Source organism: Bos grunniens, chromosome 20 (genome assembly GCF_055505025.1).
Source record: "Bos grunniens cultivar Pamir isolate PY7600 chromosome 20, Bosgru_T2T1.0, whole genome shotgun sequence".
Taxonomy (NCBI): Eukaryota; Metazoa; Chordata; class Mammalia; order Artiodactyla; family Bovidae; genus Bos; species Bos grunniens.
In genome coordinates, this window is record NC_141184.1 from 34,454,703 (window position 1) to 34,698,495 (window position 243,793).

A 243,793-nucleotide genomic window follows, 5' to 3' on the forward strand; every position below is an offset into this window, starting at 1 on the left:
AAGATTGAGGGTAGGAGGAGAAGGGGGTGACAGAGGATGAGATGGTTGGATGCCATCATCTACTCAATGGACATGACTTTGAGCAAACTCTAGCAGATAGCAAAGGACAGGGCATTATTGGGTAATAACTTCTAATGGAGTACTATGTGTAAAAATATAGAATCACTATGCTGTACCCCTGAAATGATATAATATTGTAAATCAACTATACTTCAATAAAAAAGGAAAGGTTATGTCTCCATGGCAGTTCTCTCCTGCAAACAGTCCACAAAGGAGCTATGCTCTCAAGAGCCCCAGAGCAGGTGGGCTGCAGAGCTGACCAACCTCTGTTTCCTCATCAAGGGCTCTCTGTTGCCACCCATGCCCATAGCTTCTTCTCACCACATCTGCCCTTTCTAACCTCTGCCACTTTTGCAGTTGTTCCCTTTAGTCTCCAATCCTCTTTCTTCTCTAACTCCCTCCACTCATCCCCTGCTTCATGGACTTACCAAAGAAAAGTTAGCAAAATCACTTTTTTACAAGCAGGATTAATCAATCAGAGTACTCTGGTGGTTCTTTGTTTTGTTTTGTTTGTTTGCTTGCTTGTTGATGTAGTTAATTCGGCCATGATGATGCAGAAAGCATAAGTTTTGATTTGACACTTTCTCTGCAGTGTTTATTTTAATTATGGGTTAGAGCTGTTTTTGAAGATTCAGAGTCGTTGAAGGATGGAAGTCAGATAGGCAAAGATTTACAGTAATTTCACCAGAATACAAAAGAATTCCAGATAAATTATTATGCTAAAAAATATAAAAAAAGAATTGCTTAGAAAAAGTTAATGATTTGAACACTTTTGCAATATTAATTGGCCCTAAAATATGCACAAAAACAATGCACCAAGTATTAATTAGAAGCATGACAGGAATACATTATAAGCCTAAATCCATCTTTTTCTCCCTCAATCATTCATCAGAAAACAATCTTTCATTGAGAGTAAAGGCCAACAACAAAAATAAAGGACAGGTTAACTTTTTAAAGAAAACTATTAAAATATATGCCACCCTATCTTTGTAATTTGGTAAAATAAGCTAAACTTGGACTAAATTTCATTGTAACAATTAGTTAAGTGACACTAACAGAAGTATTCATTGAGATATCATGCCATTTTTAGAAAAAGTGAGCCAGCAATGATACCGTTCAGTTCAGTTCAGTCACTCACTCGTGTCTGACTCTTTGTGACCCCATGAATCGCAGCACTCCAGGCCTCCCTGTCCATCACCAACTCCCGGAGTTCACTCAGACTCACGTCCATCGAGTCAATGATGCCATCCAGCCATCTCATCCTCTGTTGTCCCCTTCTCCTCCTGCCCCCAATCCCTCCCAGCATCAGGGTCTTTTCCAATGAGTCAACTCTTCACATGAGGTGGCCAAAGTACTGGAGTTTCAGCTTTAGCATCATTCCTTCCAAAGAAATCCCAGGGCTGATCTCCTTCAGAATGGACTGGTTGGATCTCCTTGCAGTCCAAGGGACTCTCAAGAGTCTTCTCCAACACCACAGTTCAAAAGCATCAATTCTTCGGTGCTCAGCTTTCTTCACAGATACTGTAGATAGTATTAAAAAAAAAAGTTAGGAAGTATTTCTTTAAAAATATTGTGGTGTTACAGAGATGCAGTTCTAAAAGATGATGCAATATTCACTGGATGAATTAAGAATGTTACCAAAATAATTAGACAATTACTACCAACAGTTTTGGCTAGGTATTAAAATAAAAGTTATATAGTAATGGACTACTTTCAAAGAGCATTCCTATCTTGTTACTGTAGAAGAAACCTAAATCGGGCATCATTAACTTGAATCAAATATACTCAAAAACTTCTTTGTCATATGGTTCATTATTACTGTATATGAATGTTGAGTCACTCTATCCTAAGGAAATTAGAACAATTTACCTACACTGTAATGGCCACAGCACCTAAGTCAGTCTATAAGGTAGTCATAAATCCCATCAGCATTAAATAGGGAATGTTCTGTTTTTCAAAAGTACATTGTGGTATTATATAATACTGTGTCACAAGCACTCAGATCAGATCAGATCAGTCATTCAGTCATGTCCGACTCTTTGTGACCCCATGAATTACAGCATGCCAGGCCTCCCTGTCCATCACCAACTCCCGGAGTTCACTCAGACTCATGTCCATCGAGTCGGTGATGCCATCCAGCCATCTCATCTTCTGTCGTCCCCTTCTCCTCTTGCCACCAATCCCTCCCAGCATCAGAGTCTTTTCCAGTGAGTCAACTCTTCGCATGAGGTGGCCAAAGTACTGGAGTTTCAGCTTTAGCATCATTCCTTCCAAAGAAATCCCAGGGCTGATCTCCTTTGGAATGGACTGGTTGGATCTCCTTGCAGTCCAAGGGACTCTCAAGAGTCTTCTCCAACACCACAGTTCAAAAGCATCGATTCTTCGGCACTCAGCCTTCTTCACAGTCCAACTCTCACATCCATACATGACCACTGGAAAAACCATAGCCTTGACTAGACGGACCTTTGTTGGCAAAGTAATGTCTCTGCTTTTGAATATGCTATCCAGGTTGGTCATAACTTTCCTTCCAAAGAGTAAGCGTCTTTTAATTTCATGGCTGCAGTCACCATCTGCAGTGATTTTGGAGCCCAGAAAAGTAAAGTCTGACACTGTTTCCACTGTTTCCCCATCTATTTCCCATGAAGTGATGGGACTGGATGCCATGATCTTCATTTTCTGAATGTTGAGCTTTAAGCCAACTTTTTCACTTTCCACTTTCACCTTCATCAAGAGGCTTTTTAGTTCCTCTTCACTTTCTGCCATAAGGGTGGTGTCATCTGCATATCTGAGGTTATTGATATTTCTCCCGGCAATCTTGATTCCAGCTTGTGTTTCTGCCAGTCCAGCATTTCTCATGAGGTACTCTGCATATAAGTTAAATAAACAGGGTGACAATATACAGCCTTGACGTACTCCTTTTCCTATTTGGAACCAGTCTGTTGTTCCATGTCCAGTTCTAACTGTTGCTTCCTGACCTGCATACAAATTTCTCAAGAGGCAGATTAGGTGGTCTGGTATTCCCATCTCTTTTAGAATTTCCCACAGTTTATTGTGATCCACACAGCCAAGGGCTTTGGCATAGTCAATAAAGCAGAAATAGATGTTTTTCTGGAACTCTCTTGCTTTTTCCATGATCCAGCAGATGTTGGCAATTTGATCTCTGGTTCCTCTGCCTTTTCTAAAACCAGGTTGAACATCAGGAAGTTCATGGTTCACACATTGCTGAAGCCTGGCTTGGAGAATTTTGAGCATTAGTTTACTAGCGTGTGAGATGAGTGCAATTGTGCAGTAGTTTGAGCATTCTTTGGCATTGCCTTTCTTTGGGATTGGAATGAAAACTGACCTTTTCCAGTCCTGTGGCCACTGCTGAGTTTTCCAAATTTGCTGGCATATTGAGTGCAGCACTTTCACAGCATCATCTTTCAGGATTTGGAATAGCTCAACTGGAATTCTATCACCTCAACTAGCTTTGTTCATAGTGATGCTTTCTAAGGCCCACTTGAGTTCATATTCCAGGATGTCTGGCTCTAGGTCAGTGATCATACCATAGTGATTATCTGGGTTGTGAAGATCTTTTTTGTACAGTTCTTCTGTGTATTCTTGCCATCTCTTCTTAATATCTTCTGCTTCTGTTAGGTCCATACCACTTCTGTCCTTTATCGAGCCCATCTTTGCATGAAATGTTCCTTTGGTATCTCTGATTTTCTTGAAGAGATCTCTAGTCTTTCCCTTTCTGTTGTTTTCCTCTATTTCTTTGCACTGATCGCTGAAGAAGGCTTTCTTATCTCTTCTTGCTATTCTTTGGAACTCTGCATTCAGATGTTTATATCTTTCCTTTTCTCCTTTGGTTTTTGCTCCTCTTCTTTTCACGGCTATTTGTAAGGCCTCCCCAGACAGCCATTTTGCTTTTTTGCATTTCTTTTCCATGGGGATGGTCTTGATCCCTGTCTCCTGTACAGTGTCACGAACCTCATTCCATAGCTCATCAGGCACTCTATCTATCAGATCTAGGCCTTTAAATCTATTTCTCACTTCTACTGTATAATCATAAGGGATTTGATTTAAGTCATACCTGAATGGTCTAGTGGTTTTCCCTACTTTCTTCAATTTAAGTCTGAATTTGGCAATAAGGAGTTCATGGTCTGTGCCACAGTCAGCTTCTGGTCTTGTTTTTGCTAACTGTATAGAGCTTCTCCATCTTTGGCTGCAAAGAATATAATCAATCTGATTTCGGTGTTGACCATCTGGTGATGTCCATGTATAGTCTTCTCTTGTGTTGTTGGAAGAGGGTGTTTGTTATGACCAGTGCATTTTCTTGGCAAAACTCTATTAGTCTTTGCCCTGCTTCATTCCGTATTCCAAGGCCAAATTTGCCTGTTACTCCAGATGTTTCTTGACTTCCTACTTTTGCATTCCAGTCCCCTATAATGAAAAGGATATCTTTTTTGGGTGTTAGTTCTAAAAGGTCTTGTAGGTCTTCATAGAACTGTTCAACTTCAGCTTCTTCAGCATTACTGGTTGGGGCATAGACTTGGATTACTGTGATATTGAATGGTTTGCCTTGGAGACGAACAGAGATCATTCTGTCGTTTTTGAGATTGCATCCAAGTACTGCATTTCGGGCTCTTTTGTTGACCATGATGGCCATTCCATTTCTTCTGAGGGATTCCTGCGCGCAGTAGTAGATATAATGGTCATCTGAGTTAAATTCACCCATTCCAGTCCATTTCAGTTTGCTGATTCCTAGAATGTCGACATTCACTCTTGCCATCTCTTGTTTGACCACTTCCAGTTTGCCTTGATTCATGGACGTGACATTCCAGGTTCCTATGCAATATTGCTGTTTACAGCATCGGACCTTGCTTTTATCACTAGCATGGACATTAATGTCCATCTACCTAAAAATAGTAATTTTGAAGATTAAATATGAATCCAGATTGGTACCTGATTGATCATGTGTCCTAGTTCTAGGTACAGTACCAACCAAGCTCAGCAAGTATTTGGTGAACTTGTCACCAAGTAGTTTAATTTTGAGTGTTATTGATATGGCCAGAGGGGGCTTTCTAGGTGGCTCAGTGGTAAAGAATCTGCTTGCCAAAAAGGGAGACATAGGAAACTTGGATTCAATCACTGGCTCAGGGAGATTCCCTAGAGGAGGAACTGGCAACCCGCTCCAGCATTCTTGCCTGAAAAATCCCATGGACAGAGGAGCCTGGTGGGCTACAGTTCATAGGGTAGCAAAGAATCAGATAGAACTGAGCCACTGAGCAGAGCACACATATATGGCCAGATGCTAAATAAAAGCCAAAACAAGAGAATTATTTTTCATATTTAAATAAAACCATCACAATTAGATGAATGGATTCATCAGATCTGTATTTGCATTATTAACATCTTTGAATAATTAAAATGTAACCATTTCAAACTGGATTACATTTATAAATACATAATTCTACCTGTTTTTTTTTTTAAGTGCCTTCTAGCGGCACTTATTTAGTGGCACTTATTTTCTTACACTCCACAGCTAATTTGTTCTTTAATCCTGTTGGCTGTACCAACAAAATACATCCAGACACTGACACCTTTCTTCCACCTCCACTAATCCAATCACCTTTGCCTACAACCTAGACTACCCAAGTGACTTCTTAACTGGACTTCCTGCTTTTTTCTCTCCTTCACACTCCTTGCTTTTCTCTAAGCCTCTCAGGGCCTTTGGACTCACAGTTCTCCTGCCTGCTATCTCCTCTAAGGAGCCTCTCACCCCACCCTAAGACAGCATTCATTTTCTTCTCCTCCTTTTCTCCTGGTGGCTTCCCTGGTGGCTCAGAGGATAAAGTGTCTGCCTGCAATGCAGGAGATCCCGGGCTCGACCCCTGAGTTAGGAAGATCCCCTGGAGGAGAAAATGGCAATCCACTCCATTATTCTTGCCTGGAGAATCCCATGGAGAGAGGAGCCTGGCAGGCTACAGTCCACGGGGTCGCAAATCACCACCCCACATATACTTATGTGATGATTTATTCATTTTAATTGTTTCTCTTCACCTGGTACGATGCACGTTCCAGGAGAACAGGGATTTTGTCAGTTGGTTCACCCTGACAGAAACTCGACTCTTCCAGAAACAAAATGGCTTGTTTAACTGTTCCCGAAACATGCCAAGTTCTTACTCATCTTGTGCATCTTACTCATCTTTCCTCTTGTTTTCCTTCTGCTTGGAACACTGTTCCCCAGACACTGAAATGGCTCACCTCTCATGTTATTCACATTTTTCCTCAAATGCTGTCTCCACAGACAGACCTTGCCCTGACCATCTGTCATCATTCTCCTCGTTTATTTTTCTTCACAGCACTTATCACACTTACACAGTCAATATTCGTTTGTTCTTCTATTTATTGACCATTTTCACCCACTAAAGTATAACCTTGTTTCTGTTTACCTCTGCATCCTTCGCATTTAACAAATTCCTCAGTAAGTACTCATGCGTGCTTAGTTGCTCAGTTGTGTCTGACTCTTTGTGACCCCATAGACTGTATGTAGCCTGCCAGGCTGCTCTGCCCATGGGATTCTTCAGGCTAGAATACTGGAGTGAGTTGCCATTCCCTTCTCCAGGGGATCTTCCTGACCCAGGGATCGAACTCATGTCTTCCGCACTGTGGGTGGATTCTTTACCATTTGAGCCAACAGGGAAGCCCCCAAATAAGTACTGCTGCTGCTGCTGCTGCGTCGTCGCTTCAGTCGTGTCCGACTCTGTGCGACACCATAGACAGCAGCCCACCAGGCTCTCCCGTCCCTGGGATTCTCCAGGCAAGAACACTGGAGTGGTTTGCCATTTCCTTCTCCAATGCATGAAAGTGAAAAGTGAAAGTGAAGTCGCTCAGTTGTGTCCTAGTTGATGCTTAATAAATATTTGTTAAGTGAATGAATGGATAACCACAAGATATACTTTGAAAATAAAATTTTGGAATCTTAAGCATAAATGTATACTTAAACATTTATAAATTCTCAAGATGAATACTCATTACAGATTTATTTTATTTTGAAACACAAAACAGAATTGACTTTCATTTGAATTTAATTAAAGCAATTGAAAAGGAAAATCTTAAAAATATTTCATAACAGTATAAAGATGCTCATCTTTATGCCCTTTTGTCCCAGACTAGTCCAAAGACTTGCAAAGTAGTTGGAGTTTGCCTTCATCCTCTTCTATCTCCTCTTCAAGAACCTGTCTTCCTGCCCTCTGCTTAGCCCACTACTTGAAGGGCCCTTCTCTATTACTCATCAGCTGAATTTCTTTTTACAAGTATATATTGTAGGGAATACTAACAACTATCAATCCTGAATAGTCATCAAAAGGACTGATGCTAAAGCTGAAGCTCCAATACTTAGGCCACCTGATGGAAAAAGAAGACTTATTGGAAAAGCCCCTGATGCTGGTAAAGGTTGAGGGCAGGAGGAGATGGGGGTAACAGAGGGTGAGCTGGTTGGATGGCATCACTGATTCAATGGACATGAGTTTGAGCAATGTCTGGGAGTATAAAGGGCAGGAAAGCCTGACATGCTACAGTCCAAGAAGTCAGAAAGAGTTGGACACGAATGAGTGACTGAACAACCTATATCTGTGCTTCCCTGGTGGCTCAGACAGCAAAGAATCTGACTGAAATGCAGGACACTCCGGTTCAATCCCTGGGTCAAGAAGATCCCCTAGAGAAGGAAATGGCTACCCACTCCAATATTCTTGCCTGGAGAATTCCACGGACAGAGGAGCCTGGCGGGCTACAGTCCATGGGGTCACAAAGAGTTGGACATGACTTGAGCAATCAACACTTCCACTTTTTCACTTCAACCTATATCTATTAAGGACCAGAAAATTAGTCTGGCACTTCTCTTTATATATTGATATAATCCTTTAACTACTTTTATTGGAGGATGCCATAGGCCCATCAAAATGTTTTTAAATGAACTATTAGCGTTAAGGAAAATATATTTACTCAAGCAAAATGTATTATTGTGGCCGATTTGTGCACAGTACAGACAGGCTAACATACCCCAAAGAGTAGAATGATCCATAAATTAAATGAACAAATGATTATCTTTGTTTATCAGTCTAGGTAACATTTGTTAGTTTATTGAGATTAAATAATTGTATTGTCCCTATGAAAAGAAAAATATTAAGAAAAGTGGTAACTGCTTTAAATTGAATAATTTAAATTTCATTTTGTTCCCAGATATGCTATTTTTTGATTTCCATGACCCTGTAACAGAGGTCAAGCAGGTATTAACACGCAAAGGTGGATTTATTATGAAAGTTAAACTTCAGGACCCTTTAAATGCATGAGGCTTCTTGGGAGAGGCCCGAGATATATGTTTCTGTATTATTTTTTTAATGTGATCTCCATGTAATTGTCACTTTTTAGAGATCCTTCCTTGACAATCTTCATCAAACTACCCAATAGTCCAAGAGCTGAAGAATGAAGATGTGTTTGGAGAAAAGAATGTGGGGAAAGCTTTCAGGCAGAAGGGAAAGTGCACTGGGTACTAACAAGAGATTTCCTGAACTAACATAACACAAGGCCAGGACTGAGAGTGAAACTGGGAGAGCAGACAGAGGTTGGATCATGGTGAGGCTAAAAAGCAATGTATAGGGTTCTTCTGTCAAGAATGCTAGAGTGGGTAGCCATTTCCTTCTCCAGGGGATCTTCCCTGACCTAGGGATCAAATCCAGATCTCCTGCATTGCAGGCAGACTCTTTACCATCTAAGCCACCAGGGTAGCCCCAGGGTTTGAGACTTATTATTTAAGGGTCTTAAGCTAATGTTTCTAAAAGATCATTCTAGCTGCCATCTGGAAATTTGTGGAAAATTTTTGGTCCAATTCTAAATTTGATTACACCTGTAAAAATGCCTGCAAAAACTAATGAAAAATGGGTCCAGGGATTTTGTATTTTTATTATTTTTCTGCTCAAAAAGGTATATTTTCTTTATTTTTTAAAAAAGAGATTTTTCCAGTTTTTTCCTACCTATTTTAAATCTCTAGAGACACCGAATAAATTTTATCATGATTTTAAAAACTTAATATACACAAAAGAAAATGGAAAACTAAGATGTGAGAAAATCAAAGTAATATGAATTTAAAACTATTCATACACTTCTCTTTTATGCTTAGTAAACTAAAATAATTATTAATAATACTCAAGACCATTAAAGTTGAAATGGAATGAAAACACAAACCACTTTTAGTAGTATTGTCCATTTGGAGAAAAATATAGTACTAGATGTGCTTAGTTGCTCAGTTGTGTCCCACTCTTTGGGACCCCATGGACTGTAGCCTGCCAGGCTCCTCTGTCCATGGGGATTCTCCAGACAAGAATACTGAAGTGTGTTGCCATGTCCTCCTCTAGGGGATATTCCCAACTCAGGGATCAAACCCAGGTCTCCTGTATTACAGGCAGATTCTTTACTGTCTGAGTTACTAGGGAAGTCCAAGAATACTGGAGTGGGTGGCCTATCCCTTCTCCAGGGGATCTTCCTGAGCCAGAAATCAAACTGGGATCTCCAGCATTGCAGATGGATTCTTTACCAGCTGAGCTACAAGCGAAGCGTCCATAGTACTAGACAACAAGAGCTAGATAAATATTTATATCCTTTGATCCAGCAATCCCATCTTTGTGATTTTTTTGTCAAAGACAACTTAAAAGAAGGAAAGAGTTTTTCATAAAACAATGTTCTCAGAGGTGTTACAGAAAACAGTGGCAGTTTTGTTTTTTTCAAATTTTACTTATTTACTTTTGGCTGTGCTGGGTCTTGTTACTGTGAGGGCTTTTCTCCAACTAGGGAGAGCAGGGGCTAATCTTTAGTTGGGATGCAGGAGCTTCTCATTCAAGCTTCCGTAGTTGCAGCTCTGGGGCTCCAGAGCTCAGGCTCAGAAGTTGTGCACGGGTTTAGTTTCTTGCTGCATGTGGGATCTTCCCGGATCAGGGATTGAACTTGCATCTCCTGCATTGGCAGGCAGATTCTTTACCACTGAGTCATCAGGAAAGCCCAAAACATCAGCAGTTGATAGTGACTCTTAATGTTCTAAGGCCATGAGGCACAGACTTGGAAATGTTTTACAGGATATAAAAGGTTGAGAGGTTCTAAAGGCTGTTATGCTTTTCTGGGGCTGGAAGCTTCAAGGAAGAATGATTTCCTTGGCTAGACCAGAGTCTGTGTGAAGGTTCTGAGTATCTGGAGAAGATGAAATAATGTGAAAATGAATTGTCTCTTATTGTATGTGAGCCATCCCTCAGATTAAAGTTACTTTCTGGTTATGTTATTGTTAGTTTGTTACATTTTAATGAAATTCTAACAGGAAGACTTTTGTAAAAATACTTTCAGGAGGGCAGAAGACAAATCAATCAAACAAATCACCATGACATACCTCAGAAAATGGTGGCACTGACAATCCGAGGAAAGGTTTCTACTTCATAATTCTATGTATTCTTATACTTTAAAATACAACTAATCAAGTAGTAAGGGTAGTAAAAATATAGAGATCTGATCATTTTAAATAAATAATGTCAAAAGTACATCATAGAAAAAATTATAATACAAGTAACTTAGAAAAACATGTCTATATTTGTTAATAGAATCAAAAAGTTAAAGTTCATAATATATAAAGTTATAAATAATTGAGATATATGGCTGCTATAATAGAAATATATGTAAATGATAAGAAAAATGCCAGAAGATAAAATGCAAATGAATAATAAATGTAAGAAAAGATATTCAGCTTAATTAATAAACAAAATGGAAAGAAAGACAGACTTGCTGGATTGTCAAAGTTTAAAAGAATTTATAATACTCAGTGACATTGAGAGTGTTGAGAAGTGGACATTCTTTTGTGCCTGAAGAGACTTCAAATTGACATCGTATTTCTGGAAGGATGACTGAAAACATGTTACCATATTTTCATATGGATATAATTTTTTGCTCCAAGTAATTTCAACACTCAAAGATTATACATAAGGACATTCTCTATAATATTATATACTATAAAACAAATTGGAAACAATCTAATTATCCTTTAACAGGGGATGAGTAAACAATTTATTGTTCAACCATGCTATCCAGTCATTAAAAATGATGTAAGAAGATATATACAACAGATTATTTCATTAGAAAGTTGTGTATAAAGAAGAATGAATATAGAATGTCAAGTTATGTAAAATTACATTTAAGTGTGTATATATATGTGCATGTATTATAAGATGATTAGAAAATTGTTTAACAAAATTTTAGCAGTCCTTATCTCTGAGTGGTGAGATCTCAGGTGATTTTACTTTCTTATGTTTTTGTGTTTTGATTTTTTAAAACAATGATCATGTATTAAAGTCAGAAAAATATAAATAAAGCCATTCTGATTTGAAAAAATACACTTCATGTATTACTTTTCACAAACTTGAAACTCTGTATGCTTTATATCTTGAAATATATGCTTTCCCTTTATATTGAGAAATGCTTCACACTTAGAAAATTATTCTTGAAAATCCACTTCATCCATATCATGTCAATCATGTAAAAAGTAAAAATTAAACTAGTTCATTGTAGTCGAGTATCTTAGTGGTTGTTCAGTTGCTCAGTCCTGTCCGACTCTGCCACCCCATGGGCTGCAGCACGCCAGGCTTGCCTGTCCTTCACCACCTCCCCGAGCTTGCTCAAACTCATGCCCATTGAGTGGATGATGGCATCCAATCATCTCCTCCTCTGTCTTCCCCTTCTCCTCCTGCCTTCAAGCTTTCCCAGCATCAGGGTCCTTTCTGATGCTCCTCGCATCAGGTGGCCAAAGTATTTGAGCTTCAGCTTCAGCATCAGTCCTTCCAATGAATATTCAGGTTTGATTTTTATTTCCTTTAGGATTGACTGATTTGATCTCCTTGCAGTCCAAAAGAGTGTCCTAAAACCAGTAAGATTTCTTTTTTTTTTTTTATGTTTTCCTTCTCTTTTTTTCCCGTTATTTACCTTAAAAAAAAAAAAAAAATCTCTACCAGAATGAGCTACCTCTTTAAATAAGAAAATTGTCTTTGCTTCGGTATAATTCACTCACACGCAGCCAAATACAGAATCACTCACAGCCAGCGAGCCACACGCGGGGCCACTCACTGAGCTGAGCGTAGATCCGAAAGGACAGCTCGTGGACGCTTCCATTTTCCTCGAGCAGTGGGGGGAATTTTTATTAGAAATATTACTTACTTATACCCATATTTCATAAAAGGACTTCACTATCACGAATGAAATTAATAGACTAAATTACAATAAACAAATCTGTGCGATAACATGAGTGAACCTGAAGTGAAATATTGAAGTTGCTCTTCTCTTTTTCTAAATATAGGAACTGGCTAGGAGGAATGGTTCAATCCGAAGCTTCCCGCTCAGGTAAGAGACTTCACAGTTTTTTCCTCCTCATTACTAATTAGATAATTCTCTAATAACACCAAAGTCCTGTTGGTGTCTCCTTCCAGAAATACAAGCATTTCTCTGACCCTCTTCATGAATTTCCCCCAAACTATCAACAGCGAATAGAAATGCTGAGTTCTGGATATTGTCCTTCAGGTATGCAGGTAAGGGTTGGGAGGGCACGTGGGATGTGCTCACATGCTATAAATAGAATCTGAACTTAAACTTTACACTTGAAATACTTTAGACTCCTGAGGAGATTGCTGTGTACAATAAGAAGGGGGAAAACCATGAGTCTTGGATTTATCAGGACAGACCTGGTTTCACGTAAATGGATTATTTTCAACGAAGGTTACTTGTTTAATGTGTACTTAAATGCATTGTCACTTGATTTTTCTGTCTTTTAATAGAAAGACTAAATAGAAAAGACTAAATAGAAAGACTAAATAGACTAAATAGAAAAATATCCACTTGCCCAGATTTTTGGTTATTATTAAGAGCTGAAGCCAATCCCTCCTCCTCCTCTCCCCTGCCCCCAAATCTCTGTTTCTGCAAAGAAAGAAATGTAGGTTTGACAGGGAATTATTAAGTTTTATTCACGTAGCTACTTGTGCTCCTACCAGGGACTTTGCATACTTTTTATCTCATTTACTATTCACAGAAAAAAATTGAATGAAATTTCATTTGGGGAAGTTAATTTGCTGGAAGACACAGAACTGGTAGAAATTATAGCGTAAGTGTAGGAGCCCAGATCTGACTCCTAAATCCATGCTTTTTCCACAGTATCTACCTCTTCTAAGTAAAGGACTGCAGCAGTTACTTAGTTTATCTACCTCATTTTAAGGTGAAACAATTTAACCAGAAAGACCAATTTCAAATGGTCGGATTACTAGTTGATGGTAGAACCAAAATGAAACGCAGATAGACGTTGTGATTCAGGCTGCTTTCCAGCCCCCACAGCATCTGGTAATTATACCATTTGCTTTTAACCAAAGCAGAATTGATGATATGAAAAGCATTTTTTAATCCTGTCCTTTGAACCAATTAAGTCAAGAATATTAGTAATCTTTCTTCCCCCCTCTGGAGCATATAATAAGCAGTATCCAAGAATGCTGTAGTACATATACCATTTCTATGATAACTTGAATGTAAGTAGCTGTATAGAGCCTGAGTTTTTATTTCCTGTGAGATGAATTGAGTATCAGGACTTGCACAGCTTCTTTTTGCCTTCCTGTCTTGGGCCAATTGTCTGTGACTTGGGCCAATCATTTTCAAATAGTTTATTCATCAGTGAATTGGTGCAATCTTATAGTCCTTAGTCACAGCATATTCATGTCTTAATAAAGCCAAGGATGTCTCCTGGTTTATAATTTTAGGAACATGGACTGATTCAGAAAAATCTGGAAAGTTAATTGCTAATCTTTATTTTTTTGGAGAAGGGGAGAAATCAAAGAGGGAAAGCATTTTTTAAATTCTCAAGTGATATCTAATTTTTTAGTATTATTTTTCACTGCAAAATATTTGCATCAGTCCTATGGTCTAGATAGGCAGAAAGTGAAGAGGAACTAAAGAACTTCTTGATGAAAGTGAAAGAGGACAGTGAAAAAGCTGGGTTAAAACTCAACATTTAAAAAACTAAGATTGTGGCATCCAGTCCCATCACTTCATGGCAAATAGATGGGGAAACAATGGAAACAGTGACATTTTATTTTCTTGGGCTCCAAAATCACTGCAGATGGTGACTGCAGCCATGAAATTAAATGACGCTTGCTCCTTGGAAGAAAAGCTATAACCAACCTAGACAACATAATAAAAAGCAGATGTTACTTTACCAACAAAGGTCCATCTAGTCAAAAGTATGGTTTTTCCAGTAGTCATGTATGGATGTGAGAGCTGGACCATAAAGAAATCTGAGTGCAGAAGAATTGATGCTTTTGAACTGTGTTGTTAGAGAAGACTCTTGAGAGTCCCATGGACAGCAAGGAGGTCAAATCAGTCAATAGTAAAGGAAATCAGTCCTGAATATTTATTGGAAGGACAGCTGCTGAAGCTGAAGCTCCAATAATTTGGCCACCTGATGCAAAGAGCTGACTCATTAGAAAATACCCTGATGTTGGGGAAGATTGAAGGCAGGAGGAGAAGGGGATGACAGAGGATGAGATGGTTGGAAGGCATCACCGACTTGATGGACTTGAATTTGAGCAGATGGACAGGGAAGCCTGGCATGCTGCAGTCCATGGGGTCGCAAAGAATCAGACTCGACTGAGCGACTGAATTGAATTGATGGGCTAGATAATACTTTTAAAATATGAACACTGGGTTATTTTGGGTAATTTGCCTAATTTTAGAGTTAGAATTAAAACTTGAGATAGTCTAATAATCACAAACATGTATTTAGAATTGATTATGTGCCAGGCATTGTGCTAAAACTTTAGAAGTAATATGTCCTTTAATTCTTACCCTTAGCCATATGAGTTAGCCACAACTATAATTTCTAATTTATAGATGAGGAAACAAAGGTTTAGAGTTAAATAACTTATTCTAAGACTTAAGTGATTATCCAAGTTCTATCAGTTGCTCATTTAAATCTAAATTTTTACAATGTGTCCTTGATGAAATTCACTATTAGAAATAAAATTTCAATAACAAACAAGGTTCAACTAAAATATGATGTTTTAGAATGTAACTCTTACTTCTATTTTATGAAAATAGGCTAAAATTGACCCATTCTTTCAATATTGTATTTCTTCTTCAGTATAAATCCTGCTACTTCACATTAAAAAATATATATTATTGTTTTACCTGAATAAATTACTTACATTGTACTTTTAAAACTTGTTTAATTTGTTAAAACTTTTGAAAAGATAAATATGTGTTGACTTAACAGCTTTTTTTTTTTTTTCCTGTGAGAAATGTGACTGGGTTAAAAATCCAAGTATGAAACCAGGAAATAATTACTCCATCAGTTCAATTCAGTTCAGTCCAGTCGCTCAGTTGTGTTCGACTCTTTGGGGCCCTGTGAATCGAAGCACGCCAGGCCTCCCTGTCCATCACCAACTCCCGGAGTTCACTCATACTCATGTCCATCGAGTCGGTGATGCCATCCAGCCGTCTCATCCTCTGTTGTCCCCTTGTCCTCCTGCCCCCAATCCCTCCCAGCATCAGAGTCTTTTCCAGTGAGTCAACTCTTCGCATGAGGTGGCCAAAGTACTGGAGTTTCAGCTTTAGCATCATTCCTTCCAAGGAACACCCAGGGCTGATCTCCTATAGAATGGACTGGTTGATTCTCCTTGCAGTCCAAGGGACTCTCAGGAGTCTTCTCCAACACCACGGTTAAAAAGCATAGTTGATGCAAATATTACCCTGCTTCACCACCTTGGCTCAGGACTACTATGTACCAGTGGAACGGAAATTGATCTGTGCTGGAGTCCTTGTTCCAGTCTCTGGATTAATGTTTTATGGTTCTTTATGAAAATGTCCTTTTAATTCTCTTCCCATCGTCCTAATATGCCGCAGCTGAAAGTTCATATAGAGTCACATTGGGAAAGAAGGCACTGATGTCCTGGTCCCCCAACTAAAGAAGGCACAGCTTATTTATATAGCAAAAACCCCATCAGTTCAGTTCAGTTCAGTTCAGTCGCTCAGTCATGTCCGACTCTTTGCAACCCCGTGAATCATAGCACGCCAGGCCTCCCTGTCCATCACCAACTCCCTGAGTTCACTCAGACTCACGTCCATCGAGTCAGTGATGCCATCCAGCCATCTCATCTTCTGTCGTCCCCTTTTCCTCCTGCCCCCAATCCCTCCCAGCATCAGAGTCTTTTCCAGTGAGTCAACTCTTCACATGAGGTGGCCAAAGTACTGGAGTTTCAGCTTTAGCATCATTCCTTCCAAAGAAATCCCAGGGCTGATCTCCTTTGGAATGGACTGGTTGATTCTCCTTGCAGTCCAAGGGACTCTCAAGAGTCTTCTCCAACACCACAGTTCAAAAGCATCAATTCTTGTACGCTTAGCTTTCTTCACAGTCCAACTCACATCCATACATGACCACTGGAAAAACCATAGCCTTGACTAGACGGACCTTTGTTGGCAAAGTAATGTCTCTGCTTTTCAATATGCTATCTAGGTTGGCCATAACTTTTCTTCCAAGGAGTAAGCGTCTTTTAATTTCATGGCTGCAGTCACCATCTGCAGTGATTTTGGAGACCAAAAAAATAAAGTCTGACACTGTTTCCACTGTTTCCCCATCTATTTCCCATGAAGTGATGGGACCAGATGCCATGATCTTTGTCTTCTGAATGTCGAGCTTTAAGCCAACTTTTTCACTCTCCACTTTCACTTTCATCAAGAAGCTTTTTAGTTCCTCTTCACTTTCTGCCATAAGGGTGGTGTCATCTGCATATCTGAGGTTATTGATATATCTCCTGGCAATCTTGATTCCAGCTTGTGCTTCTTCCAGCCCAGCACTTCTCATGATGTACTCTGCATATAAGTTAAATAAGCAGGGTGACAATATACAGCCTTGACGTACTCCTTTTCCTATTTGGAACCCGTCTGTTGTTCCATGTCCAGTTCTAACTGTTGCTTCCTGACCTGCATATAGGTTTAGACATCCTGGAAGGTGAAGTCAAGTGGGCCTTAGAAAGCATCACTACAAACAAAGCTAGTGGAAGTGATGGAATTCCAGTTGAGCTATTTCAAATCCTGAAAGATGATGCTGTGAAAGTGCTGCACTCAATATGCCAGCAAATTTGGAAAACTCAGCAGTGGCCACAGGACTGGAAAGGTCAGTTTTCATTCCAATTCCAAAGAAAGGCAATGCCAAAGAATGCTCAAACTATACTACCGCACAATAAAAACCCCATAAGCGCTAACAATACATAATTAAGAGAATTGAGCCTGTTTTAACAATGTGAGCCTATTTAGTTTAAATTTTAAAAATTTATTTTGAACAATTTTTATTAACTCCATGTGGTTTTCCACGGAAAAGTACAGAAATTGATTAGGTACAAACAATATCATATTGTCAGTCTGTTCACACACACACACAAAAATTAGTGATTTGCCAAAATGTGTAGTTTAGTACGTCTTATCCCAATTTGCAGTTCTTGATTTTAATGTTAAAGATATTGAGAGGTTATATGACAAAACTTGTCATGATCAAAAATGTGTCAGAGAAAATTTAACAAGTTTCTTTATTGAGGAAGTTTTCAGAATATTCAATATGTTGATATGCATGATAAATCTTCAAGAGAGAAATATGGCAAAAGAATATTTTTTTTTCTTTTTTAACTGAGCAGCATGTGGGATCTTAGTTCCCTGACCCGGGTTTGAACCTGCAACCCCTGCCTTGTAAGTGTGGCATCTTAACCACTGGACCACCAGGGAAGTCCCAAGAATCCTTTATTTCTGGATCATTCTGCAAGACTGATGTTCTGAAAATAGTAGTACAGTGATTCAGTCTAGTTAATTTATGTTAAAATTGATTAGGTATCATATTGTTAACCTGTTCACACACAAAAAAATTAGTGAATTGCCAAAATGTGTAGTTTAGTAAGTCTTATCCCAATTTACAGTCCTTAATTTTTCTCCCTAGTTTTTATTCCAAGCTACAGAATATTTTTTTGCCCTGATTGTATGCGAGATTAAGGGGAAAAAAAAGAAACTCTTAAATTTTTTACTGAAGTACGGTTATTTGGGGGTCATTCATTCAACAGTTATTTATTGAGTGCCTAGCCAAGCACTGTGTAGCTACTGAAACTATAAGAGTAGCTGGGGGAAAGATACATATTTTTAAAGAAAGTAGATATATTAAGAATATATTGATATGTATGTGTTAAGTCCTGCACAAACTACCAAGGAATGAAGAAAGTCTCTGATCTATCATTTACTATAAAAGTCTGCATAGCTTATGCCACTAGGACAAATTTTCTATTTAGAATTTAGGTTACATTTGATTATTAATCCCCAAAATAACATTTTGATTATAAATCCCCCAAATTTATTTGATTATAAATCCCCCAAATTCTGTGGCCTATGATTATGAATATTATGGGTTTCCCGGGTGGCTCAGCTGGTAAAGAATCTGCCTGCAATGTGGGAGACCTTGGTTCAGTCCCTTGGTTGGGAAGATCCCCTGGAGAAGGAAATGGCTATCTACTCCAGTATTCTGGCCTGGAAAATTCCATGGACTGTAGAGAGTCGGACACAGCTGAATGACTTTCACTTTCGCTTTATGAATATTATAGCTTAATTTATCCATATTTTCTCTTCACACTTTTTTTAGCTTTAAATCCTTCCTCACTCAAATATTTGCAATAAAACCTTTATATTTTCTTCAAGATTTGTACTGCTTGATTTTTTTAAACTGAAGTATAGTTGATTTACAATGTTGTGTTAGTTTCTGTTCTTTAGGAAAGTGATTCACTTATATATAATATATATATATATGTTTACACATATACATGTTCTTGTCCATATTCTTTTCCATTATGGTTTATTACAGGACATTGAATATAGTTCTCTGTGCTATACAGTAAGACCTTGTTGTTTATCTATTTATATATAGTAGTTTGCATTTGCTAAACCAAACTCCTAATTTATCCTTCTCTCACCCCCTTTCAATTTTGGCAGCCCTAAGTTTGTTTTCTATGTTTATTATTCTGTTTCTGTTTTGTAAATAAGTTCACTTGTACTGTACTTTAGATCGCACATACGTGATATTTGTCTTTCTCTGTCCAACTGACTTCACTTAGTACGATAATCTCTAGGTCCATCCATGTTGCTGCAAATGGCATTATTTTTTCTTTTTATGGGTGAATAGTATTCTGTTGTATATATGTACTACATCTTCTTTATCCATTCATCTGTTGATGGACATTTAGGTTTCCATGTCTTGGCTATTGTAAACAGTACTGCTATAAACATAGGGGTACATATGTCTTTTTGAACTACAGTTTTGTCAGGATATATGTTCAGAAGGGGGATTGCTGAATTGTAAGTTAGATTTTGAGAAACCTGCATACTGTTTTCCTTAGTGGCGGCACCAATTTGTATTACTACCAACAGTGTAAGAGGGCTCCCTTTTCTCTACACCCTCTTCTAGCATTTATTGTGTATTTCTTGATGATAGTCCTTCTGGTTGGTGTGAGGTGGTATCTCATTGTAGTTCTGATTTGCATTTCTCTAATAATTAGCAATGATGAGCATCTTTTCATGTGCCTATTGGCCATCTGTATGTCTTCTTTGGAGAAATGTCTAGTTAGATCTTCTGCCCATTTTTTGATTGGGTTGTTTGGATTTTGTTGTTGTTATTGTTATCGAACTGTATGAGCTGTTTGTATATTTTGGAAGTTAAGCCCTTGTCAGTCACATTCACATCATTTGCAAATATTTTTTCCCAGTCCATAGGTTGTCTTTTCATTTTCTTTATGGTTTCCTTTGCTGTGAAAAAGCTTACAAGCTTGATGAGGTCCCATTTGTTTATTTTTGCTTTTTTTTTAAATTGTCTTGGGAGACTGACCTGAGAAAACATCAGTGTGACTTATGTTAGAGAATGTTTTACTTATGTTCTCTTCTAGGAATTTAATGGTATCCTGGCTTATGTTTAAGTCTGTAAGCCATTTTGACTTTTTTGTATGATATAAGAGCATATTCTAACTTCATAAATTTGCATGCAGTGGTCCAAGTTTCCCAATACCCCTTGCTGAAGAGACTGTCTTTTCTCCATTGTATATTCTAGCTTCCTTTGTCAAAGATTAATTGACTTTTGGTATGTGGGTTTATTTCAGGGCTCTCTATTCTGTCAAATTAATCCATATTGTACTGTTTGATTTTTTTAACTTTACCTGTTTGAAATAGGTAGAATTTGGTATATGGAAATGAGTGAGACACTACATAGATGTTTTTCAAATGTCCAGTCAGTTCTTATAGCACCATTTATTGAATAATTTCTCATCCCCACTGTATTGCTTTCCAAATGATTGTACATGTGATGGGTATTGAACAATTGAGTTGAGATGATCCTATGTATATTCTGACTTAATTGCTTGATATGATGTATTATGTTTTATATTAATAATGTTATGAACATAATTGTTATGGTGAATTCTTTAGGTAACTATTGAATTAAAATTTTTAATTGAGGATTTTATTTCCATCTTAAGAAATTTTGGTTATATTTTAGCCTCAGAATTATACTAGTTTAATAAAAATAAGCAGGGTGGTTTGAAAGGTAAGTTCTGAATAAATTCTAAAGAAAGAAATCCTTCAGTCCATAAAAGTTTGATGATCTGTCAGGACTCAGTAATATTTCAGTGTAATTTTTAAATAACATTAAAAGTACATATCTTTGGTTGGTTGTTCTTGGTTAACAATTAATTAAAAGTTTGTATTTTAGAAAAAGTATGGGATACTTTTAAGTCAGTTTTTCAGAGATAACATTTTGGTGTATATCTTTTAGCCAATTTTTAAATTAGAAAATTGGAATTATAATATTATCCATATATATGTATACTGTGATTTTAAAACTGTATTATGCATTTATTCTCCTATAATCTAGCTTTATAAAAAAATATATTTTTAAAACAAACATTCAATTGGTAGGTGTTTAAGTTTTTACACCTTTAATATTGTGCTTTGTTTCTTATGATTTTCTCCAAAATAGGAACACATGTATACCTGTGGCGGATTCATTTCGATATTTGGCAAAACCAATACAATAAAGTTTAAAAATAAAATAAAATTTAAAAAAATAAAAAATTAAAAATAAAAAGTCTGTACACATCATGAGTTCTACTAGTTTACCCAAATAATCTATAATTTTTTAGATAGACTTAGTTTTTACATTTAAAATTTAGAATTTTATCTATATTTTAGTGAATAGGATAATGTAGTTTCTTTTTTATTCATTTATTTTTAAGCTATTAATTCAGTGACTATTTATCAAGTATATATTTTGTTAAGTGCTGGTAAAGCAGTCTTAGTCCCTACTCTAGTGGAATTTACAGCTTAGATGGTAAAGACTGACATAAACCAAATAATCATAACAATAAATGTATAAGTACAAACTGATATGAGATCCCTAAAGGAAAGGAATGTGGGTTCCTTGGCAGCAGGGAGCATGGTATCATTCAGAGCACTGGGAAGAGAGCCAGGGTGCCTAAAGCAAAGACTGCAAGGTAGAGATTAATGTGAGATGAGCCTGGAAAGGTAAGCAAGGGCAGGCTATCCAGAACCTTGTTCCACATTAAGAATTTTAATCTTTATCTTAAAAGTTTTTGTTTGTTGCTGTTGTTTAGTCGCTAAGTTGTGTCTGACTCTTTTGTGAACCCATGGACTGTAGCCCGCCAGGCTCCTCTGTGGATGAGATTTCCCAGGAAGAATACTGGAGTGGGTTGCCATTCCCTTCTCCAGGGGATCTTTCCAACCCAGGGATAGAACCTGCATCTCCTGTATTGGCTGGCGGATTCTTCACCAGTGAGCCACCAGGGAAGCCCAAGATTTTAAGCAGAAGGCTTACATGATAAAATTTATGTTTTCAAAAGACTGCTGTGACAGCAGGAGAAAGAGTTGGAGGGGGTCATTGTGGATGTCAGAAGCCCCAAAAGTAAGCTATTATAGTAATAGGTGAGAAATGATGACAACCATTCTGGCTACCAATGATGGCTAATGACTAATTTAGTGTTAGTGTTGACAGAGAAGTGACAGTTTCAATAGATACTTCAAAGACAAAATGAAGATTTGGTGATTGATTGAATTGGTGGGGTACCAGGGAGATGAAAGAGAGTGGTATTAAGGGCACTAATCCCATCATAGGGGCTGTACACTCATGCTCTCATCTAATCCTGATTACTTCTCAAAAGCCCCATCTCCTTTGTCATTCAGTCACTAAGTCGTGTCTGACTCGTGACCCCACGGACTGCAGAGTTTGCTCAAATTCATGTCCACTGAGTCAGAGATGCTATCTAACCATCTCATCCTCTGCCACCCCCTTCTCCTTTTGCCTTCAGTCTTTCCTGGCATCAGAGTCTTTTCCAGTGAGTGGACTCTTTGCATCAGGTGGCCAAAGTATTAATGCTTCAGCTTCAGCATACCATCATACTGAGGGTTAGGACTACAACATATGAATTTTGGGGGAGTAAATAAACATTCAGTGCAGAATACAGCCCAAATAGCTAACATGATTATATTTTCTGTTTGGTGTCACAAGCAGGATAACTGAATATACTGAACTCGAGATTGCAGAGAAAGAAAAAATAAAAGAACGGATGACTTGAAAGAACTATAGTCACTAATATTCACATCAGAACATGGGGAGTGGGTAGATATTACTTGGAGTGTGCATTCATGTCCCAAATCAGAACTTCCTTGTGCTAAATGGAACCACAGAATTTGAAGAACTGCCAAGCTATTTGGTAGAAATAAAATCAAGATTTCTGAAAAATTCACAAATTTTCATTAGCATGAATTATTCTTTATGTTTCTGCAGCTGACTTTTAGAATGTTGTATTTGAATTTTTTAAGCATCTGCCTTCTCAACATCACTGTACTTAAAGAAGTACTGATTATGCTGAAAGCAAAATATGCCCACCAAGAACCCATAGTATCTTCAGGATATTGGGGATGAATATATACATCATAAACAACTCAAGAAATTTCTGGCTCTGCGGCCAAATTCTTGCAATATTTGAGTCTTCTAACTCTGTTAATGTGTATTATGTTCCCTTTTCTGAAACCATGGAAATCAAATCTGAGGGTCCTTTTCAGTAATGTAAGCCTGGAGTAAAAATTGAGATGTGCCCTCTCTGTATAGAGTCCTTGTTTTTTTATTTAATATCTTTATTGAGACAGAATTTATATACATTACAATGCATTCAAGTGTTCAATTAAATGGTTTTTAGTATATTCACAAACATGTTCAATCATTACCACAGTTAACCTTAGAACATTTTCTTCATCACCAAAAAAGAAACACTATCACCACTCCCATTCACTAATTCCCGACACTCCCAACTCTTAAGCAACTACTAATTTACTTTATGTCTCTCTAGATTTCCCTATTCTGGACCTCCATATGAATGCAATCATATAGTATGTGATCTTTTGTGATTGACTGAGCATAATGATTTTAGGATTCGTTCATGTTGCAGCATGTATCTATCATTTCTTTTCATGACTAAATAATATTCCATTGTATGGATACAGTACATTTTGTTACACATTTGTCAGCTGGTAGACATTTAGGTTGTTTCCACCATTTGGTGATTTCTGAATAATGCTACTATAAACATTTGTGTGCAAGCTTCCAGGTAGACATATATTTTCATTTCTCCTAGGTATATACCCAAGAGTAGAATTGCTAGGTTATGTGGCAGTATTGTGTGATAGTTGCTCAGTCGTGTCTGACTCTTTGCAACCCTAGTCCACCTATTCCATGGCTCCTCTGTCCATGGAATTCTCCAGACAAGAATATTGGGGTGGGTAGCCAATCCCTTCTCCAGGCCAGGGGATCTTTCCAACCCAGGGATTGAACCCGGGTTTCCTGCATTGCAGGCAGATTTTTTACCATCTGAGCCACCAGGGAAGCCCAGAGCCTTAAAAGAGGCTATATGGTAACTATATATTTAGTCATTTGAGGAACTGCACTATTTTACATTCCCACCAGCAGTGTGCATGGTTTCCACTATTTCTATATCTTTGCCAATGCTTGTTGTTATCTGACTTTCTAATTCCAGCAATTCTAGTGAGTATGAAATAGTATCTCATTGTGGTTTTGGTTTGCATTTCTCTGGTGACTTATGATGTTGAGCATATTTTTTATGTGCTTAGTGGCCATTTGTATTTCTTCTTTTGAGAAATATCTTTTCAGATCTTTAACCTATTTTAAAAGTTGTTATTTTGAGTTTTAAGAGTTCTTATATATTCTAGATACAGATCCATTATCAGATATATGAATTGCAAATACTTTTTCCCATTTTCTAGTTTTTGTTTCATTGTTCTTCTTGTGTCTTTTGAGGTGCAAGAGTTTTTAATTTTGAAATTCAAGCTGTTTTTTTCTCCCCACTGCGGGGAAAGGGTTGCTCATGCTTTTTTCTCATTTCTAAGAATCCTTTGCCAAATCCAGTGTGATGAAGATTGCCCCTTGTGTTTTCTTCTAAGAGTTTTGTAGTTTTTGCTGTTACATTAAGATTGTTAATGCACTTCGAGTTAATTTTTGCATATGGTATGAAGTAAGGGTCCAACTCCATTCTTTTGCAAGTGGCTAACTCGGTGTCCCAGTACCATTTGTTGAACAACCTAAGAGCAAAGTTTGATCTGTTGTATAATAATATTCTGATTTTTAAAATTGATTGAAGACTACTAATTGGCTCATAATTGTGCACTATTATATGAGGAAAGCTTAGTAAACTATTTGGACACTATAAAACTACCTACCTTTGAAAAATGAATAGAGTATAATTCCATTATTATGATTTATAACATATGTGGCCCACAGATATATGGATTTCTGATTGTTGTGTTTCACTACTGAAAAAAATGGGTATTTCTGGACTCTGTTAGGTTTTCATAGTTGTCATTTCAACTCTGGAATGCTGGTTTTCTGTCTTACTAAATTAAGTGACAGGAACAGTGAAGACTGTGATATTACCCTTGACTTAAAGGAATCAAAGTGGAAACCAATGGTGAATAGATATTATGGGAGGGTTGGAAGTAAGAGAAACAGAGTGTAGAAGGAATGACCTAAGTGAAAACAGCAAGAACAGTCAGGTAGATTGGCTTGCGGATTGGAGTGACACCTTGGGGCTAGCATAGCAGAAACTACTTAGAAAGTTTAGACACTGTTACTGAACTTTCTAGATCTGGGTTGTAAATAGTATGTAATGTTAAGAAGAATTTACTTCTTAAAAATGTCATTAACTTCTTCTATTATTCTCTTAAGAAATCAACTACTCTCTTATTCTCCCATTTCTTGGTAAATTGTTAAGAGAAAGAGTAATTGAATAACTTCCAGAAGGCATCTGTTATGTTTAAATAAATGTGTTATGAATAAAAAGGGTTCTTTTAATATATTTTAGAGGGGAAGTGGTGGATTATAAAACCATGGCAAAACCATAACAAACAAAACCAAAACAAACTTTTTCCTTAGAAGTCCTTATAATTTTTTTGGCTCTTTCTCATTTTATAAACTCCCTGGGTTCAACTCTATGGCTTCAACTATCATCTATATGAAGATGACTCTCACGTCTTTATTCCTAGCTCTATCTCCCTGAGTACCCACACATATTTTCAGCTGCTTACTGGATATTTCTTGATCCCCTGGAGCAGGGCATGGCAACCCACTCCAGTATTCTTGCCTGGAGAATCCTCATGGACAGAGAAGCCCGGAGGGCAACAGTTCCTGTGGTCTCAAAGAGTTGGACAACTGAAGCGACTTAGCAAGCACGCACTGGCTGTTTCTTACTGGGAGTCTAATAGGCAATTCAGATTTATCCCAGATTTATTCTTACACCTCTCTGCTCTCAGCCTACACTTTCTCCTATATGTATATTTTATTGTAGGGCTAACTCATTGACATCAGACCCAATCTGGAGAACTAAACCTGAATTGCCAGTAAAATGGAACCTGCCTCTCCCTACTTTAATCCTGCTTTACACATTCATTGCTTCCAGGACTCCTGAGTTCTATTTTATCTTTCAAATATATGTCCACCTCTCTAGCCTTGCTCCCATAACCCAGCCTTGTCTCACTTGAACAATTACATTAGCTTTCTTATTGATTTACCTCTCTCCAGCCTCTCTCACATCCCATCTTTCCTTCACTGAGTTTTCTAAGCTTCTGTTTGAACTGAAATTTTAAAAGCCACATCAAGAGTCCAAGTGAGAAAGTTCTGTGTATGAATATGAATACTCAATTGGAATATATTTCTAGGTAGTATGAAACTTCCAGGTTCACACTTTAGCATTTGTTTTCCCCTAATGCAATAGGTACTTTTTTTTTTTAATCTGAGAAAAATTGTTTTACAATGTGCAAGACACTTTTTAATGTTAATTTGCAGAGTAATTCTCAAATGTAAATTTTATCATACTGTCTTGGGTGTAAAATTCCTTAATGCAGAATTCTTTAATTCTTACCATATTGAGTGTGGGATAAAATCCAAACACTTTATACTGGAGTAAGCAGATCCCAGACTCCTTACCTAATCTGCATTCTAAACGATTTTCAGGTTATGAAATACAAAGAACTTTCTAATGCATGTATACCTTTTTCTTTAAAATATTTTTATTGAAGTAGTTGATTTACAGTGTTATTTTCTGCTGTACAGCAAAGTAAATCAGGTATACATATATAAACTCTTTTAGATTCTTTTCCTATATGGATCACTGCAGAGTATTGAGTTCCCTGTGCTATATATTAATTGTTGTTCAGTCACTAAGTTGTGTCTGACTCTTTGCGATTCCATGGGCTACAGCATACCAGGCTTCCCTGTCCTTCACTATGTCCTGGAGTTTGCTCAAACTCATGTCCATTAAGGCAGTGATGCCATCCAACTAAGTCACCCAATATCACTCCATATTAATAGTAGGTCTGTTGGAGGACTCTTGAGAGTCCTTTGGACGGCAAGGAGATCAAACCAGTCAATCCTAAAGGAAATCAATCCTGAATATTCATTGGAAGGACTGATGCTGAAGCTCCAATACTTTGGCCACCTGATTCAGAGTCAACTCATTAGGAAAGACCTTAAGGTGGGAAAGATTGAAGGCAAAAGGGGACGGCAGAGGACAAGACGGTCGGATGGCATCACTGACTCAATGGGCACACGTTTGAGCAAGCTCCAGGAGATGTGAAGGACAGGGAAGCCTGGCGTGTTGCAGTCCGTGGGGTCGCAGAGTCGGACACGACCGAGTGACTGAACAACGTGTGTGTCAGTCCCAGTCTCCCAATTTCATACCTTTTTATGTTCCTCTCCCAAAAAATTATTTCCCCTTCACTAACATTCAAATTTTACCTCTTCTGTGAAGCTTTTCTCCAAACCTCCAGTATTGCTGGCACTTTCATAGCACTTTCGATACAACTCATAGTCATTTGGGCTTCCCTGGTGGCTCAATTGGTAAATAATTTGCCTGCAGGAGACCTGGGTTTGATCCTTGGGTTGGTAAGATCCCCTGGAGAAGGGAATGTCTACCCACTCCAGTATTCTTGCCTGGAAAATCCCATGAACAGAGGAGCCTGGTGGGCTATAGTCCCTGGGGTTGCAAAGAGTCAGACATGACTGAGCAACGAACACCTTCAACACTTTTGTATTTATCTCACTGTGTTAAATATATTTGATCTGGTCTTTCTCTTGGCTGTGAGTTGTATGAAGAGACAAGGTTATTCATTTGGATTCACTGTTTCCAGTACACAGGTGCTGGTACATGCTTATTGGATGAAGGACCTATAGTAAAAATATAAATGTAAGTTAAAACACATTTATCTCAACTCCGGATATACAAATTCAAAATTTCTTTAAGAAGCACATTGTCTTCTGTTACTAAGAATTATAGACACATTTATTCAGAAGTCACACTTAACTCTTACCATACTGAATAGTTACATTGTAGTCAGGATAATTTTGAGCCACCTTTCTGGTGAGCATTTCCCAAAGAATTTAACGTAAGCACAGGATTAAACATTAAATCATTACCAATTCTAAGCTTCTAGCACAAAATAGACATTAAAAATTTTTAACACAAAGCCTGTAAGATGCACAGTAAGTTCTTCAAATTAAAAATACTTTTGCATATATATTATCAAGTACTTCTATAGCTCTTCTAAGTTCATAATAAGCTATTTCTCCTTACATAAAGCAAAAGTTACAAAGTTTGTCTGGGTAAGAGCATGAGAAATCAGCTGAATATATTGCAGAAAGCTAATGAATGTTGATGGCAGAATTAGGAAGAAGGCAGTAGTAAGAAGGCTAGAGAGATGCTTTAGAAGAGATGTAGAATTCAACAGGGCAGGGCCGAGATGATAAACTAGAAACATGATTTCTAAAGCAATATGGATTTTGGTGCTGTTTTTCAAAGAAAAAAGTATTTCAAGTATCTCAAAAGCAGTGTTAAAAACAGTATCCATGTTTGGGTATAAATTCTTGACTAAAATGTTGTATTTAATTTTTTTTAGGGAAATAAAAATTCTTTACTCAGATCTAATTTTGTTCACTAGAAGTCATTTTTTTTTGGTGCTTTTCTTAATCTGTCACCATCCCCTACTCTGGAATAAAACAAGGTATGAGCTATTTTCTTTCCTTTGGTTCTGAGTTTATTTTCACAGAGTTGTAGATTGTTAAATCTAGGCAGAAAAACATACTCCATATTTTAGACTGTGAAATGTTGACTTTTGTGACAGAGTTAATAGTTTTTACTGAGTTTTGATGAGTTAACCTACTATTATGCTTATCAATAAAGAAATGTTTCATGGCCAACTATTGCCACTTCATTAATGAACATTTTAAAAGATCATTATAGCATTTCCCACGGATGAAAACACTAAATAAAAAGTATAATATGGAATTCTAACAGCCCATATTTATAGCAAGTTACATGTAAAAAAAAGCACATAATTAGTAGTAATACTGGTTAAATTCTTTTTTGGCACTAAAAGGTCTCTAGGACTGGTATTAGATGAATTTTACTTACTACATATCATTGCTGTGATTAACTGATTTGACAACAGATGACAATATATTGAATGTCAGTATAATGCAGTATTATAAAAGAACTGACTTATAGAGGTTGACAATCTATGTTTTAGTACTCAATACTAAATGATTTGCTTCCAAGTGCCATCTCCTTGGATTCAATGGATTGCATATTCAATTTCTACGACTCTTCATATAATGAAATTAAATCTTTCAACAAGATATTAAGAATTTTATCGAGTTTATAATGAAGACATGCTCTATGTCCTATGGAGATAGTACATGTTCAAGGAGTATTTATAATGAACACTTAAGTAAATATTGTTGTTTAGTCACTAAGTCGTGTCCAGTTCTTTTACAACCCCGTGGACTGTAGCCTGCTGGGATTCTCTGTCCATGGGATTTCCCAGGCAAGAATACTGGAGGGTGTTGCTATTTCCTTCTCCAGAGGATCTTCCTGACCTGGGAATGAAACGCACCTCTCCTGCATTGCAGGAGGATTCACTACCACTGAGCCACTAGGGAAGCTCCTAAGTAAATATATCTATAGCTAAAGTTTGCCTGAATCTATTGTCTGTGCTTTGCACAAGGTTTCCACATACCTTTCAATGAGTAAGTGGCTATGCTATGCTATGCTAAGTCACCTAGACTACCATTATTTTAGTTTATTAAACTGTAATTGTTTGGGCCTTTAAATTTTGATAGTTAGCTAACACCCAGCTCTTAATATTTGCTTCCAAAAATCATTCTATCAAGGATTTTGAGGTTCTTAGAAGGTATTAAATAACCTGACCGCAGAACTGCCTTTAGCTGCTATATTCCCCCAAACAGCTGAAATGAAACAAGGTATAACTTTAAATTAAAAAAAATTTTTTTTTAAGTTAATTATTTTTGGCTGTGCTGGGTCTTTGTTGCAGCACGGGCTTTCTCAGGTTGTAGCAAGCAGGGGCTATTCTCTGGTTGTGGTGTGTGGGTTTCTCATTGCAATAGCTTCTCTTACTGTGGAGCTCTAGGACACCCAGACTTGTTGTTGAGGCTCCTCAGTTCTCGGGCACAGGCTCAGTATTTGTCACACACAGGCTTAGTTGCGCTGAGGTATGTGGGATCTTCCCGGCTCAGGGACTGAACCTGTCTCTTGCATTGGCAGGCAGATTCTTCACCACTGAGCCACCAGGGAAACCCAAGAAGGTATTAACTTTTTGCTTTGTTTATAGAGGGTAATGGGAACAATTACATATAACTTTAATGTAAGATCAATCTATGTACCAACTTTATTTAAAATGTGCCTATTAGAGACTATTTTCAGCTTTCAATAAAAATGGATTAAGAAATGGCTTATTGTTACATCTAGTAATTCATCATGTCCTAAGGTACTATTTTTTAGGTTATACTACTGAGACATTTTCCACTTTTATATTAATATTTCTACTTGAATTGGTTCTGTTCAATGGCTAATAAGCTTATCATTACTTTGTTCTGATCCATCTGAGTTTCACCACCTATAGTAGAAAGCAAGCCAATATTAGTTTGCATATTTTACTCATTTAATTTTTAATGTGTTTTTTTTTTTTAAGGAATTCTCTTTTAATGCTGCACATTCTTTGCAGGGCTGTCCTCAACTTAAGCATAAATGTTTTCTTTCAATTTGCTTCCTGCAAGGCAATTCTGACAGTTACACTGTTACCCTATCCACATCTGATACATTGGTAACCTTCCTATCTTTTTACTTGGCTTTTTGGTAGGCTAAACTGAACAGCTGCCACAACAAACTCAAAACAGGAAGTCATGTGGTCTTTCTTTGTACTCCTATCTTTCAGGACTGACTTGGCTCCCTCTGCTGGTTAGTAATATAATTCCTTTCTTAGTTCAATAGGGTTTATATCTTATTGGTGAAATGTAATACTTGGGGTGAATAACTTTGGTTGAGTAATTGAATTAGAGATTCTCATGTCAGTCCTCTAGAATTTTGTGTTTACCTAAGATTTTAATCAAACTAGGTCTTAAATAACTAACTGAAAGGGTACTGGTATCCTATGTATGAAAAAAGCCTTTTATTAACACTCACCAACATCACAATACTGAAATCTAGACTGAAATAAGGTGAAATGGTTAAGTAATGAAATGCTTATATTTTTTAAATGTCTAAATTTTAATTCTTATTTTCTGTTTGGTAGGTAGTCTTCATACCACTGATCACAGCATACTGGCCTCCCTTGCAATTCTTTAGACAATTCTCTCCTTTTGAATTCTGTACACAATTTTAAGTACACTTACTTAAATATATAGATGAGTTAGATGGCAAGTGAAAGTTAACTATTTACGTAAAGTTAAGAAATTATTCCTTACTTTGGCTAGAGAGAAAACCCTTATTGAAAGTTTGTTATCTTTCAGAGGAGTATCTATTATCTTCAGGGAGTAACTTGTTCATATGATAATTACTTTGTGAAGGTAGCAGTTTGCTTTGGATTTCTATGACTAAGTAATATAAAATCTTCTCTGAAATATACTAGTGCCTCCTCTAAAATTCCTATTTCACAGGCAGTCATAAATTTCTAGCATTTTTTTCATTTTCTAAGGAAGTAAAGGAAAATCTGAACTGTAGATAAAACACTACTTTTTCTGGCCAATATCCCTAATAAAAAATAGCAACCTAGCACACACATAAACAGAATTAATGTTTATACAGATTTTATTATGTGATGTACTCTTAAGATTTTTGATTGCTTCATCTATTTCAAATAAAAAACACTATTCTTAACCCATTGAGTTTATTTCATGACCCATAATGGTACATGACCCAATGTGCATCATAAGCACTCCCTTTATACCTATTTTAGATGTTAAGTTTTCAATGGAGTTTGTATGTTTTCCTTCATTGATAAAATCAATTTTAAACAGTTGTTCCACATTAGTATTAAAATGCATGTAGAGTTTAATTCTCTGGTTCACATTCAGCACATGTGCAGGTTCCGTAAGGTTAGGCTTTCGTGAAGATTTAATGACTCGAAATAATTTTATATTGAATTTATATTTCAGAAGTACATTTTTTGAGGGCCCCACAGTAATGTAATGCACAGTGAAACTTACAGTGTAGTTTAACACATAACCAGTCACTTTGATCCAGGAAAACAAGGCATAGCTACACAAAAATATAAAGAACAATATAGGAATGTCACAGGATTATAAACGGATGGTATGAATAGTAAGTTGGACACAATTCAGCGACTGAACAATGAATAATAAAATCTATGAATTTAGAGAAAATCCTTAATTGGAGGTGAGAAAGATTAATGAAAAGACAAAGCCTGTTCTCTCAAAGGCCAACATAAATAAAGTCATTCAAGTGAAAAACCATTCATTTCTACCATCTTAACAAAAATGGATAAGATATGCTGAATAACTGTCATAAACACTATCACCGATTTGATTAAGGTATTTACTTTGAAAACTTGAAATAGAAACATTTACAGACTGATAATTTTGTAGCTCACACTCAAATCAACATCTATAACTACCTCTTTATCAAAATTTAAGATAAAAATCATCCTAAAGTAACTTTAATTATCCTATATATGAAATAATTTGGGTAGTCTGAAATAATCTACAAAACATATACACTATGTCTGTTTTTTCAAAATTTGTCTCTGTAAGTTAATTTTATCACTGATAAATGGTAGACATAATGAGAAGAAAATTATTTTCTAAAATGTTTTATTCCTATCATTTTATGGAAAATTGTATCTTAAAGATATTTTAAATAAAATAACTCATAATTTGCCAACTATACCAATTCCTGTTAATGACATTCAATAGTTAATACTTATAATACATTTTTAAATATTTTATTAAATCTTTTGGAGCTTATTGATCAAGAATACATATAGGAATATACAGGAATATCTTTGACAAAAAAGTGAGTAGTGCAACTCAGTACTTAAAGGAGACAATACAAGGTCAGATTAAAGGTTTATTGGGCTACCCTATAAAACTAAGAATTGATAAACCAAGGATGTAGCAGTGAAACATAACACCACCATAAATCAACTGATTTTGGACATAAAAGTTTTAAACACTAAGATTATATTAGTAGAGTCTACCTAAGATCTCAACTTGGATATTTAAACTTAGGAAAACAAAACACTAATTGATTTAATGGTTATGCATTGAAACAATTTCATTAGTTCCAAGACTTGGAAAAAAATTGTTATAAACTATTTACAAGTTAAACCACTTAAAGGCAGAGACCCTGTTTTTAATTCACTAATGTTTAGGAGGTGCCTACTGTAAAAGCTAATTATAGCACCTAGTAAGTTCCTATTAAGTAGTGAGCGAAGAAACTAAAAATACTTAAAACTTTAAATTAAATGGTACAACAATGCCAAGACTTTTGTTACCTGAACATGCAAAATTTTCACCTTAACAGTAACATTTAAGGAAGTATATAAGAAGATAATTTTGCTTCTCTAAGAAAACTGAAACATTAGTATTCTAAAAAGGAATGAAAAACACATTCTGAACCATCTGTATATTACTCAAAGCTGTGCTTAATAATGAACAAACTGATTTACTAGACAATGTCTAATTAATTGTATTAATGGTTATGAAATACTTATCAAGATTGTCTTTTCTTGTCCAAAATTTCCATACATGAAATGATTCCCAAAGGCTTATAGCATATATTTTAATTTAAAAGTCTTGTTCATCCAACCACTAGGAAGTAAAAATTCTAAATGTTTCAGTTTTCAAAAATTAATTTATCAGTTAACTTATTGGTATACCTGGTGCTTATCATAATAAAGTAAGTAAATGAACAGCAAACTAAAAGGTGAATTAAAATATCCAAACAAAGCCTGACCTCAGCTTTCACTGAACCTTTTCTTCAAAATGAAACTGTAAAAATAAATCTAACTAGCGTTTGCTTTGCTTGACAGCATAATTGAGTAGTAACCAAAGTAGCCATATGTGGTCCTTTAAGCCTCAGAAACACAGCATCTTTTGAATCATTGTGCCGGGCGGCATATATTTTGTGCCCGATATGTACTTGCTGAATGAATTTCTACAGCAGTGCTGGATTTGGACTAAGCCAACCAAATTTTCACATACTTTAACTTAGTGAAAATAGCATGATTTTTCAAGAAAGGGTACAGAATGGATGAAGAATGCAGTTTGATTCAGGAAGAGAGGAAAGCAATATGAATATACTCACATAATCCAATGGATCACATAATGTAGTGTCCCCGAGCAAGCCCATTTATCTAAAAACATGTAACTATCACTAGTTTGTGGGCTTCCGGTGCTTGTAGGGGGCTTTCAATGTCTAGAAGTAGTGCTGTTTTCTAGAACTTTGTAATAAACTTGCTCTTTGCCCCCAGGTTTTCTTTTGTTTTCACACACCTTTCATAAAAGTTCTCTGTAGCATATAAGTATATATACACGTAAGAAATAGAGTTCAGAAACGGGTGTATGTGTGGGGTGAGGTCAAGGCCCTTATAATCATCGTTCATTCATTAACCAGCTATTAAGCAAATACTGTGTCAGGCAGTATTTTCTACACAAAACACCAGTTTGGGGCGGGCCGGGGGGGAGAACCTCGCCCTCCCGGAGCTTACATTAATTATTCTATCGGTACAAACAGATGAGATAAACAAGCATGATAAGTAGAATGCCTGCGGGACAAAAATAAGGAGGGAATCGGGAACGTCCAGTTTAAAGAGAAGCCACAGAGCCCCGAGGAGACAGCCGAGCAAAACCCTGAAAGTAAGAGAGAAACTCTGTGGCACTCGGGGAAGGAGCCAGGCAGAAGGCGGAGCAGACACCCTGCTGGCTCCGCGACCGAGGCGGCTCCCCGCGCCCCACCGCGCGCACCGCCTTCAGGCCGTGGTCAAGGCTTCGGCTATTACTCCCGGCTAAGCAAATGCCGGCTCGAGAGACGTGTAAGATCTGATTTAGTCCTTGTAGCGATCTCTGAGGCAAAAGGAATGGCCCGCGGGCAAATTTGCCTGTTTAACTTTCAGCGTACTGGTACACAGACAAATACAGTTCACATACAACTTAAGTAAACTCATGATAATATAACACAAATTTCGTCCCATTTGAATGAAATCCGCTTACCTAGGCACTTTTACCCGAAGAATAGCACCCTCTAAATTTACAGAAGTAAACTTAATAGTGAACTGTATGACAAAGTTATTTCAGGTGTTTCAGTAAGAGACTACAGAAGGCTCGGTACTGTACACAGAATCGCATCTGTACTCCAGCCTTGGTCAGGACCTCTGTTTCGAGCGTAAAGAGGAAAACGATGTCTGAAATCGGCGGGCCCCAGGCCCGCAGTCCGCCGGCTCTCCCCGCGCGCTCGGCTCCACCCACACCTAGAATGGGGCGCGCTCCGGGCCCACCGCGGGCCGGCTCCTCGCTCGAACAGCGTCGCCTACAGGCCTTTATCCCGACTGCGAGGCAAGAGCCAAAACCACCGCCAACAAAAAGCTAGCCCAGAAAAGACCGCATATTTCCAGAAATAAATGCATTACAAACACGATTCCAATTCAATCCAGCTGAGAATCTTCGCCTCCTCCAAGGGCTGCGTCCTTACTCCGCAGAAATAATGCAGAGACGGGCGTAAAGTCCGGCCTCTCAAAAAGAGAGAAGAGTGTACAATACGATACATCCATCCACCCGGCTGCAGGGACACCATTTAAAAAATGCTCGGTCGCCGTCGGATCGCGGGCGTCCTCTACGTGGCCGCCCCGAGCTCGGCTCCCGAGAGCTAATGACGAGCAGCTGGGGCGGCGTGCGTGGCCTGCGAGCCGGTCCGGGCCTGAGCGCCCCCCACGCACACGACCACCACCGAGGCTCAGGGCCCGCTCCGGCCGGCCTCCAGGAAAATAAAGACCGAGAAGACCCGGCCCGCCCGTGCCACAGCGAGAACGCCGCTCCGTAGGATCGACACTAAAAGGCAGCGTCCACAGCCGCCCCGACGAGAAGGGCGCGGAGGAGAGGCCCCCGCCGCCTCGCTGCCGGGCGCCTCCGGGCCCCAGGTGCGGTGCGGAGCTGAGCGGCGCGGGCTGTGCAGTGCGGCGCGGCCGAAGACGCGAGCCCAAGTGGCGGCGGCGGCGCGGCGGTGGCGGAAGTGGAGTGGGGAAGAGGGGGTGGTTGTTAGTGTTTGGCGCCGGCGGAGGGAGTCATTCCTGCAGCTGCACTTCCGGTCGGCATTTTGTTCTGAGAGGGAGAGACGGAACGAGAGAGAGACACACACAGGGCTCCTTCCCCCCCCGCCCTCCCCCCCCTCCCTCCGTCGGTACCGACTCACCCGACACCACCAAGCCGCAGGGAGGGACGCCCCCGCCGACTGGAGGATTGGTTCCCGGGCCGGCGGCGATGCCCCCCCGGTAGCTCGGGCCCCTGGTCGGGTGTTTGTGAGTGTTTCTATGTGGGAGAAGGAGGAGGAGGAGGAAGAAGAAGCAGCGATTTGTCTTCTCGGCTGGTCTCCCCCCGGCTCTACATGTTCCCCGCACTGAGGAGACGGAAGAGGAGCCGTAGCCACCCCCCCTCCCGGCCCGGATTATAGTCTCTCGCCACAGCGGCCTCGGCCTCCCCTTGGATTCAGACGCCGATTCGCCCAGGTAAATTCCTGCTCTTTATTTCGGCGGCGGCGGCGGCGGCGCCAGGTCCTCAGCGTCTCTCCTCCTCGCTCCCCTCCCCGCCGTTTCCTTAGCGGCCCCAGGTCTCCTCCACGGGCGAGTCTAGAGTTCGCTCCTCTCTGGTGGCAGCCGCCCTGGGTGGCGGTGGTTTTGTACCCTCTCCCGGCCGGCTCCGGTGGCGGGGACTGGGCTCCTGCCGGGCGGCCGGGGAGGCGTAGGCCCGGCGGAGAGTGCAGGCCGCGGGCCAGCGGAATCTACTTGAGCTCGGGGATTAGGAGAGCTCCGGGCTGAGCGGAGCTACCGCTGGTCGGTGACAGGCCTCGCCCGGGAGAAGAGCTGTAGCTAGCGAGGAGGCGGAAACAATACAACTAACAGCAAATGTGCCCTGACCGTCCCCATATTTACAACTTTCCTGGTCCGGGAGTGGGGAACGTCCCAGTGAAACAAACAACCCCCCTTCTTCCCCCTGTGACCCCATGAAGGGAGGAAGTAGTTTCAGTTAGTGAGACAAATGTAAATACTCAGACACGGATCCAGTGGTAATTCTTTTCCCGTGTAAAACTTGTTTGGACGTTGGAAAGTTAATAAAGACTCATTTTCTTTTTAAGGAGAATTAAATCGTCCACATGAATATTTAATAGAGAAAACCATAGTATAGTAGACACTGCATATGACCCCCCCACCCACGCAAAGCGCTTTTATGTTGTTGTTTGACAGTGTGTTGCACATGGACTTTTTATTCAGAGACAAGTATAAAGTACTTGACAGGTTTACCCTGCCACTTTATATTTGTGTGCGTTATATAAGGACAGTTTTAAATGATTGTACGTGAAACACTCAGGTACTTCCTGATCTAAACGTGTAGAAGCTTAAAAAGGTTTTTAAGTGTTCTGAGAATTGCGGTGAGATACAAGTACATCCAATTTTCTTTAAAAGGACAGAAATGAAGTTATGCTTAAAATCCCTGGGAGGTTAAAAAAAAAATGTGGAAGGTGCCATCCTTTCATGTCAGGGCAGATCTTCTTGAGGTCCCAGGATTGTCATTGGCTGTTTGTGCCCATGATGTTTGACTGTGTAATGAGAGAGGTGTCATTTTAATAGGTCAAATGTATCTGTAAATGCTGGAGAAAAATATCAATTTTATCTTAAATTCTAGCTCACAAGTAAGTTAAGTGCTTGGAGCTTGTTTGTGGAGGCGTTGATAATGTAAGTTGGTATAAGGGAAAAGCCAGTTTAAAAGTCCTCAGCCATACAAGTTGCATAGAAAAATAATTGTTCCTGGGTTATTCTGTTTTGATACTTTGTCTCATATTCACTGAAGGTAAACTTTCATTGGTTAAAATGAAGCAACACTGATCAACAAAGTCCCTTGTTTTATTAGTGAGTGTTACGTTGGTTCAAATTTTTTGCATCTCATTAAGTTATGTCATCGTAGAATAAGTAACTTTTCTGAAGGTGATTTTTGAGTTTAGCCTTATGCTTAAAGTAAATTGTTCCACATTTCCTGCAAACGTATGGATAAATGTTAGAAAGAGTGAAGTTAATATAGCTGTCACGTACTAGGCATGTTTTTAATGCTATAAATCCGTGTAGTAGTCAGTAGCGTGTCCGTGATTTGTATTGGTCAGGGAGCAGTTTGAATTTTAAAAAGCCTGAAGCTCCTGCTGAGCCCCAATCCCGGCCTCCCTCCCTCCCACTAATCTCCCATTCCTGTCTTTGTGCTGCCTGCTCCTGTTAGACACTGTTTGCTACAGGGCCTCAGGCCTACACTGGGTGGGGGGCACGCGAATGGGGACTGGGGAAGGGTTTCGGGGGGAGAGGAGAATACGGAAGGTAGGAACAGTTCGTTTCTTAAGCGGAGGATTTGAGGGTGAGGGGGCGGGGTAAGGGCTTCAATATTAATGTTGAAAAAGGCCCTGATAAGAACCTGTGATTGTCTTTACAACTTTATTTAAATAAAATACAGAGATGTATGTCAAGGGATGAACATCCTTCAATTAAAGGTAATGGAAAGTGGAGTTCTGCTTGCTTAGTTTTCATCAACAGGAAAAACTTATCTTTCGCATTTTATAGTTATAAAGGGAGCTTTCTTACACGTTTGAATCAGTATGTCATACTGATTGATTTTTTTGTTGTTACTTTGGCATTATAGTGAATTAGTTCTTATTAGACCTTATTTTCCTAATTCTACATATTTGGTAATCAGTAAGTAATACAGGTTGTATGATACCTTTCATTCAGATAGCATAAATACTTCTTTTAAGTAGGTTGAAAATATTTTGTTTGGTCCAAACCAGTTAAATAGGTTATTTTTAAAGGAGAAGATATTGCGAAACTTTAGTAAAACCTAAACTTGAACTTTACATTCTTGATAACTTAGTTGGAAAGAATAATTTGTTTCCCTAGAGATTATGAATAGTCTGCTGTACTCTCCTGTATTGGTTGGAATACTCACCAGGGCTAATCTTGTATTTCTTTTTTTTTTTTTTAATTCAGCAGAAGGAAACAGCTCTAAGTATTCCACAGATCTTACAGTGCTAGTTATATTATTTGGGTAAATACTTTATGGTATACCTAGAGGAAATTTCAGCAGTATGGTTTATTGTTTCTTTTGAGTCTGCAAAGTTACTAGTAACTTACAATAATTACTTGAAAAGAAAATAGTTTTGAAGTATATCATGAAAGTCTAGTAAATCAAGTTAAAGTTGAATAGTAAATAATTACTTCTAGTATTTTGAGATGAGTGTATCGGATGTTTCCTTTTGAAAGCCATTCAACAAATTTGTTTACTATAGTTGTTCGAAAGCTTTTTGAACCTGTGCTAGGGATCATTATAATACTGTCCACCTTTAAGAAGAAAAGACTTGTATTTGAAGAAATTTCAATTTCTCTTTGAGGATGAAAAGTGCGAGTTTTCAGTATGGTAGTAAACTTAGTTTTGGTTTTCTGCATAATGATCATTATTGAATCTCAAAAATAATATGAGCAAAGCTGTACCAATTCAGATGTGAAGCTTTCTTTCTTTGGAGCCAGGCTACCCAACTTAAACATGTATTTTCTAAGACTTCCTGAACTAATTACATATTTAATTTTTTGGTAACCAGTTCACCATCAAACTGCTGTCTAAACATTTGAACACATCTGTGTTATATTTTGGTATGCTCTATGGTAGTATTTTTACTCTCCCAAAATAAGATGTAAACATTAATAATAAAAAGTAGATAAAAACTAAAGAATTTGGGTTTTACACAGTTTCATTTAAATTTCCCCACTCCATTGCTTATCAGGAAAAGCATACTTTGTAAGTAATTCTGAAATTTTTAAGATGATGTAAGATTTCAGTTTTATATAAAGTGATTGAGAAGACTGAGTTAAATAAAAATTCTTTTCATACATGTGTAACTTCAGTTCTGTTTATCATGTTTATTTGCTATAAAATGAATAGGAAATTACTGACTAGTAACTAAGTGGTTAGTTGACATGTTTAATATCCTGAGATACTAAGTTGGCTTTGGTGGTAATGTATGGTCTCATATAGCTTTTAAAAATCATTTTAAAATATACTTTTAGAAGGAAGTTCTTTTCCTATTTTTAGCAGTTGTCAGTAATTATTCTTTGTATTTTTAAATTAGTTCTTTTTCAAGGTGACCTGAGTTCATTCATAAATATTCTCATTCCTCTGCAAGATGAATGACCAGTGTGGTTTCAACTTTTTGATGAAAAAACTCAGAGGCCACGTGATTTGTGTAGATTCACTTAGTGACTCAGTGGGAGATTAGGGTATTCTCTGACTCTTAATAGTTTCTTATTAGATTATGTTGCTTTAAGTAACGTGTGAGCTTTGGTCATGAAGCTAGGTATTGCTCAGTGCTGACACTGATCCCATCTGTGAATTTTTTTTTTTTTTTTCCAATTATCTGAGTCCAAGGTGCTTTTCTCATCTCCATAGAGAGATATGATACCTGTCTTTTGGTTGTATTTTCCTGGTATGAAAATAGTACTTTTCTGTTAGGTATCTTCCCTTTGTGTATATATGTTTGCTGTTTGAGTGGTTGAGTTTATTTACATATGTCTCTCTTCAGGAGTGTAAGTGAATTGACTATATTTGTAGTGAATAATGACTCCTTAAAGTTCTGTTTTTATTCAATTTTTTAATGACTAGAGTGGAATATTAGCATTTTTAGTTGATTTAAAAGCAATTTTAAGCATCAAATCTGGAGTCAATTTTAATGAATTGAGTTTTGTCAGATTGCATTATATTTTAAGGCAGGTTCCTTTCTATTCCCAAAGTGATTTACTAGGAGAGATCATTTGTTGATACAGAATTGCCCACTGGATAAGATTTTGAGGGCTTTTTATTTGCCAGGAATTGTGTTACACGTGGGTGATCCCACTCTAATTCTTCTAACAAGCTCGTGAAATAGAAACAGTTATCACCCACCATTTACAGATGAAGAAACTGAGGCTAGAAATGTCAGAAAATTGTCTGTTGTCTTATAATTACTCTAATTGGCCTGATTTATATTGTTTTTAAGGATTTAGGATTCCACATTTCTAGTTTTAGTAAATTCTTAATATTATTCTTTAGTTCCTCAGTTAATTCAATACTTTAAAGTCATGTAGTCAAGGAAATTATATACTGTAGGCAAAGAACTAAAATAAAATCAGACTGTATATGCTATATACATTAATAGTAATTTCAATAATTTTGAAATCAACAAATCTTTACTGCCTTATATTTTCATTTTGAGTTTGTTAATGTCTCAATTTTTTACTTTTAAGTTTTTTATATTGAATTGAAATTGTCAAAGCATCTTTCTAGAAAGAGAAAATTGAGCTGTAGAGTGCGTTTATTCATAGAAATATATATGATCAATTGTATCACAGTATATGAATCTATAAATAAGTATGACTCGTACTATTAAAAAATTCTAGTATTTGTCTAGCCAAAGAATGTGGATCCTTTTGAAGTTCTCAACTTGGGAAGTTGTGCACTCACTCCAGAGCTTTTGTCATTACATACAGTTTTAGGAGGATTCCTTTAGTAAATAACTTTATAGACTTTGAAGTAGTCTTTTTCTTGTCTTTAATGGCAAATATTTATCTTCAGGGGTGAATTTGAGTTTTAGAAATAGTAAAAAAAGTAATTTAGAACTTCATGTAGGAAAACGAAGATTTAAGATCTTTTTTTGTTTCAGGCACTGTGTCAGTGCCTTACATTTGTCATATGTAGTATTACTGAGTGAATCCCATGTGCCAACGACTGTGCCAGGCACTTTATATGGATTTTCTCAATTCTTTAAGGTACAGTATGAGTTTGGTTATATTTATTACCCTAAGATATATGAGAAAACTGAGGTACAGAATGATTAAGTGACTAAGGTCACACAGCTGACAAGTGGCAGAAAGTGGGGAAAGGACTCAAGTTGATGCTTTACCCATTAGCCTTAACCACTACACTGTTTATCATGATTTTTTGAACCTCCCAACTATCCAATGAGGTTAGTGATAATGTTCTCATTTTACAAACAAGGAAGTTGAAGCTCATCATGTTTAATAATTTGTCCAAGGTGGCAAATCTAACAGGTATTAAAGATAGGATCCCACTCAGATGTGTCTTGATTCTAAAACATCTGTTCATTCCATTCTACCATGCTGCCTTTTCAAGATTTATAATACTTCTTTTTGTCTGTTATTTCTTGATAAAAAAGGTAGGCTTGGTTATAAAGTAGTGAAACTTGTTTTTCTTGTGTAGCTTATAAAGAGATCCTGAAGATAATTAGAAAAGAGGAATTCTAAAATTTTTTGGTCAGTTATAGCTGATTCATTACTTGATAAAGTTTTTAAAACATACCATATAAAATATGCAAGATGTTTCCATGTATAAATATGTATTTAAATAGAATATTGATGTTTAAATATAATGCATGCTATACTTTTTGAAAATGTAGAAAAGCCACATTTATTTTTTGTGGAAAAGCCACAATATTTATTTTTACAGTATTGTGATTCTTGAATTATTTCTTATCAAAATGTTAAGCATTAAAAAGTGTTCTCAAGAATACATTAAATTTTCAACATAATTGATGTAGGGTTTTTTTTTTGACATCTTACATATGCACAGCATGTCATTTAACATAATATACCAGACTCTTAAAATTTTTTTTTGTATGTATTTACCTTTTGGCAGAAAGGAAAAACTTTTTCAGGATGCAAAAACATGGAATTGGTAACATTTATTTGTTAAAGTACTTTGGTATACTTTTACCTCTCCTGAGAAATTTGGAAGCATTGACATAATTTTGAAATAAGTGGATTCCTTTTTGTTAGAGTGAGCTTATTTGGGTCATCTGTACTTCTCAGTTCTTTAGTTTTGTGCCAGTGAAATGCATATGTACTTTATGAGTACTGTTTTTTTTAAATAGTCATTGGTTCTAGATACCTCAAAAACTAGCAGTGCTTGAAACACTAATGGAATTATTAAAACTCAAACTAGAGTTTACTCTAAAAATACCAATTTTATAATGATGTGTTTAATTTTTTGGTTAACTAACATGGTCTTGAAATTAATCCTAGTAAAGAAATACATCACTGAGTTTTCTCAACATTGCTATTTGACAACTCTTTCAAGATTTTATTTTTTTCTTTTGTTTTTTGTTTTGCTTAGTTTTCCCCTATATTTGTTATGTTTTATTTTTTTAATTGAAGTATAGTTGATTTACAATATTGTTAATTTTACATATATAGCATATTGATTTTCAGTATTTTTGCAGATTATATTCCATTGTGGGTTATTATAAGATATAATTCCTGGGTGTAATTCCCTGTGCTATCTCATATACCTTGTTGCTTATCTATTTTAACCCTTTCAGGAGTTTAAAATCTACTTTTCGTTTTCTTTGTGTGATAGGATTATGGGTTGCCAGTTTCTGTCTAAAGAAATTGATGATCTGAGTGTAGTCTATATGTAATTTAGTTTTTCTTTGGTAATGATCAAATTGAAATGTTACCTGGGTATATAATGGGCCTAACTCCCATTAAAAAAAATACTATTCTTAAAAAAAAAAATTGATGCACATAACATGATGCTTTTTCCTAGGGTTCTGCCTATGTCTTAGAAAATTCTTAAGGTGGAAAGTTGAAATGTAATGGCCTAAATGCTACTTTTACCATTTTTTCCCTTTGAAAAAAGGATTAAAAATCCAACATTTATGCCATAACCTACTGCAAGTTACTTCAGGTTATCCTGTAAGACATATATGACATATGCTTTTTATTTAAATCTATTAATATTCTCTTTCCCTCTGCTGTGTATCTCTTTCTCTTTCTGTCAGTGTCTATTTAATCTGTGTCTCCTCCTAAGCAAATTTTTACATGGCTTGGTGAATATAGTTGGTATTATTAATGTTTATGAAACCTGCTGCTGCTGCTGCGCTGCTGCTAAGTCGCTTCAGTCGTGTCTGACTCTCTGCAACCCCATAGACGGCAGCCCACCAGGCTCCCCCGTCCCTGGGATTCTCCAGGCAAGAACACTGGAGTGGGTTGCCATTTCAGTTTAAAAGGCCTCAGATTCAGATATCTTCGTAAGTTCAGAATATTGCTGGTGAAAAAGCATTTTGATACTAACTGGAAAATGTATATTTGTGTTAGCATTCTTACTTCATTCTAGAGATATGGTACTTCTCAAAACATCAGCTCAGTGACCAGAAGTTTTTTTTTAAGGAGAAAGCAAACTTTTTTGTGAAAGTTTCCTTGGTCATTTAATTTAATAGCATCTGTCAGTTTATTACTTATATTTCTTGATAAAATAATTTGTTCCTATGTCTTCAGTCATACTAAACCATCAGCTCTATGCAAGCAAGAAGACTATTATTTCCATCTTTATGCCTGTAACACCATCACAGTGCTTGTCCTGTGTTGTAGGTATTCATTACATTTTTGTTGAATCAATTAATTAGAATTAAACTGTATGATAGTGTTTACATACATCCCAATCAATCCATATGAAACATATATAAAGGAAAACCTAAAAGTTCTTTTTTTGGCTGTTAGGATTGTAAAACATAGGAAAGGGCTTTTGTTTTGCTCCCCTGGGTAGCAGAATTGCAAGTAAGATAACTGCGATTTATTGTAAGAGGGAAAGTATCTAAATACCTTGTTTCAAGCTTAAGATTGGTTTATTGTAGTTTTTATTTCCTTTGCTAATTTAAATATTATATCTAATAACAATATAGATAAGTCAACTGTAATTAGAACAGAGCATTAAAAATGTTATTTAAATGAAATAATGATATGGTGACTTAATTTTTTTTAAGTAAGACATGTTCAGTTGCCAAGTTGTGTCCTACTCTTTGCGACCTCTGTCCTCCACTATCTCCTGGAATTTGCTCAAATTCATGTCCATTGAGTCGGTGATGCTATCAAACCATCTCATCCTCTGTCTCAGTTAGGCTTATTCAGGTATCAGTCAGTTCAGTTGAGTTCAGTCGCTCAGTCGTGTCTGACTCTTTGTGACCCCATGAATCGCAGCACACCAGGCCTCCCTGTCCATCACCAACTCCCGGGGTTCACTCAGACTCACGTCCACTGAGTCAGTGATGCCCTCCAACCATCTCATCCTCTGTTGTCCCCTTCTCCTCCTGCCCCCAGTCCCTCCCAGCATCAGAGTCTTTTCCAATGAATCAACTCTTCGCATGAGGTGGCCAAAGTACTGGAGTTTCAGCTTCAGCATTTACACAATAAAATTCACTATTGCTGCTGTACAGTTTGAGTTTTGAGAAACATTATCTTGCAACTACTACCTTTAGTAGAGACATAATATTTTCATCACCTCTAGCAGTTCCCTTATATCTTTTTGTGATCAATATCTCACCCCTACTCTAATTCCTGGCAGCCAGATCTAAATTCCTGTTCCTATAGTTATATATTCTCTAGACTGTCACATAAGCGGAATCATACACATGTAGGCTTCTGTGTCTGGTTTCTTTCTCTTAGCATAAAGCTTTTGAGATCCATCCATGTTGTTGCATGTATTAATAGTTCGTTGGTAACTGAGTTTTGAAATTGAATTTAATGTACTCTACAACTTTGGTACTACCTTATTGAAAAATACTTCGAACAGTTTTAGATATTTGTCTCAGATCTTGCAGCTGCTTTGTTATTGGACACAATCTTACTTTCCCATATTTACCCCTCAGATGGTATAGAATCTGCCTGCAGTGCCGGAGACCTAGGTTCAATCCGTGGGTCAGGAAGATCCCTCAAGGAATCTTCTGCTCAAGGAAGCAGATGGCTACCAACTCCAGTAATCTTGCCTGGAGAAGTCCATGGACACAGGAACCTGGCGGGCTGCAGTTCATGGGGTCACGGACACAACTGAATGACTAACACTTTCACCCCTCAACACCAGAAATGTTGTGATTTACATTACTCTTGAGTGGCATTTATTTGTACTAGTTAATTCTCTTAGGTTAGATGCTCTACCAAGTAGGTAAAATAGACCTTGGCCTCTTTTTCATCATAATTAAAATAGGTAACTTCATGTATTTTAAACATAGCAGCACATAGCAACTGAAACAGTGGTGAGTTTACAGCCAGAAATTGAGTTTACATTTTGTTGGTTTCAGGTTTGTTGTTTAAACTAAAAATAGAGCATAGGTTATAGTGAAGAACGAGTCATTGCTTCTCTTCTAATGCTTAAAGTAGTGCTATTTACTGGAAGTTGGAGCAGATAATGGGAAAAGAAGGGTCATTTTATTTGACCACCTGTTTTGTTGCCCCTCACCCCTCACTTTTTGAAACAGCGTTCTCTCTTGGGTTCAGGGATATCATTCTCTCATTTGTAGATCTTTTTGCTAACTCTTCCATCTCTGCCCACTCCTTAAATATTGATGTCCCCAGGGTGGTTGTTCAGCCTTCATTCTGTTCTCTCTTCCTATTGATTTAATCTATTTATTAAACTTTTTTACATGCTGATAACTCACAAATCTATCTGTAGAATAGAATTCTCTTCTGAGACAGATCCAGCTGTCTTACTTAGCTGTCTTACTTATCATTGTCCTGATGTCCCATACAAACTATAAATTCAGAAGTAGTATAGAAATCTGAACTCATTTGTCAGTTCTTCCCTACCCTTATCCCCTCCCACTCAAAAAGAAAAAGTGTTCTTAGAACTATGTGAAGTAGGTTAATGTTCCCATCATTAACTCAAGTTGCCTAAACTAGAAACTTGGTGATAATACTTGATCCTTTAAATGAGTTGTTTACCATGTTCTGACATGGTATCTGAATATCACTTGAATCCATCCCTCCTTTACTATTTGATTCTGAGAGTGGGCATGTGCATACACCTAGTTGGGTGAAATAACATAGCATTTTAAGAAAGATTTAGAGGTAATTGCAAAATATATATTTAGTGTTAGGATACTTTTTGTTCATATGTTTGGGCTCTGATACTTAAAATTAAGGTATCATTTTCAGTAACATTTTTATAGTTTTATAGTTTTATAGCTTAAATGTGAATGTCTTCTGTACCCATTCCCATATCTAAAATCCAGGACCTCTTTAGAGCCTAGTGTATCAAGTAGAACAGTTTTTTCTTACTTTTAGAGCACTGTATTTCATAGATTTGTACATTCATTTAACTATTGTGTGTTTATGTGTTCAGGAGCAGAGTCCAAATTAAAAAGAAAATGAGAATGTAGGAGCAAAGGAAGCTTTTTAATTGACTTTCCTATTACTGTGAAAACAAGTTTACTTGAATAGCATTTTCACTTTTATTGCAGATAACAAAACTAAAGGAGTAAAAGCAGTGGGGATATGGTGCCATTCAGTTGTTATGCATACAAACATTTTTAATGGCAAGAGTCATATATTGTGGCTGTATTATTTGTCTATGAGTTTGGAAGTTGTTGCTTATGGTTTTGTATAAGCTTACAATGTTTCTTCTTAGAATAAAGTTATCTTCTTATTCCCCAGTTGTAACAGGAGGATCTGCTTAGTTACTGATTTAAATAACCCTGAGTATCTCTTGTGAAGGGTATCTTAAAATGTGATGCTATCTTGAAAAATGAAGTAAACATTTTCTTCACTGTATCTAGAATTTCTAACTAAAGAAATAATAGGTGCTATATTTTGCTCTAGTGCTAATTGCCATGTTCTTGAGAAAATAGGATCAATACAAAGGCTGTTTACAAAGACTGACCGAGAACCTTGCCTGGGTGTTGAGTTTGTGGTGGCTTGCACATAGTAAGCATTCAGCAGACAGTTGAATACATGAATTTGAATTGTGTTACAGTTTTGAGATAAAGGATTGACTGGAGTGACAGATAATAGATGGGGCTTGCTAAGTGTTCAATTAGATAGAAGGAAGAGACCACTGGAAGGGCAGCCTTTAAAGCAAAGAATTGTGTGATTTAACTACTTGCAGTTGGACAGTTAGGTTTGTTTGGCTGGAAAAGAGAAAGGTCTATGTACAAAAGTGTTTCTGAGTTCTTTCTATTTTGTTCCCACAACAGTTTTGCTTCTGATTTCAAGTATTAGTTTAGACTTCATCCTCAGTGGTAAGGGACAATTTAATAGGCTCAGGGCTAAAATGACCTGCATAATCCAGATATGCATATTAGGACTTGGGAGGTGTTGGTGGGATAGGGAGAGAGGTATTACAGTTCTTCAGTCATTTCCAGTTATTCATGGTTTTTAGCTTATTTCAAAGTGCTATTGTTATGTCCTCACTATCAAGGTAACGGGGCCTGAACACTAGAATTTAAAATGACTTATAAATTGCAACATGCTTGTGACTGGAATTACAGTTGAGCTATTTCAAATCCTGAAAGATGATGCTGTGAAAGTGCTGCACTCAATATGCCAGCAAATTTGGAAAACTCAACAGTGGCCACAGGACTGGAAAAGGTCAATTTTCATTCCAATCCCAAAGAAAGGCAATGCCAAAGAACGCTCAAACTACTGCACAGTTGCACTCATCTCACACACTGGTAAAGTAATGCTCAAAATTCTCCAAGCCAGGCTTCAGCAATACGTGAACCATGAACTTCCAGATGTTCAAGCTGATTTCAGAAAAGGCAGAGGAACCAGAGATCAAATTGCCAACATCCACTGGATCATGGAAAAAGCAAGAGAGTTCCAGAAGAACATCTGTTTCTGCTTTATTGACTATGCCAAAGCCTTTGGCTGTGTGGATCACAGTAAACTGTGGAAAATTCTGAAAGAGATGGGAATCCCAGACCACCTGACCTGCTTCTTGAGAAACCTATACGCAGGTCAGGAAGCAACAGTTGGAACTGGACATGGAACAACAGACTGGTTCCAAATAGGAAAAGGAGTACATCAAGGCTGTATATTGTCACCCTGCTTATTTAACTTCTATGCAGAGTACATCATGAGAAATGCTGGACTGGAAGAAGCACAAGCTGGAATCAAGATTGCCGGGAGAAATATCAATAACCTCAGATATGCAGATGACACCACCCTTATGGCAGAAAGCGAAGAGGAACTAAAAAGCCTCTTGATGAAAGTGAAAGAGGAGAGTGAAAAACTTGGCTTAAAGCTTAACATTCAGAAAACAAAGATCATGGCATCCGGTCCCATCCCTTCATGGCAAATAGATGGGGAAACAGTGGAAACAGTGTCAGACTTTATTTTGGGGGGCCTCCAAAATCACTGCAGATGGTGATTGCAGCCATGAAATTAAAAGACGCTGACTCCTTGGAAGGAAAGTTATGACCAACTTAGATAGCATATTCAAAAGCAGAGACATTACTTTGCCAACAAAGGTTCGTCTAGTCAAGGCTGTGGTTTTTCCAGTGGTCATGTATGGATGTGAGTTGGACTGTGAAGAAAGCTGAGAGCCAAAGAATTGATGCTTTTGAACTGTGTTGTTGGAGAAGACTCTTGAGAGTCCCTTGGACTGCAAGGAGATCCAACCAGTCCATTCTAAAGCAGATCAGCCCTTGGATTTCTTTGGAGGGAATGATGCTAAAGCTGAAACTCCAGTACTTTGGCCACCTCATGCAAAGAGTTGACTCATTGGAAAAGACTCTGATGCTGGGAAGGTTTGGGGGCAGGAGGAGAAGGGGACGACAGAGGATGAGATGGCTGGATGGCATCACCGACTCGACGGACATGAGTTTGAGTGAACTCTGGGAGTTGGTGATGGACAGGGAGGCCTGGCGTGCTGCGATTCATGGGGTGGCAAAGAGTTGGACACGACTGAGTTGACTGTCTTAGGGTGAAGTTCAGTATCTGAATCTCTAATATGCTATCTCGCTGTTGAGCCGTGTTGCTACCTCTGCTATCATATGGTTTTGGTGATTCTGTTTTCAACTAGAGGATAGCCACCAAAATTTTAATTTTCTTTATAAAAATTTCATACTTAAACAACTCTCCATTCCCTTAGATTTCTTGGGAACCAGAGGTACTAGGTTTTTAATAAAAATACGTATATGAATGTAATTCTGGTTAAATATGTGTTTATGGTATAAATATATGCACCTAGTCCTGTTTTCTCAAGGTTGTATGATAAAGGTTTTCCTTATTTTTTACATACTGTTCATAAATATTTAAAAAGTTACCCAACACTTTGTCAGTGGATGAACCATAATTTTGTCAGTCATTCTGCTTTGGACATTTTACTTGCTATCACCTCTTTTCTGTACAAAAATGAGGTAGTGGAACATCTTTATATGTACATTTTTCACCTTTGGGGGCTTTATTCATTTAGGGTAGAATCTCATTGGTTCTAGTTAGGCAAAAGGTTTGAACCTTTTTATGGCTCTTTATATGTATTTCGAAAAATAGTTTACTCTTTCTTAATCTTTATTTTCATTCATGTCTTTATTCAGTGAATTTGTTTGTTTTATATAGATTCCTCTTTCCTATTAAGATTATTCTTAGATCATTTAAATGCTTCTCTTCTCTACTGTTGTGGCTGTGGTCTCTTTTCAATATATTTTTGAATTTCATAGTAAAATTTATGAATTTTTCAAACTGTTATCATTTGGAGGTCTTGTATAGTGAAATTTGCATAGAATCTAGTCTAAACTAGCTACTAGCCAAGTAACATTTCGACCAGTCATTAAGCCCATTTCTTCAAATGTAAACTGAAGGAGTTCTCAGGTTTTAGAATTTTTATGAACTAATAAAAATATAAAGCAAAGGGGAAAAAAAGAAATTTAGATAAATGAAAGAAGAGAGTAAGCAGGTCCTAGAGATATAGTTTACTTAAGACATCATCAGTTTTTTATCTGCAGAAAAGCCTTAAGTAGATTTTAGATTTTAGATCAGTTGCTTCAGTTGTGTCCAACTCTTTGTGACTCCATAGACTGTAGCCTGCCGGAGAAGGCAATGGCACCCCACTCCAGCACTCTTGCGTGGATGAAGGAGCCTGGTAGGCTGCAGTCCATGAGGTCGCTAAGAGTCACACGGCTGAACGACTTCACTTTCACTTTTCACTCTCATGCATTGGAGAAGGAAATGGCAACCCACTCCAGTGTTCTTGCCTGGAGAATCCCGGGGACGGGGGAGCCTGGTGGGCTGCTGTCTATGGGGTCGCACAGAGTTGAATACAGCTGAAGTGACTTAGCAGCAGCAGCAGCAGCAGCAGACTGTAGCCTGCCAGGCTCAGGCTCCTCTGTCCATGGGATTTCCTAGGCAAGAATACGGGAGTGGGTTGCCATTTACTAAAAAGAAAAATTAGTTCTTTGGTAAGTCCTATTACTTAGACTTAATATATTTTTTTTCTTTTTGCATATAGATGGGTATATCTTTCCTTTTCTTCTTTCCTTTGCTTCTCTCTTTTTAAATTTATTTTTTAATTGAAGGACATATGCTTTACAGAATTTCGTTGTTTTCTGTCAGACCTCAACATGAGTCAGCTGTAGGTATACATATGTCCCCTCCCTCTTGAACCTCCTCCCCGTCTCCTTCCCTATCCCACCCCTCTAGGTTGATACGGAGCCCCTGTTTTGAGTTTCCTGAGTCATACACAAATGCCCATTGGCTATCTATTTTACATATGGTAATATAAGTTTCCATGTTACTCTCCATACATCTCACCCTCTCCTCCCCTCTCCCAGTGTCAATAAGTCTGTTCTCTCTGTCTTTCCATTGCTGCCCTGCGAATAAATTATTTGGTACCATCTTTCTAGATTCCATATATATGCATTACTATATGATATTTATCTTTCTCTTTCTGACTTACTTCACTCTGTATAACAGGCTCTTGGTTCATCCACCTCATTAGAACCAACTCAAATGCGTTCCTTTTTATGGCTGAGTAATACTCCATTGTGTGTATGCATGACAACTTCTTTATCCATTCATCTGTCGTAGGACATCAAGGTTGCTTCCGTGTTCTAGCTATTGTAAGTAGTGCTGCAGTGAACATTGGGATATGTGTGTCTTTTTCAGTTTTGGTTTCCTCAGGGCATATGCTTAGGAGTGGGATTGCTAGGTAATCTGGTGGTTTTGTTCTTAGTTTTTTAAGGAATCTCTATACTGTCTTCCGTAGTGGCTTTATCAATTTACATTCCCACCAACAGTGCGGGAGGGTTCCCTTTTCTGCACATTCTCTCCAACATTTATTGTTTGTAGACTTTTTGATGATGGCCATTCTGACTGGTGTGAGGTGATACGTCATTGTAGTTTTGATTTGCATTTCTCTAATAATGAGCGATATTCAGCATCTTTTCATGTGTTTGTTAGCCATCTGTTTGTCTTCTTTGGAGAAATGTCTATTAGGTCTTTTTCCCACTTTTTGATTGGGTTTGCTTGTTTTTCTGGTATTGAGTTATATGAGCTGCTTGTATATTTTGGAAATTGATCCTTTGTCAGTTGTTTCATTCACTTATTTTCTCCCGTTCTGAGGGTTGTCTTTTCACCTTGCTCATAGTTTCCTTTCTGTGCAAAAGCTTTTAAAAGTTTATTCGGGTCCCATTTGTTTACTTCTGTTTTTATTTCCATTACTCTAGGAGGTGGGTCATAGAGGATCTTGCTTTGATTTATGTCATCGAGTGTTCTGCCTATGTTTTCCTCTAAGAGTTATATAGTTTCTGGTTTTACATTTAGGTCTTTAACCCATTTTGAGTTTATCTTTGTGTATGGGGTTAGGCAGTGTTGTAATTTCATTCTTTTACATGTAGCTGTCCAGTTTTCCCAGCACCACTTATTGAAGAGGCTGTCTTTGCCCCATTGAATATTTTTGCCTCCTTTGTAAAAAATAAGGTACCCATAGGTGCGAGGTGGTGGTAGTTTAGTTGCCAAGTTGTGTCCGACTCTTGTGACCCCATTGACTGTAGCCCACCAGGCTTCTCTGTCCATGGGATTCTCTAGGCAAGAATATTGGAGTGGGTTGCCATTTCCTTCTCCAGGGTATCTTCCCAACCCAGGGATTGAACCTGGGTCTCCTGCGTTACAGTCAGATTCTTTACCAACTGAGCTATGAGGGAAGCCCACAGGTGCGTGGGTAGACTTAATATTTGAGATATGAAGTATCTAGTATGATGTGGACTTGGCTGGGATTTCATATTCATTCTCTTGTTCATCATCAAACATCAGGTGTTTCCTCTGTTGCAGAAACTATAAGGCATTACCATTGGTGAAATAAAATTCTTCATCCTTGCCTTCAAGGATCTTAACAGTCTAATAAAAGACAGATAAAGAATTTATTATAATATCAAGATTAACAAAGAGGATACAGTAAGGGCACTGAGAGGGGTTACCTAATTTAGACTAGAGATGGTATATAAACCATGTTTAGCAAGCCATCAATTAGACTTGGGAGTCTGGGGCAACAGTTTGATTGTAGAAACTGCAGATGGTTAGATTATTGGAGCATAGGGTTGGAAAAGGAATGTTCCAAAAAGATTTGAAGCTGCAGAAAGGGGCTGAGTCTAGATTATAGATGAATGTATATGCTTTTAAAAATTCTGTTTATTTTAAAGATGTTGGGAAACCAAGAAATTACTTAGTAACAACATATATTTTGTATTTGCAAAAGATTTTGGCAGCAATACAGAGATTAGATAGGAGATAGAAAAAAGGCTAGGGAGGACATCTAGGAATTGATGAAGTTCTCAGTTAGGACTGTGAAAATGTGGAAGGGGAAATCCACAGCGAAAATTAAGAAATTAGCCTGCATACAGTTTGGTGTTTATATGTAGGTCATTTGAGTAATGGAGAATGAAAAGAGTTGAGGATTGATTCTCAGATTTCATATTTGTGGACCTTGAAGTATGAAGGTTCCACTCACTAAGATCAGGAATATAATAAGAATTAAAAGATGGAGATATGGCAGAAGGGAGGGAGATGATACTACAGTTTTAAGTTTGTCAGTGGGACATTCAGGTGTGCGGTAGATGTGGGAGTCCTAGTACTTCATTCAGGTTCTCAGAGCTGAGACGACATTAAGCTTTTCTTTGGCAATGTGCTGCTGCTGCTGCTGCTGCTGCTGCTGCTGCTGCTGCTGCTGCTGCTAAGTCGCTTCAGTCGTGTCCGACTCTGTGCGACCCCAGAGACAGCAGCCCACCAGGCTCCCCCATCCCTGGGATTCTCCAGGCAAGAACACTGGAGTGGGTTGCCATTTCCTTCTCCAGTGCATGAGAGTGAAAAGTGAAAGTGAAGTCGCTCAGTCGTGTCCGACTCCTAAGGACCCCATGGACTGCAGCCTACCAGGCTCCTCCGTCCACGGGATTTTCCAGGCAAGAGTACTGGAGTGGGGTGCCATTGCCTTCTCCGTTGGCAATGTGCATAATTATTCATTGGTCTGTTAGAGAATTATTTTTATGAGGACAACATTTCTAAATCTATGTAGATTTTTTTTAAAGGATATATAAAATTTAAGGTTAAAACTGTGTTGAAATCCTAGAATTTCTTTATTAACTGAGAATATCCAAGGTACTATTCAATTTATTATTATAGTTCTGATATAGATATATAAATTAGAATTAGCATATAGCTTTTAAAGCCAACAGAAGTTGAGTAACTTTTGGCTGTTTAAAAAGAATACAATCTATTCCTGTATCACTTTCCACATTTTGGATGAATGGATATTAAACAATTTAGTGACTTGGTCAAATTGTTATAGATACTAATGGCTATTTGAAAATGACTTTCAAAGCTGACCTAAAATATCTGTCCTGCTGCTGCTGCAGCTGCTAAGTCGCTTCAGTCGTGTCCGACTCTGTGCAACCCCATAGACAGCAGCCCACCAGGCTCCCATCCCTGGGATTCTCCAGGCAAGGGTTGCCATTTCCTTCTCCAATGCATGAAAGTGAAAAGTGAAAGTGAAGTCACTCAGTCCTGTCCAACTCTTCGAGACCCCATGGACTGCAGCGCACCAGGCTCCTCCGCCCATGGGATTTTCCAGGCAAGAGTACTGGAGTGGGGTGCCATTGCCTTACAGTCTTAAATCAAGGTTAAAAGTAGTTGTTGTGTTTTTTTTTTTAATCTTACTTGGTTTGAATTACTAGAAGATAATAGATAATAATACCATTTCTTCTTAAAGCGTTGTTTTCCAGTGTATTGACTATATTACTATAAACTTAGAAAAACAAAATGAATGTTCTTATATGACAATTTTCTATTGTAATAGGCTGTTTTAGGGCCTTTCTGATGTATTGTCAATCCAGCTTAATCTGAAGACCGCTTCTTTAAGTTGGTTTTATTCTAAATGCATACATATTAGGAGATCTTTAGTGAGAACTATGTTTACTTTGCTTATGAGATGATTGTATTACAGATATATTTAAGGCTTGCTTTTAAAAAGTATTATATACAGGAATAATTGTGCAAGAATCAAACTTAATTATCAAAAATAATTGACTAGGTCGGCTTCAAAATAAAAATGAGTGCTTTTCTAGGATCTAAATACATTTAAGTAAATGTACTTTTTTTTTTTTTGTAATTAGATGGCATGTCAGAATCATCTAGGAAACTTTTTCAAACTTTTGATATAACCCTTTTATGGAGATGTAGGGTAAGTTTTATAAGTTTCTCTATTAGTTAGTCCTTTAGGCTTTTTAATCTTCTGCAATAATTAATTTAATAACTACTATGCTCTCAGCAGTGAATTCTAGGCATTTTATGCTAGGACTTTTTTTTTTTCCCAGCCTCCCTCTCAGATTTACATGGCTGCCTAAGATATGCCTCTTCCCTCCTCTCGCCCCAGCTTTATTTTATTTTTTCCTATTCTGTGAAAACAGCTGTGAGGCATGAAGGATCAAGGAACCATGGTGGGCAGAGTTATTAATGAGTTAGAATTAAAACTACTAGTAGAAAGGAGAGGTATGTTAATACAGAAGGATGGAGTAGAGTTTCTGAATACTACAGAGGCTGTAGAATTGAGGAAAGAAGAGTAGCAGATACTACAAATGAATTTGGCAGAAAGAATTGGTGAGAAAAATTGAAGTTAAAAACAAATACAAGCTGGCAGCACTACCTAGAGTAAAATAAAAAATGACGAACTGACTGATCTGGTCCTAGCAGTGCCTTATGTTTAAAAAGTTTACTCAAAAGTCAGATTGCTTTATTTTGTATATGTTGAATACACACTCTTTAAAAGTCATGTGTAAAATGCTTGGAATAGTGCTGTGCACTTAATAGTAAGTCCTCAGCAAATATTTATTATTTTAACTAGTTGGCAGCTACTTTTTGAATTGTGTGGTTTGATGAAAAATATACTTGTCAAGTGAAGTGAAGTCACTCAGTCATCTCTGACTCTTTGCGACCCCATAGACAGTAGCCAACCAGGCTCCTCCGTCCATGGGATTTTCCAGGCGAGAATCCTGGAGGGGGTTGCCATTTCAAAGTCTGCTAATTTGTGACATAATTACTGGAAGATATTTGAAACAAAGTTATCAAATCAACTCAATTTCATCTGGTATTGAAATATGCTTAGTTCTTCTTCACAACTTCCCTGGTGGCTCAGACGGTGAAGCGTCTGCCCACAATGCGGGAGACCCAGGTTCAATCCCTGGGTGGGGAAGATCCTCTGGAGAAGGAAATGGCAACCCACTCCAGTACTGTTGGCTGGAAAATCCCATGGACGGGGGAGTGTGGTAGGCTACAGTCCATGGGGTCTCAAAGAGTCGGACACGACTGAGGGACTTCACTATTACTTCTTCTTCACAACACAACTTGTCTGTATACCCCAAATCAAGTGAAGTATCCCAAATAATAACTCAATTTATACAAGGAACTTAACTAATCTGTTTTCTTAAGTTAATTATGCTTCTAAAGGTATTGTTCTGCTGCTGTGTGTGGCAGTATATATACAGTACACACAAATATGGTCACTATATTTCGATAGCTCATTTTCCTGCTTCACACCTTTTAATCAAAACCATTTATCTCTTTTTTGTACATCTATCTGAATCTACCTTCTTTCTCTCAAGATCTTAGTGGTTTTGGGGGCTAATGAAGGGAGATAGCATAGGGTGGTTGGTTTGTGTTTTTTCAAGCTTATCTTTTCTCTCTTTGCTCTTGCGCCAATTCATGTGATCTCTTCTTTTGTGCCAATTTGTGTGATCTCTTCTTTTTCTAATACATACCTCTCTGTAGGAGTTCGTTATGTAAGTTATATGCTAACTTGTTACATTTTCACACTGTGTATCAAACTACAGTTTATTTTGTTTCACTTTCACATTATATTATCAATCAAATTATATAAACTCTTTGAGGGTAGGATCTGCCTGTGGTACCTTATGAAGTGTTTTGCCCTGAGTAGGTTTTTAGCAAGTGTTTGCTGATAACTTAAGTCGCTCATCTGAACTAGTTTAAAAAGATTCAAAGACTATTTCACATTCTCAAAAACTATGAAATTCACTCTTCTAAAGTGTACAGTGGTAAACATTAAATGGTTTTTTAGTATATTCACAAAGTTGTACAACCATCATCACTATGTAGTTCCAGAGCATTTTTGTCTCCCTCAGATTAGCAGTCACTCACCGTTCTTCCCTTCCCCCAGCCGGTGGCAACTGCTATCCACCTTCTGTTGCTGTGGATTTCCTTATTCACATAAGTGAAATCATACAGTGTGACTTTTTTGTACCAGGCATCTTTTACTTGGTCATCCATGTTGTAGCATGTATGAGTACTTAATTGCTTTTTATGGTCAAATAATATTCCATTGTGTGGGTGTACCACATTTTAATTAACTTGTCAGTTGACGGACATTTGGGATGTTTTCACCTTTTGGCCATTATGAATAAAGCTTCTGTGTTTTCAGTTCCTCTGAGTAGATACATAGGAACTGCTAGACTTTTCCAAAGAGGCTCCAGTTTTACTTTTCCATTAACACTATTTGAGGTTTATGTTTTCTCTGCATCCTGTCTAATACTTCTTATTGTCTGTTTGAGTAATGCCATCCTAGTGGGTATGCTAGTGGTATCTCATTGTGGCTTTAATTTACATTTCCCTAATGATTGATGATTTTGAGCATCTTTTCATATACTTATTGGTCATTTATATAAATCTCTGGAGGAATGTTTATTCTAATCTGCCCATTTTTAAATTGGATTATCTTTTTATTCTGGATTCATGTCCCTTATCAGATATATGATTTGCAAATATTTTCTCCCATTCTGTGGATTATCTTTTCACTTTCTTGATAGTATCCTTTGAAGCACAAAAGCTTTTCATTTTGTTGATGTCTGACTTAATCTGTTTTATTCCTTTGGTTGCTTGTGCTTTTGATATCATATTTAAGAAACCATTTCCTGATTCGAGGTCATGAAGATTTACACCTATGTTTAGTTTCAGCTCTTTAAGTCTGATACATTTTGAGTTTTGTTTTTGTTTTTTTTTTTTGCACCATCACTTCATGGGAAATAGATGGGGAAACAGTGGAAACAGTGTCAGACTTTATCTTTTTGGGCTCCAAAATCACTGCAGATGGTGACTGCAGCAATGAAATTAAAAGACGCTTACTCCTTGAAAGGAAAGTTATGACCAACCTAGATAGCATATTCAAAAACAGAGACATTACTTTGCCAACAAAGGTTCATCTAGTCAAGGCTATGGTTTTTCCAGTGGTCATGTATGGATGTGAGAGTTGGACTGTGAAAAAAGCTGAGCGCCAAAGAATTGATGCTTTTGAACTGTGGTGTTGGAGAAGACTCTTGAGAGTCCCTTGGACTGCAAGGAGATCCAACCAGTCCATTCTGAAGGAGATCAGCCCTGGGTGTTCTTTGGAAGGAATGATGCTAAAGCTGAAACTCCAGTACTTTGGCCACCTCATGCGAAGAGTTGACTCATTGGAAAAGACTCTGATGCTGGGAGGGATTGGGGCCAGGAGGAGAAGGGGACTACAGAGGATGAGATGGCTGGATGGCGTCACCGACTCGACCGACGAGAGTTTGAGTGAACTCCGGGAGTTGGTGATGGACAGGGAGGCCTGGTGTGCTGCGATTCATGGGGTCCCGAAGAGTCGGACATGACTGAGCGACTGAACTGAACTGATGAGGTACAGATCCAACTTCATTCTTCTATATGTGACTATCCAGTTGTGCCATTACTGCGTCTTGAAAGACTTATTTTCCCATTGAATGGTCTTGACACCTTGTCAAAAATCAATTGAATGTAAATATGAGAGTTTATTTCTGAACTCTGTTTTATTCTGTCAACCTATGTGTCTCACCTTATACCAGTATCACACTATTTCAATTACTGTAACTTTGTAGTAAGGTTTGAAATTGGGAAACATGAGTCTGCCAACTTTGTTTTTCTTTTAGGTTGTTTTAGTATGGTAGAGTTCTTGCATTGTCATATGAATTTTAGGTTCTGTTGGTCTATTTCTGTAAAACAGGCAGCTGCAATATTGACAGCAGTTACTTTGAATCTATAGATAAATTTGAGGAGTATTGCTAGCTTAACTGGAGAAGGCGATGGCACCCCACTCTAGTACTCTTGCCTGGAAAATCCCATGGACAGAGGAGCCTGGTAGGCTGCAGTCCATGAGGTCGAGAAGAGTCAGATACGACTGATCGACTTCACTTTCACTTTTCACTCTCATGCATTGGAGAAGGAAATGGCAATCCACTCCAGTGTTCTTGCCTGGAGAATCCCAGGGATAGGGGAGCCTGGTGGGCTGCTGTCTATGGGGTCACACAGAGTCAGACACGACTGAAGCGACTTAGCAGCAGCAGCAGCTAGCTTAACAATATTAAGTCTTCTGATGTATGAGCATAGGATGCCTTTTTATTTGTTAAGTCTTAATTTCTTTCACTGAAAAAGTTTTGTGGTTTTCAGTGTACAAGTATTGTGCTTCTTTTGTTAAGTGTGTTCCTAAGCATTTTATTCCTTTGGATGATATTGTTAGTGGGATTATTTTCTTAACTCCATTTTTTAGGTTGTTCATTGCTAGTGTATGAAAGTACAGTTGGTTTTTATATATTGATCTTGTATCTTACACCTTTGCTGAACTCCTTTATTAGCTCTAGTTTGTACTTCTTTTTCTAGGGACAGCTTATGTTTGTTCAGTATGATTCATTCTGCTCTTCTCCGCTCTTGCAGACACTTCATGCCAACAGTAGTTATAAGAGAGAAATTTTCCTGTTTGTCCAATTCTGCTGCTTTGTGATTTTAAAAAAATGGTAAATATATGAAAAGTAAGATTAGAGAGCTCAGAAGAAAAGCTGTGGTCATATTATGTCAAAATTTTCATTTAGTACTATCTGGCTGTAGCATAGGATTAAAAATTGAGGAATTGTGGCCTGGAACTTAAAGTAATGTGCTTTACCTGTGAGTGAAGTGAAGTCGCTCAGTCGAGTCCAACTCTTTGTGACCCTGTGGACTGTAGCCCACCAGGCTCCTCCGTCCATGGGATTCTCCAGGCAGGAATACTGGAGTGGGTTGCCATTTCCTTCTCCAGGGGATCTTCCCAACCCAGGGATCGAACCTGGGTCTCCTGCGTTGCTGGCAGACGCTTTTAACCGCTGAGCTACCAGGGAAGCCTGTAGTAAGGGCCATCTCAGATGTTTGTTGTGGGAATAAATAAAGGCTTATGATAACATTGTGTATATATGGATGCAAAATAAATTCTATTGGTTAGTAATTTCTAAAGTCTTTGTCTTCCATTGGTCAGTAAGGGATTTTCATTAGTTCCTCTGGAAAGCCTGAACCATGGGTGTGGGGGTCGGGGTGGGGTGGGGTGGGTGGGAATAAAAGAATGACTAGGCAAAAAGGGTAAGACTGTTCAGTTCAGTTCAGTCGCTCAGTCGTGTCCGACTCTTTGTGACCCCATGAATTGCAGCACGCCAGGCCTCCCTGTCCATCGCCAACTCCCGGAGTTCACCCAGACTCACGTCCATCGAGTCAGTGATGCCATCCAACCATCTCATCCTCTGTCGTCCCCTTCTCCTCCTGCCCCCAATCCCTCCCAGCATCAGAGTCTTTTCCAATGAGTCAACTCTTCGCATGAGGTGGCCAAAGTACTGGAGTTTCATTATTATTCCTCAAATTCTAACTTCTGTTTTGTAACCCGTGTCAAAATTGAACCTAAAATGACAAGTACATATATAAAAAGATGTTCAATATCAGTAGTAATTAAATGAAAAGGTGTAGTTAGCTTATAATGTGTTCTGTTGATCAACAAAGATTAATTAAATGCAAAAGTACCCTAAAAGTGTTCTCATGAAATATTAATGTTTTACCTTCCATTAGCATTAATGTTGTTCTTATTACTAACGTTTAGGTGTTATAATAGATATAAAGATGGGTAGGGTAGTTCTTTCTACTCTCCCTCCTCTTGAAACATTTATCAAAAATTTTCCGTATATTGTTCATTTTCATACTTAATACTCTTGGAAAATATCTACCTAATATTTACCTCCTGGAGTAGATATTAATTCATTTCATAATTCATTCATTCATTCATTTCATTAATTCATTCATAAGGAAATTGAATCTTAGGAAGTCAAGATTATACAGCTTACACAGGAGGAAGGGGATTTTGAACCCAGGTTTTTCTTTTTCTAAAACCTAGTTTTGAAATCTTAATTATTATATAAATACTACTTCTCCATTTACTTCGAGGAGCTTGTACTGAAGTTGATAATGTCATGCTTAATACTCATTGGATCCTTAAAACAATTATTAAATAAGATTTAAAGCAGAATTTTTAAATTGAAGTTTACTTTTACTTCAGGAAAAATCCCAAGTCTTTGCTTTTAGAAATCAAATAGAATATTTGCCCATTCTTTTAGTGTTGCTGTATCACTCAGTTTTTGTGGTTTTAGAAATTCCTTAGTGTCTTCACCTTGGAAAGTTGGCTCTTGAAACTCAGGGAGTCAGACTTTGAGTCCAGAAGTTAACAGACTTAGTAAAAAAAAAAAAAAGTCCTGGGAGAGTTCCTTGAGTAATTTTAGGATAAGAAGTTACAGCTTAAAGAGATGATGGGTAAAGTTAAGAAGAATAAAATAATTCTGAGTTTCCTTCTCTGTGTTGAAGGCTTACCTTAGATATTATCAGTGCAAAAATATAACAAATGGAATGTGATTGCCTTATAAGTACTTAAAAATTGATAAGTATTTATTTCTTTTTGATTGAGCCTCTCTGGAAGTTTTATATCATTTGCTTTTTGGTTTTTATACCTTGCTTTGGGAATTCCACATTCAATGCAAATCTTTGTTTTGAATTTGATTTTGTTGAACTTTGAACAGTAGGATTTTGTAGAATGAAATTTAGCTTAAAGAAATCATCCAAAAATTTGAGTAGTGTTGTGCCCTTTTAAAAATTAATTTTTAAATAGATTTAAGGTAACATAATCTTTCCAAAGGATTGCTTTCTTAATCTTGGGTCAGAGACATGTTTGTCTCCTGGTTTTGTGAACTTTTTTCAGTTTTAAGCTTCAGTCACCCTTTCTGTGAATTATTTCTTCATTTTAGGCCATCATATTTTCCTTTCCTCTTTTTTCATCAATTACTGCAATTCTCTTATTTCATGCTCCTCAGAACATCCCTTCCAATGTATAATAGCTTCTTATTTTTAATTCTTAGTTTTTTGTATTTTAGAACCTTAGTGAATTAAGGTTTTCTGCCTGAGTTATTCAGTATTACTTTTTAAGTACACTTTATACACAGAGTTTAAAGTTCTGCTACTAATAGAATCAATCCTGTGTTATATCATCAGAGACTATGTTGATATATTAGGTGTTATTTTCAGTACCCCTTTGAGGGGGGACATTGTGACAGACTAGGGGTACTTAATGCCTTAGTTGATAATAACATTACCACTTCTTACACTTTGTAGACAGTGGAAGGAACTAAACAGAAAAGAGTTCTTTTATGATTTAGAAAACAGAGGAATTCTTAACTGAAACCTTTAATTGCCTTATTTTTAGCAGTGATGATAAAAGCAACGATGCTAATATTTATTGAGCTCACTGTTTTGGATATTTTACTTACATTGTTTAATCCTCACTATAATCTTTGAGGCACACATATACTATTATCCCCACTTTACAAATTAGGAAACTGATGCTTGCAAAGAATGTGGCTTGCCCAAAGGATAAGAGAAGGAAGGAAATGGAAGTGATTTGGAATTGGCATAATTAAAATAAACACGTGCTCCTCCGAAGTTCAATTAGACTCTAAGCTCCCTGAGGTCAAAACTTAATGTCACATTTATAGCTCTTTTTTTGTTACCTGACATAGAATTTGAATATTGTACAAGTGCCAGGCATATGGTATATGTTTAGGTTCTTTTAATGAATAAATGGGTTGTGAAAGACTGGTTCATTAGTCTTAGCCATGAGTCTTCTGGAGTGAATCCATGTGAATCTCATTTGCATTGCGTGATTTGTTCTTTTTTCTTAGATTACCATTTTTCCTATATCTGGCAGTGTACCTGGCAAGTTTCTCTTCATTTTTCAAATTCCAACTAGTTTCATCTTTTCTATGATACCTGCTTGTCTCTTTTAGGCAAGATTTATTGTTCCCTTCTTGACACACCTATTTTTTCCCTTTAACCTTTTTTTAATACCTATTATATCATATTGTAATTGTCTTCTTCCTCTGTCCTGGGGATCCTTGTAGGATGGGAGAGGTGAGGAGAGGGGTGGTGATGGACTGTGTCTTGTTCATCTCAGTTGAATTCAACACTTGAGTACAGTTTCTGGCACTTTAGGTGCTTATTAAATGTTTGAGCTGAATGATTTCATACAAACAAGCTTAAAATAGACTTGTAGATAAGTGTTGAGGGACTTTATTTCAATGTTGTCCTCTCTGAATTACTGTCATTTGCTTTGTGACTTTAGGCTGCTCTTTAGATTATGAAAAATCATTCCCCTAAACTGCTTTCAAAAATATTAATAATTGAGACCCTATAGTATCTTAAGATTGTTATTAAGATTTTCTAAGAAGTTCTTTGACATCTTTATCCTTTGGGGAAAAAGATTTTAAAAAGGAGGGGAAAACTTAATAAAAGATATGCTCATAGATAAGCCAGATATCCAGGAATGAGCAAGTTATCTAAGAATTTGTTGAGTATAGAAAGGAGTGTATTAGATTAAATTTTAGGATCCTTAAATACAGGGCATAAGTCAGAATTTATCTGTTCTTACCCACACCACATTGTACATAGAATTGTTCAGTAGAGATAATAAGAATAGAAGTGCTTATAAATAGAATAGTGCTTTACGTTAGCTTCTGCGAAAGGAATTTTATTAAACTATTAGTATACTGTAAATGATTCCCAGGAATTTTGTCAAAAACTGTTAATTATAACTACTATTGCTATATAACAGCTTGCTTCAGAATTGCACAACTTAAAACAGTAAACACTATCTCCCAATTCCTGTGAGCCAGAAATCTGGGTGTGGTTTAGCTGGATGCCCTCTAGACTCTGGGTGTCTCCCAAAGCTATAATCCTCCTACCATCAAAGCATCATTGGGGGCTGCAGTCATCACCAGGCTTAATTAGCAGATCTGCTTTCAAGCTTACTCACTTGGCTCTTGGTGGGCTAAAGTTCCTCACTGGTTACTGACTAGAAACTTTGTTGTCATTTAGACTTCTCTGTAGGGCAGCTTACAGTACAGCAGCTGACTTACCTTAGAGTAAGGGAAGGTACTCCTGACAGAAGCAATAGTCTTTTTATAATGTAACCTCAGGAGGACTTATTGTCACTTTTTCTGTATTCCATCTGTTAAAAGCAAATCACTAGGTTCAGCTCACAATCAAGACGAGTGAGTTATACAGGCCATAAGTACCAGATGATGGCATCATTGGGGGCCATCTTGGAGACTGCCTACCACAGTGCCCTATGGGATTAGTATAAGGATTTGAGTATTGCAGAAGTTAAAAAAAAAAAAAAAAAGATGCAACAAAAGTAAGAACAGGTTGGGAATTTTCTGGCTGTCCAGTGATTAGTACTTGGCACTTTCACTGCCTGGACCTGGTCTCAATCCCTGGTTGAGGAACTAAGATCCTGTAAGTTACATGGTGCAGCCAAAAAAAAAGAAAAACAGGGTACAAATTGAATTATTCCAAAATTATTTTTAATGCATAAAGGATGAATTGCCAAAAATTATTAGTCAAGAGAAAAAATAGGTAGTTTGTCAGGAGTTAGTTGGAAAACGAAATAGGGAATGAATTTGAATAATCTAACTTTAAAGATGGTATTACAACAAAGTGTGCCTTCATGGAATAGGGTCATCTCTTGCTACAGGTTTCTCATATCTGTGCTGGTTCTGATATGGAAGGCTTTTCCTGGTTGAAGGAGATCTACTAATAGAGGATTCTTATTTGAAAACATGAGATTTAATAGTGAATGACTGAGCAAAGAAGCCTACAGTTTGCTTGTAAGATCAGGGTTGGACTTGAAAATGAAATACCTTCTTAAATTTAGTTTTTCATGTATGAAAAGGGCAGTTTCCCCTGTGCTTTTTTCCCCCCTCTTTCATAAAGCAATTTTAATGAGAAATGTATGTGACATAGAACACCTCAAAACTTTCAGAAAGGCAAATAGAGAAAATACTTTGAAAATGCCTACGTATTTCTGAATTATTTGTTTAATATATTTTCAATAAAAATTTAGTCAGGTGTTGGGGAAACTTGGAATAACGTATCTGTAGTTTATCTAAAAAATAAATACAAAAATTTTGAAAACTGTGACTTAATAGGGAGAGGAAAGCAGACAAGCATTCAGTTCAGTTGAGTCGCTCAGTCGTGTCCAACTCTGCGACTCCATGGACTGCAGCACGCCAGGCTTCCCTGTCCGTCACCAACTCCTGGAGCTTACTCAAACTCATGTCCATTGTGTTGGTGATGCCATCCAACCATCTCATCCTCTGTCATCCCCTTCTCCTCCCACCTTCAATCTTTCCTAGCATGAGGGTCTTTTCAAATGAGTCAGTTCTTTGCATCAAGGGGCCAAAATATTGGAGTTTCAGCTTCAGCCTCAGTCCTTCCAATGACTATTCAGGACTGATTTCCTCTAGGATGGAATGGTTGGATCTCCTTGCAGTCCAAGGGACTCTCGAGAGTCTTCTTCAACACCACAGTTCAGAAGCATCAATTCTTTGGCGCTCAGCTTTCTTTTATAGTCCAACTCTCACAAAGATATTATCAAGTGATAATAGCTAAAGTATCACTATGCAGTAAATCATGGTATATTACATATACTATGTAATAAATATACATAAAATATATAAGGGAATTGTGTATTTTTAGATCTCCCAAAACAATTTTAAATAATGATAGTGACGCTAATAATATTATGACATTTGGGGATTCTTTTTAAGACTTAATTTTAAAAAGAATGTAATTTATGTTAAGCATAATCTTTGAAGCTATTTACATAATTTTTCCACTTGTTAAAGTAATTGTGTTGTTTTTATTAGTCTATTAAGAGTGACTTTTTTTCTGTCAAACTGCTATTGCAGTGGTTTTTTAAAATTTATTCTGCCTGTGTTTGTTGAATGAATCAATGAAAATAACAATTTTGGTGGCTCTAGAGTCTTCAGTGCTATCTGTCTACTCTGATTCCATCTCCACTAACCACTTTAAAAGGTATTCAGTAAATAACTTGTGTGGCAAAGTGAAATAGCAAGAAACCAAGGATCTACCTGATACTGTTCCATTTAGCTCCAAGTTTTGCTCAAGTGAGAAATAACTTTTTAATGGTAAAATGATTCAAGTTCTCAAAGTCCCACCCCCAGCTTATAACACAAAAAAATGCCCAGTATACATTATAAGACCATATTGCTTCATCGGTGGTCTTAAAATGATCTTAGAAGCAGAAGCCCTCTAGATAATCTTTCTTTTACTATAGTCTCAGAGACACGGTTTTCTCCTCTCCTTTATTTATTTGTTTATTTGTTCATATGAAACATGCCACTGTAACCTGAACAGATTTTGTTTTACTTACTGTAAAAATTGTTATTTGCTGAAGGAAGTGAGGTGAAAATTTGACAATAGTACGTGGACTTTTCATTTCTCCCTAATAATTTTCCTTGAAATTACCTTTCTACACTGATCAAATAAAACAATTGACTTTGTTACGACCTGATTTTTTGTCAGGATGTAGTTATCTTTCTCAAGAAGTTTTTAATAAAGTATAATTAATACTTACTTCAGTTCAGTCGCTCAGTCGTGTCCGACTCTTTGCGACCCCATGAATCGCAGCACGCCAGGCCTGCCTGTCCATCACCAACTCCTGGAGTTCACCCAGGCTCACGTCCATCGAGTCAGTGATGCCATCCAGCCATCTCATTCTCTGTCGTCCCCTTCTCCTCCTGCCCCCAATCCCTCCCAGCATCAGAGTCTTTTCCAATGAGTCAACTCTTCGCATGAGGTGGCCAAAGTACTGGAGTTTCAGCTTTAGCATCATTCCTTCCAAAGAACACCCAGGACTGATCTCCTTTGGAATGGACTGGTTGGATCTCCTTGCAGTCCAAGGGACTCTCAAGAGTCTTCTCCAACACCACAGTTCAAAAGCATCAATTCTTTGGTGCTCAGCCTTCTTCACAGACCAACTCTCACATCCATACATGACCACAGGAAAAACCATAGCCTTGACTAGACGAACCTTTGTTGGCAAAGTAATGTCTCTGCTTTTGAATATGCTATCCAGGTTGGTCATAACTTTCCTTCCAAGGAGTAAGCGGTAAAAGTAAGTAAAAGGTTAAAAGTAACCTTTTAATTTCATGGCTGCAGTCACTATCTGCAGTGATTTTGGAGCCCAGAAAAATAAAGTCTGACACTGTTTCCACATCTATTTGCCATGAAGTGATGGGACCGGATGCCATGATCTTCCTTTTCTGAATGTTGAGCTTTAAGCCAACTTTTTCACTCTCCACTTTCACTTTCATCAAGAGGCTTTTTAGTTCCTCTTCACTTTCTGCCATAAGGGTGATGTCATCTGCATATCTGAGGTTATTGACATTTCTCCCGGCAATCTTGATTCCAACTTGTGTTTCTTCCAGCCCAGCGTTTCTCATGATGTACTCTGCATATAAGTTAAATAAGCAGGGTGATAATATACAGCCTTGATGTACTCCTTTTCCTATTTGGAACCCGTCTGTTGTTCCATGTCCAGTTCTAACTGTTGCTTCCTGACCTGCGTACAGATTTCTCAAGAGGCAGGTCAGGTGGTCTGGTATTCCCATCTCTTTCAGAATTTTCCACAGTTTATTGTGATTCACACAGTCAAAGGCTTTGGCATAGTCAATAAAGCAGAAGTAGATGTTTTTCTGGAACTCTCTTGCTTTTTCCATGATCCAGTGGATGTTGGCAATTTGATCTCTGGTTCCTCTGCCTTTTCTAAAACCAGCTTCAACATCAGGAAGTTCACGGTTCACATATTGCTGTGAACATAATACTTACTTAGTGATTTCTAAATCTGAATATTGGAGAAAAAGGTACAGAATTGAAGAGTGATAGATTTTGAATTTTTCTGAACTTTAACCTTTATGTTGTTTGAGGGAATGATAGCTTTTAAGCATTATATCGCTGTGGAAAAATTGATCCTCAAGAAATGAAAGTGAGTTTCAGAGTAATACTAAAATGCTATGGTGTGTTTCTTTGCACAGATGACTCTGGTACGAAGTGGTTTCCACCTGTCTTGGTGAGCTATTTCAGTTTCCTGTGTTCTGAAGCAGTTGTTTCAAACTTTGCTAGACACTAAAATCACCAGGAGGATGACTTAAAATCCTTGTTCCCAGCCCATTCCCCTAACAGTGAAATCAGTATATCCAGGGGTAGTACCTAAGGCATAAGTACCTGTAGAGTTTTCCAGGTGACTTAAGTATGTAGCCAAGTTTAAGACACATTCTTGGGAGATGTTCATTGAACATCTTTTAAAATGCAGATTGTGATTTAGTAAATCTGGAGCAGGGTCTGAGTCTTGAGTTTCTAACAATCAGGTAGTATAGTACACCTGGTCTGTAATCCACACTTAGAGTAGCAAGGTTCTAGAATACTAAATTGCCTAGATAGACTTTAGTTGATAGACTTTAGTTGTTTAGTGATGTCTTTATTCAAAAAGTACTTTATTCTGTTCCTAGTCTCATAACTGCAAGATAGTTTGCTAAGTGAGTTCCATACACTTTTTCTCTTTCAAACCTCACAACACCCCTGTGAGAGTGTAATACATGTTCATTATGAAAAATTCATATAAGTGATAAGAAAAATAAAATTAAGTAGCTACCAGAAATTAAAGTCTTTTTTTTTTTTTTTGTAGCTTTAAGACACCAGGTTAAAGTTAGAACTTTTAAGAAGCATTTCATCATGTTCTCCCCTTAGGTAAAGAAAATTAAATACTGTAGGAGGAGTATTGCTAAAACCAAAATGCTTTTGCTCATAAAAGACCTATATATATATATATATATATATATATATACTGTAGTTACATTAGAGTGATAGAATAATAGGTACTTTCTCCTTTGTCTACAGTCTCAAATATTTATAATGTACAAATATTAATTTCACAATAAAAAGAAAAAAACCTTAGACTTCGCAAAAATGCTTCTGAAGAACAGGCCTGACTGAATAATTGACAGTTCATACAGAAATCAAGATCTCAATAGATGAGCAAAGAATAATTCACATAAATGGAAGTACAGATTATAAGTGATCGGTTGAAAAAATATTTTTTAATCTGAAACAAATTTAGTAAGACATTTTACACATAGCCAGGTAGGTACCTCAGTCAGTTCAGTTCAGTCGCTCAGTCGTGTCTGACTCTTCGAGACCCCATGAATCGTAGCACGCCAGGCCTCCCTGTCCATCACCAACTCCCGGAGTTCACTCAGACTCACGTCCATCGAGTCTGTGATGCCATCCAGCCATCTCGTCCTCTGTCGTCCCCTTCTCCTCCTGCCCCCAATCCCTCCCAGCATCAGAGTCTTTTCCAATGAGTCAACTCTTCGCATGAGGTGGCCAAAGTACTGGAGTTTCAGCTTTAGCATCATTCCCTCCAAAGAAATCCAAGGGCTGATCTCCTTCAGAATGGACTGGTTGGATCTCCTTGCAGTCCAAGGGACTCTCAAGAGTCTTCTCCAACACCACAGTTCAAAAGCATCAATTCTCCGGCGCTCAGCCTTCTTCACAGTCCAACTCTCACATCCATACATGACCACTGGAAAAACCATAGCCTTGACTAGACGGACCTTTGTGGGCAAAGTAATGTCTCTGCTTTTCAATATGCTATCTAGGTTGGTCATAACTTTCCTTCCAAGGAGTAAGCATCTTTTAATTTCATGACTGCAGTCACCATCTGCAGTGATTCTGGAGCCCAAAAAAATAAAGTTTGACACTGTTTCCACTGTTTCCCCATCTATTTGCCATGAAGTGATGGGACCGGATGCCATGATCTTTGTTTTCTGAATGTTGAGCTTTAAACCAACTTTTTCACTCTCCACTTTCACTTTCATCAAGAGGCTTTTTAGTTCCTCTTCACTTTCTGCCATTTTTAAAGGTGGTGTCATCTGCATATCTGAGGTTATTGATATTTCTCCTGGCAATCGTGATTCCAGCTTGTGTTTCTTCCAGTCCAGCATTTCTCATGATGTACTCTGCATATAAGTTAAATAAGCAGGGTGATGATATACAGCCTTGATGTACTCCTTTTCCTATTTGGAACCAGTCTGTTGTTCCATATCCAGTTCTAAGTGTTGCTTCCTGACCTGCATACAGATTTCTCAAGAGGCAGGTCAGGTGGTCTGGTATTCCCATCTCTTTCAGAATTTCCCACAGTTTATTGTGATCCACACAGCCAAAGGCTTTGGCATAGTCAATAAAGCAGAAGTAGATGTTTTTCTGGAACTCTCTTGCTTTTTCCATGATCCAGTGGATGTTGGCAATTTGATCTCTGGTTCCTCTGCCTTTTCTAAAACCAGCTTGAACATCAGGAAGTTCGCGGTTCACGTATTGCTGAAGCCTGGCTTGGAGAATTTTGAGCATTACTTTACTAGCGTGTGAGATGAGTGCAATTGTGCGGTAGTTTGAGCATTCTTTGGCATTGCCGTTCTTTGGGATTGGAATGAAAACTGACCTTTTCCAGTCCTGTGGCCACTGCTGAGTTTTCCAAATTTGCTGGCATATTGAGTGCAGCACTTTCACAGCATCATCTTTCAGGATTTGAAATAGCTCCACTGGAATTCCATCACCTCCACTAGCTTTGTTTGTAGTGATGCTTTCTAAGGCCCAGTTGACTTCACATTCCAGGATGTCTGGCTCTAGGTCAGTGACCACACCATCGTGATTATCTGGGTCGTGAAGTTACTTTTTGTACAGTTCTTCTGTGTATTCTTGCCACCTCTTCTTAATATCTTCTGTTTTTGTTAGGTCCATACCATTTCTGTAGTTTATCGAGCCCATCTTTGCATGAAATGTCCCCTTGGTATCTCTAATTTTCTTGAAGAGATCTCTAGTCTTTCCCATTCTGTTGTTTTCCTCTATTTCTTTGCATTGATCACTGAGGAAGGCTTTCTTATCTCTTCTTGCTATTCTTTGGAACTCTGCATTCAGATGCTTATATCTTTCCTTTTCTCTTTTGCTTTTTGCTTCTCTTCTTTTCACAGCTATTTGTAAGGCCTCCCCAGACAGCCATTTTGCTTTTTTGCATTTCTTTTCCATGGGGATGGTCTTGATCCCTGTCTCCTGTACAGTGTCACAAACCTCATTCCATAGTTCATCAGGCACTCTATCAGATCTAGGCCTTTAAATCTATTTCTCACTTCCACTGTATAATCATAAGGGATTTGATTGAGGTCATACCTGAATGGTCTAGTCATTTTCCCTACTTTCTTCAATTTCAGTCTGAATTTGGTAATAAGGAGTTCATGATCTGAGTCACAGTCAGCTCCTGGTCTTGATTTTGTTGACTGTATAGAGCTTCTCCATCTTTGGCTGCAAAGGATATAATCAATCTGATTTCGGTGTTGACCATCTGGTGATGTCCATGTGTAGAGTCTTCTCTTGTGTTGTTGGAAGAGGGTGTTTTCTGTGACAAGTGCATTTTCTTGGCAAAACTGTATTAGTCTTTGCCCTGATTCATTCCGTATTCCAAGGCCAAATTTGCCTGTTATTCTAGGTGTTTCTTGACTTCCTACTTTTGCATTCCAGTCCCCTATAATGAAAAGGACATCTTTTTTGGGTGTTAGTTCTAAAAGGTCTTGTAGGTCTTCATAGAACCACTTAACTTCAGCTTCTTTAGCATTACTGGTTGGGGCATAGACTTGGATTACTGTGATATTGAATGGTTTGCCTTGGAAATGAACAGAAATCATCTGTCGTTTTTGAGATTGCATCCAAGTACTGCATTTCAGACTCTTTTGTTGACCATGATGGCTACTCCATTTCTTCTGAGGGATTCCTGCCCGCAGTAGTAGATATAATGGTCATCTGAGTTAAATTCACCCATTCCAGTCCATTTGAGTTCGCTGATTCCTAGAATGTCGACATTCACTCTTGCCATCTCTTGTTTGACCACTTCCAATTTGCCTTGATTCATGGACCTGACATTCTAGGTTCCTATGCAATATTGCTCTTTACAGCATCGGACCTTGCTTCTATCACCAGTCACATCCACAGCTGGGTATTGTTTTTGCTTTGGCTCCATCCCTTCATTCTTTCTGGAGTTATTTCTCCACTGATCTCCAGTAGCATATTGAGCCCCTACTGACCTGGGGAGTTTCTCTTTCAGTATCCTATCATTTTGCCTTTTCATACTGTTCATGGGGTTCTCAGGCAAGAATACTGAAGTGGTTTGCCACTCCCTTCTCCAGTGGACCACATTCTGTCAGATCTCTCCACCATTACCCACCTGTCTTGGGTTGCCCCACAGGCATGGCTTAGTTTCACTGAGTTAGACAACCTACCTTCTCCCAAAAGAAGTGCTTTAGAGCTAATTCCCAATGCTGACAAGGTACAGAAAAACCAATATATTCATTCATTTCTGGTGGCATTATGCAGCCTTTTGAAAGGCAGTATGGTTAATGCAAAGAAAGATTATATTTAATATAATGGCACTAAAACACAAAAATTCTGTGCACACTCCAGCTGCCACTGTGCAAAATATTTACATGCTGAAAGACAATTAAAAAAAAAAAAAGTCCTGATTTGAGTGTAAAGATATGACTGCCAAAAAATTAATCTTGCAAAATGTCTCGACAGCTTAACAAAACCAAGTATGTGTAAATTAATTTTACATATGATAGCCCTCTGACTATGGGGTGAACAACCACATATTATATATTATGGATGCTTAGGTTTTGTTTGTTTTTATGTTTTGGGCCCTCTTTAGTCTATGTCCTATAGAAGTTTCCTGAATAATAAACCAGTTTTCATTAAGATTTGTTTGTAAATTTCCTAGTATTAAAGACCCAACCTCTTATTGAAAGTTTATTGAGCTGACTTTGTATGTAGTACAGTTACTGTCCAGGTACTGTGTAGGGAACACAGAGTTAGGGACACAAAGAAATCATGATTTTAAGAAGTAAAAAGTATTAAAGGTATTAATCCAGAAATGGCTGAAGAACTTTGAGCATCTTTTGAAAAATCTCTTAAGTTCTGGTTTCAGTTTCTTCTTTCCAGTGTCCAAGGTTGCATCCAAAATAGTGCATCCACTGACAAACATATACATTAAATCTCGCAGAACAAGAAGAGAAATAATCTATACCTGTAAGCCACAGTAGTCAAAAATTGAAGCAGAGAATTTCAGAAGACATCAGTCAGATTAAGTTTCTTTAGAAACCCACTTCATCCGAAGAGTTGACTCATTGGAAAAGACTCTGATGCTGGGAGGGATTGGGGGCAGGAGGAGAAGGGGATGACAGAGGATGAGATGGCTGGACGGCATCACTGACTCGATGGACGTGAGTCTGGGTGAACTCCGGGAGTTGGTGATGGACAGGGAGGCCTGGCGTGCTGTGATTCATGGGGTCGCAAAGAGTCGGACATGACTGAGCGACTGAACTGAACTGAAAGTCTTACTTAAGGAACTAGGTCAAGGAAAAGAAACTTAACAATATTGCATGTAGTTCACAAAACTCAAATTGTTATTATGTCCCCACTTGAACCTCTTTGTCTTTCCAGACTTCTTACACCTAAAATTGAGCAGCATACCTCAATTGTATATTTCCCAACCACAGGTTAGGAGAGTTCTCTTGGCATTTTGGGTAAGACAGTCATTGTGCTTGACTGCTCTGTGGTTCAGTGTCCGACTCACTACTGCCAAATGCAACCCTCAAGTGTTATTAATACCAAAAATGCCCTCACAGTTTTCTGTTGGTTGAAGAGTGAGTACCACCTTCTGTTAAGAATTAATCAGTTCAGTCTCTGGAAGAAAATCCAGTTAGCTCTTGTAAAAATAGATTAAGTTAATGTTGTAGAGTTTAGGTAGAAACTTCACATTGGACATGAATGAAAAGGATTAGGGTTCGGTGTATTAGGGAAACAAATGGGAGGAATTTGGGTCTTCTTTTTTCATTCCAACAATTGATGGTTTAGAAATGCAGGAGAGGACTTGTTACAGCCTTTTTGGAGGATAATTTTGCGCTACTGTGTCAGTCTAAATTTTAAATGCCCATTATTCACTAATCCCACTTCAGGGAATCTGGCCTATATAAATCTTGGAGGACATAAAAATTCATATTTTTAAATGTCCTTTTGCAGTATTGGTAATCAGATCAGATCAGTCACTCAGTCGTGTCCGACTCTTTGCGACCCCATGAATCGCAGCACGCCAGGCCTCCCTGTCCAACACCAGCTCCTGGAGTTCACTGAGATTCATGTCCATCGAGTCAGTGATGCAATCCAGCCATCTCATCCTCTGTCGTCCCCTTCTCCTCCTGCCCCCAATCCCTCCCAGCATCAGTCTTTTCCAGTGAGTCAACTCTTTGCATGAGGTGACCAAAGTACTGGAGTTTCAGCTTTAGCATCATCCCTTCCAAAGAAATCCCAGGGCTGATGTCCTTCAGAATGGACTGGTTGGATCTCCTTGCAGTCCAAGGGACTCTCAAAAGTCTTCTCCAACACCACAGTTCAAAAGCATCAATTCTTCGGTGCTCAGCCTTCTTCACAGTCCAACTCTCACATCCATACATGACCACTGGAAAAACCATAGCCTTGACTAGACGGACCTTTGTGGGCAAAGTAATGTCTCTGCTTTTCAATATGCTATCTAGGTTGGTCATAACTTTCCTTCCAAGGAGTAAGCGTTTTTTAATTTCATGACTGCAGTCACCATCTGCAGTGATTTTGGAGCTCAGAAAATAAAGTCTGCCACTGTTTCCCCATCTATTTGCCATGAAGTGATGGGACCGGATGCCATGATCTTTGTTTTCTGAATGTTAAGCTTTAAGCCAACTTTTTCACTCTCCACTTTCACTTTCATCAAGAGGCTTTTTAGTTCCTCTTCACTTTCTGCCATAAGGGTGGTGTCATCTGCATATCTGAGGTTATTGATGTTTCTCCTGGCAATCTTGATTCCAGCTTGTGTTCTTCCAGTCCAGCGTTTCTCATGATGTACTCTGCATATAAGTTAAATAAGCAGGGTGACAGCATACAGCCTTGACGTACTCCTTTTCCTATTTGGAACCAGTATGTTGTTCCACGTCCAGTTCTAACTGTTGCTTCCTGACCCGCATACAAATTTCTCAAGAGGCAGGTCAGGTGGTCTGGTATTCCCATCTCTTTCAGAATTTCCCACAGTTTATTGTGATTCACACAGTCAAAGGCTTTGGCATAGTCAATAAAGCAGAAGTAGATGTTTTTCTAGAACTCTCTTGCTTTTTCCATGATCCAGCAGATGTTGGCAATTTGATCTCTGGTTCCTCTGCCTTTTCTAAAACCAGCTTGAACATCAGGAAGTTCACGGTTCACATATTGCTGAAGCCTGGCGTGGAGAATTTTGAGCATTACTTTACTAGCGTGTGAGATGAGTGCAATTGTGCGGTAGTTTGAGCATTCTTTAGTGAAATATAAATACATAAAAGTTGGAAAATCAACTCACCACCAACAAAAAAACCCAACTAACTAAATGAATATAAATAGCAGTTAAATAGTTGATGGTATACACTGTGCATCTTTTTTTTTTTTTTTAAGGAAGTAGGACTCTGTATACTAGATAAATTACTAACAAGTAATATATTAGATAAATTACTAACAAGTAATATACCATTATGGAGAAGGAAATGGCAGCCCACTCCAGTATTCTTGCCTAGAGAATCCCGTGGACAGAGGAGCCTGGTGGGCTGCTGTCCATAGGGTTGCACAAAATTGGACACAACTGAAGCAAATGTGCATGCATGCATTGGAGAAGAAAATGGCAGCCCACTTGAGTATTCTTGCCTGGAGAATCCCAGGGGCAGAGGAACCTGGTGGGCTGCTGTCTTTGGGGTTGCACAGAGTCAGACATGACTGAAGTGACTTAGTAGCAACAATATACCATTAAAGGAAATAAGCAAGTTTTAACAGTATGATTATTGCAGTCCTAGTTTTGCAATTTTGTGTGTGCATATATGTTAGTAAATGGTGGGGCCTAAAAGGTGATTTTAATGTTGTTTAAATGAACAACTTAAAAAGTAGAACCAAGATTTTCAAAGGTTGAGAATGAATATAATACTTTCCTTGTTCTAGCACACAATTGGTGCCTCCATCATTTACCTTCATTTCATCCTTTCCTTCTTTGGACAACCCAGTTACCTTTACTAGAAAAGCCTACCTCTTGAATCTCTATGCCGGAAGACTTGAAAAAGATCTAGGATCAGTAAGTGGCACTTTCTTCATGGGCACCCTGGGCTCAAAAGTATTTTTTGACTATTTCTGTCTTTGCTTTTATCTTTTCTTCACTTCAGCCTGCAAAACGTTGTTCTCATATATACTTTTGTTTTCATTGCCTTTACCCTAGTTTATATTCTCATTACTTTATGTTTTGACTATTATAATAGCCTATGAAACTGTTTCCTTTTAGCTTTCTCCCCTTCCATTTTCCTGCTAACAATGACTTGTGAGCATATGATAGTCAGGATTAGTACTGTTATCTTAAATGTGCTTGCAGAAGCAGTTTTGTGTTGTGTATTTTCAGCTGTGCAGGGTATACTCCAATAAAAATGTTGCTTTTGCAATTTGCACCTCTTTGCTCTATAAAGAAATAAACATTTATCTCACCTTTTTTAATATTGGGGAGAAAAGGTAAAAGAAAAGGGAGATATAGAAGCTGTTACTTCTGTTTTTCAGTATCAGTTGTCTATCTCTAAATAATTATTATATAAGCTTACACACTAACTCAGCTCTTCCAGGAGGAAAGGATGTTACTATATCCAATATTTAAAATAGTTTTATTTGTGGGAAAAACTTACGTGGTGAATTGTGTTTTAGGATAGAAATGCTATAGTGAATAAGCATGTCTGCTCTTTTAATATCTATAAATTCTTGTATTGCTTTATTCTTTTGATGTCATTCATCTTCCCTTTGAGAAATTCTTAGCTAAACTAAGAGGAAAAAAAAGATTTTGTTATTGTGAATCTGTGTCTTGATTTGTGACCTGTATGAAGACTATAGGAATCTGGAGAAACTTGCTTAGAAATTGGTCAGGTGTTCTCTTGAGGGGCTTCCCAGGTGGCACTAGTGGTAAAGAACCTGCCTGCCAATGCAGAAAGAAATAAGAGATGTGGCTTCATCCCTGGGTCAGGAAGAATCCCTTGGAGGAGGACATGGCAGCCCATTCCAGTATTCTTGCCTGGAGAATCCTATGGACAGAGGAGCCTGGCGGGCTCACGTCCATGGGGTTGCAAAGAGTCAGACACTACTGAAGTGACTTGGCACACAGCACCTCTTGAGAGGAGATGCTCATTTAGAGGGCAAAAGCACCTCAAGAGCTTTTCCCCAAATGACACTTACCAGATTCTGAGATGGCATCCTGCTTATACTGTTCTCCCTTTGAGGATCAGTTTTAATGAGCCATTATTACTAAAATAATATATTCCTCATGTATGTAGGGGCAAAAGCTGATTTAGAATAGTTGCCTTGGAGACAGTGAATTGGCAATAACTAAGAGTATTTCCTTCATATCCATGTCCACCTTTCATATTCTTCAAGGCTGCCAACTGCCACCTCTTCTAGGAAACCTTTCCTGATTTCCTTCCACTCAGAAATAATTTACCACTCAGAAATAATTTTTCCCTCCTCTAAACTTACTTTAAGTATACTTACACCTGTGGTCCTTTTCTGCCTACCTGTAATTGTATATGTGCCTTAAAAAAAAAAAAAAATCTGCATTCTGTACTGGAAACTCTGCCTAGAACAGGATATATGTCTAACTTTTCTTATATCTCTCATAGTTCTTTCTTCTTGTTCTTTATTTGGCTGAGCTGAGTCTTGGTTGCAGTATGTGGGATCTAGTTCCCTGACTAGGGATCAAACCTGGCCCCCCTGCATTGGAAACAGAGGGGTCCAGGGAGGTCCCTCTCACAGTTCTTAATAGGATGTCTTTCACATACTATGGGAGCTAAGCAAATATTTCCTGATCAAAGTATTTGTGAAATTTACATAGAATAAAGTTAATGATCTTCAAAGGTCATTGTTCCTCTATCTCCATGAAATGTCTTTTGCCTCAGAGAAGGCTTATGGCAAAAATTACAAAGCTGATATCCAGTGACTAAAGTGAAGATAGCAGTGTAACTGAAAGAAGTATCAGTGCAAGTCAAAAAGTGTCTAGAAATGTAGGTAAGAAATTTTGTAAATCCTTGTAGGTAATGTTGAGTTTGAATTCTGTTACATTCCTTAAGGATTTAAGAGGTGAGTCATTTGATTAAATTTTAGTTTTGAATGCATTAAGCTATAACAATGAGGAAGATGGTAAGACTGAAAGCTGTGTTGCAAGAGATCTAGGAAAGAAAAATCCTAAAATTCTAGAATAAAGAGAGTTTAGTTTGATAGTAGTGAATGGATTTAAGCAATACAAATTAAATCTTGGTGTCTTAGTTATTATGGGTAAAGGCAGAGGGAAATGTCTTGACTAGGCTTTAGGATTAGGTGAATTTGAGTTAGAGAAGGAATATCAGAGGAAGAGAGTAGCATTAAGTTTTGTGGCTGAGATGAGTTTTGAACATACTAAATTTGAACTTTTCTGTAGGACAGCCAGTTAAAGATACCCAACAGTGAGTTGGTTATGTAACCCTCAGGCTTAGGGAGAGGTCAGGATTGAGCATGCAGTTTTGAAGTGGGAGTGGTTAATGTTTGCCTGGAGAGTATGTATTCTAGAGTTTAAAACCCCATATCTTCCGTGCTTTCTGTGATGACTGCACTAGCCAAGATTTGTTATGTGTATTATATATATATATATAAAAATTAAAAAAGCTGGAGAGGGGCATGGCAACCCACTCCTGTATTCTTACCTGGAGAATCCCCATGGAAAGAGGACGGTTGCAATCCATGGGGTCGCAAAGAGTCGGACACGACTGAGCAACTAAGCACAGCATAGCAGGTATGTATAAAAACGAGCCTCTTTTAACCTGACTCTAATCATGAGGGGAAAAAAGCAAAACAGTTTAACTTAAAGAAGACTCTGTAAAACAATTGACATTAGCTCCTCAAAATATCAGTGGTTTGAAAGATTAAAAACAGGAATTCCCTGGCAGTCCAGTAGTTAGGACTCACTGCCAGGTCTCAGGGTTTGATACCTCCTCAGGGAACTAAGATCCGTCAAGCCACAGGCTCCACACACATTCCTCCCCCGCTGCTGCCCCTTTCCCCCCCACCGGCAAAAAAAAAAAAAAAATTAGAAACGTAGTTTGGAAAAGGGTTCTGGGTTGAAGAAGACTAAAAGATACAATGACCAGATACAATGTCATTGTTGATTAATTGATTGATCCTGGATTGTCCCTTTAGAGGACTTTATTGAAGTAATCAAGGAAATTTGAATATGGACTATATAGTAGATAATTGTATCAACATTAAATTTAAGTGTGATACTTTATTATTGTGTAGGAGAATGTTCTTTTTCTAGGGTGAAGTGTCATAATGAAACTAAATCAAGTGGTTCGGCATGCAAAAATAAGTGTGTATAGGTAAAGAGAAAGATGTGAAACAAATTGGGTTTATAGCATGAGGTTTTTTTTTTACTTATGTAGAAGTGTATTTTTATAAAAATGTCTAGTTTTCCATTGTTCCATTGGCTCTTAAATGTTTCAGTCATGAAATGACAAACAGGTCATTTCTACTCATATCCCATTAACCAGAACCAGTCTCATGGCCCTGCTCTATTGTTAAGGGTCTGGGACATGTGGACAGCACATGGATACTTGGTGAGCAATAAATGTCTCACATTTTGTAGTTCACCCCGATACGTACTGAATGTCAATAGTCTTTAAACCTATGGATAATGGCTATTGTTGCCATAACTGCTTATTAAACCGTAGGAAAAATTTTTATTACTTTCAGTGCCAGAAAGCAGGTTATTACTTTTATATTGACTATTTCTCACATAACCCATTTTTATTTATTGCCTTCAAAACTGTGAAGTAAATGTAAACTGAATTTGAGGGGAGTTTAGTAATTTGCCCAGTTACAGAGTATATCATTTGGAGAACTTGTGGAGTTTTGAGATTTTTGCTTTGCCATTTTAATTTTAATAATAGCTACATTTTAAATACTATTTTAACTTCAAACTTTGAGACTTTTAAAAAGGGCATTTCCTCATAAAAGTTTTATTTTTCATTTAAAATTGTATATTATTTACATTTAAAATAGCATTAGTGTTTTTTCAGTGTGGTTTATCAACCACTTGTATTATATAACCTTGTATATAATCATTTCTTTATTCTTATTTTTAATATTAAAATTTTGGATAGAACTACAAATAATAGAAAGCTTCATTTTGAATATTTTATCTTAGGGTGTTTGTTATAAATCTATTCCAGAAAAAATCAGTTAACCAGACTCCTCAGTTGACTCGATCCCTCCCTATACCAGCTCTTCCTGCGTACATCTTTTTATCACATTAGGTAAATTATAGGCCTAAAGCTCTTGTTTGATGAAGTTTTGAGATTAGTACAGGGGCTTCCCTGGTGGCTCAGACAGTAAAGAATCCACCTGCAGTGCGGGAGACCTGGGTTCGATCCCTGGCTTGGGAAGATCCCCTGGGGAGGGGCATGGCAACCCACTCCAGTATTCTTGCCTGGAGAATCCCCATGGACAAAGGAACCTGGCAGGCTACAGTCCATGGGGCTGCAAAGAGTTGGACATGACTAAACAACTAAGCACAAGCACAGGTTCAATGCAGTCTTTTTGCCCCAGTAATTCTTGATGGGAGTTTTGTTCTCAAAACAATACTCTTATGAAAACACACTGAGGATGTATCATAACTATAGAATCAAAGGGAGATAATTATTTTAGTATTAGGAATGTATTAACGTTTACATGGGGCTCAGACAGTAAAGAGTCTGCTTGCAATGCAGGAGACCTGGGTTCGATCCCTGGGTCAGGAAGATCCCTTGGAGGAGGGAATGGCTACCCACTCTGGTATTCTTGCCTGGAGAATTCCATGGACAAAAGAGCCTGGTAGGCAACAGTTCATGGGGTCCCAAAGAGTTGGACACGACTGAGCAACTCAGCATGTACACATGCATGCACAGGGTTTACATGGTTGAAACAGTTTCTGTCTTTACCTTTTATTCATTCATAGTCAAAAATAGTGTTAGTAGTAGTTGCTAGTCATGTCCGACTCTGCAACCCCATGGACTGTAGCCTGCCAGCATCCTCTGTCCATGGGATTCTCCAGGCAAGAATACTGGAGTGGGTTGCCATTCCCTTCTCCAGGTCATCTTCCTGACTGAAGGATGAAACCTGGGTCTCCTACATTGCAGGCAGACTCTTTACCTTCTGAACTGCAGGGAAGTCCTCATAGTCAAAAGAGGATTTTTTTTAAAAATAGCCATTCCTGTTCATCATTCTCATTAAAGTAGTTTCTGACCTTTTTTTTGATGTAGAAAGATGATACAAATCTTATCACATGATAGTAGCAGTAACACATGCCTAAGGATCTCCTTGGCATGCCTTTGTGTTTTGTGGAAGAGATGCTAGCTGAACATATCAGAAATACCTTACACTTATACCACACTCCCTAAGGATCCAGCTGTTAGCTTATAAGTTAGTGAAATCACATTTCATCATTTATTATCATTGGTAGAAAACAGACTAAAAAGCATCTGGTATCCATTTCTTTACCACATCATTATCTCCAGTGGGAAAATATATGTGAAATGACTGTACTCAGTTGCAAATGAATTGTCATTTTATTTGTGGTAATTTTGCTTTCTTTCTTTTTTCCCAAACCACTTATTTCCCGAAGGAAAGAAAAATTAGTGAAATTTCTTTTTTCAATACACATTATCCAAATTTAAGTTTCCTGATAAAAGTAGATAATTGCTTTATGAAAGGTACAAGTTTCATTTTGATGTTGGAATTTTTTTTTCTGGTAATTTAGACAGATAACCTGTATTTTTGAAGTTATTTACTAAATTATTGCTTTAATTGAGAAGAAATGGGCAACTTTTTCTGAAACAAGTTAGCATCTGGCCAAAGTAAAGCCATCTCTTCACTTTTGTATTGGAAATACCAAAGTGTTTAATACCAGTCTTTCACTAGATGAAATTGTGGGACAGAATTGTTATCTCCCCTCCCCACAATAGGGGGCATATTTAATAGAAAAAGGGTAAAGTAGGAAAGATAAAACTTTCAGAATCAAAGGTAGTCCTTCCATATGTCAGTAGACAGTATCACATTGCTATATTTATGTCTTGCCTTACCTTTCTCTTGTTTTACTATGTGCTTCTATAAACTTTATTTTCATCCTTATTTGAAAAGCATAATTTTGAACATACCGTGTGATGAAGTTTAGAGTGCTTATTGCAATAGAAAAGGAGCTTTTGATTCTGTAGGGAAAGTATGTGGCAAGTTAATGACTGATAATACAAGATATTTGCATTTGAAGTACATTTGTTTACAAAAGCACAGAATTGTCTACTTTTTTCCTAACATAGCAAATTGATTCATATGCATGATGAAAAAGCCTCTGACATTGCTCTACAGATTCTTGTTAATTGCAGTGTTAACAGAAATAGAACTTTTTTAGAACAACACAAACTAGGTGTTTAGTAGTCATCAATACTGGGCTTAATACTCAGTAAGCTGAATATAGACTTTAACAGAACTGTCTTCATTATCTTCTAAAGTTACCGTTTAAAACTTTCAGATATTATAGTTGATCTTATTAATTCTACAATGCATTGTGACAAGAAGTCTATATACTACAGTCTCTAATGACTTGGTCCCTGATGCCAGGTTCCTGGGTTTGAATCCCAGCTCTGCCACTTATTACTTACGAAACTGTGAGTAAAATGGGTTGTTATATTTGAAACTCAATAAAATTTCTCTTGCACATTTGATAATAATATTCTTTTGCCGTTTTCAGGGTATAGGCTCTCATCATTTTTAGCTATTACATTAGGCAACTTTTTGGGAAGAGATTCAGTTCAGTTCAGTTGCCCAGTTGTGTCCGACTCTTTGTGACCCCACGGACTGCAGCACGCCAGGCTTCCCTGTCCATCACTGACTGCCTGGTTGAATCTCCCTAATTGAAACTCTGTAAGAGATGGGGGATATAGATATCAGAAAATTATAACTGTTGCACAGTACATCCTGATTTCATGGGCTAAAAAGGGGTAGTCAGAAAGAGCTTTTCACAAATGACACAAACGCAAGCATCTTCACAGACTGTGTGTGCTTACAAAGTCACTACTGCCATGTCCAACTCTTTGTGACCCTATGGACTATAGCCTGCCAGGCTCCTCTGTTCAAGGGATTTTCCAGGCAAGAATACTAGAATAGGTTGCCATGCCTTCCTCCAAGGGATCTTCCCGATCCAGGGATTGAACCTGCGTATTTTACGTCTCCTTCATTGGCCGGTAAAATAGTTCTTTACCACTAGCGCCACCTGGGAACCCCCTAGGGTTGGCCCCAAAGTTTGTTCAGGCTTTTCATAACATTTTACGGAAAACTCAAACAAACTTTTGGGCCAACCAAAGTATTTCCGGAAAGTGACACACAATCTTCGCAAAATGACTTTCAAAGACTAAGAAGATATAAATAGATGATGTCAGAACTTGAAAGCCATTTAGGTTTGTGTCACTTGAGAAGTACTTGTTACAAGCATCTTAATGATTTGTGCTAGCATTTCAACAAATAGCCATTTTAAAGAAAGACATTAGGTAAAAAATGGTACACTGCTGATACTCAGTGAAATCATACAGGTAGACCTCACGTGAGAATTGAACACTTGAGGATGTATGTGACTCTCAACTTTTGATACTTGGTTGTGTTAAGTTTAGAGTTGATTCTCAACTTCTGTTACTTGATTGTATAAATTTAGAGTTGATTCTTTAATTTTTTTAGTAGGGTGAATTTGGTAATTATTGACTGATACTCTTTTGATAACAAAGAACACATAAATATAGAACAAGAAGCAATGTTCTCAAATGGTAATTATAAGACTTTCATATCTACTTCAAAGAATAGACACAGCATATTCTGTTCTTTTGCTCTTAAAATAGACTCATTTTATAATTGTTTTCCAGCAAAGAATAACTCTGCTCATTGCCAAGACCATCACCACCATTGCACTCCTGATCTCAGTAGCTTGGTTGCCTTATATATTTTCAGTGGCCTCTTTAACCTATCTGGGATCTTACATGTCTTTTTGTTGGTTTCTTATATTTCTTTCATAGACCACCTGAGTCTTTTCTCTCATCTTAAAGTACTTTTGGACTTGTTTTAGCAACTTTTGAAAAAGTTTAAATCATAATATTTAATCATAAGGCTTAACCATAATGTTTATATCAAACTTTGACGAGTTTTTGGAGAAGGCAATGGCACACCACTCCAGTACTCTTGCCTAGGAAATCCCATGGATGGAGGAGCCTGGTAGGCTACAGACCATGGGGTCGAGAACAGTTGGACACGACTGAGCGACTTCACTTTCACTTTTCACTTTCATGCATTGGAGAAGGAAATGGCAACTCACTCCAGTGTTCTTGCCTGGAGAATCCCAGGGACGGGGGAGCCTGGTGGGCTGCCGTCTGTGGGGTCACACAGAGTCGGACACGACTGAAGCGACTTCGAAGCAGCAGCATAGCCACTTTGCTTTTCACTCCATTTCTTTCACTGCTGCAAAGTTCTTTTGTTCTCACTATTCTGATTTTGTCATTATAGACTTATGTAAATTACATTTTACCATGAGTCAGGTAAAATTTCTATTGCTACCCATTTCCTACCCTCTTGTTTTATACATAATGACCTTGGATTTTGATCCATTTCTTAAAAATTGAGTCCTTATCATAATTTCTGTGCTGATCTCTTACCATAAATATACTTGTTGGATTTTTGAATAAGGAAAATCATGCTATTAATAGTATAGGTTAAATCTCATTTTGAGGTTACCTAATTTGGGTGTATATTCTTAGAAATCTTTGTGTTCATAAAAGCTATGCATGAAAGAAAACTGGAGTTCAGTTTTCCTTTGGCCATTAGTGAGTATTATACTTTTAAACTGGGATAAGTTGTGGGAAGTATCAAGCATACTTCTGTCTGATTTCTCTGGGTTCACTCTGACTTGTTTTCCGTGGTATTTGGGTTTACTACAAAGTAATATAAAGCATAAAACTTATAGTAGGTTGTATTCTAGAAGGTGCTTAATTTGCCTTTTCTGACTGTGAAGAAAGCTGAGCGCTGAAGAATTGATGCTTTTGAACTGTGATGTTGGAGAAAACTCTTGAGAGTCCCTTGGACTGCAAGGAGATCCAACCAGACCATTCTGAAGGAGATCAGCCCTGGGATTTCTTTGGAAGGAATGATGCTAAAGCTGAAACTCCAGTCCTTTGGCCACCTCATGAGAAGAGTTGACTCATTGGAAAAGACTCTGATGCTGGGAGGGATTGGGGGTAGGAGGAGAAGGGGATGACAGAGGATGAGATGGCTGGATGGCATCACTGACTCTATGGACGTGAGTCTCAGTGAACTCTGGGAGTTGGTGATGGACAGGGAGGCCTGGCGTGCTGCAATTCATGGGGTCGCAAAGAGTTGGACACGACTGAGTGACTGAACTAAACTGAACTAAACTTACTCATTTCATGAAGCTGGGCAAGTAACAGTCTTTCTGAGATTGCCCTTTTTTTTGTTTGTTTATTTTCTTAATAAATCATAGCAATTTTGTTGACAAGGTAAATGATGAAATGTAAAAAAGCAAACCCTTGGAAATTGATACCCTATCTTTGATAAAGGGGATTTTAAAGAATGTAAGTGGTGACATGGTAGATACGCAGTATGTTTCTAGATTTGAACTATCACTTGCTTTCCACCACCTTTCAGTATTTTTAGGTACTTCCCAGTAATATTTCTGTAGACAGAGTTAAAGAAAAATACATTTGAAAGATAATTTTTTAAAATAACTGAACCAATTAAAGTTAGCTTCTGTTTATTCCAATCCCAAACAAGGGTAATGCCAAAGAGTGTTCACACTACCATCCAGTTGCGCTCATTTCACATGCTAGATAATGCTCAAAATCGTTCAAGCTAGGCTTCAGCAGTACATTAACTGAGAACTTACAGATGTACAAACTGGATTTAGAAAAGGCAGAGGAACCAGAGATCAAATTGCCAACATCTGTTGAATCATGGAAAAAGCAAGGGAATTCCAGAAAAACATCTACTTTTACTTCATTGGCTACGCTAAAGCCTTTGACTGTGTGGATCACAACAAACTGTGGAAAATTCTTAAAGAGATGGGAATACCAGAACTCTTTACCTGTCTTTTGAGAAACCTGTATGCAGGTCAAGAAGCCACAGTTAGAACCAGACGTGGAACAACAGACTGGTTCCAAATTAGGAAAGGAGTATGTCAAGGCTGTATATTGTCACCCTGTTAATTTAACTTATATGCAGAGTACATCATGTGAAACACTGAGCTGGAAGAATCACAGGCTGGAATCAAGGTTGCTGGGGAAAATACCAACAGCTTCAGATAATGCAGATGCCACTGTAATGCCAGAAAGCAAAGAACTGCAGAGACTCTCGCTGGCTTAAAACTCAACATTCAGAAACTAAGATCATGGCATATGGTCCAGTCACTTCATCATGGCAAACAGATGGGGGAAAAATGGAAACAGTAACGAATTTATTTTCCTGGGCTCCAAAATCACTTTGGACGGTGACTGCAGCCCTGAAATTAAAAGACTCTTGCTCCTTAGAAGAAAAGCTATGGAAAACCTAGAAAATGTGTTAAAAAGCAAAGACATCACTTCGCTGACAAAGGTCTGTATAGTCAAAGAATAAGTGAGTGAAAGTTGCTCAGTCGTGTCCGACTCTTTGAACCCCATGGACTGTATATAGCCTGCCAGGCTTCTCTGTCCATGGAATTCTCCAGGCAAGAAGCCGTTCCCTTCTCCAGGGGATCTTCACAACCCAGATATTGAACCCAGGTCTCCTGCATTGCAGGCAGATTCTTTATAAAGTCTGTATTATATACCAGCTGTTTAGCTTGAATATGAGACTACAGGGTATTTATTAATAAATGATAAAACCCAGCCAGCATTGGCAGATGTGTTCACTACTATTTGTAGAAACTTGAAATATAGTAGTATATTAGATTTACAAATAGGGTCTTATTAATGTTTAGTCTTATAAGGTATAAGATAAGATCCAATTCTGAGTGTTTTACTGATGACTAATTTCCATTCTAGAAGTTCCCAATGAAGGTGGTTAAGAATTCAGTTAGTTGTCTGCATTCTACTAATTGTCCTATAGATGGCATTGTTCTAATTTGTTTGCTCCAGTCTTTGCTTTCCACGCAGAACCATTGTTTTTATCTTTAGAATTTTTTAATTTGTATTGCCTAAGTGATTAATCAAACTAGATCAGATAACGTGAAACTCAGTGAAAATAGTTAGCTGTTAACTTTGGATAACAGCTGTTTTTCTCCGGATCTAATATCTGAATTTTTAATCTTTTATGTGTTAAAACTGAAGTTAACACAGAATATATTGAATTAAAAATAAATAAAATTATTTTATAAAATTATTAATAAAACATTTGAGTAGTGTGATTTTTTTTTAATGTTTTTTAAGGAAATTTTATATAAGTTCATATAGTTTCATGGGTCTTCCTTGGTGGCTCAGATGGTAAAGGAACCTGTCTGCAATGCAGGAGACCTGGGTTGGATCCCTGGAGAAGGGAATGAATACCCACTCCAGTATTCTTGCCTGGAGAATTTCATGGACAGAGGAGCCTCATGGGTCACAGTCCATGAGATCGCAAAAAGTCGGACACAACTGAGTGACTTTCACTTAATAGTTTCATAGTTTGTCAGCATTGTAGAAATTTTTTAAAAATTGTGTTAAGTGGTTAGGAGCATGGATTTTTAGATTTGAGTCCATATTTTCACTCTGTTGTTTTTGACTGTGTGAATTTAGGCAAATTGCTTACCTCTTTAAAAGAGTTTCAGATTCTGCAGTAGTTTGCAAGTTGGTAAGGGCAGGGACACTATATTGTCTGGTGTATAGTTGTATTCATAGTGTCTGGTACCTAGTAGGTAATCAATTTTTAATGATGAATAATACCTGTGTTGCACGATTGCCATAAAAATTGAATAGTACTATAGGAATATAAAGCAGCTAGTACCTTGCATAGGAGTTATTAACTGCTATTGTTATCAGCAATAACAGAAAACTCCCAGTCTTGCTACATGACATGAGTTTTCATAGATTCTCATCTCATTTTGTCTTTCAAAGTTTGCTTTCCCCATCCCCATCCAAGATGTTGCTTCAGTTTTTTATGATACTTCCCAGGGGCCTCTGCCAAAGGCGCTTTTCCTTCTTACTTTCAGCATACCAGTATCTTTGTTAATGCAATTTTATATATCTTATATCCTTACTATCATCAGATTAAGAGACAATAATTGCATTTTTAAAGGATAGTGTTTTACAGTGTTATTAAGCAAGTCATTTTGTCTACTTACACAGGTATTTCATAAACGTAAAGTGGGAAGTTAAAACACCTTTTCTACTATAGAATCTCAAAAGACGGTGTTTACTGTCTTCTCACTGATTTTTGTATACGTTATCTCACTTAATCTTTAAAATGACTGTGCACTGGGTACTATTATCTCTTTATATTTGCTAAGACCTTTAAAGAGGCTCAGAGAAGGCAATGGCACCCCACTCCAGTACTCTTGCCTGGAAAATCCCATGGACGGAGGAGCCTGTTAGGCTACAATCCATGGGGTTGCTAGGAGTCGGACACAACTGAGCGACTTCACTTTCACTTTTCACTTTCATGCATTGGAGAAGGAAATGGCAACCCACTCCAGTGTTCTTGCCTGGAGAATCCCAGGGACGGGGTAGCCTGGTGAGCTGCCGTCTATGGGGTCGCACAGAGTCAGAAATGACTGAAGTGACTTAGCATTGAAGAGGCTAATTAAATAATCCAAAGTCATTTAAGTGGTGGAATTATAATTAAAACCTCTGTTCTTGCCACTATTCCTGTTGTTTGAAGTCTATTTCTTTTTGAGGCTGTGCCAAGAGAAAGTACCTTACATCCTGCGTAACTTTTGGTTTGTGTTATCTGTTCATTTTCCCATGTTCCACTCACATTTCTTGATTTCTTTTTTTTCTTCCATTCTTTGCAAATACACCAAGAACCCAGTATTGCATACTCTTCTAGTCTTCTGGGTCATAAATTTGTTTTAATCTTTTGCTTTGCTCATTTTGCTAGGTATTCATTTGTGAATGTTTTCTTATACCTATTCCTAATCCAGTTCATTCGGTAACTTCCTTATCTCGTTATTCCTGTGAGAATAAGTATTTTTTCCTGACTTGATCTCTTTGGCTCTCTTCACAAAAATCTTAACCACTTTTGAGCATTTGTCACATACATCTTTGTTGACTTTTAGTAACCTGTTTTGCAAGGGAGAATTTTTCTTTTTATTACAATTAATTATTTTATGTTGATTTTAGTTAACTACACTTTTTCTTAAGATTTCACTTTGTCAGTGACAGAAAGCCACTTCTATAATTACCATATTCTCAACGATTAGCCTAGAATAGAATTGAGTTAGCCTTAAAATGCTTCTCGGAGAAGGCAATGGCACCCCACTCCAGCACTCTTGCCTGGAAAATCCCATGGATGGAGGAGCCTGGTAGGCTGCAGTCCATGGGGTCGCTAAGAGTCGGATACGACTGAGCGACTTCACTTTCACTTTTCACTTGCATGCATTGGAGAAGGAAATAGCAACCCACTCCAGTGTTCTTGGCTGGAGAATCCCAGGGACGGGGGAGCCTGGTGGGCTGCCGTCTATGGGGTCACACAGAGTCGGACACGACTGAAGTGACTTAGCAGCAGCAGTAGCAGCAGTAAAATGCTTCTGTCAGTCTGTTCTTTCTTATAGTAGCATTGTACCTCGAAGTTATAGTAGGCTCTGAATACTAGTAAAATGAATGTGACCATAGCATTTTATGTTGGTTACATTTTAGATTTGGTTGCCTTCTAATTTCTATTATTTGATTGCTTGTTATAGATGTTATATATTATTTTATGCCTTTTCCTCATAGTAATAATAATAATTTAAAGCTGTACTACTGCACTTCTCATTCAGCACTGGGGCTAATACGGTGCAAGGTGCTCTGTGTATGTTGTTTCTGATCATCAGTGACCAGTAAGGTTGCAGCAACTATCCCAACTTGCAGATAGAAAAATAGACCTCAAAATAGTAAATGACTTGCATAAGTAATAACTATGTATATATTACATTTATGTTCTTTGGTCTTAATGCTGTCACATTAACTGATATACATGTCATTTTTTAATTCCCATTATTTGATTCTTAAATCAACCAATTTTTAAAAAGACTTGAAAGAACAGTTATAGGTTTACAACAAAATTTAGGAGAAGCTACAGAGATTTACCCTTTCTCCCACACATGTGTAGCCTTTCCTACCTATTATCAAAATCATTCACCAGAATGGTACCTTTTTCTTTTTTTAAACTAAGGATAAGCCTACATTGACCCATGATAATCACTCAAAGCTGTGGTGTTATATTCAGTACATTCTGTGGATTTGGGCATAAGTGTAGTAACATATATGTATCATTATAATATCTTTTTTTTTTTCATTATAATATCTTAACAGAATATTTTCACTGCCCTAAAATTTTTCTGTGCTTTCTTTATATGTCTGTTTCTCTTCCCCATCTCCCTATCCCTGTCAATCTCTGATCTCTTTTTATTTGCTCCATAATTTTGCCTTTTCCAGAATGTCGTATATTTGGAATCATACCATACGTAGCCTTTTAAATTGGCTTTTTTCATTTAATAATATGCGTTTTTCCAGTGGTCGTGTATGGATGTGAGAGTTAGACTATAAAGAAAGCTGAGCGCCGAAGAATTGATGCTTTTGAACTGTGGTGTTGGAGAAGACTCTTTGAGAGTCCCATGGACTACAAGGAGATCCAACCAGTCCATCCTAAAGGAGATCAATCCTGGGTGTTCATTGGAAGGACTGATGCTGAATCTGAAACTCCAGTACTTTGGCCACCTGATGCGAAGAGCTGACTCATTAGAAAAGACCCTGATGCTGGGAAAGATTGAGGGCAGGAAGAGAAGGGGACAACAGAAGATGAAATGGTTGGATGGCATCACCGACTCAATGGACATGGATTTGGGTGGACTCAGGGAGTTGGTGATGGACAGGGAGGCCTGGCGTGCTGCGGTTCATGGGGTCGCAAAGAGTTGGACATGACTGAGCGACTGAACTGAACTGAATATGCGTTTAAGTTTCTTCCATGTCTTAATGGCTTAATAAGAGCACAAATAATATTTCATTGTTTGGATATATCACAGTTTATTCATTCACCCGTGGGGGGACATCCTGGTTGCTTCCAAATTTTGGCAATTAAGAATAAAATATATAAACATCTGTGTGTAGCTTTTTTGTATGGACATGTTTTCACCTTTTGGGGGTAAATACCAAGGAATGCAATTGCTGGATTGTATGTTTAATTTTTTAAGAAATTGTCAAGCTGGCTTCCAAAGTAGCCGTACTATTTTGCATTCTTTCTGTAGTAAATCAGAGTTCCTATTGCTTCACATCATCACTAGCATTTGGTATTTTCAGTGTTCTGGATGTTGACCCTTTTTACAGATATTCATCAAGTAATTTTTAAAATACCAGTTGGTTGGATAGGATAGTGACAGCAGACTCTGCATTTATTTTTCATTTATTATTCTCATTTTTTCCTTATTTGAGTGTATCACTCCCTTACAGTCTTCCCAGGGCCATACTGCTACTTCCTCTTAATTGTGTCATTTGTTTGTTTTCTAGATGGAAGTTACTTTATGCTTTAGTTGATTAAGTATTTTTTAAATGGTGAGAAGTTGCTTGTTTCTTTGTAATTTATTAATTTCTCAGTGTACAAAATTTTCTTTAAATACAAAATGAGATTTTTCTGTTGACAGAAACTTTAGAATATTGTATTACATATTGAAATTTGCTATCATAATCAGAAAGTTAAGGATTAAAATAGTTGTATGTTGTCATTTAAGATTTAAGGAGTAAAGTGGGAAATAAGTGTAAAAGAGTACATATGTTTGGTTTCCAAAAAGGAAAAGAAAATATAGGTTTATTCAATTTCTTTCTTGCTGACTTAATAAAAATGTTAATGACTATTCCAGTTATCTGCTGCTGTGTAACAAAATACTCCGGAGTTCAGTGTGACTTAAATTTAACAGTCATTTTCTTATGTTTCAAGATTTTGAGTCAAGAATTCAGGAAGGTCTCAGCATTGTTTATGTGGTGTTGATGGAGATTACTTGGGAGGTGTTCAACTCACTGGTCTGTGTGGTCCAAGATGGGTACATCAGTGAGTGCCACTTGGTGAAGATGGCCAGAAAGCTGAGCAGGAACGTCAACCAGAGTACAGAATCACCAGCATAACTTTTGTGATAGTGTGACATTTGATGTACTGCATCAGAGCTTTCAGTCCAAATATTTTTTAAAAACCAATGTTAGTATTACGAACATAATTTTTTTTGGTTCCCTGATTCTTTCCCCTACCTGAGCACTGTAAACCTTTTAACAAAACATTGTCTGTCAGAAACATTATAGGTTTCAATTCTTTTTACAGTTTCTTCACAGACATGTAAAAAACTCTTTTTTATTGGAGTATAATTGCTTTACAATGTTGTATTAGTTTCTGCTATACAGTGACAGCCACATGCATACATATATCCCCTCCCTCCCTCTCCTACCCCATCTCACCCATTTAGGTCATCACAGCACCGAGCTGAGCTCAGGTTCCCACTGGCTATTTTACATATGGCAGTGTATTTATGTCAGAATTAATCTCCCAATTCATCCCACCCCACTTCCCCGTCTGTGTCCACATGTCCATTCTCATTATAAAAACTGATTTTTATAAAACTCCAGCTTTATTGATGGAGCTGTTGAAGATTTTCAGTGGATATGAGTGCAAAAACAGAATAAGAATAGAAAAAATACAAGTTTAATAAAGGAATTAATTGAATTAGAACTACAGGAATTAAAGCTCTAAATATGGGTAAAGTGTCAAGAATAGGAGAAAATTTCAAAGGAGGATGGTATTCAATTCTGGAATAGTATCTTGCAGTTTCCAAAGTGGTGAATGTGTACTGGAAAAAGTATAGAAAGGTAGTACTGGGGATGTGCTTTAAGCTTATTGTGCAAAAGCAGAGGAAATTAGAACCTGTAGACATTAAAAAAAAAAAAAAACTTATCCTTTTAAAATGCCTATTTTGCTGTGACTTTTCTAATAAGCATAATTCTTATATTTTGGAGATGTAAACACAAACTGTTGAAAGGAATTATTTGGAGGTTACTGCTGTGAAGTGTCTGAAAGAAGTGTGGAAAAATGGGCATTGGCTTTGAAATCAGATGAGTTTGGTTTTCTTAATTCTAGCTTTATCATTTATTTGTAAGATTTCTGGTAACTATGACAGGTTACTTATTTTGAATCTCAGTTTCTCCAGTTCTTAAGTAATTCTCTTCATGAGGATATTTTGAGTACTAAATGAGATAATAAATACGTAAAGGGCTCAGAGTTTCTTTCCTTTTTTCTAGAAAACAAAAGGAATCAACATTGGGATTACAAGAGATTTGCTCATACGAGTGAACAATTAATCATTTGTTTAACTGTTTCCTGGATATTTTCCCAGTTATTGAAAGTGAAAGTCTCTCAGTCGTGTCCCAACTCTTTGCGATCCTGTGGACTATATAGTCTATGGAATTCTCCAGGCTAGAAATGCAAAGAAGTTCCCTATTATTTCTTCTTTATAATCTACCATTTTCTTCTTTCAATAAAATCATAGTGCACAGAATGAGCAGAGTCAGGAGACTGGAATTGTACTGGGATTTTACAATTAACCTTGCACGTATGCTCTTGAATGTGTCATTTCATCTCTTTGCTCATATGTACGACAAAGGGATTGGACTGGGTAATTTATAAAGATGCCTTCCCTCTCCTACATGTCAGTGATTCTGTTCAAAGCAAAGTAATTGTATTGACTGTAACTGCCATCATAGGGAAAGTGAAATAGTCTTTACATGTGACAGGCAATGAGCTTGCTTAAATAAGATGATTGCGTTCCTTATTCCTCACCGAAAGTTTTAGTCAGGTGCAGGTTAGAGCTAGTTGATACCACCAAATCAGTGTTTCTGTTTGAATTCCAAGAAATTCTTAGTATATGCCTAATATGTACAAGTTTTTTAAAAATTATGTATGATTATCTTTAAAGAAAAAACAACCTATGGAAAAATCAGTTCTGTCAGTTCAGTCGCTCAGTCGTGTCCGACTCATCGCAACCCCATGAACCATAGCACACCAGGCCTCCCTGTCCATCACCAACTCCTGGAGTTTACCCAAACTCATGTCCATTGAATCGGTGATGCCATCCAACCATTTCATCTTCTGTTGTCCCCTTCTCCTTCTGCCCTCAATCTTTCCCAGTATCAGGGTTTTTTCCAGTGAGTCAGCTCTTCCCATCAGGTGGCCAAAGTAGTGGAGTTTCAGCTTCAACATAAGTCCTTCCAATGAACACCCAGGACTGATCTCCTTTAGGATGGACTGGTTGGATCTCCTTGCAGTCCACAGGACTCTGAAGAGTCTTCTCCAACACCACAGTTCAAAAGCATCAATTCTTCAGCGCTCAGCTTTCTTCACAGTCCAACTCTCACATCCATACATGACCACTGGAAAAACCATAGCCTTGACTAGACAGACCTTTGTTGACAAAGTAATGTCTCTGCTTTTTAATACACTGTCTAGGTAGGTCATAACTTTCCTTCCAAGGAGTAAGCGTCTTTTAATTTCATGGCTGCAATCACCATCAGCAGTGATTTTGGAGCCCCCCAAAATAAATTCAGCCACTGTTTCCACTACTTCCCCATCTTTTTGCCATGAAGTGATGGGACCGGATGCCATGATGTTAGTTTTCTGAATGTTGAGCTTTAAGCCAACTTTTTCACTCTCCTCTTTCGCTCACATCAAGAGACTCTTTAGTTCTTTTTCACTTTCTGCCATAAGGGTGGTGTCATCTGCATATCTGAGGTTATTGATATTTCACCTGGCAATCTTGATTCCAGCTTGTGCTTCATCCAGCCCAGCATTTCTCATGATGTACTCTGCATATAAATTAAATAAGCAGGGTGACAGCATACAGCCTTGACGTACTCCTTTTCCTATTTGGAACCAGTCTGTTGTTCCATGTCCCATTCTAACCTGCATACAGGTTTCTCAAGAGGCAGGTCAGGTGGTCTGGTATTCCCATCTCTTTCAGAATTTTCCACAGTTCATTGTTAACCACACAGTCAAAGGCTTTGGCATAGTCAATAAAGCAGAAATAGATGTTTTTTTTGGAACTCTCTTGCTTTTTCAGTGATCCAGCGGATGTTGGCAATTTGATCTCTGGTTTCTTTGCCTTTTCTGAAACCAGCTTGAACATCTGGAAGTTCATGGTTCATGTATTGCTGAAGCCTGGCTTGGAGAATTTTGAGCATTTCTTTACTAGTGTGTGAGATGAGTGCAGTTGTGCGGTAGTTTGAGCATTCTTTGACATTGGCATATCTAGGTATAGTTTATGTAATATAAAAGTCACCTGTTGCAAGTATATGTTGCGATTTAATGATTTTTAGTAAACATTTATTAGAGTTGTACAATCATCAACACAATTCAGTTTTAGGACTTGGACATGATAACCAAATCACCCTACAAGCCTATATGTGGTTAGTTCTCACTCCTACACCCCCTTGCCCAGCCTCAAGCAACTACTCCTCTACTTTCTATTTCTCTACTTTTTTCTGGACATTTCATCTAAAGGGAATCATACCATATATGTAGTCTTTTGTACCTGGCTTCTTTCACTTAGCATAATGTTTTTGAGGTTCATTCGTGCCATAGCATGTATTGGTATTTTGTTCTTTTTTATTGCTAAATGATATTTCATTGTATTAATATGCTATGTTTAGTTTATTCTTTCACTGGTTGATAGACATGTGGATCATTTCCAGTTTTTTACTTTTATGAATAATGTTTCTTTGAATACTCATAAAGAAAAATAGCGTTAAGTCATGTCTGACTGTTGCGACCCCATGGACTGTAGCCTGCCAGGCTCCTCTGTCCATGGGATTCTCCAGGCAAGAACACTGTAGTGGGTTGCCATTTCATTCTCCAGGGGATCTTCCTGACCCAGGACTCAAACCCAGGTCTCGCTCATTGCAGGGAATTTCTTTACTGACTGAGCTACTTGGGAAGCCCATTGAGCATTCATGGACAGGTCTTTTCGTGATGTATGTTTTCACTTAGGTTCCCAAGAATGGAATTGCTGAGTCGTATGATAAATTAACTTTTTAAGAAACTGCCAAACTGTGTTGCAAAGTGGCTATACCTTCCTACCAGCAATGTTAAGGGTTCTAATTTCTCCATATTTTACACAGCATTTGATACGATCTCTTTTTGATCATGACCAGTTTAGTGAATGTGTTGTAATATCTCATTGTGTTTTCAGTTAGCATATTCTCAATGACTAATAATGTTGAGTGTGTCTTTGTGCTTTTAAGTCATTTATGTGTCTTCTTTGGTGAAATGTCTTTTCCAGCAAGTCTTTTCTCTGTTAAAACTGGATTGTTGTCTTATTCAGTTGAGAAAGTTTGTGTTCTGATACATGGGTATTGCCAAAAATATGATTTCCTTATTATTTTTTCTAGTCTGTGGTTTGTCTTTTTCTTGTCTTGTTGGTGTCTATTAAAGTGTCAAAGTTTTTAACTTTAAGAGAACTCCAGTTTATCAGTTTTATCATTTACTCATATTTATGTTATTTAAGAACTCTTTGCCTAAACCAAGAGTCAAAGGTTTTCTCTTATATTTTTCTTAAGTGGTTATATTGTTTTAGGTTCTACATTTAGGTCTTTGATCCATTTGAATTAATTTTTGTGAATGGTGTGGGGTAAGGGTCTGAGGTGTTTTTTTTTTTTTTAATTTGAGGAGGTGGCATGTGGGATCTTAATTCCCTGAGTAGGGATCAGATCCTTATCCCCTGGCACTGCAAGGCAAATGCTCAACTATTGGCTACTAGGGAAGTCTCCAAAATCGAACTTTTAATTTTGTGATAATTGTAAATTGACATGTGGTTTAAGAAATACTACAGGGAGATCCTTTGTACGGCTTCTTCCAATGGTAACATCTTGTAAAAGTGCAGTACAATAAGTATCATAGTTGAGATTTTGAGATTAAAACAGTCAAGGTACAGAACATTTCTGTCAGCACAGGGATACCTTTTATTGCCTTTATTTAATCACCACGCCTCCCTCCTCCAACCCTTGTAACTTCTTTAAAAAGTTTTTTTCCTAAATATTCTTTGTGGTGCTATTTTGAATGGAATTGTTTTTCTTATTTTCATTTTCACATATTTACTAGACAATAGAAATGTAGTTGATTTTTATACTTTGATCTTATACCTTGTGACCTGGCTAAGTTCGTTTCTTAGTTGTAGTAGTTTTTGAATGATTTCTTAGGATTTTCCGTATGCAGTCTAATGTGATCTGGTAATAACAAGTTTTGTTGTTCAGTTGCTACGTCATGTCTGTCTCTTGCAAGCCTATACACTATGGCCCACCAGGCTTCTCTGTTAGTGAGGTTTTCCAGGCAAGAATACTGGAGTAGACTGCCTCTTCTAGTCTGAATGTACATAATAGCTTTTAATTTAATTTTTAAAGTTTATTGTTTCCTGTCTTTGCTGCTTTGGCTGGGATCTACAGTACAACATTCAGAAGAGGTAATAAGAGTAGACATCTTTATTCTTCTGCTATTTGGGGGAAAGGCTTCATCATTAAGTATAATGTTAGTTGTAGACTTTTTATAGGTGTCCTGTAAGTAGTTGAAGAAGTTCTGTTTCTAGTTTTTTGAGCATTTTTGGTACAATGTTGAGTAATTTGTCATGTGCTTTTTCTGCATCTCAGTGAAATGATCATGTTTTTGTTCTTTATTCTGTGAATATAGTTTTTGTATTAATTAATTGATCGTCGGATCATTAAACCTACCTTGCATTCTCAGGATAAATCTCACTGGGTGATAACATATAGTCCATTTTAGTATAGTGATGAATTCAGTTAGCTAATTTTTTAAGAAGGATATTGATCTACAGTTTTCCTGTGTTTATGTCTAGGTTTGGTATAAGGTAATAATGACCTCAGAGAACAAGTCATTTCTTAAATATCTCATAAGCTTCATCAGTTGAACCATTTGTTTCAAGACTTCTTAGTGTGAAGATTTTTAATATGTAGCTCAGTGTCCTTAACTGTTACAGATTTATTCAGATTTTCTGTTTCTTGTAGTCAGTTCTGGTAGTTGTATCTTTCTAGTATTTTCTTTTTAATGTAAGTTCCCTGATTTGTTGGTTTAAAGTTGTTCACAATATTCCATTGTGATCCTTTTAATTTCTATAGAATCAGTAGTGGTTTCTTCTTTGCCATTTCTAATTTTCGTAAGTGGTACCTGCTCGTCTCTTATTTTTTCATCATTGTAAGGGTTTGTCAATTTTTAAATTTTTTTTTCAAAGAACCAAATTTTGAATTCATTGATGTTTCTCTTGTCTTTTTGAGGTTTATTTCATTCATTTTTACTTGAATTTTTACTGTTTCTTCTTGCTTTGGATTTAATTTGCTTTTTTCTGGTTTCTTAAGGCATAGAAACTTAGGTTATTGGCTTGAGACTATTCAAAGACAGGTACTTAAATCTAAATACTGTAATGTAAATACTGCTTCAGTTGTAACATACAAAGTTTGATGTGTTTTCTTTTTTTTTTTTTTAATTTAAATTTATTTATTTTAACTAGAGGCTAATTACTTACAATATTGTATTGGTTTTGCCATACATCAACACGAATCTGCCACGGGTGTTATCTTTTCATTTTTACAGTTCAAAATATTTTTATTTCCCTTCTGTTATCTTCTTTGATCTGGAAGTTTTCCCAGATTTATTTGTTATGGATTTTTAATTTTATTCTATTATTATCAGGAAACATCCTTTTTATGATTCTAAACTTGTTTAGATTTGTTTGTGGCCCAAAATGTGGTCAGTTTTGGAGAATGTTCTATGTGTGCTTAAAAAGAATGTGTCTCTGAACAGTCTGGGTGGAGTGTTTATAAATGTAAGTTAGGTCAAGTTGGTTGATAGTGTTGTTCAAGTCTTTTGGATTCTTGCTGATTTTCTGTCTAGTTCTGTTCATTCAATTTCATTCTTTAAGTTTTTGCTTCATGTATTGGTGGTTCTCTTGTTACGTATGAGTGAATACATTTGTAAATGCTGTATCTTCCCAATATAATTATGGACTCTTCTATCATTATGAAATGATCCCTCTTTGTCTTTCTTACTGTTTATTTCATCTATTTCATCTGCTATTACTATAGCCACTTGAGCTTTCTTTTCATTGCTGTTCATATGGAATATCTTTTCCATTCTTTTACTTCCAACCTATTTGTATCTTTGCATCTTTGCATCTAAAGTCTGTCTTTTGTGGAAGTAATGTCAGTTTGGTCTGGATGGTTTATCCATTATTTTAATCTTGCCTTTTGAGTGGCATGTTCAGTCTATTCCCATTTAATGTGATTATTGATATGATTGAATTTATGCTTGTTGTTCAGTCACAAAGTTGTGTCCAACTCTTTGCAACTCATGGACTGCATGCAGCATGCCAGACTTCCCTGTCCTTCATTATCTCCTGGAGTTTGCACAGACTCATGTCCATTGAGTTGGTGATGCCATCCAACCGTCTCATCCTCTGTCATCCCCTGTTCTTCCTGCCCTTAATTCTTCTCAGCATCATCTTTTCCAATGAATTGGCGCTTCACATCAGGTGGCCAAAGTATTGGAGCTTCAGCTTCAGCATTAGTCCTTCCAATGAATATTCAGGGTTGATTTCCTTTAGGATTGACTCTTTTAATCTCCCTGCCATCCAAGGATCTCTCAAGAGTCTTTTCCAGCACCACAGTTTGAAAACATCAATTCTTTGACACTCATCCTTCTTTATGGACCAACTCTCACATCCATACATGACTACTGGAAAAGTCATAGCTTTGACTATCCTGACCTTTGTTGGAAAATCGATATCTCTGCTTTTTAATATGCTGTTTGGATTTGTCATAGCTTTTCTTCCAAGGAGCAAGTATCTTCAATTTTGTGGCTGCAATGTAATCCACAGTGATTTTGGAGCCAAGGAAATAAAATCTGACACTGTTTCCATTTTCCCCCATCTGTTTGGTATGAAGTGATGGAACTGGGTGGCATGATCTTAGTTTATTGAATGTTGAGTTTTAAGCCAGCTTGAACTCTACTTTTTCACCTTCATCAAGAGACACTTCAGTTCCTCTTTACTTTCTGCCATAAGAGTGGTGTCATCTGCGTGTCTGAGGTTATTGATATTTCTACCGGCAGTCTTAATTCCAGCTTGTGATTCATCCAGCCCAGCATTTCACCTGATGAACTCTGCATATAAGTTAAATTAACAGAATGATAGTATACAACCTTGATGTACTCCTTTCCCAATTTGGAACCATTCCATTGTTCCACATCTGGTTCTAACTGTTGCTTCTTTACCTGCATAGTGGTTTCTCAGGAGGCAGGTAAAGTGGTCTGGTATTCCCATCCCTCTTAAGAATTTTCCACAGTTCGTGATCCACACAGACAGAGGCTTTTGAGTAGTCAGTGAAGCAGAAATAGATGTTTTTCTGGAATTCCCTTGCTTTTTCTATGATCCAGAGGAAATGATCCAAAGGATATTTAATATCCAAAAGATATTAAATTAAAAGATGCTTGCTTCTTGGAAGAAAAGTTAGAACCAACCTAGACAGCATATTAAAAAGCAGAGACGTTACCTTGCCAACAAAGGTCCATCTAGTCAAAGCTATGGTTTTTCCAGTAGTCATGTATGGATATGAGAGTTGGACTATAAAGAAAGCTGAGCAATGAAGAATTGATGCTTTTGAACTGTGGTGTTGGAGAAGACTCTTGAGAGTCCTTTGGACTGCAAGGAGGTCCAACCAGTCAATAAAGGAAATCAGTCCTGACTATTCATTGGAAGGACTGATGTTGAAGCTGAAACTCAGTACTCTGGCCACCTAATATGAAGAACTGACTCATTGGAAAAGACTCTGATGCTGGGGAAGATTGAAGGCAGGAGGAGAAGGGGATGACAGAGGATGAGATGGTTGGATGGCATCACGGACTCAGTGGACATGGGTTTGAGTAAACTCTTGTTAGTTGGTGATGGACAGGGAAGCCTGGTGTGCTACAGTCCTTGAGGTTACAAAGAGTGAGACACGACTGAGCGACTGAACTGAACTGAAAGGATATTTGCAGTTTGATCTCTGATTCCTCTGGCTTTTCTAAATTAAGCTTGTACATCTGGAAGTTCTTGGTTCACGTACTGTTGAAGCCTAGGTTGAAGGATTTTGAGCATAACCTTGCTAGCATGTAAAATGAATGCAATTGTGTGATAGTTTGAACAGAACCCATCTGCCAATCCAGGATACTTAAGAGATAGGCGTTCAGTCCTTGGGTTGGGAAGATCCCCTGTAGATGGAAATGGAAACCCACTCCAGTATTCTTGCCTGGAGAATCCCTTGGACAGAGGAACCTAACAGGCTACAATCCATAGGCTCGCACACAACTTAAGCTACTTAGCATGTTGAACATTCTTGGCATTTCCCTTCTTTGGGACTGGAATGAAAACTGCCTTCTTTTGTGTTGAATATTATTTTAGTGTACCATTTAAATTCCTCTCTTTTTTTTTTTTTTTTTGCCACTTTTACAAGTTATTTTTTAGAAGTTGCTCTATGGGTTAAAATATGCATCTCAGCTTATCACAGTTTACCTTTATAGCTGAATTTTTACCCCAATAGAGTACTGGAAAATGAAAACTTTAAATTACACTTGTCTAGAATGGTAGTACTAAATTAAAGTTCTTTCTGAATAATCATATTTTTTAATACATTGATAATTCTTTTTTGTCTCGCATTTTAATGTTTTATTCTTTTGTTTGTTTTGAGGTGTAGTTTATAAGTTTCATATGCGTAACATAGTGATTCACAAGTTTTAAAGGTTGTACTCCATTTATAGTTATTATAAAATACTGGCTGTGTTCCCTGTGCTATGCTATCCTTATAGCTTATTTATTTTATTCATAGTGCTTTGTACCTCTTAATCCCACCTCTATCATGCCCCTCCCCTCTTCCCTGTCTCCATTGGTAAACACTAGTTTTTTCTCTGTATCTGTGAATCTCCTTCTTTTTTGTTATATTCAAGTTTATTTTTTTAAGTAAGTCATATCACATAATATGTGTCTTTCTCTGTTTGACTTTACTTAAGCATAATAATACCTTCCAAGTCCATCCACATTGTTGCAAATGGCAAAATATCCATTTATCTGTTGATGGACACTTAAGACTGCTTATGGCTATTATAAATAATGCTCTTAGATACATTGGGGTGCCTATATCTTTTCGAATTAGTGTTTGTTTTCTTTATATCTATACCCAGGATTGGAATTGCTGGATCATATGGTAGTTCTAGTTTTTTGAGGATGCTTCATGATGTTTTCCCCACTGGTTCCACCAGTTTTCATTTCCACCAACTATGCACAGGAGTTACCCTTCCTCCACATCCCTGCCAGTCTGTTACTTACGGTCTTTTTGTTGATATTAGATCTAACAGGTGTGACGTTATATCTCATTGTCATTTTGATTTGCATTTCTCTGATGATTAGTGATGTTGAGCATCTTTTCTTATGCCTTTTGACTATCTGTGTGTCTTATTTGGAAAAATGTCTATTCAGGTCCTCTCCCTATTTTATTTTATATTTCTAAGTTATGATATTGTTCTAGTGTATTTTTTGTGATAGGTAACTATATGTGTCAGTATTTAATAGAATTTATATCTAAAGCTGTTATCAGAGGCTTTATTTAGTTTTGCTATTATATGAGTTTCGTAGTTGTAATAAATTCCGTTTCTCCATTACAACAGCTATAGTAATATTTCTCCAAACTGTTGCTCCCCATATTTTGTAAATATGTAGCATTCCTGTTTCTTATGTACAATAAGCAAGCTGGACTAGTAATGCTTAATTTTTCCTCTACCTTGAAGTTCTCTGATTCTATTTAATCAAAAGTATCTTATGGAAATTATAATATTTAATTTGAAACATTTACATATCTTCCCTGGTGGCTCAGACGAAAAGAATCTTCCTGCAATGCTAGAGACCCCAGTTCAGTCTCTGAGTCACTAAGATCCCCTGGAGGAGGGAATGGCTACCCACTCCAGTATTCTTACTTGGAGAATTCCATGGACATAGGAGCCTGGCGGGCTACAGTCTATGAGATTGCAAAGAGTTGGACATGACTCGTTGAATAACAGTACTTACTTAAAACTTACCCAGTGTTGGCTGATGTCTAATCGATAGCAGTAGAGATATATCTGAGCTTTAGTCTAGGAGAACTTAATCTCTTAATTTCAAGAAGAAAAAGGAGGCTTGTAAATTTAGGAGCCCCATCACTTGCTGAAAGTAGATGTTTGTTTTTAGTAGCAACTTAATGGTAATTTTTGTTAAAGGATTTAATTTTTTAATGTAATAATTAAATCTAAGGCTGAGCATATTTTAGTTGTGGTTTCAGAAATCATTAGTGAAAATTACCAGAGTTCATTTAATTCAGCATAGATAAGATACCAAGTGGATTTGATTTTTTTTAACTTTCTTTGTGCCCTCATCAGCACTATAGCATTAATGTTTGATAAGTAAGAAACTAGTAATATTACTAGCTTCTTTTTTTAATAGAATAAATTATGCTTTATCACACTGCAAAATTGTGGCATTGTGAAAATAAAAAACATAGAGCTGTTTTGAGTTTTGATCTAGATTTTTCCAAAGACTTAAAATTATTTATTTATTTATTTAGCTGCACCAAGTCTTTGTTGCAGCATGCAGGATCTTGCATTGAGACATGTGGAATCTAGTTTCCTAACCATGGATCAAACCTGGGCCCCTTGCATTGAGAGTGTGGAGTCCTAGCTTCTGGACCACCAGGGAAGCCCCTGTATTTTTCCAAGGATATTAAATTACCAATTTATGTAAACACTAATTTTTCTATTTTCCTTAATACAATACTGAAAGCAGGAAAAAGTATTCTAGCATTTAACTGTAGGTTTCCCTTAAAATTTGGTTCTCTTACCAATAAAAGCAAATATGAGGCTGCTAATAAGCCTAACATATGAAGATCATTGTTTTAAGATCATCTGATTATGTTCAGTTATGAATCCTTGATGTCATCACCCTAAATATGAACTATGGACGGAGGTTTGTGACATTGTACAGGAGATAGGGATCAAGACCATCCCCAAGAAAAAGAAATGCAAAAAGGCAAAATGGCTGTCTGAGGAGGCCTTACAAATAGCTGTGAAAAGAAGAGAAGCAGAAAGCAAAGGAAAAAAGGAAGGATATACTCATTTGAATGTAGAGTTCCAAAGAGTAGCAAGGAGGGATAAGAAAGCCTTCTTCAGCGATCAGTGCAAAGAAATAGAGGAAAACAATAGAATAGAAAAGACTAGAGATCTCTTCAAGAAAATTAGAGATACCACGGGAATATTTCATGCAAACATGGGCTCAATAGAGGACAGAAGTGGTATGGACCTAACGGAAACAGAAGATATTAAGAAGAGGTGGCAAGAATACACAGAAGAACTGTACAAAAAAGATCTTCATGACCCAGATAATCATGATGGTGTGATCACTCACCTAAAGCCAGACATCCTGGAATGTGAACTCAATTGGGCCTTAGGAAGTATCACTACGAACAAAGCTAGTGGAGGTGATGGAGTTCCAGTTGAGCTATTTCAAATCCTAAAAGGTGATGCTGTGAAAGTGCTGCACTCAATATGCCAGCAAATTTGGAAAACTCAGCAGTGGCGACAGGACTGGAAAAGGTCAGTTTTCATTCCAATCCCAAAGAAAGGCAATGCCAAAGAATGCTCAAACTACTGCACATTTGCACTCATCTCACATGCTAGTAAAGTGATGCTCAAAACTCTCCAAGCCAGGCTTCAGCAATACGTGAACTGTGAACTTCCAGATGTTCAGGCTGGTTTTAGAAAAGGCAGAGATCAAATTGCCAACATCTGCTGGATCATGGAAAAAGCAAGAGAGTTCCAGAAAAACATCTACTTCTGCTTTATTGACTATGCCAAAGCCTTTGGCTGTGTGGATCACAATGAACTGTGGAAAATTCTTCAAGAGATGGGAATACCAGACCAGACCACCTGACCTGCCTCCTGAGAAATCTGTATGCAGGTCACGAAGCGACAGTTAGAACTGGACATGGAACAATTGACTTGTTCCAAATTGAAAAAGGAGTACATCAAAGCTATATATTGTCACCCTGCTTATTTAATTTACCTGCAGAGTACATCATGAGAAACGCTGGGCTGTAGGAAGCACAAGCTGAAATCAAGATTGCCGGGAGAAATATCAGTAACCTCAGATGTGCAGATGACACCACCCTTATGGCAGAAAGCGAAGAAGAACTGAAGAGCCTCTTGATGAAAGTGAAAGAAGAGAGTGAAAAAGTTGGCTTAAAGCTCAACGTTCAGAAAACGAAGATCATGGCATCTGGTCCCATCACTTCATGGCAGTAAATGGGGAAACAGTGGAAACAGTGGCTGACTTTATTTTTGAGGGCTCCAAAATCACTGCTGATGGTGATTGCAGCCATGAAATTAACAGATGCTTACTCCTTGGAAGGAAAGTTATGACTAACCTAGACAGCATATTAAAAAGCGGAGACATTACTTTGCCAACAAACGTCTGTCTCCTCAAGGCTATGGTTTTTCCAGTAGTCGTGTATGGATGTGAGAGTTGGACTATAAAGAGAGCTGAGCGCCGAAGAATTGATGCTTTTGAACTGTGGTGTTGGAGAAGACTCTTGAGAGTCCTATGGACTGCAAGGAGGTCCAACCAGTCCATCCTAAAGGAGATCAGTCCTGATTGTTCATTGGAAGGACTGATGCTGAAGCTGAAACTCCAATACTTTGGCTACCTGATGTGAAGAACTGACTCATTAGAAAAGACCCTGACGCTTGGAAAGATTGAAGTCAGGAGGAGAAGGGGACGACAGAGCATGAGATGGTTGGATGGCATCACCGATTCAATGGACGTGAGTTTGAGTCAACTCTGGGAATTGGTGATGGACAGGGAGGCCTGGCATGCTGCAGTCCATGGGGTCGTGAAGAGTTAGACACGAGTGAGCGCCTGAACTGAACTGATGCATGGACAGGTCCTTACTTAGATACATGTAACACACGAGTTCATTAAAGAAAAAGATTATGAAGCACAGTAGTAGAGGATGGTTTCAAAGAAGAGGTGGGGCTTGGAGAATAGGTAGAGTTTTTTTGGTATAGAAAGGAAAAAAAACAGTATAAGGAAATGTATTCATGCAAGGTTTGAGGATAAGCATATTTTGGAATCAGTGAAAAGATCAATATGGCAAGAATGGACAGTTTATGGTGGAACAGAGGAAAATAGAAATAGAAATAAACTAAAAATGAGGAAAGGGACTTTGGAATTAAGTTTGTAGATTTTTTTTTGAGGTTCCTTATGGAAATAAATAATAAAAACAGTTCTCAGATTTCAATAGTGACACAGTGAAAGGTGTTCTTCACTTGACTTCTAAGAATATATTGTATTTGATTTCCTATATCAACACCACTGACAAAATAAAACACACTGGGCAAGTTTTAAGAGTTCTCTTTAATCTTTTCTGTCCTTAGAATATATCTCAGTGTATTAGTTTACATGGGCTGCTGTAAAAAAATTACAATAATTTTGGTGGCTTGAAACAACAGGATTTTATTCTCTCTCAGTTCTAGGGGCCATAAGTCTAAAATCAAGGTGTTAACAGTTTCATTCTCCCTGCAGGGGCTCTGGGTAAGAATCCTTTGCCTCTCTTCCAGCTTCTTGTGGCTCCAGCCATCGCGTGGTTTGTGGCTGCATAACTCTAGTCTCTGCCGTCATCTTCACTCGGCCTTCTTCACTGTGTGTGTCAGTGTGTCTCCCATTTCTGTCTTTCATAAGAACACGTTCATTGGATTTGGGGTCCACCCTAAATTCAGGATGATCTTATCTTGAGATTCTTACATTTGAAAGACCCTTTCCCAAATGAGGTCACATTCATTGATTTAGGTGGACATATTTTGGAGGAGCCCTTACAATTCAACCCACCACACTCAATAATTTTATACAGTCAGAGTCCTGTGGTGAGAATTACTTGGTTAAATTTTTGTGTGTGTGATGATGTTATTCAGTTCAGTTCAGTCACTCAGTTGTGTCCAACTCTTTGTGACCCCATGGACTGTAGCACGCCAGGCCTCCCTGTCCATCACCAACTCCCGGAGTTTACTCATACTCATGTCCATTGAGTCAGTGATGCCATCCAACCATCTCATCCTCTGTTGTACCCTTCTCCTCCTGCCTTCAATATTTCCCAGCATCAGGGTCTTTTCAAATGAGTCAGTTCTTTGCATCAGGTGGCCAAAGTATTGGAGTTTCAGCTTCAGCATCAGTCCTTCCATGAATATTCAGGACTGATGAATGAATATTCAGGACTGATGATTATATTATTTGATAATATAGTTATGCTGCTTGTGTTTGATTTTAGAGTTTGCCTTTTTTAAAAATTTGATTTAATACTGATTTCTGAATGTAACATTTACATGGTTCCAAAGTCAACCCAGTAGGGAAGGTATTGGGAAGGTATACTCAAGAGCCTCACTACAATCCCATTCCCACCTTCCCTAAGGGCTAATGATTACATTACTTTCAACTTTATCTTTCCTGATTTCTTTTTATGGTTAAACAGTACCTATATATATTCTCATTTCTGCTTCATTCAGGAGAGATTGCATTCTGTATACGTTTATTTTGTACCTTGTTTTTTTTTTCACTTGGTTTTTCCTAGGAATTACTCTTGTTTCAGTTCATAGTTCTCATTCTTTTAAACTACTGTATAATATTCCATGGTATGGATGTACTGTACAGTCAGATTCCTGTGCTGAGACATTAGATTGTTTTCATGTTTTTATATTGGAAATAACGGTGTAATGAATAACATTTTGCATATGTTCTACATATTTGTGGAGGGTCAGCTTCTAGAAGTGGGATTACTGAGTCAAAAGTTTATGTAAATGTATATGTGTGTGCTGTGCTAAGTCACTTTAGTCGTGTCCGACTCTTTGTGACCTCCATGGACTGTAGCCCACCAGGCTTCTCTGTCCATGGGGTTTTCCAGGCAAGAATACTGGAGTGGGTTGCCATTTCCTCTTCCAGGGGATCTTCCCAACCCAGGGTTTGAACCATTGTCTCTTTGTTCTCCTGCATTGGCAGGCAGGTTCTTCACCACTAGCGCCACCTGGGAAGCCCATGTAGTTTTGATATATATGCCAAATTAAACTACATTTTGCATTCTAGCCAGCAGTGTATGAGAGTACTTGTTTCTCAACAGCATCCATAATGGTGTGTTAACATTTCTCATTTACCAGGTTGGCTGGAATTCAGAAACTTGCTCTCAGTATAGTTTTAATTCTTGTAGTAACGGTAAGGCTGAACATATTCTTCTTGTGTGTTTAAGCGCCATTTTATAGCTTTTATATCTGAATGATTTAAATGATGACAAATTGTTTTTGAATACTGAGTCTACATCTTAATTAATTTTTGTACTTTGTGCTCTTCATTTACGTTTGTTCTCATCTTTAAAATGAGACCTATTCATTGAGTTATTATGAAGATCAAATGAAAAAAAGGGGGGGGCGGAGAATGTAAAGCAACAGGCACAGTGCCCAGCACATACTTAGCAACTAGTCAATACATATTTTGTTCTCTCCCTCTATACCTCAGTTTATATACATACACTGCCTACTAGTAGGCAGTCTAGTAAGTGTGTGTCCAAGGTGGGGCCAAGTGTATTTAGTGGGGCAGTGGGTGAAAGTGTATTTAGAGAGGGAGAAGGAGGGAGAGAGAGAAAGACTTCTGTAACAGAGAATTTATGACGTGTTAAATAGTATAGACAATACCGCCGAGAGTAAAAGGAGCCTGGTGGGCTGGAGTACATGGGATTGCAAAGAGTCGTACACGACTGAGCACACACACAAGATGTTTTATTAACTTTCTGGCTTTCATATTCTGAAAATTGTAATAACATTTTGCATAATCTGTTGTTAGTAGAAATTTGGCAGCATGATCCATGTGTTAGAGCAGCATCAGACTTTTTTCCGAAGGAGATTCTAACCTCCCTGTGGTTTCTATGTAGAACATATTTTGAGTAAACTCCTTAAACTTCGTAAAGTTACCTCTCTTCATTTTCCTTGCCTAGATTGGTTGGCTAATAAAACATATATTGCTACCCTTAGTAATACTGCATGTTTGTATTCCATTTCAAACATGTACTCTGGACCATTTCAGTTTTTGAAAAGTCCAGTTCTGAGAAAAATTAATGGAGGACTGTTCAGTGGCAACGTTCTGTCCATCCATTCCTCTGAATATTTACAATTTTACTCTTTGATAGAACTGTTCTATTAGAGATCTGTGGATGGATTGCATTATTTTGGCCCCTTGTAGATTTGTTTTTATTGAATTGTCCTTTTAAATGGATGTGATTTAAAAAAAAAATAGCAAAGTAGCTCAAAACATTTGGGGAGGTTTTTTTTAGGGATGCCTTCAAGGACTTTCTTCGTTATATCATCCAGAACCTTCTTTATGTGAACTCACTGATGCAATTTCCCTCAGATCACAGTGTCTTGGAAAAGCTGTACTTGTCCTGGTCAGTTGCTTCACTTTTAAAGACACTATGTATTCGCTTCTTTTCATTCCTAACTAGGAAACTTAAGCCACATTTGAAGGCCAACTCTTGGGAGTTTTGGGGCGCATTGTACTGTGCTTTACTCTGTACTGTTTTTATTTATTTTCTTTATCCCAGTATGTCCTTTGTTCAGAATCCTTCACTTGATTTATTTTTCAACCTATGTATTCTTCTGGTAAACTGTTTCAGATCCTTATGAAACAACACACAATGTGATATCTATGTTTATGAATGTATGTATATGTGCGTGTTGCACCTTTAGTTACCCAAGCTAGAACCTGAAAGTGGTCCTGGATTCCGTCTCTCTCCACATCCAAGTTGTCGCCAGATTAATCTCTTTCTATATATTTGCCCTTTTCTTGCTATTAACCTTGCTTTCTCTTTGTTCAAGTGGTAGTCTATTTCCTACCTAATGTTCTTCCTTCCTTCTAGTACCTTTCTACAAGTTTAGCACCTTCTCTTCCACAGCGCTGCTATAGATCATGCTCTAATATCAAAATCTGTTCATATAATTTTCTTAATATAAAGTGTTTCTATGACTGCCTATAGCAGTCAGTCAAATTTGGACTCCTTAACCTAGCACATAGGCTCTTTTATAATCTGGCTTTTGTCTGTTTAACCTCCCTCAGTCCACATGCGCGTCATGCAGTTTCACAGCTTTCTCCCTTTGCACTTGCTTTTCCTTCTGCCCGCAGCACCGTTTCCACTCTTCATCAATACCAAGCTTTCAAAATTCATTACAGGTGACATCTTCCTCAGAAGGTTTTCCCTGTCTTCTAGCCCAGTAGTTACCACTGTGGCCCTAGGGTCAGTAGCATTAGCATCATTGGGAAATTATTAGAAATGCTAAATCCTTGGCTATTACTCAAGGTTTACTAAATTAGAAACTCTGGGCATAAGACCCAGCAATCTCTGGTGCCTGTTGGTTTTCAGACTTTAACAAGCATCAAAATCACCTTGCAGGGGATTGTTGTTAAAATATCAGTTCCATCTCTGAAACATCTTGGAATGGGTGGATATGATAGATTGTATTAATAGCTCCAGGCCTTCACCCCTGCCTGCATCCAGGCTCTTTCCCAAGTGACTGTGTAGTTCCTGCCAGTGACATGACCAAAGGTTTGAAAAAACGTTTGTAAGATTGTGCTTGCACTTTTTCTGCCTCTGCCATCTCTGAAGACCATATCTAGCCTGACCTGCTGGTTCTAGGAGGAGATTGAGAGCTTTAAGCTATTTAGTTTTCAGTTCAGTCGCTCAGTCGTGTCCAACTCTTTAGGACCCCGTGAATCGCAGCACGCCAGGCCTCCCTGTCCATCACCAACTCCCGGAGTTCACTCAAACTCAAGTCCATCGAGTCGGTGATGCCATCCAGCCATCTCATCCTCTGTCGTCCCCTTCTCCTCCTGTCCCCAATGCCTTCCAGCATCAGAGTCTTTTCCAATGAGTCAGCTATACCAAGGAGTGAAATTACAGGGCCTAGGGTAATCACCCAACAGATAATGTCCCTTCTCCAGAGTATGTGTACCCATTTTGTATACTCCCGCCAGCATTGTGTGAGCATTCCTGTTGTTTACTGTGCTGTCATTGCAACAGTTGATTACTTTTTAACCTTAAATATATCTTACTATCTTATTTTCTTAAAGACTAATGAACTAAAGCACCTTTTCATATGGAAAATTAAGCTCTATGAGGCCACACAGGAATTGTCTGTTTTGTGCACTGCTGTATCCCTAGCTCCAACAGTGCATTGCATGTTGTAGGCACTCAGTAAATATTTGTTGAATATATAGTATAAGAGCAAAAGTTGGTGAACATCAAATTGAGAATTCGCTGACTTTAGCTAGTAATTTATTCTGTGACCATATTCAACATACCTACTATCACTAGGTCTTGATTTTCTTGCCTATAAAATAGATGTTTGTTTCCCAGAGATATTTTTCGCCTATGAAATCGTGTGATTCTGGAATTTATAAATTGTTTTTCACATTTACATTGGTTTGCAACTCATGTTTTACTTATTTTCTCTTGATTCTCTATTTTTTCGTTTAATGTGCTTGGCTTACAATGATATACCAGTAATAGCATAACTAATGCTGTCTCTGAATAATATTCTCCACTAAATAGAATCAGAGCACCTCTGAAGAAAAGGCTGGTTTCCACTGTTGGGATAGGAAAGGTATGAGATGAGGTTGGCATATCTTATTGCACTGGAAAGTAAGGAATCTCTTAAAGAGTGATAGGACATAACAGAAGGACAAGAAAGTCAGCTTGGAGAAGCTGCCCCTGGCCAATCTGGGAAAATTTTGAGCTTCAAAATAAATGAATAATAATAGATTGCAGCTCATTCAGTAAAAAAGAAATTGCCCAGTCCATACTCACATGAATGAATAGGGAGGAAGGGAATTGTCCCGTTACAGTAGAATGCCCTGAAATAAAACATTGATAGAAAATCATTGATGATATTAAAATTAAGTAGTATAGGTTCAGTGGGAATTAGGTATTTAGTAGTCTCCCTTACACAAGCCTCTTTCCACAAACTGCAGATGGGTAACTTAATAACGGAGAACATGGCTTAAACTGCATTAATCAAGTGGTCAAAGTTAACATCATCAAATTAGCAAAAAACTGGTATCAGATGCTTCCTGTTATAATTCATTAGGAGTCTATGATAATACCTACTAAAAACATACCGCTGGAATTCCAAATCCATGGATTATACAAACAAGTCAATAAATGCAAAGAAACTACAGGGAAGCAATCTAAATTCAAGAAGACTTAAAGTCATGACAGCTGAATGTTATATTTGATTCTAGGTTGGTTCCTGAACCAAGGGGAAAAAACAGTTAAAAAAGAACATTATTGGGACAGTGGATAGAATAGGGACCTGGGATTAAATATTATTTTATAAATGTTAAATTTCATGGTTTTTTCCATTGGCTTCTTGTTATCTAAGAAAATGTTCTTGCTCTTATGAAGTACATTTGTTGTTGCTCAGTTGTGACTGACTCTCTGCGATCCCATGAACTGCAGCATGCCAGACTTCCCTCCCTGTCTTTCAGTATCTCCTGGAGTCTGCTCAAACTCACATCCATTTAGTTGGTGATGCCATCCAACTCTCTCATCCTCTGTTGCCCGCTTCTCCTCCTGCCCTCAACCTTTCCCAACGTCAGGGTCATTTCCAGCGAGTCAGCTCTTCTGATCAGCTGGCCACAGTATTGGAGCTTCAGCTTCAGCATCAATCCTTCCAGTGAATACTCAGGGTTGATTTTCTTTAGGATTGACTGGTTTGGGATTGAAATGAAAACTGACTTTTCCAGGAAATACATAATTAAGGATTGAGAGAAATGGACTCTGATATCTCCAACTTGCTCTGAAATAGTTCAGGGGGAAACACACACACAGAGGAGGACAGGGAGGAGAAAGGGATGTGAAAGGCAAAGCAGACAGGGCAAAAGGTAAGCAGTGGGTGAATCTGGGTAAAAGTTATGGCAGTTTCTTGTACTTGGATAGCAGTTTTGTGTAACTCTGTTAACTTTTTGTAAGCTTGAAGTTATATCAAAACTCAAAGTTATCTCTTCAACTAAGAAAATTTTTTAAAAAAGAAGCCTGCAGGAAAAACTAAAAAAAAAAAACAACAACTTTATGCCTGTAAATTGCTTTGCAAAATTTCTAAATCAGCTATTAGAACTTTTAACTTGGTTCAATAATAAAAGCCCATAAAGTGAATGAACTAGAACCCACAGACTAATTGGCTTTTAATGATTCTTTATTTTGAAATAATTGCAGATTCATAGGAAGTTGCAAAAAAAAAAAAAGAGTATGGGGATATCATGTATACCCTTACTAATCCAACCTCCAACAAAAGTAACGTTGTATTGTAATTTCAAAACCAGGAAATTGGCATTTGTACAATCCAGTTTATTCAGATTTAGCCAGCTATGCATGCACTTTGTGTGTGTTTCTATATAGTTTATCATAAATGTAGTTTGACTGAGGGACTGAGCACAAGCACACAGACAAGTAGTTATATGTAACCACCACCGTACTCAATATAGAGAACTGTTCTTCACAAGAACCACTTCCTTGTACTGTCACTTCATAGTCACACCTGCACTCCCCATCTCCAAGTTCTGGCAGCCACTGATCAGCCTTTCATCCTCATGTTGGTATGTCAAGAGTATCCCATGAATGGAATCATACAGTATATATTTTTGAGATTGGCATTTTTCACTCAGTATAATTTCCTTGAGATTCATCCAAGTTGTTATGTTATGAATAGGTGGTACATTTTTATTTGCTAAGTAGCATTCTATGGCAGAAAAGACAATGGCACCCCACTCCAGTACTCTTGCCTGGAAAATCCCATGGACGGAGGAGCCTGGTGGGCTGCAGTCCATGGGGTTGCTAAGAGTCAGACATGACTGAGCGACTTCACTTTCACTTTTCCCTTTCATGCATTGGAAAAGGAAATGGCAACCCACTCCATGTTCTTGCCTGGAGAATCCAAGGGACTGGGGAGCCTGGTGGGCTGCTGTCTATGGGGTCGCAGAGTTGGACACGACTGAAGTGATTTATCAGCAGCAGCATTCTGTCGTGTAGATTGACCAACTTGTTTAGCCATTCATGCATTGAAGGTCATTTGGGTTATTTCCTGTTTTTGGCTATTACAGATAATGCTGCTATAAACATTGATGTGTAGGTTTTTGCATGAACATAAGTTTATTTCACACAAGAAACATTTTTTGGTTTTACTTTTTGTTTTGTTTTTTTAAACTTAGCATTCAGTTTTATGTTTTAAAGTTTATTCTGAGGCAGTAATTTTCATACTTTGTTGTTGTTGCTCAGTCTGCAAGTCATGTCCAACTCTTTGCGACCCCATGGACTGCAGCACACAAGGCTCCTCTGTCTTTCACTATCTTCCAGAGTTTGCTCAAACTCATGTCCATTGAATTGGTGCTGCCATCCAACCATCTCATCCTGTCACCTTCTTCTACTCCCCTCAGTCTTTCCCAGTATCAGGGTCTTTTCCAATGCAGCTCTTCTTATTAGGTGGCCAAAATATTAGAGCCTCAGCTTCAGCATCAGTCCTTCCAGTGAATATTCAGGGTTGATTTCCTTTAGGACTGACTGGTTTGATCTCCTTGCTGTCCAAGGGATTCTCAAGAGTCTCCAGCACCAAAATTTGAAAGTATCAATTCTTCAGCATTCAGCCTTTTTTATGGCCCAGTTCTCTCACATTTGACAGAACTATTGGAAAACTGTATTTGTGACAAACCATTTTTCCTTCTAGTCTTTTAAATCCATGCCTAATTTTGTAAACACAGTGAACTGAATTCAAGTTAGTATCTTTCAGGAGTATATAGAGTCTCTATGAAAACAGAGAAATGGATTCAAAAAATTAAGGAACTACAGTTGCTGTATTCAGTAACTAAGATATGTTTGTAAATGGCCAGTTCAGTTCAGTTGCTCAGTCGTGTCTGACTCTTTGCAACCCCATGGACCGTATGTAACACGCCAGGCTTCCCTGTCCATCACCAACTCCCGGAGCTTGCTCAAACTCAAGTCCATCAAGTCGGTGATCCCATCCTACCATCTCATCCTCTGTCATCCCTTTCTCCTCCTGCCTTTAATCTTGTCCAGCATCAGGGTCTTTTTTTTTTTTTAAGTGGCATGATTCGACATCAAAAACGCTTTGCCCTGCCCTGTTAGGCTAGGTATGATCTAATTTATATGTACCTTTTCTCCTTAGTCTTGTATCAGTCCATCATTGTGTACAGCAACATACTCCCCTTTTCCTTTGTGCTAGGCTCTGTCCTTCTGTACGGACTTGAGCATGCTAGTCACCGCCCCCACCCTGTCCCCATTTCTTCTTTGCCTTTTGCCTGTCTAACTCATATTAATGAGACTTCCTAAATGAGACATTGTTACTGTCCACCCTTCACTATAAACTTGGTTGCAGTCTTTTTGTCTCTCAAAGTACCCGGTTCTTTTCATTTAGAAAAGAGTAAGGACTCTAAAATACTAAGATCAGGGACTCTGGAATCAGACCTTGGACAAATTACTTACCTTTATATGCCCCAGGTTTTATTATCTTAAATTAATAATACTACCTGTTAAATAGGATAAGGATTAACTGAATTCAAATATGTAAAGATGAACTAAATGTAAGTTAATATGAAATTAAACATGTAAATCCCTTAGAACAATTCCAGGCGTATAGTAGATGCTAAATATCATCCATTATTATTGTTGTGAAGTTTATCACAATATGTGATCATCTGTTACATGGTGATTATTCATAATATCACTACTAATGGATTCTCTAAGCTCTATGAGGGTATTAACCATGTTTGGGGTGGTTTTTTGTTTTTTGTTTTTTTTTTTTTTTAAACCACATTATGTTCACAACCCACTGTCAGATCCTATTCTAAGTAGTAGATGCTAGATGCATGATGGTGAATACATAAGATATAATGTTTTAAAAATCAAGAAATCAGATCATCAAGTAAAAGGAGATGAGTCACTTAGAAATTTCATTACCTGCTGATAAGCATATGTGATTATTATCAGCTATCAAGTACTGGTAAAGAGAAGCCAAACAGCTTCCTCAACTCCAGGCAATTCAGTATTCTGATTGAAATTGAAAGTGTTTCAGTTCCATTTTAAGTTTAGTTTGCTTTTGTGTTTATTTGTGATACTGACTTGTGTCAAAATATTATTTGAGAAAACTATTTTTTTATATCCCTCTTTTCTGCACACCTCCCCTATCCCCATCAGTTTTCCTAGATTTTGTAAACAACCATGAAAGTCCTCTATAACAGGGGTCCCCAACCTTCAGGGTCTAATGCTTGATGATCTGACATGAGCTGATACAATAGTAATATAAGTAAAGTGCACAATAAATGTAATGTGCATGAATCATCCCAAAACCACCCCCTCACTCCCAGCCCGTGGAAGAACTGTCTTCCAGGAAACCGGTCCCTGTTGCCAAAAAAGGTTGGGGGCTGCTGCTTTATAACACACAGGATCATTTTATCTTTTTACATTTTGTATTCCTATTAACCTTCTAGCTCAGGATATAGTTAATGTTTTATTTTCTTTTTAATAATCTGTGTTTCATAGTAACTTTACTTTTGTGGGACTAATCATATAAATCAGAAACTTCACTTAAAATTTAGAAACCCATTTTTCTTAATAAAAGATTTACCAATAATGACAGAATTTAAACAACTAAATATTTTTTTCATTTTATGTATAGAAAGGATATGCCATTTGATGTTATGAAAATCTGCATTTTATGATTAGTTCATTGAATATTAGCGTATTAAATTTTAAAAATAACATGCTTAACCTCAGTCCATGGAATTCTCCAGAGAAGAATACTGGAGTGGGTAGCCAGCCATTCCTTTCTCCAGGGGATCTTTCCAACGCAGGGATCAAACCCAGGTCTCCTGCGTTGCAGGCAAATTCTTTACCATCTGAGCGACCAGGGAAGCCCTAAATTTTATATATTTACATCCTATAAAATAGCATAGTGGGAAGGATCTAGTGGAAATTATTAAAAAGGTTACTGTAGATAATGTGGGCTTCCTTGGTGGCTTCCTGGCAGGCTACAGCCCATGAGGGTCACAAAGAGTCAGAAACGACTGAGCGACTAAGCACTATAGATAATGTGGGTAAGAAATTGCTTTTCTCTGTTTTTATTATTTCTTTTCCTATGAGAAAGACTATTTAAAATAATTTTGATGTTTAGCTCCTTAGTAAGGAGTTGTTAGTTACTAGTCTTAATTGACTTTTTACAAGGTTATTTTTCCTGAAAATTATCCCAATATAGTTCTTTCACATTCATAAATTATACTATTTAATTATTATATCTTAAATTCTTTTATTTTTTTAATACCAATTACAGAAATAAAGCCTGAGGGAAACATGATGTCTTACCATTCAGTCTCTTATAAAAGAATAGCATCACCGACTTGGTGGACACGAACTTGAGCAAACTCCATGAGATAGTGAAGGACAGGGAAGCCTGGCATGCTGCAGTCCATGGGGTCACAAAGAGTCGGAGATGATTTAGCAACTTAAACAACAACAGCAGCCGTAGACTGTTACAAGCCGTAGACTGGCTTATAAACAGCAGAAATTTATTTCTTACAGTTCTGGAGGCTGGGAAGTCCAAAATAAAGGTCCTGGCAGATTCAGTATCTTGTGAGAACCCACTTTCTGGTTCATAGATGGCCATATTCTTGCTGTGTCTTCACATGGTGGAAGGATCAGAGGAGCTCTTTGAAGTCTCTTTCCTAGGGGCATTAATCCTGTTGGTGAGAATTTCACCCTCGTGACCTAATCACCTCTCATGAGCCCCACTTTCAAATATTGATACCATCATACTGGGAATAGGGTTCCATATACAAATGGGGTTGCGGGGGAGATAGAAACATTCACTTCATATCACATGGTTTCGCAGTAATAGGTCTGTTAAATGAAAGGCTTTACTTAATCCTAAGTATGAGATGATATTTTGTACCCAACAAAAAATTTCCCTTAATTAAAATAAAATGTGGAAGTTAACACATTTTAAATTACTCCAAAGAAATTTTAAAAAAGAAAAAGCAAGGTACATATGAAACAGGCTGTTTATTATGGAAGACTTTAAGGACCTGAAAGGTAAACAGAAGAGTATAATGAATGCCTAATGTCCATCACTCAGCTTCAACAGTAATCAACATGCTGTCCTTTTAATTTCATCTGTACCTCCTTCCATTCTGTAACCACTGCTAAATTATTAGTAGCAGTATTATTACTTCTGTAGTATTTTGGAATTTGGTAATATATATATTGAAAAATAGAAATCTTGGGTATACTCATATAACCAACATCCCTCCATGATACAGAACATTTTCACATCAAAAACTTTCTGCATGTCTCTTTGTAGTCGCATCCCACCACCACCATCATAAAAAAACATACTGCTAAGTTGGACTTCATAAAAAGTTCAAAAGATATTGTTAAGAGAATGAAAAGGCAAACGAGAAGGATACAATATTTGCAGATAGTATCTAATAAAGAACATTTATCTAAAGTATATAATTGATGCTCTCAGAAGTCAGTAATAAGATTGCCAGCCTCTACTCTAGACCTGCACTTGTCGTTCTTCAGTCGCTCAACTCCAACTGTTTGCAGCCCCATGGACTGTAGCACACCAAACTCTTGTATCCTTCACTATCTCCTGGAATTTGCTCAAAGTCGTGTCCATTGAGTTGGTGATGCCATCCAGCCATCTCATCCTGTCCTTCTCGTTTTGCCTTCAATTTTCCCCACATCAGAGTCTTTTCCAGTGAGTCGGCTCTTTGCATCAGGTGGCCAAAGTATTGGAGCTTCAGCATCAGTCCTTCTTATTTATAGTCAGGGTTGATTTCCTTTAGTATTGACTGGTTTGATCTTGCAGTCCAGGGGACTCTAGAGTTTTCTCCAACACCACCGTTTGAAGGCAACAATTCTTTGGTGCTCAGCCTTCTTTCTTTATGGTCTTACTCTCACGTCCATACATGACTATGGAAAAAATCATGTATTTGACTATATGGACCTTTTTCAGCAAAGTGATGTCTCTGGCTTTTAATACACTGTTTGTCATGGCTTTCTTCTAAGGAGCAGGCATCATTTAATTTCATGGCTGCAGTCACTGTCTGTAGTGATTTTGGAGCCCAGGAAAATAAAATCTGTCACTGTTTCCACTTTCCTCCCATCTATTGCTATGAAGTGATGGGACCCAATGCCATGATCTTAGTTTTTTTAAGGTTGAGTTTCAAGCCAGCTTTTTCAAAGCAGAGATACTGAGTAGGTAGTTGGATTGAGTGTATTGTATGTGGGGAGAAGTCACAGTAGGAGATACAAATTTTAGAGTTATCAGCATACAGGTGCTATTTTAAAATCTTGAGATCAGATGAGATTAACAGCATAGGTAGAACAGGAAGATGAGAAGGAACCAATATAGGATTCAGGAGTGGCCTGTCCTGTGAGGAAAAACCAAAAGAATATGTTGTTCTGGAAAACAGAATTGTGCAAACAGAAGATTAATCAGCTCTGTTGAATGCTGGGTCAAATAATTGAATAGGAGTTTTGTCCATTGCACTTAACAATGTAGATTCATGCCATTACTAACCATGGTAAGACTTTCAGTGGAATGATGAGAATAAAAACCCAGGGTGGTCTCAAGAGAAAGTAGAAGAATTAGAGGTGAATATGGAAAACTGAAGTATTTTGCTGTGAAAGGAAGCAGAAAATGAAGCAGTTTGATGGAGGATATAGGAGACAAGGGTTTTTTTTAATTTGGGTTTTTGGGGAATAGTAGCAGTTATCATGGAGAAGGGAGTGGCAGCCCACTCCAGTGTTCTTGCCTGGAGAATCCCAGGGACGGCGGAGCCTGGTGGGTTGCTGTCTATGGGGTCGCAGAGAGTCGGACACGACTGAAGTGACTTAGCAGCAGCAGCAGCAGTTATCAGCATATAGATGTTTATATGCTCATTGGAATGATCCAATAAGAGGGAAAATTGACACAGGAGAGAGAAGAAGGTTGTTGGAAATGACCTTTGAATGGGTTAGCACAGAAGAGACATTATTAATGTGCATTATACATGAGCAATCATGATTTTTTTTTTGTACATCTTTATGTACTCTTTGGAGAAGGAAATGGCAACTCACTCCAGTATTCTTGCCTGGAGAATCTCACGGACAGAGGAGCCTGGCAAACCATGGTCCATAGGGTCGGAGAGGGTCGGACACAACTGAAGCGACTAAGCACAAGCGTGCATGTACTCTTTCTCAGTTATTGTTTTCAGTACTTTAAGTAATGATCTTAAGCTGTGGAATAATTTCCTAAAGTACCTGAAACATATTTGTTCTCCTACTGAGTTGTCTTAAAGAATTCATTGTTTCTAGGGACTTGTCATATTAGGATCAAAATAGCCAGACAGAGGACCTGGATAGGTATTTTCCCAAAGAAGACTTAAAGATAATTAACAGGCACATGAAAAGATACTCAGCATCACTAATCATCAGAGAAATGCAATTCAAAATCACAGTGAGATATCACCTCACACCTTTCAAAATGACTATTATCAAAAAGTCAACAAATAAAAGAACTCTCACGAACTGTTTGTGGGAATGTAAATGTGCAGCCACTGTGGAAAACAGTATAGAGGTTCCACAAAAAATTAAAAACAGAAGTGCCATACAAAACAATTCCACTTCTGGGTATTCTCTGAAGAAAGCAAAAACACTAATTTGAAAAGATACATATACTGTGTGTTCATCACATTATTTACAATAACCAGGATATGAAAGGAACCTGAGTGCCCATTGATAGGTGAATGGATAAAAATGATGTAGTCTAGATATGTACCTGTTCACATATATGTATATACACATATTCTTTTTTATGGGTGATAACATGCAAGTAGATGAAATCTTGTCATTTGCAACAATGCATATGGACCTAGAGGGTATTATTCTAAATGAAGTAAGTCAGGTAAAAACAGATACCATATGATTTCACTTAAATGTGGAATCTAAAAGCAAAACATGTAAACAAACATAAGAAAGCAGAAACAGTTATAGATGCAGAGAACAAACAGGTAGTTGCCAGAGGGGAGATGGGTGGGGGGATTAGTGCAATAGGTGAGAAAGATTAAGAGGTACAAACTTCCAGTTACCAAATAGATGAAGCACAGGGATGAAATGTACAGTGTGGGGAATAGAGTAAATAATAATGTAATACCTTTGTATGGTGGCAGATGGCAACTAGACTTCCTACATTGATCATTTTGAAATGTATACAAATACCAAATCATTATGTTGTATGCTAGGAACCAACAGTGCTGTAGATCAGTTATGCTTCAAAAACAAGCAAACTCAGAGAAGAAGATCAGATTTGTGGTTATCAGAGAGAGGCTGGGATTGCGCTGGGGGGGAGGGGGTTAGGAAATTGAAGGGAGTCAAAAGATACAAACTTCCAGTTACAAGATTAAGTACTAAAGATGTCATGTGTAACATGATAAACATAATTAAACACTGCTGTATGTTATATATGAAAGTTGTTAAGCAAGTAGGTCTTAAGAGTTTTTATCACAAGAAAATGTCTTTGTATCTGTATGAGCTGATAGATATTTATTAAACTTACTGTGGCATCAAAAGATGCTAACAATAACCCTGTGTACGAGACAGCAAAAGAGACACTGATGTATAGAACAGTCTTATGGACTCTGTTGCAGAGGGAGAGGGTGGGAAGATTTGGGAGAATGGCATTGAAACATGTATAATATCATGTATGAAACAAGTTGCCAGTCCAGGTTCGATGCACCATACTGGATGCTTGGGGTTAGTGCACTGGGACGACCCAGAGGAATGGTATGGGGAGGGAGGAGGGAGGAGGGTTCAGGATGGGGAACACATGTATACCTGTGGAGGATTCATTTTGATATTTGGCAAAACTAATACAATTTGTAAAGCTTAAAAAGAAAAAAACAAAAAAATCAGAGTAACCAGAGTTTTTTGAAAAGATTCTAAGGGCAGACAAATCGCAAATAACTAATAGGATGAAGATGAATGATAAACCTATTACTTGCTTTTATCACTTAATATTACTGTAGAGGTCTTCATGTATTCAGGCTTTTCTTATATTTCATATGCACCCAAAAATTGCTTATATGTGTTAAAAAAATTTTTACAAACTTCAGAATCTGTTGCTTTCTAGTGGTGGTGAATGATTATTTCAGAAGAATCTGGCCAGTCTTTGGACTAGTGGAAAAAAAAAATGTGAATTTAAAAATTTTGTAGTAGTTCAAAGTGTGCCCTCTTGTGGACTGTTCAATGATTTAACATTAAAACATTTTTCTCTTACATTTTAGATTCAATTGATTATATATTATCAAGTGTATTATGGTCTAAAGTTGAGACCTACATCTAAATGTTATAGTTCCTTAAGACCTCAGCCTCATTTAGAGGAAATAAAATGACCATTGTTTGATTTTTGCATTTCTGATCCCATTGTATAGGAAATCATCTTGTGATAAAGGAATCAATCTTAAGTTATATTGTACTATATATAGTACAACATAGATTTAGGTATTTACTTACCTAGCTGCTTAGGATTTATATTCTACCTATTTCCCAAAAGAATTTGAGGCAGCGTATTCTATTAAATGTAATATAAACTGAGACAATAAAAATATAATAGTTTTAAGCCCTCCCTCCCACCTTCCTCACTAAAGAAAAGGAGAAATTAGTATTACCAAGGAAGGAAAAGTGCTAATTAGCTAAATAGTCCACACACATAAAATGTTGGTTTATTCAAAATAATACAATCCTGTAAGACAGCATAGCATAAAGAACATTGAACTAGAAATCCAAACTTTTGTAGGTCAGTTTACAAGCTGTGAGACCTTAAATGTTTTGCTTCTCTGAGGAACATTTCATTTACCTTTTTTACTGGTTTGTCTTTTCTGTCATAGCATTGTAGATACCTCCCAGTTTGATGTCCTTCATATAATGGTTGATAATGTGAGATAAGATTAGAAACACCTGAGTTCAGGAGCGTCCCTGGCTTTCCCCCGGTTGGTTCAGACGGTAAAGAAAGTACAGAATCCCCCTGCCGTAACATACATGGGTTCAATCCCTGAGTCAAGAAAGTCCCCTGGAGAAGGAAGTGGCAGCCCACTCCAGTATTCTTGCCTGGGGAGTTCCATGGACAGAGGAGCCTGGTGGGCTGCAGTCCATGGGGTCGCTAAGAGTCAGACATGACTGAGCAACTTCGCTTTCACTTTTCACTTTCATGCATTGGAGAAGGAAATGGCAACCCACTCCAGTACTCTTGGCCTGGAGAATCCCAGGGACGGAGGAGCCTGGTGGGCTGCAGTCTATGGGGTCGCACAGAGTCGGACATGACTGAAGCAACTTAGCAGCAGCAGCAGAGCGTTAGAGTGGTTTCATGGATGCTTACTTTATTACTGTTAAAACGTACATATGTGTTTTAGGAACTTTTGTCAGTATATTTATAATCAAAGTGAGGAAAAAGAAAATTCTTATTTTTACCTACTTATATACTTTCACTATTTTTAAGAAAAAACTTTTTAAAATTGAATTAAGATGTATGAATAAGGGGAATTATTAATGTTACATCATTACACTGTTCTGAAGATTATAAACGAAAAAACTCAGAGGTTCTCCTGAAAGTTACTGACTAGCTTCTCTTAAAAAAAAAAGAGAAGTATTTAAACTGTTTAAAAATTACAATTCAGCTTTCTATTTCAGCACTATGTCTTAGATAATTGATGTAGAGCAGACTCTGTTTGCTGTTTATGAAGCTATTTAATGAAGACACATCTTTTTCAAAATTTATTTTTTAATTCAAGGATAATTGCTTTACAGAATTTTGTTGTTTTCTGTCAAACATCAACATGGAATCAGCCATAGGTGTACCTATGTCCCCTCCCTCTTGTACCTCCCTCCCCATCTCACCCTTCTAGGTTGATTCAGAGCCCCTGTTTAAGTTCCATGAGACATACAGCAAATTCCCATTGGCTATCTATTTTGCATATGGTAATGTAAGTTTCCATGTTACTCTGTCCAGACATCTCACCCTCTCCTCCCCTCTCACCATGTCCATAAGTCTGTTCTCTATGTCTGTTTCTCCACTGCTGCCCTGCAAGTAAATTCATCGATACCATCTTATTAGATTCTATATATATGCATTATTATGCAATACTTTTCTCTTTCTGACTTCACTCTGAATGATAGGCTCTTGGTGCATCCACCTTATTAGAACTGACTCAAATGTGTTCCTTTTTATGACTAATATTCCATTGTGTATATGTAACCACAGCTTTATCCATTCATCTGTCAATGGACATCCAGATTGCTTTCATGTTCTAGCTATTGTAAATAGTGCTGCAGTTAACATTGGGGTACATGTGTCTTTTTCAATTTTGGTTTCCTCAGGGTATATGCCTAGGAATGGGATTGCTGGGTCATCTGGTGGTTTTATTCCTAGTTTTTTAAGGAATCTCCTTACTGTCTTCTATAGTGGCTGTATCAATTTACATTCCCACCAACAGTGCAAGAGGGTTCTCTTTTCTCCACACCCTCTCCAGCCTTTATTGTTTGAAGACTCATCTTTTAATAATGGTCACATTATTTACCAGGAAGGCAAGTTGAAGATAAATTTTTATGCATATATGATGTGGAAAAGAAAATAGTGTTTGTCAAAATTAAGTGTCCCTGTCCAGTAATACAGCCACATTGTTTAGGTTCTGACCTTTGCTCCACACATTACTTGAAATTCCTTGTAAATTAATTTTCTCGTCAGTAAAATGCAGGAAAAAAAAGAGTACCTACCTTACTTCATTGTTGTGAGGACTAAATGTGTTGTTGCATACAAAGCATTTTGCAGTGTGAACATACAGTAAATAATACATGCATGATGGCTGTTACTGTTATGTATAGCTTGAGCATGCAAAAAGCAGAACATTTTATTTTTTAAGCATTTCCCTAGTAGTAATATATTTGACATTGTTACAAATAATTATCTGTTTTTTGTTGCAGTGTTTGGGAAATGGGAAGTAATGACAGCTGGCACCTGAACTAAGTACTTTCATAGGCAACACCATTCCAGAACTTCAGGATGAATGGGGATATGCCCCATGTCCCCATCACTACTCTTGCGGGGATTGCTAGTCTTACAGACCGTAAGTTTGGTTAACATTCTACTCTGACATTGATTTTTAAAGAGACTATGACAATAATTGTTGCTGGTGTCATAAATAACACAAAGTGTGTAAAGATTTTAGATTTTGAATGACACATTATTATTTTCTTTGGTTTACTGGCATAAGTGTGAAAGTAACAAAATTAGTGAACTAATAATAAGACCTTAATTTCTCTTTCATCCTAAGGACCCATTAAGAAATGGTAGTATGTTTTTGTTTAAAGGTCTTACATGAAAGGGATAAATGTAAAAGTAAGGATCAGAGAAGATGAAACAATCATTAAAAATCGAAACTGAAGAAACATGGTTTGCATATAGAAATTATTACACACTTAAAAAAGCATTTAGGGAAATGGTAACTGAAACTGCCCTTCAAACAAGAAAATTTGATAGCCCCACTTAATCTGATTTCTTAGTGATATTTATTTTGGATGCCACGTTTGGTAATCTTTTGGAGTTTGTCACAGATGTCAGGAGCCTATTTTACCCTGAACGCTTAAGTTTCTTAAGAACATTGTCATTCACTTGAGGTTTAGTTCAGTTCAGTCGCTCAGTCATGTCTAACTCTTTGCGACCCCATGGACTGCAGCACACCAGGCTTCCCTGTCCATCACCAACTCCCAGAGCATGCTCAAACTCATGTCCATCGAGTCGGTGATACCATCTAGCCATCTCATCCTCTGTCGTCCCCTTCTCCTCTTGCTTTCAGTCTTTCCCAGCATCAGGGTCTTTTCCAATGAGTCAGATCTTCGCATCAGGTGGCCAAAGTGTTGGAGCTTCAGCTTTTGCATCAGTCCTTCCAAGGAACATTCAGGACTGATTTCTTTAGGACTGATTGGTTTGATCTCCCTGCTGTCCAAGGGACTCTCAAGAGTCTTCTCCAACACCACAGTTCAAAAACATCAATTCTTCAGCAGTCAGCTTTCCTTATGGTCCAACTCTCACATCTATATGGGACTACTGGAAAAACCATAGCTTTGACTAGACCTTTGTTGGCAGGTTTAATTAGTGTAGTGCAATATTTTAGGGACTCATTCCTTTGGTAGGCAATTTTAACTTAGTCCCTGTGTAAAAACTGCTCACAATGTTAGTCCTTATCCTACCTGAATAAATAAAGGGGAGAAGACATATGAGAAGGAAGGGTTGATGGTGAATAGATGACATCCTTTCTTTGTAAAACAAGCATTTTGTAAGATGTAAGGTTTCATAAAAGCAGCTATAGGAAAATAACTTCAAGAAATGTTTTCATCTATGTTCCCCCAATTACTATTTTTTTCTGTTGTTAATTTCCAGCTAGTTTAAGTGGGTGTAAAATAGATAACAGCCTACAGCTTTGAAGCAGGGCTAGTTTATAAAATCTGACATAACAAGAAAGTAGTTGGTGTGGATTTAACAGGTAAGAAAGCTTTTGAAATAGTCTTTAGTTTTGGTTATGACTTTGTTCAAGTAAGGCGTAAATTCATATGATATGTTGTAGGAGTGCAGAGTCAAACAACCAGAAATTTCTTTTTTTTTTGTTGGGGTGGGGTTGAGTTCTGTGCATTATCTCAGCTGTACCTCATTAAAATTTTTCTGCCCAATAAATTCTACGTATTAAGTAATGATTTGTTTCCAATGTTTTTATGAACAAAAACCTATTATTACCCATAGTGACTGAGTGGCATGAGAGTTAATACTATGTAGGTGATTAAAAATTAAACCAAAAACAAAGACACTATTGTTAACTTTTTAACTTTTATTTTAAACAAATGAACTAATTCCTTTTATGTGAAGAGACATTAAGTAACTGAATTTAAACAACTGTGAACATCGATGTCCTTTTTTTTTTTGCTGTCAGAATAGAATGAAGAGATTATTTAGGAATTTACAACTTAAAGCAAAATTCCTTAGATATTTTTCTTTCTTTAGAATCCTATTCTATGGATGTTGTTCTCCTACTAAAGTGAGCTATTTTTGTATTTGCCCAAGCTTTTAAAAACACACATTAGTTGTCTATCTGGTGAAGAGTCAGATATTGTAACTTGGTTTATTTATTTGATTATGATAAATCTTTACAATAGAAGTAAATTAGATTAATTAATACACTCAATTTTTAGAAATTACTTATTTTTTTTAAATCCTTTTTTGGCTATTTATTAAAGTAATAAAGATATTAAGACATGAAAAGTTAGCACAGAGTTTTACTCTTAGTATAATCTATTGTGGTCAAAGGGACGTTTGGGGAGTTTTGTAGAGTAGTTTGGGGTTTGTTTGAGGAGAGACAGAATGCCTTTTAATTCATACTGATATTTTACAATTTATTTAATCCCATATATATTTAAGCATGAAAGAGGTTTCATACTGTCACTCAATTAATTTCTCATAATCTGATTTTATTCCAAATAGTCCTGAACCAGCTGCCTCTTCCATCCCCTTTACCTGCTACAACTACAAAGAGCCTTCTCTTTAATGCACGAATAGCAGAAGAAGTGAACTGCCTTTTGGCCTGTAGGGATGATAATTTGGTTTCACAGCTTGTCCACAGCCTCAACCAGGTATCAACAGATCACATGTAAGTATATTCTAAAGTAAGATGAAATGTTTTGGTCTTAGTAAAAGAATCAGTATTCCTGGTTTAACTTTTATTTCTAAAAAATTTTAATACATAATTTATTTTAAATTATTGGAATATCCTCTTTAAAATATAGCCTTATTGTGATATTAATGAGATTTAAATAGACCATAGTTATTTTGAGACAGTAGTTCTGATGCATGTAATTCTATGAATATTTTTTTTGATTCTTGTAATAATCTTGGGATTCATCAAGATGGATCTGTGCAGAGGTCTCAAGTTGTTCATTAATTTAGCTCCTTTTCCTGAAATTGCTGGAATAGTTAGAATTTCCAGGCACTAGGGACTTTAGTGATGGTTCTGTTTGGAATAGGCTTATATGCTTTTCATGTAAAATATAGCAAGAACTCAGAGATTAATTTCAAGGAAGGTTGCTACAGAATTTGGAACTAATTTTTCTCCAGGATTTGTTGTACAGTGTGAACATAGATGTGTGTTTTCACACAATAGACTTTAAAATAATATGAACTAAAATACGTAGCTTATTTACAGACTTTTTCCACAAGTATACTTTTTAAAATTCACTTTTTACTACCAAAACAGTATGTATGTATACTCAACACAACAATGTATAAAAAGTTCATAACCCACTGCACAGTGGTACTCTTGTGCCCTTCCATTCTTTTAATTTTTTTAACTTAAAGATTCATTATTTAGGGGAATGAGTATAAAACACATTATAATGGACAGATCTCTGCCATTACCTGTATGTAGCTCATACTATGGGGCCATTTTTTAAGCTGAAGAATTTAGCAGAAATAATAAATGTGAATTTACTGATGGGAAACTGAGAAATGATTGTTTAAATTCAGAAGGAAGTATATCTCTACAGAAATTCAACAGTGTCTAAGTGTTTTACTGCTTCTCATACCTGTGCATTCTCTTCTTTTTGGCTCTGTTGGGACTGTATTGCAGCTTGTGGGCTCCTCATTGCAGTGCATGGCTTTCTCTAGTTGTGGCGTGTGGGGGCTTCTGAAGTTGCAGTGTGCGGACTTAGTAGTTGTGGCTCAAGGGCTTGGTTGCACTATGGCATGTGGGATACAGTTTCTCTACCAGGGATCAAACCTGCGTCCGCTACATTGGATGGCAGAGTCTTAACTATTGGACCACGAGGGAAGGCCCTACCTGAACATCCTTAATTGAAAGATTTTCACCACATATTTAAAGAGATAAAAGGAGAAGCACATATACAATTATGATTAATTATATGGTGAGCTCCTTTGATTGCCCCCAGAAATGTATTTAATTTTATCATTGGACACCATCTTTACGAATCTTTCTAATTAGATTTAATGAGTGCAACAGTGACGTGTAAAATTTAAAATACTGCCTAATTTTTATTTCTTAGCATTTGTGAACTTAACTTGCTACTTACTAACTGCAGCTATTCTTAACCACTTACTTGGGATTTTTTCTCTCCAGTGGCTTTATTTGAGATGAGAATAAAGAGGGGGCAATTACATAACCTTGGGTCTTGTCTTAATCAACATGGCAACATTATTTCATTCAGAGAACATTCTCAAAAAGACAAAGTCACTTATATTCAGATATAAGGGAGAAAATATGTTCCAAGCCCTGATATCAACTTCTGTGCATAATTATCACCTCTACCTTTCCACTATTTTGAATAGAATAGACACTTATTTTATACTTTTATGCTAATATAAACATTCTTACATAAACTTAGAATCCATAAAATAATGTTTTCTGTTTAAAATAAAGTGGGGAAAGGAAAGAAGTCTACAATTTAAGTAATAGAAGTTAAAGAATTCTTAATGACCATCACTTTTTAAATGTTTTATATTTATTTTTTCAATGCCAGAGAGTTGAAAGATAACCTTGGCAGTGATGATCCAGAAGGCGACATACCAGTCTTGTTGCAGGCCGTCCTGGCGAGGAGTCCTAACGTTTTCAGGGAGAAAAGTATGCAGAACAGATATGTACAAAGTGGTGAGTTTTTTAATAATTGAATTTCATAGTATATATATTTTTAATGTGTCTTGTATCAGAACTTGCTTCACATGTAAATTCAGCTGTCTCCTTTAACAAACTAGCCTGTCATCTGTGAATACTCTTTGATACCTTGAATCAAACCAAGAACAAAAAGGAAACTAAATAGATAGTAACATTCTTGCAGTTTATTCAATTAGGCAAAACTTAATATGCAGTTTGCTGGATATTTCAAAATGTATTAATTTAGTCAATGAAAGAGCTTTTTATTTTAGAAACCTAGAATAGATATGAAAGAAGTCTATCATTAATCAAATAATAAAAATATCTGCAGAGCTTCTGAAAATGGAGTATGTGTATAAATAAATATACCAAGTATTAGTTTTAGTACTGATGGGTGATTATAGTCATGGTTATATAGTAATTGGTTTAACACTTTAGAAATAGAAAAAGGTTTGTAACTAAAATATTACTATTAAGGAAAACTCTATTTATAATAAGCATTAGAAAAACCATAAAAATACTACATCTAGCGCATATGATTTTTCTGTAGTCAAGGAGAATCCTTAAGTTAGGAGCTTTGTTCTGGTCTGAAGCTTACTGAATCTAGTAAGCTCAAGTGCTTGCTTCCCTCTCAAGACTAAAACAGCAGAAAGGAATAGTTAGACAACCCAGGAAGATCCAGTTTATTTAATTGATTATTTGTGTGCAAGAATATTGCCACATTTGCTGACAGTACCTTGGTGAAGCTCATCATTCCATTTCTTAGTTTTGTTTTTAAATAGTATTACTGTGTTGATGGTGTGTCCTTCTGTGTGAATTGTGTTTTTAAAGCAATTGCATAGTTGCTATCCATTTCCCAAAGTGAATCTAGGGAATTTCCTTCTAGGAAATTGAAGTCAGGTATGCAGGACAAGACTGTATCTTCATCAGTCTTGGATGGCAGTAGTAGGTCACAGATAGAAGTGGTGAAAGGAAAGCTAGAATTAAACATACTCTGGAAGAATGTTGGAATGAAAGAAAATATGGAGAGATCATTGATTGGAAGGAAGACTATAGTCATATCTTGTTTTATTGCACTTTGCTTTACTGCACTTCTCAGATAGTGCCTGTTTAACAAATTGAATGTTTATGGCAGCTGTGCATTGAGCAAGTCTGTCAGTACCATTTTTCAAACAGCATTTGCTTATTTTGTGTCTCTGTCACATTCTGCTAATTGTTACAATATTTAAAAACATTATCACTGTGTTTGTTATGGTGATGTTTGAAGTTACTATTATATTTGAGGGTACCAGGAACCACACCCATGTAAGTCAGTGAACTAATGGATAAATGTATGTTCTGGCAGAACTGGCAGTTCCACTTTCCTTGAGCCTTGCTGTTTTCTGAGACAGAACGTATTGAAATGAGTCCATTAATAACTCCACAGTGACCTCTTAAGTATTCAAGTGAAAAGAAGAGCCGCATATCTTTTTCTCTAATCAAAAGCCAGAAATGCTTAAGCTTAGTGAGGAAGACATGTCGAAAGCCAAGATAGGCCAAAAGCTAGGCCTCTTGTCCCTTACAGCCAAGTTATCAAAAACAAAGGAAAAATTCTTGAAGGGAGAGGGAAGTGCTACCCCAATAAACACTTGAATGTTAAGAAACTAAAATAACCTTCATTGCTGATATGGAGAAAGTTTTAGCGGTCAGGGTGGAAGATCAAGCCAGTCAGAATACTCCCTTAAGCCAAAGCCTAATCCAGAGCAAGGCCCTAACTCTCTTTGGTTCTCTCAAGGCTAAGAGAGTTGAGGAAGCTGCAGAAGAAAAGTTTGAAGCTAGCAGAGATTGGTTTATGAGGTTTCAGGAAAGAAGCTATCTCCATTAACTTTACAGTGCAAGGTGAAGCTACAAGTACTGATGTAGAAACTGCAGCAAGTTATCCAGATCTAGCTAAAATAATTAATGAAAGTGGCTATGCTAAACAAAAGATTTTCAGTATAGATGAAACAGTTTTCTATTGGAAGAAGATGCCAGCTAGTACTTTCATAGCTAGAGAGAAAAAGTCAATGCCTGGCTTCAAAGCTTCAAAGGAGCTAATACAGGTGGTGAATTTAGGTTGAAACCAGTGCTCGTTGACCATTCTGAAAATTCTAGGGCCCTTAAGAGTTATGCTAAATCAACTCTGCCTGTGCTGTATAAATGGAACAAGAAACCAGGATAATAAGCATATTTGTTTATAACATGGTTTATTGAATACTTTAAGCCCACTGTTGAGACCTACTGCTCAGAAAAAAGAAAAAAGGGTTCACCAACTGAATGGACATGAGTTTGAGTAAACTCCAGGAGATAGTGAAGGACAGGGAAGACTGGCATGCTGCAGTCCATGGGATGACAGAGTCAGACATGACTTAGCAACTTAACAGCACAGTTCTTTGGATCTTTGAGAGAATCAGAAAGAACTATTAGGATTTCATTTGACCTTTTTATTTATAAAGCCAATGCCTCTAAACTAGTGATTCCAGCTTGTCATAGTAATGATAGTTAATTCAGAGGAAAATACTTTTTAACTCTCGTCTTAAAGAGTTTTGTCCCCTTCTCTCAAAAAAATCAAAATCAGAAACAGTAGTTATAGTAATTAAATTATTAAACCATGGCATATATGACTTAGTACTGAATTTAGGTTGGAAGAGAAAATTCATAAACTGAAATTTAGACTACCTATAAAAGAAAACATACTATTAGTGTTAGACTTTGAGGTGATTTTGTGCCCTCATGTCATTCAGCTGTTGTCGTAGAGCTAGAATCCTTTTTGTAGCTCCTGGCAAATAAACATGTAACTTTTGTTTGAATGTAAAAGGCACTTTTCATATCAGCAGCAGAAAATGAACTTTTGGGAAATAATGTGATGCTTGAATTTCCCAAAAAGAGTAGCTATATGTATTATAAGAAAGGTCAGTGTTAATTATAGATTTTTATTTTTGATTTTAGAGTGTCTAAATAGCTGAATTTTTCTGCATCTCCTATATAACAGAATGGAAAGAGTTGAAAGCAACAGGTGAAAGAACAGTGTGAAAGGAAATGTGAGAATCTGAAAGCTGTTCTCACACTTTCATTCATTAAACAAATATTCATTTAATCCCTATTTTATGGCAAGAATTACTGTAAAAGAAAGAGTAGGAACATTCTGATGTTCATTAAAAGACTGAGATGGTAATTTCAGTACCTCAAACCTTGGACCTTTAAGAAAAGTACTTCTTAAAAGTTAGGTCCTAATCACAACAAAATACATAGAGTTGTTAAAATTAAGTTCCTAAGGAGGGGAGATGAATGTAATAAAATATTGTGCATAATAGGAAATACCATCCAAAAGCCTATTGTAGACAGAAGTGTGTAGTATTTATTAAAGGATTAGGTCAGAGGTCCCCAACCATTTTGACAGCAGGGACCTATTTCCTGGAAGACAATTACTCCATGGACAAGGGATGGGAAATGGTTTTAGGATGATTCAAGTATGTTACATTTATTGTGCACTTTAATGCTGCCACTGATCTGACAGGAGGTACAGGTTCACATCCTGGAGACAAGGGAATCCCTGGATTAGATGAAGTGGCTTCTGAAAGTTCTTTTCAATTCTAAAGCTGAATGTAGGACACTAAGTCAGCAAGTACATAGCTCTCTATCTCTGTCCCTGGATTAGTTGACATGCTAAAAGGATGTTTGGTAAAATTGGTTGTGCTTAAAATTTATAGTTTCTGTATTTTGCTCTTCAAAATGAACATGTTGGTCAAAAAGAAAAGAACAGAAAGAACTTCTGAGTGTTTGTGAGAGAATGGTTGATTTAAATCACTTAATGCTTTACCAATAGAAGAATATAACATACTTACTGTTTTTGTATATTATGTAGGAATGATGATGTCTCAGTATAAACTTTCTCAGAATTCCATGCACAGTAGTCCTGCATCTTCCAATTATCAACAAACCACTATCTCACATAGCCCCTCCAGGTAATGTATTTATCATTTTATGAAGAGCTATTTTCTGTAGTGAATGTGTTTGAGAATATACAGTATGTACATGCATTTAGGTAATGGTGAAATTCCTAAAGTTAATTCCTAAAGGTAATTTACCTGGTGGCTCAGAGGTTAAAGCGTCTGCCCACAATGCAGGAGACCTGGGTTCGATCCCTGGGTTGGGAAGATCCCCTGGAGAGGGAAATGGCAACCCACTCCAGTATTCTTGCCTGGAGAATCCCATGGACGGAGGAGCCTGCTGGGCTACAGTTCATGGGGTCGCAAAGAGTCAGACACGACTGAGAGACTTCACTTTCTTTCAAAAAGTTTAGATGCTTATCCTTACATAGCACATGAATATTTGCCTTAAAATGTTAAATGTGGAAATGCTCTAATATACTGTTTGAAATAAATAGTAACTTAATTTCATGCAAACAAAAGAATGTGTTAAAATAGAGCATGTTTGAGATAAATAAGAAAATTCTTCGAGTAGAATTTAGGGAGCATGTAAAATAAATGAATTACTCTATTTGAAAACTGCTTAGTATAACTCTTAGGTTCTGAATTGTGAATGATTTTTGTACATTATTTTTCAGAATTTTCTGTGTACATAGATTTTATTTTATTGAAATAACAAGAAATATCACTTATTTCATTTCCTGATATTGTTTATTTGGATTTTGGATTTTAGCCGGTTTGTGCCACCACAGACAAGCTCTGGGAACAGATTTATGCCACAACAAAATAGCCCAGTGCCTAGTCCATATGCCCCACAAAGCCCTGCAGGATACATGCCATATTCCCATCCTTCAAGTTATACAACACATCCACAGATGCAGCAAGGTAAGAAAGCTGGTGCTTATTTACAAGAATGCCTATAGTTCCAGCAAATTCATTGTTTTCTTTACTTTTTTCTTTTCATAAGTTTTCAAACACAAATACTAAACTGTATACTTACTCATCAGCAAACGTTTCTTTTTAACTATGGCTTATGTAATTAAAAACATATTACATTTATTGCTTGAACATTCATCATTTGGGAGGTAAAAAGATAAGTGTAATTTCAGTCTTTGGATTACCTTATATTATACAACTGAGTATATATAGTTATAAAATTAGGAACTGCTTTATTTAATTAGGCTTCTTATAGTAGCACTAAGTCAAAGAAGAATTATATATTAATTAGTTAAGTATATGTAGTGTGAAAAACTTAATATCAAGTATATACAGTACTAATAGAGGAAAATTAATAATCTTGGATGCAGAATTTTCTGGGATTAGATTACTAGTTCTTATTTGAAGTTAGTTGTTGGTAATATGTCTTTTTAAGATCATACTGCCTTGGGATATATGCCATGGCTATCAGATAATGTATTAATATTAGTATATATTTGTTTTTACTTTTTTGGAGAAATTTTGAAAAATACAAAATATAATAACACATGTACCTATGTTTTTGTCCCTCATAATTAACAACAAATTTTTAATAGTCACAGTCAGTCTTTAGTTCCTGTTTGTATTCTTAGTTTTTTATTATGCATGGAGTTAGTATCTTATAAAGTTTTAACTTGGGGTCATCTATTGAAACATCCAGATTCTGGTTTTCCAAACTAGATAATGAAATACTGGGTTGAGCTTATTTCATATAGTAACTCAGGGAAAAACTTGGAGGCAATCAATCACACCTTTGAAATAGACACCTCCAAAATTATAGGATTTAGTGTGAGTACAAACAGAAGTATGCGTATATACTGGCTCTTGATGTTTGTGAAATTTTACTGTTTTACTCTGGGATGCCAAAGTTACCTGGAGAAGGAAATGGCAACCCACTCCAGTGTTCTTGGCTGGAGAATCCCATGGACAGAGCAGCCTGACAGGCCAAAGTCCATGGGGTTGCAAAGAGTCGGACACAACTGAGCAGCTAACACACACACACATGCCAGAGTTATGAGGATCATTTTAAATGTAATTAAAAAGAGGAGAAACGTTGACAGAACACATTTGCTTCCTACAGAAATACCCACATATATATGTGTAGGAGAAAAAAAATGAGTTTACTGTAAATACTGTTGTCACGTTATAAGGAGATAAACCCAGCTTTTTCAAAAGAATAAGTTGAAATCACAAAATCAAAAAATATATACATAGTTTGAGGGCCTATTCAGTAATTAGTCATTTCTTGGAAACGTTCAGATACTTGAGAAACTAAAAATAATATTCAGAGATTAGCCTCAAATAGATAGCAAAATTAAAAGAAAAAAATTTAATGTAGTAAGAAACAGATAGGTAAATGGAACAAAAAAGATTCCAGAAATAAGGCAGATGTCTGTGGGAACTTAGAATTTGTGAAAGGTAACATTTAAAATTCTTATAAACTTGAAAAGTTTTCATGTGGAAAACTAGAGAATAACACAGTGGACCATTTTACCAATAGGCATTCTGCCTCTCTGTCCTTAATTACATTTGCTAAGAAGGCAGAGTTCTCCTTTATAAATACCAAGTGTAATAATTTGCCCCTAAAAATACTGAGAACATTTATAACCTTTTTCCCCTATATATGATCTAATCTAGTTTCTCACACATTGCACTTGGTTTTTACATCTCTTTTGACTCTTTTAAAAATCTATTTGGTCCCATAGCCTCTCTCCATGATAGTAATTTCTGGTTTTTTTTTTTAGAAATTCTGTGCTACCTTTGTGGTGGAGTATCACATATTCTAGACTTCACTGTTTCCTATTGTGTTGTTTGATTTGCTCATATACTCCTTATGTTTCCTACCAACTGGAAGTTATCAGTAAAGGCTCTATTAATTTCTAGTTTTATATTTTTGGCAAGGATACTAAAGTAATGTGCACTTCATATTGCATCACATCAGAAGACTTATAATCACAAGTGGCTTTGTTATTAGTAATATTTAGGTGGTAACCACTTCTTTTATAATGAACATAATTTTTCCTTTGCAATTAGTAAGTAATCTGTCAGATTATACTTTGAGATCACATAACTCCATTTCCTATTAATCTTTATCCTAAAAGGTCTACCATCCATTAGTGATTCTGTTTCCAATTCTGTCATTCTAAGATGGTATCTTGCATCAGTATGTAATAGTGGATTGTTTAGTAAATCATGTTGGATAGGTTGGCTAGGCATTTTGAAATTTTAGTTGATTCTTAGATCATTTAGAGGAAAAATGTTCTAGGTGGATAAACAGTTTACATGTTTGTTTGTATTTTGACTCATGGAACTATAAGAAGAAAACATGGGGGTGAATTTTGGGTAATGTTGGGTCAGGAAATGGGCTTCCCTGGTAGCTCAACTGTAAAGAATCTGCCTGCAGTGCAGGAGACCTGGGTTCGATCCCTGGGTTGGGAAGATCCCCTGTAGAAGGGATAAGCTACCCACTCCAGTATTCTTGGGCTTCCCTTGTGGCTCAGCTGGTAAAGAATCCACCTGCAATGCAGGAGACCTGGGTTCAACCCTGGGTTGGGAAGATCCTCTGTAGAAGGGAACAGCTACTCACTCCAGTATTCTGGCCTGGAGAATTCCACGAACTGTATAGTCCATGGGGTCACAAAGAGTCAGACACAACTGAGCGACTTTGACTTACTCACCAAGGGTCAAGAAGGCCTTTCTAAGTAGGACTGTATTCTAGAAATGGGGGAAAAGACAGATTAATCACAAATTTCTGTATAAGACGAGAGAACAAGTAAAGACAGGTAAATTGACTAAAGAAGTAAATAATTTACTGAAAAAGAAAAACAAATTGGATGCAGAAAGGTTTAATATGTTCAACCTGGTTCACAATTAAAGAGATGTTAATCAAAATTAAATTGAAATAAAATTTTATTATAACTATCAGATTAGTGAACATGTTTTAGTGTGCAGGGAAATTCAAACTTCATACAGTCTTCATAGGAATATAAATTGGTAGAACCGTTTTAGAGAGCAGTTTGACAATATCTATTTCTGTTTAAAATCTCCCTCAGTTCTTCAAAATCTGTCTCTTCTATAACTGGGGGAGGGTATAAAGCATGTTCAGACAGTTCCATCTCAAGTTCTACTAAGCATTCATGGAAAGGATATTCTAATTTTACTAGAACTAAAGACCTAAGTATGAAAAAACAAAACTATGAAACTCTTGAAAGAAAATTTCAGAGAGTAATTTTTATGATTTCGTGTTAAGTAGGGAACCTGAATGTGTAATACACATGAAAAGATGCTTGGCTTCACTATTGTTTAAGGAAAGAAACACAAATTAAAGTAACCATCAGAGACATTTCTCATCTTCAGATTGATGAAAATCGTTGGCAAGAATATAGAGCAGCAAGAACACTTGTCTATTACTAGTAGAGTGGTCATAAATAATTTGGAAAACTATTTGTTAATATTTAGCAAGGGTTAAAAACAGGAATATTCAGCAATTTCACTTCTAGACACATTTATAAGTCATTATAAGAATACATAATACATTACAACATTGTTTATGATGACAAAAATATTCAGGCAATCTAAACTACTAACATAAGTCTGGATAAAATGTGTACATTATGTAGCAGACTAAAGAAGTAATGTATGTCATTATTTATTTAAAATAAAACGACATATAAAAATAGATATATTTCAACACAATATTGAAATTGAAGTGTTATAGAAGAATATATACATATACCATTTATATAATGTGCTAAGCAATAATGTGTTATTTAGAAATATATTCATTTATAGCAAAGCTATAAAGATATTCATAGGTAGAGTGAACTCTAAGTTCAATAGTAGCACTTGCTTTTAGTGAATAAGAGGAAGAAAATAAAGGAGAGGCATATGCAGGTATATGGAGAGCTTCAACCATATCTAATATCTTATTTCTTTTCAGAAATCAGTCTGAATGACTTGTGGCACAGTGTTAAGATTTGATCAAGCTGTGTATAGTCAGCCAGCTTATTATATTAGTCTTTGTAATTTATGAAGACTAAAGTATTACTTGTGAATAATTATTGTTACTATCCTCTAAGAATTTTACCAGTTTATTTTTATAAATCTTTTTTAAAATTCTTATTAATTTCAGCATCGGTATCAAGTCCCATTGTTGCAGGTGGTTTGAGAAACCTACATGATAATAAAGTTTCTGGTTCGTTGTCTGGCAATTCTGCTAATCATCATGCTGATAATCCTAGACATGGCTCAAGTGACGACTACCTACACATGGTGCACAGGATAAGTAGTGACGTATGTAATCATATTAGTTACATTAAGGTAATGAAATAGTTCTAATATTTGTCACATAACCCAGTATTTCAATTCTATAATATAAAGGAAATCTGTCTTTTTTTTTGCGGGTTATACTACGTCTGAGAATTTAGCTGTACTCCTAGAGCTTAATCTAGAGAAGGGTTTGCTAAACTCGCCAGTAGTCTGATCCACAAACTAAGAATGATTTTCATAGTTTAAGAGAACAACAGCAACAAGTAACTTTATGTGACAAACTGTGTATGACCCAGAAAACTTGTGCATTATCTGTCTCTTTATAGAAAAAGTTTGCCAACCTGTGGTCTAGAGGTTTAGGTCCTTAATGAAATCACACTTCATCTTAAAGTATTTGCTCACAAAAAGATGTCTTCTTATGAGCCTTTATATATTAGTACTTAGCTCTTTTTCCCTCTAAGACTTGTGAAAACCATTTTTCCCTGAAATTTAATGTTACGTTAATGTTATTGAAATAATCCACATACTAGAGATTTGTTATTTGTTTGGTGGTATTATCACATGTTACACGTATTTAAGTTGAACAAAGATGACATTGGACTCTGCCTTCAAGACATTTATTTACATTTATGACCTAGTAGGATATTCAGAGCTCCTTTTGTAGAAAATAGTAAACAAAAATGGAGCATACCAGTAATACCAGTTCTCTTATTCATTGCCATGCTTAGGCTGTTGATTGTTTTGGATACAGTTTCAATTCTTCTAAGATATACCATGAAGAAAACAGGAAAGTGCAGAAGAATTATGCTTTTGAATACCAACACTTTACCTGTCAGTAATTTATGTCTTTTATTGGTTCTCTTTAAGATTTCTATAAAGCCTCGTCCATTATTCCAGGTATAACTGTTATACTCTGTTCCTAGGATGGAGATTCTTCAACAATGAGGAATGCTGCGTCTTTTCCCTTGAGGTCTCCACAGCCAGTATGTTCCCCTGCTGGAAGTGATGGGACTCCAAAAGGTATCATTGTAACTAAAATTTCCTTAATTTTTCAGATTTCAAGTTGAGTAAAGAATTCAAACTTCTTAATGCAGGTACCAAAAAATTATTCTTTATGACTTTTCATTTATTGTAGGAAAAAAAGGAACCTGTACTTACTGTTTTCAGATATATATAGTATCATTCTTACTGATTATCCAATGGTCTTTTCAAACCATAATCCTTTTAATATTTCTTAAATATTTGAAATTATTGATCTTTCTCTCTTTGGCCTCCAAAACTTATTCTGTAGTGAATCCACCTGCTTTCCTTGTTTTTTCATTGTCATTTTCCCCTTCATTAGCTCTTTGTTCTCTCATTTCTCAAGATTTCTATCATTATATTTTTATCTTCTATTTTACTTTTTTCCTTGACTGTTTTACTCAGTTTTGGTAGTAGCATTAGTTATTTTTGTGAACAGGACTCCAAAATCAATGTCTTTGGTTCCAGTTCTATCTCTCAAATTGTAATTTTTCATTCCAGACAAACCTCTTCACATCTAGCTGATATTTCAAATTCATGTTCAAAATTTTTCTTGATGTTCTTTCTGCCATTTTTGTTGGTCTTAATGATATTTCAATCCTGAATTGTCTTAATCTTCTCTCACTTCTTAGATAGTCATTTATCAAAATCTGGCCTGTTCTCTGTGAATTACTTCATTTGATCTCGTACATCTACTTTATTTCTGCTTATTAAAATCATACTAATTCTTCAAGTTCTAAGTTAAATGGCTGATCTTCTATGGACTCTCTCCTAGTGTCTCTAAGATGTTTATATTTTTTCTAATAACTTATTTATGAACATGAATTTCATTTTCTGTATCTTCTAATTCCCAAAGAACCTTGTGTGGTCTTGTGTGCATAGTAAAGTCACAAAATTCTGAGTTTAAATCCAGGTGTGAGCTATTTTAAAAAATACTTAAAACTGGGCTTCCTCAGTGGCTCAGTCTTGGAAGAATCTGCCTGCAAATGCAGGAGACACTGCATTGGCAGTGTTTGATCCCACATCTGGAAGATCCCACATACAGTGGGGCAGCTAAGCCCAAGCACCACACCTACTGAGCCCACACTCTATGGAGTCTGCAAGGTGTAACTGAGGCCTGTGTGTCCTAGAGGCCATGCTCTGCAACAGAAGACGTCTACACCACCACCGAAGAGTAGCCCCTGCTTGTCACAACCTCAGAAAAGCCTGTGCGACAAGAAAGAGCCAGCATGGTCAAAAATAAATAAGTCTTAGTTTAAAAAAAAGACTTAAAACTAAAGTCCAAACTTAAAAAGAAAAACTTAAAACATCCGATTTTGTTGAAGGAGAATATCATATCCACTTTAGAGAATTCGCTTTTAATTAATTGCAGTATAGCTGATAATAAATTTTAACTATTCTTGAGAATTTCTAATTGTGGCCATCTAAAACATGGACTGGGCTGCCTCACTGTAAAAATTTCTTTTTCATAGTTTATGTTCCAGGTCTTTGATTTGGGATATCCTTCATGAGGTGAAAGCTGAACTTTTATGAGCCATTCTAATTCAATAATTCTAATTCAATAATTAGAATTTTGAGCCATTCTAATTCTTTAATTCTATGAATTTTCAGGGATTAAAATAACCCAGTTTGTGAAAAAGAGAACAACTTCCAACTCCGTTTGTAGGTTAGGTGTCAAAATTAGGTACAAATCTTACAGGTATTTTCAGAGTGAGAAATATTTAGACTGCCAGGGAGGAGAGTAGCAGTGGAATAGCTGGTTATTCTGGATAATGAGACCATTTTCTCTGTAACTCTTGAGGGTGGATAGATGAATAAATGGATGGTTAGATGGATAGATAACTTTAGATAGAAAGAGAAGAAAACTAGAACAATTAAGCTCACTAACTTTCCTCCTCAGAAGCCTCTATTTCTGCTCATGCGGTTGTTTTCCAACTAGTTTTGAATGTTGAATGCATCTTCAGTAAGCCTAGTTTGATTTTTAGATTAATTGTTGGAATTTAAAGTTTGTTCTAAAATATATAATTTGACAGATAAATTTTAAGTGAAAAGACAATATGATGTATTATAATTCACACATTAGACAGATCTGGGTTTAAATTTTTGGTTTGCTAGCTATTTAATATTGGGAAAATTTCTTAATCTCTATAAATGTGTTAGTTTCTGCAAAATAGTTATAATACTCATCAAGATTGTTGTAAATCATTTAAATGAATTGATGTGCAAAGTACTTTGCACAAGCTCTGGCACAAAATAAGTGGTCCCAGAGTGTTCGTTTCATTTCTTTTTAATGTCTCCATAAAAGCTCCGTCTGAAATCAGTCTATCTTTGATGTAACTTCAAACTAACATTTGTAGTAAAAACACTGAAACAATTTAAGACAAGCCTAGGTTTAAGTTCATTCTATAAAGCACTTTTACCTTGACTGATTTTTATTATTTCTCATGGTCTTTTAAAATTTTTACAAGTAGTCTAATTGACAAGTAATGTATATACTATTCAGATGCAGTTATACATTTGTTTCTAAAGCATGTCAATACAATTTTTCACCATTGAAACTTGTTAACAAAAAATTTTCCCATTTGTTTAGCTTATTTTTAGCACTTCCTTATATAGTGTTTAATTTAATGGACTCTGGGCTGAACATGTTTTATTGAGCATTGAAATTTGCTCAACCTGCATATTTTTCTAATAAAAGGAGGATTAGCAAGCTGAAGAGAGTATGTAAATGGTGTTAAGTGAGGGAAAAAGAGACGACCACATAAAGGTATAAGTTAATACTTTACCACCAATTTGTTAAATAAGTGAAGACTGATCCCTGTAATTTTTCCCACTTCCTTTTTCTTATACCATTAAGTATTCCTGTGAGTGTAGTCTCTAGGATTAATTTGTAACCTTTTTGTAATTTGACAGACTTATTCTTGCTTTAGACATGTCAGTTTTTCTAGATAATAAGTGAGAGTATAGAGATTATCATTCTTAAAATATTTGTGTTGCATCTTTAGAAATAGTGAACTCTTTTGATGTTTTCAAGCTAAGTACTTATACTTTTTAGGTGAAAAAATAAAGATAATACTGATCTGGAAGATGAAAACCCATTCTTTAATTCAGACCTGAGTCATCTGGCAAGAAGCTGAAAGACCATGGGGACATATCGTTAGGCTTTCATACTCTGTGAATAAGTAGCCAGATGAAATACTTTACATTTTTTCTAGCAGTACTATATTGTTGCTTATTTAATGTATCACATGTCTGAAAATGTCAAACTAGCACAACTGTTCATTCCTGTTGAATTGTTTTTCTAGGATCAAGACCATCTTTAATCCTGCAGTCTCAGTCTCTACCTTGTTCATCACCTCGAGATGTTCCACCAGACATCTTGTTAGATTCTCCAGAAAGAAAGCAAAAGAAGCAAAAGAAAATGAAATTAGGCAAAGATGAAAAAGACCAGAATGAGAAGGCTGCAATGTATGATATCATTAGCTCTCCATCCAAGGACTCTACTAAACTTACGTTAAGACTTACTCGTGTAAGGTCTTCAGACATGGACCAGCAAGAGGATATGCTTTCTGGTATGGAAAATAGCAATGTTTCAGAAAATGATATTCCTTTTAATGTGCAGTACCCAGGACAGACTTCAAAAACACCCATTACTCCACAGGATGTAAACCGCCCACTAAATGCTGCTCAGTGTTTGTCGCAGCAAGAACAAACAGCATTCCTTCCAGCAAATCAAGTGCCTGTTTTACAACAGAACACTTCAGTTGCTACAAAACAGCCCCAGACTTCTGTGGTACTGAATCAGCAACAGGTATCACAACAGGGACCTATATATGATGAAGTGGAATTGGATGCATTGGCTGAAATTGAGCGAATAGAGAGAGAATCAGCTATTGAAAGGGAGCGTTTTTCAAAAGAAGTTCAAGATAAAGGTAAAATAATCTCATTACTATCACTTCATACCCTTGGTGAATATATAATTATATAATGTCCTAACACGTTTTTAATATTATGTCTTTTTTCTTATTTTATGATTTTTAATGTTTCTCAATTGTGGTTTTGTTACTAATGCTCATCCTTCAGAATGAAATTCTTAATATCATTTTTTATTTGAAAGAACTATCTGAGGTTTGGTAATTCTGTAAAACCAAATAGGTCTATCACCTATTATATATCAAATGATTTTATCTGTGCTCATCTTCCAAAGTGATTGTTTCCACAAGTTATGTTAACATAATTTTGCATCTTTACCTTTTTTCTACCTAATCAAGGTTAACCACTATAGATTATTTTGAATCAGTGCTTTTAAGGAAAAATTGTGTGTATGTTTGTTATGCAGTTAGATTTTCCCCTTGGTTTATAATTTGGTCATCTCAATGTGAATTTTTTTAAGTAAAAAAATTAAGAAAGAATTTTAAGTTAGTATTAAATAGCAATAAGAATTAAGGATCTTTTGTTGGTGATTATAGTTAAGTGTTCCCTTTTGTCTGACTGGTGTATTAGGATGAATTTACAAGACACCTGTTCTGTAAGTTTATGGACTTTCTTTTTGTGCTTTATAAAAAATTATACTGAAAGTAAATCCTGTTAAGTTCTTAGTTGTTTGGTTTGGTGAACGTTATGTTTAAAATCTCTTGAAAATTTGGAGAGAGACTAATAAATCAGTAGTTATAAAGTTAGTTATTTATAAATTTTATGTCTCTACAGTAGGTGCATATACATATTTGACCATCCAAACCAAAGAATACTTTGGTTTAATTTTATAGTTAAATATTCTAGATTTAGTTATAGTTCTTCTAGTTTCTCTTTGGTCATTATAAAACAAAACTTCTTGATGTTGACTTGAAGTCATTTTTATATATGATCTTGCTCATCATGTGACAGGATCACTTGTAGATCATTCTGTACCTATGTTGAGAAACATGCAAAAGATCATACTATGTTTCCTGCCTATCATGACGGCTGTTTTAATGTTACTGGAAGAATAAACTGTACTTGGTAATTGTTACATTACCATCTTTGCTAAGTGCAGAAATCACAGGTAGATGCAGATAAAAAAATTGCTAGAAGTCTTCATTTTATTGACTCAGAAACTTTTTTTTTAACTAGCAGATCATAGACATTAAAGATGAAATAAAGTGTCACTTGCCCTTTTTCTCTTTGCTTAGTAGTTTGGGGTTCAGGAAACAATTCTATAGGTTCCAAAATGTATCTTTTCCTCCAGCCTCTCATAAAAGTATATGCATATCAAGTGAAGAGAGCAATATTATTCAGCTACTCTTGATAATATTACCTTATCCCATTTCCTGAATCCTGTGACAGTTTTGTAAAAAAACATGTGCTGTTGTAATTTCTTTGCCAAGAAATATTAGTTGCCTTGAGAACTTTTGCATGACATTTTAATTTGTGTTTTTAAAAATTGCATTCTTTTAAAAAGAGTATGATTCTTTTTTAATGACTTAATTGTTGGAACGAAAGCAGAGAAAATGGTGAGCTTTTTTCCTTACTTTTTTGAACTTTTACTATATCCTATTTGTTGAAACCATAGTTTTTACGTTTAAAAACTGAATGGAAATAAGGATAGTAAAATACTAGTTGCATGTTAGCAAGTATTTTAGACTGCTAACTTTTCTTTGGGAAAATAAAAGAAAATCAAAAAACAGAATACTGTTCTTCCTAAAACTTGTTATGTATATTTAAATTTTTATTATCCATCTTCTCTGTCATCTGTGATGCTGTGACTAAAACAAAGATATTTGAAAAGCTGAGTGACCACAATTGACTTACAATTTGAAATAATGTAAGCTACCTTACAGAGGCAGCTGGTTCTGTAAGGATTTAAGGGAAAAGATGAACTGTCTGATTTTGTTTGATTTAGATGATTTTTCTCAAATTGGTTATGCAGATTTCACTGATCTTATATTAATGCTGTCATCTCTAGCCTTCTGAGAGCCATGTCCCCATGACTTTATTTGAAAAAGTTTGGAATTTAGGTACTAGCTGACACCTTTGATTTAAATCTCGTCATTTTGTATTCAATTTCTGAATTTTGTAATGAGATAGTGTTTTATATATAAACAGTTATATTGAGATTTTGAAAAGATTAAAGGTTTGGTATATTGCTCTAAGTTTGTAGTTGAGGTCATAAATTAAAGTTTTCTAAAGTGGTATCCCTTGAGAGATTAAATACTTCAAAGAAGTATTGAATGAATTTATCACTAGTTACTGCTACATCTTAGATATTGTAAAATTGGTATTTACTGTATTCTGAGGCTTGGCACTGAGTACTTTTTTATAACTTTTATTGCTGGTAGTAGGAACAAAGAAGACTACTTGTCTGGTCTACGTGGTTTTGCTCAGAGCTCTGCTCTAGGTTATGAGCTTGTTTCCCATCATATTTGTTTGTTATAAATGAATGAATGAAGCATTCCCCTCAGTTGACCAGAAGTCAGAAACCTTTACCTTATGAATAAGATTAGAAAGTTCAGCAAACAAGATTGTTTTGATAATTGTGGAATTCAAGAAAAGGGACAGAATACTCTTAGAAATATTTCACATAGGCTGTGGTATAACCTAATACACTGCTGTTCCACACACAGAAGATGCTTTTCTGGCTGCTGTATATTCATGTTCCTTTGGCCTGTTCTCTCTTCTTTGGATAGTTTTACATACACCGACAGGTTAATTCTGTGCAACCTAATATTTTATAATATTCCTAAAGGACCTTCTTCTCAATCTTTTGCTCAACCTTTTAACATCTTTAATTACATAAATTAATTTTAAAGGGCTATTTTTCTTTGCTTCTGGGATGAGCTGTCATAGACATTAATATCTCCATGTGCTGAAAATACCTGCTTTCTGTTGTTAAAGAGGGGGTTTCTTTGTTCATCTTTGCCTGTTTCATCTTTTCCGAAGGTCCACTTTCCATGTTAGCAAGTTTAAGGAATGGCCTAGCTTCACTAATGTTTTTTATGATGTTAAAATATTCTTGCACTGTAACCCTTATTAGAAGTAAATTATTACCCATTGCCATTTGAAATAAGAGACTGGGATTTGGGACAGGAATAGGACAGTCACTTAGCCTGTACTTTGGTTTAGGGATGGGATGTTTTCTTTTTTTTTATAATTAGCTACTCTGTGTACAGTTGCTCTGCTTGTTTTGCTTTAAGTGTTTTCAGTTATCACTTGTAGTAGACTTAGGCAGGTGATATAGTTTGTTTCTTATAAGCATAATTGAGTTTACCGTTTCTGTAAGGGTCAGATCTTATTTTCAAAATATCAGCATCAAGATGACAAATGTTGGTCTCAAAATTAAGATATGTTTTCACATGCATTTTCTTCGGGAATACCTAAAGTTTAATACCATAACTTACTAATTCCAGTTCTTTAGAAAGCTACAGGTATTGCAAATATTAAAATTATTCTTAATAGAGATGGCTTTCATTCATTAGGTGAAGGTCATGTAGTGAAGACCAATAATGAAAGTGAATAGACAAAAGTGACCTGTGTGGATTCAGAGCCACTTTACAGGAATAAGTTCTTGGTGGAGCTGAATCAGATTGAGTGAATCAGAGTCTGCATGCTTTTAACATATCCAAGAATCTTTGCAGTAGTAATGGCATTGTTCTGGGTTTTACAGAAGAGGTGAAGTACCCTTCAATAGTTCAAAAATTAAAACTTTGTATTTAGCAATATTTTATGCATTGTAGAAAAAATTATAAGTTCTTCCCCACTTAACACATCACTCATGTGCAAATGCTTAAGTATTTTGTAATCTTTTAAAATTTAGCCTTAATGATATTTTAATGTTTTTCTAAAAGACAGATTGTTCATATTAGTAAAAGGATGAGCCACACATCTCTTGAGAGGTCTCCAGATGCTTGAGATCTATGTCAATAATTCTTAGATTCTTAGGTTACCATTTTAATGGCTTTCATAAAGCATATTTCATTGAAAAATATAAAAATCTTGGATTATGCTCATTTAAATTTCTAGATTTTTTTCTAAATGCTTATAAAAGTTTAAGGGATAAGTATAAGGTTATAAAGCATCCTGTTTTTGAGGTAATTATTTGGTGTGCCCTTTGACAAGATATAAAAGTTGTTTTGTATGGCAGAACAGTCAGACGCAAAATTCTTTAAATTAGTATTCTGAGTGCTTTTTTCCTTAGATACTGATACAAAAAGCTTCATACAAGTTTCTGCCAGGTTAGTTTTAACTAGGGAAAACAGTTTAATGATAACATAATTTATTATCATCATCATGTAGTTACTTTGCAAATGGAGAAAATGTAGTGATAGATTTGACTTCTGAATAACTGAAAAAGCAGAATGATTAGTTCTTTAAAAAAATTACTGGCAAACATCTAAAATAAATTTTAGTAATATTTGGTTAGATTATAAACTGTAAGTGGCTGCTGCTTCATGTTTTGAAAACAAAATGATGGAATTTTGATGTATAAAAGCATCATTACTATTAAAAATGTTCCCCCCCCAGAACTTGGTTCTGTCATATTTAAGGGGTTGCTTTTAGTGGTAATTTGGACTTTTCACTGTTTGATCCTCTTTTTCTTAAATAATACTTTATCATATTAATGAATACTATAAGAGAGTATAAAGATGGTCCTAAAAAAAATTAAAAATAACTGTTAAAATAGCCAGACAATTCAGCAAGTATCATTAAGGCAAAGTCTCAAGCTCTATCATGTTATATATTTTATAATCTGTGCATTAGCTTTTAAATTACATTTGTGCTGTTGACACCTTGAAGAATTTGAATACTGGATCAAAGCTTAATACCTATTACGTTCTTTTTTTCCTCTCTTTCCTCATATACTTTTTTTTTTTTCAGTGACATGATTTCTGTTTTCTTTTGGGTTTTATTCTTTTTCATACTTTCCTTACATGTGGCAAAAGCACCCTGTTTTGTATGTTGGCATTTTGGGGTTCTTTGTAGTTTTTATTAGATTAGCAGTTTAAATTATCTTTTTACTGTAGTCACAAAAATTTCTTGAGGTACAGCAGATGTGAATATTTCCTCAAACCTTGGTTTAAAAGTATTATGCCATTCATGCCTACTATTTTATATATGCATATTGACATTTGCATTCACCACATTTTTTTAAAGTGTGACTTTAAAATAGTCAAAGTCCATATGGTTTTTAATAAGATAAGAATATATGTCTATTACTGATACTGAATATTTATCTTTGAATTTCAGATAAGCCTTTGAAAAAAAGAAAACAAGATTCTTACCCACAGGAGGCTGGGGGTGCTACAGGAGGTAATAGACCAGCTTCTCAGGAGACGGGTTCTACGGGAAATGGGTCAAGGCCAGCATTAATGGTTAGCATTGATCTTCATCAGGCAGGAAGAGTGGACTCTCAGGCCTCTATAACTCAGGATTCAGACTCCATTAAAAAGCCTGAAGAAATCAAACAATGTAATGACACACCTATTTCTGTTCTTCAGGAAGATATTATTGGAAATCTTAAATCTACACCAGAAAACCATCCTGAGACTCCTAAAAAAAAGTCTGATCCTGAGCTTTTAAAGAGTGAAGTGAAACAGAATGAAAGTAGATTGGCAGAGTCTAAACCAAATGAAAACAGATTGGTAGAGACAAAATCTAGTGAAACTAAGTTAGAAACTAAAATTGAGGTACCAACAGAAGAACCTAAACAGAATGAGAACAGAATGATTGAATCCAGACAAAATGAGAGCAGCACAGCCGAGCCTAAACAAAATGAAAATAGACTGCCGGACACAAAACCAAATGACAACAAACAAAATAATGGCAGATCAGAAACAACAAAATCAAGACCTGAAACCCCAAAGCAAAAGGGTGAAAGCCGACCTGAAACTCCAAAACAAAAGAGTGATGGGCGTCCTGAAACCCCCAAACAAAAGGGTGATGGACGGCCTGAAACTCCAAAGCAGAAAGGTGAGGGCCGACCTGAAACTCCAAAGCAAAAAAATGAAGGTCGGCCTGAAACACCGAAACATAGACATGAAAATAGGAGGGATTCTGGAAAGCCATCAACAGAGAAAAAACCTGAAGTGTCTAAACATAAACAGGACATTAAATCTGATTCACCTCGGTTAAAATCAGAAAGAGCTGAAGCCTTAAAGCAGAGACCTGATGGGCGATCCATCTCTGAGTCACTAAGACGTGATCATGACAGTAAACAAAAGTCAGATGACAGGAGTGAATCTGAACGACATCGAGGGGATCAATCTAGGGTTCGAAGACCAGAAACATTGAGATCCTCTAGTAGAAATGACCATGGCATTAAATCTGATGGTTCAAAACCTGATAAACTAGAAAGAAAACACAGACATGAATCAGGGGACTCAAGGGAAAGACCATCTTCTGGGGAACAAAAGTCAAGACCTGACAGTCCTCGTGTTAAACAAGGAGATTCTAATAAATCAAGACCTGATAAGCCTGGTTTTAAATCTCCAAATAGTAAGGATGACAGAAGGACAGAGGGTAACAAGAGTAAAGTAGACAGTAATAAAACGCACCCTGATAATAAGGCAGAATTTCCAAGTTATTTGCTGGGGGGCAGGTCTGGTGCGTTGAAAAATTTTGTCATTCCAAAAATCAAGAGGGATAAAGATGGCAATATTACTCAGGAGACAAAGAAAATGGAAATGAAAGGAGAGCAGAAAGACAAAGTAGAAAAAATGGGATTAGTTGAAGATCTAAATAAAGGAGCTAAGCCTGTAGTTGTCCTGCAAAAACTGTCTTTGGATGATGTTCAAAAACTTATTAAAGATAGAGAGGATAAATCAAGAAGTTCCCTTAAACCTATCAAGAATAAACCATCAAAGTCAAATAAAGGTAAGAATACTTACTCGATGTCATCTGTATTCTAGTGAGTTTTCTTTTAAGTTCTAGGTTTACTATGGATTTAAAAATGGAAATTTAGAAAAATTGAAACAGTACTGCATGAAAACAATATAAAACAGCAGTGAATTGTTTGTGGTAACATAGACAAAAAGTTCTCATTGAAAATTCTTTCTCTCCCACCTCTACTACTCACCATAGTTGTGACTTTTACTGTTGGTTCACAGAGAAAAGTTCCTTTTGCTGTTTAATTATTTCAGCAGTTGTGAAAGTTGCTTGCTAATCAAGTGAATGATTAGAATGCATGATTAACATAGGTGTATTTAACAACTTTTTAAAAAGTTATTTTGACTGTAGAGATAATCCATTCTGTAGTGAGGTAATAAATTGACTGAATTTAATTTCTAAAGTCTCAGTAAAGCTATATCGTATACAAAAGTCTATATTACAAATTCTTTTAAGAATATTAAATGTCTTTTAATATATATTAATATATATTATCAGTTATTAATTATTAAAGATTATTAAAATTAATTATTCATTAATTAATGGTTTGAGTGTATATAGTTTAAAAAGTTGTGTAAAAGGTTATTTCATCTTTTTATGGAGAAGATGATTAGTTAATGAATGTTTTATTTTTTTAAATACAGAGCTTTGGTCTTTTCTATGGAAGAGTAATAGGGAATGGTGTTTATGTCTTAAATTGGGTTAAATCATCAGTTTTAAACATTTCTGGTGTTTTTAATTTGTTTGGATGTGTTTTTATTTTCTGTTCTGGGTTTTTTTGGGGGGTTTTTGCATGGTTTCTGAGTTAAATTCTCTAGTTACATAAATAGTATTGTTTCTAGGAGGAAAAGAAAAGTCAAGTGCTGAAAATACAGTAGCAGTTTGTACAGAAAATATAATTTTGTGGGTTTTGTATACTCTTTTGTATATTTATGTAAAATTTGATGATGCTATGTGGTTAGACTTATTTAGCCTGTACAATGTAAATAGGTTGGGATATAGTTTTTAAGGTAACAGAAGTGATTCTTTGTTTGATTTTTAAGTTCACATCCTGTGAAAGAAGGTCATTAAGAACCTAGATTTCTACTTATTAATAAATACATTAAACTCTATAGAATTGTGCTGTCCAATATGATAGTTAATAGCCTCTTTAGGCTATTTGCTTCAAACTATATAAAATTTAAAAATTTACATCCCCAGTAGCCAAATGTGGCAAGTGCTGATGTTATTAACACAGAGAGGACATTTGCATCATCACAGAATGTTGTGTTGTATAACTACATGTGATGTATTAGGAGATATAGAAGGTATATTGCTTATTATCTTTGTAAAATGCTGTTGTGTCTTTTCTACCAAAAAACGTTAATTGAAAACATAGTATTATTACTAAGAACTCTTTATTCAAAGAAATAACTTGTTAAGACTAATCTGTTTTTATTCTTGTCTTCTCGTATGTTTACCTTCTCACTGTCAGTTATTTGGTTTTGTCTTTCAAAAATGAAAAAAGATTGCCTCTGAATCACTAATATTTGTACTAGTTTAAGTGAAGCTTTCAAATTTTAAATTATGGCTGTGAGACCTATAAAAATTAAAGTCTTAGCTTTAATAAATGAATAGTCTTTAGTATTTAACTTGAATGCATCTTTTCAGAATTGTTTATGTAAAAGAGGTTGTTGCAGTATAGTGGCTAGCACCAAAATTGTTTTCTTTTAGATAGAGATTGTCTTTATTAATTTTCACTGAGAGTTTGAGAGTGGCTTATATATATAAACTAAAGAGTATAGTTATACAATTATAGAAGAGTCAGATGGAAAGATGGAAAGTGGTACCCTCTTGTCCCCTTGATCTGGACCATCTTTTTCTCCCTGCCCCTCTGTCAGCTTATTTATGCCAGCCTGCTTTTCTAAACTCTGTTCTAACAAAGAATCCTTACAACTAAATATCAAGAAATGAATATAGTTCCTAATTAGTAACTGCTGTATTATTTCTCTTGGTTTTTTCACGTGTAATTTCATTGCCTGTGAATATAAACTTTTAGTACTAATCCAATGTTTTTCCTAAGTATACCTTTAACACAAATGCATATACTTGATATGTTGATATTAGTAACTAATCTGGGTATGTCTGCCTGCTAAGAGTGTGGTGTCTGTGTGTATGCATGTGCATGTATGTGTATACACACACATATATCAATGCATATACAACTGAAAGTGAACCTTTTCATCAAATTTTAGATTCATTTCAGGATACTACGTGGATATCTTTTGGCTTTATTTATACCATACGTTTAATATCTGTTTTTCAGTAATGGACTAATTTTGGTTTTATTTTAGATCTCTGCTGTTAGGTTAGCAATAGCAGAGGTATATAATTGTGTATTTTTTAAATTACTTGCATAGGAATGCCAGTTGTGGATTACTGACCCTTTGTAGTATACATTATTTGGGATTTTATTTGGAGTCACAGAAAATCATTATCTGACATATTTATGTTTTCTGAGTAAAAACTGAGTATTGCTGGGATATTTTGTTGTTGATTCCTTGGGCCAAAATTCTTGGTAGGTTTTCTTTTCTTGAAAGAGCCATAAGCTTTAATGTGATATCCATACTTAAAATATTTATTCTTTAGGGTAATTTTAAATTCCATGAATATGCTTTGAGCTGATAAATTTTGAATGGTAGGGGTATAGGTTTATGACTCCCAGTATAGGTTACATCTTTTTGTCTTTATGTGAACAATGTAAAGTGATGTTACATTTAATTTTATTTCTATGGGGATATGTGTATATTCCTGTTAATAGTGCCTCACATAATACCTAGTACATAAAAAGATTATGGTAAATACCTGTTAAATAAATAGATTGTGTTGCTCACATCTTAGAAAAGTCTTTTGTGTGCAGTTTAAAATTGTGTATTCATCTTTTATGATCCCACCAGTAGACCCTAGCTCAAGAGCTATGTAATTTTCACATGTTACCTAAACTTTCCACCCTGTCAATTACCTGCTTTTTGTTAAGCTCCAAAGGAGACTGACTTATAGTCATGTCTGTTTAATCATTCTTTACCTTAATTTTGCTGTATACCTGTTACAAGATTGAATCCATTCTGTTCTCATTTCCTACTTCTGTTATCTTCCCCTTCTTTTTACCATCACCTTGTTTCTTCCTTGCCAAGAAGAGATGAGTGGTGAACCAATATAACCTTTGTAAAACCTTTAAATTAAAAAAAAAACTATTAAAATATACTTTAGACAGTATATTAAATTCCAAAATAATATCTTTATGGTTAAAGTATACCCTAAGGTACAATATGTCTCCAAATTAAAATAATAAATTGTACCATCTTTAGGCTTCCCAAGTGCTGCTACTGGTAAAGAACCTGCCTGCCAATGCAGGAGACATAAGAGACACGGGTTTGATCCCTGGTTCAGAACAATCCCCTGGAGAAGCAAATGATAACCCACTCCAGTATTCTTGGCTAGAGAATTCCATGGACAGAGGAGCCTGAAGGGCTGTAGTCCAGAGTCACAAAGAGTTGGACACAACTGAAGCGACTTAGCATGCACACACACATACCATCTCTAAGTCTAGGCATGATCCTCCACTAACATGAATTATGTTGCTGACAGCTTATTGTTAGTAATTACACTTTAACAGTTTGGTTTTGGCCTTTTGCAATTCCAGTGTATCTCAAAATACTTTAGTTTCATATTCAAAGAAATCACTTTTTATTCTTGCTCCCCTGTTTCCTTCTAAATAGAATATTATTTTCCATCATTTGCACTTACTGCTTTCAAGAAATATCACGTGCTATCTGTTATTTGAGATCAAGGCCTTTGAAGAGTTATCTAACAGTTCTCATAGTCAGCAGTGTTTAAAATATAGTGCTCATTTGACCAGTTAATGATTGCAGTCATTATTAGAGGCAGTTATTTCATCTTAGTTACTACTGTAGTAAAAGATTGATCTCTAAAGTTGGGTTTTGCCTTTTATGTTGCATTAACCAATCTATTTGGATTGTGTTTAGGACTCTAGGTTTCTGTAGTTGTGAGAGAATGTACTGTTTCTAACTGAATTTTTGGCATAGTTTTTGAATTCCTAAGTTGAGAAATTCTCAGTAGTTATGATTGTCATATTCAGAATCCTTAATAATGCTGCAGTACAAATTTACTTTGGCTCATTTGAACAATATATAAAAAGTTTTTCTAAATAAATTTTTAATTTCCATAAAGACTTTATTATTGGCGATATCTTTGGGAAATTTTAGAGAATATTTGTTACAGAAATTGGCATAATACATACTTGGCTGTTATGATTTCAGAGCAATTCTTTGAAAACTTTTCTCCATGATTTCTATTCATAGAATTTCTCTGATCCAAGCATTGCTTAGTAGATAATGGAAATTAATATTGATTTAAAGAGATTCATTAAATATAATTTTTTCATAAAAGTTAAATGTATTAAAGTTTGCTAGTGGTAGTCTCTTTCATTCCCATTTATTATCTCAAACCAGCCAAGGACACAGCTTCTATAAGGTTTTGCTATCTATAGAAATAGATAACACGATTAAAGGGGTGAGAAACAAATGATTAATTTGAGAGAACTTACTCCAGTTTATAAGAGAATACTCATTATTCTAACACACTGAATTCCCTCTCATTCTAAAATGTGTTACTGAAATCCTCTCCTGTAAGAGCCTGATACAGATATTAAGATAATGGATACCTACTTGATACTGTAAGATAGTTAAGTATATCATAGCATTATATTACATAGTTACTACAATATTTTAATATTATAGTATATAATTCATCTTATGTGTATAATGTATTATAGTATAATATCAAGTAGGTATTCATTATCTTAATATCTGTCTCAATTTCTTGTACAAGGAAGTTTTCAATAGCTTTTTTAAGAATAAAGGAATTCAGTATGTTAGTGTAATATGTATTAGAGTTAATGGTATATGTGTACTGTACTATGACATAATATGATACAATATAATCTGAATTTTTTAACATGGATCCTCTTCTCCACCCACAGAAACATTGCCTTTCTCTGGCTACTAACATACTAACTTAAAAATTCTCCATTAAACCCATTATACATTGTGTAGTTCAAAGATCACTGGTCTCAGAGCCTTCAACAAATCATAGCTATGATTTGTTCAAAGATATGATTCAAAGTTCATTCACTTTTAAAATGGAGAAACCAGTTTCCTTCCCACTTTATGCAGTCATGCAAACCAAAGTGAATCTAATTATAAGAGTTAAAATTTGTCCAATTTTTTAATATAGAGAAATGCTTTCATCCTATTTTTAATTGAATTTATCCCATAAGAAAGTAATTTTGAAGATGTCTCATTTGTGTATACATACACTATGTATATCTGAAGGCATTGCTGTTACCATTTATGTCATTCAGTTTTATTGAGATAAAATTAACATATAGCATTATAGTCATTTAAGTGTATAAAATAATGATTTGATATGTAGCTGTTCCCTCAGTATCTGCAGGAGTTGGTGCCAGGACCCCTCCCAGATGCTTCCAAGCCCCTTATATATTGTAAAAGAGTATAGTACAGTAAGCTCTTTGAATCTGCAGATTGCTCATCCACAGATACGAAGGGTTGACTGTACGTGTTTATTGTGAAGTGATTACCACAGTGAGTTTCGTTAACATCCATCACCTCACACTGTACATTGCCTTCCCAGAACATATATCTGAAAAGTTTTACCTTTTGACTGCCTTTACCCATTTCACCCACCTCCTACTTGTGGCAAAGATCAATCTCTGCTTATGAATTTTGTCTTTTTTTTAGATTCTACGTATAAGTGAAATTATATAGTATTTGTAACTTACATATCTTAGCATAATGCCCTTAAAGTCCAACCATATTGTTGCAAAAATGGCAGGGTTTCCTTTTTTTTTTTTCTGGTTGGATAATATTCCATTGTGTATATATACCACATGTTTTTTATCTGTTTACCCATCAGTAGACTAATCAGAGAAGGCAATGGCACACCACTCCAGTACTCTTGCCTAGAAAATCCCATGGACAGAGGAGCCTGGTGGGCTGCAGTCCATGGGGTCGCTAAGAGTCGGACACAACTCAGCGACTTCACTTTCACTTTTCACTTTCGTGCACTGGAGGAGGAAATGGCAGCCCACTCCAGTGTTCTTGCCTGGAGAATCCCAGGGACGAGGGAGCCTGGTGGGCTGCCGTCTGTGGGGTCGCACAGAGTCGGACACGACTGAGGCGACTTAGCAGCAGCAGCAGACTAAATAACTTGTGTTTTTTTCCATGTCTTAGCTACCATAAATACTGTTACAGTGAAAGTGGAGGTGCATGTATCTTTGAGATGGTGGTTCTATGTCCTTTGGATATATAACCAAAAGTAGAATTGCCCAATATACCCTGAGAAAGCCATAATTGAAAAAGACACATGTATCCCAATGTTCATAACAGCACTGTTTACAATAGATAGGACATGAAAGCAACCAAGATGTCTACCAACAGTTGAATGAATAAAGAAGATGTGGTATATGTGTGTGTGTGTTTATACTGGAATATTACTCAGCCATAAAAAGAACAAATTTCAGTCAGTTTTAGTGAGGTGGACGAAGCTAGAACCTGTTATATACAGTAAAGTAAGTCTGAAACAGGAAAACAGATATATATTAATGCATATGTATATGGAATCTAGAAAAATGGTATTAATGAACCTATTAGCAGGGAAGGAATGGAGATGCAGAGATAGAGAACAGACTTGTGCACACAGTGGCAGAAGGAAAGAGTGGGATGAATGGAGGAAGTAGCATCAACATATATATGCCACCACGGGTAAAAAAGATGGCTGGTGAGAATTTGCTGTATAACAGAGGGAGCCAGCTTGGTGTTCTGTGATGACCTAGAGGGGTGGGATGGTGAGAGTGGAGGGAGGTTTAAGAGAGAGGTGTTTTATGTGTAATTATGGCTCATTTGTGTCATTGTACAGCAGAAACCAACACAACATTGTTGTGTTGTAAAGCAATTTTCCTCTAATTAAAAAGATAAGTTAAAAAATAAAAATTTTAAAAAAGTAGAATTGCCCAGTCATATGGTAGTTGTTAGTTTTTGAGGAACCTCCATACCGTTTATCATAGTGGCCGTACCCATTTACATTCCCACCAACAGTGCACACAGGAGAGTGTGGACATTCACATCAGCACTTCTTATTTATTGTCTTTGGTATAGTAGTCCTTGTGGCAGGTATGAGGTGATATCTAATGGTTTGGGTTTACATTTCCCTCATGAATAGTAATGTTAAGTACCTTTTCATATCCTTGCTGGCCATATGTATGTCTTCTCTGAAAAAATGTCTATTTAGATCCTCTGCCTATTTTTTAATTGGATTGTTTGGTTACTTTAGATACTGAGTTGTATCATTTCTTTATATGTTTTACATATTAGCCCTTTGTCAGATACTGGATTTGTAAATGTTTTCTCCCATTCAGTAGGTTGCCTTCTCATTTTGTTGATGGTTTCCTTTGCTGTGCGAAAGCTTTTGTTTGATGTAGTTCTATTTGTTTATTTTTGTTGCCTTCAGTTTTAGTATCAGCTCCCAAAAAAATCATTGTCAGGACCAGTGTCAAGATCCTTACTGCCTGTTTTCTCTTTTTAGGAATTTCATGGTTTGGGGTTTTACATTCAAATCTATAATCCATTTTGAGTTGATTTTTTAGTATTAGTGGTCCAGTTTCATTCTTTTGCCTGTGGCTTTCCAGTTTGTCCAACACCATTTGATGGATTGACTGTCATTTTCCCATTGAATATTCTTGGCGCCTTTTTAGTAAATTAACTGACCATATATACGTGAGTTTATTTCTGAACTCTCTGTTCTTGTCCATTGATCTTTGTGTCTGTTTTTATGCCAATCCATACCAATTTAATTCTATAGTTTTATAATGTAGTTTGAAATCAGGAGGTATGGTTTCCCCAGCTTTGTTCTTTCTCAAGGTTGCTTTGACTATTTCGCTATTTTGTGATTCTGTACAAGTTTCAGGATTATTTCTCTGAAAAATGTCATTGGAATTTTGATAAAGATTGGATTGCAGTGCATCTGTAGATTACTTTGGCTTGTATGGATATTACCTGTATGCAGGTGAAAAAGCAACAGTTAGAACCAGACATGGAACAACGGACTGGTTCAAAATTGGGAAAGGAGTATGCTGAGGCTACAGATTGTCACCCTTCTTATTTAACTTATATGCAGAGTACATCATGTGAAATGGAATTGGATGAAGAACAAGTTTGAATCAAAATTGCTGGAAGAAATATCAGTAACCTCAGATATGCAGATGATACCACTCTACTGGCGAAAGCAGATACGAAGAGAAGAGTCTCTTGATGAAGGAGAGTGGAAAAACTGGCTTAAAACTCAACATTCTGAAAACTAGGATCATGGCATCCGGTCCCATCACTTCATGGCAAATAGATGGGGAAACAATGAAAACAATGACAGGCTTTATTTTGGGGGGCTCCAAAATCATTGTGGATAGGGACTGCAGCCATGAAATTAAAAGACGCTTGCTCCTTGGGAAAAAAGCTATGATGAACTTAGTGTATTAAAAAGCAGAGACATCACCTTGAACACAAAGGTCCATATAGTCAAAGCTATGGGGATTGCCAAGATCCCCTGGAGAAGGGAATGGCAACCCACTCCAGTATTCTTGCCTGGAGAATTTCATGGACAGAGGATCCTGGCAGGCCACTGTCCATGGGGTTGCAAAGAGTTGGACATGACTGAGTGACTAACATATACAGTACACGCATCGTTTTTTGAATAGTCATGTACAGATGTGAGAGTTGGACCATAAAGAAGGCTGAGTGCTGAAGAGTTGGTGCTTTTGAATTATGGTGCTGGAGAAGACTCTTGAGAGCCCCTTGAACAGCAAGGAGATCTAACCAGTCAATCCTAAAGAAAATCAACACTGTATTTTCATTGGAAGGATTGATGCTGAACTGAAGCTCTAATACTTTGGCCACCTGATGTGAAAAGCCAACTCATTGGAAAAGACTTTGATTCTGGGAAAGATTGAGGGCAGGAGGAAAAGAGGGCAACAGAGGATGAGATGGTTGGATGGTATCACTGACTCAATGGACATGAGTTTGAGCAGACTCCAGGAGATAGTGAAGGACAGGAAATGTCCATGTGGTTGCAGTCAGCCACGATTGAGTGACTGAACAACAAAATTTTCCAGTCCAGCTGTGTCTTACAGTTTTTAGTATACATCTCTTTTATCTCCGTGGTTAAGTTTATTCCTAGGTATTTTATTATTTTTGTTACAGTTGTAAATGAGATTATCTTAATTTCTCTTTCTGATAGTTTATTGTTAGTGTATCAGAATACAACTGAATTTTGTGTATTGAATTTTTATCCTGCAACTTTTCTGAATTTGTTTATTAGTTCTAACAATTTTAGTGGAGTCTTTAGGGTTTTCTATATATAATATGTCATCTGCAAATACTGACAGTTGTCCTTCTTCCTTTCTGATTTAGATGTCTTTTATTTCTTTTTCTTGGCTAATTACTCTAGCTAGGATTTTCAGTACTGTGTTGTATAAAAGGGGCAAGAGTGGCCATCCTTATCTTCTTCCTGTGATCTCAGAGTGAAAGCTTTCAGCTTTTTGCCATTGAGTGTAATGTTATCTGTGGGCTTCTCTATGTTCATGTACATTCCCTCTACATCCAGTTTGTTGTGAGTTTTTATTGTGAATGGATGTTGAATTTTGTCAAATGTTTTTTTGGCATCTATTGAGATAATTATTTTTTATCATTCATTTTGTTAATTTGGTATATCATCCATTGTTTTTTGTATGTTGAACCATCCTTTCCTCCCTGTAATACATCACATTTGATCATAGTGTATGATCTTTTTATTGCTAATATTTTTTTGAAGACTTTTGGTTCCCTGTTCATCAGGGAATTTGCCCTGTGGTTTTTCTTGCAGTTTGTTTGTCTGCTTTTAGTATAGGGTAATGCTAGCTTTGTAAAACGAGCTTGGAGGTTTTTCCTCTTCTCTTTTTAGAAGAGTTTGAGAAGGATTGGTGTTTAAATGTGTGATAGAATTCACCAGTGAAGTCCTGGACTTTTCTTTGTTGGGCGGTTTTTGGGATCTGCCACCTATTGATTGGTCTATTCAGATTTTGTATTTCTTCATGATTTAATCTCACTAGATTATGTTCCTAGGAATTTATTCATTCTTCCAGGTTGTCCAGTTTGTTTGTGTAAAATTATTCATAGTAGTCTCTTACAGTCCTTTTTATGGTATTAGTTGTAATGTCTCCCCTTTACTTTTTAATTTTGAGTCTTTTTTTTTCTCGGTAAGCACCTAAAGTCTTGTTAATTCATCATTTCAGAAATCTAACTCTTACTTTCATTTATCTTTTCTGTTCTCTTTTTAGCCTCAGTTTCATTTATTTCTTTTATGGTCTTTGTTATTTCCTTGTACTAACTTTGGGTTTAATTTATTCTTTCTGTAGTTCCTTGAGGCAAGTTAGGTTGTAGTTATGAAAGAGGAGAGTGAAAAAGCTGGTTTAAAGCTCAACATTCAGAAAACTAAGATCATGGCATCTGGTCCCATCACTTCATGGCACATAGATGGGGAAACAGTGGAAACAGTGTCAGACTTTATTTTGGGGGGCTCCAAAGTCACTGCAGGTGGTGATTGCAGCCATAAAATTAAAAGACGCTTACTCCTTGGAAGGAAAGTTATGACCAACCTAGATAGCATATTGAAAAGCAGAGACATTACTTTGCCCACAAAGGTCCGTCTAGTCAAGGCTATGGTTTTTCCTGTGATCATGTATGGATGTGAGAGATGGCCTGTGAAGAAAGCTGAGCACCGAAGAACGGATGCTTTTGAACTGTGGTGTTGGAGAAGACTCTTGAGAGTCCCTTGGACTGCAAGGAGATCCAACCAGTCCATTCTAAAGGAGATCAGTCCTGGGTGTTCTTTGGAAGGAATGATGCTAAAGCTGAAACTCCAGTACTTTGGCCACCTCATGCGAAGAGTTGACTCATTGGAAAAGACTCTGATGCTGGGAGGGATTGGGGGCAGGAGGAGAAGGGAACGACAGAGGATGAGATGTCTGGATGGCATCACTGACTCGATGGACATGAGTCTGAGTGAACTCCAGGAGTTTGTGGTGGACAGGGAGGCCTGGCGTGCTGCAGTTCATGGGGTCACAAAGAGTCGGACACGACTGAGCAACTGAACTGAACTGAACTGATATACTGTTTATTTTTCTCACTGTGTGTATATATGAAAGAAGGGATCTTATGATCTGTGCTCCTTTCTATATTAGATAGTAGTAAATTATCATTTACATTATACACTTCCTAATATTTAAAAAAAATGTTTCTTTTTGTAATTTTTCCTCATAGTAGTTTGACAGCTACACACTGATGAAATCTTTGAGGTGCTAGTCAGTATCAATACATGATGCTTAAAGCAAGATTTTTCTTAAAATCTTTTCTTCTGCATACTTCATTTATAATAGTGTTCTTTCGGTTGCTATAAACCAATTTCTTGGCATTTTGTCTTCATTAAATAAACTGATTTGCAATGACCTAAACTATGTAGAATATAACTATATAGACTGCACTTGCAGAGTGAGTGGCACTTTGCCTCATATTGAGTAAAGTGTGTCATAATATCAACCAGGGGGCAGCAAACTTGTTGCATAAAGGCCAGATAGTAAATATGTTAGGCTTTGTGTCCCATTTAGATCTCTAATACTGTAGTAGAAAAGCAGCCCAAAACAATATGTGAATGAATGACTGTGTGTCACTGTATTTTAATGAAACCTTATGTACAAAAATGGGTGGTGAGGCAGATTTAACCCCACAGGCTTTAGTTGTTGAACATAATATAAATATAAAATTGAAGTTTTATATGGGTGGATATGATAGCTAGATTCCTTATTCTGTAGCCAATGAGACTCAAAATTTTAATGTGAATAAAAAGACTGCTCTAGATTTGAATTATTTTCCTTTTTGTCTAAGATTTATAAATGTAATATGACATTAGCTAAGTACAGTATTTTTGCCAGGATATTTAATATTTGTATTTTTATGTAGTAGAATTATACATAAATTATTAATATATTAATATATAATTGATATATTTAAAACATTTAACAAGTGTGTACAGACTGAAATTACCTTTAAATATTTTACACTTGTTGCAAGTCAATTATGAAATCTTCTCTTCAGTCTCTTCTTTTTGTGGGTAGCTTCTCTATAATTGTCAAATAGAGCAACTGACAACTGCTTTCAGGATATAAAAAAGAATTTTCAGCTGGAAAAATTTCTGGGAAGACCACAAACTTATTCTAATGATTACACTGCTGCTGCTCCTGCTAAGTCGCTTCAATCGTGTCCAACTCTGTGTGACCCCATACACAGCAGCCTACCAGGCTCCTCCGTCCCTGGGATTCTCCAGGCAAGAACACTGGAGTGGGTTGCCATTTCCTTCTCCAATGCATGAAAGTGAAAAGTGAAAGTGAAGTCGCTCAGTCGTGTCCGGCGCCTAGCGACCCCATGGACTGCAGCCTACCAGGCTCCTCCATCCATGGGATTTTCCAAGCAAGAGTACTGGAGTGGGGTGCCATTGCCTTCTCCGATCATCAGTAAATATTTATGGCCGTCTTCAACATCCCATGCACTCAGCTAGATTCTGCAACTGCAACACAGTCTTACGGCTTTATCAAGATTATGGTCTTATGGAGAATATGGATAACTAAAGATGTAGTGACAGTGTAATACTCTTTAAAAAAAAGGTGCTCTGTAAATCCCAAGGAATATGATTCACATGTGTATTTAGCGCAAGGGCAGTAGGAAAAAGCACTATAAGTTTAAAGAAGTTAAACATTTGGCTAATTAAGAGAACGATGTGGAAGAAGTAAGGTGAGCGTAGATTAGTTAAAATTAAAAATTGTTTTACAGCCATTGATAGTAATAACATAATCAGAAAATATGTCATTTCTAGTGTGTTAGAAAATGTCTTTGTAGAATGCTATAAAATAAATGTTGCTAATTCTCTACATATTTAGCCTAATGTAATAGTAATTAGTTGAGTAACTAATAACCTGATCAGATTGATTCAGATATCAATGTGTGAATTTTGTTTTGCTCGATTCCATATTTTCTGGTTTCTTCATGATCTTAAACATGTTAAATAGTTGTTTTGAACTAAATATTCTATTCTGAAGTTTGGTTTGCTAAGTGTATACCAGTATCACTTTTCAAAAATGGTTAAATTCATAGCATCTACTTTCTCTTCTCTCTTACCTTTCACATGGTTGTTGTTCAATCGCTCAGTCATGTCTGACTCTTTGCGACCCCGTGGACTGCAGCACACCAGGCTTTCCTGTCCTTCAACTCCTGGAGCTTACTCAAACTCATGTTTGAGTCGGTGATGCCATCCAACCATCTAATCCTCTGTTAGCCCCTTTTTCTGCCTTCAGTCTTTCCCAGCTTCAGGGTCTTCCAATGAGTTGGCTCTTTGTACCAGGTGGCCAAACTGTTGGGACCTTCAGCTTCAGCATCAGTCCTTCCAGTGAATATTCAGGATTGATTTCCTTTAGGATTGACTGGTTTGATCTCCTTGCTGTCCAAGGGACTCTCAGGTGTCTTATCCAACACCATAGTTTGAAGGTACCTTTGACATAGACATAGTAACTATCTCTTAGAAGATTTTCTTTCTAGTGTCTTTCACCTTCCAGGCCATCCCACAAATCACTGCTACAGTAACTTTTCTAAAGTACATTCTGATTCTCTCCCTCCTTAAAAAGACTGTTACATCTGAACCTTACCTACTTTTTCTCCCTATTGAATATCATGCTCTGTCCAGAGCAGACACAGCTGGAATGCTCCTAAATGGCCTCCAACTCCTAGTTCTCGGCTCCTGTCCTCCATCCTCCACCTCACTCCACCACATTGCTGTGAAAACCTACTGTGTGCATGAAATATCTTCTAACCGCTCACAAATAATCATTGACCTTTTTCTTGTTTCCATAAAATGTAGCTTCTATTTCTTTAGGAAAATTCACCTCTTAAGTTAGTATAATGTTAGCATTTGTTTTGTTCAACTCCTGGTACAATTATCTTTTACAAACGTAGTGTGTATAATTGTCATTTTGCATTCTCTTTTCTTTACATTCACTATCTCTCTGTACTAGCATCATTCATAATTATATCTAATGTGATTTACTGTGGTCCCCTATTGTTGGACATTTTAATGTTACAATAGATAAAAGTGATCTAAACATCTTTCTTCATAGAGCTTTTTGTTGTGTTATATACAAATTTCCTTGGAATAAATTTCCAAGAGTCGTATAAATGGATTGAAGGATTTGAACAGTTTTCTGTGTTATATATTCTATACTATTAGCAGAATCTGAGTGTCCACCTTTCAACTAATTGCAAGCACACGTAAAGAATTCAGAAGGAAAGCATAAATCATTTTATATTATTTTAAAACAGCCTTATGCATAGCAGTTAACTCCTAAAGGCATTGCCATATAAATGTAGTAGAAAACTTGATCTTTTCAATAGCGATCATGAGTCAAAGTTATCTTGTTAAAAAATGATGGATATGATGCTTCCCCGATATCTCGGTTGATAAAAAAATCCATCTGCAATGCAGGATACCTGGATTCAATTCCTGAGTCGGGAAGATCCGCTGAAGAAGGAATAGGCTACACTCCAGTATACTTGGGCTTCCCTGATGGCTCAGCTGGTAAAGAATCTGCCTGCAATGCAGGAGACCTGGATTGGGAAGATCCCCTGGAGAAGGGAAAAACTACCCACTCCAGTATTCTGGCCTGGAGAATTCCATGGCCTGTATGTATAGTCCATGGGGTCGCAGAGAGTTGGACATGACTTAGCGACTTTCACTTTCATGGTGCATTTTAGAAATATTTACATAAAAATAAATGTAATTTCTGAGTAATCCAAGATTTTATTGTAACGTGGCTTCAAAACAGTAACATGGGCTACTTTTATATCAGACTTATAAACATAGATAATTAAGCTCTCTGATACAAGATAGTGAATATTGTATCAACTTAGAATGGGTAAAATCAATTTAATTTGAGTATATTATTCAAATTATTGTTTATTTTTCACTGAACCTATAGTTTTAAGAAACGATGGGCTAGGAATTCCTGAGCAGTCCAGTGGTTAGGACTCCATGCTTCCACTGCAGGGGGCATAGGTTTGATCTCTGGTCAGGGAACTAAAATCCCACAAGCTGTAGCATGGCCAAAAAAAACTGGGTAGATTAACTTAGAAGAACCCTTTCCATCTGTATTTTTTCCTGTTTTTATAGTTTAAAAACTTTCAAACTCCTTTGATTGTGAACTAAGGCAAGAAAAAAAATGCATGTTGTGATCTAATACACTCATACATACACATAATAACATCTACCTTTACTACTGGCACGTTTTCTCTTTCATTTTAAGCACACTGCTAGTTAAGAGCTACAAAACTGACTCAACAACTTGCTTATGGGTCACAATAGGCAACTTGAAAATTGCCAGCTAAAATTTAAAGGGAGACTTGCCAGTAATTAGTTTAACACAGTCTTTATGTAGTGATTATATAACAATTCACATTAGTTTCAGGATGGTCTTCTCAAATACCATCAGAAAGAGAATAGCTTCAGATTTGACCCTGATGACCCCCACAGTCACAAATGAATGGTCTTTCTTCATATATATATATATATTATTTTTTTTTTTAATTTTGTAATCCTGAACAAGTTTCTAGCTAATGCTTGGGATTTCTGCCTCTTTACCAAAATTATGACAACTTTAGACCTGATTATCTCATACTTTTTATCCTAAATCATTAAAAAAAGCAAACCCTTCAGTAGTGTCTTTCTCCTAGTTTGCTGTTACTCTCTCCAAATAATTAATAAAATAAGTTCTTCCTCTAAGGTCAACTGTGACCACAAAACTTTTCCTCATCAGTGCCCCTACATTCGCTTTAAATTTTGGTTCCTAGCACACAATTTTTATCTTTACCCCTCTTCTGCATCAGGTTAGGTAACCTTGCAGCTGCCTCTGGAAGGAACATTTCATGTCCTGGTCTCATAGTTGAACCCCACATTTTTCTAGCTTCTCTTCACATTCATTGCCTCCCTTTGTTTCTACGGCCCAAGTGTTAACTTTTTTCAGGGATATGTCATCAGCATTTCATACTCTTTGGATGTATTTTCTATCAGTGGTGGTTTCAAATTAAGAAGTTGGCTTGCATTTAGAAACCATTTGCACCAAAAAAATACGTCTTCAAACCATATTAACTACAGGATTCCAAGAGGGGCAGAGTGACAGCCTGCACTGCTCAACTTTTACTTTTTTTTTCTTTTTCTTCTTTTTACCCCTGATTGAAGTAAAAGATCCATTTATGGTTCAGTTCATTTCAGTCGCTCAGTCATGTCCGACTCTCTGTGACCCTGTGAACTGCAGAACACAAGGCCTCCCTGTCCATCACCAAACCCATGTCCATTGAGTCGGTGATGCCATTCAACCATCTCATCCTCTGTTATCCCCTTCTCCTCCTGCCCTCAATCTTTCCCAACATCAGGGTCTTTTCAAATCAGTCAGCTCTTCGCATCAGGTGTCCAAAGTATTGGAGTTTCAGCTTCAACATCAGTCCTTCCAATGAACATCCAGGACTGATCTGCTTTAGGATAGACTGGTTTGATCTCCTTGCAGTCCAAGGGACTCTCAAGAGTCTTCTCCAACACCACAGTTCAAAAGCATCCATTCTTTGGCTCTCAGCTTTCTTTATAGTCCCAACTCTCACATCCATACATGACTACTGGAAAAACCATAGCTTTTACTAGACAGGCCTTTGTTGGCAAAGTAATGTCTCTGCTTTTGAATATGCTGTCTAGGTTGGTCATAACTTTCCTTCCAAGGAGTAAGTGTCTTTTAATTTCATGGCTGCAATCACCATCTGCAGTGATTTTGGAGCCCAAGAAAATATAGTCAGCCACTGTTACCACTGTTTCCCCATCTATTTGCCATGAAGTGATGGGACTGGATGCCATGATCCTAGTTTTCTGAATGTTGAGCTTGAAGCCAACTTTTTCATTCTCCTCTTTCGCTTTCATCAAGAGGCTCTTTAGTTCTTTTTCACTTTCTGCCATACAGGTGGTGTCATCTGCATATCTGAGGTTATTGATACTTCTCCTGGCAATCTTGATTCCAGCTTGTGCTTCCTCTAGCCCAGCGTTTCTCATGATGTATTCTGCATATAAGTTAAATAAGCAGGGTGACAGTATACAGCCTTGACGTACCCCTTTTCCTATTTGGAACCAGTCTATTGTTCCATGTCCAGTTCTAACTGTTGCTTCCTGACCTGCATATAGGTTTCTCAAGAGGCAGGTCAGGTGGTCTGGTATTCCCATCTCTTTCAGAATTTTCCACAGTTTATTGTCATCCACAGTCAAGGCTTTGGCATAGTCAATAAAGCAGAAATAGATGTTTTTCTGGAACTCACTTGCTTTTTCGATGATCCAGCAGATGTTGGCAGTTTGATCTCTGGTTCCTCTGCCTTGCCTAAAACCAGCTTGAACATCTGGAAGTTCACAGTTCACTTATTGCTGAAGCCTGGCTTGGAGAATTTTGAGCATTACTTTACTAGCGTGTGAGATGAGTGCAATTGTGTGGTAGTTTGAGCATTCTTTGGCATTGCCTTTCTTTGGAATTGGAATGAAAACTGACCTTTTCCAGTCCTGTGGCCACTGCTGAGTTTTCCAAATTTGCTGACATATTAAGTGCAGCACTTTCACAGCATCAGTTTTTATGGTACTCCTCTGTAATATTGGTAGGTTACTGGAGCTACATTTTGCCTACCTAAAATGTTTTTTATGACATAAAATTTGGAGGTTTATGTGAGTTTCCTGGTTTGTTTCTACATGTAACCGGCTTCCATTCTCTGAAATTCCAATCCTAAAGAGTCCATTGATTGAGGTTGTTTATTTTAATCTCAGGATTGTTTCTCCATTTTAAAAAAACATACATAACACAGTGTTAGTTATTAGTGACTTTTGGGGACTTTTAATCATTTGATAACTTCTCATTTTAGTAATCCAGTAAGTGTCTTAGTGTGAGTGATTTATACTAGGAATTCAAGATTGCTAAAATGTAGCACACCTAGAAGTAAATTTATTCTTTAGCTTTAATAGAGCCAGAAAATAAAGTTGCACTATATCCAATGGAATATCCATCTACAGAAGTGTGGTACCTCACCAAATTAACTACCTGGCACTATCCCTCAAGCCAGTAACTTAAAATTTTGTGGTGATTCAAATAACCTAATTTAAAGCATAAAGTAGTTGGCATGAGAGAAAAGAGGTGAGAAAGATGATCATAAAGCATCTGCAGTCTCAGGGTTTTAAGAATAAATAACTCAACAAACAACAATAGTCTGTAAAATCATCAACATATTAAGATGTAGCCAGTGAAACATTGTTTTTGCATTATTTAAAGGATGGTTTTCTAATTCAGGTAAATGATCATAACCAAATATGTTCTAGTGATCATTTACAGTACTCACTGTTTATTCATTTCTGTTGAAACTGAGTCAGTTATCCAGTTTTCAGTGTGTTAAAGATTCTGACGTAGTAATGTCAAGCATTTTATTGCTTACCCTACATAATCAAGGGGCCTTGCTGAGTCCATTTATAAAGTATTTGATGAAAACGAAGAAATACAGAAAATACATAAATCTGTGAAATAGATATATCTGTTCAAAATGAGGAGGTCCACTTTTGGAGGACAGTACATTGAGAGACATTAACCATTGCTGGATCTTTCTTTTTTTAGTTGGATGATCTTTAGAAATGAAACACGAAGTCTTTAAATTGTGTTGCTGTAACTTTCAGCTTTATGCAGAAGTTAAAATGATGTACAGAATAGTAGAGCTCTTAAATCTGATAGTATTATTTTTAATTTAAGGAATTAGAAATGGTAAAATACAATGATAATCTTTGTTACCTGCTTTATCAGATATAAGGTATAAATTTTCCATGTTTGGCTATTGTGATTTTTTTTTTTTTTAAAGAAAAAATGAAGAGAGCAAAGTCCCTGTTCTTGGGATATAATGAACCTTTGTAAAGAGAGAGCAAGTACCCATATATATCTTAACCCTTGATTATTTATTGTATATTTATCTGAAGAATAATTCTATGATATTTTATCAAGTCAGCATATCTTTATGAATGGAAATTTTAATCTTAAGTAGAACATAACAGGCAAATCTGCTTCTTCAGAAAATCTCATAGTGAAAAAAAAAAAAAGAAAATCTCATGGTGAACTAAAAGCTAGATACTTTTTGGATTATCCGTATTTATAAATCCCAAAAAGTTACAATGTTTCATGTAATACAAAAAGAAAGAATTTCCATCTTTAAAAAATTTGGAGCTATCTTCATTTGTATAAAATACAGCAATTCTGAAACTATACAGGTGGTACATCTGTAAGTGAACATAAGAAATTGTGAACCACAGAGGCAGAAATCACTTAACTGACCATTTCATATACATACTTAATATTATAGATGTAGAAAGGGGAAAGTATATACTAGAAGACATGATCCTTCCATCAAAAAACCACATATTTAGTTGGAGGTGTTAAGAGCATTAAGAATTTGTAAATGAGATGAAGAGTATGTTCACCTTGGCACTGAAGATAATGATGATCCAAAACTGAAATTGATTTTTTTTTTACCTCTACTAATATTCTAGAAAGTGAACCTCACTGATACAATACAGTTAAATTAAGAAAGAGCAAGGGAATATTACATGATTTGAAAATGACATATATAGATAAAGTTCAACATTAGTATGTCACAATTCTAAGCAATGAAGTCTTTGGGATTTTACTCATCATGAGTTTTATATCTTTGTTGGGTAAATTGTTGTTATTCGTGTATTTGGACGAATAGAGGTTAATCAGTTACCGAAATAACTCCTTCTTCATGATGAATAAAAGGATTATTTGTCATTTGAGACTGATAGTTTATGTCTCGTCATCTTAAATTATTAGTGTTGTATATTCTTGTGATGTTTAAATTGTCTTAACCAGTACCTATTTATTTTTGGGATTATTTATATTTAATCTTTACATAAGCACTATTATCATTTGAATGTTATGGTCTTAATGTTGATTATAGTTACTAATATTACTGCTGTAAACCACTAAGGTACTCTTCACTCCCAGTTCTTAAAATTTAGGTAAGACATCATTTTTATACTTCCAGTCAAAGATTTACATGGGTAAGTAAAGTAAGTTAAAATTGTCATCTTCAGTAGTCATCAAGGACAAATTATCCTGAGTAAATAACTTTTGCTAGTTCTACTTTATTTTTAAGCTCTCAACAGGATGTTAAGGATTGATTTCTTCTTAGCAGCTATTTGTATGTTTGTGTATATGTGTGTAGGATTAAATAGTAAATATTATGTTAATAGTTCTAATAGTATTGTATTCTGTATTCTTTCATGGAAAAATATGAGTTTATTTCATAACAGATTTGAATTTACCCTTTTCAGTTGACATTTATATTTTAAAATGCTTTTTTCTATTTATCTTGCCTTTCATGTTCCTGTTATCTTCAGTTAAACACATATTTTGGTTTAGCTGTTTGAGGAAATTTTCTGTAATAGTAAAGGTATTACTGTGCCTCTCATAGACAAAGATAGGTAAAAGCATATGAAATCTTGTCCCAGACACCATACACAACCACCAGGATCATATAGAAGAGAATGAGGTGACAGGTATCCTCTCCAACTCTTAACATTTATATTGAGGGATGTAATCACTTTCAAACTAACTGCTCCAGAACTCTAAAACAAATTTGAGTGCTACCAAGAATGTGAGGTATACACCCTACTACAGATACACCTGAAAATGCAAGTGGGTCTCAGTCAATGCAGAGAAACGAAGGCACTAATTATATCAAAAATTGATAATATAACTACCCTCTATTGCTATGATAGCAAGAATCTGTTTTTAAAGTTGTTTATGACGATAATATGTATAAAAACTGCATTATCAGTTTAGGGTTAAGACTAATTATAAATATGAATGTGTTTTGTTAAAATACAAATATAACTTAGAAAACTTACATAATATTTCATTTTGTGTTTTAACAGTTAAAATTTCCCTTTTATCTTCAGATTTATGTTTTTTCTTACCTTTTATTAATAGGTAGTATAGATCAATCAGTGTTAAAAGAATTACCCCCTGAACTCCTGGCAGAAATTGAATCCACCATGCCACTTTGTGAACGTGTGAAAATGAATAAACGCAAGCGTAGCACAGTTAATGAAAAACCAAAATATGCTGAAATCAGTTCAGATGAAGATAATGATAGTGATGAAACTTTTGAATGTAAGTATCACATGAGTTTATTATTACTTTAGAATTAAAAAGCAGATTGATGTATTTGTTTCCTTTATAATTTTTTGGGTTAGCAAGAGAATAGTGATCTTAATAAATAGTATAGCAAGTTTTTACTTTATACTTAAAATATGTGTGAAAGATGAGATCAGTTGGCACCAAGAAAAGAATTTTTTAATGAGTTATAATAAGTGTCAGGTAACACAGGTATGTTTCTATATGCATTTAGCAAACATTTATTGAGCTCCCACTATATCTTAGGCAGTGAGAATAAAAATATAGCAAGTATGTGACCCCACCTTTGAAGAATCTTCAGTCTAATGGGGGAAATATGTAAACAGTTAAAGTACAGTGAGGCGTACAGCAATGATAATAGTAAATCCAGGGTGCTGTGGGAGCACATTGGATTAATTGGATTGGCATCAAAATTATACTGGGGTTCAGAGAGCGCTTACTGGAAGAGGTGACACTAGAGTTGAGTCTTGAAGGACACGTAGGAGATAGCCAGATGAAGAAATATTTTAAACCATACTATCACTAAATTATGAATGGATTAGCCACATTGCCAATTATCTGTGTGGTTTGGACCTGGCTTCTCCTTTTTGCCCAGCTGTGTCCTGGAATTCCTCCCTTGTTTCACTGTTTTCCAGAGCTGGCTTCTTCACTACACAGCTACCTCTCTACAACACTGTGATCACCTGTCTTTGCACTAGACTTGCTATTCCTCGCCTGTCTTCCTACTGGTCCACTGAAAAAGTTCTTCTCTTTTATCCCTATCTTCCTTCTACTGGAGCAAGAGAATTGAGCCTAGCCAAGAGGGGTCAGCAACCTTGTTTGACTTAAACGGCATTCAGTGGAAACAGACTATGGGAGATCTTCACTTGTGTGCCAACTGACTTAGTCATTATGACCAAAAGAAGTGGGAAGACCACCAGTGTGTTCTACCTTTTCCACCTAGTATCTGTAGATTGAGGTGTGACAAGCAAGGGCAGGAAGGACAGATGCATGCTGCCATTTTTAAATGTATTATTGTTGATGGAAGCCCTTCACCTCCAAAGTTTTTGATCAATGTTCATTTACTCTGATCTTCTCAATATTGTGAGCTCTTGAGCTATGAACAGTAGACTATGAATACTGAACAACTCTGAATACAGTTTTAAAATTGAAATAAAATGCAGCAAAATTAATCTGACATTTAATTATATGTATAATTGTTATTGTATTATAATGAGATGTATTTATATGCAGTATATTTCAATGGCTAAAGGTAATACGTTTTTATTATAATTAAATATTTTGTTTATATGGGAACATATGGTCTGGAAAGGGAGAGGAGAAAGGAGATCTGGTGGCCCAGAAACTCACTGCCCTTAATATACATACCTCTGCTTCACTTTCCCTCTCTTCCCCTAATACCCCATCTATTTCTAAAGGGAGTAACTAAGGAGTTCCTTAATTGCAGACTGGTTTCAAGTCACACTTCAACTCCAGTTAATTGAGAGTGGCTGCCTGCATTGCTAAGCTGGTGAGAATTCTGAAGCTACCTCACAGTCAAGTAAAAAGGGTAGCATAATCAGAAAAGCCCATCAAATGGAAAATAGAGGACAGAGCCTCACATGCCTCATGTTTGTTGTCATTGCAGCCTCTGTTCTCTTCTTTGCTTTCTGTGATGAGAGATGTTGTCTCATGGGAGCACATAATTTCATCTTAAAAGCCATGGATCTCATATATATGTCTGAGGATATTGAACCTAATATTAGTTAGGGAACCTGAGCTTCAACTTCTGCTTGGGAAAAGGGGAGTGTCTCTGGGTTTTTCAGGAGATCTTAGAATAGCTTCCTGGTTTTTTGGGTTTATTTCTATACAAGTAACTAGAAAAGTTGACTCTGTGGCCACTGATTTGAGTGATGAAAGAATTCCAATTCGTAGCTGTCATAAACAGTCAAATTGTCATCATTATACCATAGCAAAAAATTAGTGAAACGGAGTACAGTACAAAATGTGAAACTATTATGAGAACTTAAGTGGCAACCATTATGCTGCTTTGAGGGAGAGAGATGTTTATGAAACAAAATTTTATTGCAGTTCAATCAAATTGGTTTCCTAAAAATCTAAAACTAAGAAAATAATTTTGTTGAAAGATAGGGGGAACTATTAAGGGTTAACTTTAAAAGTTGGGCCACACAGATATGGATAGTCATGTACAATTATAAAGTCAACTTGGTTGCGGGGGAAGAAGGAGGGGAGATCTAAGATGCTAAAGGGGCACATAGGTGAAATTTAGAAAGGGAGCATGGAAAACGCCCAAGTCGTATTTTACACACCCTATTGAGTTATGCTGGGTTCTTCCCCTACTTTTTCCAAGATAACAAATGATATAAGAATGGACAGATTAATCATAATAAATTGGGGTCTTGATAGAACCTTGTTTCTATATACACTGTTTCATAGAAGTTGAATTTTTCCCCTTAATTTGCCATTCTTTTTTTTTTTTCCAACTTTCTTAGTTTAATGGATGTGAAACAGAAATTTCCAAGACCTATAAAAATTACCACCAATACAGCATATTATTGTTGTTGTTTAGTTAGTCATGTCCAACTCTTTGTGACCCCATGGAATGCTGCATACCGGGCTTCCCTGTCCTTCAGCATATTATATCTACTTGCTAACTATAAAGTTTTTCAAGCATTTCCTACTCATAGAATTGAAGGCTTGAAATAGATTTCTTATGAAATTATATAAAAACTCATAAGTCATATTTGAGATCAAAGAATACTACTTTCTGAATGAACTCACTTGTTAATTATCATTCTTCAAAGTAAGTATTTCAGTACTTTTTGAAAAAATATTTAATGAATGCTATATATAAGCAAAAGGCTTCCCAGGTGGCACTAGTGGTAAAGAACTCTCCTGCCAGTACAGGAGATATAAGAGACACGGGTTCGATCCCTGGGTCGGGAGCATCCCCTGGAGAAGAGCATAGCAGCCCACTCTGGTATTCTTGCCTGGAGAATCCCATGGACAGAGGAGCCTGGTGGGCTATAATCCATGGGGTCACAGAGTCGGACACTACTTGAAGTAACTGAGCATGCATAGACATTGCTTATCCACACATAAGACATTGGCACAAGTGTAGATTGAGTACATGAACCAAAGATTGGCATCCTTAAATATAAGCCAAGTAGAGGACTAGGGACTCAAGCAACAGTTTCTTGTGAAGAACTTGGGTATTGGTCATAGTTAGGATTTAAAATAGAAGCAAGTCACAAGATAAGCAAAGGAGTCAGGTTCAGGACTACAGACTAGAAAGTAATTCACTGTCAGCAACAAGTGGTCACTTCAACAACCAGTGTATGATCACAGGATGTAGAACACATCAGTTCTCTATCCTGGTTTTAACTTGATATTGTTATATCCTAGAACAGATGTGCTGAATATTTTTCACTTGTATTCCTTCCGAGTCTCGCTGGACAGACATTTTTAATCAGTCTTTCTTGCTGAAATATGGTGCTTTGTCTCAGGGCTCAGAATTATTCTCAACATTCTGCTCTGGGCAGCTACTACTGGTTGATCAGAGTTGATGTGTCAGATGAAATCTGTTTGCCAGTTCTGCCTAGAGGCTCCTGTCAGTACTGGTGATTTTAGCAGAATGCTTATACCTCTGGAAGGATGGGGAAGGGATTGAAGGTAACATACATAAATATGCTTATCTAGCATGCATAAACTTAAAAGCTGTCTTTTTGGGTTTAAGCAAGTATATTGTTGGAGAACTGAATTCAGTGTGTGGGTATTTACAACTATATAGGTTTATTGTGTCTTTGTATTGGTAGCTCGTGATGTTAGGTTATCAACTCTGTTGAATTTATAGCTATGTTGTGGGCTTAACTTGGCTGTTAATTGATAGTATACATGGTTACCCACAGTCTGTAACGGTTTCTCAAAAGTTTACTTTTCCTCCAAACCCCACTTCCCACCAGCAATCCAAATGTTTTAAAGTGTTTCTGGTTTTTATCAAATTCTAGATAAAGTTTGTTTTACATGCCTTAATTAATCCTGAGTTTTAGATATTATTGACTCACCAAATATCTCTTTAAAATGAACAGTGTGATTTAATTTCCACAATATTCCTATCTATATTCATTAGCAAACCAAGTTCATGTAAAATTTTCTAAATCTAGATAAATGCTAAAATAAGTGATACCATTTCTGTACCATAATTTATATTTCTGGTTAATCAGAATGACTCAGAATTTCCTAGTCTCACGCAAATGAAGATTCTACCTCCCCATCCCGCCGCCGCCCCCCCCCCACCCCGCCCCATGTGGTTCATTTTTAAAGTACAAGTTTTAATAGTCTTTTAAGTGAGGTAAATTATTTGTCATGGGGATTTGCTTCTAGCCTCTAGGAAACGACATAAAAAAGATGATGATAAAGCTTGGGAATATGAAGAGCGTGACAGAAGAAGCTCTGGGGATCATAGGAGAAGTGGCCACTCTCATGAAGGAAGAAGAAGTTCAGGTGGTGGTCGTTATCGAAACCGAAGCCCATCAGATTCTGACATGGAAGATTATTCTCCTCCTCCCAGCCTTAGTGAGGGTAATTCATCAGTGTCAATGGATTTCTTACTTAAGCTGATGTTAAATTTAAGGTTTTAACTTCGAAGAATTTTTATACCTTTTTATGAGCTAATTAACAACTCCTAATTTTTAATGAAGACAAAATTTGTATATTAGCAGTGATTATTCAAGTTTTTAATTAATGTTCAGGAAGAAAGTAGACATAGAAGTATTTTAGGTTGTTATTACTGCATTTCAGTATTTCTTTTTGTTCATTTAGTCGCTAGAAAAATGAAGAAAAAAGAAAAACAGAAGAAGCGGAAAGCTTATGAACCAAAACTAACACCCGAAGGTAACATTTTAGTTTGTCTTTATTCATAGTCATCAATTTCAGTTTTCTACTTGGAGTGTGGATGATTAAGTTTTGGATTTTTTTCTTCCTTTGCAGAAATGATGGATTCTTCAACTTTTAAGAGATTCACAGCCTCAATAGAGAATATTTTGGATAACTTAGAAGATATGGATTTTACTGCATTTGGTAAAATCATTTAAAATATATTTATTTACCTCTAAATATAAACTCAATTTAAAATGTATTTACTTACCTGTGTGTTAAGATTTCTGCCAGTTATTCTAGTAGATTCAGAGGGATGATATGTGCTCTTAAGAAGTTGAAACCTAGTGTGGCATCAAATCTAGTCTGTGTTATCAAGTAACTGAAAATGTTGGTATAAAATTCAAGTGTTAAATTAGTTTAGTACTGATAGTGTTTTAAGAGTCCTGAGAGTACAGCTACCATAGTAGATTAGGGAAGCCTTTATGCAGATGAAACTTGAGTAGGTCCTAGAGAAGAAGGGTACTAATACGAGCAAAGATGCAGAAATGAGAACCTACCTAATTTATTCTAAAAGACAGTATTTATTGAATAATTACTGGTTGTCAGTAGTATGTTAAGTGCTAGAGATGCACACATAAATACCCCAGCCCCAGGCTTTACGTATGTATTACATACATATTCCGTATCCAGTGTGGGAAACAAAATTGTAAAGCAATTAGAATACAATAGGGTTAATGTAATGTTGTGTTAAATTTATAATAATATATATGGGTCATACCTACAGATGTAAAAATGTTAGGTTTATTTTTTTTAAAAGCTGCTTACATTGTTTAGAGCTGCTCTCAACAATTTTATTCCACTTTCAGTAGATACAAACACTAGTGCCTAATTTATACAAAAGCTAGATGGAGTACAATAATTCTAGTATGAGTACATCTGTTTAAAAATGCATTAAAAGGTATATTACCTTTATTTTAAAAGTATTTGTGACAGTTACTTGTGTAAGTATCATTAATTCTTTCCCTGATTACTTAGAATATCCACTTCATCATTTCCAAAACTTTAGAATTGTGTGCTGGAAAACTGTCTTCCATGTCATTTAAGATACCAACAAGAAGTCATATGGCATTCTCAAATTAAAATAATTTGAGTAGTTACTTACAAAGAGACCAAGATTACAAAGATAGGGGCAGAATAGAGCGGAAACCCAAAGTTAACAGACTTGGAACTGTTACCACCCCTGTACCCAAAGGAGCAAGGGTAAACAGAAGTCAGTAGAACTCAGTCAATAAATAGGAAAAGAAAAAGTTTTAGAATAAGTTGCCCTGTAAAAACAAGTGTTCTTTTGGTCAGAGGACATGAGCAGCTTGAGGAGACCTTGCAAGGAAGGAGTCAGGAATAGAAATACCCTGACCTCACTCTCCTTCTCTTTGATCTTCTGACAGGGCATCCCACTGGCTGAACCCAAACAGAAGCCAGAGGGCATGGGAGACTGTTGATGTAGTCCATACAGGTCAGCCTGCTGGGGCAGAAAGTTTGCTTGAGAAGGGTCATAAAGTAGTAAAGATAAGATATCTATCTCCTCTTCCCATCTTAGTCAGAAGTCTAATTGTAATCTTTGTCCTCTTTTATTCAGGGTTTGCTTGAGGTTTATGGAGGCCTCCTAGGATATTATTTTTGTTTGTTTACATCTGTTTGTATATATGCAGAAATTTTATTAACTAAAGCTAACTATTTTGAGCTATTTATTTTACCTAAACTATGTATGTTTGAATTGGTTTTTCAGGTGATGATGATGAAATTCCTCAGGAACTGCTCTTAGGAAAACATCAGCTTAATGAACTTGGCAGTGAATCTGCTAAAATTAAAGCAATGGGTATAATGGATAAGGTATCTCACTAAAGTAAAATTTATAAATTTACTTACTATTTCATGTTTGAAATTAAAGTTTTAAAGGTAAATTGCAAAGTTTATATAAAGTAAGTAATGATGAAAAGACAATTCATTGTTTCTTTCTGAGAATCTGACAGAATTATTTCTTTAAAAAATGACAAGGCTTGAATCAAAGGCATATTCTGCAAATTATTCTAAAGAAAAATCATATTTTTGCATTCAAAGTGACACAGTCCTAGATTTTTTTGTCACTGTTTATTTTTTCATTGTCTCAAATATTTAAAGTATTTAAATACAGAAATACACTAAATTTTTCTTTAACATTTCCTTTAGTCATTTACATTGATTGAAAGAGTTAAGCCATGGTTTTAACACAGTAATTGTTGGGGGTTTTTTTTTGGTTTATTTTATTAAAATATAGTTGATTTACAATGTTGTGTTACTTTCTGCTGTACAACAGAGTGATTCAGTTACACATCTGTAAACATTCTTTTCCATTATGGTTTATCACAGGATATTGAAAATGGTTCCTGGTGCTATACCTTGTTCTTTATACGTCCTATATTAATAGCTTGCAACTGACAATCCCAAACTCCCAATCCTTCCCTCCCCTACCACCTCTCCCCCGTGGCAACCACAAATCTATTCTCTGTGTCTGTTAACACATTAATTGTTAATAAGTGCAGAATCTCATTGTTGCAGGCTTCATAATAACTTCTATGGATTGTCTTTCCTGTGAGCTGTCTGTTGCCAAGTAGTCTCATTGCACTAATGGAATAACAGAAATGTTTTTCCTTAATAATACTTCACACAATAGTGACAACATCAAGATTGGCTTCCCATGATCTTTATGATCCAGCAGTCACCTCCTAAACTACTGCATGATTACTATGCAAATACAGTTCCAAAAAAATCCTCTTCCCTCCTTATCAGGCTCCTCTTTTACAAAATTTTGTACTCTTAGTCTGTAATGTATAGATAATGATTTGTTCTTCAAGCATAGTAAAAGATTTAATGAAAGATTATATTTATCTGAAGAATTTGTTTTCTCAAAAATTAAACTTACTTAGTTTTAAAGTAGACTGGGAAATATTTTTATATTCTTTACAAAGTTAAAATATCAGTTATTCATTTTGTATTCATTTATATTAGTTTCAGGAGTTCAGTGTAACAAATCAATATTTGTGTGTATTGGAAAAGGATACAAAGTAAATCTAGTTAACATCATGGCCACACACAGTTACAGTTGCATTATTTTTTTTTATTATGAGAATAATAAGAATTAAGAGTTCTATTCTCTTGACAACTTGCAGATATAAATCATAGTATTGTTACCTATATTCATCATGCCTTGCATTACATTCCCAGGACTGACTTATAACTGGAAATTTGTACCTTTTAACCACCTTCATCTACTTCACCTACCCCCACTTCGCACCTTTAGCAACCACCAATCTGTTCTTTGTATTTATAAATTCTTTTTTTCTTAAGATTCCACATACAGGTGAGATCATATGGCATTTTTTTCCCTCTGTCTGACTTATTTCTGTTAGAATCATGCCATCAAGGTCCATGCATATTGTTGCAGATGACAAGATTTCATTCTTTTCATGGCTAAATATACACACACACACATACCACATTTTCTTTATCCATTCATCTATGAATGGACACGGTTGCTTCCATGTCTTGACTATTATAAATAATGCTACAGTAAAAATGGGAATGCATATATTTTACGAAGTTAGTGCTTTTGTTTTCTTCAGATACGTACCTAGAGGTGGAATCACTTGATTATGACAGATTGGTTTTTTACTTTTTTAAGGACCCTCTATACTGGTTTTCCATAGTGGCAGCACCAATTCACATTCCCACTGAGAGTGCCAAAAGTTTTATGAGTTAGGATTTTAAAGCTATACAGACATTTCACATGATTACCCAAGAATTAATGTACTATTGGTTCACATTGATATTACTATGTGCAGTGAGGAATATATTGATTTCTTTTGTATATACAAATATGGCATCAGTTTTCCGAAATGCCAATGCCCCCTTTAGGTTTTATGTCATAAGTCCTATAGTGTTTCTATTTCAAAATATGTAGTGTTTCTGTTTCAAAAAAGTGCATTTACTGAGTATTTTCAAAGCATGGATAATTTACCAAAAGTTTCAGTAGTTTAATCTGTTGTGAAATTATCTAAAGCAATATATTTGGGGGAAATTTTTTCTATACACCAGTATAGAAATAATGAAAATATACCTGATGTCACTTTGATCCTCCCATATTACTTTTCTGACTGATTCCATTGAGAGTCCTAGCTACCTGATAGGGATCTAAAAGGAGACTTAGTCAAAGGAATGGGTAATGGTTGCTTCCTGGTAGAACCTCTACAATGACTACTAATTTTTTAAATACAGAAAACATTATTTGTAAGAAATTAAATAGGTGTTTTTAAAAATAAAAAATCAACAAAGGAAATATTTAGAGAGAGTGTGTGGGTGCCTCTGCGATCATATGCATGTTCAGTGTCACTTTCACAGAGCAGAGGGCCAGAACAAATGCAGTCTTAACTAGCTATATGGTGAGATTTGCCTTAGAAACGTACATATGTGCCCATTCTGTTTGCTGTTCTTTCAAAAATAAGTAAGTAATTCTCTACATAATTCAGATCTGAGTGGAGGAGCTAAGTGAGAAAATTTTATTTTTCCACTCTGTGAGCGAATGTTAATGCTGTATAATCCATAAGCTAAGGGGAATAATTGTACAGAATATTTCTTGAGTAATTTATTATGTTTACCAATGATTGATAAAAGAATTTTTGCTTCTGTTCAGCTTTCCACTGACAAAACTGTGAAAGTCCTAAATATCTTGGAAAAGAATATTCAAGATGGGTCAAAGCTCTCCACTTTGTTAAATCATGTAAGTTTAAAATCTGTATTGTTAATTTTACTCTATTAAATTATACAGTTTTTCATAAGGAACTTTGATTTATAGGGAAAATTCCAAATTTTATTAATTTGAACTTGTTGCCACTATTTACTAGTTCACATTTAGCCTTGCAGTTAGAATTTAATAGAACATTAAAATTAATGTTACACATTATCAGTTGACAGCTTTGATATAAATAAATATGATGACAGATGTAAATTCATTCAGTTCAAAGGATCATTCTTTAATCTTACATTATGCTCTTCCTTTTGTAAGTGGATGAGTCTTTAAAATGTCTTTTCATTTATAAAATGTTGGTAGGAAGTAATTATTTTTCTTGACCTTCCCTTGAGAACTAAATAGTTGGAAACCATATGGTGATTTCTTAATGTATTCTAAAATATTGATCCTTATGTGTTATTTTTATATCTAGCTCAAATGTTTGTTGGAGGGATGTTTCTTCAATTAATTCATGTAACCTGCTTAACAGTGTCTGGTACATTGTAAGTTCTCAATAAATGTTAACTGCAGCTGTCATTACATTTTAGTGTGCTTTATCAAAAGCGGTAGCAACATGGTATAATAATGGTTTATATAAACCAGGGTCTGCGTTTCTAACCTTTATAGCAGACTTTCAAAACCGTATGTGCATTTGAATTGATCCTGGTGTCTCTTTAACAATTAATAAATTCAAACACTAATGCTTATAGGAATTTAATGTAAAAGATAAGAATTTGGGAATATTTTGAGTGAATGAAATTTATTTTTAAATGACTGATAATAAAAATAGTATATTATAGAAAATTTTTGAAACAGAAAAAGGTCCAATTTTCATCCAACGAGAAGCACTGGTAGCAAGTATTATTGATAGATAATACTTCCATTCTCATATATACATACATAGTATATATGTTTAGCACATGAACTGGATTATATCTCAGAAAGGAAGTGTTCTTGATGTTTTCAAAAGGCACAGGAGTGCTAAGTGATTTACATGGAATTTAGAAAAGTAATCTCAGTTGGTATTTCTGTGGTTTATTAAATATATCCGTGTTTTTCCAATGCCCTTTTAAAATAATTCTTGAATCATATAAACCTAAGGGATTAGAGAAACTATAGTGACAGTATATTGGTTGGCCAGAAAGTTTGTTCGGGTTTTCCCATACAATATTACAAAAACCCAAACAAACCTTTGGGCCAACCCAATACTACATCTTTAGTCTTAAAAGGGGTGTGTGTGTGTGTGTGTGTGTGTGTGTTTAATATTTTAGCAAGAAACTGTGGTAAATAGCAAGAATCTAGAGTTCAAAGTTCTGGAGAACTCGCTGAGTCGCTTTTAATGAAATTATTTTTATTCCTGAAAACCTTAGCACTTTTTAGTGTGTTGCTTTTAAGCCTTAATGTTTGACATGAGTGATGAACCTCCGTAACTGACTATTCCAAATAAAAGTTTCAATATCAAAGAAAAGTTATTTTGTGTTACTTTTTTAGTGGATGTATAAGTAGTAAAATGAAAGAAAGCTAGAGATGGAGTTTTTTGGCCTTAGTATAAAAGCCCTGCTCTGCTTTACATATATTATGCTTTTAGCATGCATATGAAAATATTCCTAGAATATAAAGTCGATATCTTATAACTAAGGATGTGATAGAAGGATTTTCACTTTAAAAGTAAGATTAAAGTCACTTTTTCCCAATTGTAATGCATATTGCTGATGTATAAATTAAAACGTAGTCTATCAGTTGTTGAGTTATCTATTTTAGAAAATAAAATATGTTTTTAGTAGTCTGCATAGTCACCACTTTTTAATCTCAGTTTCAAAAATACAGTGTTGTTGAAAAATAGATATTAGAAATGATTGAGTCAGTAACATTTTACTTACTTTTAAAATAAGTCTATCACAGAAGATAAACATAACTAAAACTTTGTTATTAGGATGTCACTTAATGGTGAAATTAGAAAGTAGAGTACATTATGTTTCAAAACATTAACACAAAAATCATACCTAACATAATATAAGTATTTGTACTTCATTCCTGATATTCTTTAAATAGACACACATCAAAACTCTTACCAAGTTTTCCACCGTGCGTGCTCAGTCACTCAGTTATGTCCGACTCTGCAACCCCATGGCATTTTCCAGGCAAGAATATTGAAGTGGGTTGCCATTTCCTACTCTAGGGAATCTTCCCGACACAGAGTTTTACAGGGAAGGTCAAATATATTATAATATTTAAAAAATATTTTAACCTATAAATGTGTTTATTTCAGTTTCATTAACAGTGTGTTGTTTTACAGAATAATGATACTGAAGAAGAAGAAAGGTTATGGAGAGACCTTATTATGGAGAGAGTGACAAAATCAGCAGATGCCTGTCTTACAACTATAAACATCATGACATCCCCTAACATGCCAAAAGCTGTATATATTGAGGATGTAATCGAAAGAGTTATACAGTACACTAAATTTCATTTGCAGAATACACTTTATCCTCAGTATGATCCTGTTTACAGATTAGATCCTCATGGAGGTTGGTTTGCCCTTTTATACTGATAATTTTTTAGTTTAATATCAAAATTACCTGTAATATAATTTTGCCATGTTGGATGGGTCAGAATGCAGTGACTTCAAATGGCACCAAAATTACTAGATTATAAAATTGTAATAAACACTGCCCTTCATTTGACTGGAATATAGAAATTTTTCAGTCTGGTACTTGTTCAGTTATAATTTCTTTAGCAACTGTTTACATATAATAACAAGTAATTTTACTTATCTGGCAATCTTAGATAATGTTAATATTCACTTCTGGTTCTATTTAGCACTTCACCCTAATTTTGCCTAAAATATTATCTACAAAATGGGTTGATTAAAAATGTATATTCTTAGCAGTTATCCTTCAATAAAAAATAAATTAATTAAAAAATGTATATTCTTTCTCTTACTGATAATCTTTACAAATGAGTCAAGTATATTAACATGTTTACATTTGAAGAGAGGAGGGCAAACTTGAATCATGAATATCCTAAATTAATTATCTGTAGTTTAATTATTGCAAGTTGATTTAAGGGGAATATCATCTTACTATCCTGCTCCAGTCAATGGAAAAAAAAAATGAAATAAATTTATACTTAAGATACAAGAATTTAATAGCCATTGAAAATCTGTTCTAACAGTGTCGACTTTCTGAGTATTCCGTAGAGAATAATTTTCTCTTCAGTAAATAAATAGCTTTGTTTGCCAAGTTATATTTTTATATAGGGAAGAAAAAAAAGATGTGTTCTTTTAATTCAGGAAGCAGTTTCATTGCTATAACAGATTATTAAAAGTTGACATAAGCCTTGTTTTGATTTTTTTTTAATTTTAGGAGGCTTACTAAGTTCAAAGGCAAAACGGGCTAAATGTTCTACCCATAAGCAGAGAGTAATAGTAATGCTTTATAATAAAGTTTGTGACATTGTTAGCAGCTTATCAGAACTACTAGAAATACAACTTCTAACAGACACAACAATCCTTCAGGTAAGTTTTTTTCAAGCATTTTCCATATTTCTAGATCAAATAATTTAAGGATAAAGGACCTAATTGGGTTCAGTTTAACCTTGAGCACTCAATAATAATACCAGCACTACGTTAATTTTTTTCATTCTGAGTATATTATATCTAAATGGAAGAAGTAAAAGTGTAGGGAAGTTTTAAAAAGAACCACTTGGGGCAGAAGAAAGGTAAATGTAGTGTAAATTCTAAAATCTAAATTATTTGAAAGTTATTATTTCCTTTAAAATATGTTAGGATATTTCTTCCAGAATAGTGAATTATGTTTTGTTTTTTTGCATTCCTGTGATATTTATCAGTCTAAAAGTTGGTAATTAGAGGAATGGCATCTGTGAAGGAAGGTACGTACCAATTTTCTCGAGGATGAAAGGGAACAAAGGGAAAACTAGATGTCGATTGATGAGGGAAAAGAAAATGCTCTCTCATTGTTTTTCAGTAAGTTTTTTAGTGTTTTGGGATTTAGTAAGGTAGAATGTTACTGAAATCTATTACAGATGTATCCTATCGTTACTCTCTGTGTCTGTGCAGGTATCTTCAATGGGAATAACACCATTTTTTGTGGAAAATGTCAGTGAACTACAATTGTGTGCCATTAAATTAGTTACTGCAGTAAGTATAATCAGTACACATTTTTAGTTATCCCCCAGAAAAATAATATTGATATCGTTCAATACAAATTTGCAAAAACTAATGCAGATTTGAGTTTTCCACGAGGGCTATTTTATGCCTTAGATTTTAAACACTTCTAAGTATTTAAAAATATTTAATAATTTCTTAATAAAATCAGGTATTTTAAATCATTTAAATCTTGTCTTACTTTCCATACCTAAAATACCATATTCCTCTGCATGAAACTAGTATACTATGACTTCTATAAGAATGTTACAATTAATGATAGAAAGGTTGAGTAAATTAAGTCATTACTGTTGAAGTTGTTGAAAACATTTTCATTCTAAATGGCAGATTAGGTTTTTATCACATAGTATAGTATCATTTTTGTTTGTTTTCGAATAATTATAACTTAAGTTGAAATCTTATAATTGCTAAATAGGTATTCTCAAGATATGAAAAACATAGGCAGTTAATTTTGGAAGAAATTTTTACTTCACTTGCAAGATTACCTACCAGCAAGAGGAGCTTAAGGAACTTCAGGTAACTAATATAGCAAACACCAAGTTTATGATGAAGAACCCCATTATACTGTAGCCATCATATATTTATTCTTTATCATTTCTGACTTTTGTTTTAATCATCGAATAAAAGGCAGTTCTGTGTCAGAACAGCATGAAGAATAGCTTAAATGTGTGAAATAACAATACACTCTTGAGAGACTTAAAGGCTCAGTGATTGTCAAGTATAAAGATCTTTGGCAGGGAATTTCAGTCTTGGCATAATTGACATATTGAGCCAGATAATACTTTGCAGTGCTGGCCTGTACATTGTAAGATGCTTAGCAGCATCCTTGGCCCCCGCCTACTAGATAACCAAAAGAAATGTACGCTTTCCAATTATGATCACCAAAATTTTCACTAGACACGGGCAAAGGTCCCCTGAAGGGCAGAGTCATCCCTGTTTAAGAACCATTGGTCTGTGAGAAGAGCAGTAGGAAATACGGCTCCAAAGCGTCAGAGGCAGTTCAGGGATTTTACAAGGCTTATTAAGGAACTTGAACTTAATCTTTTATACAGTAGTAAGTCATTATATAATATTTTTTTAAGAGAGCTGAAAAATTGCTCTAATGGCAATATAGACAATAGACATGAGTTTAAATTACTAAGCACAGAGTAAGAAATGTTATCCACTATTGTTAGCAATATTGCCTTTGTTGGCATAGATCATCATCATAATTTCCATGACTATCATAATATTCCTGGGTGATTAAATGTGTTGACCTAGCATATAGGGTTATATTTAGATTGCTTTGAAGGTTGTCTTCTATAAAATAATTGTTTTTATCTTACTTTTTTTGGACCACTTGTGTTTTGATTAACATCTATTGTCTACTAAAACCTGAAGAAAAGCTACCAATATATAAAGGAATACTCTTTTAAACGAAAAGATTTAAAATCTGGTTTTTTACATTCTGTGTCACAGACCTCATACTCTTAACGTATGATCAAGAACTGACTATGGAGCAGATTTTAATAATAAAAGAAATATCAGAATGCCTCGGCATTGTGAAATCTTGAAGATTTGTCATTTTAAAAATCACTTTGAAAAATATTTGATGTTTTACATTACAGTTTTCAATCTGCAGTACATATAAAGTATAGAATTTTATATACTGCATTTTTCCTGTGATTATTTTAATGATCTATACATAGACATTTAGTTGGTATTTTTCCTAACTTCCCCAAAATAATTAACTTAAGGTCACTGTTATAAGCACTAAGGATAATACCTAGAAATTTTGGTAAATAAAGCATCCTGAAAGTTGCAGATCATAAGTAACATGTAAAATGAAATTCTCTTCATATGCTGTATGATTAAAATATTTTCTTCTCCTTTAAAGGTTAAATAGTAGTGATATGGATGGAGAGCCTATGTATATTCAGATGGTTACAGCACTGGTTTTACAACTAATTCAGTGTGTAGTACACTTACCATCATCAGAGAAGGACTCTAATTCAGAAGAGGACTCAAATAAAAAAGTAAGGAATCATTTGTAAGTTTTAGAACTGTTTGCTTTTGTAGGAAGAAGTACCTGTATTCTCTGCCATTCTTATAAAACTGAAGGTGTTAATTAGGGTTTTGTGACTGGGCTTTCAGATCCTTGTCGAGCATTAGACTAAGTTTTAGGAGACTTGAGTTCTAGTATACACCATTCATGAAACATACAAATTGTTTTAATCTTGTTTCTTTATAAAATGGGAATGATAATACCTAACAAGCCTACTATTACAAATTGTAAGGTTCAAGTAAGACACTGAATTTGAAAATGAATATTATAGTATGCAGTATCTATAGTCACATGTAACAAATAATTTTAATGTAATTAATGTTTAATTCATGCTGAAAATGAATTTATGCCTTCTCTATTGAGTAACTTGGGGGCTCCCCTGGTGGCTCAACAGTAGAGAATTCACCTGCCAATTCTTGAGTTCAGAAGATCCCTTAGAGAAGGAAACGGCAACCCACTCAGTATTCTTGCTTGGGAAATTCCATGGACAGATGAGCCTGGCAGCCTACAGTCCATGGGGTCGTAAAAGGGTCAGATACAACTTAGAGACTAAACAACAACAATTTGAGTAACTTACAGCTATGATTTGCTTTTGGTTTTGTAGCTTTTACCCATCAACACTTAACATTTTGCCAGGTTCTATAGTTTTACCTCCAAAAAATTCGAAAGAGGTTTAATTTTATTTCTTTATTATAATCAGAAAGGTGCAAAGTATAAAACAAATATCAAAAAGGTTGAGGTCCTATTCTCCGCTTCTTCTAACCTTGTTCTCTTTTCATAGTCTTTCCTTATCATTGTGAATGTTTATCTTCTTTCATTTAGTTATTTATCTGCATATTTGATAAAGTTTTAATTTACATAAATGATATAATGACATTTACAGCAAATTTTTTCACTCACCATTGTTTTTAATATGTGTAGCTAATGCTAGATTCTTTTTGACTTGGGTTAAATACATCATATGTGACACACAACTTGAAGCATAAGTTTCTCTAGGTATACTTAGAAGTAGAATATTAAATCATAATTTACATGCACTTTTAACTTAATGAAACTGGTCAGTTTGCTCTAAAGTGATATTCTAGTTTACATTCATACTTTTTGATTTTTGCCTAGTCTGGTTAGTGTAAAATGATACCATGTTTTATTTCTCATTCTTCTGGTTACTACTGAGTTTTTTTAATGTTTATTTGTGTATCAGGTTTCTACAACTTTGAATTAACTATATACTGATCTTTAAATTTCTAATGATGGAGTTGAATTTTATTTAGTATTATATTCCAGCATTTCATAAACTTTGAACCTGCAAATTTTTTTGAAATTCTTTTTGTATTTTTGATCAATATTGTTCTGACCTAGATCATGATAAACAACCATTGGTATTTCATTTGTTACACACGTTTCTCATTCTTAACATATGTTAAGAATGAAGCATATTGGATGAAGCACAAGCTGGTATCAAGATTACTGGGAGAAATATCAATAACCTCAGATGACACCACCCTAATGGCAGAAAGCAACGAGGAACTAAAGAGTCTCTTGATGAAGGTGAAAAGAGGAGAGTGAAAAAGCTGACTTAAAATTCTCCATTCAAAAAATGAAGATCATGGCATCCCGTCTTGTCATTTCGTGGCAAATAGGTGGGGAAGCAATGGAAACAATGACAGAATTTATTTTCTTGGGCTCCAGAATCACTGTGGATGGTGACTGCAGCCATGAAATTAAAAGACACTTGATCCTTGGAAGAAAAACTATGACGAACCTAGACAGCCTATTAAAAAGCAGAGACACTACTTTGCCAACAAAGGTGCGTCTAGTCAAAGCTATGGTTTTTCCAGTAGTCGTGTATGGATGTGAGAGTTGGATCGTAAAGAAGTCTGAGCTTCAAAGAATTGATACTTTCAAACTGTGAGAAGACTCTTGAGAGTCCCTTGGACTGCAGGGAGATCAAACCAGCTAATCCTAAAGGAAATCAACACTGAATATTAATTGGAAGAACAGGTGCTGAAGCTGAAGCTCCAGTACTTTGGCCACTTGATGCAGAGAGCTGACTGATTGGAAAAGACCCCAATGCTGGGAAAGATTGAAGGCAGGAGGAGAAGGGGACGACAGGATGAGATGGTTGGATGGCATCACTGAGTCAGTGGACATAAGTTTGAACAAACTCCAGGAGCTAGTTAAGGAAATGCAACACTGGCGTGCTGCCTTACATGGAATCACAGAGGCAGACATGACTGAGGGACTGAACAACAACAATGCTAATTGTATCTTCTCTTACATATAAGAGTATAGTTAAAGTTTTAGTATTTTTAAAAATTATTTATTTTATTTTTGGTTGTGCTGGGTCTTCATTGCTGTGAGCAGGTTCTCTGTAGTTGTGAGAGTGCTCGCTACTCTCTAGTCACAGTGCGTAGGTTTCTCGTTGCGGTGTCTTCTCTTATTGCAGAGCACAAGCTCAAGGGTGTGCTGGCTTCAGTAGTTGGGATTCATAGGCACAGTAATTGTGACTCCCGGCCTCTATGGTGCCGGCTCTGTACTTGTGGTGCACAGGCTCCGTGGCATGTGGGATCTTTCCAGATCAGGGATTGAACCTGTGTCCCCTACATTGACAGGCAGATTCTTATCCACTGTACCACCAGGGAAGTTCATAAAGTTTTAGTATTTAATTGTATTGCCCTTATAGTCAGTATTAACATGGTAGTAGCAACTGAAATAATTTGTTGGTTATTTCTTATATGTATATCCATTCATTTTTCTCAATCTAGGTTGATCAAGATGTTGTCATTACCAATTCTTATGAAACAGCCATGCGAACAGCCCAAAACTTCCTTTCCATCTTCCTTAAAAAGTGAGTAAAGTTAACATAATCTGATTTTTATTTTCCCCATGGAGAGAATAGTTCATTTCTTTTATGTAAAAGATTAATCGAACTTCCTTCCATAATCTAAACCTGACTATATCTCCCTGACTCCTGATATCCTTATCTTTAAAATGAGGCAGTTGGAATATTATAAAATCTAAAGTTTCATGAACTTTCTTGTGTGTTGAATTCTAGAAGCTAAAGTACAAGATTGAAATTCTTTAATTTTTCATTGAATTTTCGGACATTCTGGTTGAATAGGAAAGTTTAGGGATAGAGGTTTACTTAGTTTTCAGAAGAATTTATAGTAATCTCATAGAAGAACAGTGGTCATTATTTAAAATGTATTATGCTTGCCAGAAAGTAATGTTAATATTAGTCAGTAAATGAATTTCCTGTAATAGGGGGGAAAATGAAATTTGAGAAATAGATTCATTTTAAACCATATTTTATTTAATGTGCTCTGTTACACCTTATTTAGGTATACAAGTTGAGAAACTTAGTTAACAAAATTTCAGTCATATTGGTGAACATGTCACCTAAACTCACAGCTTTTTCATTATTTATCTTTGAACAGATGTGGTAGTAAGCAAGGTGAAGAAGATTACAGACCACTATTTGAAAATTTTGTTCAAGACCTTCTTTCAACAGTCAATAAGCCTGAATGGCCAGCTGCTGAACTACTCCTTAGTTTGTTAGGGAGACTGTTGGTAAGAGTATAGCATTTAAAGATTATTAGATTACTAGAAGACAACATAATGAGGATGTACTCTGATTCACAGATGATGAATTCTTTAAAAATGTGTAAGGAAATACGACCATTGCATCTCTATTTTTGCATGTGCATTACTGTACATAATACTGTCGGTACCTTGTATAAAATTTTGAAATGTTGTGACTTTTGGTGCTTTCATTTCATTACATAAGATAACAGTGCTTTAAAAAACTCCTTTTATTTATTTGAAAGTATTATTAGTTAAAAGCATCTCAACACAGAGTCATGTTATTATAGTTAATTCATTTCAAAGCATGAAACTGATGAATATGAGCTCTGTCATCTTTAAGAGTACTTCTAAAAACATGACACATTTTAGTCCTCATGTAATACCGTATTAGGGAAATAAATACAACGAAATGCTATTGTGGTTTTTATTTTTAAACTGCATTTGGACTCGTGTAGTTGTTACAGAGCTTTGGGGGCCTTACTTTCTGTCAGTTGGAAAATATATTAATACTATTCTGAAGCCAAGATATTTTTTATAGACTTTGAAATTCCAGCCTAAGAAGTTCTTAGTCGGTTATAATCCCATTTTATACAGTTGAGCCTACATTTAAAGAAAGTGACTGTGTTCTTAGGAAGACTTAGTTATAATTTTTTTTTCTTTTTAATGAAAATGTTAAAATTCTGGAAACTCAAAAGGCAATTAATGGGAGTTCCGTGGTGGCCTAGTAGTTAGTATTCTGGGTTTTTACTGCCATGGCCCAGGTTTAGTCAATGGTCAGGGAACTGAGATCCTGCAAGCTGCAAGATGTGGCCAAAAAAATATATCAAAAAATTTTTAAAGGGTAATTACTTTGTGGGACAATATGACGGGGAAAAAATGTTTAAATTTCAAGTAAAACAGCATAGATACGGAATTTATGTAAACTGCTATTAAAAATATTTTAACTTGATTAAGTTAAAATTATTTTTCATATGCAGGTTCATCAGTTCAGTAATAAGTCAACAGAGATGGCTTTAAGAGTGGCATCTCTTGATTACCTTGGAACTGTTGCTGCACGACTGAGGAAAGATGCTGTTACAAGCAAAATGGATCAAGGGTCTATAGAACGAATTTTAAAACAGGTATTGAGATAAAGAATTTACATTATGGGGATAAGTCATAAGTAGTTAAGAACTTTTTAAGGTATTCTTATGTTAGTGTTGCATTTCATTTTGTAGATTCAGAATAAAATCATCTCAAAGTGCCACAGAGAAAATATATACCTTAGAGTGAATTCTGTATAACAGGAACTTTCAAATGATTTATATAATTCTTAGTTGTGTGTGTGAACTTCTGTTATGAATGTATGATACTAGTTTCTATTTGGTTTAACTTTTATTTTAAACTGTGGAGGAGATGATAGTAATACTAAGATAACTTAAGAAAATTGATAGGTAAATGATATGTGTAGGCTCAGTCACTTAGTTGTATCCAACTCTTTGTGACCCCATGGACTGTAGCCCGCCAGGCTGCTCTGTCCATGGGGATTCTCCAGGCACGAATACTGGAGTGGGTTACCATGCCCCCTTCCAGGGGATCTTCCTAAGCCAGGGATCGAACCCAGGTCTCCCACACTATAGGCGGATTCTTTACCGTCTCAGCCACCAAGTAGCGCAGATGATCTGTAATCCAACCATGTAAAGCTTTTTTCATTTTCTTTATACTCTTTTTTATTTTTTTAATGTCCATAACCTTATCCATGCTGGCCGTGACAAATGCCTCTAACTTACAGAAGAGTTTGAAGAATAGCACAAAAAGCTCCCACAAATCTTTCATCCAGATTTCTTTAGTGGTTAGCATTTGCTTTATTATTCTCTTTTAGAATATACATACATATGTGTCTGTATATTCATTTTTATTTTCTTTTGAACCATTTTGAGCAGACAGGATGTCCCCATTACCCTAGAATTTCAAAATATGATTCCCTGGACAAGCAGCACCAACTTTTATATCACCTAGGAACTTGTTAGAAATGCAGATTCTCAGGACTCTCCCTAGAATTACTGAATCAGGTATACACAACTATATTTAAAATGGATAACCAACAAAGTCCCACTGTGTACTATAGAAACTTCTGCTCAGTGTTAATGTGGCAGCCTGTATGGAAGGGTAGTTTGGGCAGAAATGGATACATTTATATGTAGGCTGAGTCCTTTTGCTGTCTCCCTGACCCTGTCACAACACTGTTAATCAGCTATACTCCAATTGAAAATTGAAAATTTAAAAAAGAAAAATCGATATCCCAGATGCAACTAAATAAAAACCATTCTGAATATATCCATTTCACTACACTCTCAGAACATAGGTTATTCTTATCTTTGTTTTCTGCTTACATATAGTCTAAACCATATATTTGGCATTTCACACAGGTAAAACCAGAGTATAAGCTATAGACATGAATGTCAACTCAGAGTTAATTTCCTGCTCTGTATCGTTCTTGAAAGTGCTTCCCTGGTAGCTCAGTGGTAAAATATCTCCCTACCCAGTGCAGGAGCCACAGGTTCGATCCCTAGGTCTAGAAGATTCCCTGGAGAAAGAAATGGCAACTCACTCCAGTATTCTTGCCTGAAAAATCCCATGAACAAAGGAACCTGACAGGCTACAGTTCATGGGGTCTCAAAAGAGTTGGACACAACTTAGCAACTAAACAACAACATTGTTCTTGATAGGACCTAAAGACTCGGTCTCTTTCTGCTTCCAGATCAAATGAACAGCTTAAATATACCTACTGTATATTTGATCTACATGACGTAAAGTATTTTGTATTAATTACAAATAAAAATATTTCCCTTTCAGAATGTTCTTTTTAAATAATATCTCAAAGATACCCATAATACATAATAATACAGGTAACAGTTTCCATTTACTAGATTAGAAGTTTGGAGGTGTCTCTTACCAAATAGAAAACCAGTGTTAGTAGGTTCCTACCTCTGAAGATTTACATACACATTTTTCTAATAATTATGTCAGCTCCCTATGAGCTTCTTTATAAAAAGTTAACATGTAATTCATAAAAGTAACCTGAGCTATCAGTATATAATGTTTTTCAAAAAACAGTATTCTTCTGTTTCTTCCTTTTACTTAACTATACCTATACATTTTTTATCATTTATAAGATTTTTTTCCCTCAGATTTCTGTTTGTGAGTGGATGATTTATTAAAATATATTAGTAATATCTTTGTGTTATGACCTGATTTGTTTTATAGGTTTCAGGAGGGGAAGATGAAATACAGCAATTACAAAAAGCATTGCTTGATTACTTGGATGAAAACACGGAGACTGATCCTTCACTGGTGGTAGGATTCTGTTCCTTATTTTGTAATGTTCACATGTTTATTTCAGATTTGGTCTGAAAGAAAACTGAGAATGTCATGAAGAGGAGAGTAGTATTGGAATATTAATTTTTGAAATAGAAATATGTGGTAGTCAAATTCTGATACAGATATTGTTTCCTAATATTATGTGACTTGGGTAATCCAAAATCTTGCAATGTTTTATCTTTGAGACAAAGATCATTGACCCAGGTAGTGTATGAGATAATCTATTAGCATATAAAAAGTGAATTTTTATAAAATGATTAGAATTTTATATGTATATTTTAAATATCCTTAATTCTGTTTTTTTTAAATATATTATATATCCAAATATTAGTAAAATAAGCTTGTATGTAAAATTTATACACTATATTGGGGCACTTTTAATTTTTTTTAATTGATGGGATATGCATCTACAGAAGTTGGAGAATTAAATAAAAATAAAGAGGTTGGAAATAGCTAAAGCTCTTCAGCCAACTACTATAGGTTTTCAGTCTTTGTGGAAAGGAACAGACTCTACAATGATGTATGTCAATTATTTCTCAATAAACTGGAGGGGAAAAAACTCAGGAACAGATTATACATGTACCTCAGTGTTAATATAGTTCAGTAATAATTGGTTGTATATTTCTTGAAGAAATAAGGTAAAATTTTGAAAGTAACTATAGTCTTCTACCTTCAGCATTTTATCCATGTGTTCTAAACTCTTCTTTTTAAAGTAAACCTTGATAATTGTGTTTCTGATTGTAAACACTTTGTCAGTAGGTTGGAAATTTTGTTACTAATTTCATCAAACTCAAGTCTTAAAATTTCTTTCCAGTTTTCTCGTAAATTCTATATTGCCCAGTGGTTCCGTGATACAACACTGGAAACAGAAAAAGCAATGAAATCACAAAAAGATGAAGAATCATCTGAAGGATCACATCATGCAAAGGAAGTTGAGACAACTGGTCAAATTATGCATCGAGCTGAAAACCGGAAGAAGTTTCTTAGAAGCATTATCAAAACCACACCTTCTCAGTTCAGCACATTAAAGTAAGATCCAAAAACAAAAGATCCAGTGTTTTCAGTTGTCTCTTTGATATCTATTTACCTACTTTACAAAAAAATTTAATTAATTATAATTTAATGACCTTTCGTTGCAGAATGAACTCTGATACTGTGGACTATGATGATGCTTGTTTGATTGTTCGATACTTGGCCTCTATGAGGCCGTTTGCCCAGAGCTTTGATATTTATTTGACACAGGTAAACTGGACAAGAATTTCTTATACAGTGATACTGATTTTTCTAATTCTGGAAACTTGTGTGTGATGTCTGTTCATTGTTGAGAACAGATATTTTTAAAAAATGATGAAAATAACATTTGTTTCTTTGTTCCATATTTGTTAAAATGTTTGTTCTGCATGCCTTTACCTGTTGATTCTTGTTTTACAGATAAGTGGATATGTATCTGTATGGTACAGGTAGAGTGATGGTATAGTTAGAGTGATTGATGTTATAAAAACAAATTATTCAGTTACCAGAATTATTATTTAAATGATACTAAGTATCCTTGATTAAAGTTAGACATAGAAAGTTTTCAGTGGGCCTACAGTTTCTTGCAAATGAAGCATAGCAATAAAAAACAGGTTTAATTGAGAATGACAGAAGAAAGGAAAGGCTATAAAGTATAAAACACCATACCTTAATGTTTTAAGTGAAAACTTTGGATCAGTATGATAACAGATCTTTTTACTTACATATATAAAAATTGAAGGAAAGTAAATTCGATATTTCTATATTTTTTTGCATGTTTTCTTTCTGTGTTTTGTTAAAAAGCTATATGTTCTAAAATTGATGAAAATGTTAATATTTGCTTGGCAGATCCTTCGAGTCCTTGGTGAAAATGCAATTGCCGTTCGAACAAAAGCCATGAAGTGTTTATCTGAGGTTGTTGCTGTAGACCCCAGTATTCTAGCAAGGGTAAAGAGGAACACAAATTATTCTTTTTATGTGACTTTTATATTCAAATTAAAATATTAGCTCTACTTAGTATAAGTTATAATTTCTTTATTTTTCTTCAGCTGGATATGCAGCGAGGAGTTCATGGACGATTAATGGATAACTCCACTAGTGTCAGAGAAGCAGCAGTGGAATTACTAGGTCGATTTGTCCTTTGTCGACCTCAGCTTGCTGAGCAGTATTATGATATGCTGATTGAAAGAATATTGGTATGCTTGTTTTGTCACTTTTATTATAATTTATGAATATAATTTTGCCTTCCTAATATCACTTTTTAAAAATGTTAAGATAGAAAGGTAGATATCAATTCTGTATTTTTATCTAACCTAATATATAAACTGTAGCAACTTTCTAAAGAAGAACGTATTTCAAGAGGAGGGCTGCTTAATATTGTAAAGCACATCTTTGGTAAAAATTGGATTCCCTTTACCAGTTACTATTAGTTTTTGATTATGCTGATATACAAAGAGTAAATGATGGGAGCTACATGACACAGTTAAGTATTTTGGATAGGATTCTAGAGTAATTATAAATATATATGTATATAAACAGGAAGAATTATTTCAGTGAGAGCTATATATGGAATTTTGGTGTCTGACAGTATTTTTGGTTATTATGTGTATTTGCATATTTCTTTAAAGCTGAATTATGACAGACTCAGATACCTGCAAGCTAAATAAAGTCATTTGAGTTTTAAGAGCAAACATAAGAAATGCTATTCTAAGATATTCTTTTCTTCTATGGCATTGAATTCTGTGGCCCTGAAGTATTTCCTTGGAAATGAAAGGAAACATTGGCATTACAAAATATCTGTCGAAATTCCATACCACCCACTGCAGGGTTATTGACTTCTTCTATAACTCAACAGAGATTCATTAGGTACAGGATTTCGGTATTCTTAAACTGACAAGAATTTATCACTTTTAGCCCAATATTTAAATACTGTGGGACTGAGAGTTACAGATAATTTCATCTCCAACTAGCATAAAATCTTGATGGAAACAAAGAATTTTAAGGAAAAAGTAGAAGAATTTTTTCACTTTTAATGTCTTACTCTTTTCAAGAGTGAAGGACAAACAACAGGATTTTCAGGTATAATGAACTCTGACAGCATCTACCTTAGCAATATATCCTAAAATATTTTCATGTTTGCTAAACTACAAAATGGAGATAATTTTGCACAATGGGTATTCAGTACTTCTTACTTAAAGATGATTTAGTTATGAAAATCTGTTAAGTTAAAAATAGTACAGTTAACACCCATGTATCCACCACAATATTTCATCTCTATTTTATTTAGAGTATTCTCTAACTCTTTCTTACACATGCCACCATGACAGAGAGATTTAAAAAGGCAAGCCAGTCTTGTTATTTTTTCATGGTTTTGTTTCCTTTGATCTGTTCCTTTTTTCCTTATATTTGCTATAAATTATAAAATAGTGATACTGGTTTGAAAGATTTGTTAAACATTTTTGTTATATATACTTCATATGCTGTTTAAGTGCCAAACAATATCCTCAAAGTTTCATGTTTGTTACTCCATTTAATTTTGGCAGGCTTATATGCTCCTCTTGTGTTCAGTGCGATTTAATATTTTCCATATGTTGGATATTACATTTTAAAAGCAAAGACAGCATAATAAAATAACTCATATTTATAATAAGATTAATATAAATGTGTTTTAAAATATATATATGGACCATGTTTATCATGTTAATCGGAGAAGGTAATGGCACCCCACTCCAGTACTCTTGCCTGGAAAATCCCATGGATGGAGGAGCCTGGTAGGTTGCAGTCCATGGGGTCGCTAAGAGTTGGACACGACTGAGCGACTTCACTTTCACTTTTCACTTTCATGCATTGGAGAAGGAAATGGCAACCCACTCCAGTGTTCTTGCCTGGAGAATCCCAGGGACGGGGAAGCCTGGTGGGCTGCCATCTATGGGGTCACACAGAGTCGGACACGACTGAAGTGACTTAGCATAGCATAGCATATCATGTTAATAAATGTATGTATACTGTTTCTTGGTATTTTCTAATTTTATTTTATCAAATTTCATACACCTTGGCATCTCAGTTTTTCTGACATTTAGAATATCTTTCTGTTCCTAGGATACTGGTATCAGTGTCAGAAAAAGGGTGATAAAGATTCTAAGAGACATCTGTATTGAACAACCGACATTTCCAAAAATTACAGAAATGTGTGTAAAAATGATTCGCAGGGTAAATGATGAAGAGGGCATTAAGGTAAGTTAAAAACATTGACTACTTTAAAAATTCATTTTTCATTAATGTTTTACATGTGTGTGCATGCTCAGTCACTTCAGTTGTGTCCAGCTCTTTGCAACTGTATGGACTGTAGCCCACCAGGCTCCTCTGTAGTCCATGGGATTCTCCAGGCAAGAATACTGGAGTGGGTTGCCATGACCTCCTCCGGGGGAATCTTCCCAACCTGGGGATCGAATCCAAGTCTCCTCTGTCTCCTGCAGTGCAGGCAGATTCTTTACCGCTGAGCCACCAGGAAAGCCCAAGTAATTTAAATGTTTGCTTTATATATATAAGTTTTGTTAATTATGTATATATAAAATCTACACAAGTAAGTCAATATTATAGACTATAAATTGAAGAAAAAGACATGTTTAGGTATTTTTTTTCTAGGTCCTGCATTAGTTAATAAAATCTGATCTTATCAAACCAATTTGGCAATTGTAATATTTAATGTCATTGTAGAGATTACATTGTATATAGGAAATTTATTTCAAATTAAATTGATTTTCAAATGGTATGTGCTTGGTTTTCTAAATTAGTAAATACTTTGTTGAAAGTTAGAGTTCATTAGTGAATCTATGTATATGTGATTGTCCCTATATTTCTTTTTTGGGTTTTGATTTTGTTTAGTTTTTTAACAACTTCTACCAAAGCAGCAAAAGTATTTTTTAGTTTGATCAAAAGCATTTAAGTGCATTATATCCAGAAGTTCTATACTAGACATAGTATTGTGTTAAGTCGCTTCAGTCGTGTCCGACTCTTTGTGACCCTATGGACTGTAGCCCTCCAGGCTCCTCTGTCCATGGGATTCTTCAGGTAAGAATACTGAAGTGATCTCCTTCAGGGGATCTTCCTGACCCAAGGATCAAACCCAAGTCTTTCTTACATCTCCTGCATCGGCATATTATTAACCCATTTAAAATCTTTGCCAAACTGAAAAAAATTTATAATTTTTATAATTGATCTTTTTGAAACTGAGGATGTCATACCAGAAATTTCAGGGTTTTATATATATATGTGTGTGTGTGTGTTTGTGTATATATATACACACACACATATACTTCGCTTTGGGCTTTAATGAGAATTTGGGATTAAGAATTTTGCCACATTTATTGTATTTATTAGTTTGAAATTTTTCTTTCTTCTAGAAATTAGTAAATGAAACATTCCAAAAACTCTGGTTTACTCCAACTCCACACAATGACAAAGAAGCAATGACAAGGAAGATTTTAAATATCACTGATGTGGTAAGGAAGGACTGAAACAAGGGTGATTCCTGTGGGTGCAAACCTCACTGAGGCCTGCCTTGTCTTATAAAGGGAGAGACAATAACAAGATATTTGGTTATCCTCTGATACTTCCCTTATTATATGTTTCTGGAGATAACTCAAGGGATGCAAATAAGATGAGAGTAGTATTTCTACCTACCCCCACTTTTTTTTAGCATCCATTGTCTTAAGCACTGATATTAAAATTCTCCAGACTCTTCCAGTGATTGAAAACGGAAAGGGAAGTGAGAAGTAGATAAAAAGATACAATAACACATGAATAGCAGCCTGAAATGAGACTGTAATTTCTACTTTTTCCAGAATACATGAATTAAAATTAATTTCATTATGTTTTATTATACACATAAACTATAATTTTTTTTGACCCAGAATGCTTTTCATGTTTTAGACTTAAGAATTTTTATATTATGGATTACATGATCATCTCTGTTTTACTAATGTCTTTAAATCTTCTACCTAGAAGGAAAATAAGAAGCAAACATTTGCATTTTTATTGTTTCAGACCTTACAGATTTCCTGATAGTGTGTGATTCAATATACCATTCAGAATACCATTTTTAATTTTGATACATTAAGTGAATATTTTGAATGGCTTCTAATATACTTTTGGAATAAAGTTCTTTAACATGGTAGATTATTGGCTCACTGAAAAAAATAGTTTATTTGAAAATAATTTTTTTTGAGTTCTAATCATTTAATCCACACTTTTTTTTTATTTTTCTTTTATTTTTCTTTTTATTTTTTATTGAAGCATAATTGCTTTACATAATTTTGTTTTCTGTCAAACCTCAACATGAATCTGCCATAGGTATACATATATCCCTTCCCTTTTGAACCTCCCTCTCATCTCCCACCCTATCCCACCCTCTAGATTGAAACAGAGCCCCTGTTTTAGTTTCCTGAGTCACACAGCAAATTCCCATTGGCTATCTATTTTACACATGGTAATGTAAGTTTCCACGTTACTCTTTCCATACATCTCACCCTCTCCTCCCCTCTCCCTATGTCCATAAGTATGAAAATAATTTTTTTAATTTAGAACTTTGAAAATTTTTATTCTTGAGACTATAGCATAGCAAAAGTATGTTTTAATGTAAATTTCTAATTTTGATAGGTGCACCATATTTTTCCCCTTAGGTTGCAGCATGCAGAGATACTGGATATGACTGGTTTGAGCAGCTTCTTCAAAATGTGAGTGTTTGTAGACTTCATGATTTGAAAGAAATTTTTCAGTTTTTTTTTTAAGTGTTTACTTTGTGGTAGGGAAAATTTATTTCAACATATTAGGGTGAATGTTTTGTTTAATACCCCTATTTAATCAGTTATTCAATTGCTTGCTACAAGTTTTCTGAATAAGTAATATTCTCTCTTCTCATCCTTCTAGATAATTTTTTAATCCCTTTAATCTAGATGATAGACATGAGATCTATAGATAGGTACATAGATTGCATTAAATATATGTTTACATTATTTGACATGTTTTAAAATATATAGAATGTCCTATAGAAGTATAGGATTAAACCACAATTAGTGTTCTTTAAAAATTTTATACATGGAAATATTTAGCTCCTTATGAATTTTTTTATTTAAGGATTTTCAAATAGAAGTACTCATTACCCAGCTTCAAAAGTTGTTAGTATTTTCCTAATATCCTGTTTATCTCTTTCCCACCCCCATCTATTTTTTTTTTTAATTTAACTTTCTTTGGCTGTAACACTTTTAAAGAAAATCCCATACTTTATATCATTTCACTCATAAATACTTTAATGTCTGTCTCTAACAGAGATGACTTTTTTAAAAAAAACAGAGTATCTTTGTCATCTGATTCAAAATAACTATTAATAAAATTATTTCCAAACATGTAATAATTATTCCATGTTCACATTTCCCTGATTGTCTCAAAAATGTGTTTTTATAGTTGAATTGCTGTTGCTTTGGTTGTCATGACTCTTAAGTCTTAGTCTATAAAAGTCAACTTTCACTGTTTCATTTCTCATGCTGCTTACGTTTTCCTGTGGAGTGTCCCATATTCTAGATATCATAGATCTCTTCTTTCTGGTGTCATTCTAGTGTTCCTCTGGCCACCATTTTTTTTTCTGTAAACTCTTAAGTTAGATTAGAGGTTTACTGATATTGAAGTTCAGTTTTCAGAAAACAGACAAGAATACTTCACAAGTGACGCTAAATATTGTTGCCTCACATCAAAAGGCACGTTATGTTTGGTTGTCCCATTTTCAGTGATTTTGACTGTGTTCTTAATCTTTCATAAAGTCTTTCATGATAGGTTTTGAATGATCATTACCTAGGTTCATTATTTTCATTACAAATTGCAAAATGCTGATTTTTTCCAAATTATTTTATTTATCCCATATTAATTGGCAGGGATTCTTCTTGAAAGAGGAATTTTGTCCTGAAAATTTAGTTACTGTGAAATACAGTTTGTACCAGAAAGGCAGGGAAAGTACTCTATTCTTTTCCGTTACTTACCAGTTTTCAGAATAATGAGTTTTCCCTTCAAATTGATTTTGTACCTTTTTGGTATAACCTCATTGCTCTTTTGTAACCTGATTACTTTCTGTCTCTACAAGATTCCCCAGATTTGGCTTGTACATTTTCTGTCCCAAATCTGAACTCAGCCATTTTTTCCTAAGAGCCCTGATTGCCTTTTGTGGGAATAATCTGGATGCTGTGAATATTCATTGCTAATAGGTTATCATAGCTTTGGACTTTTTCAGAGGATAGAGCTAGAAATATATATATTTATTTAGAAAGAAAAAATAAATTAAGAATTAATATTTTTAATTCAAATTTAAGACTATGAGATTCTGCTCCTTTTATTTTATTATTTCTTTTAGGCTAAAAATCTTATTTCCAAAGATAATTTCCTATTGCTGCTGCTGCTAAGTCGCTTCAGTCATGTCCGACTCTGTGCAACCCCATAGTTGGCAGCCCACCAGGCTTCCCCGTCCCTGGGATCCTCCAGGCAAGAATACTGGAGTGGATTGCCATTTCCTTCTCTAATGCATGAAAGTGAAAAGTGAAAGTAAAGTCGCTTAGTCGTGTCCGACCCTTAGCGACCCCATGGACTGCAGCCTACCAGGCTCCTCTGTCCATGGGATTTTCCAGGCAAGAGTATTGGAGTGGGTTGTCATTGCCTTCTCCAAATTTCCTATTAGCTTTTCCCTATTATATTACCATTAAGATTACTAGATACATTTTAAGACTTTTTTTACATTTCTTTTTATCTATAGCTCACTAAACACATACCATTAAAAGTCTATCGTGAAATAGTTTTTTCTGTTTGATATGCCAACAATTTACTATCTGTTCTGTTTGTTTACTTTTTAATTTTTAACAGTACTTTTAGTTAAACTATATTTAGCAATATTTTTAATAATCAACCAAATTATTTTATTGAAACATAATTTATATGCATAAATGTTAACCAATTTTAGGTGTGCAACTTGACTAATTTTAGTAATTATTTACAATGATGTAAAGAATATCACTCTTAAAAAGTTTTCTTGTGCCTCTTTGTAGTAGTTGATCTTCTCCCCCAACCCTGGGAAACCACTCATTCACTTTTTGTCACTATATAGTTGTCCCCTTTGTAGAATTTCATGTCCAGAGAATCATACAGCATGTAGTCTTTTGTGTTTGATTTCTAGCAGAATGTTGCTGGTATATTGTTTTATTCCTTTTTATTGCTGAGTAGTAGCAATAGTATGGATGTATCATAATTTCTCTGTTAATTCACAAACTTACAGACTTACAAGTTGTTTCCAGTTCGGGCTGTAATGAATAATGCTGCTTGTGTGCATGTTCTTGTGAGGTTGGGTGTTTTCATTTCTTTTGGGTAAATTCCCATGGTTGTGATTACTGGGTCATGTGAGTGAGAAACTGCCAGGCTGTTTTTCCAAAATGGCTGAACCATTTTGCATTTCCACCAGCAATATTCCAGTTGATCCACATTCTCATCAATACTTGGTATTGTCAGTCTTTTTAAGTTTAACCCTTTGGTAGTGTTTAGTAATATGTTACCTTTAAAAAAATTTTAAGACACCTTTTTTAAGCACCCTCATGGTGTTTGCTTATGTTATCCAGTCTGTAACATCTTAGGCTCTCTTTATCAATCATCTTCCATTTTATAATTTTACATGATATATTTGATACCCTTTCCCCCATAAGTCAAATAATTAGCTGTATTATAGAGCCTTATGACCATCTTAGTTATGTCAACCATTCCAAAGGGGACACAATAATTTCTAGAAAGCTCTATACCCATGTTTCATATGATACTAGTATAGCTCTCAGAAATGTCCTTAGTGAAAAGAATCTAAGGTAATATTCCTATGTGTTATTGGCAGGTTGGAAGTAGATAAGTGAACACTAGATTTATAACTTCTTAGCTGTAGTTTTATACTCTTTATATCTTTACTCTCTAGTCCTCTTTTAAGCTCATTGCTCTTTCCATTCCTCCCTGTTTTTTGCTTTCCTACTTTAGTTTCTGCCAACAATTTAATTTACCAAAATGACATTGTGACTTTCTGGATATAGTCATTAAACTAGCAGAGTTTAGTTTTATGAAGTAAAGAACATTTTATTAAAATATTTATATAAATACACGATGGAGGTATAATCGCTCTTAGTGGTAATAAAAACACTGCATAAATTTGAAGAAAAGCTGAGGATACAAAGAAGGGACTACTGGAATTATCTTAAATCCTTGAATCAAAAATAATCAACATTCTTATTATTTCCACATGAGCTCATGTATACACATTGCCTTCTGTCCAATTTTAGATACGTCTCATTATTTTTGTGTTGGATCGACTTCATATAGATAGTGATTCCTAATTCATGGAATGTGATAGCCTTGGGAAGTTTTAAGTACTGCATGAAATAACTTCATATTTACATAGGCATCAAACTCTGTCCGCTGACTACATAATGTTAGAATGTCACATATATATATAAAAGTATACACACAAACATACACAAATTTTTTTAATGTATGGAAACTCGTGTCCCTTTTAACTTTTAATGAATTCGTGGTTTCTTTTTAATTTTTTCAGTAGTGTGTGAAAAAGTTCAATCATGAAAGTCCTTCCATTTTTTTTTTTTTTTTTTTCTAAAAAGTGGTTCAGTTAGTGTAAATCACTATCATAGCCTATAGTGGGTACACAAAATTAATTTTGCAATGCCATTCATTTTCATTGCTTATGTTCTAAGACTACAGCCCCCACTTTTTTTTTTTAGTTTACAAGAAAATGCAGGCAATGAAAAAACTTAAATAGCCTACATTTCATCTTTTCCTGGCCTTTGTAATCCAAAATAAGATCTGCCTCTTGAAGTTTACAATCAAATACTCTTATTGCCATCAATCAGTGAATGAATAGAAAAATGACTGTATCAATATTCATATAATTTGATAGTGCTCCACATCGTAGAAGCACAGACTGCTAATACATACAGCAGTATAGACATTTATTAAAGCACTCTGCAGAATGAAGGAAGCCTTACACAGGAGAGTACATATTCTGATACCATTTATATGAAGTTTAAGGAGAGGCAAAACTAATTTGTATTGAAAAAATTCAGAAGAGTAATTTCAGGGGGCCAGGGATTTACTCAGAAAGGATATGTATCAGTCATCTCTTCTAGAATATTATATTCTTCATAGAAGCAGAACCAACCAAATACTGAAAAAGAGAGACAGAGAAAAGATTTATTGTAGGAACTGTCTTGTGTGATTGTTTTTGTCATTTAGTAACTAAGTGAAGCCTGACTCTTGTGCAACCATGGATTGTAGCCTGCCATCCCAGGCAAGAATACTGGAGTGGATTGCCATTTCTTTCCCAAGAAATCTTCCCAATGCAGCGACTGGAGCCATGTCTCCTCCATGCAGGCGGATTCTTTACTACTGAGCCACTAGGGAAGCCCCTCACATGATTATAGAGCCTCTTAAATCCCGCAATCTGTCGACAAACTGGAGACCCAGAAAAGCCCCTAGTGTGTAGTTTGTTCTGTGTCCTAAAGCCTGAACCACAGAAGCAGATAGTATAAATCCCAGTTCAAATGTGAAAGAAGACCAGTGGTCCCAGCTCAGGTAATCAGAGAATGGTAGGATTCTTCCTTCCTCTACCTTTTGTTCTTTTCAGGCCCACCCACATTGGAGAGGGCAATCTGCTATGCTGAGTCCACCAATTCAAGTGCTAATCTCATTTAGAACTACCCTCACTCACCAACACATCCAGTAAAAATGTTTAACCAGATAACTGGGCATCCTTTGGCCCAACCAAGTTAACGCTTAAAATTAATCATCACAGCTCTACCCTTTGTTAACTTGGCACCCGTATATTGATACATCTCCTTATACCATACTAAATCTCCAAATAAAGACAATAACAAAGTCATGATTCTATCTAACATGATACAGTTATCCTGCATACAACCAAAAATGCACTAACCCCTTTCCCAGAAGAAGTCCTTGAGTAATGTTTACTCTTCTCTTGACATCCTGTAATTTAATTACAACCATGTCAGTTTATAATAACATTTAAATACTTTGATATGAAATCAATATACTTTATGTTCTGTGGTAAGGAAATAGAAGGTGGGCGGGAAGAAACACATTTTCTCACTTTCCCTCCCTCAGTCTCTCTCTTCCTGTCCCTCTCCCCAACTTGCGTACACATAACACACACACGTATTTATGACAAAATAAGCAGGAAATACTCATGACAAAGTCCTTGTATCTATAACTGATGATGTGGTCATAGCTGGTATTTATTACTAAGGGATGGCCTGTGGGATCTCTTGCGTTCCAAACACACTCTTACGTACCTCCACTGTGGAATATTGCACTAGTTTCTTCTTGGTGCCTGCATGTTCAGTTGTTTCCAACTCTGTGGCCTTTTGGACTGTAGCCCACCAGGCTCCTCTGTCCAGGGCATTCTCTAGCAAGAATACTGAAGTGGTTGCCATGCCCTCCTCCAGGGAATCTTCCCGACCCAGGGATCAAACCTTCATCTCGTAGCTCTCTTGGATTGGCAGACAGTTCTTTACCACCTGGAAAGCCCAACTCCTTTCTTTACTTGTTGATTCAGAGGCATAAAGAGTGCATGGTAGTTGACTAACAGTCTTTCAGTTCAGTGGGATTTTTGTTATGTCTTCTGGTACAAAAATTCCTCTCTCTGGAACCTCTCTCTAGGCCAGCAGAGCATAAAGTCACTGGAATGGAAGCAAAAATTTTGCTAATCACTCATATTAGCAAATGATTGATTAGCAAATTTGAGTGAGTGATGCCTTTCAAATTTCCACCTTTTGATTCCTGGACCATGAATCCTGGCTATAGACAAAACAGCACCATGTATTGGATGCTGATTCAGAGCATAGGAGCCTGCTGGAGAATCTTGCCCCAGCCACAGCAAGATATTGCCCCCTATCTGATGCTGTAACTGAGTTTGTAAAAGGCTGTTTCCACCTTCTGTCAAGTCAGCTGTTTCAGAATGGTGGGAAACATGGAATATGAGCATGGGCTCACTGCTGTACTTCTTTTGCGCTGAAGTGCTTTTCTTAACCAAAGCAGTTTTGTGTGGAGTTATGGCAAGAGGAGAAGAGGATGACAGAGGATGAGATGGTTGGATGGCATCACTGACTCAGTGGACATGAGTTTGAGCAAAGTCAGGGAGGTAGTGATGGACAGAGAAGCCGAGAGTGCTGCAGTTACAGGGTCGCAGAGTCAGACGGCTTAGAGCCTGAACAACAAATATTATGGTAGATAAAGTATCCTCTAAGTCCATAGGTGGTAGTTTTGGTAGAAGTATTGCATACAGAAAAGGCAAAAATATATCAAGAGTGCCTGTTTCAGTATGAACAAAATGCTGCCCCTTCCATGATGGAGGCAGCCTAATTGTAATCAACCTGCCACCAGGTTGCTGGCTGGTAATCCCTGGGAGTCATTCCATATCAGAAACTCAGTGTTGTTCTCTACTGCTGGCCGAGTGGACCATAGATAGTGTGGCCTTGGTGAGTAGAAGTCCATGTTGCTGAGCTTAAGTGTGACTTCCATCTCTGCCACAACACATAGTCTGTTCATGAGCCCGTTGGGTGAGGACAGGAGTGGCTGCAGAAAGAGGCTGTTACCTTGGAGAAGGTATCTGCAGAGCAAGTCGTCTGCTGAGGCCACCCTTTGGTGAACATTCATATGGAATATAAATATTTTACCATTCAGAGATGCCTCTTTTCCAGATTCCCTTGTCACCAACTTTGATCATTTGTCTTTCCAAGCAAAGTGAATGAGATGCACATCTTAAAGTTCTGCCCAATGGGGAATTTTTTTTCACCACTGTCCTTCAGGGATGTCCCAGAAAGGGGCTGTATTGCTGCACTGTCCACTTTTGGGTGATCCCTGCATGTTGTGTAGACCAATCTGTAAACCAGGGATATTCCCTGTGGTCAACTGAGGCCAGAGGTGCAGGCTGAGAGAAGGCAGTGTAGCAGAATGGGAACCATAGGCATTTTGGCCACTTTTTCATGTAATTAACTTGTGCCCTTCAGCCTGCTCTGGCCTAATCGTGTATACACCGCTTCCCTTTGATGATATAATGCTGCTTTACACACCCAACTTTGTGGCTTGGTGAGGCAGCCACCCGGTTTATGATTGATAGCTCAGAATGCATGATGATTTTGGTGGCCCATGGGTAGGCATTCAGTATCGACTAAGGCCAAGTAGCGTGCCAAGAGCTGTTTCTCAAAAAGAGAGTGGTTGTTCCCAGAGGGTGGCAGGGCTTTGTTCCAAAATCCTGAGGACTTATGCTGCAGTTCATTTATAGAGGCTTGGCAGAGGCTCCAGTCAGCAGCCATATCTGCCACTGACACCTCAGTGCTGCTGGTCTGTGGCATGAGTGACAAAGCAGCTAGCACAGCAGCCTGGACCTGCCTTTCCAGAGCTGCCTTCTCTTCTATGCCCCATTCAGCACTGGCAGCTTCTCAGGTCACTCAGTAAATGGGCCAGAATCATATACCCAAATGAGGTATAATGAGAATAATATACCCAAATAAGCCTCCAAAATTCAAAGAAACTCTCTAAAGCATTGAGTTCTTTTTTGGTTATAGAAAGGACCAAATGCAACATCTTCTTCTTTGCTTACAGTGGACATCACACCATGTCCCACACCACTAAGCCCCCAGGAATTTCTTCAAAGTAGAAGACCCCTAAATTTTTGTTGGATATATTCCCCACCCTTTCACATGCACATTCTATGAATAAGTCCAGTGTACTTGTTCCTTTTTGCTTACTATGTGCAGTTGGCATAATGTCATCAATGTAATGGGCCAGTGTGATGTCATGTTAAAGTGAAAGATAATCAGCGTCATACAAACTAAATTATAATGTAAGACTGGGGAGTTAAGATACCCCTGTGACAGTGCAATACATTTCTGGCCTTGCCAGTTAAAAGCAAACTGCTTCTGGGGGCTTTTGACAAGGATGAGGAAAAAAGGTATCTCCCAGATCATTAGCTGTACACCAGGTTCCAGAGGATGTTAATTTGTTCAAGCACTAACATCTCATCTGGTACAGGAGCTGCAGTTGGAGTCCTGACCTGGTTAAGCTTATGCTAATAATTCAGGGTCTTTTCTAATGAGTCGGTTCTTTACATCAGGTAGCCAAAGTATTGGAGCTTCAGCGTCAGTCCTTCCAATGATTTCTTTTAGGATTGACTGGTTTGATCTCCTTGCAGTCCAAGGGACTCAAGAGTCTTCTCCAACACCACAGTTCAAAAGCATCAATTCTTTGATGCTCAGCCTTCTTTATGGTCCAACTCTCACATCCATACATGACTACTGGCAAAACCATAGCTTTGACTAGATGGACCTTTGTTGGCAAAGTGATGTCTCTGCCTTTTTTTTTTTTTTTCCCTTTACTGTTATTTGCATTTATTTTTTGTGGCCTTTATTCCTGGGTCATAAGTTTTTGTTTCTTCACTTTCTTCTGGGATATCTTTTTCTTCTGTGCAACCTCCTCTTCTGGTTTAGGAACAGTCTGTTCTTTTTCAGTAAGGATCATCTCAATGTGGCAGGGAGAGCTCATGTAGGGGTTGATTGACTACGAGCTCTGTAAGTCCTGTGCCGCATCTCGTGGGCTTTGTTCACCTGGATGTGCTCAGTGACCAGAGATTCTGCGTCTAAGCCCTTAAGTTCCGCATGACTCTCTGCATTTTTGAGCATGTGCTGTAAAAATTCAGCACCCTTTTTGGGCCACTGATCCTGCATCCAGCCCTCCTGTTTGGCCTGTGCACACCTACCAACTCCACCACTGTAACAATGGAGTGGCACACATTGCTTCTTTAAAGTGACGTCCTTCAGATACTTGGAGGCTTTTCGGATATGCAAACCCTTTATGGCCTGGGCAATTTTCAGGAATGTTCTTAAAGTGAGCATGAAGATTTGAACCTCTTGATTTGGATGATTTTGTGGGGTTTTCTGGGTCGAGTGAATAGCGCATCACTTTTAGAGGTCACTGCAGCCTGCTTATCAGAAAAGTAATGTCTCTGCTTTTTAATACGCTGTCTAGGGTTGTCATAGCTTTTCTTCCAAGGAGAAGGCATCTTTTAATTTCATGGCTGCAGTCATCATAGGAAACCAAGAAAATAAAGTCTGTCACTGTTTCCTTTGTTTCCCCACCTATTCACCATGAATTGATGGGATCAGATTCCATGATCTTAGTTTTTTGAGAGTTTTAAGGCAGCTTTTTCAATCTCCTCTTTCACCTTCATTAGAAGTCTCTTCAAATTAGAATCTCTTCAAAGCAAAGAGACTCTAATTGCTCTTTGCTTTCTGCCATAAGGGTGGTATCATCTGCATATCTGAGGTTATTGATATTTCTCCCAGCAATCTTGATTCCAGCTTGTGCTTCATCCAGCCTGGCATTTCGCATGATGTACTCTACATGTAAGTTAAATAAGCAGAGTGACAATATACAGCCTTGACGTACTACTCCTTTGCTAATGTGGAACCAGTCCATTGTTCCATGTCCATTTCTAACTGTTGCTTCTTGACCTGCCTACACATTTCTCAGGATGTATATAATCATGTACAAAATTTTGGTAAAATTATGGATGGTTAAAGGCTATTGTGATGTGGTCTCAGATGCAAATGAAGAAATGCTGTTGGACAACAGAGAAAAGTCTGTCCTCGTAATTTGACGAAGCACTTGGCTAAATTGTGTTCCTTTTCTAGTGTTTGGTGAAGGGAAGACTTCAAGTGATGAAATTGGATGTTTAGCTGAGGAGATTTCTAAGCAAAGGGTTGAAGGTGCAGCTTGATTTCTCGTGCCCAAGTTTACAGTCAAATAGTGTCTTTGTCTCCATCAACCAGTGAATGGCTAAAGAAAACCTGATGTATCTATATAGCTAAATAGTACAGCATGTCAAAAGGAACAAACTATTGATACTTAACAGCAAAGTAGGTAAATAATAAAAACATTACACAAAGTGACAAGAGTCTTATACAGAAGAGTACAGGTTATGATTCTATTTATACGAAGCTCTAGGAGAGGCTATACTAATCTGTATGGAAAAAAATCAGAAGAGTGGTTGCAGGGAGCCATGGATCGAATGGAAAGGAACATGAGGGAGTTTTCAAAGGTGATGGTAATAATCTATATCAGTAGTTTTAAAAGTTAACAAGATTATCTGTGACTTGTTAGAAGTAAAATTTTAAGACTTTTGTCCAGATTTAATTAATCAGTAACTCTGAAGTTGGGGCCCACCATTCTATAGTTTAGCAGTCTCCAGATGATTCTAATGTAAGTTAAAGATGGAGAAAGTTTGTCCTCTATCTTGGTAGAGTGTTTGAGTTATAAAGGGTAATGCACTTAACAAAACTGGGCAACTGTAGATTTGTACATATCATTTCATGTAAATTTTATCTCAAAAGGAAAAGGTAGAGAGTATATTGATGTCTACAGCTTATTTACCCATCAAAAAGTTGGACAGAGATGTGTATATGTTTATACTATATATATTATATATGCATACATATATATGTACATCTGTGCATGCATATTGTGGGGCTGGTTTAGCATCAGCACGTGTGTGTATGATTTAACATTAAACAAAAAATAAGTAATCATATCAGAGGATACAAAAGAAATTGTTGATAAAATTTAATACCCTTGAATGAATAACGTCTAGTAAACTAGAAGTAAAATCTGACAGAGAATAAACTGTAAAACCTAAAGTAAAAATCATGCAAAATGGGAAGATGTTAAAAGACATCTCATCAAAATCAAGAATAGAAAATATTTATCAAGCATGTCAAGGTGTTCTTAAACCATATATGGAAAAGTAAAGAGTTGAAAATAATCATCACTTCTGAAAATGCAGGAGCACTAATGTGTCTTAACAGGTACCAGGACTTATTAAAGATTGAGTAATTAAGATAGCTTGAACTTTTCAATAAATGGGACTGGAACAAGTGGCTACCCATAAGGGTTGTTTTTTACTTTTTAAAAAAATTCTTCAACTCAGCAAAGAGTCCGGGCATGACTGAGCGTGCACACACACACACACGCATAGATTAAAGGAAATCTTTTAAACTTTTAGAAGACAGTATTTATGTGCGAGCTAAGTCGCTTCAGTTGTGTCCAACTCTGTGCAACTCTTTGGACTGTAGCCTGCTAGGCTACTTTGTCTATAGGATTCTCCAGGCAAGAATACTGGAGTAGGTTGCTATGCCCTCCACCAGGGTATCTTCCCGACCCAGGGATCAACCCGCGTCTCTTATGTCTCCTGCGTTGGCAGGCTGGTTCTTTACCTCTAGCGCCACCTGGGAAGCCCCAGAAGACAGTATATGTATTAATATATTTTTGACTTTTCTTAATGAAGGATTTCTTGAGTCCCAGAAAACCAGTAACCTGAAAAGACTGATAAATTTCACTGCCTTAAAATGAAGAACACTTGTGAATCCAGAAAAAACACACTAAGTGGGACAGATATTTGATACACATACAACTGACAAAGGAACGTTGTTAAAAAATATAAAGAGCTGCTTTCCTACAAACCAGTATAAGGCAAGAGTCTCAGTAGGAAAACAGGAGAAAGTAATGAGTGGGCATTTCATAAAGAAAAAAACACATGTGACTTAAGGTATTCAGCCTCATTCATAATATGGGAAATGCAAATCAAGACTCTTTTTAAACTTAGCATTATTTCATAGAGTTGAACATTCATATTACCCATGACCCAGGAATTCCATGCCAAGGTACACACCCGAGAGAATCTTACATATGTGTACCAGGAGACAAATAAAAATGCTCATTATGCCACTAAAGTTATAATTAACTTGTCTTCAGTAGAATGGATGAATGAATTGCAGTACAGACACAACACCTATTTTATAGTAGCAAAAATGAGTTAAGTAACAGTTTCATGCAACAACCTGGATTACAGTTAGTGACATATTAAATGGAAAAGGCCAATCCCAGAAGACTGCATCCAGCATGATACCTTTTAGAAAATTGAAAATCCAGCAAAACTAGAATAACTTTTTTTTTTAAGTGAAGAAATGGAAAAAGTTCTGATAAGTGGTACTTTGAAAGTGAAACAGGAAGATGGGATAAAGGAAGGAGCACATTGAGAAATATAAGTTATTGGAGATACTCTTAAGTTAGGTTCATAATGCATCATTATATTTTATTTTATAAAATATTCATTATATTTTATAATCAAAGAAAAGGGCGTATAACCAGTACTGGCAGTGTGTCATAACCCAAAATTTATGGTTAATACTTTTGTGTGTTCTTGATGTCTTGGAGAGCAAAAACAAGAGCCTGTTTTCTACCCCTTCCCAAAAAAGAACAAGGTAGCATATAATATTAATAGCTGCTTAAGGTTGAGTTACAGAGCAGGACATGGAGAACTTGCTGTTTAGAGCTAAAACTGGGTAAATTGAAGTTACCTTGATTTGATTTATTTCTTTAAATTGGAAGGAGTAGGGGAAATGTGTGTGATAACGTTATTCTGATTGCTATCAGTTGTAGTCATCCACACATCTTGTAGTGAAAGTTTAAACTAAATCTTCTCTGTCCTGTACTAGCCACGTGTGATTTTTCATTTCATTTGAATTTTTATTTATTTTTAATTCCTCAGTTATACTAGCTACATTTCAAGTGTTTAGTAGCTGCATGTGGCTTGTGGCAGCAATACTGTACAGCACAGATATAAAACATATCCATCATTGCAGAAAGTTATAATTGTACAGCGTTGGAACCCTTGACAGGAATTACACATTTTTAACTTCTTTAATAACCCAAGAATTGTATTAGCTATTCTTTATTAACAAAACAGATGTATCTTAGGTGACATTACCATTGACCTCTGATTATTAAAGATTGTATTTATTTTCCAGCTATAATTAGACTCATCTCTTTTCTCATATCATTATTTGTAGCACATCTCTATCAGTTGGTAAAAGATAACACAGGGAAGAAATCCAGCCTTGTGTTTTATAATTGCAGATTTTAAGGTGCAAGTCAGATGTAGTTACAGCTATTTTAAAAATGTCATTAACCCATAATAAACTTTTTTGAGAAATCAAGAACTTGAAATGATGAGGGATGAAATTCTAAGTCTTTAAAATCACTCAACTAGCATTGAGGGGTAATCTTAAGGGAAGGTCAGTGTTCTCATTTCTCTCATATTCTGCCTTAGGTTCTATACATAGCAATTTAAATAACTTCATACTAAAATTGTTTGGAAATATCTTTAATTACTGGTTATATTTTAAAATATTTGTTCTATATTTTTTACTTGTGAATTTGCATTTTCAGTATTGTTAGTAACCAATTGAAAATCTTATTACTTATGGACACATTTTGATGCATTTATATTATTATTGTCTAATGAATTATACTGGGATTTTTTTTTTCATATATATACACTTATAGTTGTTGAAGTCTGAAGAGGATTCCTCATATAAACCTGTGAAGAAAGCTTGTACTCAACTTGTTGATAACCTAGTTGAGCACATTCTTAAATATGAGGAATCTCTAGCTGGTAAGACATTTTATATATTGGTCATTAAGTTGATTTTATAAGATGTTAAAATACTTTGTGCACATTTCTTATTTTTGCCTCTCACTCTGCTTAGCCTAATAATTAACTACTTCACTTTTAAATGAACTCTGTTTTTTGTTGTGTTGAATCCCAGGTTATTGTTACGTTATAGTTGACTGGTATTATTTACAGCAATGTAATAGAAGCATGGGACTCATCTCTTTCACATATCTTTCAATAGAATATAATTTTAGATGTCATATGAGCAAGAATTAAAGTAAGTCCAGGGACTAATGTATGTAGGTAAATGTGCTTATCCAAAAACTGTTCAGTATCTTTCAAATTATATAAAAATTTCTATCAAAATGAAGTTAATTAGTATAAAAATGTTTTTAAAAGATTTATAGTGCCTTCCTAATACCATTTATAATTATATAAAATGTGCTTAACCTTGACCTAGAAAGATGTTAGTAATTTTTAAATTGACAAGTTTGTTAAATCTTTAATATTATATATTATCTATCAGTCACAAAATTGAAGTTATTAATGAAAATATAAATGATTATAAAATCATAAAAGTCATAATTGTTATCTATTGCTTGAAAGCACACAAGACTAACATTACTTCCCATCCCCTAATATATATTAATCAGGAACAACAGGCAGCCTCAGTCAATTTTCAGAATTGGGGGCCATTTACCTCTTACAGAGGTACCATTTATGGTAAAAATTGTTGATATTCTTTATATTTTAATGCAGTCTTTTTTATTTTTTCATTTTCCATGTTTACCTCTTTTTCTTTGTATCTTCTGTTCTGCTTCCCAGTTTTCCCCTTTCCTAGATTTTAAAGGTGATACTGTTGTCACTTAATGTTAAACAGTTGCTAATCTCCTCTAAAAATGCCCAGGAACTAAGACACATTGTATCTTCTAGCTAGGTACACTTTTCTCTTAGCTGAACAGCATTTACTTGTCTTAATACAGCACTGGTCCACTTATGCATCATTCCTGTCTTCTGACATTTTACCACAGCAGCATCTTTTTTCCCCAGTACCCTTAAACACAGTATCACCTCAGCTAAATTGTTTTTGTCCTCCTTTGCTAATTTCTTTCCCATTCTCATTTCCATGCATTTTTAGATACTAACCAATACTATGTTTATTCTCAGAATTCCATCTCTAAACTTCCCAACTTTGATTCTGCTTTTTACTTCAGTCCTCCTCCCCTTGATGTGAAACTTGCCTTCCAAAGTGCAGCCTTTTTGCCCTTTATCCTTAATACATGTAATTTTATATAAGATAGAAAGGCAAGAAGTCTAGTATCATAAGGAATGCTAATCTGTTGTATTGAGGCATGTACTGAATCTATTCAGAGGATAGTATTGAGTAATTTGAATAATATTCTGTATCATTTCCACTGCCTTGTCATATTTTAGTGTCTTATTTTCTGTTTGTTTTTCCAGACTCTGACAATAAAGGTGTGAATTCTGGAAGATTGGTAGCTTGCATAACCACTTTGTTCTTATTCAGCAAAATAAGACCCCAGCTCATGGTTAAACATGCCATGACTATGCAGCCATATCTTACCACTAAATGTAGTGTAAGTATAGAGCTGTCTGTCCTGTTTTTCTCTCTTATCTAAACCATGTAGTAACTATTTTAAATTTAGAGTTCGCATTGTGTCATCCACCTTTTCACTGACAGATGACAGTCATTTTCACTGAAAGATCAACTGGGTTATGTACTCAAATATAGGTTCTAATATTTGTAGCAAGTTATCTACAAACATCATTTTTCTGATGTATTATAAATAAATTTCAGGTTTCATCTCTCTGTAAGCTCCTCAAGTTAAACTCTCAGTAATGCTTAATAAATGTAACCATTGTTAGGACTTAAACAGTGAGTGAGCAAAGTTCTTGTCACTGAGAAATTTACTGTCATTTGGATTCTGGTTTTGCTTTTCATTTGTTATTTTTGATGTATTTTATTTATATAATGTGTTTATATACTGAATATGAAAAATAAAGGATCATCAGAGATGTTAGGTTTTTAAGTTAATATTACACTTGTTCTCCTAAAATCAAATGTGAAGATTAACTACTGCTTGAGTCAGATAATCCAGCAGTTTATATGACAGCGTGGTAAATTCAATGGCTTATTACAACAGTAAATTTTAAAATACTCTAAAAATCTATGAATGTAGTTAGTTTTTTACTTCCTATGTTCCAAGCTTCCTAAGGAGCTAATTTTAACTGTTTACTAAGTTTGTTTTGCTGCTATGGTCAGTTTTTTTGGTGATCTAAATTAATAAATTCTAGGTGAAAAACTTCAGGATGTCCTGAGGAATTTTAAAACCAGAGAAAAGTATCAGAAGATAAATACATTAAAAATAATATATAATACTTCTGAAACAACATTTAAGACAACATATTTCTGTCTTTAGGGCTTGTGTTAGATGCAGATATAAACTGATTAATATGTAATCTGTGACTAATAATAATAGTTAATAGTTTTTGAGCACAGTGCCAAACACTAAAAAATTTTGCATGCAGCATCTCATTTACATTATGAAGTTAGTACCATTATTATCCTGGTTTTACAGATAAGGAAATGGAAGCTTAGAGAATATAAATAATTTGCCCAGTGTCATAGCTAATGAGTCCCAAAGCTAGAATTCAATACCATGTCTGTTTGCTTGTAGAATTTAAACAACAAAGGAGCCTTGATTATCCTCATTTAAATCGATATTTTTTAAAGCAAGGTTACTTGAAAACATTTTCTATACTTTGTTATGCATACACACACTAATATAAAGTTTTATATAAATAAGGTTATCTCATATATATGATAGACACCTTTTTTTTTTTTTTTAACGTTTTTTGTTGTTGTTTTTTATATCCTACCCTCGTTTCAGGATAAGCAATCTGGAGTGTCCTTGCACATTTTATCCATGTTTCTATAATTGCAGACACACATTATACAAATGGTTAACCAGATTTTTTAAAAATCACATCATGTTATATATGTATCTGTCAGGCATTTTTACTAATCTCAAAACAACTGATATATATTCATCCTTTTGAATAGCTGTATATTATTCATCTTATGGACATCTTATGATTTGTTTAACCATTTTCCCATCTAATTGAGTATTTATTTTTTATTTACATTGTTTCCTGTTGATAGCCACTACAACCAATTCCTTAATAGTCATTCCTATTCATATACTTTTAAATATTCGTGCTTCTTTTTCTTTGACATAGTCTGAGGAATTGACTTCCCAGATTGAAGGAATGTTTTTGCAGTTTTGATTTTGTTTCTGAGTAGCTCTTGTCAAATTGCTGGTGGACATGTTTCATAGCCACTTTGGAAACCAGTGAATGATGCTCTGTGTCATTTTTGTATTCTTTGCCAGGCTAACAGATGTAAAAGAATGTAGTTGTTTGTTGCTTCAGCTTCTCTTCCTTGATTTCCAAGAGGTTTAGCATCTTTTTTATGGCATTAACCAGTTGAACTTCATTTTCCTTAATTTGACTGTTCTTATCCTTTGCTTATTTTACCTTTGAACTGTGGACCTTTTTTTTGTAAACTCTTTAAATGTTTGAGATATTGACCTATCTTATGTATATTCATTCCAGATATTTCAGGTATTCTACAGCTCTTTTCCTTCATGATTTTCATCTTCATTTAAATTTTTCTTTTAGATTTTAAGATACTTTATTTACTTGATTTTTCAAGTCAGTTATGTTTCAAAAAATTTTTACTGCATTTTTAAAGTAAGATTCTATCAGTGATTTTCAAATGAATTTATCTTGAGAAAAACTAATTTATCCCTTCACCCACTTTAATCACCTGTTGCCTACAATTTTTAATCAGTTTTAAAACCTCTAAAATTTAAAAAAATTGTAATGTTAACATTTTAAATTTTAAAATAAAGGAGACTTATACCTAATTCTGGGATTCTGTGTTTTCCTCTATCATAAAAGGGGTTAACACAGCACTATTGTTAGCACTCAACTTCAGCACTGTTGACACTCAGGACCTGGTTATTCTTTGTTTTCAAGAGCTTTTCTGCATGTTATAGGATGTTTGGCAATATCCTTGGCCTCTGTCCACTGGATGCGAGTAGTACCCTCATGCCAGTGTTATGACAACCAAAATTGTCTCCATATATTGCCAGATATCCATTGGGGACAAAGTGAAAGTGAAAATATCAGTTGCTCAGTTGTGTCCGACTCTGCCACCCCATGGACTATATAACCTGCCAGACTCCTCTGTCCATGGAATTCTCCAGGCAGGGATAATGGAGTGGGTTGCCATTTTCTCCAGGGGATCTTCCCAACCCAGGAATTAAACCTGGGTCTCCTGCATTGCAGGCAGATTCTTTACCATCTGAGCCACCAGGAAAGTCACCCTCAATTGAGAGATACTGCACTGTTATTATCCTAGTTTGAAAAATATTAATCTTAAAAATTGTACCAGTCTTTGGTAAAATACTCTGTTAAATATTTAAACACCATTGTTCAGAACTGTTAGTGCATATTAGGGAGAAAAACAGTAACTGTAGCATTATGACTAAGTGACTAAAAGATCACATGGTAAGTTAGTGACAGAGCTAGAATAAAATCCAGGTTCCTGTCACTATCTGCTCCTCTTCCCTTCATACTTTAAAAAAGCTCTTTCCTAATGCTGTTTTGGGTTTTTTGGGGGGGGGGAGGGGAAGCTATTATGTGTGTGTGTGTGTGTGTGTGTGTGTGTGTGTATATGTATATAATATACCTATAAAATAATACCAAAACCTCAAATACACAAAGCTGCATATAGTTTCTTTTCAGATTTTGATATTCATAAAGCTTTGATTTTATCCTTATAGACACAAAATGATTTCATGGTTATCTGCAATGTTGCAAAAATTCTAGAACTAGTTGTACCACTGATGGAACATCCGAGTGAAACTTTCCTTGCCACTATTGAAGAAGATCTAATGAAGCTTATCATCAAATATGGCATGACTGTAAGCATTCACTTTACCACCTCTGTGTTGATCAATATGCAATTCACAAATCATGTGTTTTTAAATCACTTTATCATGCTTTTACCTTTGTTTTTAACTTTTATCTAAACAGTAATATTTTTTCTCTTTTAGGTAGTGCAACATTGTGTAAGCTGTCTTGGGGCTGTTGTAAATAAAGTGACACAAAATTTTAAATTTGTGTGGGCCTGTTTCAATAGATACTATGGTAAGTTCACTGCCTGGGCTTTAAAATTATTTTGCTAGATCCTGCAGTGTCCAGTTCCTTTTTAACATATCTGATAAAAGATAAGGGAATTATAAGAGGTTTGATTGTCCTCTGTAGTCCATTCTCAGAAGCGATACTTCCTGGTATCTTTTATATTCCCTCAATAACCCAATGTGATTACTTCAGAAATTTATCTTCTCATAAGTGAATGTTGATAAGTTTTTTGCCTACTATGTCAAATAAAATTTAAATACCATTTTTTTTCTTATATTAGTTCTTTTAGGCTCACTTGGAATGCCCTCATATTTCTAGGCATGTTTAATACTTAGAAAAGTTTAATTTTAGTAAATTTTAATTGAATTTATATTAATTTTGGTAAAATTTAGTTTTAGTTTATTAGCAGTAATTATTTGAGCATAACAGTTTAAGAATAGAGGGTTTATTATAAATAATATAAATAAATGTTACTTATTTTACTAGGTGCCATTTCAAAATTAAAAAGTCAACACCAAGAGGACCCAAATAACACTTCACTGCTAACAAACAAACCAGCACTTTTGAGATCCCTATTCACTGTTGGGGCACTGTGTCGGCATTTTGATTTTGATCTGGAAGATTTTAAAGGCAACAGTAAGGTAAAGATCCTAATATTATTATTTAATATCCTGAAAAAATAGAACTGTGTGACCTGTGCATTAAAAAATGACTGTAATGACCCAGGATGAGCAGCATTAGAGTAGTCTGGGTTTTGGTGTTGTTTTGTTTTAATTTTATTGTATTTTATTTTCTATTTTTTGGATATGCGGCATGTGAAAGGGCTTTCCAGGTGGCACTCGTGGTAAAGAACCTGCCTGCTAATGCAGGAGATGTAAGAGACGCAGGATTGATCCCTGGGTCAGGAAGATCCCCTGGAAGAAGGCAGGGCAACCCACTCCAGTATTGCCTGGAGAATCCTATGGACAGAGGAGCCTCGCAGGCTGCAGTCCATAGGGTCGCACAGAGTCGGACACGACCAAAGCAACTTAGCATGCACACATGGAGTGTGGGATCTTCGTTCCCTAACCCAGGATTGAACCTGCACCCCCTCCATTGGAAGCATGTAGTCTTAACCACTGACAGACCAGGGAAGTCTCTAGAGTTGTCTGGTTTAATTCTAAAACAATGCTTTTCAAAACATGGTCTGTGAAGCCAATCGGTTAGTTACCAGTCTGATAAATTAATGCAAGTTATATCTGCAAACTGTCCCAATGAATGAGATTGTTCTAAAATTTATGGACTTATACATGTATTGGTGATTTATTCTTTAGTAAAGTTTACATGCAGAAGTTTGCTTTTAGATATTTTTTCCCTTCACAGTTGAAAACGGATCTAAGCTACTCTTCCTTATACACTTTAATGTGTTTTTCCCCCTTAGGTTAACATAAAGGATAAAGTACTTGAACTATTGATGTATTTTACAAAGCATTCAGATGAAGAAGTGCAAACAAAAGCCATCATTGGTCTAGGTAAATTAAGTCTAGATTTCTTCCTAGTTCTTAGCTGTTTGAGAGGTTGAGGAAGTTTTAAAAATTTTGTGAGTCTAAAACATTGATTTACTTAAGTATGTTTCTGTTTAAAGTAGGATCTGGTGTCTAGAGTATACTTCTGGGGGTTAAAACAACGGGGTTCCATTCTTGGCTCATCCAGTGACTTCCTGGGTGACTTTCAGCAAGTCATGTAACTTGTATGTCAGTTTCCTCATTAGTAAAATAGAGGTGACAATACTTTCTTCAACCCCTACTTTATAGGGTTCAAAGTTCTTTAATTAAGAAAAGTGATGTAGAAAAATTTGTACTGTTGTGTATTTTTTTTTTCTTTTTTTTTTTTTGCTTTTTATTTTATTTTATTTTATTTTTTAAATTTTATTTTTTAAAAAAAAATCACATGCTCCCCATCCTGAACCCTCCTCCCTCCCAACCTCCCCATACCATCCCCCTGGGCCTTCCCAGCGCACCAGCCCCAAGCATCCAGCATCGTGCACTGAACCTGGACTGGCATCTTGTTTCATACATGACATTTCACATGTTTCAATGACATTCTCCCAAATCTTCCCACCCTCTCCCACAGAGTCCATAAGACTGTTCTATACATCAGTGTCTCTTTTGCTGTCTCGTACACAGGGTTATCGTTACCATCTTTCTAAATTCCATATACATGCGTTAGTATACTGTATTTATGTTTTTCCTTCTGGCTTACTTCACTCTGTATAATAGGCTCCAGTTTCATCCACCTCATTAGAACTGATTCAAATGTATTCTTTTTAATGGCTGAGTAATACTCCATTGTGTATATGTACCACAGCTTTCTTATCCATTCATCTGCTGATGGACATCTAGGTTGCTTCCATGTCCTGGCTATTATAAACAGTGCTGCGATGAACATTGGGGTACACGTGTCTCTTTCCCTTCTGGTTTCCTCAGTGTGTATGCCCAGCAGTGGGATTGCTGGATCATAAGGCAGTTCTATTTCCAGTTTTTTAAGGAATCTCCACACTGTTCTCCATAGTGGCTGTACTAATTTGCATTCCCACCAACAGTGTAAGAGGGTTCCCTTTTCTCCACACCCTCTCCAGCATTTATTATTTGTAGACTTTTGGATCGCAGCCATTCTGACTGGTGTGAAATGGTACCTCATAGTGGTTTTGATTTGCATTTCTCTGATAAAGAGTGATGTTGAACATCTTTTCAAGTGTTTGTTAGCCCGATCTTTGGCCCATTTTTTGATTGGGTCATTTATTTTTCTGGAGTTGAGCTGTAGGAGTTGCTTGTATATTTTTGAGATTAGTTGTCGGTTGCTTCATTTGCTATTATTTTCTCCCATTCTGAAGGCTGTCTTTTCACCTTGCTGTTGTGTATTTTTTTTAATTGTTATTTTTCTTTGCAACGTTTTGTCAGTGTATGTGTCTGCCTCTTCTAAAGTCAAAACAGAGGGCAGTCTACAGACTTCTATTTATTAGTATATAGATAACACATAGTAACCAACCACATAGGAACAGCTGGATGTATACTTTTTCTCTATTATTTTTCCAAGAGCATTGATGTAATAAATACATGTGGTTAGGTTAGGTCTTTGAGGTTTATCTGGAAGGATATTGGAATATGGGCGAAATTTGAGAAGGATAGCCTTAAAGTCTTGATACCTGAACTAAATGCACTAAAAAAAATTAGAAGAGCACTCTCTTCATGTTTTTGTGCTGTTGTTTTTTTTTTGTTGTTGTTGTTTGTTTTGTTTTACTCTGTACAGATACAGAGTATCTTAATATCTTATTTCCTCTTCATCTCTTTCAGAAAATTACATATAGCAAATAGAGTAAAAATTCATATACCACTTACTAGGGAGTTGTATTGGTAGAATATTACCTTTCAAGTCAAATATGTACTTCAGTCTGGACATACATTCTATAAAACAGCAAAAACTAATAGTGTTACATCTAATTCAGAGAACAAAGAATGTAAATTTTAATTTGAAGCAGTACTATGCAGAAAATAGTGCCTTTAGACCAGTTAATAAAAGTTGCCTGGGCCATTGTTATCCTGTGTCACCTTGGGCTAGTTATCTGATCACTCTATGCTTTGAATTTAGTTTGTTATTTGGCATCCATAATATTTGCTCTCATCAAAGATCTTCGTTTCATCTCATAAATATGCATTTTGTATAAATAAACATGGGTAATACTATTTTGGGTAATAAATATGGGTAATTTGTGATTATAGAATTCAACATTGTGGCTTCATTATAACAACATATAGAAATAGATACAAGATTTTTAGCTTTATTTTAGAAGTACTTCATTTCATCAGATGAATATATTTTAATAGCACCAAGGTTAGTACCTTCCACTAGGGATCTAAAAAGGCACACATTACCTCTTAAATCCTGAAAATATCCCCTTGAGGTAGGTGGGTGGTAAATATTATTGTCCCCATTTTACAGATGGAGAATTGAGGCACAGAGAGATTATGTGACTCACCCAAGGTCACACTACAAGTCAGTGGTGGAGCCAGGAATAGAACCCAAGACTCCTGACTCCTAGTCCACTCCCTTAGCCACTAGGCCCTGCTCCCTCCTCAAGGTTTCCTCTTGAGTGAAATTCTCCTTTGAAATGCAATTTCTTGTTTTTAATTCATGGGGGAAGAAGTACCTGCTCTAATACTTCTCTAGGTAAGGCCACCAGCATATTCTTCCAGTCATTTTAAGTTTTAATTTTTGAAATAAGATACTCTTTATATACTTTATCAACATTTTCAATAAATGTTATATTTAATTTTAATATATCAAGAGAATTTTTGTTTTTTTCATCTTCTTTAGGATTTGCCTTTATTCAGCACCCAAGTCTAATGTTTGAGCAAGAGGTGAAAAATCTATACAATAATATTTTATCTGATAAAAACTCCTCAGTAAATTTAAAAATACAAGTGTTAAAAAACCTCCAGACCTACCTACAAGAAGAAGATACACGTATGCAGCAGGCAGATAGAGACTGTAAGTGAAAATATATTTTCAAATTTCACAGTGGGGCTGCAGTTAGCATACTGTGTGACTCTTTTTTAATCCAGATACCTGCTTACCCTATATTAGATAAAGGAGTTGAGTTAAAGAAGATACTTCATAAACTCCCTAAAGTAGTTTATAAATTGAATGTGCATGCAGACTTTAACATTTTGACAGAGGGAAAGGGATTATACTTTCTCATCATGTTCTCCAAGGGGTCTCTAACAGACCTAAAAAAATTTAAAAATTAAGGACCAATGAGTCAGCTGTCACATTTTGTGCTTTTGTGACTTAATTTAGAATAGTTAGTAAAGTTAATATACATATTCTTAGTATGTTTACTTCCTTTTGTAGGGAAGAAGGTTGCAAAACAGGAAGATTTGAAAGAAATGGGTGATGTTTCCTCAGGGATGAGTAGTTCCATCATGCAGCTTTACCTCAAACAGGTGCTTGAGGCGTTTTTTCACACCCAATCAAGTGTACGCCACTTCGCCCTCAATGTCATTGCATTGACTCTAAACCAAGGTCTTATTCATCCAGTTCAGGTAAGTATGTTTTACAGCAATAGCACTTACGGAAGGAGCCAAGAATTTGTTGCCACTTGAAGACATTGTGATTAGAAAATAAGTAGTTCTTTATTCCTCTTAGTTGTCAATTTCGGGGGTGAGGGGGACCATCCAAAACTCTTAGGAATCCAAGTTTTAGTCCATCTTTTAGGTTGTTTTTAACTGCAAAGTACATATATATTCATAATGTTGATTCTATTATACAAACTTTATATTTGCACAGTATGTACTCAGTATTACTTCTTCTAAGTAGGGATAATAGATTTGATTTAATTCACGTTGACGCTTACCTCTAAAATCCAACAACAGCGTGTAATATAAATGGAGTTAAGGGTATAATCTATCTTAACAGTGTGGATTTTAGTCCACAGAAAAGTCACCTATATAATCTGAACTCTGTTCCTTCATCTTTAATTGGAACTAAGATCAAGCACCAAATACCTTAAAACATGGATTTGTAGACTAGATGATGTACTCAAGACATATTTGTACTACAAGGGATTGGCAGCTAATGTTTATGTTGTAGTATTCACCATCTGACACGTTCAGGAGAGTGCCATAGGCTGCAGAAGTGAATTTGTTAAATAACAGCCTGTACCCTTCAAGATTTTTATTTCGGCTGTTCTGTTTAACTTTTAAAAAATATATTCTTGATTATTATGCTGTGTTATTCTCTGTATCCTGAAACAAAACACACTAATGAATATTCAGTCTGTTCTTTGTGACTCAGGGCAGGATTACTTAATAAAATGTACAGTACTCTGTTGATACTCTTGACTATTTTAGATACTTAGGGCTCTTTGCTGATATGCTTAGTAGTCTTAGGTTTTGCTTTTATTGTATCTTTTTTTAAACTTTAAACTTTTATATTTATAAAAAATTGCAAGAGTGGCACATTAAGCCCTTCATACTCTTTACGTATATTTTGTTGCCATTTTGCCACATTTGCTTTCTCTCTGCATACACACATGAAACCATTTGATAGTAAGTTTGAGATGCCATGATTCTTTACCTCTAAATACTCAACATACATTTTTTTAAGAACAGAAACATTCTCTTATAAAACCATAATGCAGTCAATCAAATTTAGGAAATTTAACATTGATACAATAATATGTAATGTATTTTCATATTTTACAAGTTAAGCTAATAATGTTTTTTGTGAGCCTCCCCCCACCCTGCAATTCAGGGTTTGATTCTTGATGACCCATTTCATTCAGTGCTATGTCTACTTTTTTATTTGTTTGTTGCTATTTTTCTGGCTTCCTCACCTCTAATTCAGAGTCACCTAACATAGTAGTGGTGTTTCCTGACCAGTGAGTATGGCTGTTATCAGATTACTACCTATCCAGCTGTCAGACTACTGAAGCCGTATCTAAAATCAGCATAATAGGGAGGAAATTTATATTTTTCTGGTGTTGAGTATGGAAGACAAATTTTTTCACCCTTTATTTTCTTTACAAAGAAAATTCAGTCAGGCCTAAAAAATTATTGGATTATTAATTTGTAGTATATATCATACTTTTAAATGAATATTCTTAGTTTGGGAGCCCTTTTTTTTTTTTAATAAAAGAACTTTAAACTCACGTTGAAATTGCTTGAAGTTCACCACATCACTTTTTTTGTTTTTAATTTTTTGCTGATGCTCCAGTGCTTTTTTACTTTTAGCTAAATCTAAGGGCAGATTAATAAATTTTAAAAGAATACTAAAACATGGCATTCATTTATAGGAAAGCCAGTGAGCTAAATTCATATGTCCCAGATATATAGCAAGTTTTAATATACGTCAAGATACATATAGAGCTTTTACTACTATGATGTCTCATGAATTCTTTATTTTTATTTCCAGTGTGTGCCGTATTTAATTGCTATGGGCACAGACCCAGAACCAGCTATGCGGAACAAGGCTGATCAGCAGCTTGTGGAAATAGACAAAAAATATGCTGGATTCATTCACGTATGTATTTTTAAATTGTGCAGCCTAAATTTAAATATTGTTCTTTGGTAAACCATTTCTTTGGCAAATGTCCTACCCAGATTCATATTCGAATAAAATATTTTGCTTACTAATTACTTCAAAACATGAATCTAAGTTTGTCCCCCAAGGTGTTTATTCTTTTTAAAATTAACTCTCTAAGACTGAGCTGGAAGTAACAGTATAGCATGCACTCTGGATGAAACCAGGATGCATGGGTTCTAGTGCCTACTGTGTATCTTGGCAGTGATGGCTCCTCTGGGTCTCCACTTTTTTCTTCTATAAAAATGAGCAGATTACAATAGATGATCTCTAATATTCCTTCCAGTGCTTGCATTCTATGCTTTTTATTATTTTAAATAAAACCAAATTATAAACTTCACCTCTAACTATAATGCTCAAATTTATATTTTTAATTTGGCTCTTTTAATTTCTGTGACAAAAACAAGGCTTTATTGATTTCAGATGAAAGCAGTGGCTGGCATGAAGATGTCTTACCAGGTACAACAGGCAATCAACACGTGCCTAAAAGATCCTGTAAGGGGTTTCCGGCAGGACGAGTCCTCCAGTGCTTTGTGTTCACACCTTTACTCCATGATCCGTGGAAACCGCCAGCACAGACGCGCCTTTCTGATTTCTTTACTCAACCTCTTTGATGACACAGCAGTAAGCATTAAAAACTTCTTATTTTAAGAAGATAAATGTTCTATAAATTGTGTGCCTAAAGTAGTCAACATTTTAAAAATATTATCATTTTAATAAATAATAGTGACTATCTTAAATGTGTTTATTTAGGTCTGTGTTAACTACATTGTATTGAAGAGGAAGTTTAGCATGAAAATAAAATGAGGGATAAAGTATAATTTTGTCTCCATACTGAGTATGTTACAGACTTGATGGGAGTTCCTTTAAGCATGCTTTCACATAAACTATGTTACTAAACTGTCACTTCTCGAGGTGGGTGGATGGATGGATAGATAGATAAAGTGAAATTCCACTTGTTTATATCAGACTCGAACCTTTTAGAGTAACTGTCCTGGGTTTTAGGCTGTTGAGATCCTTGCTTGTTCAACCTGACCTCGTTTAATGAAAAGCCCACTTTTGTGTAATTACAGTTTTGATCCTTTAGGAGCTATTGCACAAGTTGCATTGGCCAAGACTATAAGGCAGGAAAATAAAATATCCCATTCTTTAATTTTACCTCTGAATGTTTTCATTCATTTTACAACAGTATTCAGCATACGCGTTATGGTAGCCATTGTGCTAGAAGATGAAGATGTGGTATCTTTCCACATAGAACCAGTTCTTGTGTGAAGCTTTAAAAATAAAAATTTTTTTTCATATTTTAATCACTTGACTTTGTTGCTGTTCCGACACCAGATTATTTCAGTGAAGTAAAATTAAAATTATGTGTTGGTCGCTCAGTCGTGTCCGACTCTTTGCAACCCCATAGACTGTAGCCCACCAGGCTCCTCTGTCCATGGAATTCACCAGGCAAGAATACTGGAGTGGGTTGCCATGCCCTTCTCCAAGGGATCTAAAAGTTACCAGAATACAGATGCCTTATTAGACCTTTTCTTTTTAAATAGTACATGAAATTTTTGGTTGTATTATCTAACAAATAAATATAATACCCTTCTATTTTAGAAACGCTTGGAATATAATTTAATCATCATCAGGACTGTCACCAGTATTAAGCTTTCATTGTGTGTAAGAGGTTTAGATAGGAGTACATAATGATAAGATAAGGTGCTCTTGTCATCATTGGATCTTGCTTCCTGTAAGACAGCGGTTAACATTAGCATAGTCTGAGTCCCAGATGGTTTGTATTTGTATCGCCCTTTCTCTTGGGCTTCCCTGGTGGCTCAGATAGTAAAGCATCTGTCTACAATGTGGGAGACCCGGGTTCGATCCCTGGGTTGGAAAGATCCCCTGGAGAAGGAAATGGCAATCCACTCCAGTCTTTCTCTTCTTCTTGAGCTTCATTCCTACATGATTGCATTGCTTGCTGTATGTCATTAGCTGGATGTTCTGTCACCCCAGCATGTAACATGCTAAATTGGAAATCTAGTTTTCATAATACAGTGCTTTCTTCTGACTACCTCCAACAGAAGATGTCAGAGGAGAAACAAATTACTGAAGATGTAGGGGAATAAGATGGATCTACTATTTAAGACAGAGCAGGTGTAAAAACATAAATAAAGGTACAAAGATAAGAATGGGTGGGAAATAATGAATAGATTCATTATTTAGACCAGCAAGGTCATAGTGAGACATGGTTTATGGAGGATCTTCGGTAATAGCTCAGCTGGTAAAAAATCCGCCTGCAGTGCAGGAGCCTGTGTTCACACCGAAGGTAATAAGGGATTGAGTTCTTATGATGAGAGTTGGAAGGAAAAGAATGGATGGAAGGAAAGAAGAAACACTGAGGAAGGAATAAATTATATGAGACATTGTGAGAAGAGTCAAAGGATAACTGGAATATTTTTGTCCTGTTGTTGAGTCCCCTAGTCATGTCCACCCCTTTGCAGCCCCATGGACTGCAGATGCTAGGCCTCTCTGTCCCTCACCATCTCCCGAATTTGCCCAAGTCCATGTCCATTGCATCGTTGATGCCATGCAGCCATCTCATCCTTTGATGCCCTCCATCTTTCCCAGCATCAGGGACTTTTCCAATGAGTCAGCTGTTCACATCAGATGACAAAAATACAGCTTCAGCATCAGTCCTCCCAATGAGTATTTAGGATTGATTTCCCTTAAGATTGACTGGTTTGATCTCCTTGTAGTCCGAGGGACTCTCAGGGCTTCTAAGCACACAAAAAATAGAATGTTGCTAAAAGCAGTTTGAAAAGGAGTTGGTTTGAGAAGGAAATAGAAGAGGAATAGTCAAAGAGCTAGGAAGAGAAAACTAAGGAAAAAGGTTTCAGGGAGGCGAGGGTGGTTGTCTGTATTTTCCCAACTTTAACATGTACATATTGATACATATTTAAAAATAAAAAATAGAGTGGGAGTTTCATGAATACTAATAGCAAGTTCATTCCATCTGTCCTTTGGGATTTTTTGTTGTTTGCTACCACTGATATGGCATTTTATGTTGTTTGGGCAGCAGGATAAGGGAGATGGTAGGAAGGTGTGTTTGGGGAGGGATTTTAGGGAAGCGTTTGACCATGCTTCAGGCGATGCGGAATCTTAGTTCCCCAAACAGGGATTAAACCCCTGCCCCCTTGCAGTGTAAGCACAGTGTCTTAACCACCAAACCACCTGGGAAGTACCTGGAAGTAGTGTTTTTAATGGCCTGTTTTTTTTTTTTTTAAAGCTATAAGTATTTTTAAAGGAATTTAAATATTAACATGTCTTTCTGTTTATATTCCGTATGATCATGAAGTTCTGAAAAAAAGTCTCTGTTACTTCTTTTAAAAGCAAACAAGTATTAGTAACCATAATTTGCCAACATCAGAGTTTTTATGGTGTGAATCTTTGGCAACTCTGTCAGAATGACTCTGATATTTTAAATTATACACACACAGGAAACTGACAATTATTTTAAGAGTACATGAACTTGGATTTTTTTAATCCACATGTTTGAACTATAATTATTACCTCTTACTTTTGAAGACTGTGTGTAACTGATCTCTCCATATGGGTTAAACTTTTAGAGGCACAATGATAAATAATCATGAATTCATATGTGTACTTTCTGATGTGGTATGGATTTATCGTAAAGATTCTATATACTCTATAAGAAAACTTCTGGGACTTCCACTTGGGTGCACTGAAAAAACATTCACCTCTTCCCTTTTTAAGGTACCATGGTTTAAGTCATTAGGATATCTGTTAAAATGGATTTAAGATTATTCTGTAAAATCCATTTCTCTTCTGCTTCCTCCTTCATCTTCCTTCTTTCTCTCCCTGTCCCTTCCTTTCTGAAACATTAGCTGAGGTGAAAGTACCCTGTAATATTTTTCCTAAAAAGGTTTTTATGATGGATTTCTGGATTATCTACTAAATGTGTACTTTTTTTTTTTTTTAATTTACAGAAAACAGAAGTGAATATGCTCTTGTATATAGCAGACAATCTAGCCTGTTTTCCATACCAGACACAGGAAGAGCCGTTGTTTATAATGCATCATATAGACATTACACTCTCTGTTTCTGGTAGTAACCTACTGCAGTCATTCAAGGAGGTAAGTTACACACATTGCTATTCTTAATGCATCTTTCAGAATGCAGGCACGCTATTTTCACTGTTTTGTTTCTCATTGTTCTTTTTATTGTTTTCACAGGTATATAAAACCTTGGTAAATAAACTTACTGAAATCTAAATAGTGCTTGAGTTGGAGAGAGGAAATGAGTTGCCATTTCATTTCCATTAAGAAAGTTCTTAAAACCATTTCATTCCAGATCATTTAGGTGAAATTTATACATGCACATACTTACGTGCATGCACACGTGTGCACACACACACACACATGCATGCATGCATACGTGGATTGTTCTGTTGATAAGCCATCCCATGTCTTTATTTCTCCCACTTTAAGCACTGACCTTAAATGTTCACTGTCCATTCATATATTCATTTAAACCTCATTTTAAAAACTCCTTGCTCTTTTATAAATCTGAAAATACTGTAGATAACACTAGTACACTTGAAGAGATACAGATATGAATATAAATAGCTTACTTACAAGGAACACAGAAAATTTATACTATTGATCTCCTTATCCCTGAACACCAGAATCATTGGTGTATTGTATGCCCAAAATCTTTACTAAGTTTTTTGTTGTGAACTTTATATCTTTTCTTTCATGGTTTTTAAGAAGAAAATATAGTTGGTTTAATTGTAAAAGCAACTGGTGTAGCCCTGGGAATACAGTAGGTGCACTCAGTAATTTACATTATTTTAAATTAGTTGGAATATTTTCATGTACCTGATGATACAAGTAAATATTCTCATTTTATAGTATCATTGTGCCCAAAACTCAGCCTGGTCAAACTCATAAATCAGGGAGATTATTTTAATACCTAAAAGTTAGAATTACAGAGGTATCTGAACCCTACTTGAAGTGCAGACCAGAACCAGTAGCACCAGCCTCACCTGAGAGCTTGTTAGACGTGTAGAACCTTAGGTCCCACCCTAGACCTGCTGACACAGTGTTTGCATTGTTAATAAAATGCCTAGGTGTTTAATATGCACATTGAAGTTTAAGAGGTTAATAATTTCCCAGGAACTTGATCCATCATGTTATCTTATTTTACTTCATTAACTGTTGTAAATATACTTGTTCATGTTTCTCCTGTTTTATTTCTTAACAGCTATATTTTGAATAGCTTTGTAATCTTTTCCACCTCTGGAAACCAGTTGGCTTTCTTTTAAAAAGCTAACGGTTTCATAAAGTACAAAGAAACAATTTAATTTTTTAAGAAAAACTGCATGTTATCTTGCTGAAAAGTTCTTAAATGGGAGAGTTTAAAAGAACGTGGGGGAATTCAAGACCTATTATATTTTCCTCAGTTAAATTATAATTACTTCTTTTCCTCTGTAATGGCTTACCTATATACCAAATTGTTACTTCTATAATTTATCTTTCATTGCTATCATATAAGAAAATTCTTTCCCTTGGAATGATATTCCAGAAGGGTTTAGGGAGGGTGGCACAGTAGTTGGAGGAGCGGATTTTATTTAGTCTTAGAACATTATTTTCTCCCTAAGGGTTACAACCCCAGTTGTTTACAGAAAGTCAGAGAGTTTTGATATATGAAACACTAAATTGCGGATACTTTTGAAGCTGTTGAAGGGAGCATATGTATAGTTCTTAGTGGTATTTTCATTTTATTATTTTTTAGACAGAATAATTTTCTCTTTTTTTCAGTCCATGGTAAAAGACAAAAGGAAAGAGAGAAAATCATCTCCTGGTAAGGAAAATGAGTCAAGCGAGAGTGAAGAAGAAGTCTCTAGGCCTCGAAAGTCACGGAAACGTGTAGATTCGGATTCAGATTCGGATTCAGAAGATGATATAAATTCGGTGATGAAATGTTTGCCAGAAAATTCAGCTCCTTTAATTGAGTTTGCAAATGTCTCCCAGGGTATTTTATTGCTTCTGATGTTAAAGCAACATTTGAAGAATCTCTGTGGATTTTCTGATAGGTAAGATTATATAAGCGGTGAAAGAAAAACTTGCTGTCTTCAAATAATGAAGAAATATGAAACTCAGTTTTGATTGCATGCTGAATATTAAAAATGCTCCTTTTTTATAAAAAGGAGTTTGTTCCTTTTAACTGCTATATAGTGTTTTTGTTGTACAATATACTATAATTTGTACATTCTGTTATTGAAGAGAGGAAAGCTATATTCTTCTATTTGGAGATAATGCATCATAAATTAAAAGACTTATTATGTTGGCTTCCCTAAAAAGATATTAGAGAATTAGGCTAACCCCAAAAATAGATGGCAGGGACTTCCCAGGTGGTCCAGTGGCTAAGACTCTGCACTCCCAATGCAGGAGGCCTGGGTTTGATCCTTTGTCAGGGAAGTAGATCCCACATGCCACAACCAAGACCCAGCACAGCAAAATAAATAAAATCAATAAAAGTAAATATTAAAAAAAATAGATGGCAAATTCAAGTTTTTAAAGAGCTATGAATGAAGAATAAATAGATGCAGACCAGCTAGGCTGCTATGAATGAAGAATAAATAGATGCAGACCAGCTAGGCTAAGTTCTAACAGGATCCAGTAGTCTTTAATGTACACTATCAAGGTAAGAGATAGAAAAGTACTAATAACTTTGAATGCGCTATAATTTTATTCATCATCAATCACTACACTGCTTGTACCCGTGGAATTTTGGACATTTTTCACATTCATTGAATCCTTATGAAGTTAAATGTTCATAGGGACAGATAACGAAATGAATAAAGTGGACCCCGGATAGGTCACTGGCAAAATGAACACATTTGGGGTTCAGATATTCATCAGCTTGTTGCCATGGGAGAAAGTGGGAACAATGTGGCCAGAGCTTCCATTTTTTTCAAGGGAAACTAGAAAATCCAGATTTTAATGAGAAATACCTTGATGTTAAATGTTGGCAACTGTAGGACCTACTGTGTTATATTGCGCTTCACAGATACTACATTTTATACAGATTGAAGGTTTGTGGCTGTCTCGCTTCACACAAGTCTGTTGGCTCCATTTTTCCAACAGCACTTGTTCCCTTTGTGTGTCTCACATTTTGTAGTTATTCAACAATATTTAAATATTTTTCATTGTTATTTTTATGGTGATCTTTGATCAGTCATCTTCAATGTTATGATTGCCAAAAGATTACAATTCACTGAAGACTCATGATACTTTTTAGCAATAAAGTATTTTTTAATTAAGATATATACGATTTTCAACATAATGCTGTTGCACACTTTAAATAGACTACAGTACGTTGTAAAGGTAACCTTTATATTCATTGGGAAACAAAAAATTGGGTTCACTTTATTGCAATAATTGCTTTATTGCAATGGTCTGGAACCAAACCCGTAATGTCTCCAAGGTATTGCCTGTAATTCAAAATAATTTAAAACCTTGTAAAATCTTGGGGCAGTGCTAAGGAGATGGAAAGATTTTGAAATAGAGTTGTTAATAATATGAAGCAGGTTTGTAAACAATCATTCTGGCTGTGTAGAGAATGAAAAATCTTAGAGAAGGTAAACCAGTTAGGTAGTACTGAGTAATTATATTAAAACTGCCCTACAGTCACAATCATGGTACTAAAAAATGGACATGAGAAGCTACTTTGATTTAAAGGATGCCTCGATTCAAGACAAGTACTGAGGAAAACAGGAGAATATTACTCTTTAATCTTTGATTTTGTGTCTTTACTTCCCTTTTAAAATTTATTTTGTATACAGTTTCACTGGTTAAAATCTATATGACAAAAAGTTTAATTATAAGTAAATAAAACTTAACTAGAATCCATTTAAATGTAAATGTCTGAAAAAAATTTTTACATTAATGGTTTTATTTTCCTAAAACAGTAAAATTCAGAAATACTCTCCATCCGAATCTGCAAAAGTGTATGATAAAGCGATAAACCGGAAAACAGGAGTTCATTTTCATCCCAAGCAAACACTGGACTTCCTGCGGAGTGATATGGCTAATTCCAAAATCACTGAAGATGTGAAGAGGAGTATAGTAAAACAGTACCTAGATGTGAGTAGTAAAACCAAAATATATTTCATTTTGATAATGACTTTTTTAAATGTGAATGCTTTTGAGAGGGCTACCGTCTTTAGCCATTTCTGTTCCTCTTCCTTCTGGCAATCAATATCACAACTTTTTCATGTTTTCTTACAGAAGAAGTACAAGTATATAAATATACACACACATACGTATATATATGTATATATATACCCATTTAATAAGTGTGTATGTGAGTGTATTAATTATGCTTTTAAAATGTCTTTAAGAATAGGCAAATGCAGGGAATTCCCTGGTGGTCCAGTGGTTAAGACTCCACACCTTCACTGCTGAGGGCTCAGGGTTCGATCCCTGGTCAGGGAACTTAGATCCTGAAAGCCATGTGGAGCATCTGGGAAAAAAAATAAGGGGGGCAGATTCAGAAAATAGAACCGAAGTTTGCAGGGCCTGTGGGGAGGGAGGAATCAGATCAGACCAGTCGCTCAGTTGTGTCCAACTCTTTGCGACGCCATGAATCGCGCAACGCCAGGCCTCCCTGTCCATCACCAACTCCCAGAGTTCACTGAGACTCATATCCATCGAGTCAGTGATGCCATCCAGCTATCTCATCCTCTGTCGTCCCCTTCTCTTGCCCCCAATCGCTCCCAGCATCAGAGTCTTTTCCAATGAGTCAACTCTTCTCATGAGGTGGCCAAAGTACTGGAGTTTCAGCTTTAGCATCATTCCTTCCAAAGAAATCCCAGGGCTGCTCTCCTTCAGAATGGACTGGTTGGATCTCCTTGCAGTCCAAGAGACTCTCAAGAGTCTTCTCCAACACCACAGTTCAAAAGCATCAATTCTTCGGTGCTCGGCCTTCTTCACAGTCCAACTCTCACGTCCATACATGACCACAGGAAAAACCATAGCCTTGACTAGATGAACCTTTGTTGGCAAAGTAATGTCTCTGCTTTTGAATATGCTATCTAGGTTGGTCATAACTTTCCTTCCAAGGAGTAAGCGTCTTTTAATTTCATGGCTGCAGTCACCATCTGCAGTGATTTTGGACCCCAGAAAAATAAAGTTGGACACTGTTTCCACTGTTTCCCCATCTATTTCCCATGAAGTGATGGGACCTGATGCCATGATCTTCATTTTCTGAATGTTGAGCTTTAAGCCAACTTTTTCACTCTCCACTTTCACCTTCATCAAGAGGCTTTTTAGTTCCTCTTCACTTTCTGCCATGAGGGTGGTGTCATCTGCATATCTGAGGTTATTGATACTTCTCCCGGCAATCTTGATTCCAGCTGTGTTTCTTCCAGTCCAGCATTTCTCATGTTTGTACTCTGCATATAAGTTAAATAAACAGGGTGACAATATACAGCCTTGTTGTACTTCTTTTCCTATTTGGAACCAGTCTGTTGTTCCATGTCCAGTTCTAACTGTTGCTTCCTGACCTGCATACAGGTTTCTCAAGAGGCAGATCAGATGGTCTGGTATTCCCATCTCTTTCAGAATTTTCCACAGATTATTGTGATCCACACAGTCAAAGGCTTTGGCATAGTCAATAAAGCAGAAATAGATGTTTTTCTGGAACTCTCTTGCTTTTTGCATGATCCAGCAGATGTTGGCAATTTGATCTCTGGTTCCTCTGCCTTTTCTAAAACCAACTTGAACATCAGAAAGTTCACGGTTCACGTGTTGCTGAAGCCTGGCTTGGAGAATTTTGAGCATTACTTTACTAGCGTGTGAGATGAGTACAATTGTGGGGTAGTTTGAGCATTCTTTGGCATTGCCTTTCTTTGGGATTGGAATGAAAACAGACCTTTTCCAGTCCTGTGGCCACTGCTGAGTTTTCCAAATTTGCTGGCATATTGAGTGTGACACTTTCACAGCATCATCTTTCAGGATTTGGAATAGCTCAACTGGAATTCTATCACCTCCACTAGATTTGTTCTAGTGATGCTTTCTAAGGCCCACTTGACTTCACATTCCAGGATGTCTGGCTCTAGGTCAGTGATCACACCATCGTGATTATCTGGGTCGTGAAGATCTTTTTTGTACAGTTCTGTGTATTTTTGCCATCTCTTCTTAATATCTTCTGCTTCTGTTAGGTTCATACCATTTCTGTCCTTTATCGAGCCCATCCTTGCATGAAATGTTCCTTTGGTATCTCTGATTTTCTTGAAGAGATCTCTAGTCTTTCCCCTTCTGTTGTTTTCCTCTATTTCTTTGCATTGATCGCTGAAGAAGGCTTTCTTATCTCTTCTTGCTATTCTTTGGAACTCTGCATTCAGATGTTTATATCTTTCCTTTTCTCCTTTGCTTTTGGCTTCTCTTCTTTTCACAGGTATTTGTAAGGGAGGAATGGGGAGTATTAAATGGGTACAGATTGAGTTTCTTTTGGGAATGATGTAAAAGTTTTAGAAATAATGGTAGTGATGGTTATGCAACATTTGAATATACTTCATGTGAATGACTTAAGGACTTTAAAATAAAGTGGTAAATTTTGTGTTTTACCACAATAAAATTTTTTTAATGTTTTAAAAAATGTTTTTCAAGATTGTCCTAAAAAGTAAAAATAAAGTCTTTAAATTTAATCTACTTAAAGCTGGTAGTTGAATATAACTACTCATGATTTTCTTGACTACAAATGTAAGCTACACAATGGTTTTCATATCATTCATAGACTGCAAACCTTATACTTAAATTTAGCATTTATTTTAGTTCTTTAAAGTTGTTTGACATCTTTCATTTATTCTTATATCCTCTTGGTGGAGAGCAGAAGGAGCAGAAAATGTTTAAATGTCTGTCAGGAATTAGTAATCACTGGCTGCTTGATAATTTGGATCAGTCTCAGTGACATCTTGCTTATAGGCGAAATCTGGTCAGCTGCCTGTTGGTGTAAAATAAAGTTTTATTGAAACAGCTATGCACATTCATTTCTGTATTGCATTTTAGCCTGCAGAGCCAAAAATACTTCCAATCTGGCTCTTTAGAAAAAACGTTTTCGAGCACCCAAGTTGGACAGTAGCTAAAGTCTTTCACCAAAATCAAACCACTGCCATGGAAAACATTTAGGAATTTGACAGTCTTGTTTGAAATGTTTACCTCAAATTCTAAGTTAATATCTAATTTTTGTAGTTCAAACTTCTCATGGAACATCTGGACCCTGATGAAGAGGAAGAAGAAGGGGAGGTGTCAGCCAGCACAAATGCTCGGAACAAAGCAATTACCTCGCTGCTTGGAGGAGGCAGCCCTAAAAATAATGCAGCAGCAGAGACAGAAGATGATGAAAGTGATGGGGAGGATAGAGGAGGAGGCACTTCAGGGGTGAGGCGGAGGAGGAGTCAACGTATTTCGCAGCGTATTACGTAAAATGATTTTTATGTGCTTATATATGTCAGTCTATTCAATGTACACCAAGTAATGTAATACTTATGAGAGAAAACATTTTGTAGATAGAAATTCTCTACTTACCCATTTATACATCTTTTTGTAGAAAGTTTAACATAAAAGACAATAAAAAAGAAAAAACAGAAATGAGATTTATCCAGCATAAAAGGTTATTAATTTTTCTTTGGATTGTATTAATGTGTGTTATCCTTTTTTATTGTTGCTAAATTTTATGTAGCTTTATGGTTCACATGTATATATAATTTTATATATCAATAAGAGTAAAGACACGGGTACAAATTAAGAGATACATGGTTTTACAAATATATGTTAACCCCTTGGCGCTGGCGGTCACGGTGCGTCTCATTGCCGGCAATGGAAGTGTGCTGGGATATCCCAACTCCCGGCGTCAAGGGATTAAAAGCAATAAAAACAATAATTTCACTAAAATTATTTTGTGTAACACTTGGTCTTTTTTCCCCCTCCCAATGTTTTAGTCATTGAGAAGGTCAAAACGAAATTCAGACTCTACGGAGTTGGCAGCACAGATGAATGAAAGTGTTGACGTCATGGATGTCATCGCTATTTGCTGTCCAAAGTACAAAGACCGACCACAGATTGCAAGAGTAGTACAGAAAACCAGCAGTGGCTTCAGTGTTCAGTGGATGGCAGGCTCCTACAGTGGCTCCTGGACTGAGGCTAAGCGCCGTGATGGCCGCAAACTGGTGCCTTGGGTAGACACTATTAAAGAGTCAGACATTATTTACAAAAAAATTGCTCTAACGAGTGCTAATAAGCTGACTAATAAAGTTGTTCAGACTTTACGATCCCTGTATGCCGCCAAGGATGGGACTTCCAGCTAATGAATTTGTACATGCAGCCAAATTTACAGGAGTTTTTTTTAAAGGCAGAAAAACTTGAATATCAACATTCTGGCAAAAAAAAAAAAAAAAAATCAGTTTTATGAAGAGTAAGAATGGAACCTGGGATGCAGGAACAAAAGAAGGAAATGTTGGGCAAACATTTTTGTGGGAGCTCCCTTCGCTGTTGTGCAGCAGAAACAGATTCTCAGTTCATTTTTACTCCCACTGTATTATAGTTTAACAAAAATTGTTTATATCTTGGAAAAAAAAACTTTCTGTTTAAAAATAAACAAGTGAATGTTGGAAATTAGTCTGTTAATGTTCTTAATAAAGTGTTCTTGGAGTTTAACCTAGCAGCGGATGGCTTTCTTTAGCTTAGCCCAGTTTCCAGGGAAGCATTGTTTTTTCCAGGCTGTAAAATGGCAGAATCTCCTGGATATATAATTTATTCTGTTGGAAAAAAAAAAAAGCATGCAGTATCTATGACCTATCTGCAGAAGGAGTTTTTGTAAATGTAGATTTTGATGTATTAGGTCACCCTGAAAACAATACAAGAAAAGGGATCCCCAGACTACCTGGTGGAGCGAATACTGCAATAAATTTTTTTACTTCTCTTTGTTACTTGTCTGTTTCCATTTGAATTTCTTATTGTAAAGATCTGTTTAAATCCATTTATATTATTTTGCAGTCTTTTATGTAAAATTTATTATATCACTGGTTTTCAAGACAAAACATAAAATATTGTTTATACAATTTGTATAGGCTGACTTCTGAATAATTGGTATCTATTATTTTCATTCCCATAAGAGGGTGTAAACAATTAACTCCAGGGTTTTATTGTATCCTACAATATTTAGTATTAACTATATATGATTTAGCACTGTGCCAAACACATTTTCAAGAGTACATTTTGATATAAAAAGAAACTATAGTTTGTTCCTTGTATGCTTCAATTTCTTTCTAGTGATGTCATGATGGTAATATTTATTTTTTAAACCTCGGGGGAAAAGTTACAGTTTTGGGAAAAGGTAACAATCATGCTATTTTGGGAAACTAGCATTTCTCTTAGTTAAAATTATGCCATGTGTTATTTTCAAAATAGAATTGAGATGCCTATAACACTTCATAATAACATTACATTTTTCACGAGTTATTTTTTAATGCTGAAAAAGGAGTAATTTTACTAGTTGAGATGTTTATTCATTTTCTATTCTAAATGTTTTATACATCTTTGGGGAGCAGTTGTCATTTATTTGTTTGTTATTACAGATGGGGAGGTGGGTATTTAATTAGTTGATTTGCATAGTTGATGCTCAGAAATAGTAATGCCTAAATTTACAGAGGATGAGGTCTGTTTCAGATTTAAATCTTTTTAAAAATATGTACTATTTTTTAAGTCAGCTTTTTAAAACTGACCTCTAGAATGTTAAGTTTTATGAAATTGGCCAATAAATGAAGATACTCAATTTGTGAGGAAGAGTGACATTGCCATAAAATACGTTTCTGTGAACTCCTATTAAACCACTATGAAAAGAACTTTACAGGATCTATTTCCTATGTGGGATTATTTCAGAACATTTTCTTGAAGGAAATGTTTTCTCATTCTTCTTTTTCTTCCACTTAATTGCATGTTTCCTCTTCCTTTTTACTGTGAAGTATGTGGGACAAAACTAGATTGGGTTTCCCCCCACCCCGCACCTTTGGAGTTTTATCAGCAAAAGGTTAAGGTGACTTTTGAAAACAATAATGATATATCAGTAAGAGTAAAATACCAGTTAGGAAAAATTGATAGAATATAAAGTCCAGCCTCTAGATTTCTAAGACTGAAGCTGTGGATTTAAAAAGCCAGTTTTGAATGCTGATGTTTAATGATGTATGCTGTCTTTTAATTTCTTTAAACACTCTGGTAGTTAAATGTGTT

At 36.1% G+C, this 243,793-nt stretch overlaps 1 protein-coding gene across 5 annotated transcripts; it reads left to right on the forward strand.

Moving 5' to 3' along the window:
• Positions 1–36,382: 36,382 nt before the first annotated feature.
• NIPBL (NIPBL cohesin loading factor) lies at positions 36,383–242,493 on the forward strand. 5 transcript variants are annotated; one of them, XM_086361456.1, is made up of 47 exons: positions 36,383–36,789; positions 126,384–126,526; positions 128,932–129,097; positions 130,980–131,107; positions 134,994–135,093; positions 135,791–135,942; positions 140,165–140,325; positions 141,225–141,321; positions 144,627–145,253; positions 150,541–152,166; positions 173,444–173,626; positions 178,034–178,231; positions 178,472–178,543; positions 178,640–178,729; positions 180,315–180,418; positions 183,255–183,341; positions 185,647–185,878; positions 186,716–186,867; positions 187,429–187,509; positions 187,952–188,052; positions 189,413–189,551; positions 192,346–192,428; positions 193,018–193,150; positions 194,143–194,286; positions 196,412–196,501; positions 197,340–197,554; positions 197,665–197,767; positions 198,386–198,484; positions 198,586–198,732; positions 200,636–200,770; positions 201,940–202,038; positions 203,218–203,271; positions 217,034–217,142; positions 218,604–218,740; positions 222,014–222,154; positions 222,287–222,380; positions 222,861–223,015; positions 223,795–223,885; positions 226,728–226,901; positions 227,265–227,455; positions 229,326–229,433; positions 229,917–230,117; positions 233,489–233,635; positions 235,322–235,596; positions 237,475–237,649; positions 240,758–240,987; positions 241,507–242,493. In XM_086361456.1, the coding sequence occupies exons 2-47, from the start codon at positions 126,463–126,465 to the stop codon at positions 241,511–241,513; spliced, it is 8,097 nt and encodes a 2,698-aa protein (XP_086217582.1). In that variant the 5' UTR covers positions 36,383–36,789; positions 126,384–126,462; the 3' UTR covers positions 241,514–242,493. The 5 variants fall into 5 exon arrangements, with proteins under 5 accessions (XP_086217582.1, XP_086217580.1, XP_086217584.1 ...); XM_086361454.1 differs by having other exon boundaries at positions 240,758–240,946; XM_086361458.1 differs by lacking the exon at positions 150,541–152,166 and having other exon boundaries at positions 240,758–240,946.
• Positions 242,494–243,793: the final 1,300 nt, after the last annotated feature.

Excerpts from the sequence above, each read along its gene's own strand:
- NIPBL (XM_086361454.1), top strand. The coding sequence starts at position 126,463 with ATGAATGGGGATATGCCCCATGTCCCCATCACTACTCTTGCGGGGATT. Across the intron at positions 217,143-218,603 it reads ATATGAGGAATCTCTAGCTG|ACTCTGACAATAAAGGTGTG; the intron begins GTAAGACATTTT and ends TTGTTTTTCCAG. Across the intron at positions 223,886-226,727 it reads AAAAGCCATCATTGGTCTAG|GATTTGCCTTTATTCAGCAC; the intron begins GTAAATTAAGTC and ends CATCTTCTTTAG.